The sequence below is a fragment of the Phalacrocorax aristotelis genome, chromosome 2 (genome assembly GCF_949628215.1).
Source record: "Phalacrocorax aristotelis chromosome 2, bGulAri2.1, whole genome shotgun sequence".
Taxonomy (NCBI): Eukaryota; Metazoa; Chordata; class Aves; order Suliformes; family Phalacrocoracidae; genus Phalacrocorax; species Phalacrocorax aristotelis.
In genome coordinates, this window is record NC_134277.1 from 75,040,869 (window position 1) to 75,244,511 (window position 203,643).

The following is a 203,643-nucleotide window of genomic DNA, read 5'->3' on the forward strand; positions in this document are numbered from 1 at the left end:
AGTCAACCTTTGAGAGTTGGGCTCTTTGGATGGAATAATTGGGCTTTATTGGCTGTCTCTTAGGGACTCATTACTGGGCTTACAAAAATGGACAGTACAGAACAGTCTGTATTCTCAGCATATTTTACTGGAGTTTCACATGTCTACAGCCACAGCGTCAATTACAGTGTCTCCATGAGTGGTTTGTGAGTGTTAAAGGGGCCTGAGAGAAGGCTTTGCTCAAACACAATCCTTGGCTTTGGCAATTCTTGACTTTCAGAGGGAGAACGGAGTTAAGGACAATGGATGGATGAGGAGATACTTGTCTGGTGTGCATTACACCCCTGCTATTGACAGTCAGGATTCTTGGATTCTTATGCCAGACTTGTCACTGTCACGGTATGGAACCTTCACAAGGCATTGTTCTCTGCGCCTCCCCCATCACTCCTTCCGTGAAATGGCCCCGGGAAGTGTATGATGCAATGGCCCTGGAGGATATAAGGTGTAAAGATTAGTTTTTTGAATGTAGATTTATGATCTTTGAATGAGATTTGTGGCCCATATAACATGGTAATAGTAAGCAGATCATTGCAGTGAGGTTTCTTTGGTAGTCACATGTATGGCCGCCATTAGCATGTGTTTTGCCTTGTGACAATTTATCCATGCTTTTAACCTTGCTGTTGAAATTTCACACCTTTAATTGTTATCTGTGTCAGAAAATGGATGTCACCTAAATTTTTCCCAGCTCACAGCCACACACTAATTAGCTCAGAAGCCATTTCTGGTGAAACTAAAGCTGAATCATATGTGGGAATGTTAAAAAATGAGCTGAGCCAGAAGTCAAAGTGTCTGCCACCATGGGTTTTGCATCATGGGACAAAACAGCCAAAATTTGTTCAAAAGGACTAGCATTCTGTTACTGAAGACTTAAATTCCTACATATTGTGCAACATATTGGTCCCAACTGCTAACCTGAAAGAGCAAACAGTTCTCAGGGGCACAGACACAGATGTAGTTTTCCTGCTCTACCTCAGAGAAAATAATGTCCCATCTGAAAAATTATTTCATAAAAATATCTGTCTTGTACAACAGAGACTTAGGGCCAGCCCACCACTGGATCTACCATTTTATCGTAATGTTGACTTGATTGCAAATCCAAAGTGGTACATGGGGCTTTTTCCCCCCTTGTTTCACAAGCTTTTCTCCATCTCCCCCATAAGCAATGTTGCTGTCATCAATATGATGACATATTGATGACATCAATATGATGGTCATGATCTATATGATGGTCATATGTGATACGATCGATGACATATACGATATATATTTCAGATATAGATGGCATATATGACATCATATAGGTGATATATTATAACATATGTGATATCATATGTCATCATCTCCAGCAATATTGCTGTCATCAGTATGATGACATATGATATCATCAATATGATGATCATCAGATGTCAGCAATATTGCTGGACTGTGTCCAAAGAAGGGCACCAAAGCTGGTGAAGGGTCTGGAGCACAAGTCTGATGAGCAGCAGCTGAGGGAGCTGGGGTTGTTTAGTCTGGAGAAGAGGAGGCTGAGGGGAGACCTTATTGCTCCCTACAACTGCCTGAAAGGAGGCTGTAGTGAGGTGAGTGTCAGTCCCTTCTCCCAGGTAACAAGTGATAGGACAAAAGGAGATGGCCTCAAGTTGTACCAGGGGAGGTTTCGATTGGACATTAGGGAATCTCTCGTCACCAAAAGGGTTGTCAAACATTGGAACAGGCTGTCCAGAGAAGTAATTGTGTCACCATCTCTGGAGGTATTTAAAAGACGTGTAGATGTGGTGTTTAGTAACACGATTTAGTGGTGGACTTGGCAGTGCTAGGTTGGACTTGATGATTTTAAAGGTATTTTCCAACCTAAATGATTCTATTATTCTATGAATATTCAAAGCCTAATCTATTGAGGTCAAGTTATCAGTTAACTTGTGCTGAACTGATAAGCTGTGCTTATTGTTTAAGTTAACTACTTAAGTTTCAAGCAAACAATACAAGCTTACTCATACAATTGCATGAAATACCACTTGGCCTGTGGGACACTCCTGCTGCGTGCATTCATATTGTTTTCATCTCATCTGTTTCAATGGTATCTCCACCATATTGCAGCTGGCTGATGATACCAGCTACTTAAAAGTCCATTTCTGCTCTTGCTGACAGCTAAGTGTAAGTTGTCTTAAAGGATCAAAGGGGACGTGCTGGTTTTCTTTGCATCTTGCAAAGGCAGATGATAAACCAGAAAGTTTAATGCAGCCATACAATTAAAACACACAGCTGCATACAGCTACACAGTACCTTAAAATCTTGATAACGCATTCGAACTACAACTCCAAAATACATTTATACCCATTCCTTAATTATTGAACAAAATGGCAACAGCTTGAGTGAGCTGTGAAAGTGTAAGCTTGGGACCCACAGGAAGCCTTGCTGGCTTTCTTTTAGTTTCAGCAAACAAAGAGAATTTGGAGTGCAATTTGCTCCCATGGAGAGGAGCAGCACAAAACATACGCATCTTGAAGACCTGTTTCAAGGACTCAGCCAGGACTTAATTGGTACATTTTGTGGTAAACACTACCAGGCATGAATTTCACTTCAGGTGAGTACAACTCCAGACTAAGGATTTTGTTTGTTGGAGTTATTTGTTTTAAGATCTTTAATTTTGCATTCAAGGAGAACAAGCCGAATTCTCTTCCCTGGCATGCCAGCAGAATTGTTCTGCAATTCCCAGTGAATTACATTGTTCAAATCCTTTAAAAATCCTGAGGTTTCCATGGTGTCACTAAAGGTCATAATTTGAAGGGAATGTTCATTGCTCTTGCACAAATGAGGGTAGAAATTGCTCAGAGAATTTTCAGTCTCACCATCGTTCATGAGAAGTAAAAAAAAAAAAAAAAAAAGGCTTCACTTGAATGCAGTGACCCCAAACTGCATCTGCAGCAGTAGCAGTTAGAGAGATTAAGACAATATCTTTTTAGTTTGCAGACTGAGTGTATCAGAAAGAAAGAGGCAAGGGCTGCTGGATTACACCATGCTGCTGCTATTTCTGGTGCAGTGTAGAACAGTGCTTTCAGATGTGAGCCCCAAAGAAGTGAGGTGGTCCAGGTCTGAGGCACGCTGGACTTTTATATCCAGGTAGGACAAAACCAAAGAGCTATGCTACATCCACCTCAGGACTGCCAAGTGTAGCTCTGTTTCCAGGCTATGAATGGAGAGGACCAGTGGGTCCTCTACAGGTTGGCACTGAAAGTACTGCTCCATCCCATGTAACTAAATTGGGGATTACAGTCAGCAGGCCTCTGTACCCAGTGCAGCTCCTTGGAAAGCCTGTAAATTCATGTATTTTCTTTTCTGGGGATGCCTGGGAGGCATCAATGTTGAAGGCAGTGGCTGTCATGACTAGTTTAATTAGTACTTATGCACACTAATTCTACTAAATTTAGCACCTGTGTCTGCTAATCTACAACCCGGCTGGAGGTCATTGGATATCAAAGGAAAATGGAAAGTACTTGCTCTGGCCTTGGGGAATAAACATTAAAATTATGATGGAGAATTTTCCAATAGACACTTTTTAACCTTATGAGGGAAAAAAAAAAGTTACAATTGCCTGGAAAAAACCCAACATGTTGAATATCTGCATGCTATGTACACCCAGTAGAATACATGGTATTACTGAATCATTTATAGACTAATTCACAAGCAGGACTTTACAGACTGACGCCATTAATTACCACCTATTAGTTATCTGGAAGTAAGAGCAAGGGTGTTTTTGTGTGTGGTCTCTGGTGGAGAGTCAGGTATTTCAGCACATTTTCTTTTCCCACACTGTATACAGGGCCTGAAAATTCACTTCCGTAATGTCCTAGGGAGCAGGAGGGTAGACATATCCTCTTCCGCTACTGTCAGGAAGGACATAGGGTTAAATGCTTGAATGTCATTCTTCACACTCTCTCCAGAGACTTTAAAAAACTTGTTCTTTTCAGGCCCAAAGGAGTACAGACTCCTGATAGCCTCAGAGGGATTTCAGGCAGATCACCTCTCCCCAGGGTATCAGCCGAGCCTTTCTAGTGCTAAGCAAGCTGAAGATCCCCAGGGTGTGTTCTGGTTCCTCTCACCCCTCCCTAACAAGTGAAAAGGGGGAAAAAAAACCAAAAAGGTGAAAAAAGTAAAAACCTGGAAGAGGTCGTCGCATCTGTGCTCAAAGAGGCTCTTCCCTCTGCGCTGCTTCCTCTCCTCCTGCACCGCATCCCTGAGTGAGATGCGGCCCCTTTTCTCACTGCAGGTCCAAGACCAGGCAAAATGACCCTGCACCCGCTCAGCTCTCCTGCTGCCTGCTGGGAGCCCGTGTCTCACCATGGGGAGCAGGGGAGGAGGGTGCAGTGGGAGCCCTGCTTTGCCGGGGCTCAGTTTTGCAGATCCTTACCCAAGTCCCACTCTGTCAAGGCACAGGGGATGGAGGGTGGGCTGTCACCTTGTTCTGCCATCTAGGTCTTTCGGGGATTCACTTTGGAAGGAATCAGAGAAGTCACTTTTCCAGTGCAATCAATAGCTAAGGAACAGGATTTTTCTACCTTGCCACATTCTAGACCTTGACAAAAAATAGCTTGTGTGTAAAGCCAGCAAGCCAGCAAAATAATTCATACTAGCTGAATATTGTAGATTATTTTTTCAAAAAATGCATTTTTCTTAAAGTCCTGCAATCCTACACTATTCTTTCTGTTTAAAGAATAAAAAAGAAAAGCATCTATTCTAAGGTTAGCCCTGCTAACATGGCTGAATGAAATGGATTATTGTAGGTATCCACACAACAACTCATGTAAGGCACATAGCCGTGTGTGCTCTGTGTTGCTCTCTGGAGATGTCCAACCCTTACCCTTGGCTGCAGAGGTACGTTAGGCTTCTACCTTCAGGCATCTATACTGCATTTAAATTGGATGCTGGGAAGGTGAGGGAGATTGAATACTGCTCAAAATGTCCCCTGCCACCAGGGGTTACAGTCAAATGCCATTTGCCTGTTCGGGTTTTTGAGGTACTTCTTCAGCCATGATTTATGCTTTGCTGTGTCTATAGCTCTGAAGAGCATGGCTTTTCTCTCTGTTTGCCCTGGTTTGACTTGTTTTTTCAGCAGTGGTTCCACTATTCAGAAACCAGTGAGAGCAGATTATGTTTCTCTAACTACAGATTTCAGGTGCAAATTATTTGTAACTAAGTGCACAGAAAAAGCTTTTACGTTGCTTCTGTTCCTTCTTTTAGAGGGAAAAATGCTTGAGACAAATTCTGGAGGTGTTCAGCTTTTGTATATCCCCACAAAGCAGATGAGATTCTTCAACATGAACAAAGAAAGTAGGTGATACATTAAGTTTTCTGAATTCCCAGAAGTAAAAGGAAAATGGTAAACTCCTAATGGAAATATTAAGCACTATACTTTATCTGGGGGGGGGGGGAAGACTTGCACTGCCATTACACTAGGCAAGATGAACATACATCCTTAAGTGGAGACATAGACTTGAAATTCTATTTAGAAGCTTTGTGTGCAAGCAGACTGTGACCCTGGTGTTTCAAAGAGTCGCAACAAATACACAACCTCATTTGTTTAAAATGAGATAATGGAAATCATGGCTTTTAAAACCACAAGGGAAGTTGTTTGGTTTGGTTTTTTTTTTAAAAAAAAAAAAAAGAGACTAAACTGTGGTGGGCAGAATTACAGTACTTTCTAATAAAGTACAAGTGGTTCTGTGCCTGCTATATGTGGGTAACAGCATGAATGCTCCTGGAGCACTCACTGGATTATAGAAAGTGATTACAGGATCTGTATTATTCCTGCTAAAGCTAAGACTTACAATTATTGAGAATAATATTATGATGCAGCTTCTGAAATGGCAGCCTGCAGCAGACTTTGCAGTCAGGCGGTGAGGGAAGGCTGTAAGCTAGGAACTTGGCACACAAGAAAACTGTTGCAGGAAGTATTTACCCAGGGGATACTCTTGAAAATGTTGATAAAATCTGAAAACAGAACTTAGTTAAATGTTTAAAGGAGAGGCTACGTTTTGGGACATGAAATGTAAAGTGTTACATGGCTTGTTCCCCTCTCCCCAGTAAAAAAGCCTGCCAGAAACAAAGCAGTTCATGTTCTGAAAACTTTGTTGCGCTGTGGTTGATGTGGGAGGTTGAAGGAGGTTCTGGCGTTCAGTGGCGACCCTAAAATGTACAGTCAGATTGGTGATACAGTCCTCACACTCAAGGACTACCCAGAAAAGCTTAAATTTCGCTGTGATATTGGACTGGATTTTAAAAGGAAGTTGCAAGCATTGTGGACTTCATCAAAACTGTGTCAGAAACCCTGCAGAGAACAGGCGTTAATAAAAGAAAGTGAATCACTTGTCCGCCTTGGTGGTCTGATGGATCCAGTTCACCAGAAGAGTATGAATCTGGAAGAATTCAGAATTTCCTTCCCTCTGAGGAACTGGAAATTTCCCAGGAGAACACATATAGAGCAGGACAACCCAAATTCCCAAACTTTACAGAGTAGGTGTCTAAATTCACCTCCTCCCCGAGACCATGTGTAGCATACAGTATCCAGTCAAAATCTGATCCTAGGCTCTTCAAAGCTGCTTTAAAACTTGAGAACGTCACGACACCAATTACACTGGCAATGCAAGATATGCTACAGATGTACGGGTTGGATTTCAACCCTGTGCAACTGATGACTCAGCTTTGCCTGTTGCAAGGCGGCTATCAATTTGCAGAAGGTCACTGAGGCCCATTCCAAAATATGTTTTGTTCAGCCAAACCAAATGCTGACTGTTTTGCAGAAAGGTGAATCTGACGCTAATGTTTTCCATGATAGTTGCAGCCAGCCCTAAAAATGGGAGGAATATAGATGCCTGGTATCAGTCACAGCTCAGGAGTCTGCACCTCAGGCAATGAAAAGAAAAAGAAAAGCCTGATTTAAAGCTCACAGGAGTTTTAGGTAAATTTACTTAAAGAAAACAGCAGCCTCTGAACTTCATCTGACTTGGACTTTGTTCCTCTATTTGTGTTTTTAAAAGAAGTCATTATTAGCTTTGTACCATTCCTGCTTTGACCACCTCTAATAAAGTGAGGAAAATAAACTTAGTCCTGAACTTTAAAACACACTATCTCCATTCTTCTTCTCCTTTTAATATAAGCTAATGCTCATTAAGCACTGCACTGATTTGCTCTGAGGTCTTGGAGTAGGATGGTTCATTCCCAGCAAAGAGTATAACATACTTTGCATCTACATTCACGAACTGGATAAAGGTTTGTCCTCAGATCTGAAAATACTGGAAGGATGGGTTTAAGTATGTAAGAAGAAAACTTTAAAATAACTGACTCCAGGAGCATTTTGCCATAGCAACATGATTTTAAAAATAATTGAGAGAGGTTAACAGAGAATTGCTGCATAATTATACAAATACATCTTCATCTCTTACCACAGGGTGTGTTGCAGAGGAGAAGCTGAACTGGCCACCAGTTAGTCATCTGCTCCAGGTGAGCTTATGAAAATATACAAGAGCCAGTGAGGTGCCTAGTCAGAAAAACTGTTTGACACTGATTAAGGAGATCATGAATAGGTCAACACCACCTTGGAACTAGCCTAACAATCTCCCTCCTGCCTAAAGCCCAAGAATAGCACTAAAGCTAATAACCATGCAGAGCCTTTTGTCAAAATTCAAATGGCTAGGAACACTTGATCCGTATGGAAAGGAACTGGAGATAAGAAATGTCCTGCCTAAGATAGTTGGCAGGACAGCTAAGCTGCATGACACAGGAGGCTTTTGCCAAGGCAGGTTTTGGTTCACTGCCTATCTCATTCCAAACAGCCACAAAACTGGTGGTAGCCTTTGATGTTCTCCCATGACACGGTCACAAGGGTGAACAATTTACAACATCTGCAGCCACCAGTACAGACTTCTTTATTTTTCCAATGCTAGCTGCTTTAAACTCATTGCCCAGTTGATGTTTTCCTGAGGAAGATGGCTGAACCTCTGGCACATCTGAAAAGAACGCTTGCTTGAAAAGAAACGCAGGTTTACCACCAAAAAACAGCCTCTTCCTTGCTGATTGAGGCCATTGGTATTGCCTGTTCTGCTGGCTGACCATCCATGGGCCAGCTGAAGGGGTGGGGGAAAGCAGGGAAAGGCCACAGCAAAAGCTGTTCATCAATGGTCCTCTGTTCTTTTATCTCTAAATCACAAAAAGAAGCCTTGTACTGATGAAAGTCTAATTTCCCTTTCCTCCATACCAGGTTCGTTTCTTCACAATATTGTTCACAGTTTGCTGTTGGTTTGGTTTGGTGGTTTTTGTTGTTTTTTTTTTTAAGCCTGTTTTCTTTTTTTTCTGAAGCCAAAGCTCCCCAAGCAGGTGTTTTTTTCCCAGCTGACTCCCTTGTAACATGTCTTCTCTATCCAAGTGTAACTTCTCATCCTCCGGCTGCTGCAGGCAGCTTTGCCCACCCCCCACCCCACACATGCCACCCCCACAAACACCCCCCAGGAAAATGTTTCTAACTCGATGCCTCCTTCTGCAAAGGAACTTCCATTTTCTGATTGTCTGCTGTATTTTTCAGATTCCTCATATGCAGCATCTCACCAGAGGGTGAAAAGGCTGGGGCAAGTCTGCAGTGGGTCATCTGGTGCAGCGTACTTGGCTTGGTTGACACCTCTCACCTTCCCTGGGATAAGCTGGGTGTGTGCTGAGCAAACATCCTGGTGAGCTGCATGCACTGGCCAGACCCTACTGGTTCAGAGCAAAACTAGCTGGAATTTCACTCTTTACTTCAGATGCAGCAGGTCCTGGGGCTCTAATGCTGTAAAATACAGAGTCCTTTAAATGAATGAAGAGACCCACCTCTCATCCTCTCTCCCTTTCTCTCTCTTTTTTTTTTAATTTCATAAGTCCATGGATTCCTTGATTTTAAGCTACGTAAATTCAGGCCAAAAAAACATTATGAAAGAAGTACTTGGTATTTCCAGGGTAGAGGCTAACAACTCAAGACAGCATTACTTATATGTTGGAAAGGGAGTTTTGACCTTTGTGGGGTAAAGTATAAACTGGTGGTTACGCCTGGAAAGACAAATTCTGATAGGCTGACCGCACGGCAGAGCTGTATTTGCACAAGCTGCCCTGGGTTCCAGGTAACTACAAACTATTTAACTCTAGCAATGCAAGCCTCTTCTCTCTTAAATCTTCAAACATTGATGGAAAATACAACAAAAATATTAAATATTGTGTTATGATTTTCTTCCCAACCTCTTTCTTTCTCTTTTGTTCGTAAGGCCATTATTTTGTTTCATAACAATTTTCTTGAGCAAAATCAACATGCTCTTTCTCCAACTTGAACTAATTAATGCTTTTATTTTCCCTCTTAAACCATATACATATAGTCATGCTTGGTTTGTACGCAGAGTATAGAGAATATGTTCCTCTCCTTGAAATTTTTTAAAAGATTTATCCAGGAGAACCATGAGCTGAGCTGTGAGCCACTGGTGCAGGTGTCCTCTGTGGGTGGGCAGTGGGAGTGTATGCAGGGCTGCACTGTGCAGATCGAATTTAGCAAGGTCTGTGCAGGGTATCCCAGTAATTCCTGTCTGTGGGAGAGGAGAGGGGAGGAGAGGAGAGAATAGTTGGAAGGTACCTACAACGATCATCTAGTCCAGCTGTAACCAGTACTTGCAGGGGACAAGCAGCGTGGGTGCCAGGTAACGCGTAAATAGATGGATGTCTATATGTCGACATCACGTGGCTACACAACACAGTCTAATTAAGACTTTGCCCCTTCTCAGCCTCTCCACAGGTAACATCCAGTTTGGCCCTGTGTTGAAGGATAGAAGAGGCTCAAGTCTTGCTGTTGTACCCTGGGGCTCACTCTCAGCCCATGTAAGCATGGACTTATGGCAAAACCATTTGGATCCTAGGTGAGTCTGAGTTTGCATATAAAATATAGGTGAAGGCATGGAAGGAAACACTCCCCTCCGAGCACACCTCTTACCCAGATGTAAAGAAAAAAAATCAAAGGGAAATATTTCATGTGCAAATAAGATTCTTGATTATAGGTTCCATTTTTATTAAATATTCCAGCTAAGTCCTGTAAGATTGGAACTTGGTGATTCATACATTTGAGGCAATTAGGCTTTGAGTTGCCATCCTTATATTTGTTTAGCTATTTTTTGTAGCATATATGTGTGCTTGCACAGTCTGCATGCAAGGTGTAATTTATCTGTCTGAAGGCTGCACTCTGAGTCACTGAGGGCATCCTGATTCATTTCCTCTGATAGTCCTCGAGGAATATCCTAGGTGCAGTTTGGGTTTTGCTTTCCCTTTAGAGACTGAGTTATACCGTAAAAGTGACAGTAAGCATCTGCATGTAGCAGATTGTGATTCCCATTATAGGTAAAAAAATTCACCCACCTTGCTCCTGAACTAAGTATTACTATTCAAGACTCAGTATTTCTGCTAAAAATCTGTCAGCAGCCTTAGAGGAGGATGCAGAAAATATATACATATATTTCCACTAAGTGATTTTTCAACATCAGACATTCAGCTACCATCTTACGACCAAGGGAATGTAAAACAAATGCTGTTAGAGACTTTGGTCTTTTGAAGCAGGAATCTGGTTCAAAGCCTGTTTAATTTAATTTAATTGTTAATTTAATTTAATTTATTTAATTCTAGTATTTGAAGATATGTTTAAAATAAGTCACTTGACCAACTTAATTCCTACTCAATTTCACTGCATTCCATTAAGGCATTCAAACAACCTGTGTCTAAAAATTATGCACACTGTAGAACTTGTCTCGTGTAAGCACTCATTAGTTCTTTGCATTTTTTTAATATATACACACAGAGAAAAAGTCCAACATTAAAGCACCGTGAAGAATGCAAAATTAAGCACTCGGAAAGTCAGAAATTACACAAGGTAAAATAGCTTGCGTAAATCTAATTTGGCCTCTGTTTGTGTGTGTTCACACAATGTATATGAGCTATTCATATGTATTTGAAGTGTATAACATTTGTGTACGTACAGTGAGAAAAGCCTTTAATTATACGACTACCTACTGGTTTTTTCCACAGAGGGCTTGCCTTATTCAGTGAACAGGATAGACCTGCTTTACATGCGGGTTACCTTACTGTGAAGAAGGTTGTTCCCTATATGACTCTGCCTTGTTAATTGTGGAGGTAGATGAATTACAAATGAGGTGGGAGAGTGGAAAAAGAGTTGAGGGCTGTCACTGCTTCTCCAGCAAATTAAATTGTTAACTGAGAAAGTCAACTGGCTGGCTACTGACGGGTATAGAGGTATCTGAGCAAGATCCTGTACTCCCCTTAGGAAAAATTATCAGGACAAACTGACGCAATTTAAGTTGCTGATCTGAGTGAACTGAACTGATTTATCCTATTGTAAAGTAGGGGGTGCATGCGGGAACCGGTCTGCAGGCAGACTGCAAGGGGAATTGCTTTCTAGCAAGGAAATGGTAACAAGCAGCATATGGAGGTAAATTCTTCTGGTGGCACAGCTGTGTCTGGAAGACAACATCTGTTCACAACCTGGACCAAGCTAGGGTAGAACTAGTCTGCGTTTACCTTTCTTACTCTACAGTCGCTAATATTCTACATCAGTACCATCATCTTCATTAACCAAATTCATAACCTCATTTAAAAAAAAGTAGTGTAACAAAGTTTATTTTTTTCAAATCCAGGTTGACTGGCTCTAATTATCTTCCCTAGTTTTAATTTTTTATTAATCGAGTGCTGCATCAGCTGCTTCATCATTTTGCCCAGGAGTGATGTAAGGCTTCTGTCTCTTCCTCAAAGCACTATATGATGTTATTCCAGTTGCATTTGTCTCATTTTATGAGTGCACGCCTCGAGACTCTGGAATGTGATTTACAAAAGCGCTGCACATTCACAGTTGCCAACAGGAGTTGTGCTTTGAAAATACAAAATGCTGTACCATGCTCAAGAATGCTAAACTGCTGGGAGCTGCAAGTACCCAAAACTTTGCGGTTTTCACCTTAACCTGTCTGCCTCTGAGTTTCCCAATATGAAAGGAAGGTAATAAACTGTCCCCTTATGGATGGAAACACTGTGAAAATATATGCATTAATATTTGTGAAACACTTGGGTACTTCATAAGGGAGAATTAAAAAAAAAAGCCCATGAGGACATTAATCATTAGTACTTGAGAGAGGGATTTGAAGATAGTCCATTAAGCAAGTCATGGGGCTCCATACTGAACAAGCAGAAAACAAAATATTGAATTGCTCCTCATTAAGACCCAGATTCTCAAAGGTATTTTAAGTGCCTAAATCCTGCTGAGTGTCAGGGCTTCTTAAGCGGTCATTAAGTGGTCTTTATTTTTTTTTAACAGAATAAGACAGGAGATCTGCAAGAAAAATTGTATGTAATCATGTAACTCTAGGGTGCATCATAATGCACTGTTAATTAAAGGTTGCCTCAGAATGCATGCCCACAAGATTTGGGGCACAAATTAGCATTGCCAAAGCAATCTTTGTTAACAGCATTTACCAACATCACGTTGCTTGACTTTGCAACATCTATGATGCTTTCCAGTAGTTATTATACACATAATTTCCTCTGTTTTTAGGATAATAAATGAAGTCACCCAGATTCCCCATCGCACTCACATCCCTAGCAGATGGGAGAGGGAACCCCTTCCCCTGCTGCCTCCTTCCAGGAGAGTAAATGACACAAGTAACAGGTTGTCGTCTTCTGTTTGAATCAGCATCAGGGAGGGACAGAAGATTTTGCCAGTGATTTTCACTAATATTTCCTGACATCAGAAGAATGGTGAAAGTCAGGTGTTTTTGGTTCAGTCAAGGTTGGAGTAGAGTGCACGGAAATGTGTACAGGCTTTTCTGCCTGTTCCCCAAGCGGCTTAGCCCCTTTTACCATTTTCAACTCATTTCTCTTTCTTCCTATTTATCTTGCCCACATCCAGCTCTCACAGCACTCACCTGGCCCTCCCGAACTGAAAAATCCCCTATAGCATCTGGATAAAGCCCTGTGCATCCTTATCTGATGTGATAGCTGACCCTGCTTTGAGAGGAGGTAGGATGAGAGACCTCCTGATCCCTACCAACACAAATTATCCTGTGATCTGATGAACACATTGTGCTTTCCTCCATTATATAAATAGTCTGCATTCCAATAGGTGATTCTATTAATCAATCTTTGTACCAAGTAGCTTTGGCTTATTGCATAGTCATAATTTCAGCTCTGTGGTACAGGATTCCTTTAGACAAAAAAAGGCAACCAAGCATACATCCCATAAAACACTAAAATATAGCTAGGGTTGCTGTTACACAGAATGAGGTTGTTGCAAATTCCACTTAAACCAGGAATTTGTGCCAGGAGTTCTTCAAAGTACTGTGGCTGGGCTTCCAAGAATCTGGAAATGTTAATGCCGAGGCTAAGGAAGCTTGGGTTTTTTTCTCCTCTCTGTAAACATGATGATATGTCTCTGGATCCTGGCTTCAAATCCTCTGAGCTGTGGCAGGGTGCCAACAGACAGGATGCTCGTTCTGCGACGGGTGCCTTGCTCTGCAACAGGGTGAAGTTCACCAGTTTCTACCCCTGTCATGTTGTCCCAGCTCTGAGGCTGCTCGCTCCATATTGCGGCAGGGATCAGACTGTCAGAGGAGACCAAAGCCATCTTTCCTGCTTCTCCTCCCCAAACTGTTGACGATCTAGGTTACGATGGTATGCAATTTTCTTAATGTAACTCAGCAAATGTGGAAAAAAATAAGCCAAAAGACATTGATTTATTCTGTTCTTGAATACAACTCATCTTTCAACTGATATCTTTTTGTCTTCTAACAAAGACGCACCCCAAAGATCCTACATCTTCCATCTGAGGGCAGAGGCACTCTTGGAGAAACCGTGCTTGATCACAAAACGTAGTGTCTTGTGAAGCCTTGCATGGGAGTGAGAGGCTTGTCTCTGTAATCTTAACTTCAGCATTTACTGATGTGTAGGCTCCAGCACACAGCTGGAATATTCCTTTCAAATCTTTCTCATCTCATTCAAACCAAAACCAACTTTCTCAAGAATATGTAAATGCATTTCTGTATTTGAAAGATATTTTTCCATGAAGTTTTGCTTCAGTTGTACTCATTTCATAAAAAATTTATTTCTTAATGCATAGAAATGTGTTTTCTTTCCTTTTTTGTCCTCAACCCCTCTTTTAGTCAGAAACAGTCTCTCGAGGATCACTGTTTCAAGGGTGGGAGAACTTCAAATACGTAAAAATATGTAACTCTCAGGAATAGGCTACCTTTGAAATTTTTCAGTTCCAAGCAAAGTCTTGTTGGGATTGATGTGGGAGCAACCCAGAAGAGGCATTTAGGATGAAAATGCTTGGTCAGCTTGAGTGAGGGTTGTCGCCTCTCGTTACGGGCTTTTCATCATATATTACAATTTTATTCTGTTTCTACAGATCTACTCATTCACAATACTCCCACCTCCTCCTCTAAGGGCTCTTCTTTTCCTTCCCATCCCTTCCAAGTTTTCACTTTTTTGCTTTCTTCAGTCAAATTTCTCTTTCCTCAAAACATTAACTTGAGGCTTCTGTTCCCTAAGTCCTCTTCTCCTCTCCATCTCTCCCTGCCAACCCCAGGCCACGCCAAGGCCTTTTCCCCTTTGAGGGAAAAGGAAGTGAGTGGTAGCTGGAAGTTTCTAGAAGACCTGCCCCAAACAATCCCATAGGAGAAGAAATCTGGGAAGGGTAGGAAGTGACCAGTTGGGCTAAATCATGAGCTCACGACATGAAAAGGGAGCACAGAGGAAGTAGGTCAGGTTTCCACGGGACACGTGCAGAGGTACCACCTAGCAAGAGCACATGGGGACAAACACAAAAAAGCCAATACAACAAATAAACCTTAACTAGCAAGAGCATCGCAAGTAACAAGAAATCGTTCAGTAAATACATCAGCAGCAAGAGGAAGTCAAAAGCAAGTGGATTACTCATCAGAGAGAGAAAGCTATTGACTGATGCTGAGAAAGCTCAGAGTACCTCATGCCTTTTTTGCACCAGTCTTGGCTAAAAGAGGTCACTTGTGATCGGGTGATCGACATAATGCATTTAATGACAAAGGAATGAGGTTTCAGCCCCGACTGGGGCAGAATCTGTTAGAAGAGTACTTAGATTACTTAAGGGTATTCAAACCAACAGGCTGGCTGGACTTCACACCAGGGTACAGAAGGAAGTGGCTCAAACAACGTTGGAAAGACCAGTGTCTATCTCTGAGAGCTCAGGGGGGATGGCCGAGGACCCTGCTGATGGAAAAAGGCAAAACTGCCGCCTACCTTTAGAAAGCAAATAAACACATAAACATGTAAATAGACCAGCCAGCTGTTTTTTTCCCCAGAAAGCACCTAGTACAAACAGACACATTGTAAACAGGCTGAAGGAAACAAAGAGGTAAGCAGCTATGAACACAGGCTTGTCAAGAGATTGGGAAGAAAGGAGCAAGGGCCACAGTCATCTGTGCCTAGGTTAGGCTCTGCACATTCGTTCATGAATGGGGGAGTTCTGTTTATGTGAAAAGGGTGAGCAGTGGGTACAAAACTGTGGAAACAGCAGTTGTCAGTGGTTTACTGGCAAACGGGTGGATTGTGGGTGCAATTCCAAACGGGTCCGTCCTGGGGTGTTTCATTAGTGGCCTTCAGAGATGGCATTAATTGAGGGAGCGACTGCAAGTATATGGGAGGATGAAATAAGAATGCAAAATGATCCTAAAACATTTCTTGCAAAGCACAGAACGTGACTGAAAAGCAGCAAAAGGAGTTGTGTTTGCAGGCAGGGTTAACCCCCTGCACACCCAGAGGCTGCAGGCAGCAGCCGAGGGGAAATCAGAGGAGAGCTGGGGGCGATCAGAGGCCAAGGAGACAGCAGGAGAGGTGGGCAAATTGCAGCTGGTTATCATAAAGAAAACATGGCGTGAGGACACGATAACAGCCATCAGATGTAAAAGGGCACTGCAACACAGGAAAAGGGAGAGAAGACTTCCCTGGGCCGGGAGCACCGGGTTCACCTTCCAGCAAGGAATATTCAGATCAGACAGGAGGATGAAGCATCGCCCGGGGAGGCTGCAGGGCCGCTCGGGTGCTGGGGATCCCTCAGAGCAGGACTGAGGGAAGCCATAGAAAGGGATCCAGAGCCACCAGTGGATGGGAAGCCTTTTTTGGTGTCCTATGTAAGAAAAGGAGCTAAAGGGAAGAAGATATAAGGAGTTAATGGTGTACGGTAACTCGCTTGCAGAGACTGGCTCAAGTAAATTAAAATCCACCAACGACCTGCTCTTCCATTTATATTCGGTAATGACGCCAGCCCTCCTCTAATGCACACAAGTATTTTCTGTTCACTAGCCACGTTCGTGTGCACAGCCGTATATTGATCTGTTGTCTCTCTTTCTCTTCTTCCAAAGATAAAAATAAACGCACGGTTCAGTAATGTACGGGCTACAATGAAAAGAGTTTGAGGCACTTATATGCTGAAGTAAATTTAGCTTAACATAAAAATATCCTTCACAAATTTGAATTGGCTCGTCTACAATTAATTTTAAAATTAATGTCAGGTATTAATATGATTCTTTTGGTTTTTGAAGTGTGTACTGATTTGACAGGCTGACTGAAGCAATGCAGGTATGTCTTCTCACCCCCCTCGACTTTGGGTCCTTCCCTCCGGGTCTGATCCCGCTCCAACACCCCCTACCCCCCCCTCCCCCCCCCCCAGCCACGCAGGGTGCTCCTGCCCCTCGGCTCCCCGGTGCTCCTCCGGCCCCGCCAGCCGCAGCCGCACTGCATTATTAAAGCGATACCGTGTAAATAATTGATAAGGAAATAACAGCGCGCTGTAGGGCGGGAGCGCCTCCTTCCCCGGCCCTCGCCCTGCCCGCCCCGCTGCCCCGCGGCCCCCGCGCTACCTGCCCCGGCACGGCGGAGCGCAGCGCGGCGCGGCCGTGGGGCGGTGCGGAGCCCGCGTGGGGCCGCCCCGCGGCGCCGCCCCGCCCCCGGCGGCGGCGGGTCCCTGCGGGGGGGGGGGGGGCCGGGCCGGGTCGGCGGCGCGGTGCGGTGCGGTGGGAGCAGGTGCGGCCGCCCGGTACCGCGGGGGCGGAGCGGGGGGCGGTGGCCGGTGGCGGCGGCGGGGCCGGGCCGGGCCGGCAGGTGGGGGCCGCCGGGAGGCGGAGGGCGAGGAGCCGGGCGGGCGGCTCGGCGAGCGGGCTGCCGCGGGAGGCGCACGGCGGCGGCGGTCGTACCCGCAGCCCGGGCCGCGGAGGGGCCGGCGGGGCCCCTTGCTGCAGAGCCAGATGTGCGGGACGGGGGGCTGCGAGGGGCCGGCGGGGGGGTGCTGGGGGCTGCCGCCGCCGCTGCTGCCGCGGCCGGCGGGGGATCCTTAGCCGTGCGGGAAGCGGGGAAGCCGCGTCGGGAGCTGTTATTTTCTTCTCCTCCTTCCTTTGCCTTCCCTCTCCTCCCTCCTCCTCCTCCTCCTCACCAAAACCGGGAGAGGAGGCGTGTTCGTAGAGTCTTGCTGCACCGGTTTTGCTTGGTTTCTTGTTGCAGGGTTTGGTTTGCAGGGTGGTTTTTCGGTGGGGATTTTTCTCCCCCTTTTCTTCTCCCCCCTCCCTCTTCCCTCCCTCCCTCTTCTTTGGGCCATTGCATGCTCGGATCCGGCTGGATCCTTCCTTTTATTTTCGGCGGTGTCTCTCGGAGGGGGGAAGGGAGAGCTGGGATGAGTGCAGCTTGACGCACAGGCGAGGGGAGGGGGGGCACCGCCGGCAGCTGCAGCGGTTCGTGGCCGCAGGGTGAGGACGGGAGCGAGCGAGGGGCTCGCTCGGTACCTCCCCCTTTATTCGCCCCTCTCCTTCCTCCCCTTCTTCCCTCCCTTCCCCCCCTCCCCCATCCGTCTCCTGCCGGGTCCGGCTGGGAGCGTGTGTGCAATATATTACGTTGCAAGGTGTGTGTGTGTGTGCGCGGAGCGGAGGGAGGGAAGGAAGGAAGGACTCGCGAGGGAGCTGGGGCTGCCCGGGCCCCGTCCCCTATGTGAGTCCCCCCGGGCGGCTGGATGGCGATAGACCGGCGCCGGGAGGGGGGCGGCGGGGGCCGGCCGCTGCCGGAGGAGAACGGCTCCGTGCCCGGGGGCGCCGCCGCCGCCCCCCCGGGGCCGCCCCCCGCCAGCGCCGAGATCCAGGCGGTGCCGGTGCCGCCGCCGCCCCCCGCCGCCGCCTGTAGCCCGCTGCTCCTCGACTACGATGGTTCGGTGCTGCCCTTCCTCGGGGGGCTGGGCGGCGGGTACCAGCGGACCCTGGTGCTGCTCACCTGGGTCCCGGCCCTCTTCATCGGCTTCAGCAAGTTCTCGGACTCCTTCCTTCTGGACCAGCCCGACTTCTGGTGCCGGGAGGCGGACGGGCAGGGCAACTGGAGCGAGTCCTTGGCGCCGGGCCACGCCAACCGCAGCGGCAACGGCAGCATCTTCCCCCCGCCTGGGCTGCCCACCCCCGTGGGGGGCAATGCCAGCGAGTGCGACTGCCACGAGTGGCACTACCGCATCAGAGCCGGCCTCGTCCAAAACGTCGTGAGCAAGGTGAGAAAGGTGGCTTCCCTCAGCCCCCCAACCCCGTCCAGCCCTCACGGACCCCCTCGGCCCTACCCTGGCGCTGCTCGGCACCCCCTCTTCCCAAGACAAGGGGAGCACCTGGACACAATGCGGATCTGTCCGTGTGTGCCGCCACCGGGTCGGTCAGGCGCCCCGTGGGTTACCCGGAGTACATCCCGCATCCCCGCTACCCTTCCCCTCCCAGGGTGTCACGCCGGGTGTCCGTCCTGTGGGTTTGTAGCTGGGTGCTGGCTGCGGCAGAGAGCTGTAAAGTTATGTCCTGAAAAGGGATCCTTGGTGGCTCCGCGGAGTCCCGGCAGTGGCAGCTGTCCCATCATCTCCGGACACGGGTGTCTGTGGGAAAGACAGTGCGGGGGAAGGCTCCACTTGTGATACTGCTTATCTTTGTGCGAGTGTACCAAAGCGGACATACAAGCCAAAAACTAGGTTGACTTCTGGGGAAGCTGATGAGGTGGTGACTGCTGAGAGGAAAACTAGACATTTTTGCTGAATTCTTTTTTGTTTTGTACTTATGCCCTTGATAGTTGTTTCAGTAGAGCAAAAGAAGAAAGCATGTCTCACAAGTTGTTGTACTCGGAGACAGAAAGCGCATGCTGCTCTTGTTTTGCGTTTCCTAATGTGATGGCTAAGGTGGAAAATTTCTAGTGAGGAGGGCTGTGCTGCTTTCTGCTCTTACTTCGTATCTGCTGAGTAGTGTGTGCAAAAAACCACCTCGCCTTTTCACCTGAAAGCTTTTGCTTGTTTATGCTACTGGCCCTGCAAAAGCCCTGCTATCTCTGGGTGGGCCTCGTTGGTATTAACAGGCAACTGGAGCTCATGGAAATGTAAAATGAAACTGTTACACCAGGAAAGTAGTTCCCTTAATCTCAAGACCCTGGCCTAAAATCAGCAAAAATTATTTCCGGGCCAGCAGCGTTGTTTGGATTAACTGTGTTTATCTAGTTGGGAGAAAGAAATGTAGCAATAATCAGTGACCGGCATGATTGTGCTTTGGTCAGCCGGCATGCATATGTACTTAACCATTGAAAATAATTTCAGTTTCTCTTTGTGGCCCTTGAAAGTGTGTGCAACAGGGGAAAAAAACAGGTAAAGCAAATCCCTCAAAACCTTGAACCCAGAATGGATTTTAAAAAAAAAAAGAAAAAAAGCAACCCAGCTAGTGGCCTTCCATGAGAAAAACACAGGCACATGGTACACTTGGATGGTTTGTGATGTAGAAGTGCATAAGGAAATTTGACATTTAAGAGAGGCAGATTCTCTTCTGTTTATAACCATAGACTGAGCTATTCATATGTTTTAGGGTTTAATGTTGATGCTTAAGCATGAAAAAAGTGATCTTGAAATATTTATTTTTAGTGTAAACTGTAAAAAAAAAAAATTGTTTGAAATGTTTGAATCTTTTGAAGGTCGTCATCAAGTTGGCCACAAAAGGTTGGGGGAGAGTTTGCTATCTTGCATGCTTCTTTAAAAATAATAAAAAAAGTGTTCTTTGGAAGAACTTGCGGTAAAGGGCAGATCAATTTTAAGGGATAAGCAAACAGCTGTGGTCCCTGCTGTCTTGTTTTCTATTAGAAAGAATAATAATCATCTTTTGAGACCATGGGTTTTTCTAGTGTGGAGTTTTTATTTTTGTTGAATATTCACTTCCAAAAAAACTTGGCAGCTTTTTTTCTTTGATTTGTAATCCCATGTAATTATAATTAGGCTGTTTTCTTGGGGTCAGGATTCTTCCTTAGCTTGTGCTTTAGTTTAGTTTCAGGGGTTTTTTGGGTGGGTGTACTGTCTGTTTTTATCTTGATGAAGAAAGAGGAAAAACCCAGGCAGAACATCAACGTAGCTTAATACAGACTTCCTTTCTTAGAAACCCCCAGGAGCTCTTGATACTGTGGGAGCGATTCTTGTAATGGCTGACTCCTTTTACATGCATCCCACTGTCCTTTGTGAGAAAAAGCTGCCCTGGGTGAATTCAGAAGACTGGATTTCAGACATCCCTTAAGTCCCCTCAAAAATACAGGTTTCTGTAATGTATTATGCAATGTTCTCATCTTTCTAAACAGTTTTATTAAGTCTTAGTCTAATATATGCTCATCTGTGTAGTAGCCAGGGGTTATATTGAAATATCATAGAGACAAAAGTATATTAATAAAAAATGCACTTTTGTTTGGCCGGTAAATCCCTTTGTTCACATCTTCAGTGCACCAAGCTAATAGCTACTGGATGCTCCTTGCTGTTCTGTCTTCAGAAATGACGAAACAACGTGCTTTGCACTAAATAGCGACATTTCCTGCTCTGCATTTTGTTTTACATGCGTGTAAGACGTCACTGCCCCCCATTCCTTGGGAGCAGATAGCTGGCCTTAAACTATGTTAAGTTTCACTGCCTCCGGAGCCCCTCTCCTAATGGTACCCTTCATCAGATGTTGCCTCTCTGTTCCTGTTTTCTCAGCTCTCCCTTCCCTGGTGTCCATTTTCTCCCAGTCTGTGTCATGCTTGGTATTGATGGAGTGGGGATCTTGCTGTGCTTTGCTTAGCCCTGCTTCTCTTTGAGTCTTTGCTGGAGCCAGAGGTGGCCTTGCACCTTCCTTGAAGCGAGGTATGGCCGTGCAAGGCGCAGCCATTACCCTGACCTCCTCGACTGAGTCACTGGGAACGGTGCTTTTTATAGTGCTTTCAGTCTCTAGAACTGGAAATGGTAATAAAGGATGTACTGCTTATTATTTAACACTGTTGAAATACATATACTGAAGAGGTCAGGTGCATAATTTAACCACAGGGATTCCAGTGGCCATATTAAATCACCCATCTGAGCTAATGTCCTGACTTGGTACATAAATCTTGGACTTCAGCCTGGTTTGTACATAAATATTTTCCTTTAGGACAATTCACTTGTAAGGCTTTTTCACTGCTAAATGCTTCTTTCAGGAATTTCATCTGTTCTCTATCACATCATCACCATTATCGCACACATGCACTCTGTTTATAGTAGTATCACTTGTGAAAGATATATTCTGAACTAGCCTTTAAGCAAAAGGCTAGTTAGGGAAAAAAAAGAAAAAAAATAACAACCCAAAACAACAACAGCAACACTAAAAAACACAAAAAAGCTGTCTTTTAAATGGTCCATGTATCTCACCACTGTCCCAAGGAAGGATGTTGCAAAATATTCTCCTATTTTGGCATGGGGAAACCTGAGTTCACATTTTACCCATTTGCAAACTGACGCTTTAGGTAAATTATTAGCGTTAACTCAATAAGCAACATAATGACAACTAAACATACGTAGTCATGAAGCCTAGCAGGAAGTTGGAGTGTTTACTCAGCAGGGACTTTTTTAACTCTCACGTTAACTTCTTTAGTGCCTGTATCTTCTGGCCATTTGTAAAGCCAGCTGTAATCTTGGGGAAAAGTTTTAATGGAAGCTCTTAGCTACAGGATTGATGGTTGTTGGTTTTTTCCCCTCCGTTACTACGATAACCTGTCCGCTGTATTCGATTGCATTACGTGGTGAGGTGGCTTGTTGTTCCGAATGCTAATTTCTATAATGGATACCAAAAGCTGACAATGGGCAGGACTGACACTTGATTAAATTGCAGTGGTTGATGGCACAGCATCCCTCCGTCCTCACCTGCAGCGTTCCAGATCATTCCACCTCTTGGGGGTGGTGTAGAGGGAAGTGGTTAGTTGAAGGCTGTGTTTTAATCACCCAGAGCAATTATGTAATAATATTTCATGTCTAGTCATAAGGGAATTCCTGTTGTGGCTGCTTTTCTGCTCCAGATGCTTTGTTTTGCTGCAATGCTGTTCTCTTGGCTCTCAACTTCCCACTTGATTTGGGTTGAGTCATCTTTGTTCCCAAGTAACATGCCATCAGCTTACCTATTTGCCGCTGCTTCATTTGTTCTCATGCCAGTTTGGCTGAGCCTCTAGCAAACTGTCCCCTCTGAGAAAGGAGAGCCGAATGGTCCAGGAGCGTTGCTGTCTTGGTGTGAACTTGGATGAGTTCAGGCTGTGATGTGATGCGCTCTGCCCCTGCAAGGGGGAATGTCTGTGCCCTACTAGCCTGCTTTTCCCTTGCTTTTATGGCAGTTCTGGCACTTTTCTGGACCTGTCTTCAGCTGATTTTAGTTTGCTAACCTGGTAGAAAACTTTCTCTTTAAATACTACTTTTTTAAAAAAAATTGTTATTATATTTTCTCTGGGTTTTCTGCTGGGTTGAAGAAGTGAAATGGTTCTTTGCAGTGACATGTGCCTTAGACTGTAGTGTTGTCTCACGGCATTATTGCAGGTATCTGCAAGTAGCCAGAAATGGTACAACAAACAGATCTGTGTGTGGTGACAGTGATGATAAATTTGGCACTGCTTGTGGGGTGATATTTCTTGGGGTAGGGGATAGTCGTGGATTTTTCAGGGGATAGTCGTTAATTAATTTGAAGGGTATCACTCTGACAAGGTCCTTCCCAATATGAGCTGTGCCACCCTTTCCAGGCGCAAATGGGAGATCTCTCACTCGTTTCTGCGTATCTGCCAGTTGGCTGGCCTCTGCAAAGAGATTTCAGAAATGCTGATGCTTCTCTCTTTTGTGCAACTGCCAGGATTGTCAGTGTTGGTTCCTGGCTGACCGACTGCTTCTTAGTCCTAAATTGATGAAAAGGTTGAGTTAGGGTACCCAGTGCGGTAGTTGGGTCAGAAGCGGCAAGACGGAAGCTAGCGATCACCCATGCCCTTGTTACCCTAGCATGGATTGAAAGGTGTGTGGGAGCCTACAAGGCAGGTACTTGCAATGGGCAGAAAAACTATTCTAAATTTCTTTCAGGCAAGGCTTTGAAATGACACTGTCTGGTCCTAATGAGTGCTGAAGGGGTAAATGAGTCCCTGTGGTCAGAGGTGTCCAGAAATACTGGCAGACCAGAGCAAAGTTCTACTACTATTTTTTTAATTTTATTTTTTTACTTAGCTATGGGAGAGATCCCAAACTTCACCCCCCACCCCCTCCATCTATGGCTTAGCTGATAAAGAGTTAGCTGTTGCCGGACTGAGCGCTCGCGGGCTTGAGAAATCTGCTTGTTAAAGAGGGAGTAAGGGGAGCCGATGGCGTGCCCTGCTGCAGCTGCTCTGGGGCCTGCCTGTACACTCTGAACATGGTGATGGAGTCTCACGGTTATCAGGGTGTCGGTGAATGCCCTAAAACATTGGGGCAAGTTTCTGGCTGAGTGGAGTGAAGGAAGTGGATGGCTGTTTCGGGAACAGCACCTGCACTTTCCCGTTGGTGCAGAGCTGTCCTCTGGCTGCCTGTAAACAGCAAATTACCTGATGTTGATCTTTGAGATAACTGAGTATGGTGATGTCGCCAGACTACAAACACTAGTTTAGTGAGCCTAGATATTGTTTTTATTTGTGGAAGGGCTGTTATGTATGGGCCAAAAAATTTTCAAGCAGTTGGTCTAGAAAACAGACTGGGTTAACACCAATACTGACATCAGAACTCAAGTAGTCTTAAGTCTGCGGTTTGGTACAGATTTTTTTTTTTTGTTAGAGGGAATCTACATAGAGTTAATGTTTATCACCCTTAAGATAAAGTGTCTCGGATACAGGAATCTGATTTCAGCCTACCATAAATAGTTCATAGCATTGGTAGAACTAACAGTAATCATTCAGGAAGGTTGTTCCGTATTAGAATATCTTAAAGTCATTCTTAGCTACCCAAGACTTGCTACTGAGCCTTTCATATTCCTCGCTTTCTGTGTGTATGTCAAAAAACTTAATTTTTTTTTTTCTGGATGGACATGATGTTTGAAATGGTTGCGGTTTTGTGTTTTTTTTGTTCTTACTCCCTATTATATCCTGTATCTTGGTCATTTAGTTCAAATGTACTGACCCTGCCCATGCTGTGGCAGAAGTTACAGGTTATGGTGTATATTTACTAGCTCTTCAGGCAGTCTAAAACCAAATGTCTATAGTGCTCTAAAAGTTTTACCTTTTCTTGCTCTGGCTACAAAAGGGCAGTTATAAAAGATGACCTCATGTTTTCTTTAAAGCATTTGTCAAAAAGGAGGAACTGGCACTTAGGCAGGCATCTCATTTGGAGCCAGTTCTGACGGTAACATTGAGATGAGGACTACAGACCAGCCAAACACGAAGGTTTTCATTTTTTAATGAAATAACATCTGGAATAGCACGAGACTTACAGTTTTCCTTATCTTAAAAACTTTTGGCCGTACTAATGGTGCAAATTCTTGAACTAAACCTTTCTAAATGAATTCTAGCGAGCTGCTAAATTTAGAAAATGCTGAAAGAGATCCAGTGCTTTTGTGTACCTTGCCTTTTGTTTTGCCTGTCAGCCTGTTTGTTTCTGCCTGATTTCCCCTCTGGGCTACCTGGCATCTCTGCTTGGGACAGTTGCTCTCACTCCCTACCTCCTCTTCCTCCTGCTCTTCTGCAGTACAGCCTGGCCAGCGCTGGGTTACCCATGAGTAACTGGAATTGATTGGGCTGAGATCCTGCTGTAGAAGAAAGGAGTGACATTTGCTGTAGATGATGTGTAGAAGATCAGAGAACCCAGTCATAGAAAGATGCTGCAGCTTTGCAGCAGTGCTGAGTGTTCAATTTTTGCACTGAATTCCCTCAGAGCAGCTTCTCTTGGGCTCTGGTCGCCTCAACTCTGAAATGTGTGCTCAGCGCTCATAACGTAATTCTTTTTTTTCCAGTTGACTCTTGTCAGCAGATGACCTTGTGTGCACTCTGAATTCCCTTTTAAAGTCAAGGGGGAAGGAAGGGACCTGAAGGAGGGAGAAAGGAGGTTCAAGCCCCTTTCAGAACATACCATCGGGGTGTGTGGCAGAGCTATCCAGCCAAAACCACTGTCAGTGCCTGATAACCTCTCAGTAACATACTGGAGCCATGCTGGCCCACGCCCGGTGCGGGTGCTGCGGAGCCTGGCATGCCACCGGCCTGCAAAACCCGGCAGGCAGCGATGATTGATGGGTGCATTGATAGCTCCCCCAGTCCAGGCCACATCAGACCTGGGAACATGTAATAGGCCTGTGCCTATTCCCACATGGTGGGAGATGGATCAGCGGCTGGCTGTGGTACGTGCCTGTGCTCGGGGCAGAAGCTGATGAGGTGAGGGCAAATGTGCTTGGGGGCAATGGGCTGGGTGGGACTTGCTCCTGTGGAGAAAACTTTTTTCCCCCTTGTTTTTCTTTTTACTCCTTCCCAGGAGGAAAATTTAATGTGTAGTGCAAGGTTTTGTTAGGATTTTTATTTTGTCTTCTAATTTGGGAGAGCTCCAGATGCTGGTTACTCTACTGGAACACAAGAACAAAAGACTAAATAAGTAAATATATCCTGATACTCATTTCTGGGATGCCTATCCAGATCCACAAGCAGCAAAGCCAAGAGAATCAGGAATGCTATTTGTGAGATGCAGGGAAGTGGTTCGCCTTGTCCAGCAGCATGTGATTTATAGTTACCCTTGCGTGCTGTTTTCAGAGCAGGGTGGTCTGGTTCCCTGGAAAAGGTTTTTCAGCTCCAGACAGTTGTGGAGGAATTCATTTTGGCTCAAGTACCATTTCCCTGTTACTCTGCAGCACTCTGGAGCTGCCTGGTCTCCTCCTGGCCTCCAGACCAAAGTCCATAAATGTGTAGGAAATGTCACAATGTCCACCCTACAAATATTATTAAGGGTAGGAAATGTAAAATAAACCATAATGCCTTTTCCCCTGCTCCGTCTCCCAGGGCTGTGTAAAGCATTGTCTGCTTGAACAATACAAGCTTGACAGACCACTTTCATATTTTGATTTGTAAAACAAGTGGAATATTTTTCTCCTTTCTTCCTTCCCCTTAATATTTATTTAAGTCTGAATTAATACCAGACCCTCTTTTTTTCCCCCTCTCCCTCTCCTTTTTTTTCTTCCCTGAGTTACAATTGCTGTAGTCCTCAAATGATGAGTCGGCAAGGTCATGGCAGCAATAATTGCATGTCAAAATTAAGGTGTCTGATCTTCTGATCTACGGTGACTTTGAGCAAGTATTTCTCATAAGGAATGGCTTCCTCCTCTTGTCTCCTTCCCCCTTCTCCATTTCAGAGTTTTATGCCATGCTTGACATTTTCAAGTTTTTCCCCCGATTTTTAAAAAGGCCCAATAAGATATTAAATGAGGTTTTACCATGTCAGACCCCTCAAGGCTGTGCATGTGCAGTATGTTTTACACACATGTGGTTCTGGCAGCCTGAAAAATACCAGTCCTCAAAGTGTTAACTTGTTTTCGATAATCAGATGATAACAAATGTTAATATTTAACTAAAATATTGGGGTTTTTTACATACGGCTTCTATTTACAGTGTGTAGGCCTGTTCCAAATACAAATTTGAGAACTAGTTTAACTTTATTTAGTTTGGTTGCAAAGTCAGTCCCAGCAGCACGTACTTTGTTTAGAAAGGCTGTTGTCAGCTGAGAGCTGAGGGATGGCACTCAAACCGTTTTTCCATGTGTGTCTCAGTCAGTTCTATTGATGGGCATTGTTGCTCCTGGTCTTTTCATGCCGCTGGAGCGAAGCAAACAGCTACAGGTCTTATAGCAAAGAACTGGTTTAAAATTAAAGTCGGTTTTGTGACAGTGGCTCCTAATGATGTCAGAACATGTGTAGAAAAGATACTTAACTGCAGCACAGACATGTAAGAGAGATGGAGATGTCCTGATCCTGCTTTCTGGAAAATTAGGAATGTAGCATTCATGAAAGCTGCAAGCAAGATTTTGTATCTCCCAACTCTTTTGATGCTAGATGACATTATGGAGTTGGAAAAAGCGAAGCAGATAGCATCAGCTGAGAAACAAGTTAGTTGACTAATTGAGGAGGACAAAGGCTGGAGAAAATGAAAATGTTTCAGAATAAAGGAAACTCCTGCTACTGAAAATAAAAGTAGTAGCGATGGAGAAGTGGGTGGTATGTGAATGTTACTAAAAGTGATTTAATCATGTTGAGTATTCAGAAGACTGTCATATGATTAACAAATCCTATTTTAATTGTTAATGTATTAGTGATGATTATTTACTTAGCAAACTTCCTTCTTCCCTCTCCCAGAGGGGAAAAGAAGCAGATCTGTGAAGAGAGCAAGGTTGGGAACAGAAGAGCTGATTGCTCCTGATTAAAGTGCAATGTTGAAGGATAGGCGAAACTTTTCCAGTTTTGCAGTGTTTCAGGTGGCATCTCATTACCTTGGGACTCTGCTGATGTGTTGGGTGGATAGCTTAGAGAGGCTTTCTTGCTTATGGCATAGACTAAGGAATAATTTAGTGAAGAGCATTCCGTTTAGTCTTTTCCAGGTTAGTTTATTGGCTCTGAGACAAAGCTGATCTGTGTCCTTTTGCATATTGGAAGTTTTGGGCTTGTTTTGTGATTAGTGTTGCTCAAGCCATCTCACCGTGCCGGGGAGATGGCTTTTACATGACTGAAAGGCATTAGATATACACAGGGCACAAAGATGTGTGCCCGGTGCTGCTTTGGTGGGTGCAGGTGGGAGATGCTACAGTAATGCATCTGCTGTCAGCATCACCTTTCTGCTGCTGGGGGCAGGGGAACGGGGCCACGCACATGCTGGGTGCAAGCGGGACAGCATCGTCCTATGGAGTGTAGTGAGGACAGCCTGGTTACCCTGAGGTAATTAGTGTAGGAGGCAGTGTATCTTCACAATGGAGTTGAAGTCTGCAAAGCAGGAGGAAGTGCTGGTTTTATGTATTGATGTTCATGTAGTGGTGTGTGGCAGCGTGGCACCGAGCCTGTGTGCTTTATTTTTAAGGCTGAAATACTAGACTTAAAAAACATACGCTTCAGAAATTAAGGTGGAAATTTCATAGCTGTGTCATGCACATCAGAAAATGCAGTTTTGAAGGATGCAACTTTAACTATGTTAAATTTCAGAAACCATTAGTGAAATTTGTGAAGTCCACAGCTGTGCAGTCCTGTACTGTCTGGCAGGGACGGAAACTGTTTTCGTAGGTACGTGAATCTGCTTTCATACAACACTGCATGATCTAATTATATCTTTCTTGGAAGACTGCTAAGCATGTGTCCTCTGGCTCACGCGCCCTCTCCTCTTTCCTTCTCCCCACTCCTCTCCCTCCCCGTGTCCCCAAAACCTTCGGCTTTGTGGTAGTGGTCAAAAGTATCTTCCTTGCTTTATTTTTCAAATAGTACATTGCTCAGGTGGTCGGTCATGTCCGTAGTTAAAGCAACCTGACAGTTTCTGTGTATGTGACCTTGTGGTCACTGTTCACAAGTGACTTTTACTTTCCATGCCAGGTGTCTGCCGTGGTCAGAAATGGTTTGCTGGTTTTTGAGAATGAAAAGTGCAGGAAAGTGTTATTCCTACTGTAAGAAAAAAGTATTGGATAAGAAGCCAAATGAACAAACCCACTCACATCTACTGAGTTAGCAAGCTCCAGTGTACGTGAATAGGGACCCCAGGTTTCTCAGGAATGGGAAGGAAGCAGATGTTGAGCGAAAGGTGATTCTCTGGTACCAACAGTATCTCTTTTGCTACCTGAGTGAAAGTTCTTGCAAACTTGGATGGTTATAACTCTCAAAATACCAGTGTGTACTTGCTCAATAGAAATTTGTTTTAGAAGGATTTATCTCGAAGAGGTCCTAAGCACTTAGGCACTCATCAAAGATTTTCATCAAAAGCATCCACTTATGATAAAGCTGAAGAAAGTTAGATGTGTTCAGCACTTGGAGGTCTAGCTTCATTGGAGAGGAAGTAGCTTAAAAGTCAGGTGTTGACTGTGGTGTGGGTTGAGGCATTCCAGTGTGGGTGGTGTAGGATTCTTTGAGTGGCTGCTCAAAGAAAACAAACAAAACCTCTCACTATCTGGTTTGTTGTTTTTCTTGTGTTTGTCTTTTTTTTTTTTAATGACTCTTCTGTTTTCCAGGTAGGACCAGTGGTGTCTGATAAAAATGTGAGGAAAGAAGTAGTTTGGAGATGTGTTTTTCTGAATGGGACTAGTCAAAGAAAGTGGAAATCATTCATTTTTATACTTTCTTCTCAAGTCTTCCAGGGTTATTTGGTGGTATTTTACTCTTCTTAATGTCCCCATTTTGAAATGTGACCTTCTTGATACTTCCCAGCTGGTTGTGCAGGTAGTCAAAAAATGCCAGGTGTTCTCAAGAATACTTTATTGACACCTAAAATACAGATCAGGGAGTGCTTTGCCCAGCTGTGATCTGAAAGAGGAGGCATCCTTACCATGAACCTTGAAGGTTAAATAGTTTAAATGCTCTGTTGTTGCCATGGCTGAGAGGGAGATAGAGATACCTGTGGCAGTAAAACCACCTCAACTTTTAAGTGTTGCAGTTGAGCTGGCACGTCCCTCTGGGAGGCTTCTCCTGCAAACTCTTCAGTGTGGTTTAACTGCCCAGTTATTTTCTATAGAGTTGAGCACCACACCATTTTCTGGAACTTGCACACTTTTGTTAACATCAAAAATGCAGCCGGAGCATCATCTTTGGCCAAGGGTTGAGAAGAGGAGAGAAATGTCCTGTAGTTGCCTGGAGGGACATTTTGTTACAGTGGTCTCCTGTAGCTGTAACTATGCAGAGATTAGTACCAGGAAAAGGCATTAGTGATCAGTATATTGTGATGTAAGTACTGGCTTCTTTTTTTGTAGTGCTTGGTCTGCTTTTCCTTCAGGAATAAGTACCTGGAGACTGTTTTGCTTTTTGTTACATATATTGTATGAAAAGCATAACTTTGTTTTTATTATTATTTTATTCTTTTTTTAAAAACAACTTTGTGGGTTTGTGGCTTTTTTTTTGGGGGGGGGGAACACACTAAGAGAATCTGAGGACATAAATTTAAACTCTTACTAGGTGAGGAATGTATATAGAAGATGGAATCTAGTGCTGCACAGGGAAAATACTTACTGCTTTTAAAATCTCCATCTGACATGCAGGTGGGCTTGTGGCTTTTCTCCAAGAGAGGTTTGGGGGTACCACACTTAGCTGTGGCATATGTGATGTGTAGAGGCTGGGGTTCCCAAAGGGGGACCTTTTCTCTGAGGGTCAAGAGGCTGTGTACGGTGTGTGGGGCATGTTATGTGCCTCAGGACAGAGTCTGTGAAGACCAGCACAGCAGTCGGGTGCTGCCTGGCCAGGGAAGGACCAAGGGGGCAGCTTCATGCCTGGCTTAGGGTCCTCCAAGGCAGCAGTGCGGGTGATCCTCTGGTCTCCTCGTGCTGAAACCAATGAAGAGGGTAGTTGGAGCAGGGCTATGATCCACCTGCAGACTGTTTGGGGAAGGGTCTGCTTTTCCTCAGCAGCGATCTGGGCATCAGTCATTAGAAATGAATTGCGAATCTACGGTGTAGGGAGAGGGTGTGCATGACTAGCTCCCCTCTTACAGGCTTTTTGTGCCAGCCTCCAGGCAAGCATTGCACAAGAGCATCTCTCCTCCTATCTCTTTGCTCCTTTTTTAGGACAAAAGGGACTGCCTTGCACTTTTCCATGCAATCCTTGGTAGGAATCCTGTTACAACCTTTTTGTGGTGGCTATTCAGTGTGCTTAGACACAACAGACAGCATTATGGCCTCTGGAGGACAGGTGCTTTCGAAGCAGGAGCCCTTAATTGAGACAGCTTGTGCATCTAGTAACAAACATGCAGCAGACTTTAAATTTGTGACTTTTATAACTTAACTTCAGTGCCAATACTGACTCACAGCAGAGTCGCTGTCCAGATTTTCACCCCATGTGAAGAAGATAGAGGATGGTTACTTTGTGGGTGCGTTAGCTCTTGCCAGATGTCTTCCCAAGCATGTTTCACATAGTCCTCCATCTTGATGTGAAACATAGTGACTCACAGCATGGATGGTGACTCACTGATATCAATTAAACATTAGGATCCTGAAGGTGTGATTCCTTAAGCTTTGAGAAAAAAAAAAAATGCTGTCACAACATGAAAAAAACACTTGCACATCTGTATAGGTGGCAAATTCTCTAAATTGCTGTACTGCTATGAAAAAAAGCTTTTGTTTTTTAAATGTTCCCTTTCCACCAGTGTATTTTATATAGAGTTATACTGAAACTGAAATAACAATATGGTCCTATTGGTTTAGGAAGTCACTTTATCAGATCTCTTGGATCAGGAGGCTGGATGGAGGACCAAAGACAGGCAATACCTGGGGACACAAAGAGAAATCCCAGGGAGCACTGTAAATTTAGCAGCATCCTTCCTTCAGGCTGGGTGCTGTTAACTCCCAAGTGGGACACCAGGGGATTCAGCCAGCGCAGTTACAGGATTTAGTAGTCTCCCTGCTTGTAACAGACTAATTTACCTTTTGTAAGAGGTAGTAGATGATTACTGTCTAGTCTCCAGCCAAAACAGTCTCCAAGTGCAGATTTACTTGGAGTGCCACTTGAACTGTCATCAGCACTGCCCAGCCCAGCACTTTGTTCTGCAGGAACATGGAAACCTGTCACTCCTTTCTCTGTGGAGCAAATCTGAGTGTTGTGTTTGCGGGATGAAACTACTGGCACTTACAGCAGGACCTGCCACGGCTCCGGCACAGCTGTGCTGTGTGGCACGTGTCGGAATACACTCTGCTGTGCCGAGCCCAAGTGTATGTAAGGGGAGAGGCAGCATTGATGCTATATAATGGCTCCTGCTTTATTTCTAGCTCTTCAAAGCTGAGTCTGCCCTCCTCTGCCTTTGGGATTTCCATGGGGAAGGGAAGGGGGAGCACAGGTCTCTGGCAAAAATCCTGTACTTTCAGCACGACAAAGCCTTGCTGGTTTGCTCCACTGCTGTGTTAAGATGGGTGGGGACAATACGCTAGCTATTAAATATGTATTTTGTCCTATTAAAGTCATCTTTACCTGAGGCTGCTTTTGACTGCAGCATCCGTTTTTCTTTTATGCCCTCTCCTTATTTTTCTGTCTTTGTGAGTTGAATGTCCTGGTGGGACCCACCACTGTCCTGCCAAATTTATTTTGGGTAACTGCTTCACACCGACTGCCCTTTGGTTTGTGACAGCTGCCGGAGGAGAAACCGGGGTATGCTTGTGTTCTTAGTACTGAGCGAGTCATTTGGTGTTGCGGCAGATTCTCTGAAAGTTTGTGCTAAAGCAACTGTTGAAATATGTCACCATTTCCCTATTTGCAAATTCTGAGGGCTTTGGAGAGTGAGAGATTTGGGGAAGGTCAGGGTCTGTGCCTGTGTCTGTCAGCACCCGTGTTAGGCTGCCCTTGTAGGCTTCGGGGGATCAGCTCTGATTAAGCACTCGCTCTGTAGGCCAGTGTAAACCGAGAGCTGGAAAGGGTCAGATGCAGGGTTTGCAAGAAAATGTGTTCTTATTTTTCAGAGCAGCTGGGGAGTTGGGCAATAGCTTTAAAACGAACGCATAAATGACGACTTGCAGATAAATTATCAAAAGGAGTGGGTGCATTTTAGGCACCACTGGAGGACATGCTGATAGATTGACTTCTTCGTTTAAACTCTCTCTGTGTGCCAAAGGGGTTTGACATCTGTTGTCCTGGCCTGAAATTCACAACAGCCTTTCATGAGATTTTGGCTCTTCCAGCCATGAACCTTTACCTACGTGTAATCTGGTACCACATATTCTCTTTGTGGGGCTTGTGCAAGGTCTGGCTCTCTTCGAATAGCAATAGTGAGCTGTAAAAATGAGAAGGCACGAGGATATTTGTTTTTTCTTTTCACACTTGGATGACATCACTGTTGCCCTGACAGCAATAAAATTAAAAATTAACAACTTGTAGAGATTGTCTTTAAAAAAAATTTCTTGCATAAATATTACTGTTTTTAATGAACTTAATTTGCTCTCTACAAACAAAAATTATTTCCCAGTTTTAAGCAGCATATATACCTTCTGGATTGTGAAAATAAATGCAGAGCATTTGAAAGCCTGCCTGGAGCTCAGATATCTTTCCCGGATTTTGTTTTGTTTGTGGCTTGTCTGGGCAGATATTTTTCTTTGCTAACTGGAGAATGGTTCTATAATTGCAAATATTAGGAATTGCATTTCCCCCACTTGCTAAATACGTCTAAAAGTCAGCATCTTTGGAGAGCAATTCTCACTGCCTTGCTGAGCTGTTTGCTGCAAATAATTCATAGCTATTTGGTGGAAAAAATACTTGGTCATACTACTTGCTTTTGGTTCCTTAGTGCCTTCAGTCTGTAGGTCAGAAGATCAGAGGTATGTTCCAACTTCTACAAGTCAGTGCAGCGAGGAACTCAGAAATACATTCAGCTAAAACAGTAAAGCTGGAGTAAAGCTGGCACATTTCTTCTGGCCACAAAAGTGCTATACTTCTTGGTGAGATGGTATATTTTAGGGAGGATGTCTCCTGTGGTGTAGAACCAGAGGGCTGAGTCAGATCTAGCCTTCTTTGTGGAAGGGCTGTATGTCGTGGAAATGCTTGAAAGTACAGTGCACCTAACTGAACCCTTCTGAGGGACACTTTCTTTTGAAGTTGCATCTGACTTTTCAAAATAAATTGCATAATTTCACTTTGTAGTTTTGGCCATGAAACTTCAGTGACTGGTGTCAGGAGGGATGCTACTATTACATTACACACGAACAGCCATTTATTCTGCAAAGTTTCAGTTCTGGAGCATCTGACTCTCCAAAGTTAGCTAAACTTATGTTCAATTAAATGTGCATGGCTCCCATTACCATCAATATTTGAACACTCCAGAAACCATGAACAAACATAACTTCCTACTTTTTTTCAAGGGTGTAATAGTACTATCCACACTTTACACATAAGAAAGATTGAGTTGCATGTTTGAGGGCAATGAGGATTTTGGGCTAAAGCCAGGAATGCAGCCTGACTCTCCTGAGGCTCAGGCTAATGCCTCAGAGGAAAATGTCTTGGAGTTTAGGGAAGCCTTCCTAGAAACCTTGCTGTTCTCATCTTTCTCATGCAAATAAGGCAGCACTCTAGTGACAGCGTGCCTGAAATGTTCCATTTTCTCTTCCTCTGGACAGAAAGGGTAACTTCATTATCAAGGATAGCTTTAGTGTGGAGGTTCAGCCCCTGCCTGATGTCTGAGCTATGAAATGGTGCTGTAAGAACTGCTGTCCCAAGGAGTCATGTGGCTCTGCTGGGCTCTCTGGCTGCCCTGTCTGGCTACATGCCAGAGTCTGGGTTTTCAGACCTGGGCTGCTGAGCCATGCTGTTAGTCAGTCTTCGTCCCCTTCTACCGCCTGGGGAACTGGGATGCTTTTCTGAAAGCAAAAGTGTCATGATGCTCTGTCCATGGGAGCCTGGAGCAAATGGCCATCAGGAGTCTGTGGCGAAGAAGCTGCTTTTCCCCCATGTTTCCAAGCAGCCCTGAGGAGGTCAGGAGAAGAACTTGCTCTTAAGTTGATGGGCTTGCTGTCAGCGGGCTTCACAGGGCCCTGGCAATAGATGTCTGGGGCTGCTACAGTGAGATGCTCAGCTGCATTAGTACCTCCAATATCAGAGATACACTCCTTAGTTCATACTCATGTGGACTGGGGAGGGGGAGAACCAGGCGTTGGATATTGTTGTTTTTGTAATTAAGGGCCCGATAAAACTTGCTGAAGTAAACGAGTCTTTAATTTGCTTCTTGGGGTCTGGGTTTTGACTTGAAGGGGAAGGCTTTCTCTGCCATTTCCATGTACTTGAGCTAGGACTGACATTTGGAAGAAGCTCTACACCATTAGTATGTTTAAACACATCTGAGAATAACTCATGTATTTCAGTTTATCTGTCTTTTTTTTTTTTTTTTTCTTCCAGTGGGATCTTGTCTGTGATTCTGCCTGGAAAGTCCACATTGCTAAATTCTCCCTACTGGTAGGATTAATCTTCGGCCACTTAATAACAGGATGTATAGCTGACTGGTAAGTTAAAAACCTTTTCATGCAATGTAACTATAAATAAACAACAGTATTAAATATTGCTTAGATTTTTCTTCTACTTTATATTCATGAAGAACCTTTGCATAATGATTTTCTCATGTTCTGAAAGAAACATGATGAATGAACAGTTTAAAACTATGTCTTAATTGCTTGAACTAAGTAATTTATTTCAAGGAAAATAATATGAAAATAGCCTATTTCATAGCTGACTTATTTTCTGCTGACACAATTTATTACAGCTAGTACAGAATTAAGTATTTTCTAATGACACAAGTAAAGCCTTTAGTTTAGGGTTTTCTTTTTTTTCAGCCAAGAGATATGGCCAACAGAAATTGGAAGGGGCATTGATTTGACTGAATACAAGACTAGTGTAATGTTAACCTTGTGCTTACTCAGTATTTTTCAGGGGGTAGAAGGCTGGGTTTTTTTGCAAACCTTTCCATTGTTCTATTTTTAAAGTTCTTATTAAGCAAACATTTTGATGTAGTGTTAAGGAATCGCTGACTTAAGTGTTGTTAATATTGGGGTATTAAATTTAAAAGCATAGAGTGCAATTCCTTAAATTGCAGTAGTGAAAACATTATTGGATACCCCAGTTATTCTGAGAGTTGAGCTTTTATTTAAAGAAATGGTCTTGTAGTACAAAAGAGGGAAAAAAAATTGAAGGCATGACTCAAGTGATTTCAATGGAAACTTGCAGCATCTGAAACAATAGCTCTGTGATGCTGTCCCAGTCATTTCAGTAGCTTCCAGCACAGTTGCCAATGTTGGTGCTTTAAATGGCCCCAAGTTAACTCTTTTGCCATTCATTAAAACACGAAAAGAAGAAGAAGAGTTGCCTATTAGGGAGATCTTACAAAGCCTTGGCAGCTTACTAGTCAGTTGGGAGAGAAAAGGCCCCCTGCAGCTGTGCAGTAATTTGGCTTCAGCATTTGTAGCAAAATTGCATCTTAATTCTTGAATAGTCACTAAAAGTTTTTAGACAAGTGAGGAATCATGACTTTTCAGTGAAGGAGGGAACATGCATGGTGAAATACGGTTGAATTTGATTAAAATACCAAAGTAAAACAGGCTTTATATAGAAAGTATAGTGGGGAAATGAATGAGGGATCTTGCTTAGCTTGCCTAAAAAGGAATCAGTGTGGAGAAAGCAGACTTATTCCCAAGTTAGGAAAATGCTGCTATAATTGACAAATAAGTCACAAATAAGTGAACAACTTGTTGCCTAAGGCCCTGGCTTTGAGAGAGAATTTGCAGTAAGCAGATTTAATAGCTCTCTGCCACCAAAAGGAGCATCCTGGCCTTCTATCCATTTCTGTCCCCAGTGTGTATTTTGTGCTGCCATGTGTGCTTGTTGGACCCCTCTGCAAGCTGCTTAGCTGAGCTAATGCAGTGTAAAATTACCCTGAGATAAAAATGAGATGTTTTTCTCTCCCTCCTTTTTTGTTGTTGTTGTTGTTTTGGGGTTTTTTTTGTCTCTTGAGTTTAGGAGACCTTAAGGAAAATCTATCTTCCAGCTGTGGTGGAAAGGAATAAAAGGGTAACTTGGTGGCTGGAGGGAACAGTGACCCCTTTGCCATTTTGTGGATGACCAGAAGGGACATGGTTTGCTGCCACCAAAGATGGTCCTCATGCTTCCTTTTCAGTACCCATCCTTGCCATCTCACGTAACTGATCCAGCAGGGGCCCTGTGCTGGATAGACTTTTTGTTATTTAGCAGTAGCATTTGGGGCTGGTAAAAAAAGACCTAAGAGGGATTTACTTTGCTATTTAATCACAATCTGAGTTTCTACTAAGGCAGGGGTTGCGTGGAGAGACAGATAGAAAAGGGATTGTACCTGTAAAAAGAGAAAAAGAGGAAGAAATTTATGTTGGTCCCTAGCAAGAGAAGGGGAGATTAAACAGAGTAATGTATAAAAGTGTTACAAACTTTCAAAATCTGTTTTCATTTCACTTATACCACTCACCTATTTAGGCAATTGGAAGATGCTTTGGGGTTTGGGGCTTTGCTTTTACTTTTTGAAAGAAGGCTTTTTAAAGTGTAGCAAAGGCGTAGAGTGTATTAAGGTAATTTGCTAAGCAAACGGTGTGGTCTGTGTTCAACGTACAGTAGGTGTGTATTCTTGGATAGCTCTGTGTGGAAAATCTATGGCAAGAAGGTCTGTAAATATGTTTGGCTGTGTGAAGATTGACTGCGCCCAATGCCTGAATAAGTTACTTGTTCAACAGGCTGAGCACTGCTGGCATTTTTGCCTGCTCTGTACAGAGGCTGTCAAGGTCTCTGTGGAAGGCTTCCTTCTGGAGCAGCTGGCCTTGGTGTTCATGTAGCATCAAGACAGTAGGTCTCTGCCTCTCATTGCCCAGTATTGCCCCTGCTTTGTACCTGCTCTGGTGCTTTTTGAAGCCTTTGTGCCAGTTCAAGTCCCAAAACCTGCAAAGAACAGCATGGGAAGAGCAATTTGATCAGCTGCAAGAGCAAAGCTTAGTCTTTTCAGAGTGGCAAGGTACTTGTGTAGGAGGATGGGAAGACCAGGTCTCGTCCTCAAACCCGTTTGCTTTCCCCCTGTGGTGCAACTCTGACTATGTTAGAAGTATCTCTTTGATGCATCTGCGTATCACACTGTGGATTGCAGATTCTTCAAAAGCCTGGGTGTGCTTGTACGCCTGGTTATTTACCTGTGCAGGCAGCATTTAGTATTTGATCTGGATAATAGTATACAGCGTAGGCTGAGACTTTTGTGGCACGGAAATCTCTCTGTAATAGTTTGGATGGCAGCAGATAGCATCCCAGGGCTGCTTTACCAGGGAGATTGTGTATGGATTAATTTCTCACAAGCATTTCCATGTATTGCTAGTCAGATAAATCTGCCTACATGTAAAAGGCTTTTCCGATACTCTAAGACACCATCCTGTCAAAATACTGCTGGATCACCAAAAGTATGGCTGATAGCTGCCCTCAAGTTTTGATTTTTGAGGAATGTACTGCGTGCCCTGCTGAGGAAGGAGACGAGTTTTGTGTCTGGGAGGAGGTGCTGATGCCTCTTACTAGAGGGCTTATCTGGCCTCAGCTGGCTTTCACAGGCCCAGGAGGGTCTTGGATTTCCTGATTCTTCATTAGCAGCAACCATTCATTTGCATAACTTGTATAATGTTAGAAGAAATTCTGTGTCCTAATGATGGGTAACCTCCAGTAAAGAGTGGGAGGAGGGGATGAAGGGAACTGATATATGCTAAGCATGAGGTTGGTCTTGGTCAACATCAGGGAATGGCAGGTCAGGCTTGTGATGAGAATTAAGTTCCTAATGCTGAGTGTTTGCATAATGCCTTTCATCTACAAAACATTTCCACAAATACTAATTAGTATGAATTACAGTGTGGCAATTACGAAAATAGGGCTACGAAAATCTGCACAGGTCGCTGATAACAAAGTTCATAGGGATTTTTTTTCTGTATTAAAGGTTTCTTATGAGATACTTCCCCTCCATGCCCAAGTGCTCTGTGTTCCATAAATATAAAATCTGAAGCACACACAGCAGTAACTGTTCCCAGTGCATTGCATATCGGTATGGCAGTGATATTGTGTTCCCACCCTGAGGTCAACAGCAGCTCATCTTCTGGTGGGCTGGGTTTGTACGTTGACTACGAGCAGTCTGCTTTGACCTTGCTGTCTTCAGTTTGCACATTAGTACTTTCCATTTTAAAAAATTGAATGGTTAATGCCAACTGGTTAAATCTTTGAGGTGCCCCACAGGTGATGCTGCAGCTGAAAAAATATAAACCTGTCCTCAAGCAAGGAGCCACGACATTGCCTTCTTAGGTGTGACTTTGAAAAAGCGCGAATGGTGACACACATACTGGTGCACTCTTCTAGTTCCCAAAAATGTCAAAAATTATTACCATGTCTCCTTTTCAACCCTTCACCTCATATTTTATTCATCTTGTTCCATTTTAAGTAAAGCAAAATCCAAAGCTTTAATTGTGAATGCATACATAGAATATATTTTATAGCTGCTGGTAACAATCTGCTGAAATAATTGAATAGGAATGCTTCAGGATGTGGAACTGGACAAAGTTGTGAGATTTAAATGCTCTTTATTGTGCTGACATTCAACCTGATGGCTGGCTTGCAGCTGACAGACTACTTTGAATGGGTCTGTGAAAGCTGCCTATGAAAAGCAAGTTCATCTATTCTATGTGGAAATGGCATATGGAGCTGACTAAAAGGGATCCTCGGTTCCACTGGAAAACTTGTGGGAGTTGACAAGTTGAAAAATTTTGGAAATCTCCACATAAAGATCTAATTTTTGCTTAAAAATAGCTATGTGCTTTCGTGCTTTGTATCATTCTCCTTGCACTGGAGGGGGGGGGAAGACAAGTTTTACTCATATGCTTAGTGTTTATGAGATGTAAAAATCTCATATTCCTTTGACATAGAAGAGCCAAACTCTGCAGCAAGCGCCCCCATGTTCAATGGCAGGATAGCTTTTCCTCCTCATCAGCGCTGCACCAACACATGCAAATACAGGTTACAGCTGCAAAGCCTGCCTGCAAAGGAGGACTGCAAATCCTCATGCCCCTGTTGCCAGTAATCATTTTTTGGAGCAGTTTCTTCCTCACCCTCCAGTCAGGCTGGTTTTGTGGGTCTCTGCAACCACCATGGGGATACAAGGTGGAGGAACTTGAAGCTCACAGTTTTCCTGTGAGCATTACTATCTGCTCTCTAAGACTCAGTGAAGCAACATGAGCCCTGTTTTGGACTCGGTCTGTGTTTGTTAGGCCTGCCTTCAATGAGGCCAAGACTAGTAGTTTTTTGAGCCAGCTCCTTTTGCAGGTGATGCTAAAAAGCACATCTGTTGGAAAGAGGAGACCTCTGCAGTAAGCTCTGTGACTGTAGACTATAGAGAAATAATAATATACCATGTATATATCGTATAATACCATACGCTCTCCCTTGCTACTACAGAAAGCTCTGAGAGGTTGCTTTTAATCTCCAAGGGACTTGTTTATGGCCTTACAGGAGTTCCTAGATGTTTCCTTGCTTATCTTTGGTGTTTTAAAAATGATGGTTAAATCAAGTGGTAATACAATGTACTGCCTCTGCTTAATTCCATCTGAAATGAGCTTGTCAGTGCAAAGCTGGCTGAGGAATCTGGGGTTTAGTAAGCAGAAAAAAAAAAAGAATGGAGCAAGCATTTAAAATGGGTGGCAATATTTGGAATGGATTGCATGATTTGTTCACCCCTTTGCCAGTTGTAATGATCTAGTGTTACGTCCATCCTGGCTTTTAACACTCTTTCTCCATGCTTCCTTATTTTTAGGGTTGGTCGACGGCCTGTACTGCTCTTCTCTGTCATATTCATTTTGATATTTGGACTGACTGTGGCACTCTCAGTGAACGTGACCATGTTCAGCACACTCAGGTTTTTTGAGGGGTTTTGCCTGGCTGGAATAGTCCTCTCCCTGTACGCACTGAGTGAGTATGCCTTCATCACCCATACAAATGTGACTTTACTGAGTACATGGTTTGCTGTTCTCTGGCTTTCAGCTTTTATCCAAACAGATGACGCTAGAATTGTATGGACAGATAAAGCTTTAGCCTGAGTTTTGGTAAGGAGGTAGGGGTTTTGCAGCTGCCTTTTTAGGCTGCTACAGAGCAGTCTGTGAAGCTGTTTGAAAGCTTGTTTCAAGAGACTTATACGGTGTTTTGGTTTGCTTGTTATTTAAACCTAGAAGTCATCTGTGTCAGAGCCATAATGTGTAATGGGAGTGGATTTCACCCCACAGTACTGAGCTCAGTAGGAGAGTCCCCACTTTCACTGTCTCTAGCAGTACGTAATCTGGCACTTTTTCAGAAATTCCTCTGTTACTTGCAACAAGAGATCCCACGTCCCTGCCTCAGGATTGTAAAGTACAGCAAAAAATACATAAGAATAAGAGCTTAAAGTCCTTTTAAAAAAAAAAAAAATAACTGAGAGAAACTTGAGGGAAAGCTTGTAAGAAATGCCTACGTCCTCTGGGTAAACTTGTAGCCAGAACATTTGAAAACACCTTTCAGAAGTCTTGCCTTTGGAGAGTACTTGCATGATGCCACCAGCCTAATCTGTGTCCCCTGGATATTCTCCAGAGAGCTCTGACTATTTCTGCTTCCTTGATGTTTTCGTTATTAACAGGTAGTACCACACCAACCTAGGAAAACACAAACTTTCCCCCTCTTTATTATGGTTCTGGAAAGCATTATCTAAATATTTCCTAGAAGCTGCTGTACAGATCTTCATACATTTTTATTTACTTTCTATTGTAGATGGTATCAAACCCATTTAGATTTAGCACAGTATCCTTACTCTGCATGGAGTGTTTCACAGAATTAAGTTCCACAGTTTTTGGTTTGGTTTTGGTCTGCACCAAGGGGAAAGCAGCCTGACTAGAGTACACAAGGGTTTGTTCTGTATTGTGCATCTTTATTACAGCTGATACTTTTTTTTTTCCTTCTCTTGCCTTTGGTCATATAACATCTAGTAAGAATTTTTCACCAAAAACCAAAACTAACACTGAAGACATTACACTTCTATTGGGAAGCGTTTTAACCTGTGTGGTTCCTGTGGGAGGGAGTTTCAGCCATTACCAGTATAACATTCAGCTGGAAAATAGGTTTGTTGGGATTTTTCACAGCGCAGTGCAGCATGTCAGTTTTTATTGGTTGGTGTGTTGTTTGGTTTGGGTGTGGTTTTTTAACAAAGTCATTGCAGCTGAAGATTGTCATGGGGAAGTGCAATCTAAGTAAAAGTTTCATTATGGACCTTTTGAGATCAGAGCAAGGGAGTATATGTGTCACCTTAGATCAGACAATAGCTTGCCAGCCAAGGTTTTCATTCAGCAAATGGGAGATCCTGGTTAGTTCATGCTCTGCTTGATCCAGAGCAAGGGTTTGAGTCTGATTTTCCTTCCTTCTCCCTGCAATAATTCAGGTGTTTGCTGTAACCACTGGTGTCTGGATAGACAATGCATGAATAGAGCTAGTAGGTGTTAGGAGTGTTCGGTATGAAATTAGCTGCAACCTGAATATCAGTGTACTTCTATGGAAATGAGAGAATGTGAAAGATGCAGCCCCTGCACTTCTGGTAAATCTTTTGGCTGGGGAGGTGAGGGGAGAGGGATTTTCTGTATTAAATATTTTCATTTAAACAAACAAAAAGGTTGTCATCTTGATGTAGAGTAGTGGGAGATGATTAATCCCTAAAGTCTTAAGAAAACGGGAGTAACAGATTTTGTTTGGTTTTGGTGGTGGTGGTTTTTATTTTCATACTCATAATCTGTTAAGCTTTCTCTCAATTTAGATTTACTATCTTTCCCTTTCTGCTGGAGTCTGTAGCATGCCATTGCACACTCTTACGGAGTCATCTTCAGTTTCATAGCCCCTCTTCCCTTGCTCTTAATGGCCTTGATTTCTTCCCCTGGAGGTTTGTTGCCCCCGAATTCCTGGCTGGCTGCCCTGAGCAGAACAATAGAAAGTGGAAAGTTCGATCTGCTAGACACAGTCATTAGCCAAAGTTTTCAAAGCTACTGTGCAGAAGCAAACTGTATAGGCTTGCATAGCCTACAAAGGTAATTAGCCTGCTACAGGGACCCTTTTACACTGTGTTGAGCTTGCTAGTTGTGCTTGGATTTATGGCCTGCCTAAGGAAAATTGTAAATAACAGTCCTGGATGCTCTGGGAGTGGGAAGAGCACTGAAGTGCTGTCTTTAAAATACAGAGCTGCCAAGGTTGAGTTACCCTCACCATTCAAACCACACTCTTATTAATAGCCTACTGCTGTTTTCCTACCTGTCTGCCCAGAGTGAGCCTGGGGATGAGCCTTGCCTTCTGTGGAGGGACAGCACTGAGCACTCGCCGCCTGTGTTCCTCTGCGGGCTTTCCGCAGTGTTGTAGCGAGCTAGCTTTTTGTGGCTCCAAGTACAGTCTCTTGCCTGGAGCTGCTTGGGACTTGTCTAAAGAAACCACTTTTGGACGTTGATTTATTAAACTGAAAAGTTTTCTTGCAGCTGCTGCAGTGTTGTTGGAAAAGGTGTTTTAGGTGAAATATTTCTGGTGAACCTGCAGGAAGGGACATGCTTTGTGCAGGTGATGGTGCTTGCTGTGAAGGAGGGAAGCAGAGGAGAAATGAACCTGGGGCTTTCTCCTCCCAGCTGTTGTGGGTCATTGCAACATCTAGGAGAATGAAAGGCAGTTAATCCTTGTTCACTGACCAAACACATGCAGCTTTGAAGGGCTTTTGTTTCATGCTGATGTGGGCAGGAAGAGCTTCTACCACCTTCCAGAAGTGGTTTCCTGCCCAGTACCAACCTTCTGTGGGTTCCTGTGCTCCTGAGCAGCTGGCACACATCTTGTGTGGTGAGGCACCAACAAGGTCCCCAGGAAGGTCTCCCCAGGAGAGTGAGGTGGCTCCCAATATGCCACGCTTGGCAGCCATCTGATGCACAGAGCTGGAGCTGCCTGCTGTGATATGTTGGTTAGGTCCGACACTGTTTGCTGATCAGATTTCTGCAGAAATGGGCAGCGCCTTGTTGGAGGAGGGTGCTGGGACTGGATGTGAAATCTGGAGAGAGAAATGGTGGAGGGGTGGTCAGCAGCACTCTGGCTGCAGTGGTTAGAAGGGGATATATGAAATGTAGGAAAGAGTGTAGATTTGGGGGACTGGAGGAGGACAGGTTGTTTAAGAGAAAGCAGGGGGAAAGCTATTTTTGTTCCAGTATTTGTTGCTGCCTGCACAGCCAGAGAGGAAGGACGGGCATCCTGCACCTGTTGGCTCAGCATGGTTGGATGCCCAGCTGAAAAAGAGGAGGTTTGAGTTTACCCATTTGGGTGGAAAGCCCTAAGCTGGTCCTACAAGGAGTTTCCTTGGACAGGCCGAGAGGGAGGGGAAGAGGTGTGGGAGTCCTGACCAGGGACACATGTGCCTGAGTAATGCCTCAGCTGGTGTCTGTGGACTCATAGCAGGCGAGGTGTGCCACTCTTACTGGTTGCAACTCATGTGGGACAAAGTACACTCGACAAATGTGGAAGTTGTGAAAGAAAGCAGATCTGATTATCTCAAGGGTGGGGAGGGTGTTGCTTCTGGGTCACTTTAGTCTCACTGGGGCATTGCCTTGGCCTCGATCACAAGGCAGCCTTTTCCTGTGTGCTTGTGCAGAAGGCCAGGATGCTGCGGCTGACTCAGCACGCGTCCCTTCCTTAGGGCTTGCTTTCATGAGCTGGTGTGAGCTGATGCCAGAACTGTCACGGCTGAGGGCAGGAGTTCCCCCTCCACATTCTCCACCTCTCCTCTCACATGTTGCTGCCCAAGCCACACTGGCACCAGTGTCTGCCTGAGCCCTGTGCAAGGAAGCTGTCCACCTTCCCTTTGGAGAAGCCCAAGTGTGCTGCTGTTGGTGCGATGTGCCCTCTGAACTTGTCTCCTCTTTCTTTGGGAGGTCTTCTGCTGGGCATCATGTCCTTTGTGCTGCCTGAGCTTGGGGGATAGAACAGAAGTGGGGCCCTGTGCTGGGTAGGGCTGGTCAAATGAATGAAGGGAAGCAAGGGTTCCCTTCCAGCTGATCACTTTCTATGCCATATCTGTCTCCTCCCAAAAGTCCCTGCTTTTGTCACTTCTGGAGTTGAAGCTAGGATGATGTTATTAATTAAACAATTTAAGGGGGAGAAGAGGAGGGGAAAGTTGTATTTTTTTCTGGTAAATGCTCCTGGCAGGTTTAATGAGCCTCCTGTTAAAGTGCTGTGTGCCTTCGCTACCTGAGCTCAGACAGCACAAGCCATGGCATGGATTTGCACACAGTTGCAGACTGTGTTTCATGTCAGCAGTTTCATGGGTGACTGAGCTACAGATTATGCTGCAAAACTAGAAAGTCTAGACTTGAATGAACCAGCAAAATAGACTCTGGAAATAGCTTTGCTGAAAGGGAGACAGCATCTTCTCAGGTTGGATCGAAGAAGCAGGAATGCCTCTCCAATGCATAGTAGCAGGATGAGCAGGCACGTTGTTTCCCTTTCACTAAAAAGGTAGAAACGCTGTTGAAAATCATAGGTTGTGTTTCAAAAGCCTGGAGAAGCTTGACAAAGGCTTACAGGCTGGTTAAGATGTCCAGCTGTGATGTATCTTTCTCATTTATAGCTAGGTTGGTCTAACCTGTTACTCCTGTAAATTACACAGGCGCTGATCTGAGAGGCTAAATGTGGCTTCTTAAGATTTTTTTTAACATGTATCCTGGAAAGCTAGAGCAGTGTGCTAGAAAGCTTGCTCCAGGCTGAAGAATAAGCAAGTGCCAAAACAGAGCATGGAAGCCTCTGGGTGTTGGGCCGTAGTGATGTCAGATTTGTAAAATAATCTTGCTTCACAGAACCACAGAATGGTAGGGGTTGGAAGGGACCACTGGAGATCATCTCGTCCAACCCATGCTCCGTTCAGGAGTCAATATAAAGGATAAGATTATTCTTCACACCCCCAACCACCTTTCCCTCCCTCCCAAAAGTGTATAGGGTCTGAGATCCTGGAGCATCCCAAGTTTATAACTCCCACCTTTCTTGGAGTTTGATCTAAACAATATAATTGCATGATTTTATCCTCCATTTTCCTCTCCTGACTTTTCAGTAGCAAGCGTGGCCTTGGCTAGGCAAGGCAGGTGAAGCACTGGAAAACCGCAGGCTCTGAAGCTATTCTGGGTAATCTGCACCAGCTCAATAAATAACTCTGCAAAGCATTCCCAAATCAGAGGATGTGGAAAACATCTGACTCCTTTCTAGTGCATTGACATGTGTGTTAGCTCTGCAGTAACATGCGGTTCTCTCCACTGACAGGTCTGTGATAAGATCAAGGTTGTTAAGCCACCTACCTTCTGTTTATGTAACCAGCCTTTCCTTGCTCTGAGTCACTTGACGCAGATCTAGTAGGAGTAGTCGTAGAGGGATCCACTGAACGAAAATCTTTCTTGGTCACCCTAAAGTGACCATTACTTGTTAAATGATACAGAAGAGCTTTGCTGAAAGAGCAGCCACAGGCTGTTGTAACATTGAGATGGGTTGTGAGTTTCTGGAAACGGCACTGCTGCATTTTTAATAGCTTCGTTCAAGAACTGTTTAAAAAAAAAAAAAGTATGCAGTAGGAGCACTCCAGCTACTCAAAAAAAGGACTGTGCATGCCTTTTATCAAATGCCTGGGGGCTCAATTTATGCGAGAGTGGAAAAGGTTATTGGAATTACAGTACTCTCCTTATAAGTATAAATCTTCCTTGCTCTACATTGCCTTGTTCAGTACAATCAAATTATGACTCTGTGTATAATCTGTTAGCCTCTTTCTCCTCAGTACTTCCTCTGAATTTCCTTCCCTTTTCTGATGGTCAGAGTGGATATGGACTCTTCTAGGGACAGAGTGTCTGCCATTAGGGCATGGGCTGTCATCCTTATTTTAACCCCTACAAACTGTATTCTGGAGCAGAGGTGCCCTTGACACATTGCTAATATATTGTCCCGAATCCTGGAAAAACTGTACCATTTGAGGCAGCCCTTTTGAAATTAATTTATACAAAGTCTTAAAGTATGCCAAAGGGGAATAAAAGGGGGATCTTTCTAAAGCTTCCTGGGAGGTTAGAAGATGTTCAGTTAATGCAAAAATTGCAGCAGGATCTAATTTTAATAAGTTTTTCCATTTCCGTTACCGAAAGACTTATGTGCTGTCAATGCGACAGAAAAGCCCAAGGAATTAATTTTATTTGAGGTACTTTTTGTATGACTGGTCAATTGGGAATGCAATTAAGATGCAACACTGCAGTTGTTATACTTGTGATGATGATGAGATTAGAGTACAGTTGCAATTTCTCCGGTTCAAAACACAGCTTGCATTTACGATTTAAAGTATGTGTCTTTTAATTGTTCCAAACCAGCTCCAGCACTTTGGGTGACCTCAGTATGTGAAATCTTACTTTCTCTCATGCAAATACTTGTAACTGCTCAGGACTGTAATTACACTTTTTTTTTTTTAATTTATCTTTTTTGTCTGAGCATAGGTCTGCTCATCCCTGTGGTGTAGCGAAGAGCGTGCTGCGCTGAAAAGAAACGGGTGTGGCTACTCTCGTCCCCTTCCAAATTCCACTGCATTGTCTCAGCTGCTTATACAACCATGGCTTCAGAGTGTAAGGGGGAGTTTAAGATGGATGTATAGTTAGATCCAGAAAGTTGCCTTTCACTTGCAGCTCTTTGACTGGGCTAAAGTGGTGTTAAAGCCTTTCTGTAAGTGTAAATTGAGGTGTTTGTTTCACCACCCCCGCCTTTTTTTGTTGTTGTAAGACAGCTGCTAAACAGCTCTGCCTTGCTATGTACATACAAGCTAATGTTCAGCATCGTGGAGGGTTGCTGGTACCAAAAGCTTCACATAACGTGTGTGCATGCATCCGTGCAAGCCCTGTCCAAAGCGACTGATGCTGCCATTCGGTCGTGGGTGGTCTGTATCTTGCAGAGGCCTTCGGCTGCCGCGCACCAGCGCAGCGCCCCTGCTAGCCTCCCTCCTGAGAGCGGGTCTCAGTAGCACTGCCGGGGAGTCCTCCCGTCAGGAGGAGAGCGCTCCGCCATGGCAGTTGGGTCTGCTCCTTCTCACCAGGACATTAAAGCACAGAGCCTCCCTACTAGGCACTGCCCAGTGCCTGAGCTCCAGCTACTCTGTGTACTTCGGCTGGGGAATGGTTATGTACTTGCTGTTACGAGAGTTTGATATTGCAGCAATGCTGTGTCACTGGTGTATGTCTGATGTTGTTGCGGGTTTACGGTTAATCCCGTACTTCCGTGATCTGAGAGTTATGTTGTAGGTGTGTTATTTTTCCTCTGAGAAATGCAAGTGGTTTGGAAACAGGGATGTGAAAGCTCTGCCAGTTGTGACTTTTTGCTTGTTTGTTTTTTCCTAGCAGGAAACTGAATTTGTTGCAGAGAGCATCAAAGAGAAGTCGTACATATAAAGCCTAGTCTGCTAAGTCTGTTGGTTTACTGAGTTTTAGCTATCCTGTTCCTCAGCTGTGTCCTTCTTACACTTGGCAGAACTTGAAAACTGGATGGGCTAGTGTTGGAAACGTGATAGGCAGCAACGAGCTCCGGAGGTGCCCTTTAAGGTAATCAGCCTGCAGGGTTGAGGTTTTTCCCCAGCTGCTTCTTTCAGTGAGGCACAAGCATACACATATTTCTCTTGTGTGCATGTGTTAACTCTCTGCCACGAAAGGAAGTGCTTATAGGTTCATAAATCACCTATGAATGAATGGTACTTTGCTTCCCTTTCCTGCCTGTCCCTACAGGCTAACTTGTCAGGAAAACGTAAGCCAAATTATTGTGGTAACAGGATGCGCATAAAGGAAAAACCACGTGTATGAGGGATGTGGATTTAGAAGTTATCTGTAGTGACTTGAATATTTAATTCCAACAACAAATGTCAGCATACAAATTCACATAAATATTTATGTGAATTTTCAAGAGGAACCATAATTTAACAAGGCTAGCCAAATTTCCATCCCCAGTCAGGCAGACATGACTCCTATTTTCTCGCTTACAAATAACATAACCTCGTGGGATTCTTACTAGTTCAAGTTAATTAAATTTCACTCAAAGCATGAAATTTGCAGGCGGCGCTTGTTGCCTTGTTGCAGTTTCTGCAAATGCATATTATTTAGTCAGATACAATGAAAAGTTCCCTTTTGTTTTAATTCTTTAATTCATTGTCAGTCTGCAGAATTCTGCTGTACCAGTGCTCATATAACTTTTTTTTTTAAAGAAAACTGCTTGATCTTGCATTGTGAATTCATTTGCTTAAGTCATATGCTGCAATTACTGGTGGACCTAAAAGTATGAGCTATGTTTTGGTCTTTTGAGAACATCTGGTCCCTTCTTAAATGAATTGTATGTACACTTGCGTAGTTTTTAGAGATAAGTTGAGACATAAGTGCTTGTAAGTATCTTGAAGATTTGTTTGCTCACATTCTCTGAATTCTGGTTATGGTATGAATTCTGAGAGAAGACCTCAGTTTACTGAAGTCTAATGAATGACATGCAAATCTTTGCAAGCACTATTCCAGTTTTGTATATACGAGCTGTATGTCTGCTTTAGTCCCCATACATTCAGTGAGGAATCTTTCAACTATAGATAATCTTGAATTTAGGCTTGGTAACAAAACAGATAAAGATCTTAAAGAAAAAGGGTGTTTGAAGAAGCCTCTGAGGCTTGAAAAAGTAGCTGTCCCTTGATGAACAGTAGCAGTGCTGAACTGTGGGAGAGAGCATGGTCCTGTATTTGCATCAGAAGTTCTGGATCCGTGTTTGTGTGCCTCTGTGGGTGATTTCTGCAACTCCTAGATGCCCCAGTATCTCTCTAATTGGCTTGTATTTGGAGGAATTCAGGCCAAACTAACCATTCTTGTGTCTTCCCCTTCCAGCTTTCTGTCCTATTCCCGTGGCAGAGATCACCCTCTTGTAGAGAAAACTATTAGCTCATACACTGATGCCTCAGACCTCTCCCAAACAGCCAGGCATTTAAGTGCAAATATATCTCCATCAGTGGCTTACCTCACATATTCAATATATTACATTAAGGACATGCATTTCATTCTGCTGCTCTTTATTCTCTGAGGAGAATAATCTCTGGCAGAAGCAGCAGCAGAGCGCAATGTTTGCACATGCCCTGGCCAGCTGGGGGTGTGAGGAAGTGTCCTGGTGTGGTGGAAGAGGGCAAGCTCTGCTGGAGTGCAGTGTGCTGTAATTAATAATTCCATTAAAATTGCAGACTAGAAGACCCGTGTACCTTGGTACTAAGGCACAGGTAAGTTACTTTATGTACCATCTGTTATCCAAGCACTTGAGACATTCTCTGGAGAAATGATGAGGGCGTTTTCTCCATGAAGTGTTTAGTTCAATAGGTATTTAAGCATATGGACCAGGGATCATTGTCTAAAATAATGAATCCCCAGAGTTTTCTGGACAGCAGTTTCACATCAAGCAGAAAGAACAAAGTGCCCCTCTGTCAACTCCTCTTTAAGGGTCTTCTTGAGTTCCAGTGCTGCTTCCACCCTGATTTCAGTCCTGTACTGGTAGGCAGTGTAGCTGACTCCTGGGTATAGAGCTGTTCTCCCTTGGAGCACTCGCTTTACAGCTTTATAAGATAAGTCAGAAGAAAAGTAACAAAAAAACATACAGGAAGCAGAATCAATAACGTGGTGAGACAAAAAGCAATATAAGGGAAGAAATATTTTTCTTATTATAGCAAACAAAAATGGATTGAAGGCAAGGAGGAAAAACAAGAGCAACTTAAAAAGATTGTATAACAGTAGAAGTAGCTTATGTGGTGAAACAGCAACTGGCGTTCCTAATAAAATCTCATTTTGGTTTCATTTATAGCTTTGACTTTGAAAAGGGGGTTTTGTCTAGAACTTGCCTGACTTGTTTTTCAAGGCACAAAACCAAATCTGTATTTCTAGGAAGCCTGAAGAAAATTAATTAAGGAGCTTTTCAATTATAGATCCATGAAAAATGACTGTGCTTTCAAAGTTAAATAAATCAATAAAGCTGCCAGTGTTAGTCATCTATTGGAAAAAAAAAAAAAGGCTTCTCTGGTTATCTGTACAGTAGAGAAACCCAGTTACTACACTCCAATGCTTTGGAATTTGGGCAGGAGAAGCTTTGATTATAAGAACCTTGACTCTACCCATATGAATCTTTTCAGATGTTGTGTGAGTTGAGTTGTGAATCAGCCTGAAGTGTTGTCCCATCCTTGCTTAGTGTTTTTTTTTTCCTTAGTGTCTGTGCGAAATCTGGAAGAAAATATGTAAAGTTCAGTCTGCATCTTGTAAAGTTTAAACCTGACAGATTTGACTTTTTCAGGAGGCAAACTTCACCTTTCTTGACTACGTGTTTCATTGCAATAAAATAACTATTCATGCAGCTGCCTTTCCTTCCTTCCTGACTTTTCCTTAATGTTTTAATATTCTTTGGCTGAGGGTAGGTGCTTCACAGGAGCCTGAGATCAGTAGTGTGTGGCATAGCAGAGAACAAGAATAGCCAATGCATGACTCAAAAACAGAAAATAAATAGAATATATAATATTTACAACAGCTGCCTCTTCTCTCTTGCTGCTGGTAAAGGAGAACATGGCAGAGATTTTTCTAAAAGAAGAAATCTGCTCTTATTCAATGAAGAATAATAGCAGCAATTAAAGATTTTGTATCCTAGTTATTTAGGACACAAAACAAAACCATGGCCAGACAAAGCGGGCAGTATGTCACGCTAGCTTGTGTGAATCTGAGTAGCGCTGCCATCTTGGTCCTATACTTTGCTGGGATCCTGGTTGGAAGTTCTAAGTGCCTGCTGGGATTTGCATTGGAGATACTAGTGCTTTTTCCTGCTAGGACAGCTTTGCGTGTGTATAACTTATGTTCTGATGAGGAGACATTTATTTACCTGTAGCCTCTGTCCCTCCTTCAGGCCACCGATGCATGTCCTGCTTGCCCAGTGCCACTCGGCTGCAAGCCAACAGCTGTAGCATGGCTCTGCTCGCAGCAGTGCAGTGCAGGTGAAATATCTCACAGAAGTGGACTTCTTGGAGAAATAACCCACCCATCCATGTGGGAGAGGGCCCTCTATTTATGTGTATACACAAAAAAGATCCTTTCTGCCCTGATTGTGGGGAATAGTAAAAAATCTCAAAATGACAGTGCAGGAAGTTTGGCCCTGTTCTCTGAGGGAAGATCTGACAGCGGCTTGGGGACAGCCGAAGCTGACCTGGCTCTGCCTGCTCTGGGTTTGCCCCTTCTTCCGTGGCTGTCGCTTCTACTTTACGGCTGGCCCTACAGTGAAGTGATTCAAGGGTGTAAACCAGCAGAAAGCTATTCATTTTGTTGTTCGGTTTGGTTTTAAGTCAGTTTTCCTGGATCTCCTCCCTACCCCCAGAAGCCCACCGCAGGATCAGATGAGTGTGGGCAGATGGAGGGGAGCAGGAACGGGTGACTGGGGAGTCAAGGAGAGGGGAGGGACTGCAAGAGCCGTGATACAAATTTGATTTGCCTTGGTGCCCTGCTGTAGATGCAGTGTAGGAGCCCTTGTGGTTGCACATAGTGCGGATTAATCAATTCTTGTGAGCTTGTTGCAGCAGCCTTAGGTGAGGAAGTTCTCCTGGTGAAAACAGGTTAGGCTGTTACGAGTCACTGTGATGCTTGCCTGTATTCAATGTAGGTAATTCTTGAACATAGGATATAAAACTTTCTTACAGGCTTTTTAAAGATCAGACAATGTTTAATTGCATTTTGGCAGAGACAGCAGGTCTAATATGATTAGAAACGTATGTCTTGGACAGGTTGATGTTTCCTCCCAGGATAGCTGTCTTTGAAGTAGTAGCAGATGGAAGACCTTCCACTTCTAGGCACTCACTAACTTGTTTTGGAGAAGAGTGGATAAACTGGCAGCAGAGAAAATGATTCTTAAAAGTAATTTATGAGCCTCTGTATGGCTTTAACTTCATTTATTCAGCTCTTGGAGTAAGGAAACTAGCTTTGGATTTATTTAGAACTTCGAAACTCAGTTGGAGAACCAAATATGATCAGGTCTTGGTTATGAGACTTCTACTTTTTTGGCTGGCTTTTCTTAGCAACATCCAAATTAGCGAATAAATAGAAGCCTCCAGTCTGCCGATGACAACAAATAATCTGTGATTCAGAGTAAAACATCTTGATCATGGACTTGGCAGTCCTAAATCTTCAGGAGCAGAAATGCAGACTATCAATCTGATACTACAGTACTGGGAAGACCCAGTTTCTTTGAAAAGGTCATTTTGTTGCTGCCCCTTCAGTTCTACTTCAGTAGATTTTATCCTTTAAAGAGACTAGATTTTATTTTTGGTTTTAGGGGTAGAAAAAAAAGTTAGGGCTTGAACTGAGGGGCAGAGATGATGATGTTGTCGTCTAGGATAAGGATGCTGAAAGATGCTCTGCACTGAATTGTCTGACCAGCTCGTATGACCTTGATCTTCTACTCAGAGCATTTGCAAAGTCTTTGGCATTGTCATAGTGTTCTTTTTTTTCCTGCTTGTTTAATTTTTGATTGCCACTTAGGTGGCTGCCACAGCATGTCCATCTCTATTTTAAAATATTTTACTGTGTGAAATAAGGAAAATACAAAGGGAAGTTTCTTGTCTTATGTCAAGGCTTCAGCTGTATCTCCTGTTGGTTTTGTTATAAATCGCAGTACTGAAAAGAGCAAGTTTCACTTTCTCAGCACTGGCAGGGAACAGTGCTTATTCTTTGGAAAAGATATCTGTAAGAAATGTATGCTACCATACTTGTTATATTAAGGGAATTCACTAAGATTTGTAAGGTTTCTAGGAAAACAAATTTGTCCTGGTCATTCTGAATTGGGAATATTGGTCTGCAAAACATTATGTACCATTCTAATTTCAAATAATAAAATTTTAGTGACTTAAATTTAAGATGTTAAAGGTAACAAGGTTAAATGCCAAATCAAACAATCTCTAAGGTGTTTTCTTTTCATACTACATTACAATTATACTTCTACAATATGTAACTGGTATGTAATAGCGCTGTTGTGATGTGAACCATGAGGCAATTTCAAGACAGATATAATTTCACTTAAGCTAAGTGTAAAATTATTATACATTTGAAAAACCTGAACATACACACTGTCAAAACTTTCATTGACCATTTGTTCTGCAAACTGGTGTATCTTCATAAATAATCTGTTTTCCTCTTGACTGAGTTGTACATGACAGGAACGGGATGTGGCTGGCGAAGCCGTCCCGTGTGGTCTGTAGCTGGAGAGGTTGGCAGCGGTGCATTCTCCTCTGAAACCCTCTGGTCCTGCCCTGGCGCAGGTGTATGTTGAGGGGCACTGTCAGTGCAGTGCAGGTCTGGAGGCCAGCATTGTGGCTGCCTGTGTGTCCAATACCTGGGCCTCAGAGTACCTGTGTTTTCCTGGCAGTCTTTCAGGAAACATTCTGCTGCATGGGAACTGTGCTGCAGCTATGATCCCAGTAAGATACTGATATTCAGTAATTACTGGATATAGTGTTACCGTTGCTGTGGCCACCATGTAGGAGAACTGTGTTTGCACTCTTTAACTGAACATTAACCCCTGAGGGTGAGCCCTGGGGGAATTGCCCAACAGCTCCTGCTTCTGGGAGGAGCAGCCCTGCTCACCTGCATCTGCTTGCGTTATGCTGGCTTTGACATTTGTCTCATCCTCTTCAGCCACTTAATCCAGCCAACAAACAAACAAAAATTCACTTTTCTTTGCTAGGCTGATTTTCTGCTCTTCTCCTGAAATACCTAATTAGGGAGCAAACAGATGTAAATGTCTGGGGAGCTGAGAATGCAGGAAGGTGGACTTTGCTGATGGGATGGCAAACCGCATTCTGACCAGCGCTGTCTCATGAAACTAAATCTGAAAACAGCAGAGGTATGGCCCCGCATTACAGCCCTTGAACACCACAGCCAGTTGCAGAAGTTTCTGCCACATGTTGCCACCTCCTGAATTCTGCTACTTTTTCTGATTTAGCTGGTTTTATAATGGCACTCAGAACCAACTATGCAAGGTGATGGGGCTTAAACAAAAAAAATTCAAAAGTACCTCTTGAAATATTACTCCACCCCACCACTGCCAGTTGCTTTGCTCTGTTTGTTAACAGATCCACCTTAGGGTTGTTGTGTGACTGCATCAGCAGTGGAATTGCTGCAGATGAGGGAACCATAACCTGTAGCATGCTCTTTTCTTCTCACACCTTATCATTCGTGTGCATTCAGGATGAACTGTACGTAGATGAGTTTCTCATGTACTGCAGAGTATACCTCAGATGAAGTAGAATCAAAAGGGAAGAAATCGGAGCATAATATTGTGGGGAAAATGGAATTCTTAAAGTATAAAGTTTTCTAATGGCAGCATGCAACCTTGTCTGACACAGCTACAGTCTTTAGACCCCAGTAAAGGAAGTTAAAAAAATGATGAGTGACAAATGGTGTGCACGTGGGTTCCAGCTGAGGTGGCCACCCTCCCTTGGAAAGGTCAGGGCGGGGAAGAAACTCTTTTTCACTCCACTGTTTTTAGTGGAATGTCATGGTCTTTTTTTCATTTGGAATTCTGAAATACTAGCAGCAGACCTAGCAAAAGATGGGTGTATGGGTGAATGGTGGCTAATGGTTAAAAGGCACATGAGGAAGCACTAAGTGGGAAGCATGGCATATGGGGACATGTGACTTAGGGGAGGGGAAGATTAACTAAATATATATACACACACATATTTCTTCTTTGGAAACTATATTGTGTTGAGATAGAAACTTTCTACAGGAAATGCTTGGTTTTTCTTGTATCTCCCTGCACTGGGGAAACTGAATATTTCATTCTGGGACAAATTTAATTTCTGCATTCTCTGGAGGTAATGTGGTGCTTTTGAATGCTATGTGTTTTATTTCTCATGCCTGGATTCCATATTTTCACTACAGTTTCTTTTCTTGCTAAACTAGTCTGTTATATCATGCGACCTTTAGGCAACAAGGACAGACTTAAGTGAAAGCAGCGGTCAAAATACTAAAATTTCGCGGGATAGAAACTCCCCATCCCACACACACAACACACATAATCTACTGTTGGCATAGTCTCCCATGCAATACTTTAATTTCTTTTCCTCTGTATCAAGTTCTTAATGGCCTGAGACTGGCTTACAGAAAATGCTGACTGAACATGATTTGGAATGGCCTCAAATATTTGGTGATATTTGTGTGCTGCATGGTTATGCAATGGGAGAGGCAGTTGTTCCCAAAATCTGCAGACATTAGTATCATAGTGGTTACTGATGCAGTTACTTGGTGCAAATATTCTTTCCTGCATTGATTTTTAACTGGGATAACTGAGGGTGGCAGTCCAAATCCTTCGGATGGGAAGTAAGAAGACCTTTTCTTTGGAAGCTCCTAGAAAGCCTGTGAGCTATGGAGTTAAAGGCAAGAGCTGCCAGGCCAGGCCACTCCTGCTGTCATGGATGCTGCTGGAATCCTCCATTGCAGAGGGGAACAAATTTCTAAGTGCTGGGTTGTGGTTTTTGCTTCATTTCTTTTGAATCCTTTTTGTGGGGCTTGGAACCATTTCATCTTTCTGTGTACCTTATTCCAAAGATAGCGTGTGGAAGAAGCACAGTGAAAGATAGGCAGCTACAATTTGCAAACTTAGTTATCTGTGTGATGATAAAAATAGTATTGGATCAGGTGCTAGACTTACAAGGAGATAACAAAGGCTTTTTAATTCTGCTATGCTTGAGTGCTTGACTCTTATGTCACGTGCAATGTATCAACATTGCAAAAAGAGGAGACTTCATTTTTGTGTATGTGCATCATCTCTTAAGCTGTCTTAAGGGACAAATTTCTTACTGTGGCATCAGGTAGTTTCTCTGTGGACTTGAAGCCTTTGACTGAAACGTCAGAGGACTGTAGGATGAGCATTAATGCATTGGTAGGCTGTCCACCGTCACTTTCATTGCCTGGCTTCTGGTGGGACTAAGCACCCTGACACTGCTCGTGGTGCTGAGGCAAGGGATGGGGAGGGAGCAAGCCTTGCCTCTGAGAAGGCTGGCCTTCAAAATAACTGTGGAAAACAGGCTGACACCCCAAAATCATGTGTAAAGCCATTGTGAGAGAACGTACCACCGCCTCTGTAAGGGGCGATGCTCTGTGCAGTGCCTGGCTGGCAGCTGGTAGACAGACCTGTTCACATGCACCTGTATGATACAGGAGCGTTTCTCTGTGTGACAGATGCAAACTATTGAAACATGGCTGGAAAGCACTGGGAGGGTGTGGGCGGGTTGTGGAGGTGGTGTTTTGACCATTGGTGCAGGCTGTGGTCTGTGTTGTGCTTTCCTAAAGTAGCACAAATTTTTGTCCTCTGGTTTGTTACGTTAGCAAGGGATTGTACAAATTGTTTGTGTGCGCAGACTTTCTGTCATAAAATTGTATTAAAAAAACCCAACAGCAAAAGCAACATAGAAAATTCTGAGTTGTTTGTTAATGCAGTTATTTAATTCCCAATTTGGAATGTAAAATTGGATTACTTCTTAACTTAGCAAGATTCTTGTGTTCAAAGGAGAAGAGGTAAAAAAGGGTTAAATCCAAAATGGTGCTATTGCCTTTAGGTCTCTCAGTATGGAAAGATTATGGGATGCAGTGTGGTCAGCAAATGGCTTTTGATTCAATACGGATGCCCTTCACCTGAGCAAAGGCATATAATGCTCTGTGTGTGTGTCTGCCTTACTATTGACCCTGATTTCCTGGCAGTGCCACTTAATGGCTTTTGTTTGTTTGGAGACAGGCCTGGGCTGAATTCCCCAGCCATGCTAGTGTGATCTGCCCTGAAATGTCCTCCACCCCAGGAGTCCCCACTTCTCCCCGGAGCACCGACGGTGCCGGTGGCAGCAGCTGGCGTTAGCGTTGCACACTGTGTTTGGGTTCTCGGTTGACACAGCTCCGTAATGAAACACCTGATGAGTCAGTGTTACCTAAGCTCACTTGGGTGTATGGCTGCTGCCTCCTTGAAGACCAGGGTGAAGTTCTGTCTGTGTCTTGAGGAGGCTGTAAACCACAGAGATAGTGTTTGCATGCAGCTACGGCTGCTTTCTTCATGTAATTTTGTAATTCAGTACCTGTAGGGAGAGCAAATTGGAAGTGAAACTGGCACAACCAGAAGGAAATGTATGTGTCCCTCACGCCCCCAGGCAGCACTTTTACATAAGAGGGACACTTTGGAGATGCATATTGAAATTGATTTTCATCTTTCTGCAACATTAAACAATCAGTTGGTTTTCAACAGCAGTTCACAGATGAATCTGAGTCAAATCAGGCAGATTAACTGGAGGACAGCCAGATTGGCAACAGTTTGTCATCTCCTGTTTAATACTCACAGCGTAGAGTGATACACACATCAGAGACTTAAAACTTCCCGCCTTAAGAGACAATGCAGTAAATTAATCTGTTGAGAAATTGCTGATATTCCAGCCTCCCTACCAACTTTTTCATTAACCAAGTTAAATACTGCTAGCTGGAGTTGCTCAACTCAGTGACGCACAGCCAATGCTGGAAGACTATTTTTGCCTTTTTTTTTTTTTGCATTTTGGATCTAAAATAGGTTCTTTGGAGCTCATCTGGGTTGAATGAACTGAGGTGAAACTTAATTCCTGTCAGTTAATAATAGCGATTCCTCATTCAAACACAGAATATGCTCTGCTCTTACTCACAAAAGTAGGTGATCTTTGTGTGTACATATCGGCAACAGACTTTTTTTCCCCAAAGTTACAATGCCTGAGGGCACGTATGCCCATCCCTATTCTGAATATCTGAATTTGGGATATTGTAGTGACTAGCCTGACTTCTGAGAGGCAAGGGTGTTAAGGAGTGTCTCTTCAACCTCCAGCAAGTCTTATCTCTAACTTCCCAGTATTTGTCATCCTGATTATTTTAAAAGGAAAATAGATGTATTTAAAAGCTTTTATTCATCGTCATGATCCCTCCTTTGGTTTGTTTGTGGGTGAAGCAAATGTGCTCTAGTCTTTTGGGGGCTGAGAGGGAAAAGGTGGAAGGAGGGACGAAGCTGCTACTACTGTGTACAGTATTCCTTTTTACTTATATTTTCTAATTCACTTCGTTCTTACAAAAGGAAGTTAATGCAAATGGTAAAGTTTAAATGGCTGTGTTGCTACCTGCAGGGAGGGGGAAGTCAGTCTACAAATTAAAGTACAAGGTCATTGGAGCACTTATCTACCTATAATATAGGTATGTGTGTCTGAACTACTGAATATTTTTATTGCTGCTGCTTTAATAATTAATCTACCCTTTGGGAGCTGCAGGCTTTTTGTTCAGGATTAATGTACTCTTAACATCCCCGTGTCTACCACCTTGTCCTGAAAGCAAGGTGGTAGCACAAGAATCTGCTGTATGGGGGCTTGTCCCATCTTTGACTGCATGTTTGTAGAAAGTGTTTTTAATCCCTCTCTGCTGCTAGGTTCAGATATAAAATCTCCCATTCTGTTTTGCAGATCTCTTCCACGTTAGCTAGGAGGGCTGGTCTGTTAACAACTAGCGATAGTAAATGGCAGCTTTCTCTGAACTAGGCTATGAAAGAAGGCATGTGCCTGACCAAAAGGGCTGTTGAAAGCCTGTCTCTGGCTAGGAGCGGGGAAGCTCTCACACCCTCGAAGAACAGTTCTCGTGCCTAGAGGATGAGCTCTTTCCCCCATGTGAAGGGCTGAGTCAGACTCTGTTCAGGGCCTTCCTGTGCTTTCTTGAGACACCTCGCATGGTGAGGTGTTATTCAGATCTGTCAGCATGCACTGCAGGTTGTTGGTGCATTTGTGTTTTGTGTTTTTCCTGTTCTGTCTTGTTGATGTAGAAAGGTGACAAATCAGCACGTAATGTCTGCCACAGTGAAAGTGGTGCGAAGTGGGAGTGCTTGCTCACTCCCATTTGTTTCCTGAGATCCTGTTAAGTTTACTGGTGTTGCTCTCTAAAATGAGGAGCTCTTATTTTTTTTTCTGGTGGGAGAACCAATATTGGGTGCCGTGCTTTGCCCTGTTCACCCTTCTGCTTTCCACTGAATGCAATTGATGCCTGCCATGGATTGCATGTTGTACAATCTGTTTCCAAGGTACCGTTGATGAGGAAGTCTCCATACATTGCACATCATGCTGGGCAAGATGGGGCAAGGGAAAACATCTTATTTTATGCTTTAAGGCATGTTTGGTATGTGGACTTCTGACCCCTGTGTTGCAGGGAAGTAGGGAAGTGAGGCTGAGATGAGGCTGACTAGCAGAAGTGTGGAGGGTGGCAGAGGCAACACGCTCATCTCTAAGTAGCTTTTGTGGTGTGTTGCTGAAGACAAAGACACTGTGTTAGCCAGCTTATGCAAGCCCTCCTAACTATGGAAGGAGGGATCCCCCTAGGATTTCCTTGTGGGAAGGCTGAAGAAACAGAAGGAAAGACATGAAAATGAGGGCTGGTGAAGCTACATCTGTATGTTGGGGGGAGGGAATGACAAGGAAACTTCATGTAGAAAGGAGTAACAGCAGCATTCTGATTCAATATCTTCTTTCTGAAACCCAAGGAGTAGAAAGAGAGGGACAAAAAGGTAGAGAGCCCTGCTTTCTAACAAGATTTGTTTGCAGCTAGGACCTTGAGTGACTTAGTGGCCAATATAAGCCTTTTGAATCAATCCCTTCCCTGCTGTGTATTTAATTTTTTTATATATGCTGAGCTTATATTCTGAAGGTCTTTTCAGTGCCACCAATGACATCTAAATGGAGTCTTCCTCAGTGAATGGTGGGTTTTTTCCCTGTTTATAGCAGCCCACACACTTAAGACCACATGATGTTTGCCTTCATGGCTGAAACAATGTTTTAACCCAGGTTTCCAGAGGCAAAAGGCCAGGGTAGTACTTTTCTGCCTCATCAAGCTGTTTTCAATTCAGTTGAGGCATTCTTCAGAGTATCCAAACAAGGTCGTACAGGTTGCCTAGAAGTAATAGAACAGCTTGGTTGTATGCCTGTTGCCCAGCCTCCCTGGTGGGAGGGTGTTTCTTTCTAAATCAGCAAAGAAAATCGGTTAAAACCCGGTCTGTGCCTCCTTTGTTCCCTCAATGCTGTTGGTAACTGTGTCCATGATGAGTACTGGCTAGAACTGATGGCTAGTATAAAAAACAGTATTATTTTTCAATTTGGTGCTTTTCTTGGTCCATTTTATCAATTTGCAGCAAAATATCCAACAAATAAGGCAAGGGTGCCTCATCAGAACAAAGCATGCAGTCGCCACAGTGAGCATAGAAATACAGAGCTCTTCAAACACAGTTAAAATAAAATGAATACACACACTTCTAGGGTTACTGAGGTTTACAATTTAGCTTGGAACACTGCTATAGTGGTGATGCTTCAAGTAATCAGAAATACTGCCCATTTCTTGTAAAGCCATATGGATGCTACTTTAGAAACAAAATAATTACTAATTTTGTTGTCTAAATTTTAGCTTCCTCTAAGAGATAGTTGTATAAAACCAAAGCAAAACCCTAGCAGCTCACAGTTTAGTTGCGCTGGTGATGTGAAAAACTGAATTGGATAGCACAAACTTGGGTACTCTTCCTTTCAGGAACTGAAGAGCATGACTTAGCGCCAAGGTTAGACGTAGCCTCTCTTAGGGAGCCAGGTGTATGTACAGGGGTCTACCATGCACAGATTTGCAAGTTTAGTCTGAGGTGCACACTGTTTATCCTTACACTGCTTCAGCTGCGGCACGTCCATGTTGTAGGGATAATAACCTGCCTCTCTTGCTTCCCTTTGTACTAGAGAGAATCAGTTTGCCCACTTTCCCTGGCTGTTCCATATGCACCACCCAACTGACTGTTGTCTGTAATTACTATCTGAGCTGTTCTCAGTTTACAGTTATTTATTTGTCTTGGAAACTGGCCAGTGTTTTCCATAGAATTATTTCTCTTTATTGAAGTTTTTATAGTCATGATGATTTAGGCAAAGCAAAGCAACTGTTGGCTTTGGTGCCCCAAAGCCTAACTTAGGACTCGGAAACCTTTATTTACAGCCCAGAAGCGTGCACTGCTCCACGTGTGGGAGATAGTAAGTGTTGTCTCTTGCATAAATGCACCTAATCTTTTGTCTTCCTTGAAAATGTGAGGGTTTTTTCTTGCAGAGATAGGTGCTGTATAACAATAGTAGAAGATGCCCTAGGAGATGATCTTACTTGTTCTTGGTTAACCACCAGCAGACCAGAGCAAAGCAAGTTTTTGCCAGGTGGAAGGGCAAAACTAGTACAGGAGGACCCTTGGCAGTCTGGAAATGGCAAACTTACAGGCATGGGACAACATTTTGTTGGTAACAGCGTGGGCAGACCTAATTAAACAGGTCTCAGTGGACAATGTGTTTTGCTCAGCTCACTGCAGTGGCTGTTTGGATTAGCTTTCTCACTTGTATTAAACCTGTCCTATAGTGCTGTGGGTGCAGGTGGCAAACTTTGTTTCTCCTGAGGTAATGGTTTTGCTTATTTGAGGTCAAAGGAGGCCAGAAAGCCAAGTTAATTTAGTGTGGGTTTCATCTATGAGGTTTCTGGTGCTTTTTTTCCATAGCAAAAGCTTGCAAAGTATGGAAAGAAGTCTTGGTGACCTCGTAATTGAATAAAATGAGACTGCTAATTATGTTTAGGAGGGTTGCTTAGACGGTAGTAAATATTTCTCCTCACATTTAAGCCCACAGACTTTCTTTTTTAAGAAAAAAAGAATTGAGGGTGGGTGTTGCTGCAGTCTATGGACTCGCTGCTTCTGTGACTTCTGTGTGGTTTGGTAAATTGCTGCCTTGCCTGCCTTTGACAATCAATGGTTCTGGGCAATTGGAGGGTTATAATTGTGTTATCCCACAAGTGAGACTTGAAGTGTTCACCTGATCTTGGCTTCCCTTTCCCTCCAGACAGGGGTGGGAAGGGATGCTGCCCTTTGGGTCATGCCTGCCTGTTCCCTGACCTGAGAGGAGCGGGGGGCTCTATAGAGGGAGCACCACAGAGCAGGTGGGACCCCGGAGGCTTCTCTTGCTCTGTTCTGTCTCTTCAGCTCTCATGTTCAGAAATGTGGACAAGGCAAGGAAAATGCTGTGCATCGTGGGTGCCCATGTAGTTAACTCTAATAAGGCTGGGGGAGGAGGAGGCAGCTGGCTCCAGGTTTCCTTATGTTCTCCCACTTCTGGCTCTGTTTCTCTGTGTTCCTACCCTGTCATGCCTCTCCCTAGCTTCCTGGCAGCTATACCCCATGGCATACTGTTTTCATCCCCTTTCAGGCCATGCAGTAGCACAACAGAGCCTTTGTAGCCGGGCTGTTCATTTGGGGACACTTCAGATGGGAGCTGTGTGGCTGGCACACTCTGAGCTGAGCAGTAGAGCTGTGGGAAAGCTTTGGAGATACAGGAGGGATGCAGTGGAGTGAACCATGTGGAAGCACACTGGCGTTCACTGCTGTGGAAGCGTTTCTGCAGAGCAGTTGCTGTGTGTTCACATAGCAGTAAAGCAAGGCTTAGCGTATCTGTAAAAGGGAGGAAACTTTTTTGATGTCAGGCCAGTGGTAAAGAGGCCAGAGAGATCAGCAGTGGCAGCTGCATTGTCCGCTTTGAGAAGGAATACCTCTTCCTGGGAGACTTCTTGGCTCCACCTGCAAGGTGCTTTCATCCACTGCACAGCTCCTAGTCCACACTGTGCCCGGTGGCCAGTCTGTGTCTCTATTAATAATGGCCCAGCACTCTGTTACACCAAAAGTCATCGAGAAGTGCTGTCCTGGGGTGGGCTGCTGGCACTACAAGAAGCCCTATTCTGACTCAGCATGTTGATGCTGTGCTGCAAGTGTATCTTGTTCAAAGGCTGTACTAATTATAAATTGGTCTTGGGATAAAAATATCTTTAGCTGGCTTGTCTTTGTAAACAACCTGTGATGGTATTTGGAAGCACGACACAGTTTTCGTGTTGTAGACAATGCACATGCTGCATGTGAAGGACTTTAGCAGTCATGGTACAGACCTTCCTCGTGGTCAGGCAGAAGAAAAAGAGGGAAAGGAATTTTTTTTACTACGAGAGATGGCAAAGTGGACATCAATGAGATTCTCTTCCCTGCAATTCTGGGAGAGATCTGAGTTTCCCTCAGTATTAGGGGAGGAAGGGTGTTTATTATACCAAGCATATGCTGTAATAGTGCATTCTTTTTTTTTAAATAAGAGAAAGCCCTTGAAGCACCTTCTGTCCTGGCCATGTGAATTTGGGTGGAATCTGTCCTGTGCATTGCAGGACAGCATTTGCCTCTGTGTGAATCGGCTGGTTCACTGCTAAATCGAATGACAGCACGTACTGTCAGCCACGAGGTAATGTGCCCTACTGGGAAGGGATGCCAGAGGCAAAAGGAAGAGCCAGGTGCCAGCTGTCAGCGACAGACAGCACACGCAGCACCCGTAAGTGGATCCAGTGGAAATGATGCTGGGTAAGGCTTCCAGGAAGACAGCTGTCCCTGCGACAGGACTGGTCTGTACAGCTGGAAGCTGCTGCAGTGTGGTGGTGAGAGGAGACCTGCAGCCTCTTTTGGCCAGCACGGGGCTGATCCCAGCAGATCTGCCACTCCGCTCCCAGTGGAGCGGAGCCCCTCCATGAACGTCCTCAGCCTTCCTGCGCACTTCTCATGCAAACTTTCCAATGCGTGCCCGGCATTTGGGAAGCTGAATAATGCAAGCGTGCTTTTCAGTGAGGCAAAAGCACTTTGCCTTTCCTTTGTTCTTCAGCTCAACCATGACTTAAACCAATGTGGTACAATGTATCTTTCCAGTTTCCTTTGGGTAATGTGTCTTGCTGTAGGTCATAGACTGACCTATGTTCTGAACTCTACTTTTTACAAAACAGGCAAAATATGAGGAGAGGAGGGAGGAACAGTCAACAGCCTTGCTTAAGTGCTTCCCAGTTCAATAATTCGGTACCACATTGACAGTCTGGACGAGAAAATGCCTGAAATACGCAAAAGGGCTTATCATCTGAACTAAATTATTCATTGGAATGTTAAAAGAAGGGTATGCAAAGACATAAACTGAGCACACCCAACCGCAGGCTGTAATGAGCTAAAATACAGGCAGGGTCTTGGGAAAAGACCATACAGTCTCAATTAGCTCAGCACTGTAGTCTGCTTGAATGTGTATCAGCACCTTCTGCACAAGGACAGTGCCAGGTGTTCATTGTGTTTGTACCCTTTTTTTTAGTAGCTTAAATAAAATCGGATTTAGTCTGTGTTAGCAATAGATAACAGCAGTGCCAGTTGAGTGCTGTAAATCTGGTGAATAAGTAATGGCAATTGGAACCTCTTTGCTCCTGTTGTCTTGCCACTCCCTAGGTTTTCTAATTTGTTTTTCTCCTTGCTGTTTGTCCTGCAAATGCTTATAGCTAGCGCTTTATGAGCTGTCAGCTTTCTGTGTGTCCCCATCTTGATTCAGCTCTGTTTTCAGCTCTTGAGTACATGTATGCTTGAATCTGTCTCCGTCAGCATTTTAAACATTTACTTCCTCCTTTAGTTCACAGGTTCTTTTTTTTCTTAGCCATTGCAGCTTTAACAGTTTATTTTCTGACTCTGTTTTAAAGGAGGTGGGAATCTTGCTTCTCTTGCATGATCACTTGCATACATCCTCTCTGCGTTTCAGAGCAAAGGTGAATGATGTGTTGAGAGCTTTAGAATAGGTGAGCAATGAAGAGGTTTCTCTCCTCTTTATTTTGGTCTTTCTTAATGCTGTTGTGGAAAGGCTGGATTGGAGAATTAGGTCTTGCAGGGTTTTTTAAATGCTGTTAAGTCTGTTTTCTCTGTCACTAGTAGTGCTCCAGTGCTCCAGGCAATGTCATTCTCTTCACAAACTCAAAGGTCTTGCCTTAACCTTGATGACAAGCTCAGACGTTACAGCAGTGTGATCTAACTCTGAAAAGTGCTGGGGCTTGAACAGAAGTCCGTCTGCATTCAGGATAGTAGTTAATATGCTTGAGGTTGGTCAGTTTGTAAGGGGACTTAAGTGTTTCCTAGGATGAAGACACTTTTCTGTGCATTTATTTCTCTCTCCTGCCCCACTTCTCTCCCCCTCATATATTAATTAATAATAATCATGGTGTGGGTGGGGATTTGCAGAGCCAGAAATTAAATGAACCAGAAATGACCCAGGAAACTCCTGCCATTCTACATGTGTATATATAGCTCCTAGACAGCCACAACAAAGAAGACACTGCTGATTATTTTCCAAGTAACTTTGATGGAGACATGAATAGAAAAACGTGTGTGAATATTTTTGGAAGATATCTGAGCAAAACCTCTAAATTTAGAATTTGCTTCATCTGTTTTTAAATAATGTTTGAGAATAACAGCAACTTAAAAAAAGAGAACTTTTCATTGAAGAATCAAAATCAATTTTAGTCTTAAATGAAAGCCTGAAAAATTTGGACAGGCATTTTTTAGATGTACTCAATAAGGTTGGGGTGTGTGTGGGAGAAGTCTCTTCATGAGAAGTTGTTCTGTATGTTCTTGGTGCTGGTATCTCATGTGGTGCAGAGCTCATATGAAGCAACAACAGGAAAAGAAAGCTATACAGAGAGCTGCAAAATATGCTGATTCAGGGATAAGAAACTTTATTTGGAACATTCAGATTGTGATAGTACTTCAGACTTCCTTCACTTTTGATGAATTAATTTATATTCAGTTGTGCTTCTTGACAGTATCTTAGTTTCTGCACTGCAGGAGAGTCTGATTCTCAACCTAAGAAGTACCAGTGGAGGAGGGAGAATGGGCATGTAGGTTGGTATGCAAATAAAATGTGAATGGCTTCAAAGAGGAAGACTTATCGTGCAGGTTCTACAGTGGAAGCCACAGGTCTTTCTCATTATTCTACATAGCCTGGGAGGCATTGCAGAGACCTCACACGGAACTGGAAGAGTAAGCACATATTTCTTTCCTCAAAATGATTAGGGGTGGAGTCATCCCTACCTCCTTCATGTGGGAAAAAAATTTAGTCCTATGTGCCTGACTCCGTAAAGAACTAAATAGTTATCATTGTCCTCTCCTCTTGCTGCAGCTCTGGAATACTCTGGTTTTGGTTTGATGACCTTCTGTTTGTGTCATCTAGACATCTTTCTGGTCCCTCTGCATTTTCAAACAGTCTTGTGTCCTGGGAAAATGATGTAGTTGGTTGATCTAGCCTAGTCCATTGCTTGTAGTCTTTCAAATTAGAGCCTGTATTTAGCTCTGTTCACCATCTGCTGAGTTCAGGCCTTTCCTTGTCTGATGTATTAGGCTGTTTGCTCTTATAGTTCCAGCTAATTTGGCAAGGCTCTGGTTTATGCCACTTTTAGCTCTGCACAGGGGTCCATTTCGTTCATTCCTTTCGGCCATACAAACAGTAACAGAAGTGTCCAAATCCTCAGCACTAGTAGCTGCATCCAGCAGGTCCAGAGCCCTCTGTGCATATAGGGCACAATGATTCTGAAGAGATAGATGTGCTTTCTATAAGGATCAAAACTGTTTATCTCTTGTCATAAGAGGACGATATTTTTGATTGCAACATCATTCAGACTTTTTGAAAAGCGAGAATCAGTGGGGCGTTGACCACTCTGTCGTGGTTTTGCTTAATTTTTTACCTGATCTTTGGGTTGTTCCACTCCCCCTTCATTAAAACTGGGAAGGGCTTCTGAAGGAAGAGTGTGTCATCTCAAAAATGAAGCCTTTCCTTAAATTATGTTTTTTTCTTGTGACTGCCGTTCAGAAAATAAAGCTTTTTTCTTTTTTTTTTTTTCTTTTTCCCCTTCCCTCGGTCCAAGGTGTAGCCGAGGCTGATGCTGGCAGGTTGACTGTGGGAACAATTAAGCATTTCTATTCTTGTCATTTTAAAATTTACAGTGTTATTACTCTACAGTTGACATGCTGGCCTGCGAGCAATGGTCCAAATTTGATGTAGGTAATGAACTCCCATGCTCCCAGCAGATTGCATGTTCTTTGGCAAGTATGTGAACCATCTGAAGTAACTGGATGCTAATTGGCAGATTGCTTCATAGAGAGCTGAGGTGCAGAAAAGCTGCAACTGCATCATGCTCAGGGTGAGATTCCCTGCCTGCTGGAAACTTATGGGGAGAACAAGCAGCCCTGGATCATAACTGAGAGGCATCAGCAAACTGCGATCTTCCAGTCTATTTGATTGCAAATGAGCAGGAAGAAAAACCTTTGGACACACACACACAAACACACACAAAAACCACTGCATTTGGGTTGGCTATAGGCTTGTGTGGTTTTTCGCGTGGCTGGGATATATTTATCTCTGCGTTTATTGCCATATAGTTGGCACTGTGGAAAATCTGGCATCTTGCATACCAAATTACACAAGCCACTTTGTCCTGAGCCTCTTTTCTGTAACTTAATTTCCCATGCCTTTTTTATTAGTAATCATCGTGTATCTGTGAGCAGAGGGTGACACATTGTAATATGTGAAGTAAAAGCAACTGCAATGAAATCAGATGATTGACAGTAGGGGCGGAGTGCAGGGAAGACAGCTTGCTTTCCTGACAGCTTGACAAAGCATGTTAGTTCACTGTGGGTTTTTTTTCTTCTGGTTTACTTGGTTTTAATTTTGATCCCCTGGTTGGGCTCCGTCTCCAAGTGAAATGTTCATTATTTACATAAGGCAGCGCTTTTATTTCTTCAAGGTAAAGGCTTATAGCCACTTGTATAAATAGAAGGACTGACAGGATTGATGCAGAAATACAGGTATTAGACTGGATTTGCCATGTGTCATACATTCTTCATACTCTTCTGGGCATTGTCACACAGAACTGTGTTTGCAAAGGGCACTGCTTCTTCAGGGTGTTTTTTTAAGGTGTTTGCTTTGAGCTGCTTCTCGGGTGCTGAAATGAAATTCAGTTTGCTAGTTTATCTGTACTATTAAGCCTTCAGAAAGAATGGGGAGAGTATTTTGATTAGCTTTCATTTTGTCCTGTGCCAGACTGAACTGATCATCTGTGACAGCATCGAATGAACCCTGCAGAAGTGGAGGGAAAAAAATTCTCCCTAGTGTTGTTTGTACTGCTAAGAGTGTTCAGCAAATATGCTTGCAGGGATTCAGCAGAGCTTATAAGTAGTGAGTATAAAGTTGGGTTTGGGGTTTTTTGCCTTTTTTTTTTTTTTCCGGGCACTAAGTACTGCATAATTGAAACTTCATTAAATTGTTGAACCAATTCATATATCCTCCTCTGAAGCAAGGGTCAAGATTTCTTGGCACAGGCAAACACTTAACACGTATTGTTTGGATTAAATAAAAATCTTTCCTGCTGGCAGCCAAATTTCCCATGTCATTTCATGCTCTGTGCTGCCAACACATTCTCCCTTCTCCATAGTACTTGTTATCTCATATCATACATACTAGCTGCGGATTTTTCTGGAATATCAAATCAGCTTGATCTGAAGGAAAAATAATTTTCATTTTGAGTTATTGCATCTTTCTATACATTTTGTATATTATACTCCTAAGGCTGTATCTGACACAAGAAAATAAGCCTTCATCTTGGGAATGTGAGGGAAGAGTCATGAGCAGCTTATGGTAGTTGTTAGGACTGGGTGGGCATCAGAGGAGAAGGTCAACCCTTGCTGCACCAAGGCTAAATTATGGATATTTTTAATGGGTTGGTAGCTAATTTTGGGAGTGCAGATCTAAACTGAATATTTTGGATCAGGTTCTTTCAGGCAAGTTTTACAGCTTACTCAAATCAGTGACAGTGTAAATTGGTGTTAATCAGAACCAAGCCATTTTAAGCATGCTGGCAGGTCTCTTTGGTGTGCCAAGAAGGCCAGAGCACTTAGTCTGAAGGTGTGACAGCTCCCACAACAGCAACGAGCATTTCCTTTAGGAATGTCCTTTCTCTGGCTTCATAGTTTCTCTATAGCTTGTTTCCTGCGGCTGCATCAGGTGAAGACTTGTCTTGTGGAAAAACTATGCCAAATAAAGTCTTACTGCATGGTTCGGGCCACAGTCAAACAGCACTCTGAATTTCCCACCTTTGCCTTAAATTTTCTGTCTCCAGGCCCAGATGCTTGTCATTCTATGTAACTGATTTTTTTTAAGCCTGTTTTCCGAAGAAAATCAACTAATGTAGCTCATTCAGTCATTGTGTATCCTCCTCCTTGCTCTGGTGCTTTCTCCTTTTCCCTTGCCCCCATCACTTTTGAGCCTGTTGACCAGTTTCAGTCACGTGAAAGCAAGCCAAAAACTTCAAGGTATCCTCGAGGTGGAGGAAGGACCTGGTGTAGTTCAGGCTTCATTAGTGGCTCTGCTTATGGGCCACTTGTTCACTCTGGCAGGAGCCATTCAGAGACAAGAGTAGGACTTCAGGACCAGCACATTTGGGATGGACAAGACCTTTCTCTAACTCCTAACTTTCAGCGGAGGCTGAACTTACAAACTGGGCAATGTCAGGTGTCCCAAGTACCTTTTGCACCATGGTGAAAACCATGGAATTTTGTTCAGCTCCTTTGTTTGCAAGGCGCTCTGCCAGCAACAGACCATAAACTTGGCATGCAGCTCCTCATCATTACCTTGGCTTTCTCTCTGAAGCCAGTTCTTACCAGGCTTGAAATTTGGGAATTCAGAAGGACAAATCAAAGAGAAGGTGTGTCTGGAATCAGAGAGTTCAGCAGGCCTGCAGGCAGGGAATGTTGGAGCAGCTGCATGTGTTGTTTCAGAGCAGCTCTAACATGTTTGGCATTCAGCATGTTCAGAGGGTGCTCAGCTTCAGCTGAAGGGCAGGAGGAGGGGTTTACAAGGATTTTATGGGTAGCTAGCAAAATAGGTAAACCTCATATGGCATTTGAGCTTTGCTAGCCATTGCCAAGTTTCCACAAGTTTATAACATGGGGTGCTTGTGTAAACAAGATCTCAGCCCACACCCTCCTCCTGTGTAGGTGGCCATGGAGGTTTCACTTAGAACCCTGTGGATGCCTGTGCGCAGCCATCGTAATGACTGATCTAATGACTGCAAACTAAACTCTAACTTTCAAGTCTCATTATGCGGCTGACAGGGCTAGGAAATGTTTGTGTGTCTTGAAGCTTCCTGGACAAACTCCTGTGATGTGAAATTTCCCATTCCTGGAGCGGGGCTTCCACTAGAGGCAGCTGAATAAAAGGAGAAGGAGCACAGCCTGGAGATGAAAGGGAGTGGCCTTTCCTTTTAGTTTAAATAAGTAGGTGTAAAGTTCTGAGGGTGGTTATTGTTCAGACTTGGTTCACAGGAGGCTTTACTGAAACCTGTGCTGGGCAGGGCTTGGGGCACTTGTCTCATTTGAGGTCTGATGGAGGTTTGGTTGCTGGTGCAGGTGGAGGTAACCTTCGGGCCAGGGGATGGTTGGTGCTTTGTTGATAGAATCCATCCCAGCATGGCAGTAGAGTTCAGTAAGGGGTGGCACAGAGGTTACAGCTGGGTGTCTCCATCCTGTGAGCAAGAACCACTGCCTGTTGGGGGCCCATGTTGTTCCCAAGCCTCAGTTCCTGAGGGAAGTGTGTCTTCTGCAAGTTATGTATCTTATACTTAATACATAATACCTTTCAAAAAGAGGAGGATCCTCGGTTCCCTGCTCTTGAAAAGAAGAGCTGAAATGGAGAAGCTAGTATGGTCCCAGCAACTCTTGGAGCAGAGTCCTGCTTTGGGCCACTTTTAGACACCCTGCTGGTGCCAGAGAGAAGTCAAAATGGTCCCCTAACAATACAGTGTCTCTGAGGTGCCACACCAGCAAATGATGCCATGGGTTTAACACCTATACATTGTCACTGGCTCCTCATCTACTGCTTACTACATGTGTAAAGCCTCTCTTCATTAGGCTGGTTTGGGAACTGTAGGTCATGACCAGTGTGCAGCTGCAGCTTCTTTCTACCTTGCTACTTAAGGGGTTGGGGATGCTTCTGTGAAGTAAATACTGCTGTTGGTAGAGCAGTGTCTGGAGTGGAGACTGCTGTTTCTCACACAGGCATTTCTGTAGACCAAATGTCTCTGCATTTTGTGGACAAAGTCTCTGTAGTGTCTTCAAACTGATGTGTCATGTGTACGTGTTTGTAATAGATGGTAATGAGGAGGAGCATGCTTCCAGCTGTCTGAGGGGTAAGGATAGGCAGCAGAGAGGAGGGATGGGGAGACAGAAACATTTTCCATCCAGTCTCTAACAGGAAACACTTGATCACAGAAAGGCCTCATGTGGGAGGACCAGGATTTCTTGAACTTGATTGTTCTCTGAAGTTGCCTGGAACAGAAACAATCAGGAAAGAGTGACAGATTTCATGTGTGAACAAAGGCATTATGTTAGATTGTACTGGAGAAGTCCAGAACAGTGGCCCACAGGGAAGTTTGGGCTATTGCTTTTCTGGTTTGTTGATTCAGACCAAGATGTATTTACAGTTAGAGGAAGAGTTTTCAGTGTTATGTACCAACTAGCAGAATAAGGAAATTCTTGCACCTTCCATTGCTGTTCTTAAGATTTCTGCTGTGATATCTCTCCTGGAAAGGAAGTTGGATAGTTTGTAGAAATCTCTGAATTTCAGATATTTACTGACAGGCATCAGGCTTATTCATTTGTCTGAAATTGTCGCTTGTGAGAAGGTCAAAATCAAACCTACTTGAATGCAAACACTGTTTCCCTTTTATTTGTTCTTTGGAATAGGCTGGAAAGAGCCTGTTTGTGAGGATATGCGAATTATTGTTTATAGTGCTTTAGTCCTTGGGCTTCCCTATAAACATTAGGATAAGAAGAATGTGTCATGATCATCAAACTGAGCTGAATTTACGTGCCTGGCAATAAGACTCTGTTGGGAAATTGGATGAATCTACTTAGGGATATATTTACAGAGGAACTGTAGTAAAGCCATACTCAAGTGAATTTAAATTTAATTAAATGAATTTAAATACATTTGTCTAATCGCCCTGACCTAAGTGTCATTTGCTCCATAAATGCATTTTACCTGTTGGCTTGGGGTTTTGTCTTTAGCTGTGTGCTGTTGATGTTTGCTTCTGAGATCTAAGAGCCTTTTGCTTTTTTTCTTTAATCTGGGTTAACAGTTTCAAAGTTGTTCCTGAGCATGGTCTTTCCTACATCTCCAATTATTAAATGCCAAAACAGTTAAATAGCCCCTTACTCCCCAGAACTTAATTGAGGAAGAGCTTTTCTAGTGTTAGAAAAACTAGGAAGTTATTGCAGTGGTCTTGGCCTCCTCCCACCACCCCATAGTCACGCAGACCCCGTGTCTTACCGAAACTGACATCAGCAAAATATGGTTGCAATGTGCCGAATATTAAGATTGTGGGTTTGCAATACAGTAAATCTGGATTCAAGATGGTTTTTGTGGCAGAGGCACTCTGCAACCATGTGGGTTTATAGGTGTATTCAGTAAAGATTCACTCTGACTGTTTTCCTTTGCATGCACAAAAACATATGAAGGCTGTTTTATTATCTTTTTTTCCCTTGGCAGACCTCCATCAGTTATTGTCTGTCTGCCACTGTTGGTGCAGGTCAGGTATTACTGTCCTGCCTCGGACAGTATTGTTCAAGTCCTGTCCAGCATTAGACTTGGCTGGCTACTTTAAACCGTGACTGTTTCCGCATGCCTAACTGCCTTGTTGATGCATTTATTTTTGTAATTTTTTTAACTTAACACCAAGTCTCAGGCTTTGCTAGCTGAATGAAACAAAGTCTAAAGCTTCTCTTGATGTTGTTTAACGCAGCTGGTGACAACCATCAGCATCTTTGAGCCAGAAAACCTTCCTCTACCGGTACTGGAAGGGTGGGCTGAACAGCTTTAAAATGCAAAACATTTTGAACATTTTGCCTGTCAGTCAGAAGGACAAAAAATAGTTGGTGAGAAAGCCGAGAGGTGAAAGAGGCAGATTGTTTCATGTAATACACAAAATTGCAGTGGGTCTCCTAGTCAGTGCAAGAGGTTGTTCCTGCTGGTGACTTCAAATCCCAATTTTGGATCACATCTTAAAGTAGACAAGATATTTAGAATGGGAGTTGGCTATAGATTTTATATTCTTGCCTTCAGACAGCAAGGCTGAAACCCTAACTTAAACACAGAACTTAAATAATTAACACTTTTTCAAAAGGGGAGGAGGTGATCGCTGGCTGGTAGTAATTCAAATGTGTTGACTTGTAATTAAATATATTTTTCACATTCATTTGGCACTATTCTGGGAGAACTGGGTGGGTGCATGCTGTATCTGTACACACGCTCACTGAAGCAGTTGTAGAGCTCAGCGTATACTTGTTCAGATCCCTGATTAATAGCTGTTTTTTCCTTGTGGTTTGTGCCAAGCTGCACTTGGATGGAAAATGGAATTAAAAAGCACGAACATCATTTAAAGACTAATTATTAGTGAAATAAAAGCTTGTTCATATGCTCTTCTGTTTGAGCAAAATAGAATTTTACCAAAACATGGTTTTGTTCTTTAAAGCTACGCAATGTCATTAAACAAAGGAAACATTGTGGCTTTTTGTTTCTGGTCGCCACATCCTTCAAGAATTTAGGTATTACAGTAGATAACATAGTGGATACATGAGGGAAGAGAAGAATAAGCTTTCCACATCCAGAAACTTCCTCACTCCCCCAACTTGCTTTCAGTGGCAAGCTCAAAGCCCATAGTAATAGGTTAATTTAGGCAAGCTTAAATTTGCAAAGTATTTTTTGCCCATTTGGGGAAAAGTGTAGTTGTCAAAAGCTGCATTAGACCTTCTGCAGACTCTTTTTTCAGAGCATTGGTCGATGGTTTCTGTATGCTCAATGTCTTTTTTTTAAAGCTTCAACAGTAAATCAGTTTACTTGAAGACTGTTTTGAATTAATTTAGTTTTAATTTTTTTAGAATTAATTTAGTTTATGGTAAGCATACTATGATTTCACATGTAGAATTAAAAAGACTTGATTAAGAGATTCAAATAGGTCTGAATTAATTCCAGCTGGAAAAGTGCAGAAAAGTGTAGCTTGGATTGGAAGGGTTCCTCCTTGCTCCCTAAACCATCACCTACCCCAGCAGCTCTTGCTTTTGCTGTTAACCTTTTCTTAAAATAAAAATGGGGTAATTGTCATACCTGAGCTATCCTCGGATGAAAAGCAACACATTTGAATAGGTTTTCTAGAAAGGAAGGCTAGCCCTATGTATTGCAGTGCAGTACTGGAGATAAAAACTAACCAGCGGGGGTATGTCTGAAAATATGGTGGGGTTTTCTTGGGCTATCTGGTATCTCTGCAATGCACTTAACCTGTCAGCAGGTTGGAACTGAAGCCTTTCAGATGCTGCTGGTCATGTAAGAAGGAACATCTTCCACCCACTCTTGGAAGTGCCTGGGTCACTCTGGGGTGAGGGCAAGCAACAACAAAAATATCTTTTAATGCATTTGACTTTCTAAATTTATCTTTGCTCCCTATCTGACTCCTGTGGTGTTCTCATGTCAGGGAAGACTGTGTATTTGAGTGGTGTTTGCAAGGAGGCTGGCACAATTCCTCTGTCGGGAGCTTAGGAACAAGAAAGGTCAGTGTATATCTGTGTAGGTGGGTGTGTGCCCAGTGGGGGAGGGAGAATCAGTGGTTTAAGAAGAAAGGATATGAATTTCTTTAAAAAAACATATTTTTTTAGTTTCACTTCTCTGGAAGGGGAAAAAACCCCAAGTGGTCTTTGTCTTAAGTGCTGTTCCCATTTGCTCTTTAACAGTTCCTTGATTTCTTTTTTTTTTCTGTGATGTCTGAATGAAATTGCAAACTCAAAGGTCACCAGAGCACCATCAGCTTACTTAAGTGCACTTGAAGATTTAGCAGGTTTTATTCATCATTTAGCAGTGGAGGTCTACAGAGGTCTACCTTGCAGATGCAGTGTAGACCCAAGTGTTCTCTGGTTCTGGAAACAACTTAGCCATAGCTATAAAAATGGCACAAAGGATGGTAGGTAAGTCTGTGTGGAGCTCTGCTCCATTTATATGTAACAGAAGCAAGAAGTGTTCTGGGGTAGATGGGGTTTGGCTGTGAGAAGGAGCTGGGTGCCAGGCTGCTTGGGATGCAGCACCTTTGGAAGGGAAGACTATGATCTCTGAGGATGGCTCAGCTTTGCTCACTCGGTGGCTCGGCTCAGTGCAGAGACCTGGTACACCGCCTGTTTTTAGAAATAAACAGGACTGCACCAATGAAGTAGACAAATAGTGTATTTTGCGTAGTGTCTCTGAGGATGCCCCTTAGGAAGGGAAATGCCTTAATTCCTTCATAGCACTTGTGTTCCTTGATTTCCCATGCAGCAGACATCCCCCATCCAGTTCCTGAGGAAGAAATTACTCTTCTACAAACTCTCACTTCTTTAGTCACTTGCCTGTGTGTGCTTATGAGACTTAAGAGTGGGAGGTGTTACTCTGAAAGAGCTATCCCAGTGCAAAGGAGAGTGGTGCCTCTCTCAGAGGCCTCTGATGGTAGCCACTGAAGCGTTTCAACATAGCGTTCACATAATGGCTAATGCTGAAGAAAATTGAAAGAGGGAAGGAGGGGAGGTCAGGCTGCTCATTTTGGGGGATTATTTATTAAGCCTCAGATCTATGCCTTTGGATTACAAGCAAATACGGCCCACAGTGCTAAGTAGGGAACACCACAGACTGGTGTGTGTTTGTTTTCTAATGCAAAATATGGAAATCTGCTTTGTTGCCAGCATTGTAAATGTACTAAGAAATTATTTCACTATTGCCTAATTCCACAGACATTAAGCCCTTTAGTGTCCCAGGGTGTCGTGTTCACTCCAACAGAGACATACACGTTTGGAGCTTGTACAGCATTTTTGTAGCGAGCTTCTTGTGGGGAACGCGCTGCAGTAACAGAGAACTTAATTTTTAGCCACAGCTTTGCGTATTCTAATCCTGTATAAAGTGCATTAGGTGTTAGGCTTTGGGTCTTCATATGCTTCAGGGTATGCCTTATTATAGGGATCAATTTTAATTCAGGCAATAATATGTGTGGAAAATCTGGTACTGTAATGTAAGACTGTCCCATGATTGTGTGGATGTTTTTTTATTAAGTGCTTCATCTAAATCTCCTATAACTCTTGCAGACATCATTAGTTTTCTTAAAGCATTATGAAAACCAGACCTACCCCTCCCACCTCATCTACATTTACTCACGTAGTTAGAAATTCAGTGCTTTGGTTACTCACCTCCCAAGGAGGGTGTTGAGGATCATTTGGTATTTCATTCACAGGAGTGTGTCCGCTGCTGTGCCGGCGGTACTCTGGTGACGCATGTCACTCCCCAGGGCTGCACAGCCAACCAATACCAAATCCAGAGCTCCTTCGTGCTGGTCAGGACTCAGACAAGTGCTGCATGTTACAGAAAGTTTGGTGCTTTGAATCTTTCTGGCATAACTTGGCAGCTCACTGTTGAAACTGGCTGCAGTATGTGGCATGGCAGTGTTAGCCCCAGTCTCTGGTGTTTGTTTTGCACTTCTTTTTAATAAGAGAATGTGCCTCTGCTGCCAACCTCTTCCCATCCCTGCTCTCCCGTTTTCACCTCCTGCTTCCAGCCAGCTGCACGCTGTGTTCCCCTCATAAACCCTACTGCGTCCTAGTGCTGAAGCAGCCCCAAGTCCTGGGGAAGGGATGAGGGCCCGAAGCGGGCTGGTGTCAGTGCAAACATTCTAGAAACCGCTGCACTAGAGGGATACTGTTTGTTACCCCACACGTGTGCAAGGCTTGTTCCAAGCGAGCCATGGGCAGAGCCAGTGTGCACAAGGTGTTCTCAAGCCTGTGTGCTCGGGGGGCGTGCAGGGCACAAACCCCCTTGTTGGAGACTAACAGTTTCTGCTTTCACTTTTCACTGCTTAAAATATGTAGCAGTTTTGTGCATGTTTTTACTTAAAACAAAACAAGCCACCCAAATAAAAACACAAACCACCTCTTTAATGCCAAAATATTTTGCTGCTTCTCCCTGCAAAAAAATGTGGATGAGGGGAGAAGTTCACTTATGTGAAAGAAATGGACTCCACCTCCCAGAAGAGCGGATCAAATAGTGTGGGTGTCCCAGCAGCGAATAGCGCTTGGGAGTGCAAGGTGTTAATTGCACCCCAGAGCACTTTGCAGTTAGCTCTTTGCAGCCATGGTTTTAACCAATACGGTATTTTTAGTTCTGTCAAATTCAGAATGAAATCATGTCTCAAATATTCCTTGTTGCTATCAACTTTTAACCAACGAAACTTTAGAAAACTTGTTCCAGCTGTTATGGGGTCCAACTTGTGAATCTTCCAGAGACTGGATATTTTTAATTAACGTGGTTGTTGGAAAGTGACTGCAATGGATGTCAGCTGTGTTATGATAATACTGGATGCTGAAGCAAGCATGGTTTCCCCTTATACCAAAGCATTACAAATCATTTCCAAAATCCATGGGCCAGTTGCAGTTGCCTTGCTTCACACAAAAAGGGCAGGAGGAGGATAAAGATGAAGTACTTCTCTCCAGCCCACCACCTTTCTGGCAAGACATGGAAGAGAAAAGCGTATCACTTTATGGTGAAAGAGCATTACAAATCACGTTGTAGCTAGGTAAATTCCCCATATCATTTATAAGTATGGGGGTTTTTTTTTTGTTTTTGCTGCTTTCTTGAACTGGAATAAGGTATTGCTGTGGATTTCTACAAAGCTGCTTTACCCTGTCCTGGGAGCTGACAACCCATAAGCAAATGTGAAGTGACTGCTGCGTATTTTGAGGGAGAGTACTTTTTTTGTGTTAGGATGCTGTGGTGATAAGAGCTAGGTAGTATAAATACAGATAAAGATTAACTGCCTTGCATATACTGCGGCACACAGTGGTTTAGTGGTTTATGTGTGAAACCATGGAAGGAAGAGGCTGGAACAGACAGACCTTCTACTGTTTGGTGTGAAATACCTGTTGGTGTAAGGTATAAACAAGAGAAACTTGGGTGTCTTAGGGTGGGTGTCTATAAATTATATTCCTGTTTTAATTAAGCCTTATCTGTTACACATGACGATGTTTCCAATACTAAAAATGTCTATGTGGTTACTTTAAAACTCAGCGCATTTTGTCAAAGTGGAAGTAGTGTGGTTGGTCACTAAGTGGAAACATAACTGAAGCGTGGGGTCTAGAATAACTTGTTTCACAGACTGCAGGAGTGTTTCTAACATTAGGCTCTCTTTCTGCTGGAAATATGTTTGTTAGCTGAAAATGCTGATGCTGTGTTTGTATGCCTCTTTCAATATCAAAAATAATGTCCAAAACAATCTTCTGAATCTTACTCTAATGTTGGCCAGTTAAGTGCTCCATTCCCTATTCTGTTTCTGACATAAAGAAATATTAAATTCAGATGTCTCTGTAATGACAATTTCCGATTCTTTCCTGAAATAAATTGTGCCTTCTATGAATGTTTCTAGGAGGTTAATGAATAATTGACTATGGAGAAGAGGGAAGATCCTTTTAATAGGCAATTGAATCTGGTGTGATGTATGAAAATTAATAGTTAGGCCTAGAGCTTTAAATGTGACATAAATAGCTTGGTGTAGATACACAATATTTAGACATGAAGATGTCTTTACTATTACCAATTCCAAACATTGTCATACGTTTTACATGCATCTCTGAATAACTTTAATTCTGTTTCCTAAACAATGAAGCCTAGAGCCTATGTGTTTAGGACCTGTAATTGAACACGGGGACCACTGTAATTTTATATTCATGTTTAGGTGAGGGAGATGATACCAAAAATAAGGTGTGTTTTTCTTTCTTGTTTTTCTTTTCCCTCTTAACTTTTTTCTTTTTTGTTATGCCTGTGAAGGTATTTGTGCAAATTGAAAAATCAGCTTTGACTCTTTATCCTGTAGGTAGGAAAAGTGTGCAATGATTGTTAAAATGAAAAATATTTTACAGCTGTTGCTTTTATAGTTGGTTTTATGTTAGCTGCTGATGAGCCGGTAATAAATCAGTGCAAGCCTCCCACACCTACCCTTTTCCCTCTTGGCACAGCACTCAGATATTTTTTGCTCCATGCCCTTCTCTGTGCAGTGAACTGCATGGGGAGTTTTCCTGTTTTGAAGGAGGATTTGGAAATGAAGTCGCTGCTGTACTTCAGATCTTAATCTTTTTTTGATGTTTGCAGATATCTCTTTGCCAGTCAGCCTGGTCAACATTAAAACCAAGCTCTGCTGCCTAAAACCTGGAGACTATGTCTATATCAGTGTTCCCAATTTCTCATATCTGGAGTCCAGAAATTGGCTATAAATTGAGTTCCCTGAAAGGGAGGAAGGCCATGAGTTAGAGTTTAGCCATCTCCTTGCCAGCCTGCTAGTGAACTGTGCTGCCTGCCCTGTGCTGCATGGGGCTGAGCGAGGCAGGGGCCGATGGTTCGCCTTGTTCCAATTCTGTGCTACCTTTGTTTGCATTGTCCTTTTAGGAGCTCCTATATCACTTTCTCTGAGTCATAAGTGAATATGTTAATGTGGTTAAGCTTGTACCTGGGTGTTGGTTTGATAATGATGATGCAGAACAACACAGGAATTTTATTATAATAATAATCCCTCCCTTAATTCTGCCCCCCGCCCCCCCCAAATTATGATTTTCTTTTGCTTTGATTTTTGTTTATGTGATTATGCAGAAACGTTGCTGGTGATACCAGTGCGGCGATGGCAGCCTGACAGTAACTAGCTCAGCAGTTCTCAGGCTTTTAAATCCTCAGCCTTCCTGTATCCATTTGTTTCCATTTCAAAGGTGGCCTGCCTTTTAGATGAGTTTATTTTAATCAAATGCATGTGAGTAAGTGGATGTGTTATGGTTGTGTTATTTATAGCCCTCCAGTGTCAGATGCAAAGTGATCTGAGCAACAGCTTCTGGCCACGTTAAAAGAAAAGCCATTTCAGGGTGAATGTTATACCTGTGGTTTAATTCCACATAGACAAAGGTGCAGGTGTGTGTTACCTGGATTTTGGGGTGAGGGAAACCCATTACTTGTACTGAAACTGTTGGAGGTTGGTTGTCTGTTGTTGGAGTGCCCACCCTCTGTATTTGCTGGCAATTTACCCTCAGGCAGTGAAAGCTGGAAAATGCAAGTAGGGGGCGAGGGCAGGGGAATGAGTTTTAGCATACATCTCAGTGCGCTGGGAGCTGCAAGTCTCTTGCTGGAGAGTGGGCAAAAGCTAGCTTTCTAACTTATCTTCGTGAAAAGGTCATTTTCTGTTTCACCACCAGTGCACTTGTTCTGTGCAGTGGAAGCAGACCAGGCAGAATAACAGGCCCCTTCACCTCTTACCACTCTGAGACTTGGTGGTATTTGCACTCTCCCATACCACTGGGCTGCACTGCGTACAAAGTTGGGCGATTGCTGTGTAGCTTGGGTGGATCCTGCACCTGAGGCTTTCGGGGAGAGAGCAAAGAGCTGGACTGCTGGGGCTGTGCACGCTCCAGGCTCGGCAGGCCCTGACCTTCAGCATCAGTGGTGGACCCTGCAGGGCATGGTGGCCGAGTGGTAGGAGCAACCCTCCGGGAGCCGCACCAAGGCAACTGTGGAGCCGAACAAGTACCGCAGCAATGTAGTTGGCCCTGCTTGCTGCAGGAAAAGCTCCCTGCCTCTCAGACCTGTTTCCAAGGACCTGCAAGCAAATGTTCAACTACTGCAAGGGAAGACCACTTTTCTTCAGTCATTCCCTCACATTTCTAATTTAGCTGAATGTATAATCTAGAATGTGATCCATTTGCTAAGGTTACTTATGCAAATAACGCCAATAAAATCTGCTGCGGGTAGCAGGGCACTTAACATCAACTCAGATTAAACCAGGAGAAATTTCAAGACAAGAGAAGCCTGTGGTGTGGTGGATCTTCACTGACAGATATTACCTATATACACAGACTGATGGGTGTCTTTTTCTGGGTTAAAATGAGGACTGCAGAATCCCACGTTTCTTTCACAGGCAAATTCTGACCCATTCAGGCATGCCTGTAAACAGACACAGATATCCCAGGCAACATAACTCATAATGACAAAAAAAAAAAAAAACAACAACATTGTCATTTTTTATGTGCTAAAAAAAATTAACAGTGCATTTTGCTGATGTGTAGACACAGAAAGGAGCCACGGTGATGGTGATTTTGTGTGTGATAGATGAATACAGCACATACTAGTCTGTGGCCCTGACTTACCCTGAATGGAGTTTTTTTGCACTGAAACAGTGATTGTAAGGGCTGGGATTTTTTCGTGTTTAGAGTTGTTGCAATATCATAGGACAATGCAGCACCAAATAAGTCTTTGCAAGCACATTCCCTCCGAGGCTCTGGCAGTCTGGGTGCTGAGCAGCAGTTGCCTGGCACCTCCCTCACCTGCAAGTGGGTTAGGGTGTTGGGTCACCCAGCGTTTGTGAATGCCCAGTGTTTCCTTTCCTTTCCTTTGGGCAAGAGCTGGAAAGGAAGCTGATTTATTTAGAAAAGGGTTTGGTTTTGTTTTTTTTTTTTACTTCTGTCTATTCTTACTCTTGGTAGAAATGGCGTTCTTTCTTCCATGTGAAACATCTGGCTAAATTATAAATGTGAAGAAATGGCTTAACTGAATTGCTGTGTATGAGTGACTTTGAAGAATTTTCATCTGTTATGTAGGAAGATGTGTTAAAATAAGGAAACAGAGACAATAACAGAAGCTCCTGTTCTTAAACCAGAGCATAAACTTGCCCTGGGGCAAGGCTGGTGTTCTGTGGTAAGGCTGGCAGTGCTGCAGGAGGGTACTTGTGGGTGCGAGCCGGTTTCTCACCCACGGCAAACATGTCCACCCATCACTGGGGAGCCACCCAGAGCAGCCCCAGTGCCCAGTGGCTCCAGCCTGAATTTCAAGTTTTCCAGGAATTCCAGCTCCTACCGCATTTTATATGAGAAAGCAGTGATTAAACTTTGCCTGTGACTGGAAGCATCATGCAAATGGGCATTGCCAGACTTGCTGCCCAGTTCCCAACTGCCTCGTGCAGGGTCTTTCTCCAGGGGTCCAGCCACTCCCAGCTGGGGAGTGTGGGCAGAGCTCAGTGGAGCTGTGGTCACCCCTGGGGCAGGGTGACCCAGGTGGGACCTGTGGGCATAATTTCTTTTGCTCAATTCTGCGATCCTTGAAATGTCATAGCTAGGAAGGTTCCCCCAATCCCTCAGTTAAACCTGAAGCAGACAAAGATCTTTTCCTTTAATGACTGTACTTTGAATAGTGAAAACTAAAAAATAATACGGCTGTTTTACTGTAGTTCCAAAATGGCATAATATGCCTACTTCTCTTAGATACATGACAGAAGCTTTTTGGTTTGTAACTTAAAATTTATTTTATTTTTTAGGGCCTGCAGTTCTGAACAGTTTTGCTCTTTATTTTTATCACACTCTCTTGTTACTCCTCCTCATTTACTTATTTATTTTTGCCCTTGGCTCGGAATTCCAGATGCATCGCAATTATATAGCCCTCTGAGCTTTATCCTTCACTGAGCAAACATCAGAGTACAGTATGATAAATATGACTGTTCTTTGGCAGCTCTCTCTGCATGTCTTTAATAGCTGAAGGCTTTACAGCACTTCCAAATGTCTTTAATTTTTTTTTCTTCAAATTTTGATTAGAAGCATCACTCTGCAAAACAGAGGAGCAGTTTTCTCTGCTTCTGTAAACATATATAAATGTAAGTGGACGTTAATTTTTTTTTTTCAAATTATGCCTTCTACTTTTTTCAGTAAGAACAGGTCTTAGAGATGTAGTTATTCTTAGTCCCCACGTAAACCAGAATGCCTTTTGGAGATAGCTCTTTAATCGGTAACTTGGTAAAATCTGGATGTTAGGTACAAGGTGGTTTCCTTCATTGGACTGTACAGCTTAAAAGATACACTTGAAGCCAGGAATCAGTTCCTCCTTATTTCCACGTGTTTTTGAGACAACAGCTTGTAGGTTGGTGGTGTGAATTGTCTGGGGAAGGGCTTTGCCCTCCTTGCCTGGGGATGTTCTCCCCCGAGCCACCTGCCCACAGTACATGCCTGGTGCTGCTCTGGGGTCAGGGTGTGTGACATCTTTTGTTGGATGTGTGGTTACCTGGGTGGGGAGACAAGTGCCTAAGATGTTTCTCTGGTGCTCACGCTAGAGGGGACGTGTACCTGTGGTGCGCTCAGGTTTGCTGCGTGCCAGATACGTGCTGGTATGGGGACTTGCCCAGAGGAGGGGCTGAGCCCTGGGCGGGGTTGCCGAGACCACCTTGTAACACCAGGAAAGGCAGGATCAACCACAGAGCCTTTTTTTCTCCCATCACCCAACATTTATTTCACAGATAGACATTGTTGTCTAGTTTACCATGTTCCTTTAAGTGATTGAATATGGTTACAAAGCAAATCAGTGTTTGGGCTGAAAACTGATCTCGGATCTTGTACCTTTCTAATTCAGCCCTTTCTTTTTTTAATCTCCTTATGGGCTCTGCAAGAAGACTCAAAGGAAAACCTGGAAACCATAACAATTATTTCTGTTGTGTCAAGCAATGGAGTGATTTGTTCATAGCTCAGTGTGGGAAGGAAATCTGATATGACGAGCTGGGGACAATCAGTCTATGCTTTGGTTCCCTCTACCCTTCTACAGCCACTATCTCCTTTCTGCCATGCTTTCTCCCTCTCCTGCTCCCTGCACATTTCTCTATTGCTACAAAAGGGGGGTAAATATGGAAGATTCTTCTGACGTGCCTGAAGCTGATCCCTGAGCAGGAGAAATCTAATACCACATGCCTTGCTCCTCTGGCATTGCATGCATAGGCAGCAGCATGTAAAAGTCACGTTGTCATTTATGTACTATAAGCAATTTAGGTATTGCTGCGCAAAAAAATATGATGCTCTTAATGGAGAAACTGCTTTCCACGTGCATTTGTCTTCAAAGTAAGTAGCAGAACTTACTGGAGAGAGAACCTCCCAAATATCCTCTGACCTTCAGAGCATGGCTTGACCATACCTAAGCAAGGTGAGGTCTACACCAGGCTCTACCAGCTGGTGTCCTAGAGAGTACTGCCTCTATCCACAGGTCTAGTCTTTGTACCTGTGATGGTGCAAACTCAGTGAAGCACCACTTAGTAAGAACTGCCATTTGAAACGCAGAGAATCACACAGAAAAATACTTAGGAATTGGAAAAAAAAGGCTGTTATTCACCTTCCAGGAGCACGTGTACATCTTCACAATTTTAGCTGCAGTGTGATGTGTACAAAGATTACTAATGTAATCAGAAGTAGTGAAATCCCCTTCTATGAACTGCAGCTGGATTCTTTCCAAGAAGCTCAGTTTCCTTTTAATGTTGTGTTATTAATTAGCTCAGCAATTCATTCTGGTTTTATTTGGAACAAATCAGTGAGTGTTGCAGTCTTTGAACTCTTCTGTAAGTGGTAGGAGTTTTCCTGAAAGAGGCTTTCACTGGAGAAAAGCGAGCATCCTCCACGCGTGGTTGGCTTCTGCTTGGCAAGATTGGTGTATTCCCAGCCTACTTGCCAGCCTCTGTGGAAGAAGGATATTAAGAAATGTGAGCTTTCTCTTTTTCAGAGTTATTGCAAAGCAGTAGGAGGTTTTCCATCCATTCAGCAGAACTATTTAGCTCTTACCACAGTTTTCTCAGGCTATATTAGTATTTTACCCATGTAAAGCTACATATTCTTCTTGACTGCGAGATATTCTTGAACAAACTCATGTGTTTTTCAGGGATGATCCTGGGAAAACTTCAAAGCCTAGTGGATGTTTCGGGGTGGTCTGGTTTGGTATTGCATTGACAACCTTAGCACAGCAATTTACAGGGAAATAAGAGATGCTGGAGGCATTATAATGCCAGTTGCCCTTTTATTGTTCTTCACCCTCAAGTCAGGTTTTACCAATTCAAGGAATTCTGGTACTTCAGGGGAAAAACTTTTCATGGATGGTGTTTGTAAAGATAGCAAGGAAGAAATTAAAGGAATGTTTAAGCTTTGGCAATTATGATATTATTTTAATTATGTACATGGCAGTAGCATGTGAGGGATGTTCGACTGTGTGTGCAACTACAGATGCTGCCCTCCTGACTTAACCTTGGCTTGAAATAGAGATGTGCTTGAAGAAGGCTGGAAGGGGAATGCTCTTTACCCAGCAAGTTTTCTGCACTCTCATTGAACTCGTTGAATTACGCGGTTTGTTGCAGGACTGCCCACAAGTGAACCACCCACAAGCTGACCCCACCATACAGAGCACTCCTCATGCGCAGAGTGGTGGAAGGTGTCCTATATAGCATACTATTCATGTATTTAATATAAAGAGTAAAAGCCTGTAGTTAAAAACTTAAGATTTCATTTTGAGTGAAAACTACAAGAACTTTAATAGCTTCTGGAAGCAGGTTTTTTTTTTCCCCAAGGTTGGGTGTCATATCTTTTCCACTTTAAAGTCAGTTGACTGAAAGGAAATCTTAACTGATCTTTCCTTTTTCCCCTAGAATAGATTTTTTTTTTTCCCTCCCTTATGGGAAGGTTACTTGGAAAATAAAAGCTTGTTGGGAAATGGAAGAGGAAAACCAATACCTGTACTTTTTCTGACTTTGCATTGGCTGTTTTTGTATCAAAAAGAGTTTTCTCATCGCCTATATACTACTACAGCCTCATTTTTCTTTTTGTATTGTTGTAGGTTTAAAATTAGAGACTCCACCAGGGGCCATCCTGCTGTGCCGATTCTGGAGCAATGGTTGCATGCACTGGTCGGCGTGGTCCTTGCTCATTGCATGGGCATTCCCGTTCTGTCTGCTTGCCTTTGCCTTCCCCAGGCCTGTGTCAGGTTTGACGCTGAGTCCTGGAGACAGAGGGTTATTAATGTGAAAGTCACCCCATTAGTTTGAGCCGCATTTCCTTCTCCAGTGAAAACACCCAAAATATAACCAATTATTGGCTCTGAATCTCCCAAGCCCCGCGTCCACAGTGTTCATGAAACATCTATCCAGACTGCCTAGCATAAATCTTTTAAAAACAAGGGTGCTCCAGGGGCCAAATGTGTGACAGCCTTTTACAAGCATGCTTGCTAATTGCTTTTGATTAAATCGCCCGCATATCTGCCAGCCCTTGGTTCATGCTTTCAGCCAGCGCTGTGGTATTGCGGGCTCTCCCTGATGCTGGTGACGCCACCTGAATAACTCAGGTCCTCTGAAATGGCATGGGGTTCTTCAGGGCATCACCCAAATTTCCACTGATAGCTTTTGACATCAGAGGAGGGTCAGGGAAGGAAAAGGGACTAGGGGCTTTCGCTTTTACAATTATACATACATATACATACATGTATGCATACATATGTGTGTGTTTATAAAGACGTGTGTAGGGGTTTAAAACCGTGTTTCTGAGTGTTTAATAATGACCCACCCAAACATTTGCTTAGGCTCTGTGTATGTAACCATTTGGCGTGCTTGTGATTAAGTTTACACAAGCTGAAGGAGCAAGGTGCTTCCATGGGGCTGTGCCTCTGGTGTGCGGTGCTTCAGACAAGCCATCCTTCTTTGGCCCAAGGGAGGGCGTGCAGGGCAGGCAGTGCTTTATTAGGACCTAGGGAGCACCAAATAGATTTCCTGGCTATCCATTTAAAGGTTTCCTCCGTGCTTGTCTTTTCTGCTCGGTAAGCTAGGCTGCAAACAGCTCGAGGCTCCTGTGTCAAATTCTTGCTAGCAATATGCAGTTCTGCTGGGAATATGCTCAAGTCCAGGGCTCAGTGCATTTATTCACTCGTCCAACAGCATGACAGTAACGGTGAAAAGCTCCTGCTTTCAGGAGCGTCTCACGGGGGATCAGTGCTTGAGGAGAGAGGGGCTTCCCCTCGCTACCCTGCCACCTCAGAGAGCTGGGAAATGTTTAATAAACCTGAAACAAGGTTTTAGACTATTATTTCTTTGTTCTCGACTTTTCGAGGACCATCATCTGTCTGGAGGTTGCAAACTGAGATTTAGAAATAGCTGCTGTTGGAATATTATTTGCCACTTGGTTAATTAAGAGATTGCAATTCAGATTTATGGCTATTGAATGTCTTCTCTGTTCTTATTTTAAGTGGCTACAATATTGTTAAAAATTCACTCATAAATACAGATGCAGAACCCTTTCATCTGAAGCATCAAAGAAAATTAGCTCCTCTGACACCTCTCGCACTGGGTTTTGTTTCAGCTGCTCTCATTCATTCCTGTCAGAAAAAATGCCAGTTGTGATTTAGATCCTGCCAAGAGCAAAGGGGCCAGCTGTTACGAACAGCAGAGGTGTTCAATTTGCAGAATATTCCTGTGATCGGCTGTGTATTTCCTTTAGAGCAAGCCACCTTTTTGGAACAGGGAAGAATCTAATAGATTTCTATGCAATCTTAGTTTTGTGCAAAAATAAACAAGTATTGACATTGGTGTGGAGAGTCTTTTAACTGGGGGGGGGGGTGTGTGTGTAGGAAGTTATAGACCAGAGGTGAAAGATAATTATTTTTTAAAGATAGCACTTAACATATATGAAGACATATCTCATGGCAAAGCTTTTTTCATCACTGCTGTTGCAATCGCTTTTAAACTAAGTCGTCTTCACTCTGAAGTTAGTGTGTTCTCTATCTACCAGTTCCTTATGCTCTCTGTCACTGCTGCTTAGGTTTCCAGAGTCATCCTCCCGGTTTTGTTTCATAATGCTGTTATTCACATACAGGAACTGTCATCAAAAATCAGTCTTTTTTGGGAGCTGCTGCATGGCAGCAGCAGAGATGCTGCTGCTTTCCTCTGAAAGTAGGATAGATGGCAAGTGCAGTACAACAAATGTGATTTAACATTTCTTTGGTTTTATTACTTTACGAACGGCAGGCAGCGTGCTATGTTAAAGGTTTCCTACACAGTCAGCCATCTGTTTTGTGAGATGTTGTTTGTCTTGTGCAATGTAAAACTTAGCAAAAACAGACAGTATGGGATGAACAGAGGAATGACGTGTGCTTCCTTCTCTGCCACTGATGCTCCCTGGGGAGTCAGCTCAGATCCAGAGTGGGATTGCGGGCATCGCTGTCTCATGCAGCGGTCTTCAAGCTGCTGCTTGGGGTCTCCTCTGCTTGGAGGAGCCAAGCTCACCCTTGCCCTGCCCAGCTCCCTGCTGTGAGCAGGCCTGGCCCCGGGAAGGGGCTCTGCTGCACGTGCATCTTACCAGGGCGGTCCCCAGCTCCTGCATCTGCATTCGTGGGGGGTGAGTAAATGCCCTGCATCAAACCTGAGCTGGATCTGTGTCTGTGGTCCAAACCCTCCACCTGAGGGTAGATATGGGCCGACTGCAGCTGGGAGGAGAGCTCCTCCTGAAATATCCCTACGTAGCTGAGCAGCACCAGGCCTGAAATAGGGTTGGCATGTTACTCGTTTGTGCCGGGTGTGTACAAAGAGAGCCTGATGGCTCCATCAGCTTGGGTTATGTCAGCACACCGACGACTGATTTGACACCCATAAAAAGTGTTAATTAGATATAAATGGTAGGCTAGGGTGTGTGTAAAAGAACTCCCCACCAAATCTATGATGTGTAAAAAAGTACCTCTGAAGGTATTTTAGAATAACTTCTGTCCTGCTGTGCTGTTGGGGGAAAAAAAATCCCATTTTTCTTACTTGGCCATTGGAGGTTCAGTCTATTACTGCTCTCTTTGCTTGGCAGTGGATTGGATTTCTCTATAGAGGAAATTAGATTTTTCCTTTTCTTCCACTCTGTCTCTGTCCTGCATTTACATCAGTTGGCAGTTGTCTCTGCACTGCGGTGTGCGCGATAACCTTTCCTTCCACGCACTGCTTTGTTTGCTGTTCTCTAATAAACTCTATTTACACATGGTGCTTCCTCCCTTACTTCTGGTGACAGCAAAGACAATTGAGGAAAAGTGCTTCTTGTCTAAACGCAGCCAGGAGCGAGTGTGGGCTTAACCTGGGCCACTTCAGCCAGAGCTGAATCAGAAGCGTGCAATTAGCATGCACACAAGATGGGATGAGAAGTATATATAGCTTGTGGGTAGGGCTTGCAGCTCTTAGAAGTTTGTGTTTAGTAACCACCTGGAAATTTGGGTATATAAGCAATTATGCTGGATTTTATTTATTTACTTCTCCCTCTAGCAGCCAGCTGAAACTTAAAGGCTTGTCTGGGAGATATTAATAGTTTTTGTTGCAATTTTATCTGGCTGGCTAGCCACAAGTGATCCTGGGGGCCATGTTAGTCTAGGAATATCCAGCGAGATGATCTCTTTACAGCAGAGGCAAATTCCACAGAGTGTGTTGGAAAAAAGAAGAGGCCCCTGAGATTTGAGAGAGCTTAGTGGGAATTTGGAAATACAGCAGCAGTGGGGACTGGGTTGCGTCCCAGCAGTGTTTGAGATCACTGTGGTGGAGCTGCTTGTGCCAAAAGGCTCAGCTCGGGGAGCACGGCGGTGGTGGGACTTGCTGGAAGTGCTGAACAGCTTGGAAAACTAAGTGCTGTCGGATTTTTTTCCTTTCCTTTTGTGCTCAGTTGAAAAGCAGAGTCCAAATGCAAAATCCTATCTTAGGGCCACAGCCTGTGCTTTTCTCTTGACCCGGCTGAGCAGCTGCTGGGGCTGAAAGGCAAACACAGCCCTGGCGCTTTAGGACGCTTCCACCACTGGGAATTTCTGGTGTCCCGCATTTTATACCTAAAACTGCGTCGCCTGACCTTCCTGCTCAACTGATAGTATGGGTCTTGTTCATCTGAGTCTGATTGTTTTATTCTGTTTTGGGATAAGGGAGCACCTTGAGGGGTCCTTAGAGGGAGGGAATTAAGAGTGATGGGTATATAGTAATATGGGGGAAACTGTCAAAAACTGAATTTCTTTCTCCCCCCCCCCCCCCCCCAAATATATTGTGAAACTGAACGTGAATCTAGAATCAGACTTCCTCCTCAGGGGTTTTTTTTCAGTGGGAATACCGCTCCCCAGGCTTCAGGTGCTTTGTCCTGGCCATTTTCTCCAAGGAATCCTCCTGTATAATTACAGTCTTGGTGTCTCATAGACTGAAACTGGGTGGGGAGAGAAAACTATAAAGGCACAAAAAGCAGTCAGCTTGTGGTTTCTGATGGAGCTAGCACTTGGGCTGTGGTGCAAGAATTTCTTTGGGATTGGAGATGGGTGAGTGAATGCTGGAGAGTTTTTCAGGCAGTGTGGTTTAACTTCTTTTTCTTCTTGATATATTATTTGCAAATGACTTACAACTTATTTTCTTTTTTTCTTTAAATAAAGTTATTTGCTCTTCATCCTTGTGCAAATACCCTATGAAAATAAATGTCAGCCTTTGAAGACAAATGAGGAGGTTTCTGAAACCTGGAATAAATCATTTGTTACTAGCGCACCAGTGTAAGACCAAGTGAGAAAGGGCGGGATGTGGCGCTTAGTCCCTTCATGGCAATGACAGTTCACCGAGTGGGGTTTGGAGGAGGTGGGCTATGCAGGGCCATGCTCTTTGACAACATGAACTGATGTTAAACTGCTGTTACTATAGTTGTCCCTGATCACCTGTCCGTGTGTCCATCTCCTCCAGATGGACTGCTGCTTCCGCAGCTACAGGCAGAGAGGGTGAGAGAGAGGGGCTGGCTGGAAAGGGGAAAGGGCAGTATGGCAGATGTCAGGCTACAGCATACCTGAATAATTTTAACTCAGTTTCCCATCTTTTTAGAATTTGCCTGAAAAATTGTTGTCAAGGGTATCAGCCATGGGGTTTTTCCATCCCAGTGCCAGGGAGAGGACAAGCTGTTAGCAAAAGCTACTTGCACTTTCCAATCTAAAATCAATGTGCCCCTTGTCACCACTGCTGGTTGCATTTCCTGTGGGTAACCTGTTGTCTGACTTGTGGTTTTATCATGCCTTTCTCTGCTGACGCCCAGGGGCAGCAACCTCCTGCGCAAGGGAGCAGCTCTGCACGCCATGGGGCTGAACCCCCGTGGTGTTGCAGAGGATCTTTGTGAGCTCCCTCCTCACCCACAGCCCAATAAGTCTGAGTGCTTGCAGTTGTGCAGCAGGCAGGGCTGAGCAGTGAGCCCTTCTGGCCTGTCTGTGTGTCCTGTGCAGCTCATGCGGTGCACCGGTGGGAAGAGTGCCCTGGTCCTGTTCAGGGCAGGTGCTCTAACTCCCTGCACCATCCCATCTGAGCTGTCAGCGGTGTTGGAATCTTCCTAAATTTTGCCAACCATGCAGAAATATGTGATGGGGTCCTGTCCTTTCCCGTAAATCCCAACCTTTTTGGTCAGCTGTGAGGGACAATTGATTTTGGTGTGGAATAATCCAGAGCCCTGTCATCTTTTCCAAGCTATTTCTAGGTTTCTGAAAACTATATTAAAAAAAAAGGCAAACCATTCAGGACTCATGGCTCTCTGCAGACACGCTAAAGATGTGTGCGGGTCCAAGATGTACCATACCTCATCCACCTACGGCCTGATTCCAGAAACATCTTCCTTTTTGCTCTGCTCCCTAGATTCTTCCAGGCACACCTGCTTCCAGATGAGATGTAAATGGCATGTACCGGTCCAAGTACCACCTAGTTGCAGTGAATTAATTCACTGATATTAATACACGGCTTCTTTTTGGCAAAACTGCTGATGCAGTAGCTGAAGGGCCTCCCAGCACTTCATATGCTCTGTGGAACGGACCTGCTTTTGCCTGTGAAGGTTTGTTCAGGCTTTCCCTTCTTTCTAATGAGAATCCCAAAGGACTACGCAGGGGGAACACAGGGGGAGTGAAGGAGAGAAAATGAATCCTTCTTAAAGAAAGGTAATTTCAGTACTCCAACACCTGCTTGGGAGATCTTACCTGATCTGACGCCAGTGGTGTGCTGTGGGCTGGCTCCGATGACATAACGATGAACTTCAGTTGTTTCTTTGTTTTAGTCTGTCAAGAAAATCTTACTGTAGCCTTGCCACTGTTGTCATATGGCATGCAATGTAGTTCAAATAAGGACTTGCATGTGACAATGTTGCCTTCAGACCATAGTTTTCCTGGTCCCAAAAACTACTTGCCGTGCTTTTTTTTGGACATGTTTGGAAAATGTTGCAGGTTTGAAACTTCTGTTGGACACTCTATTCACCTGAGGTGTGAGAGTGTACCCCGACAAGCTGCTTGTTAAAGCTAGATGGTCAGAAAGTCTGACCAAGCTCAAAGCCCTGTAGGTCTGTCGGGATCCCAGGCAGCTTTTCTCAGGCCAGCATTCACCCTCAGATGCAACTCCTCTGAAACCCAAGGGCTGCCCCTGCTCCAGGAGGAGCAGACCAGTGAAGGAAGTCAAACCAGGACATCTCCAACGCTGTCTCCGGAGGGAAGTGTGAGGAGCGTTGGGGACAGAGCCCTCCTCAGCAGGGGCTTTGCCCTTAGCATGTATCTAGAAAGTTTAACTAACACACTAGGGGTGCATGTGGCTCTCTTGAGGGTCAGGTAGCGTCATTGCTGCAATGCTAGGGGGAAGCAAAAAGGATAATGGATGAAGTAGTGGGAGAGATGCTCTGAAATCTGTCCTCTTAGTATAAAAAAACTGTTGGTTTGAAAGTCTTTTTCTTGAGCTTGGCCTTTGTCACTAGGAGCAGCCAATATAGCTGCTGTGGTTCTTATTCTCTTTGTTAATATTTGAAAATATTTCTGATGGCATTTCTAAATAACTCAGTGAGAGACTACATAGAAAGACGAAGTTGTTGGGTTTTTGTTTGGTTTTTTGGTTGGGGTGGTTTTTTCTCCCCAAGGTCTCTAAGTAGGCAGACTTTGCACAACCACACTCATTCTCTCATGGATTTCACTCATGCATGCTCTCACACCTGTGCTCTCACAAATACCAAGGCATATGTCCACGTGGTCTGGCCAGGGTCACTTGTGTGGCACAGAGGACAAGAGGCAGTGGCTGCTGCATCCTCATCATATCCCTGAGGTTGTTCATGGCGAGCAGCAGCACACCAGTTTGGGGTTGCTTTTCATACCCTTTAGAAGTTGATGATATTTACAATTTTCTGCTTTACTGTTTTTTTTCCCTCATACCTCATAATTCTCAGGCAAACTTGATGAATTTCTGTTCTCTCTTTTTTTTTTTTCCTCATAGCCTTGATATTTTATGACTCTAATCCTGTTCTTCCTCTTTTTGATAACTTATCTGTAGGTCAGGGTGTTGCTCCTCCTTTTGGTACTTGAGTGAAATCACAGGTAGGGTGTGATTGACACAATGGGTATATGCCATTCCTTTAACCTGTGCTTTGCCCATCCTTCTGGCACCTGCTTACTTGCTCTCACACATGCATACACTCATACATGCACACAGGCTTTTACTCTGCCTTTGTTCATCACGAGTTTTAATATTTCTGGTACAAATTACCACATGCAGACTCATGGAGTAATGTATCTGGCCCCAGTGCTGTTCCTTTTGTGCCAGAACGTGTCTCTGCACATCCTGCGTGTTAGTAGTGGGTTACTTTGAGTGCATTAAACAACCCCCAAAAGTGCTTGAATCCCTTGTAAAAGGGGCACAGTTCACACTGGCATTCCCTGTGGCAGGTTTGAGGTCTGTGAAGCTGGTGAACATTGATTTGGTCACTTCTGTAGTACAAGGATTTACAGGATAGGGTCTGAAAGGAGGATTTCTACACTTTATTTCTGCATTTCCCAGCCAGAGGCATGAGCCACACAATGAGCCTCCTGCATTCAGTGTCTCGTGTCTGTGATGCCTATGGGGCCTGGGTCTGCACCATACATGTGGGTGAGGTGGTTGCCTTCAGACTGGCTTATACTTATGGCGGTTCTGCCGCAGGGATTGACTGGATCCCACTTCTGCGCTTGTGATGCCCACTGTTACTGGGCATCTACCAACGGTGGGAAAGTCGGTCCCACGTGTCCTGGGCACGTCTGATTTCACTCCCAAGTACTGCAGGACTGCGTTGCGTGCAGGCTTCAACTTGCCCATACAATCGTTTGCCTGGAACTTGTGGCAATTAGGCAACATGAGTTGGTGGATCTATTGCTCTGACTGTGCTGCCTAGAGTAGAAATACTAGGCAAAATATTTTCCATGCCTGTCTCGTTGCCCACACAAAATTTTCCAACTAGAGCAAACAGATGCGTCCGGGAGTTTTTTGTACTGATGGTAATTTCCATGATTTGTGTGTGTGACAAGGCTTTACTTGATTCTCCATGCTCCACAAAGTAGTTGAGGTAAGAACCTTTTCACTGAGTGGGGAAGCTGGAGGTTTCTTGCTGGATTTGCCACAGGTGGATAAAGCTGATCTCTGCCTTGTAGTGATTTTATGCATGTTGGTAATTTATCATGTGGACTGGGTGGAAATTTTTGTGGCCACCGAGGCCTTGTGCCTGGGTGGATCATGGCACTGGTGGGAACATCAGCAGGGTGCCTTTCCTAGGGCTGGAGCAGGGGTGCTGCAGCGGGTGGCTTTGCTGGCAGAGATAGAAAAATGTTGACTGCTAGATACTTGCTAAAAACTGCAGTGCTGAATCTTTTATTGCATAAAATTGATGCAAGAGATGTTGGAAAGTCAGTAAGCTGTCCTAATATGTAGAACATTTCAACATCATGTGGAGTTACGTACTATGCACCAGTGACTTAATGAAACATAATTTTATTATTTGGACACCTCTTTCTGACTTCCTATAAAAGTTGTTCTCCTCTTGGTTAATTTTTTTTATCTGATGCTAACCTAAACAATGCAGTTGAAATGCCAAAGCCTTACCTACCTAATGCAGACTTCTCGTTTCTATAGCAACAAAACTCGTCCTTGTGCTTAATGAAGGAATATTGGAGTGTGAGTGACTGGGACTTTAAGGTTTAGAAAAACCAACAGAACCACCTTATATTTGAAGATTAGGGAAATAAAATGGAAATGACCTCTTTGCACAGAATTGAAAAAAAAAAAATCACCTAGGCTTGGGATACTTCATTAGTAAGAATTAAACCATATTAATGTAATAAGGAGCTCTATGTTTTAATCTTGTTTTTCTAATTAAAATGTAAAAAGCTTTTATAGCAAGTGAGAGTCTTTCAGGGTTGTTTCCCCCCACCCTTTTCCAAAGCTGCTGTGTTTGTGGTTAAGCTAATGAAAATTTGGGCTGCCTCACAACAGATACATTTTCCTTCAGTATTGGCAAAAATCCGTTGTCAGTTTTAGTCATTGGCTGAAAAGAAAGTGGGGAAAAAAACAGTGTGTGATGTTTAATCCTATGCTTGATCTGCAAGCTAGTTCCTGGTCAGCTAGTTTAAATCTGTGTTACAGTGATTAATGCTGAACAAGCTACAGATGAGAGAATGCATGAAGGAGCAGCTGTCATCTCTTCCTATTGTCTTATGGCTTTTCAATTAAAATTTTAACAGCTGTTAAATTCTAATTTAAAACAACCATAGGAAACATCCCAAGGAAAAGCAACAATAGTGACAGCAATATATAATGAATGTTTATAAGCCTATGTTTCTATATCAGCGTGCTGATAACTACTACACAAAATTTGCGGCAGGCTTATTGTGTTTAATTATTAATCTGCAGAAGTGAATGTGGGCAAATGGGATATATGAAGTAGGAGCTTCTATTGCAATCTTACTGGCAAAAAAATAATATATTTCCACAAGGCAGTCAAATTTTCAGCTACTGCTGTGATTTTTTTGGTTTGCTTTTTAAAGCTGTGGTTCTGATAAATTCCTCTTTATTTCTGAGGACTAAATAAAAGGTAGTCAGGGTTTAAGGAAGCTTTTATCTACTGAATGCACTTGTCACAAGGCAGCTGAGGCAACTGATGATAGCGGCGATGGTAGTAAATTACCCCATAGCAAAAGGAAGGATGGAGGACAGGATAAGACAGATGGACGGCTGGCTCGTTTGAAAGTTGATCAAGATTAGCTATTGCGAAAACAAAAAGCAAACCCAGAAAAAAACCCATTCAGCAAAATCCAGTTTGAAACTGGCTGAGTCGTAGCATATTAAGCTGTGGGCAGGTGGCATCCCTTATGAGCTGGGCAGCCGTATCCTGCTGAGAGCTGTGCTCTTCTGCCTCGCAGCAAACTAATTGGAAAGGCATGCAGTCTCTGAGAACTGTGAAAAGGCTCAACCCAAAATCTTTGGATTGTATTTTACCCTATGTTCCCTTTAAAAAAACAAATATCTTACAATTTTGTAAAATGCTTCTCTAGGCAGAGACTAAGGGAAAGCTGACAATGAGGATATAGCAGATCTGCAGGAGATGCAATAGGTGTATGGAAGTTGCATGTTTGCACCGCAGCCAGCTGTTAACGGGCTTCTCTATTGCTGCTAGGGTATTTGAAGATTTATGTGATTGTGCATAAGTTTGGCCAAAGGTCTTGAAGGGCATTAATGCCCTGAAAGTTTCATAAAGAGTTGCTCTGTGGGTGCCTTTGCTGGTGGGAGGCTAACATGTTTGCATGTGCTCTGTGTTTCAGGGATAGAGCTCTGTCCTCCTGGGCACCGGTTCATGATCACCATGGTGGCGAGCTTCATCGAAATGGCGGGGCAGTTCCTCATGCCAGGACTGGCTGCCCTCTGCAGGGACTGGCAGGTCCTCCAGGCAGTCATCATCTGTCCTTTCCTGCTGATGCTGCTTTACTGGGTGTAAGTATTTCTTCCTCCTGTCCAGTCAAAGACAACACGAGCTCCTAATGTTGGACTTCAGAGGTGCTTTGCTGCCTGGAAGTGTATGTGCTTCATAACACATATGAGCCTTTCCTTTGTTGCTACCTTAACCTTTTGCAAAGAAATGACTCTTAAATAAGAAATAATACCTTTATAATTTACTGTAGCGCACACATGTTACATGCTGCGACATGGTGGGAACTAAGGTGATGGTCTTCTTTTGCTGAGCAGCAAGTTGTACTTTGCTCTTATTCTGGCTGTTACTTCCCCTTTAAAGATGAAAACAATGCTTGAGAGGATGCATCTCAGCCTAGCTGTTAAGTTTGTGGCTGCACAGCTAAATTTTCCCTTAAAACCTGTATTGTGGTTCTGGGCTGTCACTGTTGGTTTCTTTGGCTTGGGTTAGCCAACCTAGGTTAAAAATAACGTGTGTCGGCTCTTGAACGAGCGCACTTGGACGTCTTGTATGCATGAGGTAACCACCCCTGAACTAGACTGCCTGCTCGATTTTGCATGAATTGTGCATGCCGTGCCAAAGCCGGTCTGCACTGGGCAGTGGCTTGGGATCATTCCCGCAAGGAATCCTCCCCTCCCGGCTGTTCCCAATCCTCTCTACCTACCGCGCCGGCAGCACTGCAGCGTTGGTGCAGCTATCCTGAGAGAAGCAGGGTGGCACCGTGTCCATCTCCACCAGGACTCTATATATCTCCTAAAAAAATCTTTCTTTGTTGTTTTGTCTTAATAGTGATACACAGTGGTGGCGTAACACAACAGAGGCTTATGAGAGCAGTGTTGTACAAACCATAACAGTAAGAACAGGTTAGATCATTCGTTTTAAAGATAACATTAAGAAGATTAAAATATTTAGTTGCTGTACACTGGAAAGAGTGAGGAAAAAATGCCACCACACTATGCAGGACCAAGTTGTTTATGTACCGTGGGGGGCCAAGCTGCCAGTTGTAATGCCTGACAAGTTGCAACATGTAAAAACTTGTTACAGTGTGTAACAATTTTTAACAGTTATATATTTTTCTATTAATTCATGAAGGCCGTACAGAGTTCTCCTGCATTCATGGCAGTAACCCTCAGCAGGGATTTCTTCGCTTATCCCCGAGGTAGACATGCCACAGCTTTGGCTGAGGACAAAACGTGGCACACTAGGAAAAGTTGCAAGTCCTTCACAAGATAATGGCTTTTTTTTCCCCCACCACCCTGTTTTCCAACATAAAACATCTAAATAGTGTCATCTTGTCAGTGTTAATCTTGATGATGAATAAGCTAGAGTGTTCTTGTTAATGTATGATACTGTTCTCCCAAACCTGCCATATGTTATATGCATGCAAGCACACACGCATGGAGGTCTACTACAAAACCTCCAATTGGGATGCCCACCAGCTGGAAAGCATTATATCCACCACTGGATAGAACACAATATCAAACATAATGTTTACAGTTATTTGTGTCCAAAAGGATAGTAGGATAGTATGAAGACACCTAACGAACACGATAGATGACATGGACAGCAGTAACCCCTCAGCAGTCTTCCGGAGGTAGCACATTTTCCAGGTGGCTGAGTCAAGGTTTCATATGTTCCTGTTGAGAGGTTGTCCCTCGGTGACAATGAAAGCAATAGAAAATGCTGATATTTATTTCCTGATCTCAAAGAGCTCTGTGGCTTTTTGGCTGGACAGGATAGGCAGGCCACGCAAATAGATCCCACTTATATAACGTGTGATATGACAGCTTGATAAATAGTGGTAACAGCCGAAGTAACAGGATTTGCATTGCCCCGGGTTTTTGCATTTGCAGAAATGGACTCTGGTTAGGATGCTGGTTTAATTATACTGTCAGTACAGTATGCACTTTTCTCTTAGGCTTTTCTCTTCCATCTGTTGCATAATCTCTGAAAGTGCTACCCATTTATTACCTCTTTCCTTTCCTCCCCTCTTCCCCCAGCATTGTGTTAGGGAATAGTGTGGACCCTCAGCATATGTTATAGATGAAAGAAGAAATTGAACTGATTTGTAATAAAAGAAGAACTGGAAAATTGCACTCCTTTTTAATTCCCCATCGTGTACCCAAAGCAGTGAATTCAATAACCAATGCTGTGATGGCCCCTGTGCTACCTCCTCCTTCCTCCTTGCTCTCTTTACTTCCATCTCCTGCTGTGAGAGAGCTGTTTGCTCCTCTGTGCTGGGGCCTAGCCCTCTCCTACCTATAGATTTGCTCTGCTTCTGGCCTGCACATGGCAGGCTATACTGTCCCCAGGAGATAGGTGGCTGAGCAGAGCGGGAAGGTGGGCGTGGATCAGGGGAAAGGGTGAAGCAGCAGGTATGTCTAGGAGGGATGGGCTGGGACATCTACAAATCAAGCAGATGCCTTTGCTGAGCTCCTGTGTGTGTGTTAGGTTTTACCTTCACCAAGACACAAAGTTGTAATAACTGGGCTTGTTGCCCTGGGACAGACCCCTAATTGACACGCTCCATACAGTCTTGGCATGGGCATGGGTTTGCTCTGCATCTGGACAGGATCATGGTTCTCCTTCCAGCTATGCACAGTACCTTCCTGGCCTTTTTCTGCCTGTCAAGGACTCTGCTCTGCTCTTAGAATTTCTCAGGCTTAGGATCTTTATTCCCAGGGTCCCTCCTACTCTTCTCCCTCTCCTCTCCCAGGCAGCAGCTCTGTAACAGGAGATGAACATTTCCGACTACCCACCCACTCCCCTGATTTTTTTATTTGACTGCAAAAGGCTGGTCCTTTCCTTGCCGATGGAGGAAGTAGAAGACTATCAACCAGGTGTCTGCAGTCAGTTCAGCCTGATCTGGGAGGCTGCTCACTCTTGGTAGAATGCTGTCTCAGCTTCATTTACATATATAGTGTTTAATGCCAGATGATGAACAATGAAGTTGTGATCAAATTCCTGTGCAGAAGTCTGCAGGGGCCAGGGGTTTGGCTTTTGTGTTTTGGTATGGTTTTGGGGTTTTTTTGCTTTTGTGAAGGTGCCTAGTTTGTCAACAGAAGGTACAACAATAGGCGCGTACAAATGACCCTCGGCTGCAGGGTCTGTGCTCCACAAGTGAGCTTGGGCACTTGCACAGCGACAGGGTGACCAGCGCTTCCCCTTGCTGTGCCTGACAATCTGGGTTCAAAGCAGCCCAGGAGTTTTTAAAGATCCTTAAATGAATCTCCCGCTGCTCACACTGAGTGATGGAGTGGCTGAAAGATGGGAGGCTTCAGCACTTCCCATTTGAGAAACTTGTAGGAGCTGGAAGGCAGAGACAGCGTTTGTCCCTGTGATGCCCCTCTCTGTGGCTCTCTTCCTTCCGTGGGAGCAGGTGCTCCCCACAGGGTTTTTGTTTGGGACCTGTAACCTGTAAGTGGACTGTTCCAGAAGTGTAGTTTTTAGGCTAATGGCTGAGACTGCCCAAATCCAGAGCCAAGCATGGGGAGATTTTGCATTCAGCGAATTCTTAATTTTTCAAAACATGCTTTTGCAGGACAGGGCTTTCTACAGGAGGATGTGCCAAAGCATCTGTGCAGCTCCAGTAGTAGTAAATAAGCTGACAAGCTGAATAGCTGTCATCATGGCTGTTACATATTTTTATTGCCTGATATAATTTGGATTGCAGTCTGCCTGACTTCTCTCCTTTTTTCTTCTTTAAAAAAAAAATTTATCTAGGATGGAGGTTTCGCTAAGCTGTCTTCCAAATTGCATCAGCCTTAAAAGATAGTACTATAATGGTGCTATTGCCTTGTTCCCTGCTTAGAAGTATAAGAACTGAGGCAGCATCCACAGCAAAGATCTGTTCTTTGTGAAGGAAATTTGAGGTTTATTATATCTTTGAAGTTAAAGTAGTTGCTAAATTTGTTCTTAGAAAGGTCTTTTGGAAGATTAGTGAAAATGAGGTCTAAACAAGAAAGAAAAATATGCTTGGAGTCAGGTCTGAAAGTTTTCATATCTATAGAAGTATGGGAGTTTTTGTTTAAGATCTACATATTTCTTTTGGTTTTGTATGAAAATAAACTCATCTGTAAAAAAAGAAGAATGATCAGTTAAGCTGATGACTCAGGTAAATATCAGCACTTGAAGGAAAAAACGGATGGAAAATAAGCTTTTTTATTTTGTAACTTTGTGTGCATGTGTGTATTTTTAAGGCAACTCAACTAACATAATATTGTCCTTACTAGGGGAAACTTTTAGAGCAACAACTGAATGTTGTCTGAAGCATACACAATATTGGCCTCTATAAAAGAATGGCTTAAAGGCTGTGTATGTGGAAGATGATTTCTGACATGTTTAAAAATTTAAAAAATCTGTTCCATTATAATCCTAAAAAGTAATTCTTCTCTTTCCTCTCTCCGTCTTTACAGGAGAATCCAAATCACTTCTGTCAGCCTTTTTCCTTTTTGGTCTGAATTACCATGTGTTAACTGCACATCCCATTCATTCCCTGCTTGGCAGCAAATATCTATTGCAGACAGTGCTGCCTCCTTCTCCCAGTTCTTTCAAAATTGTATTAACAGGCAGAACGCCTCTAATACATTACAAAATTCTAATATGTCCTATTTCTAGGTGATAGGATAGTTCCTATATGACTGGTGACTCTGTGTAAAAGAAAACGTCATTAATTTGCGCATTCTGAGTCTGTTTTCCCTCTTACTTTTTTCATAAGTGATTATTCTGCTTTTTGAAAACAATTGTGTAGCTCATGAATGGTTAAATGAGCAGCTAAACACTATCAGTTCTTCCTCTGACAGAAACTTGGAAGCGACCTTAACCTGTTTTCCATCTTTAAAGTATTTTCCCAGAGTCTCTTCGGTGGCTGATGGCTACGCAACAGTTTGAGGCATCCAAGGAACTGATCCTTCAGTTCACGCACAAGAACAGGATGAACACAGAAAGTGACATCAAAGGAGTGGTTCCCGGTGAGTAGGACAGACAGACAACTGCAAATCCCTCTGCTCTTCTCTAAAGGCTGCACGTGGCATTGCTGCCCAGAGTTAATGAATCTATTTACTGCCTGTAAAATCATCCCTTCCATTCATTCATTCATTCATTTTGCTTTTCTTGAAAAACCATTCCAAACTCCAGCACTGTGCTTAAAATTACTTGGCCTGTTGAACAGTCCTAGTGTTTATAGTCTCATCTTGCAGTGCCGTATGTCTTTGAAGACATCTCTTGAACAATTTTGCCGTGGCTACAGAGTGCACCTTCAGCCCCGCATGCCTCTGGAAACGGTGTTTTAAGGAAGCTGCTCGTTGGGATCCTGCCCATCACGCAACACTTATTTTGTTGGTTTGGAGAAGCAGCAGCGCTCAAACCCCATGTGTTAAAGAACAAGCCCTGTGCAGACCTAAACCATGTTACAATCTCCCTTAACCACATTACAATCTCTCTTTAAAGACTTGCTCCAAGAGCCATTTTGCTTTCTTTTCCTTGCATCATCTGAAAGAGGCTGCTCTAGGGGAGGAGGGGCTGCAAGTGGCAGTAGTAGGGTGTGCAGTTTTTGGCTGAGAGTCTAAATTATTGTTCCTTTGTTTACTCATGCTTTTAGAAAGAGCTGACAACTCTTATCACCAGGATTGTCACTGAAATAGCTGTGCTCCTGTCTTGCAGGGTGCTTTGCAGAAGAGACTCTGTGTGTGTGTGTGTGTGTCTAATTACAACAAAGGTGAAGAGTTTCTGGATCTTCACCTCATTAGTCCACCTGTCAGATTTGGGTCAGGCTCCCCTTTTCCTCTCACAGGCCTGATGGTGCCCACAAACACCCATTTTGCACTGTCACTTGCAATCTATATCAGACTACCCACTAGTCAGAAAACAGTGGAAATGTGGAAATGTTTCTTCCCCCCCAGCTTTTTCAAACCCTACCCGGTCTGACTCCAGGGACTGCAGGAAAACCTCATCTGGTAGCTCTGCCTGCAGGTAGGGGTGATGCTTCATGCACTTAGCTGAAACTTGCTGCCGAAAGTCCCTGGGGTACCTGTAGCTTTAGTCAGTCAGTGCCAAAGGCATCAGTCAACACTGGAACAGACTTCATCCAGAATAGAAAAATGTCACTGTTAACATCACTGCTTAACGAATGAAGCGGTCGTCTTCAATGAGGGGTGAAAAAAATCCATTTGGGGTCTGTGGTATTCATACCCAGGTCACTGCTGTGATTTCTGGTGCAGTTGGCAGACTGGTGTTAATTGGCTTGTTTACACGTGAATTGTGTGTCTGGGGTTATAGTTCATGGATCTGCATCGCACACAACGTGGCTTTGCAATGTAAATGCCATTTTTCTGGTAAAGTTCTGAAAAGCTGGGGGGAATATGAGCAGCCATTAACCTGGTGGTCGCTTTCCCCAGACCTCCTTTTTGTAGATCTTTCCCAGAGTAAATGATGCATCTTGGAAAAAACTTATCTCTGAGGCAACGAAATGTCTTAGAGTTGGACTTGGCGTTTCGCAACCAACTCTAAATTTGTCCTTTCTCAGTTAGCCAGCTTCTTGAATTTGCAGATGAAATAAAATGGGAAAGAAAAAAAAAAAATTACCTGAGTTTTGTTTAAGGTAAAATGATAAAGATGCAACTGTCTGCTAGAGGGATTTGTTTAAGCCATGTATAATGATAATTGTCCATGGAGGAATGCTAAGTGTCAAAGTGGTTTTATGACTATTATTTGTGACTGATTACTTTTTCCAGCAGTTTCATAGTAGGGGTACGCCCCCGTTTAAGGAGGGACTCCCATGTGGAAAACAGAGCGTTATTACACATATTGACGCTATGAATTCTCTGCCTGCAAATACATTTAGATATACAGTTGTCAGGACATTACCCTTTGCAAAATTTAAATGATATAGAACATGGTCATTTCTACCTCCTTGCTGATCTGGATGTTTTGGGGATGTTGCTGGGGTTTTTTTATTATTTCTTCCCTCACCTTTTCTCGTTGAATTCTCTCTGCAACCCTACATGCTAAGGCTCTCCTGACCCAACTCTGAAGGAATGCTGGATTTCTGTAGGGAGAGTAAGAGAGCAGCAGTATCAAAAGGATGAAATGAGCTTAACTTAAAAATTTTGGAAGGGAGGAATTTCTCTCCAATTCTGAGTACATGGGAGTGTTGATGGTCTGAGTGAGGACAGGAGAAAAGTAGAAATCCCGAATGAAGATTGTGATCAAACTGCAGGCCATGTGTCTCCCAGCGGGTCCATAAGCAGAAGAAAGCATTTCTCTGCTTTTGTGTGTTATAATCACATACCTGTAGTTGGTGTAGCAGGGAGTGGGTAAAAAGCTGGTACTTGTCTGGGAGAAAGGATGCCACTGAGCCTGATGCAGATATCACCTACCTTCCTTTGACTCAACAGTTGAGCTTTCCTATCTGTGTGGAGGGGTTTTTGTTTGCAATTCGTTTTAGTCTTTGTTTTCCATCTGAAAGGACTGGAACCCATTTTGCTCTAGATAGGGGCCATTGTGTTGCTGGTTATTATTCCTCGCTGCATTGTCATAACAGCCTCCTGTGATGATTGAATTACTCCCAACATATTTAAATGATAAACTGCTCTCTTGCAGTCCCTTCCAGCTGGAAACCCCACTGTAATTTTACTCATATGTACCAGTCAAATTAATGTATCCTACATAACAGATTGTTACAAGAGTTACAGTAGTTTTGTATGTACCCATTTTGGCAGCTGATATGAGTTCCATAATAAAAAGAAGTAGCGTTCGGGTGGGTTAAATATTTCTGGGATGGAGGAAAATGCAGTTCTGAATTGCTGTCCAAGCAATGAACAGGCTTATTTTCCTTTCCGAAGAATCGCACCATTCCCATTGCCTGCTGAAAGCTTTTACTTGACCATTTGGCTACGCCGCCCGTAGTGGAAAGTGCCGCTACCCTTCTGTAAGGCCTGTTTGCTCCACAGGGAGGTGGTCCATGTGTTGGGTGGAGGAAAAGAAGGAAAAATTATCTGCTGTTTTTAAATCAATCCATAGGGCGGGAGCTGTTTGCCAGGGCTCTGCTGGGAGATGTCTCTAAAGAGAACAACTAAATGCCTGGACAGTGGTCCAGCTGCAGTTGGAAGGTCTGGCAGCTGTGGTAACAACCCCTCTGGAGAAAATCAGCATGGGCAGCTGATGGGCAGTGCTTGGCCAGCAAAAGAGTATGCATAGCAAATGAATTAAAGTGAGGCGAGGGATGTTGATAGGAGTCCAGAGTGTTGTAAATTAACATCGCCCTTATCTTCTCAGTAACCTGCCCCAGGGGTGTAATGTAGTGCTTGTTGTTGGTCGCAAAACCAAAGGAGAGCTGCCCTCTCGACAGCTTCAAGTGGCTTTATTTTTTAATGATTAGTTCACCTTGTGATTTTTGGCAGGAATAATTTGCCTTCGTAAAGAGATTTTGGTTTTATGTGGTCGTATTTTCTTCTTTAATGTTTAAGAAATCTAGGTGTGTTAATTAGATCTGGTGAAATCATCCCTAACGTTTTGAGTCTAAAAATTTCACCAGCTGGCTCAACGCTTTGCCCTCTTTTAAAAAGAAGTTTAAATTAATTTTTGCGTCAATAGAATGATTTTTATCCAACTGCATATTGAAATGTCATTTGTAAAACAGGCTTGGTGAGATTTGTTGACAAATATTTCAAAACATTATTCAAAAAAGTTAGCTTCAGTCATGTGCAAATGGAATATTTTTATAATATTAATTCAGTAACGGGTTTTCACTGCCAGTTTCTCAAAAAAACTTCCCCATCTCTTCCCTGTTCCCGTGTGGAACAAGAAACAAACATTCAGTTCAGTGCTACTGCAGGACAATCATTTTGACTTGAGTAAAATGAATGCTAAGGAAGCATGGAGGTCTGTTTAAAGACCAGGAGAAAACTGTGTTTAGGGGAATTGGAAATCCCAAAGCACCAACTGTCTTTACACCTTTTAAAGGCGTGTCATACATTAGATGACTTGCCCTTATTTTGGTAGGGTGCATGCTTTTTCTTCATGTGGGGCAAAGGGTCTCTCTGTTAGCTGGAACAGATGGACTGCTGCAAGCTGATCTCTGCTGCACCATCGCCTAGTCCTGCCGGCGTGTTTGGGTGTGCTGGGAAACGCACCACTTGAAAAGCTGTATCAGCAACTACCTGAGTGTCAGACTTGATGCTTCCATGGAAACCCACCCTTGTGCGGTTCTCCTTCTCTTCCCCTTTGGTGGGCAACATTTCAGATGTTCCTTAACATAAAAATAACTGCTTGACCAGGCTGAATAACAAAACCCCCTTTTTGCTCATCTCTAGATGAAAACCAGAGTGCTGCTGTGGACAGAAAGGTCATAGCTGTTCCTTTCCAAGGTTCCTTTCTAAGCTTAGGGAAATAACATTGATGTAATTACAGAAGTCTCCAGCAAAGATCAAGCATCCAAGTAAACACAAATACTTTAGCATGCAGGACATGTTGTGGAGAGGGAAGAAGGGGTACAGTCATGACAAGTACTCTGTGTGTGTGTGTGGATTGCAGTTAGGAAAGATGTGGTTTTCAGGGGCTTTCCTTTTAATGAAAAAAAAAATTGTTCACCTTTCTCGCTTCTAAGCAACATGCTGCCATGACTTTTCTGTTATACATAAGTTAGTTTTCTGTTTCATTTTGCTATATATATTTTTTTTCCTCCTAAGCACGAGGCTTGGATCTATGTACTTGCATGCTTTTTTTTATTAGGTAGATAGCAGAGGGAAAGGTAAAAATGTCTTATGTCTGAAAGTCAGTCTCTTTCCCTAACAGAAGAGTTTAACTCTCTCTACAAAGCTTTACTCATATCATAGACAATCACACCTACAACTACACTACTGTTTTAAATATTGTGGTGGATGAAGAGCTAGGAGTATTAGCCAGAGAAAGCAAGCAAGTTCCTTTGCCCCAGAGTACAGGTAACTACTATTTACAAACCTGCCAGATGTGTTCCTTTATTAGATCCTGTTTGTTTCTTGTTTAATGATGCCAAACCTAAATATCCCATGCAAGTCCCAGGGTGTAGTCAGGTGAATGTGGAAATTTAGTTAAAACAGATCAAGATGCTACCTGAAGGCATTTTTTAAGTCTTATACAGGACTGTGTGCCAGCCACAGAGATTTCCATCTCACACAAAACCAGACGGTGATTTCTGTTGCCCTCTTGTATGTTAAATCAGCCTTCAGGAGGGGCTGGGTTTCTCCTGGTGGTCCCCCATTGTCCGGGAACAGGAACTGATGGAGTTTGTGTAACTCTTTCAGGACATGCCGTACATGATAAATAGCTAGTAACAAGAATAAAACTGATCAGTGTAAGTCCTCTTCTGCTGGAGAAGTCTACAGAAATGGAAGAGGAGAGCCCATGTGTGTCCTGACTGTATCCCTGTGAGAGTGGTAGTAACCCCTGCAGCAGCAGGGTTTGGAGGGGACAGGGGGAAAAAGGGAGCACTCAACTGAGGACATGCCTTTTGATGCCACTGGGAAAAGCCAAATATGCTAGAAAATTTTTTTTAAAAAAAAAGAGGGGAGGGCCTCTATTGAAGCTTGAATGATTCTTTCTCACCAGTTGAGTCCTCTGCAGACTCTTGCTGGCTGCCCTCCAGCCTGTCGCAGCTGCTCCATGCCCGGCTGGCACACTGGCTCTTTGTCCACAGTGCCACCTTTCCTCCCAGAGGGGCTGGCTTCACAGGGCAGGAACCACACGCAGAGGGCTGGCAGCAAGCCCTGGCCCTGCCAGCGCTCCTCCAGCCCATGTGCACCGAGAGGGGAGAGGATGGGTGAGTCTGGATGTGGATGTGAGGTGTTAGGAGAGGAGACTTTGGGAACCACGCGGAGGTGGAGGGCAGTAAGAGGCACCAGTGGACAGAGAAGAGAGGAAATAGGAGAGTGAAGGTTGTGGGAGAAAAGAACAAAGGTAGTTGGAGGGGACTTAGAGAGGCAAAGGCAACAAGGGACTGGGAGGGACTGGGCTGTAGAGGAAGAGGAGAGGAGAGCTAGAGCATGAAGACTAAAGGGGTGCAATCATATGCTTCCCCCCTACTCCAGAGCAAGCTGTCAGGTGCAAGGATTCAGTCTCAGCACTCTTCTTGTGTGAAATCTACTCCTAAAATGTGAGTCTCACCCTTCTGTACTGCCCAACTCACCTGCTCTGCCTGCTGAGGTTTCTTCCATAGCTCCAGCAGTAGATAGGTAGAAGCATTGCATGTGTAGATATCTGAAACCTCCTGATGGCCCAGATGAGGCTCCACATGGTGACATTTGAAGTATTCTTTGTGTTGTTTTTGGTTGGGTTTTTTTTAATGTTGGTAATGTTAGAGGAATGTAAATGTTAACAAGTCATGCTCTGGCAAATGCAAGAAGTTAGGTTGCCTGGGCAACCCTTGCTTGGCCTCCTGGCATGAAGGCATGATGAGACAGCCTTTAATAACATGATTACGACCTATTTTTTCCACAGGGCATAGGATGGACGAATCAGTGCATAGGATGGACGATGCTGTGGGAATGAAGCTGTTGTCTGTTCCTCATTTGTTGCAGAATTTGGAAGGTGTGTAGTGAATGAGGCAGAGGGTTGCAGAAGGAAAGAGGACAGTCTTGGGGAAATGAAGCTGAATGCCTCCTGAAGAGCTGTACTCTTTCCCTCTGTCTGCCAGGGATGTCCTTGTACGATGATGGAAATTTCCCTGGAATCAGGCTCTTCCAATGCTGTCACTAATCACAGTTTCTTCAGTGTCTGTCTCTAGTATGTAATTCTGGGACTTGATTTACAGAAACCTGGAGCATTTATAGCAGCACCTACAAGGGGTATTGCTGCATTTCTCATTCTGGACACTGTTACTCTGCATCTTATCACCCTGCCCGCAAAACAGGAATAATCTTTGTCCTTTCTCTTACAAGAAGGTGGTGGAGATTATTTCATTGGTCTTTATGAAGTACATGAACATCCTGACAGCACTATAGGAATGTCTCTGAGGAAACCTATGATTTTGTATTCACTGGGAGGTTTGGATAATAAGGCTGAGGGACACATGTTGAATGGGAATGGTAGAGACATCGTTAATAGCTGCCTATTTGCCAACTGCATTGAGCATTCTGGGGGAAAAACTAATGTGTGATCATCTAATGAAGTGTTGTTATCATAATGCATACGAGCAATTGAAGATTGCAATGGCAACCTTATGTCTGGCTTTTCTTATCTTTTTTTGAATGTAATTAGAAATACAGGATTGAAACAAATTCTTGCAAGCAGTCCTTTGCTGTTAAAGTCATCGAGTTATACAGTTGCTCTCAAGAAATTAGCTTCATTTCAAATACTGTTAGTATTTATGTCCCGTGCTTTTGTTGGAAGGCCATTACACAATCCAAATTGCCCTTGTAGTAGGTACATTTTAGCATTCAGTTCAAATACACTATAGCTGTCCAGGTTCTTTGTCTTTTTTCCCCTTCCCATTTGCTGCTGTCTGTGACTATCTTTCTTATCTCTTTGTCTCTTTTCCTATGCCATATAAGCAGACAGCAGCCCGGTTCCTTTGCTGAGCTGAAGTTCTCCTCTATCTCCTCTCCTTTTATAAATAGGCTCGTGAAGGCTTTAGTTTCTTAAATACTGATGACCAGAATTGTAAAAGAGAAATGGTGTTTCATTGTCTGAATTGCAAATACCTCATGGACGCAACAGTCTGGTACCTTACAGTCAATTGTGATCAAGTAGTATATAACCAAGTCCAAAGCCGCATTATCTTCCAGCAGAAGCATTTCCCATTAGTCCCTGAGTGTCTTAGCTTTTATTTTGTGTTTTTCACTTGCTTTTGCCACAAGTGGTCTCAAGCTCACCCACTTCCCTCTGATGTCCCATTTCTGTGCTGTACTGCTGGCAGTGCCTCACTTTGTCACCAGCAGACTTCATTGGCACATTCCTAAGGTTTGTGCCAAGCTCCCTAGTGAGGCTGTTAAACTAGATTTTTTTTTTCTTTGAGAATAAGATGAGTCACGCCACCAGTAACCTCCTGCCATCCGCTTATGATTTCCCTTTTTCTACCCCTTATTGCTATCTGCCCACCAATCAGCTCCTCACCCACCTCATAATTTCTGCATGTGACTTGATAGCCTTCAATATTCCTTTACAATTAGGCTTTTCAAAAATGCAATGTATCATGTTGCTAGCCCTCCATGATTACAAAAGTAAATAAATGAGCACAAAAGGAGTTCAAGGAGACAGAAATCCTAGAAGGTATAAATAACGCTGTGTACCAGTAACTCGGTGTGGCTGTGAGTAGGTTGCTTCAGCTCTGCATTTTGGACCGATCTACCTCCTGCTGCAGAGCTGTTGTGCTCTGGGGTTTGATTGAGCCTCTGGCTGGGCTTCCATAGCTCTTTTCATGTTCAGAGAGCTACTGAGAGTATCATTCAGCAGCCAGAAAAATCCAGCAGAAGTCTATCACCGCAGGACACTTGTCATTTTGGACATCCTTTTTCGGCAGCTTGATTTGAGCTTTGTCTATTTTGTCTTTGCCAAGTGATGCAGAGATGGGTGGCTTCATTTGAAGGCTTTAAAGATACTTTGATTTTGAAAGCTGTGCTCCTGAAATGCAGAGGATCCCACGAGAATTCAACAGCATTGGGAGTTGGAAGCTGGTAGGGATCCCCTCCCCACAAGTCTTTTAAAGTTTCCTAATGAATAGCTTTAATTTCCACTGAGATATAAAGAGTAAGCTTGTTGACAGTTTTCCTACTGAGTCCCTGAATAGGAAGCCTAGAGTGTGTGTGGGCTCTGGAGTATGGGAAGACTCATAATGGGCCTGTGAGTAAATGGATAAAAATATTTTTTTATTTTCCACACTCACCCTTCTGGTAAACCAGTCAGGACTGAAATGTTTCATGCAAATTCCTTCTGAACTGGTGACTTCAGTGCAAAATCAAAGAATAGGTTGTGGTAGGGGGAGTTTTCCTGGTGTTATTCCACTGACAGTCCAATAGTTTGCTTCCATGGGGTTTTAATAGGCATTGCCTTGACTTCTCTTTTAAGACCTTAATGTTGACCTATGAAGTCCAGACAGCCTCACAGCTACCGCCCTCCTCATGCCCATCGTAGTCGGTCAGAGCAGGTCATAGAATCATAGAATAATTAAGGTTGGAAAAGACCCTTAAGATTATCAAGTCCAACCCCTAACCTATCACTGCCAAGTCCACCACTGCACCATATCCTCAAGCACCACGTCTACCCTTCTTTTAAATACCTCCAGGGATGGGGATTCAACCACCTCCCTGGGCAGCCTGTTCCAATGTTTGACAACCCTTTTGGTGAAGAAGTTTTTCCTAATATCCAACCTAAACTTCTGCTGGTGCAGCTTGAGGCCATTTCCTCTCGTTCTATCACTTGTTACTAGGGAGAAGGGACAAGAGACCAATCTCTGCCTTGCTACAGCCTCCTTTCAGACAGTCGTAGGGAGCAATAAGGTCTCCCTTCAGCCTCCTCTTCTCCAGACTAAACAACCCCAGCTCCCTCAGCCGCTCCTCATAAGACTTGTCTCCAGATTCTTCACCAGCTACTTTGCCCTTCTCTGGACACGCTCCAGCACCTCAATGCCCTCCTTTTAGTGAGGGGCCCAAAACTGAACACAGGACTCAAGGTGCGGCCTCACCAGTGCTGAGTACAAGGGCAGGATCACCTCCCTGCTCCTGCTGGCCACACTGTTCCTGATACAAGCCAGGATGCCATTGGCCTTCTTGGCCGCCTGAGCACACGGCTGGCTCATGTTCAGCTGGCTGTCAACCAACACCCCCAGGTCCTTTTCCTCCAGGCAGCTCTCCAGCCACTCCTCCCCAAGCCTGTAGCGTTGCTTGGGGTGGTTGTGACCCAAGTGCGGGACCCAGCACTTGGCCTTGTTGAATCTCATACCGTTGGCTCTGGCCCAACAATTCAGCCTGTCCAGGTGCCTCTGTAGGGCCTTCCTGCCCTCCAGCAGATCAACACTTCCACCCAGCTCGGTGTCATCTGCAGACTTACTGAGGGTGCACTCAATCCCCTCATCCAGATCATCAATGAAGATATTGAACAGCACCGGCCCCAACACTGAGCCCTGGGGAACACCACTCGTGACCGGCCGCCAACTGGATTTGACTCCATTCACCACCACTCTCTGGGCTCGGCCATCCAGCCAGTTTTTAACCCAGCGCAGAGTGCACTTGTCCAAGCTGTGAGCAGCCAGCTTCTCCGGGAGAATGCTGTGGGAGACAGTGTCAAAGGCCTTACTAAAGTCCAAGTAGACAATGTCCACAGCCTTCCCCTCATCCATTAAGCGGGTCACCTTATCATAGAAGGAGACCAGGTTAGTGAGGCAGGACCTCCCTTTCATAAACCCATGCTGGCTGAGCCCGATGCCCTGGGTATCCTGCATGTGCTGCATAATGGCATTCAAGAAGATCTGCTCCATGACCTTTCCCGGCACCAAGGTCAGGCTGACAGGCCTGCAGTTCCCCGGATCCTCCTTCTGACCCTTCTTGTAGAGGGGCGTCACATTTGCTAGTTTCCAGTCATCTGGGACCTCCCTGATTGACCAGGACTGCAGATAAATGATGGAGAGTGGCTTGGCGAGCTCCTCTGCCAGCTCCCTCAGTATCCTCGGGTGGATCCCATCTGGCCCCATGGACTTATGAACATCCAGGTGAAGGAGCAGGTCGGTGACTGCCACCTCTTCAACAACTGGGACTTCATTCTGCATGCTATCTCCATCTCGCAGCCCAGGGGCCTGACAACCCTGAGGATGACCAGTCTGGCTATTAAAGACTGAGGCAAAGAAAGCATTAAGTACCTCAGCCTTCTCCTCATCTTTCCTGGCAAGGTTACCTTCCTCATCCAACAAAGGAGGGAGATTCTCCCTGGCCCTCCTTTTGTCATGGATGTATTTATAAAAACATTTTTTGTTATCTTTAATGGTGGCGGCCAGTTTAAGTTCCAGCTGGGCCTTTGCCTTCCTAATTTTTTCCCTGCAAAGGTTTCCCTTTCGTGCAAAGCAGGCTACCTCCACAAACAGCAGGCGATTTAAATGAGAGTCAGTTCTGTAGGTGATGACTTTTTTGCAAGTCATATAGCTTATTTTTTGCTATCTGAATGATATTTTAATTATTGTAAATTATTGATTTTGGGGTGGTGGGTTGGTTTTGTGGGTTGATTTGGTTTGGTTGTTGGGTTTGGTTTTTTTTGAGAACATCTGACTGGCGTATATAGAAATAAAGGATTGAGAAAGTCATCATAAAGATAGATAGTGTTGGAGATTTAGGGAGAGTCATTAATCTGAAGCAGGTGACTTAGATTTGGAGTCTCAACACATCATAGAGGGATGGAGGAGTAAATAGGTGGTAGAGCCAGAAGGCTTTCAGTAAAAAGTCAGGTGCTGTTTGCATTCTTTGGAGTAAGGTTTGAGGCCAGTTTCCTTTCTTTCATTTTTTTCTTTCTTTTTTTTCTCTTCTTTTATTTTTGGGTTTTTTCTTTTTTGTTTTTTTTTTTAATCCTTGTAATTCAACTACATTTGGAATCTCTTGGGACACTTTTGTAAACTGATGCTATGAATGCATGGAGTATAACCCCCGTCAGAGAAGAAGCAAGGGTCTACTGAAAGGAGACTGCTGCATGAGGCAGGTTAGAGAAGGGGTGAAATCCCCCTTCTGTGGGATCCTTGCTGCAGCTGAAGCAGGGGATGTGTTTGTCAGTTCACGTAATCCATGGGCTATTCGTTATGTGAGGGTAGAACAGCAGTTCAGTGAAAAACAGTAATGGGAATTAGTTCAGAAAGACTGATTCATAAGAAAGGTTAAAAGGGGGTCTGAGTGCACAAGAGAAGGATGCATGACAATAAATAAAGAACATACGGATTGTAGCAACGCCTAATGAATGAACAAAGCAGGAGTGGAGGGCAAAGTAATGTTTGGCTCCGCAGAGAAGCGTAACCAAGTTAAGTGTTGGTTCTCTTAATTCTGGTGACAATAAAATCTGCTTTCTCTTCCCAAAGAAAAAAGTAAAAATCACTTTGAGAAACAAAAAAGAACCCAAATTGAGAAAATCCAAAGAATATGGCATCAGGGATTGTCATCTGCTGGTGGAGGAGATGTTTTACTTTGACATGTGAAATCTGCATTACATGTGTTGTTTGGGTGGTGATTTTCATCATTGCCCTTCAGATGAAATAGTAAACAGTCCTCAACAGCTTTTCAAAACCTTGTGCTGCTTCTAATGCTTGCTTTGACTTTTTTTGCTGTAGAAGGTTTGGATTGGGCTCAATTATAGGTTTTCTAACTATGTTTTATCTAACTGGTGGGAATTATTTTATTCTCACTCCTTCCAAGAATCTTGCCACAAAAATCATTTTGGCCTTATGCTTTGAGATTAGGTACCATCTTTTTTTAGTGCTTATTTCTTAATCTAGCCCTGTTCCATTGCTGAGCCTGCTGAGTGCTCCTATAGTACAAATATTAATTTGACTGATTTCCTCTTTTGCTCTACCTCTGTTCTTATGCTTTTGTGAGCTTCATGCTGTGTACGTTCTGGGGAGAAACGGATATTATCAGGTAGTAAGGAAAGTAGTACAGCAATGTTCTGCTTAAGTACAATCATTAATGTAAAATACCCTTTGCTTCTTTCCTCAGAAGCATTCCCTGTAGTTGCTCTAGAGAGAATATCCGGAGTGACCTGTGAGCAGTGAATAGCTCGACTATTTGCATATAAACAATGTTTCTTTGATTTGTTATTTTTATGATACAATTTTCAAATAACAGCAGGTAAATGTGTCTTTTGTTTTGTTGGTAAATCCAGGTGATTTATCTCTTGCTTTCCCTCCGCCCTGCTTCTTTTTGTTTTTCCCTTGTCTTACATCTCTTAGAGATTGCTATTCAGTAAAGTAAGGCAGAGGTCGGGGCAGGCCAGTGTGGACAACTGAGGACACTCAGGCTAATTGTGTATGCACAAGGGGAACAGATGCATGGTCCAGAACAGGGCCACACTGCCGCCTTTAAAAGCAGCGCAAGTCTTTGCCCTAAAAACCAGTCCTAGTCTGTACTCTTGAAGTGCATCATTTTTACTTCTTTATAGCTACAGCCTCTTCAGTTTTTACCGGACTTTATGCCCTTGCCAATGTCTCACTGATCCAGTAGCTTGGAAACAGTGGTTTTGTTGGCGTGCTTAGGTAGGTGTTCAAGCTCTAACCTAATGACAAACGGGAAGTAAGCAGTGCCCTTCATTATTGTCCCATGCCAACAAGAATATCAGATGCAATATTTGTGAGGCTTGTACATTACTCTAGCATTGCAAAGCAGTTAGCTTTCAGCTGCCCAGCACTTTAAGGACATGGTGAGGCTTTAGTTCTGAAACACAAAGACATCACTGATGATGATGCCCAAGGATTTTTCTTTAAGGAAACGTCTTCTGTTTAGGACATCCATCAGAACAATTTTAAATATTTGAAATGTGGGGCAGGAAGAGGATGAGCTGACATGGTGTCCTAGCCACTTCTCTCTGAAACCTGGATTTGAACAGACCTCAAAAGATTCCCACAAAAAATTAGTTTAAGCTCCAGTCCTTTCTTTGGCTTTTCAGGTGTGCATTGCAGAAAGGCAGCAGGTCTTGTAAGTGTGCAAGCACAGTCCTGCATGTGGGGGGGGGATTGGAAATTAACAGAATCCTGAAGTTCTTAAGGAAATTTTATACCATGCTTGCTGGGACCAAGCTCCGTACTGTCCCCATTTTACATACATGTTTTAAACTGGGAGGAGGTTTGCAGTATGAAGGAGTTCTTGGGCAGTTCTTCAGCCCTAAGAAGGTTAAGGGAAGCCTGGAAGAAAGGAGGACCCTCGGTGGACTTTAGGCAGGTTTTTAGCATTTTTATAGCTCCTGTTAGTGTAATTGATAGTGCCCTGCTCTCCAGAACATCCCTCAGAGTATCTGTAGTTCACAAGCAAAGCTTCTTCTTGTTCTCCCCAGTGAAAGAATAATTTTGATTTGGTTTGTTTCAGAGCTGGAAAAGGAGATCACCAGGAGACCAAAGAAAGTCTGCATTGTTAAAGTGGTGGGAACAAGGAACCTGTGGAAAAACATCGTAGTATTGTGTGTGAACTCGTAAGTCCAAGCTCCTTCTGTTTGGATAGTTGTGTGGTTGGTGAACTGGAAGCAGTAGTGGGAAATGATGGGAGAGCTCGTCTGTCTCCTAGTGTGGGACCATTCACTAATGTCGCTGATAAAAGATCCTGGAAAAACACCAGCTGTTGTGGGGAATTATTTTTTATGGCAGACATGGAGGAACTCGTTGGCTGTTTCAAGCAGCAGCACCACGTGTCTTCTCAGGTGTTGTGCTGCAGGTGCATTGCTATTGCCAGTGGTCTCGCATGGTCACGTGCTGGTACATGTTCATGCATGCGAGGCATCCTGGATGGGATTTTTGAAATCATTAATGTCACAGGAGTGCAAGTTCAAGTTGTTTACACCTGATGTAGCTGTGTTGCAGAAGATGATGTTGCTTGCTAGTAAATACAAGCCTGCTCCCTTGTATAACAGCTGTCCTTGATCGGTCTTCAAAAGAAGGTTACAAAGTGCTTCAGCACTCCCGAGTCATGTACGGGGCACCCAGGGAGAATGTGCGGTCTCACACAAAGCAATGAGATGTCTGCATCCCAAGGCTTCAGCTTGGATATGCTTACATGGGCAAAACCAGGCATCTATCTGCCTGAGGATTTTGCAGGTTACAGGCTCTGAGACCTTCTGTCCAGAGCCGAGCACCTTGTAAAGAGGAAGTAGGTGGGCTGCAAATTTAGCTTCTAACCAAACCCAACTTCTGTGAGGGCAGCGGCAGTGGATTTTCTAAATTTTTATCTTAAAAAATGCCCATTTAAGTTCCTTTCATTATTTTTTTTCAAATGGGAGGTGGGGAGAAAACTGGAAATCTTCCATCCTCTCCTCTGTTTAGAAGTACATAGCTGCCTTGTGGCTTTTTCATCACCACCTCAGGGCCCTGCTCTGCAGCCTTCACTCCTGTTAAAAGGCTCATGGATCAGTAATAACCCAGAGAGGACCGCTCCTGTGCTGGGCAGATAGTCACCCAGAGGCACACGGTCTTCTGGGGTCAGTCTCCAGCATTATCGGTTGCAGAACCAGCTCTGGTTTTATGGTTTTTGTGTGTGCCTCCCACCTATCAATGGGTGACTCCCTCTGTTCTAGAACAGTGTTTTCCTCTTGGGCTGAGCCAGTAGATTTAATAGCCAGTATTAACTGTATTTATGAAAAATGTTTGTGTGGGGAAGTCTTCCCTTCTCCCTCACCCTTTTTAATTACACACATTTGGAAATTCCCTAAGCCAGAACTAGGCAGCCTGAAGAATAACTTCTGGCAATAGCACATGGAAGCTGTTTGCCATCCAAGTAGAGTGTCAAGCAGATGTGTGTTTCAGGAAATAGCTTTCATGTTTGTTTTTAGTGGGTGGAAAAAAAATATTTAATTTTAATTCTGTTATTCCCGTTAGATGAGGCTGTGCTAAATTTTAGTAGTGTGGAACATGGAGAAGGAACTTTTTGCAGGGAAAGGTAAGACATCAAGAGAGATAAATGTATTTAGTTTTAAAAGCAACTGTTCTGAGCTGCTTAACAAGTTGAGATAATACAGTAACACCTGGGGTAGCAGGCTGGAAAGTGAAGTCCAAATGATACATTAATTTAGTTTATGGGTCATGGCCTAAATAACAACCTCAGCAAGTGTGTTTGCATGCACAGAAGAGAAAGAGAGAAGGTACACACTGGATAACTTTGCCCTACCTTCTTATTAATATTTTTTTGCTGATTAATATTTCTCTTACGGGAGGAGTCAGTTATAATCTAGATATCCAAAACAAGTTACATTCTTGTGTAACAGCAAGTACTTGTGCTACGTTTTTATCCGGGGGAAGGTGTGTGTGGCACTGGGGGTGTGTTTTTGAACTATAGCTTTGATTCACAAGATCGCAAGAGAAATTCCCCAGGCCCTGGGCTGTCATGCACTCAGCGACTGCATATTTCCCCAATTGTTTCTATGCTTATATTAATATCCAGTTTACACTGACAGAGCTTCAAATTCCTGGCCTTCAGGAGGGTAGAGGTCTATCAGTGTAATGTACCTGCCATTCATTTTTTTGAGACCTGGATCTGTGCCTGCCTCTCTGTCAGGTACAATTAGGGACATGAGGTTTGTCTGGTCTAAATGCCAGAGACAGGAGGCCCTTCCCAGCGGCGGTATTTGTGCTGCGATGGGGGCAGTTGGGAGCATTGACCTCCTGTAGAAGCTCTGCTGCAGTTTTGCACCACAGCAGGGGTGATGCTGGGGCTTCTCATCTGACTTCTGTAGCTCCAGCCCCTGTTCTTCCTTCCCCTCTCCTTTCCCTTTTTTTCAAAGGGCAGGGAGGGTTTGGCAAAAGGGGAGAGGAGAAAGAGGAGTGAAATGGAGTGGAAAATTATTGACCACTGGCATCACAAAGAGGTTTCTAAAATAAGTGTAGAGACGTTGCTATGAAGAGTGGTGTAAATGTGTAGATTGAATTAGGGCTTATTGTTTCATAATTGTAATAACCATTGCAACATGTGTGACTTCAAATACTCATTCCTAAGGGGTTTTCAGTTGTGACAGGCTAGCTTGGGAAGTGAGATGCAATCTTTAGTACAACCAAATGCCACAAACAGGGGGGTCTTCCTGGAAGACACATCTGTATTGCGCGGTGTTTTACTGTCCAAGTGCACAGGCTGCTTCACCACAGCAGCACTGGCTCTGTGGCTGTCAGCAGATGCACTGGGAACAGAGAGACGTCCTTCTCGAGGTAGTGTAGTTCTCAAATACACTGAGAAAACCAATCATGCACTAGGAGTCCTTGTAAAGTTGCTCATACCCTAATCGTACCACAAGCAACAGCTATATGAATAAAGCCAGTAGGTTGCAAATGTCTGGTTGAATAGAGGTTTTTTCTTCTGATTCTTTTGATCATTGCTTATTTTTACTGTAGCACCTAGAAGTCTGAGATGAGTCTTTTTTACACTAGGTGTTATATTCCTGCAGCAGAAGAAACTCTTCCTGCGTTAATATGTTTGTACGTTGGATTACGTTTCAGTGTGTGGCTGCCCCCTCAGCAATGATCTCTCGCCCTCTCCTGCTTCCCCTAGGCTCACTGGTTACGGCATACACCACTGTTTTGCAAAAAGCATGATGGGGCACGAAGCAAAGATGGCGATCACCCACAACTTCTATGCGGACTACTACACCATGGCTGGGATTGCGCTGGCATCCTGCCTGGCCATGTGCCCAGTGGTCGGGTTTCTGGGGAGGAGAGGAGGACTCCTGCTTTTCATGATCCTTACAGCCCTGGCATCCCTTCTGCAGCTGGGCCTTCTCAACTGTAAGTTGGAGACGAGAGCTTTCAGGACCACTTGAGTTTGACATGCAAATAAGGGGCCAGGAAATATTAGCATTTCCTTTGCCTTTCTCAGATTTGACATGCTGTACACCTGCTTAGCTTAAGAAGCTGAGTTTGTTTGAAGGATTCCCCAAACGCTTGTTGTCTTAGGTTCATTAACAAAAGGCATTGTCTTCTGGATGAGTCCCGGTGGTGAAGCCCATTGAGCATTGGTGCTGCTTCTAGGGCTGTTACTTAAAAGCAAACAAACAAAAAAAGCTTTTAATTTTATTTCAGTGAAAAAGCCTCTGGGGAAAGAGCTGGGCAGGGACTAGGAAAGGAAAACTTTCCCACTTGAGTCTGCTTCTCAAATGGCTTCTAATCCAAACAGAAGTTAAAGCAGTATGTGTATGTCCTCTGCCTGCTCTGAGCATCTTGCCACATGCAAATAATATGCAGGTAGCTTGGAAATATGCAGTTGAAAGACCCTGCATTTAACATAGTGTGTATGTATAGTCCATGTGAACGTATACACATGATTGTGTGAGGTGACACAGCTTTTCAAAGGGGTTGTTTCTGCCAAAAGCAATAGTGTCCCACCTCCCCCTTTGCAGGTGGTGACCCTTCTCTGGCCCTTTTGAGCTGCTTCAGCTATTAAAACTGCTACAGAAATATTCCCTTTCCTTTATTTCCTTGTCTTAATTTTCTGTTGGTTTAGGAAGTTGAACTTGATAGTGTTGAACAGAGAAGTGTTGAAGCAGAGGAAAGGTGGGATGTATGTTGCCAACCCTTAGACCCCTGTCCCATGAAACTTCAGCCCAGGGAAAGCATGCTTTGGACAAACTGGATACAAGACAAACACTAGAACTCTGGTTGTTGCTCTTGTTCATTTCTAAGTTTAGAAATAATTAAGGGCTTTAATGACAGTTTTTTGCATTGAGGATGGAACGATTTCACATTCCCACATGCCAAAGGCAGCCTGGAACCAGCAAGAATTGTCCATATTTACATACTGTCTTTCCTGAAAGCGTTTACTAAGTTAACCTTTAGTGAACACGCTATTTGTGGGAATGTGGGAGAGAAACAGGGAACCTCTTTCATGACATGGAGGAAACTCCAAAATCGCGTGTGTTTGCTCCCGGCTTGGCACAGTTTACATTCCCTTTTGAGCACACATTTACCATGTGAAGCAGTCTCAGCTGAGAGTCAGAGAAGCCCCCTGGCCCCACCTCATCTCCAGCCCGTTGACAGACTGTGACCAGTCACATGCAGATGCATACTGTGCGTGTGTGCGACCTCCCAAAACTCTGTGTTCTTGTGGTGGTGTCCATCAGGGTCCCTCTACACTAGATTTGTCTGATTTTGTTTTTTTAAGGATGTCAGGTGTTTGTTGAAGCTGCTGAGGTAATAAACATGTGATTGCTTAGTGGAGAGAAAGTGTGCCAGAGCCATCAGTCTGCTCCAGAGCCATGAAAATTGGGTTGCAGTTTTTCAGCAACAAAAAATGGGGTAAGGGAGGTGGGGAGGAACACCCTGTAGGAATCATTACAACCTTTTCCATAACAAGTTCAGGTGGTTTTGTGAGCAAAGTTACTAAAACTAAGAGCAGCCATGGGCTCTAGGTGTGTTCTGGCATGCAGGCTTCTCTCGAAGCTGTGCATCCATCAGCCTTCCCCACTCTGCCCTCACCCCTTTCTTTATGAGAAGAGGAGGGAAGGGCAACCTTGAACTTCAGAGCAGCTTGTCCCCGCTCCAGTCTAGATCATGACCCCTTCTTCCTCAGAAGAGCTAGACAGTGTTTGCAGAGAAGCAGTGACCCTGCTGATAATGAAACCTGTTACAGCCTCCTGTGTATTTTAGCTTAGCATAATTTGGGTGTAATTAGCAAATGAAATCAGAATTTGAGAAGAAGGGCGAGAGAGGGAGAGGGGTGTTCTCCATCAGCAGCAAACCTGTGGCAGACCTTGAGGCTTGCCATGTTCGGCCCTTCCTCTGGACCCCAGGGTGTTGCCTGGGATGTCACAGGAGCCTGGTGGGAGAGCACCAGTAAAGCTGTGCCGGGCTCATGCTGCTGCCCTTCCCCTTGCTGCCCAGTACTGCCGTGTGCTCCTTTGCAGTTAGGATGCATGGCAGCTGGTGGCTAACATGACACACGGACCACCAGCTCAGGGTTTTGGCGAAAGATAAGTCTCCCACCAGTGTGACGGTGTTGATGCCCAGAGTTTTGCTCTCTAAAGCCTCTGTTGCCCATGCCCTCGGGTCCACAGCACAAGGGCAGTTTCTTTCTTCCTCCTTCGTTAATGACAAAGAAGCCTTTGTGTTAATCCCAGTGGTAATTCTGGGACTCTTAAAAATGCTTTACTGCTGTGTTTGTTATCACTCTCATTAGCATTCTGTCCTCCAGCTGAAAGGGGCCCTGAAAAACAGCATGTCCTATCTAGTGGCCACAGGAAGATGTGCCAGTTGTGGCATGGGAAAGGAGAAGTGTATGGAGGACTAGGGTGGCATGTGGGATTTACCAATTTTTTTTTCTTTTCCTTTGGATAAATAAATATGTAACAACAATATGTTCTTGTTTTCTCTCCTTTTCTCTTTTATTTTTATCTTACTCTAACTTCTGCGATTTTGGATCCAGTGATCGGAAAATACAGTCAACTTCCAGACTCAGGTATGGTTTACAGACGAGTCTGCATCATGCTCCCCCAGGAGCTGGTAGATCCGAAAGGCTGGGCCAAAGCACCCAGAGCAAAGCTGCCGCAGCAGAGGGGCACAGGGGGAAAGCCCACTTCTACACAGTGCCTTGGGACCCAGCTTGTAGGCAGGCCTGTTTGTTTATGTGCAGTCTTTCAGTGTGTCATCCCCTCCACATAGTCTGACTCGCCTCCACATATCAAGAGAGGGTGCAGAAGTCCCCCAAGATTTATTTTTAGATATGAAGCAAGGCTTTCTCAGAAAGTCTCTTTCTCAGAAGCAGCATTCCCAGTTAGGTCTTTTCCAGAAAGATCTGAGATATCAAAGTCCCTTCTCATAAGGCGACTTAAGCACCTTAGAACATACCTCCCCGGGCACTTTATCCCAGGGCTGTAATAGCAGTACTGTAATAGCAGGCTACAGGGGAAAAAAATTTACCCTTCTGTATTTGATTTAACAGATGTGTCCTTGCCCAGCTTTTCCAGGTCTGTTCTGCTGAGCAGTCACAACTCCCTGCAGGGTCAGCAGTGCAGCCTCACCCACTATGCAAGAGTTGCCAGGGTGCCTCTGAGACCCGTAGTTTGCAAGGTCCTTATCTGCTGGCAGTATTTGCTCTCTCCCCCGGGCTTAGGGTGCACTGCAGAAAGGGCTTAACCCTGAGCAGGATGTAGCATATTTTGGAAGTAGTAACCTAAGAGCTTGTTGAATACCTTTTGCTCTCCTGAGAGCTGATTATATTCAGCAAGAACAAAAGCAGGTGTTACTTTTCATTTTATCCAACTGAGAAAGTGCACCTGCCCGCTGATGAGCGACCCTATCTCTGGTCAGATCTTAGGATTTGGCTGGAGACGCACTGGCTGCAAAGCTCCAGTCCTTTCCCCAGCACTCCGTTAGGCACGATGTGTTCCCCTCGTATGGTGCAATAGTCTCTGCAAACAACGTGACCTCCTTTCTGGCCAGGACGGACCACATGAGCTTGTACAACCCTGAATCAGATATCCTGTCCCTGCCCACAGAAGGTGGCAGGTGGGGATCAAGTGAGGGGTGTATTGTCATCGTGGCCAGGAGGCAGTTTCCTTTAGCTTTGTTTAGATTTACTGGGGTTTGTCCCTGTGCTTTAGAGACACTGTTCACTCCTGGAAACCGTGCTGCCATCCAGCTGTGAAATGATTGAGCAAACAGCCTTGCAGGACACCGGTGACTTAGGGGAGCGCTTCACCGTCCTTGACATTCACGTCTGGGCTTTTCTTGCCCAGAGCTGTCAGGCAAAGGCTCTCAAGCTGGGGGTTAGACAGAGTTTGCAGACTGATCACATGCAGGGGCTTACCACAGAGATGGGAGCGCTTTTATTTCTTTCCCCTCTCATCCTGTGAGCCTCTCCAGTGCCTGAGCCACCAAGTTGTACCAGATGTTTGGCAGCTTGATGAACGCTGCCTGCCTCCGCTTGTCTGTCAACCGTGGGAGGGAAGTGGCTGGTGCCTAAAAGACTGCCCAAAGATATGTGTTTTCTTGGGTTTTACCTTTTTGTGGTGGCTGGGCACAAATAATTCAGAGATCACTGCCATTTTTGGCATGACATTGTGATTTTTTTTTTCCACGTATGTTTGTGTCTCAGGTGCTTGGGGAATGGATTTTAAAAATACCAGTTTTAAATTAGTATTACAAAAATGACTCAAATTCTTGTCTAGGGAGAATGAGTAACATAAACCTGTTTTCTTGGTTTTTTTCCTGGAAGTTCAGCCTCATTCTCACCTTTTATGAAAACACTTGTCTTGATAGGTATGAGTGACAGCGTCAAAGACAAATTCTCTACTGCGTTTTCCATCGTGGGTATGTTTTCTTCGCATGCCGTTGGAAGCCTCAGCGTGTTCTTCTGTGCTGAAATCACACCCACAGTAATCAGGTGAGACATCGGAGCACCCCTCTTCAAACGGTGGGGATGAAATTATCCTCGTTTAATTGATAACTGGCTGTGTAACTTAACGCATTGTATGGGAGGGGAAAATCCCCCATAATTGGAAACACCGCAGCAATTTTTGGGCCACTCTTTAATGTTGCTGCAGTCAGTCTGCCTAAGTAAATGCCTGTCTGTAGAGAGAGGCTTTGTTTCCAACGGCTCCACCTTGTGTCCTATCGTGGTGATTATCAGCCCGCCAGGCATCATATGAATTGCATGCATTTGCAGTGCACTACCGTCTTAAATACTCAGCTGAACCAGATCGTGCAGTTGAACTGTGTTGTTGCTTCGCTTGCTCTGCTGGGTTTGTACAAGCAGTGACCATGTGAGTCTATGGCTTGATGTTAGAAGACAAATTCCACGAGTGTGCAGAGGAGGGTGTAGGTGCAGGCAATCCCTGCCTCCATAGGGCAGGTTAATCAGGCCAGCTATAGGGGTGCTTTGGTGAAAAGGAGGTGGTGCAACGTGCAGTGTTAAATGCTTCTGGTGCGTATAGGTGCTCTGCAAGCCTGCCTCTCCTGCAGCAGCACCAGTGTGAGTGGTCTGCCTTTATGGCGGATAAAGTCATCTTTCTCTCTGCACACAGATCTGTCTTAGCAGAGGCTCAAAGTTTTTCTAAAGAGGAGTGCTTTCAGCCTGGGCAATAGCAGAAATCAGGCAGATGATCTTTTCTGGAGAGCTTCCCATAAAATGTATTTGTATAGTCAGGTTTTTGTACCATTTTATGTATTCACTGTTATCTTTCACAGTACGAAGGTTGCGCTTTTGTGTTCTGAATTATGCTTTCAGCAATGCCACAGTGACTCAGGAATGTAGGTCATATGGGTGGGAGGGAAAGAGCGTGGAGGGAAGAGGATACTCCTTTTTTTTTTCCTCCAAATTGTATGCCTTTTCAATAACTTTGCAAAAGTATTAAAGCAAAACTGTCAGCTGAGTAGCCAGAGTCTCCTTGATCCATGGCCTTTTCTTCCAAGCTATCTGACTTTGTGAATGTATTTTACGGATAATGTTATTTCCCCAGGGAAAGTCAGTGTGAGAGGTGAGGAGATTATACAGCAGACCGAAGCACTAACAGCTGTTTACTTACGTGCGTGTCGGTCAGTTTGGTGGTTTTATGCCTCTTTAATTTTCCCCTTGTCTCTGTTTGAAAGACATATAGATAAGGAATTGGCCACATCAACCAGAAGAGAATCTGCCAAGTAGGGTCAGATGCACCGTGTGAACTTAGCAAGCTTTTTTCCTTAAATCAGTTATGTTGCTACAGGGAAGGATACAAAATCCTGGCTGGGAGACGAAATTCTGCTTCCCCTGCCTCTGCTGGGTGACACAAGCTGGATATGCCTCAGGGTCCCCATTTATTAATAGGGATGATGACACTCTGCAGTGCTTTACAGTCCGACCACCATGAAGCTCTTGATACAATCTATTCAGGGCTGTAATTAGGAGGTGGAGCTCAGGATGGTGCATAAACCTGTCTCAGGCAGAGCTGTGGTTAAGCTGCCTTGTCTTGCATTTTGGTGAAATCTGGCTGCTCCCTCACACCCTGTTCTCCAAAATACTGCCTGGAACGCCCTTTAGTGTTTCAGACCATCTTAATATGCTTTTGGTTGAATCTTGAGGAACCCTATGGAAAAGGGAGGCAGAGAGAGCACTGGGGCCATCTCTGGGGTTTCCCTGATCAAATCCTTTACCTGTAATCCCCCATCCCTGAGGGAGGATAATGGCACTGCTGTTATCTGGGTAGCGGTGGCATGATAAAGAAGTGGTAGCACCCATCCAGCTCTGCTGCTGTGGAGTTCAGATGAATGGTTACAGAGGTGTAGGAGGAAAACAGCCATCTTCATCACCAAGAGGTGCTGCCTGCTCCAGGTCCCACACTGTCACATGGCACAGAGAGGTCCTTCGTACCCTTGCATTGCACCCTGGTCTCCTGGTGCTAGGTAGGAGGGTTTCACCAGGAGCTCCTGTTCCTTGTACCAGGGCTTCAGTACAGAGCTCCTTCCAAATGCTGAATTTAAGCACTAAGTGGCACCAATAATCCATCTCTAATAATCTTGATGAGAATACTACTGCAGCCTACACGGCTACTAAATAGGAATAGGCTGAGGAAAGCATGGTGTGTCCTCATCCCATCCTCTGCATGCTCAGTTACTACCAAGTGGAAGAGAGATCTGGGATTTTTTCTCTGTGTCCTGCTTTTACACCTGCCCAGCCAAAGAAATGGGCAAAGAGCCAAAGAGTGGGCAGCGATGGTCAGGTTAAGAGGTTTACCCATCAACAGCTGTCTCAAGCCAAATTGCCAGTGGGGTACAGTGCTGTTTACTGGGAACTGAACCGGGCCCAGCTTTTCAAAGGTGGTTTCTTGCCCCACAAGGCCAAGGGATCCTGGTGTGTTACTGAAGCTCTGGCCTAGGACTAAGCACACAACAGGGTGGCTTATGTACATGAAAGGCAGGAAAAAAACATGAAGCTTTTCAGGGACTGGCTTCAAGAAGTGGCTAAACTGTAGAAAGCCATAAAAACCTCGTCTGAATTTAGGGTTGGCCCTGCTTTGTGCAGGAGGCTGGAGTAGGGGCTCTCCCGAAGGCGTCTCCAGCCTGAGTAGCGCTCTGGCTCTTTTATACCGTGAGCCATGCCACATGTCAGCCAGTTTGCTCAAGACCGACAAATGGCCATCCAAAGATATGATTAACATTTCTCTGCTCCCCTGAGCAGCGCTGAGAAGGGCAAATCGCCTTTAAGTTTAGCTTGGTTTGAGGAAAGAATATCAGCAAGGATGTTTTGCTGCTGTCTGAAAAAACACTGCAGTAGTGAGTGAGGAAATTCTCCCCCATGAACAGGGAGGCCCTTTCTGAGGAAAAAATTTTGGACCAAGACCCCTTTGCGATTTGCCCACGTCAGGACCATAAGCCTCACACAAACCATCCTGCCTCGCTGCTGCTGGGCGAGCAGGGGTCGGGGGAGCAGCTCTGATCACCCGTGGGGCTGGGCCATGGAAAAGCCCCCCACAGCAGCCACTGCCAGGCAGAGGGTGCAAGGGGAGAGACTGCAGCTTGCTGTGGGTGCCAGCAGCCCTCGTACTCCCTCCCTTGGCTCTACTCTGCCCCTTGGAGTGTGTTTGAAGTACAGATGCTGACCCGCTGCCATGGGAGACCTTGTACTGAGGAGCAGTGGTGCCCTGAAACACTCTGAATATTTTTGGTTTCCACCTGCTACCCCATGACACCTGCAAAAACAGTGTGAATTATGAGGGTGCTGCCTCTCTTGCCCTGTATCCGTTTTCCTGATGTGCACATGAACAACAAAAAAATTCCTGACAGTATTTCCAGTTTTCTTTTTTTCCCTCCATTTTCATGTTTGCACTCTAGTCAAGCATTTAAAAAAATCTTGTAGGATGCATAGGAAAATGTATTTTCAAGCCTCCTTCAGCCAAGTTTTGATGGCACTGGGTAAAGTAATGCCTGCTCTAATTACTGACGTCATATGGAAAAACTTATTTTCCCCCCTCCAGATCTGAAGCCACTTGACCCGTAATGACAGAGCCGTCTTTGTTGTTGCCTTTTCCTGTTTCCTTTCAGAGTGCTTGATGTCCTTCTACAGCAGCTTTTAAAACTCACCTCAGGTCCTTCTCAGGGGTTGAGATGCAATTTAGCCGTAGCAGACACTGATGTAAATGAGCCGGGCTTTTGTTGCTCCAGAGCCAGCTTGGAGAGTGATTTGCCATGCGTTCAGGGCTGGTTGTGTCGATTACTTGTGTGAGTGTATTAATGAAGTTGAAGGGAGGCCGGTTGCACAATGGCCGCATTCAGCTGAGTTTCTAAATTGCCATCGGAAAGCTGGCAAGTTTTTAATAAGGCCTTTTGCAGTATTTGGGGAAATTACTGTTGTCTGTGAAAGATGCTCTGCCGAGTCTGGAGAATTAAAAGGTACCTATGTCAATTTTTGATGCAGTCAGTGTCCCAAGAGCATCTTTTGAAACCTGTGCTTGCTGCCCTTTAGCTGCCAAGTAAGCAGCTGTGGATTTTTGGAAAGGATTGGGTGAAGAATAGCTTTAACATGATGGTGGGCTGAGTGAATTTGGTATTTGTAGGTTTATAGTGCTGTGATTTCTAGTATGTTCAGCAGTCAAAGGTTTTTTCCCAAGTAGTTGATGTAAAGCAGTTCATTTGCCTTCTGCAGTTGTCTTCTGTAAGATCTGGTTCTTGTTAATGATTATGTCTCTGCTTCAGTTCCTGGCCCAATGGCGCCTGAGCCTGTCTGATCACCAGAGGGTTTGGGAATAGACACCCACGAGATGTCCCTCTGCAGGCAGCACGGTCTTTGGAAAATGAAGGACAAGCTGCCACTTTCAGAGATTTTTTGCGAAAACAAGTCACTTGAGGGTGATTCTCTTCTGGCCGGAGACCTCGGTCATGCTATGGCAGGCAGAGGGAATGGTCTGCCCAAGAGAAAAGCCTGCAGCGCTGCTTCTGTGTGAGGTTACCCAGCAGGGACAGGCCACGGGACCGCGAGCTGTGCCTCAAAACAGGGTGGGCATGCATATGCATCAAGAGGTGCATGCTCCTGCCTGCTCCAGGACCTGAAGAGATGTTGATAAGCAATATGAGGAATTGTAAAAGGGGTTGCTTGCATAGCCAAGCATCAGGAGAGGGCACTGAATTTGGCTTGCACAAGCAACTTCTGTGCTTGTGACTACAGGAAGATCAGGTTATTTTCACAGAATCATAGAATGGTTTGGGTTGGAAGGGACCTTTTGAGGCCATCTAGTCCAACCCCCCTGCAGTGAGCAGGGACAGCTTCAGCTAGATCAGGTTGCTCAGAGCCCCGTCCAACCTGACCTTGAATGTTTCTAGGGGTGGGGCATCTACCACCTCTCTGGGCAACCTGTTCCAGTGCTTTACCACCCTCATTGTAAAAAGATTTCTTCCTTATATCCAGTCTAAATCTACCCTTCTCTTCTCCAGGCTGAACAACCCTAACTCTCTCAGCCTGTCCCCATAGGAGAGGTGCTTCAGCCCTTGGATCATTTTTATGGCCATCCTCTGGACCTGCTCCAACAGGTCCATGTCCTTCTGGTGCTGAGGGCTCCAGAGCTGGATGCAGCACTGCAGGTGGGGTCTCACCAGAGCAGAGCAGAGGGGCAGTTGATGGTAGTTTTGCCCAAAGTTACAGAATCACCTCCCTCGACCTGCTGGCCACGCTGCTTTTGATGGAGCCCAGGATACAGTTGGCCTTCTGGGCTGCAAGTGCACATTGTTGGCTCATGGCCAGCTTTTTGTCCACCAGTACCCCCAAGTCCTTCTCCACAGGGCTGCTTTCAATCCCCTCATCCCCCAGCCTTTATTGATATCGGGGGTTGCCCCAGACCAGGTGCAGGACCTTGCACTTGGCCTTGTTGAGCCTCTTGAGGTTCTCACACGCCCACCTCTCCAGCTTGTCCAGGTCTCTCTGGATGACATCCTGTCCTTCTGACATGTCAACTGCACTGCTCAGCTTGATGTCATCTGCAAACCTGCTGAGGGTGCGCTTGATCCCACTGTCTATGCCATTGATGAGGATATTAAACAGTGCTGGTCCCAGTCTGGGCCCCTGAGGGACACCACTCGTCACCAGTCTCCATTTGGGCATGGAGCCATTGACCACTACCTTCTGGATGTAACCATCCAACCAATTCCTTCACCACCGAACAGTCCATCCATCAAATTCACATCTCCCAAATTTAGAGAGAAGGATGCTGTGGGGGACCATGTTTTCACACCTTTTTTTTTTTTTAGCTTTAACGTGCTTTCACTTCTTTTGGTGTGCATGTATGACCTCAACACACAAGCATGCTGAATTTAACAAATAAGCATTTCTGCCATACGAATATTTTATGAAGTTACCTATTTAGAATTTAAGTGTTTCACCAATGCTAACTTTTTCATAACCTTTCTGTGATACAGAATACACAAGAAGAGCGAGAAAGACTGAAGTGAGGAACCTACCTCAACAGGAGGTCTCAGAAATTAATCCTAAACTCTTGTTCTCCTATTCTGACCATTAGCTATGTTATCTTTTTTTTTTTTCTGAAAATTAGGCATTTTATTACAACATCAGTATGATGAGAGGTTTCTAGCCACAATATGTTTTTACAGAGAAAATATTGCAGCACTCAGTGTTTGGTGTAACAAATCAAAGCAGTGGCCTGTAAAGTCTAATCTCCTGCCTCCACTGCTGATTGATGCCACATGCTTTAGAGGCAGCCAGAATTGACTTCCGCACCTACTGCTTCTTGGTGTGTCTTGCCTAAGCTGGAGAAGGCTGGCGTGCTAAGCAAAAATGTGGTTTTCCCTCACTGAATATAGGAATACTTGGAAATGGGCTGGCTACACGCTCACATGATAAAGCTCCTCCTTATGTGGGGGTAGTTATATGGGTGTGAAAAGATACTTAAGGGAGTATAGTTATTTCCCCACACTGAGGCAAATAGGCCGCAATGATCTACGACAGCAAAGCAACTCCCCAACTCCCTGCTGGAGTAACGGTGCAGTATGAAAGCTGTGAGCTAACCAGGTTTGCCTTAGAGATTGCAGATGCCCAGGTGAATGCCAGATGGGGGTGTAGACCGGGGGACCTGTCAGGGCTGTGGGCTCCCCTCCCCAGTGCCAATGGGGCTGCGCTGGCAGGAGCGGGCTGTGGGGCCGGGCTCTTACCTCTGCTGTGTTTTCAGGGGAGGCGGGCTGGGGCTGGTCCTGGCCAGCGCAGGCTTCGGCCGCCTGACTGCCCCCATCATGGAGCTCCACAACCAGAAAGGCTACTTCCTCCACCATGTCATCTTTGCCTGCTGTACGCTCATCTGCATCATCTGCATCCTGCTGCTGCCGGAGAGCAAGAACCAGAACCTGCCCGAGAACATCCCGGATGGGGAACATTACACCCGGCAGCCGCTCCTGCCGCACAAGAAAGGGGAGCAGCCCCTGCTCCTGACAAACTCTGAACTCAAGGATTACTCTGGTCTCCACGACTCGGCAGCTGTGAGCGACGGGATCTCGGAGAACACCACTGCCAACGGGATGAAGTCAATGTAACCGGGCGTATTTTTTTTTTTCTTTCCTTCTTTTTTTGGTTGGGTGGTTTGTTTTCCCTTCTCTTTCTTTTGTATTTTATTTGATGCTGTTGTGCAGGAGGAGCAGCACTTTGGGCAAAGGTGTTTTGCACAGATTTTACAAACCAGTGATAAGAGCACAGACTTGGGGGAATTCAACTCTGCTGCTAAAGCAACTTTTGGCATCTTCAGCTGTTGTGCAGATTGCTCTTGAAAAAGTTATGGGGGAAAAAAGACTCATCTGAGAAAAGACCTGGCTGGAGGTAGCCCTTCAGAACTCTTTTTTTCCTGCCATTAAATATTTATTTTGATTTTTTTCTCAAGAAGCACTTTATTTCCTTTTCCTTTCATAGATCACAAAAATGAAGCCATTTTATTATAAGAGGTGCAACCATTCCAAGAAAAAAACCATGGGGGTTGGGGGGGGGGGTGTTTTCTGTTTTATTTTTGTGTTTCTTTAAAGGAAAGAGGGATCCATGGCAAAGTTGAATTGACTGAAATTTAGACTTGTGCAACATTCTTCTGTCTAGGAAGTCCAAGCGCCCAGGTTGCCTGCTGTGTTTGTATACACCAAAAAAAAAAAAAAAACACCCTGTTGTGACTCTGACTGCATTTTAGGCAGCTTATGTTCATTTTTATAGCCCATATGCACTTAAAAGTTACTTTCTAAATTAGTAATTTTTTTTTCACCAATGCAGTGAAGAAAATCCTACCCAAACAAGCTGATTCTTCAATGTGAATCAGCCTTCTGCATTTTAAGAGTCCATCCATCTATTTTAGATGGTTCCTGCTGGTTATTAATAGTAATGTAAATGATTTGACCAATGACACAAAAATCAGTTTTGCCGAGAATGGCTTTCATTAGGAGGAAGCCCAGAATCTCTGACTGACTGCTCCAGGAGGAGAGCATAGTCCAGCAGGGACAAAAAGTAAGGAGCATGGGCTATGTTCTGTACTTCTAGTCCAAAAGGCAAGGCAGCGCAGCTGGGATTCCCGCTCCTGGGAAATGAGCGTCCTGGCATTGCCTTATGTTTTTTTAGAACCAGGGTTTTTGTTTTCAATTTAAGTGAACAAAATATTTAAGTGACTGTCGGAAAGGAATGAATTGATACCCTGTGAATAATGACTTATGGGCTGCTGTTGGCCATCTTGGGGCTTTAGAGATGTTTTCTGGTTCTGACCCAAGAATATGTAGTGAATTCACCCAGATTTGCCCCCTTCCCTATTTTATCCTGGTTTTATATGCAGGGCAAAAAGTTTACTTAAATTGGATCAATCCTACTGTAGGCTAAGCAAAGCGAACATCCAGTTTGTCTCGTACTGTGCAGATGGCACTTTGATAGGGGCCACTTGACTTCTCTCCTTCAGCCCCCAAACCAACTATTTCCTTTGGCCATCAGCTTTTGGTTCTCACTGTGTGAATATCGTGAGGATCTAGTTCAATGCAAGGACTTTGTAAACAAACAGCTTTCTTGCATTGTAGTTAACCTCCCTGCTCTCCCTCCCTCTTCTCCTTTCTCACTCAGGCCATCCATTTGTGATTGCTCAGTAGTGCAGACGTTCAAACAAATGGAGCAGCAGGATTTTGATGTTGTATTGAGTGTCCATATGATTGCCACTTTGTTTGACGTACAGCTTGCGTTCGTATGCATGGAAAGCGCTTGTTTGCACTTTCCTCCTCTACCTTCCCTCCCCCTTCCTCCTTTGCTGTATATATTGTCGATTAACTACTGTACCTAACAATTTCCATCCTCCATTAGGCTGCCAATGTCCTCTTACAGGCCCCAGTAAATCAGAGATACGTGCTCCCTGGCAGACGATGCAGTAGCGCAGCCTCAGATGCTGACAAGTGCAAGGGGACAGGTAGACCTGCAGAAGCGACAGAGATTGTTGCATTCAGAGTAACAATGTTGTCCTAAAGCTGCTAATTTTTGCACAGAAGATGTGGATATTTGGGTTCTTCTTGAGCCTGGTAAGAAACACTGGACCTGTTGATGGTAGTTTTGCCCGAAGTTACACTACTGGTTTTTTTCACCTTTGCTAGACTTGCTGTGACAGCAAGAGCCTGATCGTCCTTACATTCAAATTTTATTGTTGAGCTTGAGCACAGCTGCTTCTCTTTGTTCTGTGCTGAGACTGCAGTCTGTGTTCACCTAAGGAAAAAACCCAGGCCTTCCCCATTCATGCAGTATTCACGTGCCAAGTTTGTGCAATAACTTTTGCCTTCAATATGAGTTGCTTGTTGCAAGCCACACACATTGGGGTGGGGGGGTTCACAACAAAAAATCGAAGTAGCAAAACAAAAGTCTTAACGAAAAAGGTCCTGAAAGCAGAGCAGCAGGGGCAAGTGCCGAGGCGGAGAGCGGCATCCTGCCATCCATCGTGCCGTGGAGCCAGCAGCTCCTTCGTTCACGGTCTCTGCGCGTGTGTGCTCAAGCTATGGTTACGTCTCTTCTAAACCATCCACAAAGCCTATTAAACTGGCTGCTTCCAGCACTGTCAGCGGTCCTGGTGTGCTCACCACTGTTGTCCACAGCGCTTTATCGTTTCCTGTTCTAGTGGTTGCTCTCTGATGACAGATGGGCCCAGGGAAGAGAATGGTTGTTTAAACTTACCGGCATTTACATAGTAAACACACTAGGTGACAGGAACATGCAGCAATTTATTTTTTAAAAAATTATGAAATTCACTTGATTTGCTGCTTTTTGGGGTTTTTGCCTGAAACCAGGTAGTCAGTACTGATCTTCTCCAGTGTGGGGAGCCCCGACTTCTAAAGTTGGTCTGGCCCTCTGCCTCTGTCACGATAATAAAACACAAACTAACTTCCTGCCTTGGCAGCTCCAGTTTTGCTCCTTTTCCTAAAAAGATGAACACTTCTGTGATCATTATTTTTTTCCAGATGCTCTCACAGAGTTGGAAAGTTTTTGCTAAGCATATCTTGTATGGAGGAGTCGGGTACCAGGTGATGCAGCAGGGCAGAAAGGAAACGCGGAGATGCTTACCCTGCTCAGCCTTGTCCTGGGGCAGGAGAGGGGTCTCTGCTGGGGTCCCTGTCTGCCACACCATCAGCCCCTCGGCCCCATCTCCTCCACAGCCATCACCAGGAAAGGCTTTTCTCAGGTGGCTCTTCCTGGCCACTGCAACAGGGGACACGGTCAAAGCTGTCCTGTCCATTTTGGCCTCTTTCTGTGAACCTTCAGTAACCTCTAAGCCCATCAGTGGATTTTGCTTTGGGTTTACCATTTAAGGGCTTTCTTCCATCTTTGTAAGTTTAAACAAAAATGTGAAAGTGACATTATGCTTGATCTTGGGGGTTTTGCCCCCTTCTAAGGTTTCAGCACTACTTTTGTTGCCAGGCACACTGCAAATGGATACCGCTAGTTGCCTGTTTGCAAGTGTTTTGTGGCCACTCAGAAAGGCGGCTGTGGGATTTACTTCTTGGTTTGGTTGAGCAGGCTTTTTTTTTTCTTTAATGGAAGTATTTTACTAAACTGTTTGCCACTTCCTGGAGCCAAACACTAAAGGTCACCAAATTGGAAGCAGAAGTGCCATTAACTGAACTCCGTGAATGTCAAGTCAAGTTGCGCCTGTAGCTGGCACATAAGACAAAGCAGGGGGATGATCTCCCCTGCCCTAACTCTTTTTTGTTTGTTTTTTTTTTCTTTTTTTTAAGAAAAATTACAAACCTCATTTTAAATGTATTGTGTAAAATGTTTCGGGAAAGGAGTACGGTGTGTTATGTCTAGTGGGTGAGACCTCCCTCCCCATCTCAGTTTCTGATGAAGTTTTAAAGAATCGTGTTACTGTACGTTTTGATCATGAATAGTCTGGTGGTGCTTCCTCATAGCACAAGCTTAAATCAAGTACTGAGAACAGTCTTACAAGCTAAATGTCTGCATGATGTTACATCTGTTGTACCTACTGAAAAGAACTTTGTATGTAAATGTACAGAATAAAATGACGTTGTCCCATCAGTTTGCTCTCCTTGGTCTGGCTCCCTCGCAGCGACTTCTGAAACAGCCCGGCAGCAGATAATGTCAGTGACACCTCGGCAAACAGTCCTACCCTCCTCTGCAAACAGAATGAGCTGATTGTAAATCAGGCTAATTAAATCAACACATTGATTTGCAACTAATTATAGTCAGTCACAGAAGAATAGTTGACTCTGTTTCCTGGGTGGTGCAAATTTGAAAGAAAATCCCCCCCCAACAGTTGCTTTTTGCTATTCTGATCTTGAACTGCAGCCAAGGACCAGCAGCTCTTCCCACCAGGGACGGAAGGGCCCTCTGTGCCCACATCAAGTCTGCAACGTTGAAGCTGCTGGGTGTTCAGACCCCTTTGTACAAGAGGCTCATCAGGGTCACGCCGTCTACATCAGTGACACCTCGGTTACGGGTTTTAACTGCTGATTATGGTGCCACAACAAGGTAAGTTCATCAGTTTTCTGTAGGTTGTTAGGACAGTTGTCTAGCAGCAGCACTAGTAGTTTTTGTTTGTATCAGAAGTAGTTTGTCTGAGTCAGGGCTCAACTTGCAATGCAAAAGAAATAACCTGGACTGGCTCACCACGTTGCTATGCTCAGCGTTCCTCCAAATTGCCGTGAATAACAGGTGGCGTCATATTGACAGCCGCAAACCCTCACCGTGCCATGGGCTCTCTGCTTGGTTTGGGGTTTTTTTTTTTATAGTTAACGTTTAGCTGCCCTTCCCATTGAACAAAGTAGCACGTGGGCTGGCCTTTGAAAGGATATCCATCCGACCTAAAAGCAAGTCCAGAGATGTGGCAGCAGGATCCTTCACTGTAGTGATAGTGACTGCTCTGATTTTTCTAATGAGTATGGTCAATGTACATATGTGATGCTCTTCTAGCAGCCTGACAGATTTCTCTATTGCTCCAAAATTCAAGCTCCGCTTTTTCTTCCTACATAGCCCTCGGGGATGTACGGAAAACCCTTTGTGAAACCCTTCCAGTGTTCTCAGTGCCCACGGGATGGGAAGAAATCTAGCGTTTAGCACTACTACAACAACCAACAGGGGCTAAGAAGATAGAGCAAAGTAATGCTCATTCTATACTAGAGCTTTTCAATACAAAACCTGTGATTATTATTTGAACGCTAAAAGCTGCAATACTCTGTTCAATACTGTTCCTACATAGTAGATTAATTGTACCAGTAGAATTTGGAACCGATTTCCCAGCAGATCCCAGTACAGAATGCATGCCAGATGCTGCACGCACTTTTACGATGATGTTCTAACATAGTGAGGTATTTTCTACTCTACTCACCTGTCCCCTACTTAACAGGGTAACAAATTTGAAAAAAAAAAAAATCCAGGTCCTGCTGTACTTAGGTCCAGCTATATTTAATAACAACTGCAAATTCAATCAAAACAATACAAAACAAATATACTAACATAATGTCAGTGTGAAAACTGCAATCAGTTTTTCTAGAACAAAAACTTGGGTTATTTTACAATGATGCAAAGTCAGAACTTCTCTGGAAACGCCATCATTTCTTCTTTGATCCTGTTTTCTATGAGTAAGGTGAAATTGCTGTCTGTGTTTTGAAGATTGTAGCTGACAAATATCTGTTTTTTGGTCTTGCTGGCTAAAACACAAAACAGAGTATTCAGCCATAGTTTGTTCTTATATAAAAGTGATGATGGTATTCAAGCAAGTCTTTTAAAAAGCCATATCATGCAGGTGTCTAAGGCAACATTCTCCACTCCTGCCATGCTGGACCCAGTTATAAAGGAACCGCAGAACAAATATTTGCGCATTGGCATGCTGGGCAAAACACTGAAATCGGCGATGTAAACATGGTGACTATCAACTAGTTTTTGGCCTGATGCAAAAAGCCATTAGTCACTGGAAAGCCTTGCAGTGCTTTTAGTGGATTTTGACCGCTTCTTAAATATAGTACAGTTTAAGTGAAACTACAGACTATACTGGACACTTAGCACTGAAATCTAGTTTGAGTTGATAAGTCTATGCAGTGAAAAACACTTAGAAGGAAAGAGCAAAGGAAAGAGATCAGGCCCCAATTAACCAAGTTCTGTTTCATTATGAACCCCTAAAAAGGTCCCCCAAGAGTGTGCCCCACTCTCGTCTAAGCCAGCTGTCAATAATTTGGTTTCCTTTAACCTTTATTTATACGGTGTCCATGAACACTCCAGGAGGCGGGAGCGCCTGGGCTGAATACGATGAAGCCAAGCACCACTTCCAGGCTACTGTAATGACAAACACCTAGAGAGAGGTGCTATAAAATTAAGAACTGCCTTCCATGACGGAGCTAATTAGCAGTGACAAAAATAATGTCCCCTGGGGCAGGAAGAGTTAATTATCAGAGTAGAACAGATAACACCAAGAAGTGTTTTGTAAATAAAATGGAATCCTACTTAGATTTTACCTTAGTAATACAGCAAAATTGTAGCTATTACACTGCTAACACTAAACTCTGTGAAGAATGTAAGAACTGTAGAGGGAAAAATAGGCACTATATTTAAAGCAAGTTGTGGAAAATAGAAGACAAAAAAATGGTATTTGGGTCACAAGATATTCCTGGCAGGGAATGAGCTGGAAGCTGACAATCCCAGGGAGAAATTGGACTGTTCTGCTGAATATTGAAAAATATCATCTGAGTTTTAAAAATTAAAACTAAAGGCACCAGAACTCCTAATATCTTAATCCTTTTTAAATGGGAAAACTAACTACAGGAAACCTATATATATATACATACACATGTATAGAATTATACTTAAACAGCACTTCTGAGGCATTTTCATTATGCAAATCAATTTATTATGATTTTCCATTTTAGCAGGTTACAAGCTACCTGCTTAGCAAGTAGAGCTGCTTCTGAAATACAAGAACTTATTTGCCTTTTAAGATTTTGCACTACAAAATGCTGATATAGCGCACCACGTTCCTCTGATTGCAAAAAAAAAAAAAATTAGTGCTTGGCACCAGATTTTGTGGTAAAAAGCAGCATGTTGTGTAAACACTAGTACTTCATTATCGTGCCCTAAATGAATGGAATGCTAATTCTGAACTAATTAATACCATTTTCCTATCTAACGATGTTACATCGTACACTGCAGCGGCAAAACTCAACTTCTTAATGATGTTTGTGTAAGCTACAATCGAGTCTCTGGGATGCTGTTCCAGCTCCAGGGAACACTGTGAGTCCCTCAGGGCTGCCTGTGCCAAGGAGCAATGCTCCCAGCGGGACCTTTTCTGTCCCCACTTCCCTGGAGATTCATTGGGACACATGGACTCTTGTGACCAGGGCAGAAGAGGGAAGATCTTACGCCTCCACAGAAGACCACCTGGCAACTTCAGAGTAAAGCAGAAAACTGCAAAAAGACAAGGCTTACCTATAAAACCAGCAGGGCTCCTTCCCACACAGCCTGGCCACTAAGCCCTATTGCCCCAGCCCCTCAAAGCGGGGGAAAAGGCTTCCTCAGCAGCCCATCGTTCGGGACGTGCTGAGTGCCAAGAGGCACTACGACAGCACAGACCCGCTCCTAAGACCTCATGGACAGGGCCAAGGCCCAAACCTAAGCTTGAAGAGGATCCCGGTGGGAGAACAGACAGAACAAGTATTAGGCATAAGACCACTCATGCTGGAAAAGAGGTGGTGGAGGGGAACTGTGCCCGGCTGGGAAAGACTCAAAGAAGAGGTTGATGTGATCTTCACCAAGAATCTACCAGTCCCTGCAGAGGGAAGCTGAAGCTATTCAGCAGCCACTGCAGCCGACAGCGCTGTGACTTCAGGATATGCAGGTAAGGGAGGCACTAATGGACAGGACTTTCTCAAGAATCGGAATCTACTGACCTACAGGAAACCACCTTTTAGGATTTGGGTTTCTTGACTAGTAAGACACATCTTGTACCAGAATGATCAGGCGGGGTGGTGGGAAACAGTCCCTGCGCCTAAGACAAACAGATACAGGCAGAAATAGGTAGAAAGAGGAATAGGAACATGGCAAAAGTGTCTTCAGCAATGGAAACAGGGAAAAAAACCAACCCTGAATTAAGGGAGAAGACAGAGCCAGTACACCAAAGGCAGCTGTTCTGGCTAGGACGCCTACCAGGCTATAAAGTTTTATTTTTTATTTTATTTATTTTAATATTTAATAAAATTATTTTATTTATTTTAATGGTAGAACATGTATGCTGATGCACGGCAGTGTGAAACTCCTGCTCCAGGGCAGGGAGCCTGACACTGCAGGAACAAAGGGCAGGTGATGGCATGCGTCTAGGAAGTATAAGAAATAAACCCACTTATGGTCAAATGGCATCATATGTTATGTAAGTTAGTGCCCGCAAGGACCAGGATGGAAACAGCATGGAAAAAATGGTGACAGCATAGAAAAAAGAAAAAGATACTGCCTGCCTGAAGATTACCCCATGGCAGGATGGTTAAAAAGGCTACCTTGGAAGTACAGGTACAAGTCAGATTTGGCTGTGAATAGCATCTCTGTTTTTTGTGGGAGCATCAAGGATTTCATTTTCCAGAGGAAAACTTACCAGTAACAGCAAAGCTTGATACTTCTAGTCAAGGCAAAACACAGATTTCCTTACCGAGCACTTTGTGAAACAAAGAAGATACAAGATGCTTATTGATGACCTTGAAGATCCACTGGTTTCAGAAAACTAAACAATTCTGGAATAAGTGACCATGAGCCAACTTAAATTGCTGGACTGACAAAAGCAAGCATAAAAAACAAGGTGTAGGATTTCAGAAAGAAGATCTATTTCTCTTCCCAAAACTCAGTTATGATCAGGTGAAGAGGAAGCATGTAATTATTCAAAGCCAGAAGCATATTATTGACTTTCCAACCAAAGTTGAAAAAGGTCTACAGGCCTTCCTCAATACAGTATACCTTAAGCAGAATAGCACAAGTAAGAATTATATCTATAATAAGTATAAAAGGGACTGGCCAGCAAGGAAAACTGCAACCCAGAGGTTAGATGGCATGGATACAGAGGAACACTGTCCAAAAGCCTAGCTGGGCCACAGCTGGCAAAGAAACCTTATGACAAAATAAGGAAAGATACTTAAAGCACAGACAAAAAAAGAAGATAGGAAGGTGCATTATGCTCTGAGGATAAAGAGTAACTGATATCCCAGTACCAAGCAACATTATCAGTTCTCAGTAACAAAGTATGTGACATTAGCAATGTAAATGAGGAAGGACCTTAAAAAAAAAAGAAAAAAGTAAAAGAAAAAGGCTGCAAAGCTTAGATCACTCACTGGGAGAAAAATCAGGTGACCCAGACAGCCTCTGTCCTAGAACACTGAAAGGATTACCAACTCTAGCTATGAAATCTGCAATAAATCTTTAAGAGTGAAGATAGCATATGCGCTTAAAAAAAAAAAAAAAAGACAGGAGAGGGTTGGAATCACGGAGACCCATTAGAGCTGTCAGCTGGACTCCAGTGCTGCAGAGAAGCTTAAAGCAAGATTCAGAAGAAATGAGCAATGAGGAGCCCAAACAGAAAATGGAATCAGCCGCTACACTTTATCCAGAGTAAACCCTCTCTGACTACATTTTTACTAATTGACTTCTTAAGGATAATGCACTAATTGCACATAAAGAAAAAATGTTATACAGTATCCCACAGAATTATTACTTAAAGTGGAAATACTGAACCCAGTATATACAGAAAGAGTTGCCACCAGGGGAGACTACAACTGTGGTTATTAAAAGGTAAGTTATCAGGATGAAGAAAGGATGCTAGTATTGTCTTTCAAAGATCAGTCTTGCGAGCAATCATTTTTTTCATATAGGCGTTAGTGGCCATGGAGAAGAAGTAGGTGAAGAGTCATGAAACTGCCTGACAGTACAAACTCAGGACATGTTGCCTATAACAAAGATCAGCACACAGATAATTAAGAATTACGTGGCCTTTCCAACAGAAACAACAGAAGTAAGATGGGATTGAGCAGCACAGCATCTTGCATTTAAAACCAGCTAGCAAGTACTTCAGCAGTTCACCAGCTGGAGCTGCATCAGTTACTGGTAGGTGATGATGAGTTACCAGCATGATGCAGCTGTCAGAGATGTGGGAGTGCTAGGATGCATTAGGTCAAGTATTTTTTTAGACATACAGGAGTTTGAAAGTTAGCATCCAGATTCAGAAATCTGGCTACATTGGCACTGCACTAGGTAAAGCAGGACACACTGACACGTGCTGAAAATGGAAAAGTCCCGAGAGGTGCCCATTACATGCCCCAGGGACAGCTAGACCAAACACTGGCATCTGTGAGATGATTCACGACTTTCCAGGCCAGAACTTCTCAGAATTCAGGGGCTGAAAGGTGCAAGATGTGACGAGGGTCAGCTTCATCTTCAGGCAAAACACACACGCCTTGCACGGTGACCATCCCACCCCACAGCAGAGAAGTGACTTATAGAGCAGAGGTCACTGAAAATCCTGCTTGATAGGCACAAGTGCATGCTTCCAGCTGAAAAATGTGAATAATGTGAATGATGTAACACAAGTGTGCTGGCTGAACGTGAGCCAGCAGTGTGCCCAGGTGGCTAAGAAGGCCAACAGCATCCTGGCTTGTGTCCGGAATAGCGTGGCCAGCAGGAGTAGGGAAGTGATCGTGCCCCTGTACTTGGCACTGGTGAGGCCATGCCTCGAATACTGTATTTGGTTTTGGGCCCCTCACTACAAGAAGGACATTGAGGTGCTGGACCATGTCCAGAGAAGGGCAAAGTAGCTGGTGAAGGGTCTGAAGAGGTCTTATGAGGAGAGGTTGAGGGAATGGGAGTTGTTCAGTCTGGAGGAGGCTGAGGGGAGACCTTATTGCTCCCTACAACTACCTGAAAGAAGGCTGAAGTGAGGTGGGTGTTGGTCTCTTCTCCCAAGTAACAAGTGGAAGAACGAGAGGAAATGGCCTCAAGTTGCATCAGGGGAGGTTTAGGTCGGAATATTAGGAAAAATTTCTCTACTGAAAGAATGGTCAGGTATTGGCACAGGGCTGCCCAGAGAGGTGATCGAGTCACCATCCCTGGAGGTGTTCAAAAAACGTGTAGGTGTGGCACTTCAGGGCATGGTATGGGAGGCATGGTGGTGTTGGGTTGGCAGTTGGACTTGATCTTAGAGGTCTTTTCCAACCTTAGCGATGCTATGATTCCCCTGCCTCACACCATAGGCCAGGGTCAGGATATTCAATAATACAGTTCTGATAACACGCTCAACGTGCCTTGAGGCAGAGACCCTGCCAGCTGAGGCCAGGCAGACTTGAACGCTGCTGAAAAGATGCGAAGCGTAATGGAGACGGCGTGAACCTGCACCGCTCGGAGGGTCTGCGGCCCACGGGACACCGGCGCCCACTCGGACCGGGGGTGGCGGCTCCAGGACCACCAGAAACCGCTCTGCCCGGGCCCGACCCCCCCCCGCGGAAGGCAGCCGCTCCCACCCCGCCCCTTCCCGCTCTCCCCGGATCCGGCCCCCCCCAGCGGGAGGGCGCAGCCGCCGCCCCCGGACCTACCCAAGCGCTGGGCCAGGCAAGCGGAGGCGGTGTCGGAGGGATCCCCCAGGAGCGAGGCGGCCACCGGGATACTGTCCTGCAAGGAGGGCACAGCGGAGGGCAGGGCTCAGTTCCCGAGCGCCGGGCGGGAGACCGGGGACCCCGCCAGCCGCCCTCCCTCCCGCCGGCCGCAGAGCCCCGCCAGCCCGGGAGAGGCGGCGGGGACACTTACGCGGGGGCTGCACATGGCGACGGCCAGGCTGGCGAGGGCGGGCGCGGCGCCCACCCAGAGGAAGAGCGAGTCCCGCAGCCGCATGGCGTGGAAGTGCACCCGCTGCTCGCCCAGCCGCCCGCTGAAGTCGTGCAGGGCGATGCCGCCCGCCGCCGCCTCCATCGGCCCTTCTCCCGCCGCGGCCAGGCCTCAGCCAGCAAGGCCCCGAGCCGTCGGCCCGGCCCGGCCCGCCCCGCCGCCCCGGGAGGCGGTGCTCCGCCGCGCCCGCCCCGCCGCAGGGGCCGCCGCCCCCGGTGCCGGCTCTGCGCAGCCGCCCGCCGCGGTGGAGCGCCGGGTGCACGCGTACCCCGGGCGTGTTCCTCCGGGCGTGCACACGCGCACACACCCCCACACCCCCACCCCTCCGGTGGATGTACACCCGCGGGGGGGTGCGCACACCCGCCTCCGTGCACTCCCCCCCCCCCCCGTGTGCGGCTTCCCCGGGGCTGCCACCCGCTCCGGGTGGTGTACACAGACACACAGACACAGACACGGAGGGGAAGGGTGGCGGTGACCTTGGCTTCATTCACTTCATTCAGCTCTGGAGGTTTTCAGGGTTACAAGGAGATCGACAAAGCAAGCGATTCGGGTTCACTGAGCTCCGGAGAATGTGGGACTGTGAATTAAAGGCCCTCCTTTGAATACTAATTTTGTGGGGCCCCCGCACACTTTCAGCAGAGCACAGCTGAGCTGGTCATCACCAAAAGGGATTTTCCTTCCATGTGCCGCCTGTCGCTGATAAGGATATAAGGATATAGGTGGCACGCTGATGGGCCTGAGCCCTTTACAGTTAGAAACATATATTTTTGAACCACAGGCAGGGTGTCATCTCTGCCCAAAGAACAAGCAAGGAAATGAGACAGATTGTTTTTTTTAGTTAGAATTTCCTCTGCCTCCAACTTTGTACGTATTTCTAGAAATCAAAATTTCCATTTCTGCATTCTAAAATTTCATTTTCAAGTTGAAGGAACAGGGAAGAATAGAATCTCTCATCACTTTTCTTCCCTAAGCTGCTCCGATTCTTCTGGCATCTGCCAAAAGACAAAATCCTCAGCCCTGCTAACTTCTGCCCGTGCTGCCGCATCGACACTAAATCCCGAGAGGTGGCTAAGCCCGGCTCAGCTGCTGTACTCCAACATCCTATGGCACAGGGTCAGCTCTGGGGGGGGGGGTGTCACAGGCTACCTCCTCCACCCTACGTGTGTCACTTGCTGCTCGCACAATGCATTGTGGGACGTTCGGTGGCAGACTCTGGCTACTCCTGTCCCCTGCTGCTGAGGCAGCGTCAGGCTTGCTCTGGTCCCCAGCTCTCCCTCAGGTCCCTGCACCACAGCCCACCCCAACCCTTTGCTTCTGCATGGGTTGGCCTCCCGCAAGATATGCGCAGAGGCTGGGGCTTGTGTTGGGCTTGAAAAATCAGCCTCTCCCTGTCCCAGCAGCCTGTTGCAAGCTGACGCTTAGCCTGTGGCAACTGCAGAGGTCAGGCAGTCAAACAGGTGACAAAAGCCACCTTGGAAGGGGGCAAGTGCTGGCTGCGTGCACCAAGCACTTCTCTCTGCCTTGCGTTCCTCTCTCCACTTGTTGGGGCTGTGGGTTCGCTCTGCACTCAGTGGGTAGGGTAAGGCTGTCAGCTAAAACAGGGGAAGCTATCGCAGGCCGGGAGCGTTGCAGAAATAATATCTAGGCACAGGACAAAATTTCTGCTGAGAGCCACACAGGTGGTTGAGGGTGAGATTCCTGTGATTAGGCACCTGTAGGTGATGGAGAAGATTTGCCCCAGGCTTGCTTGATCAGGGAGAGAAGCCAGCAGTTTTAGGTCACGGTTCAGCTGAGCTGCTTTAGGTCTCTCTTTCGAGTGAGAAGCACCCCACTCCCTGACCAATTTCCATTGACTCCAGGGGAGGTTAGGGTGAACTGTAAGATCTTCACCTGGCACAGCTTTGCAGACAGATTTATTCATGTAAGAAAAATCCTTCTTTGAGTGTTCACAGCCAGTTTCTCTGCTATGCTGGGACAGAGTTGGCTTCTGCAGTGGAGTCCCAGTGGAGGCTCTACTCTAACCAAGTTCCAGCCCAGCGTGTCTCTTCCCACAAAATAGACGTTTGGGCCTCCTCATGTGCTAAACCTATGTTTAAATGATCTGCTGGATTGAAGTAAGAGTATTCTGTTTTCTTCCCTGGTCTTTCCACATCAAGTACAAGTTTCTTGTGTGGCTTCCAAGGCTGTCTACAGGTTTGCTCCTCCCTAGGGGCAAACTGCCCCTATTTCACCATGCTCCAATCTGTTTCTCTTCTCAGTAGGAGTCTTCTCCAAAGTGCTTGTAGCTTTCCTTGGGATCCTAAGCCCAGCAGACCTCTAAAGGTAAGCCACAGGGTTCCTCTGCACATAAGTAGTTCTATGTATTTAATGCTTTTCTGTGAAATGCAGCTGCCGTCTGTAGATCATACTAAATCCTTGTTTAAGCTTAGAAGAGGAAAAACATTCACCTGGCAAGTAAAATGCTGGGTAAGCATTTTTATTTGTAATGCAGGTGTTAAGAGTGAGTGGAGCTGTGCAGAACCGGACCATCAAGTGTGAAATGAATTTCCTAATTACAGTGCTGCAAGGCCATTAAAGCCCCTGCAAAATGAGAGGGGAAAGTGCTCCAGCAGCACATGGAACCTCTTACCTTCCCTTCAAGGTGCTCATCTTATTTTTTTGTGGCCATGAAAGCTGCGCCCATTAGTCTGCCTTATTTGTCAGGTGTAAGGCTAGAATGAGCCCCAGCTGCAGTGAGACACCAGATTGCTTTATCATTAGTTTGCTACGGTTTAGCAAAAGTGCTCTGTGTGTGTATATGGATGTGTGTACATATATTGCTGGTCAGATGAGATCCAAGCCCCAGGAGATGTGGTTTAAAGGTATCTACTTCTATGTTCCTTAGTTAGGTTGCCTGCGAGAGTTACTAGATCCTAAACCCTGATTTTTACTGCCCACCCTCTTTCCCCCAGTGCAGTTTTAAGCCATGAGTAAATCTTTTTCCTGGTAACTAAGGAGTTAAGAGATGTAAAGCACATAGTTATGAACCAGGATGTCACCAAGAGAAGCAAATATTTTCTGATTCTAAAATGCATTCTGTGCTTTTGCTCCTGCGTGATTAAAGTGTGAATTTGACACATGAGAAAGCAGTTGATCATTAGTGTGTGTCAGTGAACCTTCTGTTGATGCCTCAGGACATGCCAGTTTTTTTGATTTGTTGTCCTTTTTGCAGAGGAGTAAATGACCACTTGATAAAGCCAAATGAAGCCTCCCAGCCGCTCCAGTGAGGCTTCAGGGTACCAGGTTGCTGCAACAGTAGCTGTGCTGCAGTGCCAAACTTTCAGGGGCCCGCTTTGTGTTGGGTCTGGGAAACTCTTATGTAGGCTTCCCTCAGTGACACTGGTGGATGAAGGGGTCCTTTTCTCTCCTTGTGCCATCCGGGCATCCAAGGAGCTGGAAAAATACTTCCTTTTTTGTCATCATTGCATTGTTTTTCTCAGCGGGATCAGTCCTCTGATCTAGCTTGCTGTGGCACTGCTCAAATGCTTGTGCTGGCATTGTGGAGGACAGAATCAGGCAAGCAAGAAAGGGAGAAATGTCTCACCATGGCTGTGATGCTGTGGTGATCTGAACTCATTTTAGGTGGGGCTGCCCCAGTCCTGCTTTCTAGTACTCATTTGATATGATGATGAGTCAGTTTGGGGAACCAAACTGGTCAAAAGCTATTCCTGGGATGGGATGTTTGTTTATTTGTGATAGGAACCTGCTCCTGAAACTATGGCCACAGTGCTCCCTCTTAACCTGAGGGCTCAAAACACACTGTCAAGTGCTGATCAGCCTGACTTACGGTCCCAGAAAGGAGATGGGAGGAGAATCCAGGCTGGAACTTTTGAAAGAGTTGCAGAAAATGGGGGCGTCAGACTGGTGAACTTGTATGAAAATCACAGTTTAAGAGATTTGCAAGGGGATTGCACCGAATCCATGCTATGAATCTTACAATCCAAAGCAACATCAAAGTCAGCCCTCCCCCCATCCCCCTGCAAAAGCCCACGTCTGAAAAAGCACCCATAAGCAAATGTAAAATGTAGATGTACAAGCAATTCCACTTCTGCAGTAGCTGATATGACAGTGTTAGAACTGCTATGATAACTCCTCAGTGCATCTGTTGGTGCCTAGGCAGGCATTGCTCCAAGGAAATCCAGTTCTGATTTCCAAAATACTTAAGGTACCAGCTTTTTCCCTTGAGGAAAACCCTCTTTTTTTGGGGGGCGGTGTTTGTAACCTCGGCTGTTGGGATTTCCCTGCCCGGGTAGGGTGAGGCCTGGGACGCACGTGGCACGGTGCTTCTCTGACAGGCAGCTTGTCACAAATGGCTGCGCAGTGTGTTGGACTAGAAATCGGGCCGTTAGGTTTTGTGCCCAACTGGCCCAGTGACCTTGTGCAAATCCCTCCTACTCTTCTTTATTTTGTTCCTCTGCAGACTGGAAGAGTACACAATAACCCTTGACTATCTCCCTACAGCTGAATGAAAGTCTGTGTAACATGCAGCTCATAAGGAGCTTCATGAACCCAGACTAAATTTCTGCTGTTATGAAAGGAGGCATTTTCCTTTTATTGTTGCGTGAGTCATTGGAGAAACTTGTCTTAGGTCGCATTTGCGACATGTGGGTTCATTTCTGCTGGACAGGAGGCACTAACACGGAGTGACTCATCGCTCCCCTCAGGGACAAGAAAAGGTTTACGCAGCCGACCGGAAATCATATTTTATATGCAGCTAGACCGCTTCATGGTGGAGAAGCCCAAAGCAGCTTACAAACACTGGCTCTAGCGTGTAAAAGCCAGCAGCTGCAGTGAGATCTGCAGGTACAATGGGCTGTTACATACCTGTGACCTGACAGGGAAGGGAGCAGGCATGAAAGCCTAATGGAAATGAGTTTTTGAATAGCTGAGAAGGGAAGAAAAAAAGAGGTGGTATTGAAAAATATTTTCCCTTATATTGCTCAATTTAATGCCTAGATCCCACATGACATAAAACACACCTGACACATCCTGCTATTCTCCTGTCCTTGGGTCACCTAGCGGGACACGAGGCTGGGGTAACGCACGTAGGGTATGTCATGTGCTTGAACCAGAGGGGATGCCAGTCTGCTACTGACTCGAGGGCTGATTCGTCTCCTCAAGTTGCAAAGCGTTATGTTCTTGGAATCATAGAACCAGAGAATGTCCTGAGTTGGAAAGGACCCACAAGGACTATGGAGTCCAACTCCTGTCCCTGCACAGGACAACCCCAAAATTCACACCATGTGTCTGAGGGTGTTGTCCAAGTGCTTCCTGAACATCATCAGGCTTGGTGCTGTGACTGCCTCCCTGGGGAGCCTGTTCCAGTGCTCCACCACCCTCTGGGGGAAGAAGATTTTCCTAACATCCAACCTAAACATCCCCTGGCACATCTTCCTGCCATTCCCTTGGGTCCTGTCATCGGTCACCAGAGAGAAGAGATCAGCACCTGCCCCTCCTCCCCCCCTTGTGCGGAAGCTGTAGACCACAATGAATGTCCCTTCAGCCTCCCCTTCTCCAGGCTGAACAAAACAAGTGACTTTAGCCACTCCTCGTACTGTTTCTCCTCTAAACCCTTCACCAACATCGCGGCCCCCGCCCCAGACACTCTCTAATAGCTTTATATCCTTAATCCCAAACCCGCACACAGCACTCGGGGTGAGGCCGCACCAGCGCAGAGCAGAGCAGGACAATCCCCTTCCTTGACCGGCTGCAATGCAGGGCTTGATGCACCGCAGGATGCGGTTGGCCCTCTTGGCTGCCAGGGCACACTGTTGGCTCATGTTCAACTTGCTGTTGACCAGAACCCCCAGGTCCCTCTCTGCAGAGCTGCTCTCCAGCCTCCCATCCCCCAGTCCGTGTGTATATCCAATGTTGACATGCCCGTGGTGCAAAATCCTGCACTTGCCCTTGTTAAGTTTAACATGGTTGGTGATTGCCCAGCTCTATAATTTGGTTAGATCTCTCTGCAGGGCCTCTCTGACCTCAAGAGGACTTTCTTAGCCGTGGAAAGCACTGATTCAACATGTGGTGCTGGCAGCCACATAAACAAAGATTTGACCAAGATTCAGGTTGCTTTGGGAGGGGAATGAAATTCCTTTTTTTGAAAGATTGTTGTTGTCATGGTTATGGGACTCGCTGCACTTCTAGTCTTTTCCCCAACCCTCTGGGTACTTCCCCTTTGCTGATGCCAGAATTTCCATGAATCTTTTCCTTCCTAGACCAGGCCTTGGACTTAATAGTCTGTCACAGAGTCTCTTAGCTTGCAGGTCTGACTGGACATGCCTGCACTCAGATTCTCCCTTTCTCAAGCATGTCAGCAAGTGCCTATCTCTCAGTCTGGTCCTCCAAACGGGCATTCTCATTACTTTTTAAAGTAATGCCATGGCCTTTTAATTTTTCCTTTTGCAGGCAAAACGAGATGGACAAAATCAGCTTTGATTATTTTGCTTCCTCCACCCTGGACAAGCAGAGAAGCCAACAGGCCTGACATTGTCCCTTTGCAGCCCTTCAGTGTTTGCTCAGAGGTGGCTTAGCTCAAGCCAGTCTTTTCTCTTGGCTTTTCCTTCCTGCTGTGTTGAATACAGTGGTTTAGCAGAAAGAGTAAATATCCCAAACAGTAGCTTAGACCTGTACATTACTAAAGAGCAGCCTGACACTGTCTGATCCATTAAGGATGTGGCTGTTTGGGCCAGGCTTTCCAAGGTTATAGTACAGTTCTTGAACAGCATGATTTAGACGAGGGATCCATTTGATTTCCTAACAGCATTTCAAACAGCTACTGCTGCCACCTAATCAGTGTAGCTGATGTTATTGATGGTTACACAGAATATAACTTTCATAACCATCACTTCAGTGATCTGACTCCAATCTCTGAAATTAAAAATATTTTAAATAATACTTAGCACGAGTATCCAAAGATGGGTGTGTTGCCTATTTGCATGATAACAGAACAGACAGGATAGTTACGCTGTCAGAGCATGTTATCCTACGAAAATGTTATCAGAGTTCCTTTGCTGTATTTTCAAAGTCAAATAGGATCCCAACAGGCTGAAGCTGTGTCTTCAAACAGTCTGCATCCCGTCCTTGAACGGCAACTGAAAAATATCTTTGCCTGCTGCCTCTCGGAAAGCATGAGAAATCATCTCCCTGTTCTGGCATTTGCAAAAGCTGGTACCAGGCGCCATTGCTGCTGCTGCTGTTAGTGAGTCCTGGCAGGGACGGTGGCCTTCCCCAGGACTCAAATGCTCGCATATGCATGAAGACCCATAAAGGGACATTTGTTATGTGTTCCTCATGAGGCAAACACAAATCAGGAGAAAATTATGCCTAAGTCATGTAGAGAACCACAAATGGGAAAATATGAAGAGAGAGAAGGACAAAGAAATTTATGGCATTTTCGAGTGATACCTTTCTTTAATAGATTCAGGATCTCAGCCAGCTTCTACAGAAATCAATTGAAAAAAACACCTGCTAGCTCCTGTGAGCCAAAGATAAAGCTTGTATGATGGACTTCACTTAGCAGTTGTCCAAAATGCTGCAATTCAGGCTCCCGAGTTATGGCTGGATGGTTTGCTCACGTATCTGCTTCCCTAGGCTGAGGCTTCAGCCTGTAAAACCCACACAGCTCCACGGGCACAGATTGACTCCCTCCCCTGCAGTCCCCTACAAGCACCTGCCACCCACCTACCCTGTGGGCTCCGAGTAGCACAGCAGCCCTGTGTCACCGCACTCCAATTTTGCCACCTTTTCCGCATCTCTGCAATCCCAGCGGCAGGGATTCCTTTAAAGTACCAGGGGAAGGAAGGGCTGGAAACTTGTTTTCATCTCTGCTGCTGGTTCTAGCTTGGCAAGGATGCTTCCAGCTTTAATAAACCAGGTGATCAAAGCCTTTGTGTAAATCCTGCCATCAGAAGACAGGTTGTACTGCTGTACTGACAGCACACCAGAGCCCTCTGCAGGTCCCCCAAATCCTTCTTTTCTCAGCTGTAAGCTCTTGACACCCAGATCTTCTCCCTCCAGCCCAACATGGGAGGGCAACTGATGTCGGAGAGAGAGAAATTTTTCCAAACAGTCATTTTCTTTTCCTGTCAGCCAGAGATTTAATATACATGTCAGTGATCTGGGGCCATTTTTTTTAGCCTTCAAAATTATAATTATTTTCTTTCCAGTCTTCTGAAAGATGCGTGTCAGAGGCACGAGTGTGCAGCCACTGCAGCTGCCTGATAAGATCTTTACGATTCATTTGCACAACCATGCCTTTTGCAAAGGAAAAAAGAAAAGTGTTAACGAGTTGACAAGCACACTCTTCCTTGCAGCAAGCAGCGCTGCCAGCCGCAATGTTACTGCAGGGAGGAGAGAGCAGGGTGGTGGCAGAAGACCTTGGGAAAAAACGCTTTGTTCAGTCCGGTTACAAAGACTCCTGCTTACTTAACGTACCACATCCTAGCTGGCCGAGCAAGGCAAAGGATTCAGTAGAAACTCCACTTGGTAACGATGCAGGGCAGCGTGTTGCTATCGGGGTTTCAAGGATGGGTCCTTGGGGTGGAAAGAATGTTTAATCGAGGAGGATCAAAGCAAAAAGGAGCGTTCGCTAAGCACGTGGCTTCTGTCTCACTGCGGTTCCAGATTCTGACCTGACAGCTGCAAATGAGGGCTCGACAGTGGTTTTACCCTCTCACACTGCCATTTGCAACCAGATCCGCAAACTACGCAAATTTGCCCGATCTCAGTTCAGTCCGAACACACACACACACACACACACGAAAAAAATCCTGCTTAGGAAATAAAGGACCAAGACCAGATTTCAAGAATAACTCAGACAAGCTCGTGAATATTTTCTTTCATGCCTTGCTCTTTTGCATTTACTGAATTTGTTCCACATGAATGTAGAAACAGCTGCATCAGCACCAGCGCTGAGGCTGAAACCTTATTAATATTTATGCCTGGAGAGCAGAGCACACAGGAATCAAAATGCCTTCCCATCATTAGTTAGGCGACCCCAGCATCCGTACAGCATCTTGCCACGTTTGGGGGCCAGGCAAGCAGATTTATTAGAGAGCAGATCAATTTCTCATCAGCACTCTCACCCGATCACAGGAAAACTGCCCATTGCCTCCTACCTGCTCTTTGCTTCTCATCGTTCAATAATTTCCTAATTAGGGAAACCGTTTTTCATCTCTCCTTTGCACTTATGTGGTTTATATTCTCACCTGTTAAATATGGTTGGAGACATTATTAGATGCTTGAATTCTTATTGTTTGCTTGTATGAGGGTATACCCGTAAGCCTCAGTATGAATGAGATGAAACAAGAAATAACGCCGTGATGGATCCAGCATGTGCTAGTGGGGACTGAGTTCACGATACATAGCGCTACACAGGTGAAGGGCATCGTGTGGTGCCAGTGTGACCCTCACACCCTCCTTTGGGACTTTTTACTGCTGTAATTTGTGCTGACAAGGTGCCGCAGTGAGGCTGGGGGGGTTCCCTTCTGAGACCGCTCAGCAGCGTTCTGGCCGACAGCTTTTGTTTTGCGAGAGCAATCCTTAGCCTGCCTAATAATGAGTAACTGGTTAGCAGGTAGCTGCTCTCAGCAAAACTGAAACATTCACATATTTTTAACTAATTGATGGAAACAGTGGCTTGTAGCAGCAGTAAAAGAGAAAAATATAATCCCACAATCTGGTTGAAGCCAGTTGCGGGGAGGATGTGTAGCAGCCCCAGGTGGCTGCAGCAGCAGCCCCCAGCTTCACCCCTGCCGAGGCCAGGGACGCCCTGAGATGGGCAGCATCGGCAGGGGCTGTGGGGCAGCAGCCCCAGCCCCAGGACCTTCTGGCGAGCGTGGCAGCACCAGCTGAGTGCACCTGCTCCTCTGGGGCACTGCTAGGGTAGGCCTGGGGGCTGCAGGTACAGCATGGCCATGGCCCAGGGCCTCACCTGCTGGGGCTGGTCAGGTGAGCAGAGCCCACCCAGCAGCCAGGCTGGTGTGGGGCCACTGCTGATGGCATGGCCACCCCTCACTGCCCAGTCCTGGGGCCACCCTGGTTTTGTCTCATCGGTCACACGCTGCCATCCATCCTGGGTACTGTGGCCTGAAGACAGCTTGGCTTTCATGAGCTCTGGGGTTTAACCATTGCACCGACAGGCAGAGACAGCCCCTGGTGTGCTGGCTGGGCAGGGAGAGGTGGGTTGGCCTTTGCTGCTCCCATGAACACGTTCTCAGAGTTGACATGCTGCAGTTTTCTGCTGCCTCCCTGTTTTCTTCCTTTAGGATCTCACAGCTTTCCATACTGGTGTTGATTTTCCTGTCCTTGAGCTGCTGCTGATCGTGTTCCTATAATCCTGTCTCTGCCTGCATTTGTACATTTTTCTTACCAGGTGTGGTGCTGCGCTGCTGACTTTTCCATAGCTTAGCAATTTTCTTGAGAGCCTGGGCAGAGGCTGTGCAGCTGGGCCATGTTACAGATGGGACTTTTGGCAGGGGCAAGGCTACCTAGGGTCACAGTTAGCACAGAGTCATGCCTGCTACCAGCCTTGTCTGCTTCTTGTCCTTTCCCACCAGCTGGCTCAGGTTGGTCTGGCTGCTGGTATAGCCTTCAAGAAACCCATGTGCCAAAACCAGGAAGGTGTGTAGAAATGGAAACCCCAACAAAAAATTTTGTTTGCATAGATACAAAATATTCCCTCTGCGTGGGCACCACCACCACGTTCCCCCAAAATGTACCCAAGGTCCTCCTGGCCTGCCCCTCCCTGGCCCTCCTCTGAGTTACGATAATGCATGCTGAGGAGCAATATGTTGGTTTGCTCTAAATGATATAATGAGCCACCCTAGATGCAGGTCATCTACTGTCCAGCCTGCTCTGTGGGGTAGGACCTCAACTTGCAAGAGTCCGAACTTCTTTCTCATTTTTACATACCACAGCACCCCGCCCCTCAAGATATGGAAAGCTTAGATGCCATTCTTGGGGGTCTGGGTGCACCTTCAGGGTCTTTAAGTCCTTCACGTCTTTCTGAGAGTAGCCACAGGCAAGGACATGAAATGGGATGCTGAGCATTGGGATGGGCATGCGTTGTGAAAGGAAGAGCAATTTTCTCTTTAGGAAAAACCTCCTAATGACCAAAAACTGCTGCAGTACAACGCACAAATGCACATATTTCTTATTATAAAGTAAAATGACTGGATCCTTCCTTCAGGCTTTTGTTAGCTGGCTTTGCAACCTTCTGCATCCTGCAAGGGAGTCGGGACTTTTGTCGGTGACCACTTCAGTAGCTTAAGGCCGAGGCTCTGACAGTGTTCACACCCAACCTTGTAACTGGGAGGATGGGACCCATGAAAGCAAGGGGGGAGAGGATACATTGGATAAAAGCAGGTGGATGCTTTGAGCTTCATTACACAAACTCTTGACTGAGGTCGTGCTATTCCTAGTCTTGTACGATGGGTGAGGATGGCTGCGGAATAACCCGGTGAGCCAGCATTTCACCCGCCCTGCCGCCGTGTCTGCCCTCCCGTAGTTGCGCTGCTTTTATAAACACCCTGGGAAATCAGCCGGACGAGTGAAAACGTTGCAGGCTCTTTTTTTTTTTTTTTTTTTTTTTTTTGTTCCTTTCCTTTTTGTGCAGCTCGTTTCTGCCGGGAGGGAGCGGGAGCGGGGGGGGCGGTTGCCGGGGAGACCGGGGATGCAGGAATCCAGCCGGGGCCGGCCCCGGGGCTGGGGCAGGGGCTGCGCTGACAGACAGACAGACACATCGATGTGAGGCAAATACAGAGAGGGGAGAGAGGAGCACCGGCAGCTAACAGCTGAACAGTTTGTTTCCCAGCAAGTAATTTGCAATAAGCCACGCTGAACCTTTGGGAAACCCTCTCTTTCAAAGGCTTACCTTCGAGTTAAGCAGGACCTTTTCTGAAGCCTCCTGCAGTGATCTGAATGGCTGCTGTTCGCCTCTAAAGGGTCTGGTCCAGGGGCTGCCGAAAAGCTAGACATGGATTTCCTCCCTCATCTCCCAGTAATGCAGCTGGTTTTTTTAGAAATCAACATTTCACGTTGGGTTTTTTTTCCTTCTTCTTCTTCCAGTCTCAACAAGTTCTATACAGAAGATAAACTTGAACCTCCCCGCCCCCCCTTCAAAACCATGAATTAATTTAAGATAAAGCAGTTGGGGTGGGTTCCTTTCCTCTGGTGTTAATAATCTGTTTTCCTTGAGTTGGATTTTAAAATGGCTTCCTTTGAAGCTTCAGGCTCTTAGGAATGAGCTTAACGTAGGTATGGAGGATGTGTAATATCAGCTGCTCCCTTTCCTGTCGAAATGTCAATAATTCCTCTAGTAAATAACTGATATGCACTGTACGATGTGCAGAATACTTGGAAATCATAGCAGCGAGCACTCCTGGTACCTGTCTTTCACGGTAACCGAATTTTGCTGTGGCAGTGTTTTCAGGAGCACAGCCACCGCGGCCATGGGAAAGGCTGGCATGACTTTGAATTGTTACCTGAAGCGGTCAGTGGTCCACCGGAGCTGCTAATCTGCAAGTTATTTTTAAACAAGTAATTATAGTTGTGGATGTTGATTATGCAGTTAACATGCCACAGGAAAAAAAAAAAAGTTCGCTCGGAATCAGAGCTACACATTGTTTGCGAAGCGTAGTCAACCAAATAATTAAATTCCTCCTGGCTTAGACCAGTAAAAACAGATTTTACGGGGAGTGCAAGTGATCGGATTTATTTTTCTCAAAATCACTGCAGAAGAGACAAACCTGAGAGTGTGTTTGCCGACATCCCCTTTTGGAGGTGGGGTGCCTTCTCCCCGTAAGGCGGACAAAAGGAAGGTGTGGATGCTTCGGCATATCTATCAGGCGAAACAGGGTCGTTCTGCAGATTGCCTTGGAGGAACGTAAAACCAGATCTAGAGCGATCCATAGGCAGGGTTATCGATCTGCATAAACGAGGTTGGAAAGATGAGGGCGATCGGCACATGGATAGAACAAAGGAAAGAGTACATCGAAGAAATATGCGCCGGAAACGGTGATGAACTTTTTAGCTGTACCTCTAGAACAGCCGCAACCTTAAAACAGCGGGTGGCTAAAACCGGGTTTACTGGGGTGCCGCCTGGCGCGGGCTGCGGGGAGCCTGCCCGCCTTGCCGGGGCTCGGGGCAGTCTCCGGGGGCGCCGCCCCCCCCCCTCCCCGGCGCCGCACACGCTCCTAGAAACCGGGGTGCGAAGCAGGCGCCACCCGTGGGGACCCCGACCAGACCAAAGGGCCCCGGGCGCGGCGCGGGCTGTGCCGCCCCTCCGTGCCCTGCCTCCCGCCGACCTCCTCCTCCTCCTCCGGCGGCGCGGGCATGTGCCCTGCCCGTCGGCCCTTGTAATGACTGCCGCGCCGCCCCGGGCTGCCGGAAAATAAACCGGGAAAAGCATCTCTGCGGCGCACATGCTCAGCCTTCCCTTGTCGTGTGTCGTCCCCCCACCTTTTCAGCTCCTCGCCTTTCTTCGTCCCTCACCGTGTGTAAATCCGCAACGAAGCGACAAAGTGCCGCGCGTTTGGAAGACCCGGTTACTGCAGAGCTCGGGGGTAACACCCCACCCCCCCGCGAAGCCCCCGGCGCCGGTGCAGCAGCACCCGCCGTCCCTTTTGTCTGGCTGAGGGTCGCTGGTGGCCGCAGCCGGCCGGGGGACAGCGCGGGGCCCGTCGCTTTTCCTACAGAGCGGCTCCGGCTCAGCTGCGGGAAGTAAATCCGAGCGTTTTAGGCGGAGAAAGAAAAGCTGAGCTCGGTACCGGGGGAGCGGCCGGCAGGGACGCTCGGGGACGGCAGGGCGGGCGGGCGGGCGAGGGGTTACACAGCACAGCCCGTCCTGGGGGTGAGAACCCACCCGCGTCCTGCCGGGGGTGGATGAACTGCGACAGGGCGCGGGTCTTCTGACAGCGGGCGTGGGGTGGCAGGGCGGCGGTGAACACCGGCGCTTGGTGCTGCCGGGGGGTGCGGGGTCTCCCCCCGGCGCCGTGTGAACGGAGGCACCGGCGGGGGGATGGGGGGGGAGTGGGGGCGGTAGCAGCTGCCGGGCTCGCCCCCCTCCCCTTTCCCCCGCCGCGGCAACGCCCGCTGCTGCGGCAGAGAAAGCTGCTCGTCTCGGGGAACAAAAGGCTGCGGCGGCGGCGGGAGGGCGGGGGGACGGCGGCCGCCAGCATCGCGGCGGCGGGGACGGTTTGCACACGGGGGAGGGGGGGGCAACAAAGCCCCGGGGCGGATCCCCGGCCGGAAGAAGGGCCCCCGGGACCCGATTCACTGGCCCAGGGCAGCCGCCCCATCGCCGCGCTCCGCGCCTTTGTCCCCGCTGTCAGCGGCGAAACGGGGCGGCGGCGGCGGCACCGGTGCGCGGCGGCCGCTCCCGGCGAGCCCCGCCCCCGAGCCCCGCCCCGCCCCCCGCTGCGGGAGACAATGCCGCAGCCCCGCCCCGCCCCCGCCCGCCCATTGGCTCCGCGCCGTTCCCGCATGACGTCACCGGCAGGGCGGGGCGCGGCGCCCGATTTAAGGGGCGGCTCCGGGCGCGGCCGCCGCAGCGGCGAGTGCGGGAGCGGGAGCGGGAGGCGGCGGCGGCAGCAGCAGCGGCGGCGGCGGCGGCGGCGGCGGCGGCGGGGCGGCGGGGCAGCGGCGGAGATCGGCACCATGCGTGAGATCGTGCACATCCAGGCCGGGCAGTGCGGCAACCAGATCGGCGCCAAGGTACGGGGGGCGCCCTGGCCCTCTGCCTGCGACTCAGGGGCGGTGCCCGCTCAGAGCACCGGGCTGCGGGTGTCCCGCGGCTCCCACTGCTGGCAGGGTCCGCTTTCCCGCCGGGGAGCACCACCAGGTTCGCCCCGCCGCGGGAGAGTCGGTGCGGGGCGGCTGCCGGCGGGGGAACGTGGGGGGCTTCTCTGGCGTGGGCGGGGTGCGCCGTGGGGGGGTGGGCAGACTTGCCGTCCACTCGCTCCCCGCGGGCTGCAGGGGTCCCGGGCGGCGGGAGGGAAGGGGCGCCGAGCCGGTGCCACACCCCTCACGGCGGTGGGGGTGGTGGTGAGGGGCGCGGTGGCGGCCGTGTCTGGCGGGGGCCGCCCCCACGCGCGGCGAATCCTTGCGCGCCACGTCGCAGGGCTTTGGCCAGGGGGCGCGGGCGGGGCGTGGCGGCGCTGACCGACCCCCCTTTCGTATCCCCCACCCCGGTCCCCGCAGTTCTGGGAGGTTATCAGTGATGAGCACGGCATCGACCCCACTGGCAGCTACCACGGAGACAGCGACCTGCAGCTGGAGAGGATCAATGTCTACTACAATGAAGCCACCGGTAACGCACCTCTGTAACGAGCTTCCCTGCCCGGTGCTGCCCGGGGGGGGGGGGGGGGCGGGCAGGATGTCCCCGGAGCATACCGCTGTGGGGGCGGTGCCCCAGCCCTCCTTGCAGCAGGTGTCATCCTGGCACAGCTGTAACAGCTGCTTTGTATTCCCATCTCCACCTACCTCACTCCGAATTCCCTCATCCTCTGCATACTGGGCAGTGAAAAGCGGGGAGGTGGAAGGGAGTGCAGCAGGGCTCCTGCGGCACTGGCTGCCGGGCTGTAACGCTGGTGCTGGTTCCTCCCGCAGGTAACAAGTATGTCCCCCGCGCCATCCTGGTGGACCTGGAGCCCGGCACGATGGACTCTGTGCGCTCCGGCCCCTTTGGCCAGATCTTCCGGCCTGACAACTTTGTCTTTGGTGAGTGAGCGTGGGCTGGAGGCGTCCCGGAGCAGGAAAGGCTCAGAGTGAGTGACCCGGGGTCACTGGGTCACTGGACATCCCAACAGGGCAGTGGGGATGGAAGTGAGGGGTGAAGCCTGTGGGGCAGGAGAAGCGGGATCATCTCCATTCCTCCCCGGGGCAGTAACGTGGCACCTTACTTCTGGTCTGCCCTGTAGGTCAGAGCGGGGCTGGCAACAACTGGGCCAAGGGGCACTACACGGAAGGTGCGGAGCTGGTAGACTCGGTCCTGGATGTGGTGAGGAAGGAGTCGGAGAGCTGTGACTGCCTCCAGGGCTTCCAGTTGACCCATTCGTTGGGCGGCGGCACGGGCTCTGGGATGGGCACCCTGCTCATCAGCAAGATCCGGGAGGAGTACCCCGACCGCATCATGAACACCTTCAGCGTCATGCCCTCCCCCAAGGTGTCGGACACGGTGGTGGAGCCCTACAACGCCACCCTCTCTGTGCACCAGCTGGTGGAGAACACGGACGAGACCTACTGCATTGACAACGAGGCCCTGTATGACATTTGCTTCCGCACCCTGAAGCTGACCACTCCCACGTACGGAGACCTCAACCACCTGGTGTCGGCCACCATGAGCGGCGTGACCACCTGCCTTCGCTTCCCCGGCCAGCTGAACGCCGACCTGCGCAAGCTGGCGGTCAACATGGTGCCTTTCCCCCGGCTGCACTTCTTCATGCCGGGCTTCGCCCCTCTCACCAGCCGCGGCAGCCAGCAGTACCGAGCCCTGACGGTGCCCGAGCTGACGCAGCAGATGTTTGACTCCAAGAACATGATGGCCGCCTGCGACCCCCGCCACGGTCGCTACCTGACGGTGGCCGCCATCTTCCGGGGCCGCATGTCCATGAAGGAGGTGGACGAGCAGATGCTCAACGTGCAGAACAAGAACAGCAGCTACTTTGTGGAGTGGATTCCCAACAACGTGAAGACGGCCGTCTGCGACATCCCCCCGCGCGGCCTCAAGATGTCCGCCACCTTCATTGGCAACAGCACAGCTATTCAGGAGCTCTTCAAGAGGATCTCAGAGCAGTTCACGGCCATGTTCCGGCGCAAGGCGTTCTTGCACTGGTACACCGGCGAGGGCATGGATGAAATGGAGTTCACGGAGGCTGAGAGCAACATGAATGACCTGGTCTCTGAATACCAGCAATACCAGGATGCCACTGCTGATGAGCAGGGGGAATTTGAAGAGGAAGGAGAGGAGGATGAGGCATAAAGTTGAAATGGGTAGGAGTTAAGTATAGTCTGAGCAGGCAAGTGTTCATTGAGCGGAGGAATCTGTGCAGTTGTGCTGAAGCATGCATTTTTTTAATTTGGTGCTCTCCACTGTTGCTTCTGTCAGCAGTTTTGTATCCTTGACTGTCCAATGTAACAGTAGTTGCAAAAATACTTCAAAGTCTTCTGTTGAAATGGTTAACTTCTCAAACATAAAGGCTTTTTGTGTCCTAAACTGTCTCCTCTGACTTATTTCTGTCTAGATCAAGAAAATAACTCTTGTGTAATTTTCTGTAGCTTTACTTCTCAGTTTAATTCTTAACATCAATGAAAGTTAAAATCAATAAAACAAGATATCTGAGGCCATGAATCTGGCAGCTTGAGTGAACTTTGCAGTTGCTCAGCTTAAAATGGTAGCTAATTTATGGAAACTGGTGGTTCACTGTTAGACACTCTTGTGTGTAGCAGCTTAACCTATTGTTGGGGAGAAAGCTGCCTTAACTAATAGAAATAAGACACTGCACTTAAGAATCCTGCAACTCCTATTTATGGACATACATGGTGGTGAGGTCAGCAAGAAGGTATTGAATTCTACATTACAAGCTGTCAAAACTGATTTCACAGGATAGCTGCAGGCTTCCCCATTGCTATTCAGCAGGTCTTACTTTACTTGTTCCAGGGCCTATAGTGTATGCATATGGGTCGCCGTCTGTGATTTGACTTGGTCCTGATCTCTCCTGTCTCTACATAGGAAAAGTCCATTGAGAGAAGCATGGGTCTGTACCGTCAGACAACTTGAACTTGAGTAAGAACCTGAACTTGCTCTTCAGGCATAAAATTCTTTAATGTTTCCTAATAATAGTCATTAAGCTGCCCTTAACTGTAAAGGGAATGGCTCTTCAGGGCTATCAATTCCCTATAGGAGGTAAGAGTGATGGGCAGACTTCTAGATAACACGGCCCAAAAGGCTACCCAGAGCATATGTACAATCTTGGAGTAGTGTGGTAGATACCCTGACAATAGCTGTCTCCCACAGCGAAATTATGCATTTACAGGGCTGTTGTTTGATGCTCATGGTCCCTGCAGCAGGAAATGGACCTCTACCCAGGCAGGTGAGAGCAGTGCAGCAGCACCCTGTTGTGCATCTTTGCAGAGGTAAGTGTGGCTTCCTTAGAGTGTGTGTGGGGGGCCTTGTATTGCTATATGCTTAAAGGATGCAAGAATCCTCAGCGTGCCTACCATGCAGTTGTCAGTAGTAATAAGGCCTATGAGACTTCATACTCCTGCATAACAAGAGTAAAATCCCCTGTGGAGTGTAGCAGCTACCCAATATGTATGCTTAGTCCTTAGTTCACCTAAATGCCTCTTAGGAAGTGCTCCTGCACTAAAAAAAAACAAACAAACAAACAAAAAATGTTTTGAGAACTGCTACCATGTTACAATTACTGTGGTCCTTACTGTTCTGAAAGAGCTGGTGTGTGCAACCTCTCTTGTAATCCTTTAAGGAAATGGTTGTAAGGCATTACTGGAATAAAGACTTAAAAGGGAGCTACTGTGCATGCTAACATCTTGCCCATTTTGGCTCTCTTAATTGACCACTGCCTGCAGACTGCTCTGAGTGCACCCTGTTCCTTTGCTGATGAGCCTGTTATCTTACAGTGAGACCTACGATGGTGTGCAGGACAACAGACACTTGCTAAAGCTTTTCTCTCATCTGTAGGCTTCATTGCTGGTGTACACCCTGTAAAGAGGGATGAGAAGCACTTAAACTGCCTGAACTGTCAGTATACAAACACAACTGTATATACGCACGATAGTACTTGTGTTCCTTAGCACTTGTGCAGTTCTAGGATTAAGCATTAAACAAATTGAGGTTGTTTTAGTAACTGAGTTACTACATGCTGCCCCAGGCCCTTTGGGAAAATAACAGCTTATCCGGTTGTCAGAGTAACCTTCCCTTGAAATTACCTGGCTGGGTTGCACTTGAAACCATTTATCATATAGCTTTGTTTGTAAAGCTGAGAAGGGGAGCCAGCAAAAGAATTTAAACAAAGTTTAACTAAAACATGAGAACCTGCTCTTTGATAGTAAAGACCTTCCTTTCTGCTGTGGGGGTGTAGCAGGTTTCACTCGTGTTCAGCATGTCTAGCTTCTAATTCTTAGTGTAATTACACTGTCTCTAGCTACCCAAGTAACACATTTTGGAACAGCTTCCTTACTAGAAAGTGGGACACCATCCTACATGGCTTGCTGCTGTTTGTATCCTGTTTCTTTTTCTCTAGAGAAAGAGAAACCATAAATAGCGATACTCTAGACAGAAACATGTTCTTTCCTGAATCCTACACAGCTTATTTGCCAGTCATAATTATTTAAAAAAAAATCAAACCATCATTTCAGTAGGAGCTGAAAATACAGGAAAGGGAGATACTGGAAGATTTAGAGGGGAGGTTCAAAACTCCTTGGTAGGAACAGTAAGTTAACCATAAGGAAGGATGAGCCTTTTACTGGGCCTGGGGGCTACAGTACCATTTTTTTTTTTTTCCTGTTGGATCTTTGAGCTTTACCTGTATCTATCACCCAGGAGACCATGCACTGTAAAAACTGGAGGCTGGCTGCTGTATGCCAAACAACAAACAGATGTCTCTGCAAGTGCTCATGGTCGCACTTTTTCTGTTTCACAGAGAAAGCAGAACCACTGAAAGGAATTCAGATTAGGTAATCTTACTACCTTCACCTTTATTGGGTGTTGATTTGTATTTGTCCATGTGGTGAACAACACCTCTAAGGCTAAAAGTCTTGCATGAAGCATCCTGTCTGGAAGAAATGAGGATAGATGGTATGGTCTTAGTGGCATGCAGCTTAAGCCACTTACAATGACTCACTTGTGTTGAGATAGAAGTTAATAATATCAAGCAATACATTTTTGTTTTGACATATCAATGGTGGCCTGCAAGGAAGCATTCTCCTCTGTTGACAGTTAGAGCTGATGATGTTGGGGTAGGGAACAATGTTGGGTTTTTTTTGTTCCCTTTGTTTAATGTGTGGCATTTTTTAAGACATTAGCAGAATGTCTTGACCAAGGCAAACAACTTTTGTCCACTGGTAGATGCAAGATGGTAAAGCTAAATAAGGCTGTAAAAGCAGCTAGGTACTATGTAGGTTTACTTTAAATGGAAATGGAATGAGGTGTGGTGGCACTGAGATGCCATCTCTCCTAATTTCCATTCCCTGTTTAGTTCTAGGACCTCAGTCTAAGCCATTGTAACAGCAGTGTTGTGGAAGGATAGTCCAATATGTGGTCTGGTTCTTCAAAGCATTTAAGTCTGCTGAGAACATAGGCCTACATCTGTTTTCCAATCTGTCAAGTGGGAAGCACGAACAATTCTTCCCAACATATGTGAGGTGCCCATATATGTCAGGAATTTGGTTGCATTAAACATACAGTGGGCTCAGTGGTGTGATAAGAATCAAACCTGAAGCCCATCCTGTTGACAGGTGTATCCTTCCAGAAGGTATGAGGTGAATAACACAGTAAACCCAAGTAGCAATAGGATTTATAACCTGAAGAAGGAAGGGAATACAGATCTTTGGTCTTCTTCTCCAGCCAATTCTCTGCAAAAATGGAGTAAAACCCTGATGATCTCTGCAGGGAAATATGCTCATGGGTGATATTATCATATGCTGCTTACTTCAAAAGAGTACAGTGCTAGTAGGTCCTTCCAGGTATCTGTGCAAATGCTATGTACTTAAAGGAACCATGATGGACTGGCACAGTCCTTATGGGACAGTGTTGCAATGCACTCCTGCAAAATACAGCTCTGGTGCCTGGAGGGACTGTGGCAGAGTGGTGCAAGAGGGACAAGTTTTCTTACCTCACCACAAAGAGTTGGGGCATCTAGCAGTACTCTCCACACCAGAAAGCGTTCTCCCCTTGCTTCCTTCATCTTTTGCCCCTCCCTGTAACTTACGTGTAAGGTCAGGATGAACCCTGGTACTGGCTTGGAGTAGGGTAAATTTCATGGTGTTCCATTGAAATCACTTTCCTGAAAACAAAACCAACCAAAACCCACAACACCCAAACCCCCACACCTCATTGTCTTACTACATCTTTTTAAGCGCTGTTAAATTATATTAAGTGTTGCTTTGCAGTAGGAGATGCCTCAATTATTGCTTTCTGTCCAATGAAGCCTAATATTTTTGTCTGCTAAAGAAAGCTATGAGGAGATAAAATCCTCTCTGGAGAAATCATGTGACTACCCCCTATATTTGGTACGTACTCTTTCTTCCAAGGGATGTCATTCTACTTTTCCATTCCACATTAAAGCATAACGAACAGATGCTTTTAGGGACCATTCAGATGTGGTAGCCTGCCTAGGAGCTATAGGCAGTGCTGTTCCCCTGAACCTGCTCATTGTAGGGGAGGCACTGTTTTCTCAATTACAAATAATCCCCTTCTCAATCTTCCCGTCTATTTTTCAGCTGCTTCTACTTTTCCACAGGACAAAGCTTGTGACTATTTTGATGTGTTATGTGTGTCTGAGGTAATCCAAGTAAGGTTATTTTTCCCCCTTTCTTCAGCTGAGAATAAACCTTTATAAAGAAGTATTAGGTGCTAATCTTGTATGTGACTGAAAAAGATTTTTGAGAATTTTCCCCCTTCCAGTCTAAAATTCATTCATGCTAAGCACCTGCCTTTTGATACTCCAGCAATCACCTGTCCTGGTCTGTTTGTTATTTATTAAGATTGGTAAGAGCAGCCTATGGGATCACAGATCCTTCCATTTTAGATGGTTATCTTCAGCTTGCCTACATGAACATCCAAAATGGAAGCATTTTGTCACAGGAAAGTTCCTGAGGACACGGTGCATTTTGGAAAAAGACAGTTCTTGGCCCTGACTCTACTGGACACTTGTCCAGCTGGAGCCCTCTGAGCATTTGGATTCAAGGCACAGGGAGGGTATTGGGGGGAAGCTGTGAAAGCCTGCCCTGCCCCCCAGCCATTCTGCCAGCAAGGGCACAGTGCAGGTGACAACTCTTTCCTCTCCCTGAGCAGTTTAACAAGGAGCGATTTGTTTCCTTGCTCCTTGCTTCAATCCTATTTCAAGTATTTTATTTGTGAATCTGCCAGCAAGAAAAATTGTGTCTTTTTGAAATGTGTGTGTAAGAAGGCTATCTATTTACAGTATCTAAGCAAAAAAGAAATAATTGAAGAGTAGGTCATTCCCTCTTCCCCACTCAAAGCCATTTTTCCCTTATGGGCAGAATTTCACTTGTAAGGGAGGAAATCAAGTTAGCTTTGTTAAATTCTTGTTTATTAACGTTTGATTCTTGTATGGTAGAGATTTTCTAACTGGTCTCAATTTATCCAAATGTCATCTTTTATAATAAAATTATTTTTCTCACTTGGCTTCTTTGGTAAATTTAAGGCATATTTTCTTTCCTTTTGTTTTTTTTGTTAAGAATGCCCCTATCAAAGCAAACAGAAACATTAATAATAATCCAGCTTTAGCAGAATGTGAAAACACTTCCTCCAGATGATGAAATGGCTACCCTGGCAGAGGTTGTACAGCTTGTTCAGTGAACAGTTCTCTGTTGTTTTGCACTGAAAAATGTTTCCACGTTTTCCATGAATGTAATAGAAAGATACTGCCTGCCTTTGTAGTGAATAATTAAACAGGATTTTGAAGCAGAATTCAAATGGTGTCACAGCAAGCTTTACAAACATCAGATGAAATTCAAGCATTGACTTCTTACAGTCTGCTTCTCTGCATCCAGCATAATGCTGGTCTTATAATTAATAAATTAACTGTATGGCTGGTTTTTGCAAATTCCACCTATGATTCCAGCACCACCCTAGCAGGCAGAGAGAAAGAGCAAGCTTGGGTTAAATATTTCCAGGGCATTGAGAAAACTGCCGCTTGCAGAAGTGGGTAGCTTCATGGGCTGGGCTGGCCTGATTCAATATCCTCCAGCTGCTGAAAAGGTTGGTGCTACTCCCCTCACCCTGCTTCAGGTGTTTCCTTTGTGTTATTTCCTTTAGGCAGCTCCAGGGCACGTCTGACCCCTCTACCAGTCAGTTCAGCTCCCTAAACTCCACAGTTAGGGACGGTAAACTGGGGTGGGGAATAAGTTTTTCCTTGGATTAGGGAGTGTGCCAGAGGGAGAAATGGTGCAAAGGAGGAGGAAAAGACAGGCAGCGGGAAGCAGGAGAGAGCAGAGCAAGATGTTTGGTCAATTCGGCACCTAATGTGACAGCACCCTGAACTCTCCCATGGGGAACCTAGGCTATTTTAAGCAGTGTACATTGAATGCCACTGCAAGCTACTGCATCTCTTAGCAGACATCTCAAGATGAAATTTAGAGTTTGCTCGGTGTCGGTTTGAGTTACAAGTAACTATTGGATTGCAAGATAGAGCAAGGAGGCTAAGGAACAAAAGAAACAGTGACTAGCAGATCAAAGCTGCTATCTGTGCCTTGTTCTTGATGACGTGCGGGGAAATACGCTACCGTGGAAAATGTGATATCAGCATTTCATTTATATTGATGCTGGACTCTTAGTCATCTCTTGACTGGAGGACCCAGTTTGTAGAGACAGAAGATGTAGTTCATCTACTGAGCGATCTTAAAAGGTAGATGCAGCCTGGAAGGGGGCAGGAGCCATCTGGCTGCTACCCATCACATCTGGTGTGCCAAGCGGAAATAATGAGAGGCTGCATTGTTTTGCCTTTCTTCTCAGTAAATCGCTGCCTGATGATGACATGTGATCATGTTTATTATGGTAGCTTTGGAAGCCAGACGAGTGGGGTTCTGTTTGCTGGGTCCTGTATAACCACAATCATAGGAATTCCTGACTCTCAGAGGTTATAATCTAAGTTCACAACAGAAACGATAAGGCATGGAAGAAATATTAGGTTTATGAGGAAACAATCCTTCCCTCAAAAGGAGTGTGGGTCATTTTAGAATTGACAGTGCCCTAAATTGCACCATAACGTGATGTTTTCTCACATGTTTATCCTCTTTCCTCTTTTGTTCTTGGCCAAACACATAAACAGGTACAATAAACACAAGTACAGAAGACTGCAATGAAACTGCTTTTGCTCATTCATAAAAGCATGCTCAGCATTGTAGTATTTAATTGCTTCTAGTACCTCAGTGGGTTGTAATTTTGAAATAAAAATAGATTCTCCTTTTTGGTATTTTATTGCTAGAATTAAAAATACCTTCACGATTATTCTACCCTCTTGCTGGCAGAAATAGTCTTCTATCTTAATGCAGATGGCAAGTGATTCAGCATCAGATTCCAAAGGTGAACTCAGACAGTCTTCATCAGGTGGAAATAACAATAAGCTAATGGACAGAGCCTGCTCATTTGCGTACCAACAGAAAGACTCAAAAAGTCATGTAGCCTCTGATACACATGCCTGAAAAGTACATGACGTCACCCATCACAAATAAGTGAGAATAAAGCCATTATCAGACATTTTGTACGCTTGAGCAGCATTTACATTTGTACATTTGTGATTCTTTTTAGAACAATGGGAAATTACAGACAGACATGAAAATGTTGTGGGATCCCTGTTGCCTCCCTTGTGCATCCATCTCCTGGGCTCCGCTGTTGCCTTGGAAACGGGGAAGGTGGCGTTTGATGCAGGCCGGGTGCAGGCTGCGGTGCTGCTGGCTGATTTTGGGCTGCTGAGGGGCACAGGGGTGCTCCTGGGCACAGCTGCTGCCTTTGTATGAATGGGAGATCTTTGACTTTCACTTGTAAGTCTGACCATTTAGAATTTATGGAGCTATATTAAAAAATACAATAGGGAACTCCCATATCGATTTAAATGGCATTGATGGCTAATATTTGTTAAGGTGTTTGCCAAAATGTAGGATTCTGAATTGACATTCAAGTAACTGACATTTAATTTGCTTCACTGCATGTTCATGGATGCTCTGCATTGCTGTAGATGAGGGCACTTATTAGATGCATAAACATGTACCTCCCTTCAGGTATTCTGTTTAAAACCTGGAGCAATACCCCCAAAAAACCCTGGTCTCTGCAGAGAGACCAGAACGATAGCATCTAAGAATTAGACAGATTCCATACAGAAGCTCAAAATCTTTAACAGAATAACAATAAAGCCCCAAGAAGCCACTCTATGCCTGTGGGAAGAAGGCATGGCAAGGACTGTTCAGGTACCTTCAGGAGGGGAGTGAGCATGCTTCAAGCTGCTCCTTTCTAGATTGCCAGGAATACTTTGGCACTCAAAAACCTCTTCAGTGCCTGTGTGGATCCCACAGAGATGCAGTTGTGTTGCAGTTCCAGCGGTAGTGAGAAGATGTAACTGCCTACAGCAACCCAAAAGGGCGGGTTATGGCTCTAGCAAGTAGAAATGTATATATGCACGAGTTGCATGAGCAGTAACAAAGACTGCCTGTGATTATGTATTGCAAAAATGCATCAAAGGAAAATACTGACAACAGCCAGGATTTAAAGAACACAAAATTCTAGAGAAGGTGATGAAAAGATCTTGGTGCCAGCACAATTTTAGATATTTTGTGATTGCAAAAGCCATGCGTAATAATGCCACACGCAGTTCCATGTGTTGCAAAGCTTAAACCAGTCCTTGCTCACGACATTTCCCAGCAGCTGAGGTTTCTGCATAAGGGGAGAAAAAGAGCCACAGTGCATAAGCAAGTCAATTCATTGGAACAAACTGGGAGCCACTTTTGAAAATATGGCCGAAGTATTTTTCCAAGGTCACAGCAGCCAAAAGGCAGGCAAAGATATGGTACTTCTTTAGTATTTCCTGCTGTGGATGAAAAAATTGAGTGAAACTGGTGACATTATGCATCGATTTATATTGTGTTAAGCACAGCTCACCTGAGTAATATGTAAACAACCCTGTCCGTTCTGGCTGCAGTTACTTTTCTTCTTGATAGTGCTAATGATTTACCATATTAATTATTACCTCACCTTTGCAAAAATCTGCTGGGTTTTTAGATGGTGTAAGTGCAATTGAATGTTACAGTGTGGCACTGACATCCATAAACAGTCAATCTGGTGTTGCTGATCACACACAGCCTCCTGCTCCTTTCTCTCCTTTACACAGAATCACAGAATTGTTAAGGTTGGATGGAATCTCTGGAGATCATCTAGTCCAGTCCTTTACTCAGCCTGGGAAGGTCAGCTCGAGCAGGTTGATCAGGGTTGTGTCCACTTGTGTTTTGAATATCTTCAAGAATGGAGACTCCACAACCTCTCTGGGCAACCTGTGCCAGAGCAAAGAATGTTTCTTTATGTTTACATGGAATTTCTTGTATTTTGCCTTGTGCCCATTGCCTCTCCTCCTGTCACTGGGCCACCACTGAGAAGAGCCTGGCTTCATCTTCCCCATCAAGTATTTATATATGCTGATAAAATTCCCCTGAGCCTTTTCCAGGACAACTAGTACCAGCTCTCATCCTCTTCTCATGTGACAGATGCTCCAGTTCCTTAACCACCTTCATGGCCCTCCACTGGGTTCTCTCCAGTATGTCCATCTCTCTCGTACTGGGGAGCCCAGAACTGGATGCAAAACTCTAGATGTGTCTCACCACAACTGATACCCTTCCTTGACCTACTGGCAATGCTCTTCCTAATACAGCCCAGGATGCTGTTGGACACCCTTGCTGAAAGGGCATATTGCTGACTTATGTTAACTTTGTGTCCACCAGGACCCCCAGGTCCTTTTCTACCAAGTTGTTTTCCATCTGCGTGGCCCCCAGCCTGGACCAGTGCCTGGAGTTCTTCACCCCCAGGCACAGGAGTTTGCATTTCCCCTTGTTGAACTGTGTGATGTTGCTGCCAGTCAATCTCTCCAGCCTGTTGAGGTCCCTCTGGATGGCAGCATGACCCTCTGGCCTATCAGCCACTCCTCACAGTTTCGTGTCATCAGCAAACTTCCTGAGGGTGCACTCTCTTAACATATAAGTCATTAATGAAGATGTCAAACAGTGTTGGCCCCGGGATCAATCACTGGTGTACAACACCAGTAGCTGGCTTCTGCACTTTGTGTTGCTGATCTCAAGACCTTCAGCCTGGCAGTTCAGCCAGTTTTCACTCCATCTCACCACCCATTTATCTAGGCCATACCTCATCAGTTTGCCTATGGTTATGTTACAGGAAACAGTTCAAACGCCTCCACAAAATAAACAATGTTAACTGCTCTTCCCTCATCTACCACGCCAGCCACTTTGTACTAGGAGGCTACCAAGTTGGTCAGGCATGATTGCCCCTTCATAAATCCACGGTGACTACTCCCAGTCACCTTCTTGACCTCAATACGTTTGGAAATTATTTTCAGAAGAATTCATTCCATCATCTTTCTAGGAATTTAGGTGAAGCTTGCTGGCCTGTAGTTCCTTGGATCCCCCTTCTTATAGTTAGCAGTGACACACATTTTTTTTTCCAGTCCTTGAGAACCTCTGAGATTGGCTTGACCTTTCAAAGATTATCAAGAGCACCCTCACAATGATATTTGCCAGCTCCCTCAGCACTCAGGGGTGCATCTCATCAAGACCCATGGACTTTTGTATGTTCAATTTGTTTAAATGTTCCCCAAACTGATCTTCCTCTACCAAGAGCAAGACTTCATTGCTCCAGACTTCCCAACAGGTCTCAAAAGCTTGTGATTCCTAAGAGCAAATCTTATCAGTGAAAAATGGGCAAAGACGACACAGAGTACCTCAGCTTTTTCCATGTCTTTTTGTCACTGAATATGCCCCCTGCCTTATTCAGCGGTGGGTCCATATTTTTCCCTAGACTTCCTTTTGCTACAGATGGCTCTGCAAAAGTCCTTCTCACTACCTTTGCTTTGACTTTCCTAACCCTGCACAGTAGGACAGTGACCCTAAGTTGCTCCTGGATCACCTGATTCTATTTCCACCTCCGGAATGCTTCCTTGTTATGCATGTGTTTAGTCAGGAGCTCCTTGTTCATCCATACAGGCCTCCTGTTACCTTTGCTTGATTTCCTGCTTATTGGTATTGACTGTTCTTGAGGCTGGAGGAGATGACCCCTGGAAGCCAATCAGCTCTCCTTGACTACTCTTCTCTCCAGGACCATCTCCCATAGGATTCTTCCAGACAGATACCTGGAGAGGCTAAAGTCTGCTCCTCCTGAAGACCAGAGAATTGTGATCCTGCAATTTGCCTTGTTCCCTTCTATTAGGATCTTGAACTCCACCATCTCACAGTCACTGCAGCCAGGGGTGCCCTGAGCCTTCACAACCCTGACCACTTCTTCCTTGCTTTTAAGTATCAGGTCCAGCAGAGCGTCTCCCGTTTGGACTCCTTGATCATCTGTGTCAGGAAGTTATCAACAATGCACTCCACAAAACTCCTGGATTGTTTGTGTCCTGCCGTGCTGTCCCTACAGCAGATATTGGGGAGCTTGAAGTCCCCCTTGAGGCCTAGGGCCTGTGAATGTGAGGCTTCTTCCACTTGTCTGAAGACCGTATCTACTTCTCTTCCCGAACAGGAGGTGTTTCACAGACACCCACCACAACATAGCGCACATTGGTTTGCCCATTGATCCTGACCCTTTAGATCTCAGCTGGCTCATCTTACACCCCCAGGCACAGCTTGTGCAGTTCTGCTGCTCTCTCACACAAAAGGCAACTCCCGTTCCTCGCCTTCCCAGCCTAAAGGGCCTGCATCCCTCTGTCACAGCACTCCAGTCATGTGCCTTACCCCACCATGTCTCTGTGATCCCAGTGAGACCATAGCCCGGCAACTGCACCCAGATCTCTAACTCTTCATGTTTAATGCCCCTGCTGCATCTGTTAGTGTATGGCACTTCAGAGAGGCACCCAAGCCTGCTGATCCCCCAGGAAAAGCACGAGAGCTTGTCCTGCATGCCATCCCCGTGGCGCTTCCATATTGTGCTTGAGGTCGACCCCCTACGGCTCTGCTGTGCTGAATACTAGGTACATTGTTTTGCATCCTCTTTGCTAACCCACTCCACCGCTTCCTCATTTGATTGGGGGTTGTCACATCCATTCCCTTGTCCTAGTGTAAACCTGTCCTTGCCAGGTTGGCCTTCTGCATGGCAAAGATACTTTCACTACTGAAAAATTTACAGCCGTGAATCGATTAACATTTTAGAGTCAAGTTCAATATTTTCTGCACAATTTATTACCAGACCCTGCTGAAATTTATTTTTGATATTCTCCTTGGCAGCAGCGCAGATACAGGCGTGTGTCTCAGTTGGTTCAAATATATTCTCATTGTTGCTCTTGAACTGTCCCTCCTCCCTCATCCGCCATGTACTTAGCTCAGTTTATTTCTATGAGGGAACAAGGAGAGATGCCAGAAGGAGGATCCGAAACCTTCCAAAATGAGGTGTATGGCAGGTGTCTGGTAAGACAGAACATAACTTCACTTATAGGAAAAAAGATATCCCATTCCTACGGGTGTTCAAACTGCTGTTGCTCCCAGACCACTCCCAGAAAAAGCCATTCTTTAGCAGCATAAAATTTCATGCCAGCCCTCCGTGCTCTGAAATTAGAGCCCCACATATAGAGGCTGGGCAGCGCTATCTAAAGGAGGGTTGAGCTGCTTGAAGGTGGCTGTGGGCTCTATTGTCACCACCCAGTCCTGCCTCGTTCCAGGTACCTGAGCTATGGAAGGATAGTTCTTGTGCTTAAAACATACCAAAACATGATTAAGCAGGCCTGAGCTAGAAATATAGGCTTGAGGGTGCTAATAAAACATAGCAGTGCATGCTTTGCTGCTGCGGCACAGCAGAGACGGAGAAAGTAAGGGGACGAGCTCCAACAGGTGCGCAAAGAGGAGTTAGAGGGGTTTTGTTTGGTGGTTTTCTTTTTTTTTTTACTTTTTCAGCCCAAGACGCGCCACGCCGTGTCCGCGCCTTTCCCTCGCCGGCTGCAGGCGGGGCTCCTCCGGCGCCCCAAGACAGCCGCGTTCTGCCTGGGGAGGGACCCCCGATCCGGGTCGCACCCGCACCCAGACCCACAACGGGGCACGCGCCCCGCCCCGCCCCCCGTTGCGGGAGACAATGCCGCAGCCCCGCCCCGCCCCCGCCCGCCCATTGGCTCCGCGCCGTTCCCGCATGACGTCACCGGCAGGGCGGGGCGCGGCGCCCGATTTAAGGGGCGGCTCCGGGCGCGGCCGCCGCAGCGGCGAGTGCGGGAGCGGGAGGCGGCAGCGGCAGCAGCGGCGGCGGGAGCGGGGCAGCGGCGGAGATCGGCACCATGCGTGAGATCGTGCACATCCAGGCCGGGCAGTGCGGCAACCAGATCGGCGCCAAGGTACGGGGGGCGCCCCACGTTGCGGGACACCAGGGTCGCACCCCGTGGGTAGCACGCAGCCCCCTCCCGAAATGAAAAGTGGCGCGGGGCTTGCTAAGGCACGACGGCTCCCGCTGCCGAGACAGCCCCCCTACTCCTCCTTGCCCCGTGTCCGGCGGTCTGAGCTGCCGCGGGGCTGGGCGCTGGCTGGGATGCGCCCCGGTGCCGCAGCCACGGCTCCCGAGGGGGGAACGAGAGGTGTTTCAGCGCCAGGGCTAACCCCCAACCCCCGAGGGCGCTGGAGGGGCTGCCATCTTCTTGAGGAGGCTAGAGGGTCTTAAGCTGCTGCTAGACAATGGGAGACAACCAAATTGAGATACCTGGGGACTGTCATCCTTTGGATACAAGCTGTAAAATCATTAATTTGAGTTTTGATGCTTCAGCTGCCTGCCTCCCCTCTCCTAATTCAGCTGCTGTGGCCAGACAAGCCCTTCTGTGCTGACCCGCCTTCCTCCCAGGCAGCTGCTCTGCCACGCAAGGGAGTGGTCAGGGCCATGGCACGCAGAGTCAGTGCTGGTGAGTGTGATTGGCACTGGCCAGCTGTGGTTAATAATTGCCCTTTTCCAAAAATTTCTTCTAGTTCTGGGAGGTCATCAGTGATGAGCATGGCATTGATCCCACTGGCAGCTACCACGGAGACAGCGACCTGCAGCTGGAGAGGATCAATGTCTACTACAATGAAGCTGCTGGTAAGTGTGTCTGCTTCCTCAGATGTCTTTAAATAAATGGGGAAGACATGCCAGCTCATTGAGGCTGGAAAAATCCCTGAACAAGAGCTTTAATCTGCCAGTGATGCCTCTAGGAGAGCTTTGTTCTCGGAATGGCTCTGATAACACAGTCTTGATGGAGACAGTCTCTCTCTCCAGTGAAATGCGGGGAGGCGGAAGGGAGTGCAGCAGGGCTCCTGCGGCACTGGCTGCCAGGCTGTAACGCTGGTGCTGGTTCCTCCCGCAGGTAACAAGTATGTCCCCCGCGCCATCCTGGTGGACCTGGAGCCCGGCACGATGGACTCTGTGCGCTCCGGCCCCTTTGGCCAGATCTTCCGGCCTGACAACTTTGTCTTTGGTGAGTGAGCGTGGGCTGGAGGCGTCCCAAAGCAGGAGTTGTGGGAGCAGGAAAGGCTCAGAGTGAGTGACCGGGGGTCACTGGGTCACTGGACATTCCAACAGGGCAGTGGGGATGGAAGTGAGGGGTGAAGCCTGTGGGGCAGGAGAAGCGGGATCATCTCCATTCCTCCCCGGGGCAGTAACGTGGCACCTTACTTCTGGTCTGCCCTGTAGGTCAGAGCGGGGCTGGCAACAACTGGGCCAAGGGGCACTACACGGAAGGCGCGGAGCTGGTAGACTCGGTCCTGGATGTGGTGAGGAAGGAGTCGGAGAGCTGTGACTGCCTCCAGGGCTTCCAGTTGACCCATTCGTTGGGCGGCGGCACGGGCTCTGGGATGGGCACCCTGCTCATCAGCAAGATCCGGGAGGAGTACCCCGACCGCATCATGAACACCTTCAGCGTCATGCCCTCCCCCAAGGTGTCGGACACGGTGGTGGAGCCCTACAACGCCACCCTCTCTGTGCACCAGCTGGTGGAGAACACGGACGAGACCTACTGCATTGACAACGAGGCCCTGTATGACATTTGCTTCCGCACCCTGAAGCTGACCACTCCCACGTACGGAGACCTCAACCACCTGGTGTCGGCCACCATGAGCGGCGTGACCACCTGCCTTCGCTTCCCCGGCCAGCTGAACGCCGACCTGCGCAAGCTGGCGGTCAACATGGTGCCTTTCCCCCGGCTGCACTTCTTCATGCCGGGCTTCGCCCCTCTCACCAGCCGCGGCAGCCAGCAGTACCGAGCCCTGACGGTGCCCGAGCTGACGCAGCAGATGTTTGACTCCAAGAACATGATGGCCGCCTGCGACCCCCGCCACGGTCGCTACCTGACGGTGGCCGCCATCTTCCGGGGCCGCATGTCCATGAAGGAGGTGGACGAGCAGATGCTCAACGTGCAGAACAAGAACAGCAGCTACTTTGTGGAGTGGATTCCCAACAACGTGAAGACAGCCGTCTGCGACATCCCCCCGCGCGGCCTCAAGATGTCCGCCACCTTCATTGGCAACAGCACAGCTATTCAGGAGCTCTTCAAGAGGATCTCGGAGCAGTTCACGGCCATGTTCCGGCGCAAGGCGTTCTTGCACTGGTACACCGGCGAGGGCATGGATGAAATGGAGTTCACGGAGGCTGAGAGCAACATGAACGACCTGGTCTCTGAATACCAGCAATACCAGGATGCCACTGCTGATGAGCAGGGGGAATTTGAAGAGGAAGGAGAGGAGGATGAGGCATAAAGTCCCATGGTTTCAAAGGAACTCTGTAAAGCAGGCATGTGTACTGAATGACTTCTGATAGTGGTGGTGAAGCATGTTCTCTAGAAACTGTGTACCCAATTATTCTCTTGGCACTTGTAACTTTTACAGATTTCTCAATGTAACAGTCTGAATCCCATTTATGACAATGTTTTTGTCCGTTAATAGTAAGAGCACATAAAGGCATGTATTCTAGATCATGTTTTCTGTCTTTCTTAACACCTCTATTTGACACAGAATAACTATTTGGCCTGTAGGGCAACAAGTAATTTTAAAGACATATCAGAAATCTTGCGTTACAGTGGTGTGCTCTGATCCACTGAGGCTTACGTATTCTCAGAATGTATGCTTCTCATGCAAATATGTTTGGTTTTTTTTTTTGGGAATCACACCTACCTGCACCTTGAAAATGGAAAGCCAACTAAAATGTCTGAACAAGGCAAGGACAAATGTCTTCAACTTGTTTTATAGTTTAAGTCAGTGTAGGAAATCTTCCACTTGTCTGTTGAAGTCCTCTGCAAAACGCAGGTGTAGATTATGCTTTCCTTCTGGCATCAGAAGCAACCTTAAAAGAGGAAAAAAAAAAAACCCAAACACTGAATATACTTTATATTCTGTAAGTATAGGTAATTAAAATATTTGTTGCCTTTTCCTTGCTCTTGGTTACCCAGCTACAGAACTGTAGTAACTCTTGTTTTAAGTACTATCCCTCTGTATGTTGTTCAGAATGTGAACCACAGCAACAGTTGGAGCAACAAGCATGGTACGTGCCCCACTCTGGGGAGGATAAACTAAGCTTAAAACAAATTTTTGTGTCCTGGTCCTAGTTTCTAGGAACCTTTTTGGTGGTCTGCATAGAAGATAACATTCCAAAACTTATGTGAGCTGGATGCATCTTTGAAAGATATGTGAGTTATCTGAGCTTTTTTGCCTCTTCCAGAGAACAGTGGTGGTGCTGGGCAGTAAGCACATTGAAGAGATCACTACAGAAATGTAGATTTCTTGTCACTACCCAAACTTAAGAGTTTGAACTTTGTCTAATCTTTCTGCAAAAAGACAGTCCCAAACTGACACTGTTCCTTCATACATTTAAGTAAAAAGGGAAGTCAGGACTTCATGAGCTATAACAAACTTAGAAGTAGTAGCTGTGAAAAAAGTTAAATCTCTGTAATACTGATATGAGTGTGACGGGTCTAAAATGCTACCTGGCTTTGCTTTTTCTCTGGGAAAAACTTTATACAGCAGGTACATACTGACACTTCTTTATATGGGTGTGGGAAATTCTTTAAATTATCTTACCACACGAAGCAGTTTCAACAGAGCTAAAGCTGTCTTGACTGATACCTTGCTATGTTGCCTTCATGTCATCTAAGCTGTGCTACAGCAAGGGTGAGCTATCTTCTGGTGGTGACAAGTACTGTTTTGTCTTGGGGGGAGGGAAAGAGTAATAACATGTGAACATGCCCAGCTCTACTAGTACTTCTGAGTTTCATTAAGTCTGTTTCTTCAAAGACCAAGCAGTGCACAGGTGCACAAACCTACAGTGCTGCATATGCTATTAGCTACTGCTGTTAAGCCACTGTAATGCTACCAAACTCTAGCCACACCATGCAAATACAGAATGGTGGCGCACACTTTTACCATGAGAGTAACAAGCAACATATCTGTGCTAAAATCAGCAAAAGCTTTTTCTGCTTTATTACTGGATAAAAATCAAGGCAAGAAAAGTTGACAGAAGCATGTGTTACTGAAAACATGCTAAATTTAAGGTTTTCCTTCTGCTGCATGATGGAACATGTCATCTCCAGTGCAACAAGGGAAGGAGGTACCAAAGTATTAATTTCTGAGAACGCCATCAGTCTGATTTCTTTTCTGATAAATACACATATGGGGGAGTGCTTCAGCTTGAAGGTGTGCAATGAACCACTTTACATTTTCTTGGGTACTAACTTATAACACTGTTTCCTACTTGGCTTGTCTTCCAAAAAGAAGCTGTTGGATCCTTGTCTAGTTTTTGTGATGTCTTGCCTTAGCATCTAGAGCATTTCAGAGCTCTATGAAACCTAAAAGGATGATAGGTGTTCTGAGCAGGGCATGTGGGAGTAACTAGCTAGCAGACATGGAATAAAACACCTGCATGTGATTGTCATGTCTTATCTTTCCTGTGCGTAATGCATTTCCATGAACAGTGGGGCTGACTTTGAGATAAACATATCACTCAATTTTTTACAGAGGTGACACCAATGAAATAGTTCCCTACACTCTGCATTCACAAAAATGGGTTTTGTTCTCCTAATTCTTTTCTCCAGTGTTAATCATCGCAGTCTGTTATTAAGCAGTAATAGAACTTTCTGATTTGTGTGCAAAAGTATGAAGAAAATTCAGCTGGTGAAATCCCAGCTTTTTATAGGAGGCATTTCTGGAGTTTTCAGATGAAGCAGATGGTGTCCTGAGATTTTTCTTTATAAAGTAATGTCTCTGAGCATAGTTGCACCTTTTTTTTCTCATTCTGATTTCTTTAAAAACACTGAAAATCCATGGGACAGCTGAAAAAAAATCTTTGAGGAGGCTGTTGACATCAGCAAGGCAGAACAAACATTGTTATCTTGTGCTTCTTTCTAAGAACTGGGAATCTGCCTCCATTCATAGCATATAAATTCACTGATCTACTGAATGTGAGAGACCTCATTTCTGTCCAACGAAAGGAAGGCAATGGCCGTAACAGAGGAACTGAGAAGAAATTTTCTTGTTTTGACAGATGTTAGGGCGTGGTTCTGTATACAATGTAGAAGGAGGAAAAGGACCTTACTTGGTTTTTCTTGGAGGATTTCAGGAAGGAGCTGGTGAAAATATTGTACTTTTTATATTGCAAGGAAGGTCCAGCTACACTGTTTGCATTGTAGCTTGCTAGGAAAGTTTAGAATAGCTCTGTGGCAGGGGCAACTTATCCAAATACTTTTTTTTTTCACGCTGTAGGTTTGAACTGCTTCATTTCTTCAACAATGGTTTATAAATACTCCATCATATAACTTACCGAGAGCCTTTGATGTGCTTATGAATGTATTCTGCGTGAGCTTGTGGAACCAAAGGGTCTTTCTCACCATGAATTATAAATGTGGGACATTTAATATCTGGCAGCAACTGTTGGCAGATATTACCTAGGGATAAAATAAATGAAGGTCACACTTCATTTTAAAATAGTATGAAAGACTGAAACTGCTTCTGTAAAGGACTGTAAACTCCACTGGGTTCTAGCTATTGCCTCTCCCTGTGGATAGTGTACAACTAATCTTCAGGGCAATGTAATCAGGACTTTAATTAACATTTCTTTCTCCAGAATGTTACTTCACTGAAATTTGCTTCATTAATGGATTCTAGCACAAACGGATAGAGCAAACGAAGTACTTCTGTCCCACGTTTGCCCCAGGCTCTCTGACTGTTCCAAGCAAACACATGCATCTCTTTCCTGGCTTTGTTCTTTTAGGCCTTATAGTCTTATGTCCTTCACGTTTATGCTACATCTTGTAACATGCGTTGCTACTTTTATCAACAAGTTAACTTAGGTCAAACTCCACTTTCTCGACCCTTTGCTGTCTGCAATGAATAACCATTTAAATCAACTGGTACTAGAACTACCCAAAGGTTATTCTTCCTGCCCATTCATCTTATAGGGCCTCAAGAATAGTTTTATGCTTGCTAGTCTTTAATCTCACTAGAAGTAATTTTAATGCTTTTCCTTAAAGACTTCTATTTTTTCCCCCCTTTTTCCTCATCCTTTAGTAACCCAGGTTCCAAACTCTCTGCCTAACTTCCCATGCTCTTGCAAGAGATTCTGTTGGCAAAACATACTCGATGAGGTTTATGTTCCATTTCGCTTTGAGCTAACTTTGTCCTATTTGTAGTTGTCTCCGTGCAGCTACCAACAGCTGTACGGTATGGCTCTAAAAGCCATACCCTGTTTCACAAGGTTTTTCCAATTGTTTGGTTTTTTTTATATAGGCTTAGTTTGCAGTTAGACCAATTAAATATTTTCATCTACAACATTTCAGCCATGGACCTCAAGCACCTGCACAAACGTTGACTGTTTTTCAGAACAAGTAACAAGTAAATTTATTTACCTAAGGACATAGTTAGCAAACTATTATTTCCTAGTTTCCAGGTCCTACGACTGTTTCATACTATAACCACTAGATTATACTTTCTCCAATAACACAGAACAGCAAGAAGAATCTTGAATTTTGCAGCATTGTGCAGCTTATTCAGTTTCATTAGGTGTTGACATCTTCTAAAAATTAATTTCTTATAGCTTTTCACACTAAAATCTGTCCCATTTAGGGCAAATAATCTTATTTCTTTAAAAGAGTTTGAGTTGTTTTTGACTAACAGAGGTTTCACTCTCCTTTATTAACTCTGATGGGTTTTGTTAACCGCTTTTCTTGTATTTGCCATTAATAAATTTTTGTGCAGTGCGTTTCATTCAAAGGAGGACTGATTGTGTTTGAAGTTGCCCTCCCTGAGCTACTCCTGGAAAAAACTGCAGTCTGATGGGCGCTCATCTTTTTTAGCAAACGTTAGGCTTCCCCCAATATCTGACCCAGTTACAGAATCTAGGTAATTCAGCTCCTTGTTACATGTCTCTAGGTGGTTTCTTTTTCTACAGTCACTCCATCTCATAGTGTTAGAGGCATGTGCATGCAGTAAAAGGATGGCACAGCCAGAGTTTCACCAGTCTGGGCTTTGGACTTAAATTAGCTTTAAGGAGATGCATTCTAGAAAGGGTAAAATAAAATTAGATCATAATTTATTACAGCTCTCTACTGGAAGAAATTCTAGTACAGTGTTGCTGATCCTGTGCAAAACTTTATGGAAAAAATACAAAATGAAGGAATATTTTCCTTGTAGTACATGCTGCCTGTTAGTGTATGTCACCTCCTCTCTTTCATTATGAGGGCTACAGGAAAACGTATGTAAGAGAATTACAGACTCCTGTTTTATGTACTATGTATTTCTGCTTTAGGAAAATTAAAAACAATTTTCCTTTGAATTAAAACAGAACTGCAGGTTATTATTCATTGGATCCTTGGTTGCAAAAGTCTATGTAGGGTAATGGCAGAAATCTTCAGAGATAAACATTTAATAATTATTACATCGTCTAGTTTAACTATTCTTTTTGGATTTTAAACACCTAAGCTGTGTCAGTACTGTTTTTCAAATGTGTTTTGTTAATGCCGAGTTCCCAAAATCTGAACTTCCTTCTTTTTTAACTCATCATATGCTACTTGTTTTGAAATAGTGCTTCAGCTCCTCTTCATGGAAACTAGAATGAGCACACCTCACATTTGGGATATCTTAACAATGTCACCAAGAGGTAGTCCTTCGACACAGAGAAGAGAAAAAAGCTTGAGCAGAATCCATTCTGGCCAGCCTGCACAAAAGCAATGATTTAATAATGTAGTTTCATGGTGGAACAAGAGGACGGACTCATCAGCTAATGCTTCCCATAAATGTGTTTTCCTCCTGTACCTTGCTGGTTCTGCAAAGCGTCTACAAAGTAATTGCTTTATTCATGAGTGTGAGTCAGGCCCAGCTTTTAATGCCATATGCAGAGTCCTTCCTTTACTGGCTGCTAGGAGTACTGTTAGATTATTTTTTTTTAAAATCCAGAACCGTCTGCTACTATAATTGCTTCAGTTTAACATTGTAAAAGCCTTACCATCTGATTTTTCAGCAAAGTGAGATATTCCATCTACCCAAGCCTCACAGGTTTTTGCAAAGTACTTATGTCCATACATCTCTTCCAGTGGTTTCTTGACCTTTTCACTCCATTTTGAAACATCTCGGATACCTACACAAAATAATATTGAAATATGTTAAGTCCTTTCCAGCAACAAACTATAACCCAGTACTGTCAACACCTAATACGAGGAAGTTTTCAAACCAGACCGCAGATATGTATTTCAAACTTGAAAATGCACTGAGTATTTTTAAATAATTCATAGCATTGAAAGGATATTTAAAAAGGTAGTTTTATGATCTGCTGCTGGAGTCTTTCTGAGTTGTAGAAGACCATCTCGTTATTATGGTCACAAGGAACAACAGAAGAAAAATAATAATCGAAGAATCCAGTCCTAAAACTTCTGATGTTCCTTTTTGGAGGGTTCGCAGAAGAGGAGCTCAAGGAGGTACCTTGTTTATAAAATGCAACTGTTTTATAACAGCGTGCTAGAGCTGGCAATTCTTTTTTATATCCTTCAGCCTTTTGCTTTGGCTCATGGATGGAAGTTCTTCCATGGCTCCTACCAGCATTCAGAGGAAGGAAGCTCTTACTAAGGCATTCCAGCAGGCTGACATCATGGTACATTTGCCATAGTCTTCAGAAAAACAAGCAACTCTACTTAGTAGAGCCCCATGACTCATGGCAGACTGGCTAAAGCTGTACAAATAATCTGACATTGCCGTTATTTATTTACCAGGTTTACCTATTTTTCCCCCTCAAATTTTCAGTACTGCTCACAAAGCAGATATCCACAAGGGTGACTTCTGCTAAACTATATTTCAGCTGTACAGCCTTGTATCAGTAAAGCCCAAAACAATGCTGACATAGCAGAGAACCTGAAAGATACCTGAAAAGCACCAAATCATTAAACAGCAATATATGCCATTAGAAAAGCTTTTAATTGGTTTCAAATAGGAACTAACAGAAAAAAGGAGTGAGGTGTTAATTAACAGACAGAACCTGTCCAGCCAAATGAGCAAGGCAGTAGTGACTGAAAGTGCTTATAACAACATCTGATTGGAAAAGAGTTTGCTCACCCCAGGCTAGCTGTTACTGAACAGCTGTTTCCCTTATAGAATCTACCACTTTATCCTTGCAGCTGACCTTAACTTAAGAAGGGGGGGGGGGAAAAGCCAATGTTGAAAGAACATAGATACCAAATAAACACCTTTCCCTCCTACCAAACCTTCCATTGCAGCTGAGATGCACTGATGGGCCAGTTGTAGAAGGCTTGCACTGCTGCAGTCTGAGCTCTGACACCCAGAGGGAGATGTTGAAAGCACCAGTCCAGAAAGAGGTCAAAAGTCAGCATTGCTGTAGACACTCCGTATAAAGTACGACTTTTTTTTTCTTTTTTTGACATTTTAGCTTGTTAGCTGATACTGATGTGCAATTCACAATTACATAATAAAAACTTCATAAATATAAAAGCATGTAAAGAAATAAAGCAGCACTTTTAAAGAGCTAAAAAGCATTTTGCTTACTGAACTAAAAATATACCACTACTAGTACTAATGAAAGTGCTTTAGTATGGGTGAGGTAAGTTCACATGTGCAATACATACACTTGTAATTTAGCTGAAGCCAGACAGTCAGATTTCACAGGTGGCATAAATCAAACTCCAATCACTGAAATGAAACTATACTGGGTTACATTTGTTGAGAGCCTGCATGGTTAACTCCTTTAATTGCTACTTTCAAAAGGAAATATGGTTCCTTTCTGAGTTCACTAGCAGTTTTTGCTATTTTCCTTTAGAGTGAGAAATGATCAGATTCTACTTCATGAGAGGAATAAGGATGAGAAATCCCACGTTCCTTTACTTTGCAAAGGTTTTGTAACCACAATAATTAACTTCAAAAGGAAGGCAAATTTGAAATGTATCCTGGGACACTGACTTGAATGATTCATTTGCTTCCTGAACTCAGATGGTAAGTTATGAGCTTGTTTTCTTACTGTTTATGTATTATATAGGCCCTAGAGGCAAAAGCTGTTATGTGCTAGCCCAGTGGTTTTCTGTGGACCTTGTTTAAAGGCTGTGCAAGATGAGAGACAAGAAATCAAGCCTGGGGTTAATAGTATTATTTGGAATTTATTTTTAGGATTTTGTTACAGACACAAAAAATTGACCTTCTGAAAACTACTGATGAGCTATTATAACCTATGGTTTTCAGCAGCGTAAGCTGGTAAGGACTTGTTTAAAAAAATCTATTATACTATCCCTGGATTAATTGTTAGGGAGTTTCTCCCTATGACTTTAACCTACCCCTATACTTAGCAACTTCGTGACTTTTGTGTGATGCTCCTTTAGGTTTATTGTGTCCTCAACTCTGTCTCTACTTAGCTGTTACATGACTAAGATTCTTAGGTTAAGAAGAAATTAAAATAATTATTTTAGGATACAATCTTCAGTTTGTACATACCATTATAGATTCTCACATCCTCTTGAGTAACACTGGCATTTGCTCCCCAGACAACCAATTTGTGGATAAGAGTTGGATACTTTGCAGCTGCAATGAGTGCTGTAATTCCACCGTCACTCCACCCCAGCAAAGAGAACTTCTTAAATTTCAATGCCTTGATTTGTACAAGAAAGTTACATGCAAATAATCAGCTGGTTTAACAAGTAAATATCAAATATGTCTTGAAAACTAACTACAGATTTAGACACAACACTACATAGTTGAACTACAGTTAGCTTTCATTATTAGAAAATATAATTTTTCTGCTATACGTAGAAATACTTAAAAAAAAGGTCAAATAGTTACAAAACAAGAAATTTCACCTGCCCTTCCAATATTCTACAATTACTTAATGAAACACGCAGCAGCCATATTAGATTCTTCCTGCATTTAAAAAGGCCCTCTTGAAATTAATTAAGAAATGTTTATTTACAATGGAGAGTAAAGACCTTTTCAGAGAGCCTGATGGTATCAAGAATCTGTGGATTCTCTTGGTATAAATTTGGCAGAGACTATCGCAGTGTGGGATCATAGGTAATCCAAGACCAAGATAAATTTAAGAAAAATAAAAGTTTAAGACTTGCAAAATGGAATGCAGTGATCTAATTTACTGATGTCAGCTGATCTAAAAAAAAAAAAAAATTCTGTTTTGTAACAACCCAAAAATGCTTACAGTCTCTTCAAATTTTAGTGCCTAACTCACATTTTCTGAAGCTTTTAAGTACACATTTTAAAAGTTACTTCATAGTGAATTGCAATTCAAAACATTAATAATGAAATTCCTCCTTTTCCAAAAGGAAGGCTCAGCAAAAAATATGAAATCAAGACCTTAATTCATTCTGACTTGTACAATGCTTTCCACTAGAACCTGAAACTCTTGTTTCCTCATATACCACAGTCTGTGGTGGTGGGTACCAGCAGGGACAGAGGAGAGGATTTTGTGTGTGTGATGTTTAGTGGGCAAAGGGTGGGAAAGGTAAAGGCACTCAGAGCAAATGCACCTGAAGGTCGTACAGGGACTGCAGTATTTGCTGCTCCATGTATAGAAGCCTCAGTTTGTGAGTGCTTTTGCAAACAAATACAAAGATGTCAAGTGGTTTTGTTTTTTAATTTGGTTGTGGTGTGTTTTTTTGTTTATTTGCCCCCCAAGTTATAGCCTTTTAGATGTGATTAAGGAAGATATTGTACTTTTGGAGGAAAAAGAGCAAGTTAGTTGAATGAGTTGTTTTGGTGCTTTGTGTTTTGTTGTTGGAAGTCCAGGCCTGCTTTCTTTGGACAGAAGAAAGCAACAGTTCAGGCAATGAGAGAAACAACTACAGAGGGAGAAAAAGCAGTTTCTAGTCTGCTTGTAAAGTGAGGCACAACTTTATCAGTAAACTTGATACCTAGCAAACTTCTATCACTATCAGGCTCTTCTGGTTTAGACTTCTTCCTTGGCATTAGGCTCACTGTAGTGTTGCTTAGTACTAGATTTCACTCTGCTAAGCTATTATTACTCAACAGAAAAGAAATAAGGTAGGGGAAAGAAAAGGACATGTGAAGTAAGGGCTGACAGCAAGAACAGACAACCTTGAATTTTAGCAGCTGATCAGAAGCTGGCCCTGGCCTGACGAATGTGTGTTTATCTGTGACCAACTTTCAGTACTGTGCTGCTGAAGGGTTACTGGTGTCTTGGCAAGTTTCAGGAGTTGGCAGCATTGCTTGTAAAGCTTAAAGTTTTGCTGTTGCTGCTCCTCTTCTCCTACTGCCACTAGCAAATTCTGGATCCTAACGTTGGCCGATGGGTGGAAGAGCTGATTAAAATGTTTATTCTTCATGCCAGGTTATTTGACAATGCCTCAGCTGAGATCTCTTTGCCTCCAGTATTTCTCTTGTTTACTAGCCATTATCCTGATGCATTCTTTGGCTTGTCTCAGGACGCCTTTGCAGCAGGAGGAATTGAATTTATTCTTTGCAGCCTTCCAAAAAACAACATGCTGTAACAGATGTGTTGGATATGATATGCACGTGTGCTTGCTTTAATCTTGAACTACGTACAGTACAGGCCTCTACCTAAAGTGGCAATAACCTGACAGTTGGTTGCATGTCCTCAGTTCTGTGGGTGATTTTGTGTTGGCCTTACCCCATAGTGAACAAAATCTCTTTTGAAATCCCCTCCATCCAGGCCTTTGTGAAATGCAATCAAATGATCACGTATGCTGTGACAGAAGTGACTTACAACTGTGAGCTGCAATGCAACAGTAGCCTGTACCCTCTGCTTTTATTGCACCACAGGGAGTACACCACAAGTCAGGGTTACAGCTGATCCACGAAAACTTGGAGAAGCCCAAGCCCATCCTTTCACTAGGGCAGTAGCTCTGAAGAGGAAGAACCTCTTAAATATCAACACTAATTATTTCCATGATTGTTTTAATGGTATTGGCTTTTGCTAATGTGAGGCATTGGGATGGAGTGCAGCAACGTGGACTTACTTGGATTATACTCCTTTTATACTCCTTTTATTTCAAGCAAACTCCTTTGCAGAACACATACGGTGATACAGAGCAGTGTCATCTGCATCAAGGTGCTAAACACCTTGCAGAATTTCAGCTTTTGTTATTTGAGAAAAACCTTGCAGCACCCGCAGCTCCAGCGGAGACACCAGAATCTGAGGGAGCCTAGAATACAGGTTCTGAAGGCCTACCTAGATGCATGCGTTTCCCGGCTGAATGCAGGCAAACCATGTGCATTATAAAGCCCTCCACAGGAGTTATAACTTTGTTTTATACTGGAAACCCTAGTTGGGATGATTCTTTGGGATTATGCTAACCTTTATATGTCATGCTAAAATAGAAGCAAGTTACCATGCTTGGGAAGAATTTAATAATTTGTTTATTATATGCTTGTGCCAATAAACATCTTCAAAAAACCAGGATGCTACATCTCGTTTGTTTTGGCAGCTTTAGAGCTTGGTAGGCTGCTGCCCTGTTTGACAGGAGGCTACATGGTTACGTTCTCTGTGGGGACAGCACTGTTTTCTATTTTGCACTTATTAGTATTCAGACGGAGGCAGGAAAGGGGGTTACAACCACACAGACTGAAAGTTTGTCACCTGTCCATGGCAGCATCTTTATTTTCTTTGTTAGTGTAGCAGAAGAAATTGGTGATTCACAGTGAAAGGGGATTGCTTCTATGGCTACAGGGCAGAATTGTGTCTTAATCCTGATTCTGCTGTCAGACTTGTTCTATTTTGCTACACAGAATGCTCCAGGAAGGCTGCCTTTCCATTTTCAGATGGGCTTCTGCAAGGTTACTGCTTATTACAGAAATACAGTTGGATTGACTGTCTGAATCTTGTCTCATATTTTTGGAATTTTAATGCTCTGCCAACTTCTTAACATGGCCAAAGAGACTGTATAGCTTAATGTAACAAAGCCAAAATACTAGTTAAAAACTAAACCAGAAAATAGTGTTAGCACTTACAGCACAGAATAAGAGGAACACAGAAAACCAGATTTGAAACAAAAAAATCTGCAGATGAAGTAGTAATAATAGCTTTAGGTCATATTCTTTGTAATCACAAAATCTGTATTAGTTAGTAAGACCTGGTATGATCACAGGAACCCTTCGATTTCCCGCAAAAATTATTCCAGTAACATGCTGTAAAATGCAAAGCGTCAAGTTAATTTTTAGAATCAAATGTTTCTTGAAATGGGCTGCTCGAGGCAAAGTGCCAACATTCTGTTAGCCAGGAAATTTTCTAAGAGCCTTTCACTACTGTAATTCTTTCAGTTAAACCACTTAGCACAGACCTTGATTTTAACATACACTTTACCTAAACGTAGATGGTTCTTGGCTGCAAACCTCTTAGGGCAGGGTCTTGGAATAAAAACATATTGCTCTATAATTAATTCCCACTGCTGAACCTCTATGTATATTGCAGAAAAGATGGAAGAGGAAAATATTTTCCAGAATAGCGTGCATCTGCCCAGTTTTAAGCCTTCCTTTGTATGCTCTTTTGCATAACTTGCTGTCGGCTGGAAACAACCTGCTTAGCAGTACTCTTCCTCCTTCTCAGAATTTAAGGAAAACAGCATTAAAAAAATACATAAAGTAATAAAATCTCAGAATAGATTTACCTGCATAAGATCCACAGCATCTTTTGCATCCCTCTCAAAGAAATCTGGAGGAAAGTCTCGAGATGGAGGAATGGACTGTCCATATCCCCGAGGATCCCAAGCAACAATTGTGAAAAGTTGCTTGTTCATAAACTTAAGCTGTGGTCCAAAATCAGTTTGACCACTCCCTGAAACATCATTATTTTTCAATTAAAGTAACCACTGTATAATACATACATAGTATACATATGCTAAATGGAACTGGGGAAACTTGAATCTGAAGTCTAAAAAAGAGCTTATCCATCAACGGAAATACACCCTATCTCTAATTGTAACTAACCATTGCAATGTCCCGACAGGATGTACCACAACAAAAATCTTTAGAACTATCTGCAGTATGCTCAGACCAAACCATTTCTGGTAGGTACATAAGCTTATAAAAAACTGTGCTCTGCCCAGATGTTTTAATACAGAATCTTAAACTCAGTTACCTGGGTAGGGATTTATCTTTTAACAGATTTAAAGCACTAGCATGGTCACTGCTGTTTACCTGGACAGCACAGGTGCAACTGAAAGGGGAGGAATATACTGACTCTAGCTACAAATTTGTAGGTGAAAAGCACTGTGCAAGACAGTTGTCCTTATTCTATAAAACACTTCTATGAAAGTATTGGTGCTTAAAGCTGATCTTTAAATATTTTGTTGCCTCAGTAGACAGTGGTGACACAAAAGCACAAAACTGTAACTTTTGATTTTTTTATTCTTCCCTAGTATGTACGTTACCAAAATAAGTCACATACAGCAATTTTTTCTGATGCAGAACAGCTTATTTTATTGATGGCTCAGACCTTCAAAGGATTAAAAAAATTAAGTACTCCAGTCTATTGTGCGAAGCTATCTATGAACACCAGCATGAAGGTAAGACTGCAATTTACTTATTTGCATTATGGTCATATGGTAACAGTATCACATATTACTTAATCAAAACCAGTTCAGATCTAACATATTATATTCAAGTGATGTAAATCAGATATCAAATTGGCTATCCATCATTATATTAAAAAGGCTGTTTAAGGGCATTTAAGATTTTATTTTGTTTACTTGGAGAAATGTCCCCAGATACCTCCTACTATACCATCAACTGGTCTAAATGATAAAAGAGGCTGTACATAGCATGCTATGATGAGCTGACTACAGCCTGGTATGATCTCTCACACTACCAATTAATAGCTAGAGTCAGAAGCAAAATATAACGTTGTCTGAAAAATATCAATGCAAGATGATTAATATTAATCACGCATTTACATAGTCTTTGTATGAACCTCTGCACTATCATGCATGTGCTCGTTATACTGTATTTTTTTCAACTTAAAAAATACACAATGCTGAGAGCATATCTGAATGCTGTGTTTTCTTGGTTTTCTAGTTAGAAAGAGAAGTATCACTTTTGTTTTCATGTAGTTTACTAATAGAGACTAGTGAATTCTATTGACCTAAATGCACTTATCTTGCTGCCACAACAGCTGTTAGACTGTAAATACTCTAAGCAGTACACAATAATATTGAAAACTTAGTATTGGTACAAAGGGAAGAAGTATGTGACAGTTGGAATGTAAAGCTCACCCTCACAAGTTGCCAAAAAGTATTAAACCATAAATTTAATAAAGATAGTAACTGTTTGTAATAATGCTAACTGAACAATAACAATGTACCCCTAATAATAATATTAGTATTACTCACAACTGAAGAAATACATTATTTCTATTTAAAAGAGTTAGCATCGCAACAGGATTACTCATTTAAAAGGCTGTTTAGAACGAATAGGTTAAAACATATGACTGCTAAAGCACCCCTGGCATTAACTTTTTTCCACCTTCCCCTTGAGAATTCTTTGAAAGAACGAACCACTTCATGAAGACTTGAAAATGTTGCTGCCAAGAACAAACTTCCTGCTCTTCAGTTCTTGACATTCTGTCATCTTGATGCAGCAACTCAGTTAAGCATAAGCCCAACTCTGAGCACAGTAATGGTCCTACTGACAGCCTGCCATGAATATCTACTAACTCTGATTGGTTTTTTTAGAACTGCAAGAATTCAAAAAAAAACCACAAAAGCCTGTGTTAATTTTAGAAGATTGTTATCAAAAGCAGTGGTCTTGATGGACAGATAGCACTTAGTTAGCAGAACCTGCTGTCCATCTCAAAAAGCCATTGAGAATCTTAATGATGTTGCCCTGAATAACCAAAACATAAAAACACATTTTTAAGCAAAAAGCAAGTCTCACCTTTGCCTTTTTCATTATAATAATGACTGCAAGTGCTGCATTATGTCTATTAATTCAATTGTAATGTACTTAGTTTCTAAAAAGAAATGTATAATTCAGTCTGTGTAACAAATACAGCTGACCAGATTTTTTTACTCCCTGCCCTGTTATTTTGCACCTTGTGTAGCTATTTGTCACCTGTGCTGGACGCCCCCTTTGCACAGTTAAATCCGAAAGTGCAAGTGACTATGACACAAGTCAAGACATTTTATAAAATGTGCCTGGTGAGATAAATGAAACCTTTAAAACCTGTTGACTGATTGCAAGAACTCTGCCTTTTCCTGTCTGTTGTACGTGTCACAATTTTTTTTAATGACAATGCTCCATAATCAGGTGTTGAACATATTGCAAAATAGTTTTGTGCATTCTAGCTTGAGACCAGATGGTGAAACAGGTGATCGCTGTACAAAGATAAAACAAAACCTCCAGACCTAGCATTCCGGGAAGCAGAAGAACTGCATGGCTTCCTTCTCCTGTCTGCTGATAATGCAGGTGAACTCCATTCACTTGGATTTTGGCAGATGTTATTGAAGTACTAGGGATGGGGGAAGGTGAGAGAAATAGGAAAACATTCAGGCAGTTAATTCTCAATATTACATGGTCATTCAAGGAATACAGATTAATTACTTTTTTTCTAGATATTAACGACAATACAGTGAGATTTAAATGAATTGCCTTTCAGGGGTACACAGAAGACTAAATAAAAAAAAAAACTTGTTGGGAGCACAGTAGTAGTCAGTTGTGACCACTGTGTAACATTTGTACTAAGGTTGCACAAATGTAATTAAATGACTTAAGTTAAAGGGGAGGGGAAAAAAAAAAAAAGTCTGGACTGTGCAACAAGGGGAATATAAAAGCAGCTTTACATGGCTACAGAAACATGTTGAGAGAAAGATGTTAGAGAAGAGAAACCTCATTGTGTCACAGCATACTTTTGAAATGGCTGGTATTCACCTTGCAATTACTAAACTGAGCCTCTCCATCTGCCAAAGAAACCACAATCTATTGTTATGATTCCTCATGAACCAGAGGGTCTACAATGAAAACCACTGTGCACTGAGATAAGGGTGGAGAAGAAAAATGTGACAATAATATATCTGTCAGTATAATCTCGGCAGGAGATAATCCTTAATTGGAAAATACCAGATGACCAAAAAACCCTCCCATGAAAGAAGTACCACAGAAACCAACAGAGTAGGCAACATCCCAGCCCTGGCCCTACAACCCCTACATTAACCTTCAGTACAAAGCAAGACGTATGTGTAAATGCAAACAGGTAACCTGAGATATCATGTCTAGACACAGATGCCTAGTGAGAAAGCAAAAGTCGCACAGATTGAAGGTATCTTCTTAACAGTATAAACTGTTGCATCTGTTCTCCCAAGCAAATTTGTGCCTTAATGGTTGCAAGACATCTTTTCACCAACCTAACTCATATTACTACCTTTAAATAAAATAATAAAAGTTTTGCCATTTCGTTGCCTAATGGTTAACCCTTATTCCCTACACTTCTCAGTTTACCTAGATTAAATATTCTTGCCCCATGAATTTAACCAATATGAATCTCACACGCATACAGAAATGTTCTTTTCCAGTCTTACACGTAATAATCTCTATTCCATGGTATGTACTGTGCAACTTACTAAAATTTCATTTTTAACATGTAAGTTCTGAACTAATTACAGCACAAAAGCATAGTCCTACCTGTAGAGTTTTAAATGGTGGAGTAAAAAAATCCCATAAACTCTCATTAAAAAAATGAACACAGCTCCAGTGAGCTCCAGCTTCCAGTATGTAAGTGGCAGCTAAACTACAGACCCTGCCCAACACAAAGCCATGTGGATTTAAATAAAATCTTCGTTGACATGACACAACCAATTGTGCCACATGCCTAAATATAAGCGGTGACTTTGCAGAATAGGAGCGACTCTTTCTACCTGTGCAGATGCAACTTGACAACTGGAGTACAAGTGCAGATCTGTGGCAAAAATACAGTTCCAAGAAACTCACTGTGTTGTTATAACTTTAGTGAGCTTTGCTGAATTGTTAGGCAAATGTGACTGAAGTGCTGAGTTGGACTGTAATGTTAAACCTCCTTTAAGTCCATATATCACACCTGATGTGGCTATATGCTTCACAACTTGAATTTCAATCGCAGTGTTCAGGTGGCCTTCTTATCCCCTTTTTTAATATCTGATTCTTACTTTTTTCTATTTATAAAAGAAAATATTTTGTTATTTTTTTCTTGATATACCGTTGTTTGGTTTGTCGTTTATTTCAACAGGTTATTTCATCATAGTTCTCATCACAGCAAATGTACACCTTGATTTTACTAATTTTTATAGCAATATGTGATTTTTTTTTTCTTCTGATTAGTAATTGCCAAAAACATTTCCAGTTGTAAACAAAACTGAATAATCATGGTCCTGTTACCTTTTTTTAAAAAAGGTTACCAACGTGTAGTAGCCAAGAGGTTGGTAACCAAAAGATTACCAACAAGTAGCCTTGTAGACAAGGGATATATATTCTGCTTTCCTGATTCAGATGCTAGGTATTTTTCTACAGTTCTACATCTTTCAGGATTAACTATTAACATCAGGGGCTTGGAAATTTTGCTGAGTTTGTGATGCTTTTCTATTCTTGGATTGTGCCTCAGTGTAAAGTCCAATGAAATCCAGGAGTTTCACAAAAAGAGTATTTTATATACTTTCTGGGCTAAGAACAAATGAGTTGGGTTTTTTTTTATGTGCTGAGAAACTGTACCGGAACTGGCTACACCTAAGACAGATTTGGTCTTCTCCACACCAACTTTCTGTGAGTCTGAAATCACTTCAGTATGCTTGTCAGCATGATGACTTCACTTCTGTCAAGTTTTCGTAAAGACTGCATTTTCCATTGGTTGGCATAAGCAGAAACCACATTAAAACAAAACCAAACCCCACTATCTTGTAACTGAATTAGTAGCGCTAAGGTTTATAGCTCTTTGAGAAGCACTGGTTACATACTGACTATGTTTACCAAGACAGTACACGTGCAAAGTAGGCAGGTCTTGTACCGTGCCTTGTTGGAGGCCACACTTCACCTCACGCTCCGTAGGAGTGAGCTTAATCTGGGAACTACCTTTCTGTTCCAGCTGTGCTACAATACAACCGAGTCTTTATCTGTGCAGGGGGAAAAAATTATGGTATTATGTCTGTTTTCCTTAATAGGATCTGCAGAATAAGCAGTATTATATAGATTACATATGCGTATTCTCTTCGCAACTTTGGCAACCTCCAGGAAACATCTTATCGGCAGGTGGCAAAGAAGCAGGGCGGTCAGCAGCACGTCCTGCCTTGCAGGGGGAAAGGGGGCTCGCAGCGGGGAGGATGACGGACGCTGACGAGAAGGGGCTGCGGAGCCTTGCTTGCACAGCTCCTTGCAGTACAGGGAAAGCAGCGAAGAGTTCTTCCCTCCCCAGCGTGAGGAACCTCCCTGCCTAACCGCAGAAGTAGTCACCTCAGGGCACTACCGGAGTCCCTGCCTTGCCACACACCACCCCCCACCCCACCTCCCCAAATCCACACCCACTCTGCTAAAACGCCTTGTTCACCCCCCCGCCCCAGCGCGGTGACACCCACCCGGACCTGTCAAATGTCACCTTCCGCAAGCCCCGGGCGAAGGGGAGGCATGAAGGAGCAGAGAAAAGGGGTAAGGAAGCCGCTGTGGTTTTTACCCGTAGGAGGCGGCCGGTCCCCGCGGGGTGAGCGGCGCGGCCCGGGCGGATGGCTGCAGGAGCAGCGCCCGGAGGGCCCTGACCGCGTTACGCCGAGCCATTTTTCCCACCGAGGCCGCTCAGCCGGGGAGGGAGGGAGAGAGGAGAGGAGGCGGGACAGCCGCCCCGCCGCCCCTCCTCTGTCCTTCCCTCCCCGGCTGAGCGGGCGGCCGCTCTGCCCCAGCCTGTCAGCTCCGGGCCGTACCGGAGGGGACGAGAGGCGGTACCGACCGTCTGCTACCCGATTGGCGAACGCCGGTGTCACTCAGGGCAGGGCGGTGTACTGGCGGCCGTCTCTGAGGGGAGGGCTTGGCGGGCGTTAACGGTCACCCCGGGGCGGGAAGCGCGCGTGAGGGCGGGGGCTCTCTCCGGTGAGGGAGTTGTGGGGCAGGAGGTGGGTGTTGTTGGTTTCTCCTCCCAAGTCATTTTTCCCCACATGCAGCGCGATTTCTGATCCCACCGGTGATCCCTAGAAGGGAATGCGCTGCCCCGCTTGGAGGCAGGAGGCGGGGGGAGCTCAGGGCCCGGCCCTTCTCTGGTGCCTCCGGAGAGGAGAACAGCGCCCAGTCCAGCGGCAGGTTGTCAGAGAATCATAGAACCATAGAATATTTTGAGTTGGAGCACCGAGTCCAGCTCCTGTCCCTGCGCAGGACAACCCCAATATTCACACCATGTGTCTGACGGCGTTGTCCAAGTGATTCTTGAATAGCATCAGGCTTGGTGTGGTGACTGCCTCCCTGGGGAGCCTGTTCCAGCGCTCCACCACCCTCTGGCTGAAGAACCTTTTCCTAATATCCAACCTGGTCACCTGCACCGCCAGCTGTGTCCAGGAGTCTAGTGCTGTAAGCACCTCTGCCTGAGGTGTTTGCAGGGAGTGAAGATCCCTGCCCTGGCAAGTACAAGGGGACCAGGTCATGAACTGTACCTCCTGCTCTGCCCAGGGTGTGGGAAGCTGTGTGGGCTGTGAGAAATCACAAGATATTGTGGTCATCTGTGACTCCAGGTCACCCTGGAGAAAAGCTCCCTGCACAGCTAGGGCAGTTGGGATAGTGAGGGCATCTCTGGGGATTGCAGCTCCCCTAAGGCGATGCCTTCGGCAAGCTGACCCCAGGCCCTTGGCAGGAATTATTAACTCTGTCTCACCAATATTTTTTGTTGGGTCTACTTGTGGGGAGAGCGCTCATTGCCTGGCCAAGGTCATTGGCTTGGCAAGTGCCCATACTACTCAGGGCTAGCCACCTCTGGAGTGGTCTGACTGCCTTTGTTCACCACAGCACTTGGACTCACTTTCTTCTGGACATCCTCACAGGTTGCTTATAAAGCACCAAGGAGACTGAGACTGACGGCTTCCCCTGGTGTCTGCTTTCCAAGCATGGTGGAGAATGACCAGCTGGAGTCGTGGCCTGCCTAGGGCAATGGTGTAGAGGGCTGTGGAGGTAGTGAGGAAAACAGCAGAAAGGTGCAGAGCTGGTACCAGGCTTGAAACAGATCCAGGAAACAAGGTCTCCTGCCTTATACTTGGATGAGAGGGTTTTCCTCAAGACAGCTCAGTGTTACGTACTAACTCCAGCCCAGGGGGAGCTCAGTGACTGGCCCAAGAGTCAATAGTTATCAACCTTCCCACTCCATTGCCATTTGTTTGCATGGGACTAACAAATCTTAGAGGTGAATGCCCGTCAACAAATCCCAGTGCATAAAGAGATTAACTCAGCTGTGTGAGCATACTGGTTCAGTTTATCCCCTGAGTAGATCAAACCATTTAAGATTAAGGTCTTTAGTATGGCTAATTACAAGCAATCCATCATCAGGACAAGCTGCCTTCACTCTTGCCCAATGACATCTACAAGCCCCTACAGTTTCCTTGGTTCTTAGGCCACTTTCAGAGGCTCATCTTTGTTGTGAGTGTCACTGTCTACATTTCTTTCTGATGGAAAATGACTGGAGGTGACAGCTGACTATTCTGCATTTAGGGAAATAGAGGTAGTTTGGTCTTCTGCTACACAAACTGATGTTTCTTCTGAATTCTGCAATTACCATGAATCACAAGGAGCTCTTATTTCATGTTTCACTATGAGCTTCAGAGAGAAAGGCCTCAAACTTTTCATGTCCAACTTCACTCCTGTTAAAATGCCATTCAGTCTGATCTTCTTGTATATCCTCTACCTACTATGGCTGAAGAAGATGTAACAATTCCTTGGAACCTTTGTTGAAGAACTGAGGGATAAGGTAGAAAGGGTTCATCATACAACATAGGGGAGGAAAGAGGTAATTAGAAAGGTAAAACCAGAAGCCCTCACCAGATGAGAGAAAAGGGAGATGAGGAGGTATGTATATCACTTAAGAAAAGGATGGGATAGTTCCAGGTGGATGAACCCCACTGTCAGTGTGACAAAAGCTGAGGGGTCTCTTCGCAAAAAAGGCTGTCACAGTTGAGGTGCTGCACCCTGGCATTGTCTCCAGGCCTTCAGTCACAGCTATGCAGCATATGAGGCCTGTAATGCACCTGTTCCTCTCCCAAGTGCTTGGACCATGCAACCACTCTCACAGGCAGTATCCTGCCTTCTTTGGCCCGTGGAGAGAAAACTAACATGACAGATGGGGCGGAAATGGCACTGGCAAAAACTCTTTTTGTGTGTGTGGATAATGGTGGGCTTGGTGAGGGGTGACAGGAGAGAGCTGTTCTAGAGGAGACAGTTGCTGTCTGGGCCCAGAAGGCAGCAGCACCAGATACAGCTGTGGAAGCAGGACCTGCCAAGGCTGGATCCCCCAAGGTGGGAGATCATCTGGGGACAAAAAGAGTGCGAACTCACAGCTTCAAACTGTATTCACCCTACTCAGTTCACCAGAACATCCAGTCTTGTTAGAAAAGCAGATTTGGACATAATTATGGGTAGCTGGGATGTAGGGGAATAGACAGGGATCGGCGACCGGAAGATCACGGGATGTGACGGAAAGATAGACTCCTCCCCATAGGAGTGGCAGGAACAGGAAGCGCAAGAGCTATATAAGCGTGTGACGCAGCTAAATAAACGGACATTTTGTATCCATCATATTGATGTCTGTGCATCACTGTCCCCAGGGTGGGTAGAGCCCTGTGTCCCGGAGATATGCGGCCCAAGATAAGTTCTCCCGTAGAAGCGTACAGCTACACTGGGAGAATTAAGTATTTCAGCTGAACCATTTCCTCAGAAATATTCTCCTGAAAGGAGAGAAAATCCTTTGAACAAGTCAGACACAGGCTCACTCTTACGTATCCTGTGGCAAGAGTTGAGAACAACTGGGCACTAGTTCTGTCCACTCCCATCAGATGTTTTTATTTGTCTGGTTACTGCTGATGGTGCAGGTTCTGGGGACTGTTTCTGGCCATTGCATGAAAAAGAAAAGAAAAAGAAAAGAAAAGAAAAAAAAATTTTAAAAGAGATAGCACTGCTCTGCTGGTGATGTGTCCCTGAACACAGACTTCCCTTTCCCTCTTAACTGCGCTGTCATTTTTTTTGCCCCCTTGGTGTTGCCCCATCTTACCAGTATGATTATCTCTACAGACAGAAGCTTGCATTTAATGGCAGCTTCTGTGTGAGGCTGCTGGCAGGATTTCTCTCTGAGATCCACACAAGGCTCTGGAGGGCATCACTGCTGCGTAGTGGGACTTTGTCACCTGTGATCAACCCTCACAGTCCCTGCAGCCGGGCTGCACTGTCGGTGCTGCATGGATTTGTTCCTTATGGAACAGAACAGCAGTGAAAACAGTGATTCAAATGCCATTTCCCAGCCCACAAGTATTTTCCCAAACTTCTTGTGAGGGGCAGAACTGCAGAACAGTGACATCTTTCAATATGCCTATTAAATTACCAAGACAGAGTATCTTCTGACTCCTGGTTGGATAGAAAATATGTCTACAATTTTTGTACTTCCTCAGGTTGTAGAAAAATCTAGAAAAGATCTAGTCAGTTACTGACATAGTGGGCTCCTTGAGACATGCTGGAACATCAGGCAGAAAGACTAATTCTGGCTCTCCAGAGGCATTAATTTCACTACACACGGCATTTTTGTACCGGGAGCAGTGATCCCATACAGGATACCAGAATCATTACCATTAGTGGGCCTTGAACTGTGGAGCTTTCAAGGAGCAACTCATTTGTTAGGGCTGGCAGGGCACTAATAGGCTTTAGTGGCCATGATCAGCCTCAGCTGGGGGTCTCCTCCTGCACTCTCTGCTCATGGGCCCAGGGCCTTTGGTCCCTGCCCCTGCCCCTGCCCCTGCCCCTGCCATAGCTGTGGTACAGTCGTATCAGTGTCTGTTGGGGTCTCTGCTAACCCAGACACTGTTGTTATCCTCCGTCTGTGACACACTGACTGATTATTTTTGTCACTTCTATTTTAGCCACTTCTGTGAAGGGAAATATCCTGCTATTTTTGTTCCTGTTTTAATACTTGGGCTCTCGTGCCTCTTGGATGTTGTGTGTTAGAGTAGACAACATTTACACCTTAGGACAAAGCCTCATTGCTCCAGTCCCACAAAAAGGTAAGGTTTGCATGGTGGTGAATCGCCAAATTCAGAACAAAGATGTGAAAATGCTGATGCTTCTATGATTTGGTATTGACCTTCTGAACAAGAAAGACTGAGTAGATGTGGAGTGACTTTGAAGCTGTGAAGCATGGAGAGAAGCAGCGTGTGTTTTTGTAGCAGGAGGCCTGTTTAGCTAGAATACTAGCCAAGTTGAGAACAACTGGACTTGTACTGCAAAGAAAAGGATGCTTTGTTGTAAGCAAAACAGCTAGTAGAAAATGATCCTGGATGCCTTGTCTCAAAGAACATTTCAGACTGATGGAGAAACTAAGAGGCAGACATGCATTTAAGAATTGTTTTCTTTATGTTTGCCTGAATTTTTCTTAGCAAAGGGAAGTTGTCTGTCAGCTTTAGTGTCTGTGTGCCATTCATGAGTAACTGCATTATCAATCTGAAGGGCTGAAGTGCAGATGTGTTAATGTGAGGTGGTCTCATAATTTCAAAGTTGAATATGATCTGCATCCTGTAAATCTAACCAGAATCTTGGTATAACTTTTTTTCAGATTCAGGGCGTTTTAGATTCAGAGACCTGAAATGGCTCCAAATACTCCAGTACAAAAGCAGAAGTGGCTTCTGCCTTGGAGAGGGCAAGAGTAACATTTAGAAGATGGTTCTTGATATGTTTATGGAAGGGGTTGAATCTATTTTAGTGAACTCAGTGACCCAGATATCCCTTCCGGTGCTGCGTATAGTTCTTTCAACTTGAGATGTGTGTGGGGCGCACAGGAATTGCAGCCCATCATTCAAAATCTAAGCAGTATTACTGGTTTGTTAAGATGATTAGCATGGATTAATCTCAAACAGCTCTCATCAAGCGTCTCTCTGAGCTCTATAAGCTTTAATGCTTATTATCTGATCACATCTTAGCTCTGACAGAAGTTAGTGTCTATACCAAAGAGATGAGGAAACTGCTAAACAGAAAGGAAGTGACCTACTTAGAATTGTAGAGGCATGGGAGAGGAGAGGGAAACCCAGCAAAAGTCAGGAGTCTGGTCTCCTTTGTTTCACTCATAGGCAATGCTTTCTCCAGCACAAAGATAGCTTCTAGACTTCGCACCTTAGACCCTGTTCTGATCCGAACTTCCCCCTTACCTTCTCCCGGGGGGTTGTATAAAGGATAGAGTGTGAGAGCTGCACTTTCCCTAGCTGCCATTTTGTGGCAAGGAACAAATGAGCATCAGTTGGCTGACCCCTGGTGCTCATTGGTATGCTCAGAGGGGAACCTGGCATGCTGTAAGGAGCACTTTCTGTAGAGACTGGGATGAGAAGGGGGTGGAAAAAATGCCTGGAGGACACTATGATCCTGAGACGAAAGCCCTCCCAAGTGCTAGGTAGCTCTGATGTGGCTCTGCTTGTACTGGATGAGCCTTCCTGCTTTGTTTCCCTGTAGCTCCTTCTTACCATGTACAAGGCTTGGGCATGTTTCAGAAACTCGGAGATTCTTACTCTATTTTCCATCTGCCTCCAAGGCTGAGAGAAGGTTTTCATATGTTGTAGTATAATGATAAAAAAAATCTGTCAGAGACTAGTGATGTAGTTCAAAGCTGTTAGATCAGTCAGAGGCCAAGTTCTCGAGTATTGCCTCAGAGGAAGAGGAGCTGTATTTGCCAGCTCAGTTCAAAGTTCATGCATCAACTACTTGCAACAGTGTCCTCTCTGAGTTTTTCATTCAGTATTATTAATTGGTATTATTGAGCCGATATTTTGGAAGCAGTAAAAATTCCCCAAAATTCTTAGTTGCTTTTACGCTGTTAGTGGGGACATAGTAACAACATTAACCAAATAAATTACCCTGAATTACATGGACTCTAATCTTCTCTGCATTTAAGAATTTCAGCAGGGATGGGCTGCTGTGTAACGATTGTAGCTACAGGGTGGAGGCTGTACTTGAATGGTATTTGGTCATTTGCTATTAAGCAGTGTTCTAGCCTAGCCTCTGCAGAAAAAGCGCGTAGACTTGCTGCCTAGAGTAAAGGAGAAAGTCAAAGCAACTGATTCCAGTGAACACAAGAATTCTAGCTAGGGAACGCTTTAACATCTTAAACTAGTGCCTTCTGTGAGCTGAACTCAACTAGCAATAAAACCATGATCTAAAGTCTCAAAGCTCTTCTCTTAAAAGGGGAAAACATATTGTCCTTGTGCATCGGTGGATGAGTTCACTTGCTGTAGAAGCTCTTCAAGGAGAGACCATGAGAAGGAGGTCTGCTGCTGCAACCTACAGCCTTTTTCTTCCTGGCTTGCACCTCATTGATCTTACGAAAAATCTCTGTAAGGTTGCTGCATTACTGCCGCCTCTGCCCTTGAGGCTGATAGCTTGCCAGCTTGATCTGAAATTACTGTTCTGTCCTTACCCTTCATGGCAAAAGAAAGATGAGAATCTCCTGTGGGCCATAATCTCTCTCTTCCTTGTCCCCATTATTCTCCTGCATTTTTGATCTGTCATGATAGGTTGTGGTTCAAAAATCAACTCGATGTTTGATTTTTTTTTTTTATTATTATTTTTGGGGGAGTGGGGGTGGTAGATGAAATGTGCAACCCAGTAAGGCAATATTAGCTGATCTCTCTCTGCCATACTTAACATTTCTGTAAATTTTCAGGCTAGGGAAGAGCACTAGCGCTTTTCTTTGGACCTCTTGTACACAATTATGTTTTACATTTCACCTAGTTAACCTTGTATTGAGACTTATAGCTTTGGTTTTGACTATATCCATCATAAGAAATGAGACCAGTCTTAATTAAAAGATACCAGAAGGATCCACAGACTCCCTAGGTAGTCTATTCCAGTAGTTAATCATCCTTATTATTAAATATATATTATAATTTTGGCATGCCTGGCTGCAGCTTCCAGGCATTGAGTCCTATTATGTGGTTTTCCACAATGTGCAAAAGAGCTTGTAGTAATGTATATTTTCTGCCCACGAAGCTGAATCTTCGCTGTGATTGAGTTCTGTAAGCATTGTTCTGAAAGAGATTGTCTCTAGCTTTCAGTTGGCGGTTGTTTTCTATATCGTCTACAATGTCACCTGAACTATGAGCACTAGCCTAGAATTGGACTTGACAGCACCAAAGCTAAAATGGCCTTCATCTCCTGCATCCCACTTTAAAGAGCTAGGACTGCCCTATGCCTGTCTTCTTCTGAGATGCTTCGTGTTTGTGCTCTACACCTCCATTGTTGTTGTTTCAGAACATATATAATAAAGAGAAAATGGAGCACTTAATGTAAGCCAATTAAATAATCACAATTCATTCTGTGTGCCAAATAAGATGAGGATCTTATGAGTGAAAACTAGCATGCTGTGTAAAGACTATAGGTATGTGAGACTTAAAAGCAAATGAGGGATAGGGAAGCGATGTAGCAGTACAGTGAAACCAACCCTATTAGAACATAAATGGACTTTGCAGATCTGTTCAGGAATGTTTCATGACATAACATAGTAGCCAGCGATTGTAACTCTGTGGACTGACAACAGAGGAGAAGACCTGCCCCCTGCCCCATGTCTTTCTGTATCTGCTTCAAGAAGAGTAAATTATTTCTGGAAAGTGTGTGCTCATCATACTAGAGAATTATGTTTTTTATCTGTCTGTTATACTCAGAGCTTACAGAAAAATTAGCATGTTGCTAAGTCAAAAAAGTAAGGCAATGCAATGAATTCAGAGGAATTCAAAATATAAATATTACTGTGGTATATACTGATACACCCCAAGCTAGCCTCAATGGAAAGGGAAGTACAGGTTTTAGCATACATTAAGAATTAATATATAAATGGTCCAGCATCCGGGTGGATGACACACTCTGTTTTGTTCTCTGCTAAATTCTCCATTTTGGGAGCCATTTCCATTATTGCCTTGTGCTAAGTAGGTTTAAAGATGACAAGTAGGTTGGTGCTTGCTATGACCCCAGTTTTATTTTGCTTCTACTAAAATGGTGGCTGCTGTATCAAAGAGCAGAAATGTATTCTAACTACACTTTCATTAAATTGTTAGTATTTTGGACAATAACCAAAAGCTAATGAACACTTAGTGCTTTTTCTACAGCATAAAGAATGACCTGGTCCAAAACATCTGCTGGAAATATTTGTAGATTTGATGGAAGTAGGAAGTATTGGCCTTCACAGGAAGAGTCTGGCATAATTATTCTTAGGGCATTAAAACGTACAGCTCAGTAATTCTTCTTTCATAGATCTTGCACACTGAGATTATGTCAATACTAGTAAGTTAAGAGTGGCAATGAACACTCCCTGGCACCGAGATACCATCACCTGTGCTACAGAGCTGTTCTAG

At 44.7% G+C, this 203,643-nt stretch overlaps 5 protein-coding genes across 10 annotated transcripts; 3 read left to right on the forward strand and 2 right to left on the reverse strand.

Moving 5' to 3' along the window:
- Positions 1-17,413: 17,413 nt before the first annotated feature.
- On the forward strand, positions 17,414-135,844 carry SLC22A23 (solute carrier family 22 member 23). Of its 2 annotated transcripts, XM_075084130.1 has the most exons (11): positions 17,415-18,649; positions 35,454-35,557; positions 40,894-41,048; positions 97,588-97,756; positions 102,576-102,703; positions 109,206-109,295; positions 116,750-116,852; positions 119,909-120,141; positions 122,774-122,806; positions 124,609-124,732; positions 131,496-135,844. In XM_075084130.1, the coding sequence occupies exons 1-11, from the start codon at positions 18,131-18,133 to the stop codon at positions 131,851-131,853; spliced, it is 2,016 nt and encodes a 671-aa protein (XP_074940231.1). In that variant the 5' UTR covers positions 17,415-18,130; the 3' UTR covers positions 131,854-135,844. The 2 variants fall into 2 exon arrangements, with proteins under 2 accessions (XP_074940232.1, XP_074940231.1); XM_075084131.1 differs by lacking the exon at positions 109,206-109,295 and having other exon boundaries at positions 17,414-18,649.
- Positions 132,378-143,820, reverse strand: PSMG4 (proteasome assembly chaperone 4). Of its 3 annotated transcripts, XM_075084135.1 has the most exons (4): positions 143,588-143,820; positions 143,377-143,452; positions 134,873-135,007; positions 133,449-133,739 (listed from the first exon to the last, which is right to left on the reverse strand). In XM_075084135.1, exons 1-4 carry the CDS (start codon positions 143,747-143,749, stop codon positions 133,663-133,665), a joined length of 450 nt encoding a protein of 149 aa, XP_074940236.1. In that variant the 5' UTR covers positions 143,750-143,820; the 3' UTR covers positions 133,449-133,662. The 3 variants fall into 3 exon arrangements, with proteins under 3 accessions (XP_074940235.1, XP_074940236.1, XP_074940237.1); XM_075084134.1 differs by having other exon boundaries at positions 132,378-135,007; XM_075084136.1 differs by lacking the exons at positions 133,449-133,739; positions 134,873-135,007 and adding an exon at positions 137,215-137,475.
- A 14,437-nt stretch (positions 143,821-158,257) lies between these two features.
- On the forward strand, positions 158,258-160,919 carry LOC142053057 (tubulin beta-2 chain). Its single transcript, XM_075084141.1, has 4 exons — positions 158,258-158,419; positions 158,906-159,014; positions 159,314-159,424; positions 159,625-160,919. The coding sequence occupies exons 1-4, from the start codon at positions 158,363-158,365 to the stop codon at positions 160,683-160,685; spliced, it is 1,338 nt and encodes a 445-aa protein (XP_074940242.1). The 5' UTR covers positions 158,258-158,362; the 3' UTR covers positions 160,686-160,919.
- Positions 160,920-167,763: 6,844 nt separating this feature from the next.
- BPHL (biphenyl hydrolase like) lies at positions 167,764-194,942 on the reverse strand. 3 transcript variants are annotated; one of them, XR_012659076.1, is made up of 8 exons: positions 194,757-194,906; positions 191,473-191,576; positions 188,740-188,906; positions 184,583-184,736; positions 182,100-182,231; positions 179,421-179,544; positions 176,783-176,951; positions 167,764-169,334 (listed from the first exon to the last, which is right to left on the reverse strand). XR_012659076.1 is itself a non-coding variant. In XM_075084143.1 (7 exons), the coding sequence occupies exons 1-7, from the start codon at positions 194,855-194,857 to the stop codon at positions 176,864-176,866; spliced, it is 870 nt and encodes a 289-aa protein (XP_074940244.1). In that variant the 5' UTR covers positions 194,858-194,942; the 3' UTR covers positions 175,305-176,863. The 3 variants fall into 3 exon arrangements, 1 of the variants encoding a protein (XP_074940244.1); XR_012659077.1 differs by lacking the exon at positions 167,764-169,334 and adding an exon at positions 172,830-173,074; XM_075084143.1 differs by lacking the exon at positions 167,764-169,334 and having other exon boundaries at positions 175,305-176,951; positions 194,757-194,942.
- On the forward strand, positions 173,840-176,581 carry LOC142053058 (tubulin beta-1 chain). The gene is made up of 4 exons (XM_075084142.1): positions 173,840-173,988; positions 174,608-174,716; positions 174,982-175,092; positions 175,308-176,581. The coding sequence occupies exons 1-4, from the start codon at positions 173,932-173,934 to the stop codon at positions 176,366-176,368; spliced, it is 1,338 nt and encodes a 445-aa protein (XP_074940243.1). The 5' UTR covers positions 173,840-173,931; the 3' UTR covers positions 176,369-176,581.
- Positions 194,943-203,643: the final 8,701 nt, after the last annotated feature.

Excerpts from the sequence above, each read along its gene's own strand:
- SLC22A23 (XM_075084130.1), top strand. The coding sequence starts at position 18,131 with ATGGCGATAGACCGGCGCCGGGAGGGGGGCGGCGGGGGCCGGCCGCTG. Across the intron at positions 97,757-102,575 it reads CTGATGCTGCTTTACTGGGT|TATTTTCCCAGAGTCTCTTC; the intron begins GTAAGTATTTCT and ends CCATCTTTAAAG. Across the intron at positions 116,853-119,908 it reads GTAGTATTGTGTGTGAACTC|GCTCACTGGTTACGGCATAC; the intron begins GTAAGTCCAAGC and ends TGCTTCCCCTAG.
- PSMG4 (XM_075084134.1), bottom strand. The coding sequence starts at position 143,749 with ATGGAGGCGGCGGCGGGCGGCATCGCCCTGCACGACTTCAGCGGGCGG. Across the intron at positions 143,453-143,587 it reads TCGCCATGTGCAGCCCCCGC|GACAGTATCCCGGTGGCCGC; the intron begins GTAAGTGTCCCC and ends CCCTCCTTGCAG. Across the intron at positions 135,008-143,376 it reads TTGCCTGGCCCAGCGCTTGG|TGGCCAGGAAGAGCCACCTG; the intron begins GTAGGTCCGGGG and ends CCCCTGTTGCAG.
- LOC142053057 (XM_075084141.1), top strand. The coding sequence starts at position 158,363 with ATGCGTGAGATCGTGCACATCCAGGCCGGGCAGTGCGGCAACCAGATC. Across the intron at positions 158,420-158,905 it reads GCAACCAGATCGGCGCCAAG|TTCTGGGAGGTTATCAGTGA; the intron begins GTACGGGGGGCG and ends CGGTCCCCGCAG. Across the intron at positions 159,015-159,313 it reads CTACTACAATGAAGCCACCG|GTAACAAGTATGTCCCCCGC; the intron begins GTAACGCACCTC and ends TTCCTCCCGCAG.
- LOC142053058 (XM_075084142.1), top strand. The coding sequence starts at position 173,932 with ATGCGTGAGATCGTGCACATCCAGGCCGGGCAGTGCGGCAACCAGATC. Across the intron at positions 173,989-174,607 it reads GCAACCAGATCGGCGCCAAG|TTCTGGGAGGTCATCAGTGA; the intron begins GTACGGGGGGCG and ends AATTTCTTCTAG. Across the intron at positions 174,717-174,981 it reads CTACTACAATGAAGCTGCTG|GTAACAAGTATGTCCCCCGC; the intron begins GTAAGTGTGTCT and ends TTCCTCCCGCAG.
- BPHL (XM_075084143.1), bottom strand. The coding sequence starts at position 194,857 with ATGGCTCGGCGTAACGCGGTCAGGGCCCTCCGGGCGCTGCTCCTGCAG. Across the intron at positions 182,232-184,582 it reads GGATGTGAGAATCTATAATG|GTATCCGAGATGTTTCAAAA; the intron begins GTATGTACAAAC and ends TATTTTGTGTAG. Across the intron at positions 179,545-182,099 it reads CTTTGCTGAAAAATCAGATG|GTAATATCTGCCAACAGTTG; the intron begins GTAAGGCTTTTA and ends TTTTATCCCTAG.